The sequence below is a fragment of the Schistocerca gregaria genome, chromosome 1 (assembly GCF_023897955.1).
Source record: "Schistocerca gregaria isolate iqSchGreg1 chromosome 1, iqSchGreg1.2, whole genome shotgun sequence".
Classification (NCBI taxonomy): Eukaryota; Metazoa; Arthropoda; class Insecta; order Orthoptera; family Acrididae; genus Schistocerca; species Schistocerca gregaria.
In genome coordinates, this window is record NC_064920.1 from 897,392,252 (window position 1) to 897,642,546 (window position 250,295).

Genomic DNA, 250,295 nt, shown 5'->3' on the forward strand with positions numbered 1-250,295 from the left:
GGTGGTTGGCAACTTTACTTTTCATTCACTTTTCATAATAGTGTTACAGTCCATCCTGGATTTTCCACTGTTTGGCAGACAGCAATAAAACGGACATGCACTGAAATGATTTTAACAGTGGAAGTCCAAATATTGTGCTCAGGTGAAGATGACAGCAATGAGTATGAATTTTGATAGTAACTTGAATCTAAAAAAATAACAAATGACACATTTCAGCAAAGTATACCTGGACCAGCCAAGACAGGCAGTCATGTAGAGAACATACATGGAACTACGCAAGAGAAGTGCAATTGATCAGAGCGTAATAACTGAACTATGTCTGAGAGCTATGTACTATGTGTTACCCAACATTGACAGTAACGTATTTTGAAATATTGTAACCATTGATCGTAAATGTGTACTTTTATATATTCAGCACAATCTTATGAGCTACTGATGTAACTAATCTTGTGCACTCTGTGAAATGTGTGATATTATTTCCATGTACAAATATAATAGCTACTACACAAATACAATATAAAATTGCATAATTATTGTTTCAAAGATGGAGCCATGGTTATGATGACATGTAATGAAACCACAGATCCAACTGCCGCAGAGACAAAACAATGATGACTTTAGTACTTACCAACTTCAAGCCAATAAATCGACCTCATCTTCATAGCCGTGAGACTGTGATGAATCTGACTGATGGAGGTTTATTACAAAGGGTTCCATAACACAGTCGCTACTAAATTCTTGTTGATAGTCCTCTGCCTGTAATTTTTCTGCATTCCTTACACAGTTCCCCCATACAGAAATCGTGAAGCACTTAGCATCTGCAATTTTAAGGGTATTGAACTTTTCTGCGATATAAGGTTTCAACTGCCCCCATATTATATCAGTGGGATTGCAATGATAGTGTTACAATGGAAATCTAGTTACTTGGCGCCCATATTGTTCAGAGATTTCATCTGAGTCATAGGTACAGTAAGCCGGCTTATTTGCATTATCTTTGCTCTGGTTCATGACGAATTATGAGGGATGTTTTACAAACCATTGTTTAAATTTTCTGTACATCATCTCGCTTTGGTAATCCTCAAAGTTCTTTAATTTTGGATCCTTGTTTAAATAGACTGTAAATCATCTCATTATCATATTCCTCACAACTGTTTGACTCTGAAGCCTTAAACATTAGTTTACACCCAGAAATAAACATTGTGTCTGCCGATCATGCCTGTATTGGAAATTTAAGACCATCAAATACATTGTTCACTTTGCAGAGCATTGACCTTATGAGGTTTTGTTTCAGATTTACTTCATCGACATGAGAAATGCGAGATGTCCCATTGTCTCGAATCTCCCGCATTCTTCTTAAAAATACAGCCTTGCACATACAATATCACTTCTCTCCATAAGGAATTTCCTCCTATCATTCATCTTTCGATACTGAAAGTCCATCTCCTTTAATGCTCGTAGGATCGACCATCGACTGCCGTTAAAATCGGAGTTCTCCTTTCTTCGCGAAACTAAATTGTCTGTAGTCAGGTATTTCCTTCTAGAAAGCGTATCAAAAAATGCCTGATGTAAAATGTTATTAACCATTAACTCGCCTGCAACTTCGTCGCTTCCTTGACGATATAAAAGATGCTCATCTGCTTGCTTTAACATTGCAACACTTTCAACAACTTTTTCCTTTCAGTAACAGACAACTTAGGTTTGCATAGTTCCTCAGAAGACAGCTTAAAATATTTAAAAAATGCATTTCTGCAGACGTTTGACAAAATTCAACTACACCCTACCTCACCAAAAGAGATTTCTAATATTATTAAAAATAAATGTCGCAATGGTTATCATGAAATGAACACTACGACAATTAAATGTTGCTCCTGAGAGCTTTATGTCATACTGAGTTACTTATTTAATGAATCCCTCCACCATGGTACTTTTCCAGATAGGCTCAAATGTACTATTGTCAAACCATTACATAAGAAAGGAGACAAATCATCTGTGGAAAACTTCTGTCCCATTTCATTACTGATAATATTTTCAAAAGTGTTTGAAAGGGTTATGTAGAATAGACGTTATAAACACTTAGTACAGAATAATATTCTCGTTCACAATCAGTTTGTATTTCGGAAAGGATTGTCAACTGATCAAGCTATATTCACTTTTACAGATGATATATTAGAAGCAATAAATCAAAATTTATTACCACATGGAATATTCTGTGACCTGGCTAAATTTTTTGATTGTGTTAAGCATAATATCCTTACACAAAAGTTAAAATATTATAGGATAACAGGAGTAGCAGGCTCATTGTTGTCATCCTAACTTTTTAGTAGAAAAATTTGTGTCTGTACCAGGCTTACCACATAACAACAGTCATTCAAAATATAAAACCATCACACAAGGGGTGCCCCAGGGCTCTATTTTAGGTCCTTGTTGTTCCTATTATACATTAATGACCTTCCACATGCAGTGTAACAGAATGCAAATTTTGTCTTAGTTGCAGATGATACAAGTATTGGTATAAAAAACAGTACCCACGATCTCACTGAGCAATTAGCTAATGAAATATTTGTATGTAACAATGGGTGGTACACAGAAAATGTATTGTCACTGAATATTGACAAGTCCCAGTACATACAGTAAAGTACCTCACAAAGAATACCTGACCCAATAAGTTTAATGTATTCAAGCAATGAAATTAAAGCTTCAGAGAGTGTCAAATTTTTGAAGCTACAAATTGACCACAACCTAAATTGGACAACTCACACTCTAGACTTAATGAAATGCCTTAGTTCAGTTACATATGCAGTATGCATGATAGCAGAAATAGGTGATTAAAAATGAATAAGTTAGTTTATTCGGTCTACTTACATTCACTAATGAGTTATGGAATTATCTTTGGGGAAAACTCCTCTCACAAAGAGAACATTTTCAAGATTCAGAAACGAGTCATTAGAATTATATCTGCTGTCAGTCTTAGATCATCATGCAGAGATCTCTTTGAGAAACTTCTAACTACTACTTCTCAGTACATACACTCACTGATGTGCTTTGTCATTTGCAGCATGTCTCTTTTTACACAAAATAGTGCAAAATATGATTATAATACCAGAACCAAAAACGATCGGTATAAGGACTATAAAAGGTTAACATTAGTGCAAAAAGGAGTCAAATACATGGGTACTCATATATTCAATAACTTACCAGAGCATATCAAAGGTCTTGTAAGTGATAAAAATCGGTTTAAAAGTAAATTAAAGAACTCCCTGTTGGCCATCTCCTTCTACTCCAACGATGAATATCTTCATAAGGATTATAGCTCATAATTCTGTCTGCATTAGAATTGTACAATATCCATGTATCTCAGAAAAAAAAAGTTTGACTCTTTCCACATCCCAGAGACTCCTCTCCAACAGATCAATAGAAAACGATAAATGTAATGTATATGTAAAGAACTGCAGTTTCTGACATTTGTAAAATGATGGAAAGGTGTCATTTTGACCCCATGTAAAATATTTTCATACTAGATTTAAACAAGTATTTGGCTATAGTGTTTGTTAATCCATACATTTTTTCTAATAAACACAACAATTATTTAACATGATGAGTAATAATTATTTGTTTATTTCAAAAATAAAATTTCTTACAAATTTGTTGTTGTTAATGCTAACAAGTTTCCTAAACTCTAGTGTTCATTCATTAGCTACTTGTACAACCTTCTAGACATATTTAGTATATTTGGTCCATATTACTCTCGCATGTGTTCTACATACGGCTTTATATTACCTTTCACTCACTCAATTCAAATTTCTAGTTGTTCAGATAGATAGTAAACTGTCATGGAAAGCCCATGTTCAGGATATTGTTCAAAGATTTAATGCTGCAATTTTTGCTATTGAAACAGTATTGAAATGAGTGATTGTTTGACACAAAAATTAGTCTACTTTGTTGTTTTCATTCGTTTGGTGTTTGCATGGTATTATATTTTGGGGTAACTTCCCCATTCTAACAGGGTATTTCTGACTCAGGAAGGGGAAGTTTGGGCACAAAGTGGTATAAGTTCACAAACCTCTTGTCGACCCTGAGATTAGATTGGATAGATTCGATTAGTTTTTTGTTCCATAGATCCGTTTTGAGGAGATCCTCGTGGATATGGCCCATGTCACTTTTTTTAAGCTGAAATAACAATACTAATAGTATAAATATATACAACACATCATTTGTTTCTATTAAAAAATTCGTCAATGGAGTAGAAGGAGTTGGCCACTAGTAAGTCTTTCAGGCTCCTTTTAAACTGATCTTTATTTGTAACGTTCAGGAGAGAACCCCGCACTGGCAAATCATCTGCTTTGGATTTGCTTTTGAAGAAGGTGAGTAGTGGATCAATGCCAACGTGGCCCCACTCTGCATTACTGCCAAATTTATTGAAGATGGCGGATCCAAGATGGCGGCGATAGATGTGGAAAGGTCACAATCACGCCATGGCGGAAGTTCAAATTTTGGCGAGAAAACAGATCAATTGAACTACCACCACTAACATAACCACCTCCTCTTCCCCAGAAAATGGCGGGAATTGCAAATTTTTGCAAGAAAAAAAGGTCAATTGGGCTACCTCAACTAACCTAAGAAAGTGGGAAGAAAATGTTTGTGGCAAACTAGGCCACTTGGGCTCCCTCCACTAACCTAAGTCGTCTGACCACCACCTCTTCCTTGGAATTGGTGGAAAAAGAACTCAGTCTGTGTTGGATAGAATGGATGTGAGTCTTCATTTTGCATGCAGTGTTTATTTAAATAATTTGAGTTGTCATAGGCAATAGTTCCATCCAGTATGTTCACCATGAGGTCCAGAGTCCAAATGGTCTGGTACATAGTACTGCCACCGGAGGACACTATCGTACCATGGCAGTCTGAGGAAAAATGGCAGGAAAAGGACTGAGTCTGTATCCAGCTGCTGATGTAAGGAGTGTACTTTTATTTACTTTTTCAGTTGGAAGTTGGAACAATTTATTTAGGGACGGATTTCACATAGTTTATTTATTACACTGATACAAAACACGTGCCCTTACGTGCTTGGGGTCACAGTAAACAGCCTACAGACCTGCAAACTACTCGTAATTTACCGAAATAATATAGTACACTGGTGTACAGACACGTTCACTACATATAAAATTAGCAAAATAATGCATTTATAAACCTCTCCAAACACGCTCGCAACACTTCAACAGCCGAAAATAATGTAGTGCACATACACTCATTGCATTTAAAAACGCTTTTGAACGATTGTCAAGAAATTCAACCATGAACCAGCGAACTGTTCCGTAGAGAGGCCCCAAGGCCCTCAATTCAGGACGATGCAAGCACGTCAGTCTAGCCCGTGAGACGCCTCTGGGCCGTGTGCAGTTGTTTACAGTTGCTGGCATGATGCCTTTGTAACTGCAGTTCTGCAAAGACCTGATTGCCGAGTGACTCAAGCTCAGCTAAAAGGTTGTCAGTGTTATAATGACGTCACAGGCCTATGTAAATAAGAGCCAAGTCTCCCTCTGGATGTGCTATAGAAATGCTTCCCAGGATAAACCAGGATGCAATCTTCCTAGCAATCCTAATGAGACAACCCATCCAGTACATATCTGCCCTTCCTGGAAATAGTAAAGTGCCACAAGAAAAATTAATGGTCGCTTTTGTTGTTGATATAGGAGCTTTTGTGATGTCTCAGCTTGCCTGCATGGAAATTCCTGTCTTAACATGACCTGTTTACGAAAATAGCCCATAATAACGCCGAATGCATTCCTCCTGATGGCCCTAACGTGGCACTCCAACCATCAACTGTTACCCTTCCTGGAATTCGTGACATCATGCTTTTAACAAACGTCTCTGAAACGGTTAACGTTCTCACTGGTACATAGATGTTCCTGCGTCCCACCACAAAGGATGTGAATGAATGAAGCATTCCGTCTGGCTCTTACTGAATTTACCAACCAAACACCAGCTGCTCCCAGTGCAGGAGCATTGTCCGACTTTTTTTTTTTCTGCAGACGAGACTTTTAGTAGAAAAACTCTTTTGTACATATCGCCATATTGCACTGACACTTAAACCCTGCAAAAGAGGTCTACAGATCGTCAAATACAGAAAGATGCTTGCTCAATTACACTGCTCTGCCATTGAGGATGGAAGCTTGAATACTACAGCGTGAAATCGATGTCCAACCCAGCCATATATCACCACATACCGTGTTGATGTTGTAAACATACAATTCGTGTCCTGTGCCATACAAAATTGCAACTTCTGCATTATGTATATAACTATTGACCATCAGGCACTCGTACATAGACCATGACGACTGCTAAGATAAGCACATAAATTGTATATAGTCATTGCAGCACTAGATATTTCCCGTGAAGTCGGTAGATCATACAGCCGCGCAGGATTAGCCAAGCGGTCTAAGGCGCTGCTATCATGGACTGCGTGGCTGGTCCCGGCAGAGGTTCGAGTCCTCCCTTGGGCATGTGTGTGTGTGTGTGTGTGTGTGTTTGAACTTAGGATAATTTAGGTTAAGAAACGTGTAAGCTTAGGGACTGATGACCTTAGAAGTTAAGTCCCATAAGATTTCACACACATTTGAACTTTTTTTTTTTTTTTTTGTAGGTCGTACACCACAGCCAAGGGTCACAATTCATCTGCCCCCACACATGCACTGGCTCGATGTATGACTCGAGCATCCGCAGTGGACCGAGATCACTCTCCGAACAGTTGTACAAAGGCTTTGTTGGTTCCCCTCAGCACAAAGGCGTTACTGTTTGTGGTCTCGACTTGCTAGCATGCTTGTTATCTACACCCATATCCAGACTCTAGGATTGAAAGAATATACGTATTTTCACATGGTTTGCAGGATACTATACCATTTTCGCGATACTTCTAGATGTCAAGCACATAGCAGTATGCTACCAATCGCTTGCACAATATAATTTTGAAGATATAGACTGCAAATTATTTCTCTAGACAACCGAAACTTCAGCGAGTTACAGCGTGCTGTAAACCACAGAGTAACTAGAAACTTATCTTGTCTGCGAAGACCTTTACATGAAAACTCAAAAAATATAGAGGAAACTGATATTTCCACTCACGAATACCGATGTCAGTGATATAATAGATACAAAATCACCCTTATAATTTACAAAGTCAACTAAGGTGTTCCTCACATCTAGATAACCAGCAAACGTGTCTTCCACCTGTCTCTCACCTGATAGATTCACACAACACACGCCACAATCGATGTTCTCTCAACCAAATACAGACGGGAAATGTGCACAAGGAGTCAACCAGACAATTTACATGGGAGGGAAAAATGGTCTAGCGCAAACACACGTTCATGTTGAAAGTTCTCAAATTTCCATGGCAACACTAGTGAGTAATAGTTCGCTATTCAGCCATCTGGAGGACGACACGGTTAGGTCAGGTACATGCCTGTAATCTTACAAGCGTTTCCATTCAGACAGGTCCTGGTATTAGCTGGAAACATGACTGTCGTAGGAAACTGGCCACATATATTTTATCACTGTGTATTACAGTTGCGGTCTCAATTGGATAATATTCCACAACGAGAGAAGTATCGGAAATACCCCCTGCTGATGGAAGTGGCTCTGGAAATAAAAATATATGTATCATTCTCATGACTTGACATACTTTCCCATGTAAAAAAAGAAATCTTCCATATCCTTTGCAGCTATCGCAGTATTCCACATCAAATCCATATCTTCCTTACAAATGGATATAGTCATTTTCTTTACACATGTCGGAACATGCACATACACATACGTTACAAGCATGATCTCAAAGTGAACTATTTCGCATCCCTACTACTAAGTACAATATTTAGTCTATAACTGATTGCTGACGATACGAAACAATACTGAGCAAAAATCACCGATTGGTGGACTTACCTCATAAGTTTTTCTTGCGAGTGATACCACCATGTCTTAGAAAGAGAAACGTATACATGTTACAGGTCACCAGATGTAAAAGACATTATCGCAACGACTATGTTACAGTTACAAGGTGTCTTCGTTCCACAGGTGCTCACATGTATCGCTAACAACGTCCACGGTAAAAACTACACAAGCCTCATAAATAGAGGTATCGCATTACCTCCAAATGAAGTGTATTTTCCACACAAATACCGTGACACTGAATACGGAAAGTGATCACCGGAGTGTATATTAACAGACAAACAGTGCGGTTACACGTCGTCAACGGGGCTAAGCTCGTAATAAAAGCAACGATTTTAGAAAGTGATTCGGCTAAGGAACTTGGTACACTATGTGATGAAATGTATCTACACATCTGGCTCAAAATGACTTACAAGTTCGTGGCGACCCCCATCGGAAATACTAGAATTCAATATGATGTTCGCCCACCCTTAGCTTTGACGACAGTTTCCACTTTCGCAGGCATATATTCAATCACGTGCTGGAAGGTTTCTTGGGGAATGGCAGCCCATTCTTCACGGAGTGCAGCTTGAGGAGAGTGAGGCCTAGCACGAAGTCGGCGTTCCAAAACATTCCAATGGTGTTCCATAGCATTCAAGTTAGGACACTGTGCAGGATAGTCCATTACAGGGGTATTATTATCGTGTGATCACTCCGCCACAGGCCGTGAATTATGAACAGATGCTCAATCATGTTGAAAGATGGAGTAGCCATCCTCGAATTGCTCTTCAACAGTGGGAGGCAAAAAGGTGCTTAAAAATCAACGTAGGCCTGTGCTGTGAGAGTGCCACGCAAAACAACAAAGGATGCCAGCCCCTCCACGAGAAGCACGACCACACCATAACATTACCGCCTCCGAATTTTACTGTTGGCACTACACATGTTGGCAGGGCACGTTCACCGGGCATTGGACATACCAGCGCCTGCCATCCAATCGCTACATTGTATACCGTGATTCGTTACTTCACACAATGTTTTTTCCATTGTTCAATCGCCAACGTTTAAGCTCCTTACACTTAGCGGGGCGTCGTTTGGCATTTACTGACGTGATGTGTGGCTTATGAGCAGCTGTTCGAATGTGAAATCCAAGTTTTCTCACCTCCCTCCTAACTGTCATAGTACTTGCAGTGGATCCATATGCTGCTGGAATTCCTGTGTGATCGTCTGGATAGATGTCTGCCAATTACACATTATGACCATCTCCAGCTGTCGGCAGTCTCTGCCAGTCAAGAGACGAGATTGGCCTGTACACTTTTGTGCCGTACGTGTCCCTTCACGTTTCCACTTCACTATCACATCGGAAACAGTGGACCTAGGGATGTTTAGGAGTGTGGAAATCTCGCGTACAGACGTATGACACAAGTGACACCTAATCACCTGACCATGCTCGAAGTCCACGAGTTCCGCGGAGCACCCCATTCTGCTCTCCCACGATGACTAATGATTATTGAGGTCGCTAATATGGAGTACCTGGCAGTAGGTGGCAGCACAATGCACCTAATATGAAAAACGTATGTTTCTGGGGGTTTCCAGATACCTTTGATCACATAGCGTATATGAAGATGGTATTTTCAACTTTCTCATGCCACTGCGAGATATGTATACAGTATTTGTAATGCATTCTGTCTCGATGACATGTCAGAGGTTCTGGATATATCCACTGGGCTATGGTTGGTTGAGTAGGATCACAAACAGTAGATGGTGTGCTGTTTGAGGCCATAAGAAATGTACAATAGCTTTTCATATCTCTAGTGCTCCACTTTCTGGTAGAAATGCTCTCTGTGATTGGGAATCAAGTCTTTCAATTCAACCACATAACTGGGTTGGATCCTATGGAGAAGTCTTTTAATGATTACAGGCACTAGTGAAAGATATTTCCGGCACCCTCATATCTCGAAAGGAGTCAACTTTTTTGAACCTATCTGCTACAGTGAAACTTTAGATAGTCCCTATGCATCTTGCAACTGCCTCTCAGATTCTGTGCTGCCACTATGCAGCTTTGTAGATGCGATCATTCCAATTTAAGGAGGAACTGAGAGAGCTATATCTACCACATTCTGCAGCCCCTGTAGAAACAGGCTAAGCTGAGTTAGTGTGACAGTCCTGTGTTTTGACCATTGGATGGAAATGGGAATATGTTGTCATAGCTCTGCCAACAGTATATGATGTGTAAGGTCAACGCCACAGGAAATACGCTCCTGCAACATGAGGTAGTATAAAGACAGTATGAACAGTTACTGTGGTTTTTCTTATTGGGAACATTAGGAAGGCTTAACATCATACAGGTGCTGCAGTCTGAAGCAGATCTGCGTCCCTCAGAGTCAATTCACGTCTATCACCCCAACATTCTATCATTGTTATTCCATACCTTCCAACAGAGAAAAATTGCGAGCTATAAACGCTCTGCTAACTTCATACGATAGAGAACTCGACAAGATTTTTAGCACATCCCTCTTTTCCCGTATAACGTAAACAAATACTGTCTGCATGCCACCATCAATTGCATGTGACGGTCCTATTAAATATACGAGTATTGATCCATTGGAGCAGGTGGCCAGTGATCGAAATCACAAGCACTGATCAGTGTTAAGTGTCAACGCCCATATTGTAGGAGGATGACCTATCCCACAGAATGTATTGTCCGTTACAAGATAGGCTCCCTGTGTCGTTGTTTGAAACATTGTTTTTTTTTCCTCCTGTAAGATACTTCGTACACTGCCATACATTTTGCTTTTTACCGCCATGACTTGGAGATCTGTGTCAGGTTCTAAACTGACATTAACAAATTCTGATCCATAGCCTATCACAGAAAACTAGATGTTGCAAGGTCCAAATCATGTCGTTGCTGCTGCTGCCATAACACACAATAACAGACAGTCACAACATAAGCAAACTGGAAGAGTTTTGCAGCAATGTGGAGTTTCCAAACTACTGTCCGAAGGTGATTGATGGCCTCTACATTTAAACTCATCTGTCCACAGTGACAGAATAGCTGATGGCTCAGTGTTCCATTTCGATTGATCCTCATATTGTGCTAGCCACCCCCAGAAGGTGTTGCCCCTCCACCAACACACTTTCTCCATCTCAAACAAGCGATTTCGGTCAATCATTATGTGGTAATCAACAGCATACCAGTGGACCAATGGGTTGGAAAAGACACCGCCAATGTACTGTAATAATAAGCATCACAGTTGATAGTGCGAATAATTTTAGTAATTTTACATTAATTTCAGCACTGACCAATGATGTGACAGCATGCTTCCCAAATTCAGTATCATCACTAAACCGCCTCTTCTCTACTTTGTGAGTACCGTTGTGAATGTCGATAGATGATTGTGCAGTATATCCATTCATTGTTAATTCTTGAAAATATACGTCATCAAAGTATAGCAGACAGCGTTTTACATATTTCTAGCACCTCAAGCATAGTGCATAATTTGCGATCTTTCTCCATGCAGATGGGAGTCACAGAGCATTCTCGCATTCTTAGGAACAAGTTGGAGACTGAAAGATCCCCTCGCACTGTCTTTGACCAACTTGCCTTGCAGCATCATTAACGATCTAATCTGGAGCTGACCAGAGGTAGACCACTACATTCCGTGTCTTATGAATGAATGGAGTTTGCCGCTCCCATCCAAGTGTACAAGATTTCTCCAGCTGCGCGCATGTCGAGGAGGTTTGCACCCCTTATCGGTGTATAGTACTAGATTTGAAGGTGTTGTTAAGAACAAGAAAAGGGTGTTTTTATGCGTGATGGAGTTCCAGACAGATGGAGTTCAATGCACTTTACCTAAATCAACTACGCTATTAATTCTGAAGTATTCTTCTAGTATCTGTGACCAGTACCAGGAAGGTTTGGTAAGAGCGAACACAAACACACGCACTCCTAAGGCTATACGGTTCTGCACTTAAAATAGGCTATAATGTTAGATCACATCAGTTTCTGACCTATTAATCATGTGGAATGTAATGCTGTTAATATTCCAATGTAATAAATATATTTCCAGCACATGACATACATCCTTCTTGCAGATTTCTTCACGATAATCTATGAGAACAAACTGTAAAATGAAAGAAATTCTTGCTTAAAGTATCGATTCTGTGTGATACATGCACAATATAGCTTTCCAGGGATGTATACGAGGAAACAGATAAAATCATAGTAGAGACGCCTGACATTTGAAATTACACGTTATGCCACCACTAACACTGTAAACAGGACATTGTCAAGCAGATGTATACAGAGGGATTACTTTGGCTTACAAACACTTCTCGCTAACTTAGAATCACCTTAGTTATGAAACTGAAGTCTCGATTTTATACCCAAGATGCGACAGGGGACTGGAGTATATCACATAAATTTTCGTTCATGTAGAGGAATCTGTCCAAACAGGATGGTCACGTTTCTTCACACATGAAGTGGAAGTCCTCCAATGACCACGAGGTCTGCTGTTAATGATCGCAAGTAGACAGTGCTCCATTTCACACACTGAACCTGTGGTTTATACAAGACGAAAGCAGACTAATGTTACACAACTGATGCATCCTGACAGAACAACGGAAAAAAATGGTCAAATGACCTTCAGCAACATCTCCCTCCCTCTCTAGAATGCATCATCACTCTACCATTAAATCATACCTTGTTACAGCTCCATCTTAACCGATCACTCCATCCACTCTCCGTCATCCTTTAACGCAGATGCATGTAAGATTAGACGCAGATGGTTCTCTGTTTTCCTGGAAAGCGTCAAATACAGTAGTCAACTCGCGTGTATCTCTGTCATCTTAATAGACATACAGTAGAATGTTGCCTTGACGGAAAGAACTGACTGTTTCCTCCGTTCCCGGGACTCTGACGTCAATGTTTTCTCGGATTCCTCTTGCTGTCGCATACTCGTTCCCATGTACAAGAATTGTTCTGCACTAACCAGAAGACAAGCAAGTACTTCCTCAGTTTCCCTACATTATGGTGAATTTCCCCTCAACTTAGTCGTATTTTCCTTGATTTTTCGTAATTCTCTGCATTTTATATTGCTTCTACCCATGCGATCATGACATCACTTCCCATTCCGTGTTCTAAAATTGCTTATAAATGTAGTACACCTGCCAACACCTAGCGCAAATGTACTATTTTTCTGCTCAGGCGGCATAGTATAGCACCATACTCGAATGCATCCAGTCACCTCCACCCACATGTTCTATACTTGCATTGCGTTTGCTCTGTTTTCTGTACATCTATGTCTGTGCATATGTCACAGATGGCAATCCATTTCCATCAAATGGTCAAAACACGGTCCTGTCGCAATAACTCAACTTAAGCTGTTTCTACATGGGCTGCAGCAAGTGGTAGATGTAGCTTTCTCCGACTTCTGCTCAGTTCCAACTTAAATTGGAACAATCACGCAGAGTCTGGAGGGCAGTTGCAAAATGCATAGGGACTATATAAAGTTTTACTGTAGGAGATAGGTTCAAAACAGGTGACTCGTTTCGAGATATGAGAGTGCCAGAAATATCATTCACTAGTAGCTGTAATCATTGAACGACTTCTCCATAGGCTCCAACCAAGGTATGTGGTTGAATGGAAAAACTTGATTCCCAATCACAGACAGCATTACTACCGGAAAACATAGCACCAGAGCTCTGGAAAGCTATTGTACATTTCTTATGGCCTCAAACAGCACATCATCTACTGTTTGTGATCCTTCTCAATCAACCATAGCCCAATGGATATATCGCACAACCTCTAACATGGCATCGAGACAAAATGCGTTACAAATTCTGGAGAAATATCTTGCAGCAGCACGAGGGAGTTGCTAATACTGGCTTCAAATAGCAAGTTCCTTAGCCGAAACACTCTAAATTCGTTGACTTTATTACGAGCTTAGACCCGTTGATGACGTGTAACTGCACTGTTTGTCTGTTAATATACATTCCAGTGATCACCGTCTATATTTAGTATCGCGGTATTTGTGTGGAAAATCCACTTAATTCGGAGGTAATGCCATACCTCTATTTATAAGGTTTGTATAGTTTTTACCATGGATATTGTTATACTTGTGAACATCTGTAGAACCAAGACCACTTGTGAAACCAACATAGTCATTGCTACCAAGTTTTTAACATCTGGCGGCCTATAAGACAGATATGTTTCTCTTTTTAAGACATGGTGGTATCACTCTCAAGAAAAACATGAGACATCCACCCATCGCTGATTTTCCCTCAGTATGGTTTCGTATCGCGAACAATAAGTTACTGACGAAATATCATACTTAGTAGTGGGGGAAGAGTGATACATTCACCTTGAGATCATGCTTGTCAAGTGTGTGTGTGTGTGTGTGTGTGTGTGTGTGTGTGTGTGTGTGTGTGTGTGCGCGCGCGCGCGCGCGCGCGCGCGTGGCGTGCGTGTTCCGACATGTGCAAAGAAAAGACTATATCCAGTTATAAGGAAAGTATGGATTTGATGTGGAATATTGCCATAGCCGCAAAGAAAATCGAAAATTTCTTTTTTTACTTGGGAAAATATGTCATGTCATAAGAATGATACAGATATTTCTATTTCCAGAGCTACTGCCATTAGCAGGAGATATTCCAATACTTTGCTCATTGTGGAATGTTTCGCTCATTGTGGAATGTCGTCCAAATGACACCGCAACTGTAATGTTCAATTGTAAGTACAGTGATGAAATATATGTGGTCAGTTTCCTAGGATGATCATGTTTCCAGCTAATGGCAGGAGCTGTCTGAATAGAAACGCCTGTAGGAGTACAAGTATGTACCTGACCTAATCGTGTCGTCCTGCTGAAGGCTGAATAGTGAACTAATACTCAGTAGTGTTGGCATGGAAATTTGAGAAGTTTCAACATGGATGTGTGTTTGCATTAGACCATAATTCCCTCCCATGTAAATTGTCCAGTTGACTGCTTCTGCACATGTCCCATTGTTTTATTTGAGAGAACATCGATTTTGGTTTGTGTTGTGTGCTCTATCAGGTGAGAGACAGGTGGAAGACACGTTTTCTGGTTCTGTAGATATGAGAAACAACTTAGTCGACTTCGTAAATTATAAGGATGATTTGGATTCTGTTATATCACTGACATCAGTTTTCGTGTGTGGAAATATCAGTTTCCTCTATATTTTTTGAGTTTTCATGTAAAGCTCTTAGCAGACAAGATAAATTTCTAGTTACTCTGTGGTTTACAGCACACTGCACCTCGCTAAATTTTCAGGTTTCTAGAGAAATAATGTCCAGTCTATATCTTTAGAATTACATTCTGCAAGTGACCGGTAGAAAAATGGTATAATATTTTGACAAACTATGTGAAAATACATATGTTCTTGTAATCCCAGACTCTGGATATGGGTGTAGAAAACAAGCAATCACGTCAGGACCAGAAACAGTAATGCCTTTATGCCGAGGGGAAACGACCCAGCTTTTGTGTAACAGTCCAGAAAGTGACCCCAGTCTGCTGAGAGTGCTCTGGTGTGTGTGTGTGTGTGTGTGTGTGTGTGTGTGTGTGTGTGTGTGTGTGTGTGTGTGTGAGGGGGGTGGGGCAGCTGACTTGTAACCGTTGGCTACAGTGGATGACCTGCCAACTTTGCGGGAAACATCTAGTGCTGCGATGACTATATACAATCCATGTGCTTCACCTCTCTGTCTTTATATTCAAGCTTCCATCCTCAGTGGCAGAGCAGTGTAATTGAGCAAGTGCCTTTCCGTATTTGACGATTTGTAGACCACTTTTGCAGGGTTTAACTGTCAGTGCAATATGGCGATCCATGGTGCTTCAAGTCTCGTCTGCAGAAAAAAAAAAAAAAAACAGTAGCACACAGTGCTCTTGCACTGGTGGCAGCAGTATAAGTTTGTCAGGTCAATTCAATAAGCGCCAGTCAGAATGCTCCATTCATTCACAAGACATCCTTTGTTCCGGGATGTAGGAGCCTCTAGACAGCAGTGTGAACCTTTACTGTTTCGGAGACGTTTGCTGAAAGCATGACGTCACGATTTCCAGGAAGGAAAACATGTGATGGACCGGGTGCCTCGTTAGGACCATCACGAGGAATGCATTATGCGTTATCCTGGGATATTTTCGTAAGCAGGCCCTGTTAGGACAAGAATTTCCATGCAGCAAGCTGAGACATCACGAAAGGTCCTACAGCAGCAACAATAGCGACTATTAACTACTTCTGCAGCACTTTACTATCTCCAGGAAGGGTTGATATATAATGTACATGTTGTCCCATTAGGATTGCTAAGAAGAATGCAGCCTTTGTTATTCTGGGAAGCAGTGTAAAAGATTTCTATAGTGCGTCCAGAGGGAGACTTGGCTCTTATTTACACAGGCCTGTGACAGCAGCATAACACTGACAACATTTTAGCTACACTTGAGATGGTGAGTCGCTCAGCAATTAGGTCTACACTGGAGCACAGTTACAAAGGCATTGCATCAGCAATAGCAAACACCTGCACAAGGCCCAGAGGTGTCTCGCAGGCTAGACCAACAAGCTCGCGCCATCCCAGCTTGAGAGCCACGGGGCCTCGCTAGGGAACAGTTCGCTCGTATGTCATTCCTGAATTTCTTAACGATAGTTCCAAAGCGTTTTTACATGCAATGACTGTATGTGTTCAGCACTATTTTCAGCTGTTTAAGCATTGGGAGCGTGTTCGCAGAGCATTATACAAGCATTTTGCAAAACTTTGCCAATTTCACGCATAGTGAATGAGTCTGTGTATAATTTCGGTAAATTACGAGTAGTTTCCAGGTCTCTGGGTTGTGCAATGCATTATTTCGACAGTTTACTATTAGCGACTGTATTTGTATAGTGTTATATATTCACTATTTTAACAATTTATAGTTATTTTGGTGTCTGTACATCAGTGTACTGCATTATTTTGTGAACAGGTGTGTATGCTGTGCAATGCGTTATTTCGACAGTTCACAATTACAGAGCGTGTTTGCAGAGCATTTCACATGTATTATTTTGGTGATCTATGACTAGTTTGTAGGTCTGTAGGCTGTGCAATGCATTATTTCGAAAGTTTACAATTAGAGAGCGGGTTCGCAGAGCTTTATACATGTATTATTTTGACAATTTATGAGTTGTTTTCGTTTCTGTACATCAGTGTACTGCATTATTTCGATGATTGATGAGTAGTTTGCAGGTCTGTAGGGTATCTACTGTGACCCCAAGCATGTCAGGGCTAGTGTTCGTATGAATGTGATAAATAAACTATGTGACATCCATCCCCAAATAAATTGTTCCAACTTCCCACTGAAAAAGTAAATAAAAATACACTCCTTACATCAGCAGCTGGACACAGACTCGGTCCTTTTCCCATCATTTTTCCCCAGACTGTCAAGGGGTGACAGTGCCCTCTGGTGGCAGTACTATGTACTATGATGGAGTACTGCCTGTGACAACTCAAATTGTTTAAATAAACACTGCATACAAAATAAAGACTTACATCCATCCTATCCAGCAAAGACTGAGTCCATTTCCCGCCAATTCCAAGGAGGAGGTGGTGATCAGACCACTTATGTTGGTGGAGGTTGCCCAATTAACCTTTTTTGCTGCCAAAATTTTAACTTCCCACCATTTTCTGGGAGAGGGGTAGGGGTTAGGTGGAGATAGCTCAATTGACCTATTTTCCCGCTAAATTTGAACTTCCTGCCATGGCATCATTGCGATTGTCATATCTTTCGCCGCCATCTTGGAAACCTTTGGCAACAATGCAGATTGAGGCTGCATCGGCCTTGTCCCACTACTAAGATGTACACTCAGAATACTATAGCTCTTACTTGCTTGTGTAGCACTTGGCGTTTTTATTATCCATCAGCTACAACGAATGCTAAACAAACAATATAACAGTCCACTCACATACACTGGAGAAGAAATTACCACTACACATTCAATGCACAGACAGCAACGCCGAAAGAGACTGAAACGGCAGAATGACGCAATTAAATGCGGCGTCACATGGTACACTGCCCCTTGCTTCTCTGCACTGATCCATGACCCACTATCTTAGCTACACACAGTAATAATAATAATTATTATTTTTGTATTATAACTTTCCTATCATTTAGCTGTGGTGTACCCAGGCCGCTGAAACTTTGAATTTGATTTATACATTTCAAGTTCATAGTATAACAATTTAACAACTGGAGAATGAGAAGTGTGAGGCACTAGGGGTGGGGCATAAACCGATCCCAGTTCAGTAAATGCTGCCAGTTGTGATGTTGAAGTTCCTGTCTTTGGTTTGTGTGAGCATAAACATGCATTGTGTACCGCTTCTACAGGTTCTTGCATTGTACTGTGCTTAGTTCTGCTGTGATTTAGAAAATTTCGATACTTGGAAAATGCCACCAAAAAGACTTCTTTCGTTTGCATAGTGACAATCCTTAGTATCAAGGTGTGCTGCTAAAGAGCAAGGCACTGGAGTCACTATGAAGAACTCGTGAGTTTTTTGATCAGAAGAAAGAATATGTAAATTGTGGAACGAACATCAAAAACTCTTAGAAAAACATTAGTGAGTAAAGGGGTGTTACTGCAAAAGTTGAAAGATGTGGATGTGAACCATGACGATTCCGAGCTGTCTGGATCAGATATATTTTTAGCGACCCTTGGAGAGAAGAAAAGCATCCTCACCCTGTCACAGACTTAGATTCTTTCCAGACTGATGCAATTCCCAGGCATGTTTAAGCTTACTCCAGCAGGAGTATCAGAGGTACTAGTGACGTTAAAAAAAGGGAATTTTTCAGGGGTGGGAAAAGGTCACTAAAATTGTGCTGTAAAGTATTAGTTTCCCTTACAAAGCACTAGACGCACTCAAAGTCTTATTTGAGAAGGCGCATACTGTTACAGCTCAAAGCACGTTGTTGCACAAAATTGTAGGCAAAGACATTCACTCGATATTACGGCTCGATAAAACGAGGGCTAACGCCAGGGATGCTGTCCGTAAGGCCGTGTCCTACGTAAGTGTGAGAAGCGACTGACAGCGAGCGACATTTGGATACGCAACACCCAAACAACAAGCAGCAGCATCGGGCGAAAATCTCGGGTGTCCTGCGTGCAAGCGACCATCTCCCGCTACAAGATGGCTACTTAGAGCCGACCAGCTGTTTCTATAAAACGGCGCCCTTAAACTGTAGAATACTACAGCTCGAGAGTAAGGCTACAAACTTAGCTTTACTCAGGAAAATAAAGCGAAAAGGATGCTGTGCATTAAATTTACAAAGGGAGGAATCTTCATGGAGAATTTCGTAAGTTATATCGTCAACTACGAAGATCACCAGACATATCCTTCAAATACACATAAATGAGCAGAGAAGCATTCGACTATCTAGTCAATAAATTAAAGACAGACGTTTTTTTCAAATGACCAAAAACTTTTAATGGCAGATAAATGCAGAATGATGACTCACTACTCTAAATATGGAACAATGAGACAAATTCCTGACAGTTACACTATGTGATCAAAAGTATCCGGAAACCCACAAAAACATACGTTTTTCATATTAGGTGCATTGTGCTGCCATCTACTGCCAGGTACTCCATACCAGCGACCTCAGTAGTCATTAGACATCGTGAGAGAGAGCAGAATGGGGCGCTCTGCGGAACTCAAGGACTTCGAACATGGTCAGATAATTGGGTGTCACTTGTGCCATACGTCTGTACGCGAGATTTACACGCTCCTAATACATCCCTAGGTCCACTGTTTCCGATGTGATAGTGAAGTGGAGACGTGAAGGGACACGTACGGCACAAAAGAGTACAATCCGACCTCGTCTGTTGAGTGACAGAGACCGCCAGCAGTTGAAGAGGGTCATGATGTGTAATAGTCAGACATCTATCCAGACCATCACACAGAAATTGCAAACTGCAAGTACTATGACAGTTAGGCGGGAGGTGAGAAAACTTGGATTTCATGGTCGAGCGGTTGCTCATAAGCCACACATCACGTTGGTAAATGCCAAACGACACCTCGCTTAGTGTGAGGAGCGTAAACATTGGACGATTGAACAGTGGAAAAACGTTAAGTGGAGTGACGAATCGCAGTGCCAATGTGGCGATCCGATGGCAGGGTGTGGGCATGGCGAATGCCTGGTGAACGCCATCTGCCAGCGCGTGTAGTGCCAACAGTAAAATTCGGAGACGGCGGTGTTATGGAGTGGTCGTGTTTTCCATGGAGTGGGCTTGCACCCCTTTTTTTTGCGTGGCGCTATCACAGCACAGGCCTACATTGATGTTTTAAGCACCTTCTTGCTTCCTACTGTTAAAAGAGTAATTCGAAGATGGCGATTGCATCTTTCAACACGATCGAGCACCTGCTCATAATGCACGGCCTGTGGCGGAATGATTACACGACAATAAGATCCCTGTAATGGACTGGCCTGACACGAGTTCTGACCTGAATCTAATAGAACACCTTTGGGATGTTTTGGAACGACGACTTCTTGCCAGGCCTCACCGACTGACATCGATACCTCTCCTCAGTGCAGCACTCCGTGATGAATGGACTGTCATTCCCCAAGAAACCATCCAACACGTGATTGAAGGCATGCCTGCGACAGTGGAAACTGTCATCAGGGCTAAGGGTGGGCCAACACTATATTGAATTCCAGCATAGAGAGCGCCACGAACTTTTAAGTAATTTTCAGCCAGGTGTCCGAATATTTTTGATTACATATTGTAGCTGTGATGTAACACTAGCGTCGAGTACCAATTTCAGATGACAGTAAGGCGTGGGTTCAACCCTTGTTATTACTTATACATTAACTGACTCAGCTACAATTCTGTATACTGTTTACACTGCATCGCTCATATTTGTAAGGTCTTGTCAAAGTACTTGATCTTTAAGTGTACACACACCTATCCCAGTAGATTAGAGATTATATTAGATTAGTTTTTCGCTCCATAGATCCGTGTTGAGGAGATCCTCGTGGATGTGGAACATGTCACCTTTCTTTTTTATTTTTTTAAGCTGAAATAACAATACTAATAGTATAAATATATACAACACATCACACATTAAATTCCTAAAAAATTACAATGAAAAACCATGAAACTTTACTGACATTTGATTTCTACGAACGTAATACATCAGCAGTCAGTGTTAAGGCCAAGCGTTTCAGTTAATCTAATTAGTTTGTACAAGTTAACCACTTAAATTTTTGATAAGAAAGTCAAACATGTTGTGGAATGATTTATCCAAAAGTATGAAATGAAAAATATTAGAGAAACATTTGATTCACCTCATTTTCTGTTCATGATTTCGAGCGTCATTCGAAGGTGCGTCGAATGTTTCTCTGATCTGTTCAAATCTTTTACAAAAATAATTTTATAAAATGTCTGACCGATTTGTTTCACTTTTTATTTTCAAGTTTTATTCAAAAAGCATAATTTTATTGACACCCCATTTGCCTCCCTAACGCCTTCTGTTCTCGAAAATCCTAACTTTAGTACTAGATTCAACGGAAGTCTTTTTGAATTTTAAATACCGCACCATTGTATGTGCAAAAAAACTAGGCCTTGAACAGATGAACTTTTTGACACTTCATTTACATAGTTTGCAGCAGCTTTCCGTGAAATATTTCAATTTTTCCTCAACTCAGTAATTAAGTTTTCCTTAATTACCCTGGTTATTTCCAAGCAAAACTAGATCTCTCGTTGGTCACTTTGATGCCCCGTTTGCCTCTTTCTCTCCCCTTTTTTGGCTATGAAAATTCGGACAAAACCTCATTGTGTAATTTATAGGTAGTCTTGTTTTCACTCTGCGTACATGCTTAACAAAAACGTTTCCAGTGTTGATACACAATCAAATAGTCCTCTCTACGTGCCGTCATTTTTTTTTAAAAAAACACGCCGTTTCAATACCTTGAACCTTTTTTGAGATACGACGATTTTAACGACCACTTGATCCCCGACGCGCAGGATTGGATTCGGACGCACCGCGAGTGACCTGTCCGTGGATATAACAACTAATATCTCAAGAATGAAAAGAGATATCATTCCGCTCTCAACTTTAAATACAATTCTGATATATTGGGCACATTTCATATGCAATAATATATGGCCTAAAGCGAACTTTACGGAAAGTACACAATGTGATTTTACCTCTGCAAACTCTAAATGCTGGGTGGATGACACTCCTAACAGTGGCCCAGCAGGAAGGGCAGCTAGGCAGCTAGAGTTACCGTTGTCAATGCAGGCTCTTCTACTTGTTTTGTTCCTGATGCACTTTTAGTTTCTCGGTCCAAAAAGACAGGTGATTACCATGAAGACAGGGACCACACCATTTGTTGAGTGGTTCAGGAACCTTCTAAAATAGTTTCTAGTCCCTATAACAATTGTAATGGATAATGCTCCATATCATTCAATGATACTGAATAACGTCTCAACCAGAAGCAATCGCAAAGATGTTATGGTGCAATGATTACAGGTGCGTAATATTGCTTTAGGTATGAGTATGATGAAGCTTTTTTACATTCTCTTGTTAAACAAAATAGGGTTTATGATACCTAGATATGTAGTTGAGGAACCCTCCAAGGAGCAGTATCATAATATAATAAAGTTGCCACCATATCACTGCCACTTCAACCATACTGACAGTATGGAGTGGAGTGAAGACACATGAAGCTTTCATGGAGGAAAACGACTGGGCTTGTCTAAAGACTTCTTGGAGCAGCACAGACAGTGGAAAGCATCATCAAATGTTTAAATGTGTGAAATCTTATGGGACTTAACTGCTAAGGTAATCAGTCCTTAAGCTTACACACTACTTAACCTAAATTATCCTAAGGACAAACACACACACACATGCCCAAGGGAGGACTCGAAGCTCCGCCGGGACCACCCGCACAGTCCATGACTGCAGCACCCTAGACTGCTCGGCTAATCCCGCGCAGCGAAAGCATCATCAGTGACCATGAATAGCTAATAATGTGTCTTGGAGATGACGACAGTAAATACGATTCTGGCGCTGATTCTGTCAATACCGGTAGTGAAGATGGGAAGTTGGATCGAATTAAACCAATGCTGCTGTAAACTGGTGAGTGAGAAGCTACTAATATCGGTTATTTATTGCTTCATTGACATTATAAAATGTAGAATGAGAAGTTACAGTCGGCAGTTATTCATTTCGTGAACTATGTTCAATATTGTTTTCAGGATATCAGTCATCATCAAATGCTTATTTTCTGTATCACTTTGCTCCGTTATCGAAATCGTGTGCTTTGTTATGCTTATATATACATTATTATGTGGCTGTTGCTGCTCAATATGAGCTGGAACAGAAAATTGTGTCACCTGCTGTGTCTGTTGATGCTGCAGTTGCAGCACTGCTAGCAGTATAGCCAACCAAACTTGAAATAATACCAACTATCAAATGGTATGTTTGGCAGCACAGGTGTTGGGAAGAAATCATATCTGAAGAAGTTAAGTGCGAATATTTTAAAATTAGTATATGTTTGTCTGTGTTTTTATAGCCAGTAGTGAATTAAGATAGAAAGTTCAAGTTCGGTAGAAACCCATAATGTGACACATATTGTCCTTTTTGTTCACAATCTTAAGCGAGTAAAACTCTGAAAAATAATTGGTACATTACTTTTAAAAGAACCAGCGCAAATTAACTTATTTTTGATTTGGACTTAGTATTTTGAAATTTTAATATAATGTAGAGTCAATAAGTTAACAGTGTGGTGTGACTTTTGACCATACCAACTTCAATAAATTAGCCGTCATCCACACCTGAAGGGATCTCTCAGAATGCGAAGGCTTTCACATGTCTTTAAAAAAAAAATCTATTACTTTTATCTTTCTTGATAGTGTGATATTTTTTACTTGTATTCACTCAGGTAAAAAAGATACTCATTCAACAAAAAAATATCTGACCACTGCTAAATCCCAAATGTGACCATAATGATCAGACATACTGATCAAAAGTTGTCTGATTACTAGAGGCAGCTGGGGGCATGAGCGGCTCAGACCAAGCTATTCTCAATGCAGTACACACCTTTGAATGAAATCTACCTCTGTGGACAGCTATAAGAGTTATCCATGTTACTTGACATACCTGCCATGTCGCTTACACTCTTCCTGCAATGTGTTTGAATTTCGATAAATTTTCAATGCAGTTTGTATGGGATTTAGATTCTCAGAACTAAGTTGTAACAATTGAATGTCTTATGCGAACTTTTTTATTTGGCGGTCTTCTGTTGTGTCATCTATGTAAAATACGGCTTATGAAGTCATTTGCATGTGTGAAACTGAAGCAGACTATTGCAGCTTATTAATGAATTCTGCTTAGGGTGAGCAACACTAATGTCTGAGTTTTGCTGACAGCAACTTATCAGGGAACTTTCCCACCTTCCATGAAAAGTAATGTTTTTCAGCGATGAAAGCCTTGTGTTAGGAACGAACGTTAGTATTATTCCAATTTTCAAAAAATTAGGGAGGGTAGAGGGGCTTTGTCATGGTAAATTTATTACAACTACATGGACTGCCACTGGAGTATTGGAAGCACGTGTAAATGTAGTAGTAGAATAATTAGACAGCTGTAAACATCACTAGGCAGGAGAACTGTACCATAAACAATCATGTCAAATGAAAATTTCTCTGAATTCAGTTTCAATGGACGAAAAGTATTTCCATCCCACCAAGACCGTATCCCCGCAACAGGTTTACTGGATCGCTGAAAGGGAAAGAATCCCCACTGCTTCCACTCAAGTGAAATTATGGATCACTGCACACTCTGAATGCCCATGTTTCCTTAACACCATCTACAATATACATGGAAAAAAAGGAAAAAGGGCAAAGTTGGAAAAACACTCAGCTATCGATCAAACACTCATTTGCACTATCTATCTACTATTCTCATTTTGAATCCACAATCAAGTACAAATCTGAAAGCAGGGTCATCAAAGCAGTAAAACACTTAAAACTGAAAGCACGATCCTTGCATACTAGTAGTTTTGTTGTATCCTCTGCACAATAATGAGCTTTAGAAGCAGCCTCTCCCATCGAAGCTTCAGAATTGTTCAGCGGGTCTTCTGTTTCCTTGAATATCCGTTACTCAACCTGCGCCTCTAGAATGTATTGGGCTTCATACAGAGGACATGATCAACATCCCTGCAGTTTTGTCTTCCATATGAAGGGTTATAATCCTCTATTTCATATGTGACATCTAACATCAACAAAGTATACAATACAATAAAAACTACTACTTTAAAAACTTTTCCAACAATCCCACTTTCTAAAAATCCAAATCACATCTCCTGTCTTGTAAGTTGTATCTCACTGGTCGGATCTTTCATTGTAGCACTATTATTCCTGCTGGGCATCCAGAGTCTGTATAAGAGTCAGTTATCTTGCTTCTTTGGTCTTGGTGAAGTGCTGTTCCACATATTCATCTCACGTACTGTCTGGTTGAAACAGAACATTGTATCCATTGTCATTTCTGCCTCATGACCATGGAGTAGAAAGAATAGCGTGCAGGGTGTCATATAGTGTTTTGCTATATTGTGTTGTATGTAAATGTCACAATGGGAATTATTGTAACCTAATCTCTACGTCCAACATCAATGTACATCAAAAGCATAGCTTCCAGCATCTTGTTAAAGCATCCTGTAAAGACATTTGGCTTTGACATCAGGCAGCTACCTTCCTGTGGGTGATGTAGCAAAATGAGATTATCTCAAGTACTAGTCTTGACTGGAAAACTTTCAATAGTCAGAAACCACCACATAGCGTGTCACTGCACTTCAGAATGAAGTCTTCTCTGACGATCTTGGCAATTTCTGTTGCTTCAGCTATCTGCCAGCTTTAGTGCCAACACAATGGATGAGGTAATCAGTTCAGACTATTATCTACTAATTGCCATTTGTTGTCTTTGTTAACCTCACAAATAGGTCAATTCCACTTTAGTGCAAGGGGGTTGCTGTAGGCAGGAGGTAGTTGTGGAATGTGTTTGTGTCATTGGTATTCCTTACAGTTGCTCACAAACTGTCTAACAAATTATTAGAGACTTGGCCAATGATGTCTGCATCTGATTCTGTACAGACTCTTCATGAGTCCCATGTGACCATATGTTGGAGCATAATGGAAACCTTCAGAATATTTGACTTGGGATGATGAGCAAACGTTCTGGCCACATCAGATCATAATTCCTCTAACACAATGATCTGTTAGAACTGGAACTCTCCGCTTGTTTGGTTCATGGTTCTTAAAGCCTTCTATGGTTTTCATCAATGCTAGACCTTCCCTCTGTTCAGTAGCAATGTCATTTAAAGCAGTGATGACTGGTATTTTATCCATAATGTTATGTTCCACACAGAAAACCCTGAAAGGCAGTCAGCGTCATTGTGTTTGTGTCCACTTTTGAATATTGCTGTGATGTCATATTCCTCAAGTCTCAGTGTCCATCTTGCCCATCAACCTGATGGATCCTTTAGATTGGTCTGCCAGCAGAGGGGATGGTGATCAAGCACAATGGTGAATGGTTTGCCACATACATATGGCTAATATCTGTTGATGGCCCAAACAAATGCATGGTGCTCTTTCTTGGCTATAGAGTACTTTATCTCGGTCCTAGAGTGTACTCTGCATGTGTAAGCTGTCACCTTTTAGCATCTTTCTGAGTCTGTACTAGAACTGCCCCTGTTCCAAAGACAGCATCAGTGAAGTTCTGCCTTGGAATTCTTGTCATGCAATGCTGCAGTTGGACATGATGTCAGGGCAAGGAAAGATCTTTCTTGTGCCTTGTTCCTGGAAAATTTGGCAGTTCATTGCAGTAGTTCTTGCAAGGGACATGCCTTGATACGGAAGTCCTTTACAAATTACTGGGAGTAAAGGCACATTCAGAGAAAACTTCACACATAAAAAATAAGCCAAGGGGTCAGAAAATCTGTGACAGTTCTTATTTCCTCTGGAACAGAATGGACTCCGTCATCATTCACTGGGTGCTCCAGATTTTTATTTCTTGGGCAACAAAGAGGCACATTCTTGTTCAGGCGGAGACTTGCAGTCTGACCACACTTCAACACAGTTGAGAAATATTCTTCAAATGCCTCCAAAACAAATGACAATGTCATCCATACAGCACATACACATTGTCCATTAAGGTATCATGGTCTGAGGTAGTTGGAAATCTGGTTCTCAGATGTTGCCCTTTATGTTCAGAGTTAATCCTTGTTTGATTGTGACCGCAGAATCACAACTCTTTGAAGCTCAAATATATACATCCAGGTGAGCTGTAATACAGCAATGCAGTATCTGCACTACCTTCCCACTAACTCAAACTTACGGTGCTGCTTGAATATCGTTTCCTGTACGCTAAACGTATTCGAATGTCTGGTAGGCTCCTCTGGTGCTGCTCTCATTGAATTTCAATAGCTGGTTGTGAAAGAAGAATGATGATTCAATGTTTCCACCTCAGACATCTTCATGCATTGCACAGCCAGACATGCATCACAGAATATCATTTGCGAACAATCGGAGATAGGTTGGGGTGACAGAATTCTTGTGTAATGACCTGCAATACCTTTTAGAGGCCATCAAATAAGTTTGGTACTTACATAATGCCATGCATTTGATGCTTTGTCTCTAAACCTCTAATGGAACCAACACTAGGGAGTCTTATGCTTTCATAACCTCTTGTCACCTGTCTGTTGCCCTGCCATTCCAGCTGCTTGATTTTGTGTTTGGTGCACGCTCCTTATTTTGCAGGACTGTCACTTGTTCAGCCAGGAGTTGAATGCTTTCTGCTAGCTGTTTGGTAGTGGGAGCTGGTGTTTCCCACTTGATGCTTGCTCCAGAGTTGGTGTCCACAACCGTTTTCAAAATGCTCAGTCTGGGACCTCAATTATAAGCATTTATTTAAGTATTTTCTGGTAGCCCTTTAAGCCAAGCATGTGTAAGGACTATCCCAGCACGAAACCCTGACCTGCTAGTGAATGAATTTTGTGTAGCAATTGATAGGGTGACTTCTTACCTAAATCTGTGGGTGGCATTAACCTCTGTAATCTGTTTTTGGGCGTTGGAGCGAAATGTTAAACTTAGCAATTCTTAAACACTGCGACAATCTATGATCACTTCTGTCACAATTACCTGTGATTCTCTAAGATGTGCTATGCTGCAGTGGAATTTCAAGGTGTCTTCATGCTGCAAAAAATGCTCTCTGCCTGTTAGAACCAAATTTGGGTCTGAACATCCAGATTGCTGGCAATTTTTCATGTTGTGCAGTTCTACCTTGTGCTGGAGACTGTTGGAAGCTGCGGGGGCAAGTCATCAGAAGGATCTTATGTTGCAGTTTGGAGTTAATGCTGAGCATTGCCACTGTCATCCATTGCCAGGTGGAATCAACATTTTTCTGTTCAAAGCCAGGTCACCACTGCAGGAATGCTTTGTGTGTGTGTGTAGGGGGGGGGGGGGGGGGGGCGTGTAGAGCCAGTAGACAGACACAAACAAATGATAACACTCCTTTAATAAGCATCAACATGTAAACATACATTCAGCTGCACAACCTCAAAAAGCAATAGAAACATTGATAAAGAAATGATATAAAAAATGTACTAAACTTCACTGTTGCGGCCACCTGTTATTTATCAATCCCTGGGTCACTACAGGTGGATGACAGCAAAGGACCAAGGACTTTATGAAAATCCCTAATATATTGCAGCATCATCTCCCCCTCCTCCCAGATTATCCAGGTTTCTGCCAGTTACACTGTATGTGAGTGTTGGCTAATTGGCGGATGATCCCCAGTGTTGATACTGCTTTTTTCCATGGACGCTTGACCTGTCTTTTCTCACTTCTGATTTGAAAACATACGAAAACTGATGCGGAACAGCTGTCACTAATTGACACTATTCCTTGGTCAGGCAAGATTCTATTGGTGATTTAATAATACTTTCGTCCCCTGAGTTTTCTGTTGTTAGTGAAGCACAATTCTTCATCAATGGCTCTAAGCTGGCCTTCCTGAAATGGTTCAGCTGTCCCAACACACTTATATTTAGGGATTACTTGGACCTATTCATGACAATTAAGAGACCCAAAGTTTCCCTTGCCCATCTGCAATACTTATGACCATCACAAACATGTGTATTTCTATTAAGAACCTGAGTAGCTTCTTGGAAATGACAAATGCTTCACAGTCTGAGTGTCTGAATTGATGATTGGAACACAACTCATTGATGATGGCCTGATAACAAATGTCTTCAAAGCAAATAATCAATCAGATCAATTTTTTTATGTTTGCCTGGTGGAACTGCTCCGTTAGTCAGCCTGGAGCTTTGGTCTTCTACAGTCTATGACTGTTTGGGATGCCACAAGAAGCCCTACCCAAGAACAAAATTATGACAACCTTCTGATAAAATTACAAATTCTATCACTGACAGTTATTTTTGTAATATATATTTATACCAGCAGGGCATATGTCTCACAATCAATAAAGCATATGCAAGTGCTGTAATGTAAATCTTTAAGACAGACAGATGCTTCCCACTTGACTATCAGCAGATGAAAGAAACTGGTTAATGCTGCATTAGTGAATTTCATCACCAATGGTTATGCCATTAAAACTCAAAAGACACACTTACATATACTAGATGCATCTGCACAAATTATAGACAGATTAAAGAGGTGATGGGAGATAAATCATTCAGAAATACATGAAATAAAATCAATTATTGTTTTACAGGACACTACAAAAATGAGAGCAGGACCAGCAAATTCGTTACACCGTAATATATAATTCAACCACAGTTTGATAAGTAAAATGCTGTCCCTTTTTTGTTGATTAGTGAATAAAATGTCATTGACAGTAACTAATTTTTCTTTAAGTAAACATACTTAAGAATTGAGTTTGCTTGCTTTCATAATGCTGATTTTACCAAATATACCCACTGTACAATACAATAAAACTTTTCTTGAAAGTCTTATAAGTCTCATACTTAATGTGGACCAACACTGAGAGGACCTTCACATTTCTAGCAGACACATGAGAAGAATAGATCATGAAAAATTTTAAATTTGTGAAAATGTAAGAACAGATTTGTGATACATGTAAAAAAACAAAAGCACTGTATCAACCCCACGTATCACATAAGCCCCCTCATTCTGTTCTCCAGGTGTTGCTCCTACTTTTACAGTCACTCCTTTCTCTTCAACATGTTTTACACTTCTCAGCTATTTCTCATTATTCTCATGAGTTATCTGGTAATAGTATTTCTCGCTATTCTTATGAGTTATCTGGTAATCCCATTTTCAATACCAAGTATTTTTTTCCCCCCTCATCACTTCTGTGAAACCCATATTTGTACAACATGGCATCTCAAGTTTTAAAAAGATTACAGAGTAGGGCTGATTGACTACTGTTTCAATCATTTCAACTCTCAATTACTTAATCAGTTAAGCTTTAGATTTATTTTATTATTACTTTCTTCTTGCTTTCTTTCATTATTGTAAAACATTTGTCACATTGGCTCTGCAGCATTCAGTTCACAACTAGGGCATATGTCAGCTATGATTTGAAATTCTGATGCAACATTAGCATTAGCATTTTGGCTATTGTTATTCTGATCATTTACCTTTATTAAAGAATGACAATTCGTAACTGCAGTGTTCTGTGATTCACATATTTAAAGAGGAGCCTAAAATGAGTCACATCTGGTATGACTGATTATGTTGAGAATACAGTTAAAGACTTAACATCATCTTAGAAAATGATTTCACTGCATATTCCTGGCAATTCCACAATTCTGACATATATAGACAGCATATTACGAATGCTACAGTAAATTAACATATAATGGAGTGTGGTCTGCAGTTGTGTGATATCAGCAATGTGCATTATCATTCACAAATGATAATGCACAGGGAGAGAGGTGGTTTCATTGTGCCCTATATGCCACCCTCTGCAGGCTTTTCAAGTTGATTCTGAGCCTTGGTGTTTCCACAATGATTTCCTCGGCCACTCAAAATGAAACGACAATTTAATGCCAGGTGTTGTGATCCTGACCTCAATTGCAGAGGTATCAAAAGAAGGGGTGAAATGTGAGTAAGAAGGGTGTGACATATCTGCAGTGGCACTGGGCAGAATTATGGTAAAATGTAGTGCCAATTTCTATTCATTAACCCACCTTACATGTCACAGGAACTTCTGTGCTATGCCCCCCCCCCCCCCCCCCCCCCCCCCCGAGGTATTGAGACATTGCTCTTTGAAGCATCACTGAGACAGGGTAATGATGTAGAGCACCACGCTTTTGCACCAGTTGTGTGTTCAATTAATGACTCAACAATTAGAAATTTCAGAGAAAATCTTTAGCAGTTAGACTGGGATGAGGTGTACAAGGAACCCAATGCTAATGTAAAATATAACTAATTTCATGATATACTTGTAAGAGAATTTGAAAACTGTTTCCCCAAGAAAGTAGTTAAATCTAGGCCTAATTATAAGAAACCACGCAAAAAAAACCTTGGCTTACTAAAGGAATAAAAATATCTTGTGATCACAAAAGGGAACTGTATCTAACAACAAGAAAGAGTAATGACCCAGAAACAGCCAAATATTATAAAAACTACTGTGCTACATTAAGAAAGGTTATTAAAAGTCCAGAAGCATGTGCATCATGTCTGAGATTAATACCTCTGATAACAAAGTCAAAACAATTTGGAATATTATTACAAGGGACACAGGGCAACCAAGAGTACAGGATGAAGGCATCACCATCAAAGCGAATGGAAACTTGATAAACTAGCCAAAGTTGAAAACATTTTGAATAATCATTTTTTAAATGTTGTAGAGAAAATAGGATCTAAATGTTCTTTAGAAGAAGCAAGGCAGTTAATGGAAGAGGCCTTACTCACACCATTTGATACAATTGAATTCCACCCACCTCTCCTTCTGAAATTAGGAAGGTAATAAACTCTCTCAAGAATAAAAGCTCACATGGAATTGATGGCATTTCCAGGATAATAAAAGCTTGTTCCCAAGAAATAAGTGGGATTCTTAGCCACATATGTAATAGCTCTCTGAAGCAGGATATTTTCCCAGATAGACTGAAGTGTGCCATTGTTAAACCGCTGCATAAAAAAGGGGATACGTCTGATGTCAACAACTACCGCCCAATCTCTCTTCTGATTGCCTTGGCCAAAATTCTAGAAAAAATAATGTACTGTTGAGTAGCTTCACACCTTTGTAAAAGTAAAGTTTTAAAAAAATGTCAGTTTGGTTTCCAGGAGGGTTTTTCAATGGAAAATGCTATATATATACTTTCACTAATGAAATATTAAATGCCGGAAGTCACCTGTTGGGATTTTTTTTGATCTATCACAGGCTTTTGATTGTGTAAATCATGGAATACTTCTAGATAAGCTCAAGTACTGTGGTATGAATGGGACAATGCTCAAATGGTTTAAATCATACCTAACTGGAAGAGTGCAGAAAGTTGAAATAAGCAGTTCACATAATATGCAAAAAATCTGGTGATTTCTCAAACTGGGGAACAATCAAGAATGGAGTGCCGTAAGGTTCGGTCATGGGTCCTCTGCTGTTCTTAATATATATTAATGACTTGCCATTCTATATTCACGAAGATGCAAAGCTGGTACTTTTTGCCGATGATACCAGTATAGCTATCACACCCAACAAACAAGAATTAACTGGTGAAATTGTAAACGATGTTTTTTAGAAAATCATTAAGTGGCTCTCTGCAAATGGGCTCTCATTAAACTTTGACAAAACACAGTGTATACAGTTCCACACAGTAAATGGAATGACACCATTAATAAATATAGACTTCGATCAGAAATCGGTAGCTAAGGTAGAATATTCAAAATTTCTAGGTGTATGCATTGATGAGGGGTTGAACTGGAAAAAAACACGCTGAGGATCTGCTGAAACGTTTTGTGTTCAGCTACTTATGCTATTATGGTCATTGCAAATTTTGACGATATACATCTCAGTAAATTAGCTTATCACACATATTTTCATTCTCTGCTTTCGTATGGTAGCATATTCTGGTGTAACTCATCATTGAGTAAAAGAGTGTTCATTGCACAAAGGTGTGTAATCAGAATAATTTCTGGAGCTCATCAAAGACCATCCTGCACACACTTATTTAAAGAGCTAGAGATCTTCACTGTAGGCTCACAATATATATATATATATTCACTTATGAAATTTGTTATCTTCTATTTAACTACCTCAAACGTTTAGGCGTATCAGTTCTTCTTTCACATCTGTTTGGCACAATGACCGAAGGGCTCTGCGGGAAGATGTACTTAGATGACAAGAGGGTATTTTGTGCAGCAAAACAGCGGCTCCGATGTGGTCAAGCAGTATGGTACTACGTGGGCTAACATTAAGGTGACAGTAGAAACATCCTGCTTCTATAACAATCCGAACGAATTCGAAAGTAATAGCAGTGTACATGGCTACAACACTAAGAGAAAAGATGATCTTGACTAATCAAGGTTAAATCTAACTTTGGCTCAGAAGGGGGTAAATTATGCAGCCACGAAAGTCTTTGGTCACTTACCTAATAGCATCAAAAGTCTGACAGATAGTCATATAACATTTAAAAGGAAATTAAAATAATTTCTGAATGGCAACTCCTTCTACTTATTAGATGAAATTTTGGATATAGTAAGCAGGTAATTTTCCAAATCCCACAAAAAAATAAATAAATAAAATAAAATAAAATAAAAAAATTAAAATAGTAAGTGTCCTGTAATATTTTGTGTAATGTAAAAGCGCAGGAGGAAAGCTATAATACTGAACTGAAAAGCCAGAAGAATATGAATTAGACAAATTTTTACATAATGATCCTTCACACCACAATCTTTGTTACACATCAATATTTCAATTTCATGAATTTAGCATCAACTACTAAGTATTTGTTCATTAAAGTACTGCGAAGTTTCTGGCTGGCTTCTCACACCATGTTATCCTTGGAATGTTTATTATCAGCCATTCAGTATATTTTGATACAATTGGCCTCGTCAGCATGTAAAGCACAGTTAGTCAATACAATTGATAAATGAGCTTTATGAGTAAATAAAAGCACATTTTTGTAAGCGTACAATGTCAGCTTCTAATACACTATTAACACCGATATACACGATGAGTCGAAAAGATTTTAAAACTTCATAATACATAGAAATTTACTGAGATAACTTACAGAATCGGTAGATGTGTCATTTTGCAGCAAATAATCTCAAGAAGTGTCATTTTGGTTCAATGTGACCACCGTTTGTGATGCGGTAGACGCCCCATCGGTAATCAACTTCTTCCCATGCTAGTTGCAGCACATTCCGCACAATTTGCACAACAGCAGCATAGATTTCATTTATCAGGTCAGCTAAATTGTTTGGTATGGGACAAACATACACACAGTCTTTAATCATGCCCCAGAGAGAGAAATCTAGTGGTGTGAAGTCTGGCGAGCGAGATAGCCACGTATCTGGTCCTTCACAGCCAATCCACCGACCTGGGAAGTGATTATCCAGGAAGCCTTGAAGTTCTATGGGGAAATGAGGTGGTGCACCATCTTGCAAGGAGTAGTAGTATTAGTAGAGTAGTAGTATTAGTAGAGTAGTAGTAGTAGTAGTAGTAGTAAAACTCCCATCTCAATCATCTTCATCGATCTGTGGAAGTAAAAAGGTTTTCAAGCACATTCATGTACACAATACCAGTGACAACATCCTCCGTACTAGTGGAAGTAGCCATTTTAACTGTGCACTACACAGGCGCTCCTGGTGGTGGAATGGGGTACTGGTGTATTACGTGAATCAAACTTTAGGCTGCTTTCTACGAAATGACTCATCTACCAATTCTGTAAGTTAGCTTAATAAATTTCAATATCATTCCAAAGTTGTAAAGTCCTTTTTGACTCACCCTCAATAATTAGTGGAATACTTGTTTACACACACATATATAAATGCTAAATTACAATTGTATATCAGTTACATACTTATACATATTAATTATATGCGTTTGCAGTTTACGATTACATATGGCTAGTTGAGCAATATACTTGCATATTCATTCACATCTATATAAATGCAAAATTCTAACTATATGATAATTACATGCAATTTTACTGATACGCACAGCTACCCAAAGCACAGTTCTAGGAAATCACTCTCCATGATTTCATCAACTTTCTAACATTCTTGCTCTTTTGGCAAAGATTTTAAAACTTTCTTGTACTTGTGTAAGGGAGTCATGCAAGCTGGCGACTTGTTAAAGAATTTAAGGCCATGTGTCTGCCAAATTGATCTGTGTTGTGAATGTTCTTTGAAGTCATCAATGCTACATAGGATTCCTTTTTCATCATTACTGGTCTGTGCATAGCCATTAATTAAAATTTACATTTTATTTGCATGTGTTGTCATTAATAGATTGTGTTACCCACAGGAAGATTAAGTTATCTGTTGGAATTTTGTCTCTTTCCTCTCCTTACAATGAAAGAAGTCCCTCACGTTAGGCGTCTGCTTGTTTGTATGTTTGGTTGTGTTGTTCTTTGTTGATCCTACAGTTTTGTAATTCAGTATGTGTAAAAATATTATTTCTCATAGAGCCTAAAATTGGCATATATATTATGACAGTGGTTCTATTCCCATAGTAGCTCTGACTCTTTACTATTCTCTACACGCTGGTGTAGACTTCTGCAAAATGAAATAGCCCATTTGTGTTTGAGACTCCAGTGACGAATACATTATTGTGAATTCCAGCTGGAGTATTTGTGTTTTGAAATTGCATTACTATGGCCAAGAAGTTAAAGACTGTGCAAGCAAGTCACTGAACTACAGTTGATAAACTGCTTCTAAAGTGGAAAACAGATATTACATGCAATGCATCATTATTAGCATGTATATACTGCCTTTTCCCCCAGAAACTGCCTCCTTTGTTTTATTTAAGCCTCTGGGGAACCTGTTGGTCGACATCAGTATACCTGCAAAGAGATCCTTAGAGGATAAAGTCATCTGGTTCCAAAGGAATCCCACCAGTCCCACACCCTCTTCTCCATTTTGTTTCTTCCACACTGCAACCTCAACATTTATTTTAGATTTCATCTAACTTTTTTGCAGTTTGTTTCCCGCACAGTTCTTCGGGGGATGGGGGGAGCCAAACCAGTCGTGAAGAAACTCCCATAAGCAATCAATGTTAAAATGAGCAAACTTCAGGTACATTTTCTGAAGAAACTGGTAGAGACAAAGACCCGAAACTCTTACAGAATATAGATGAAACACCATCCTCAAAATGCATAAAAACTGGTTACTGTGTTTTACAGATGTTACAAGTAATGCTTTTCTTTGTTTCAACACAAAAATATTATAGATATTTTCAACCACCTTCAAGCTTGTAAATTTATTCTTGGTATCATTCCAGGTCCCTTTTTTATCTGATTAATAATTACTCTATTAACTAGAGAGCCTGAAAGTTTGACGTCTATCAGTCCCAGTTTCTAAAGAAAGTGTACCGGAATATAAAAAAAAAATGTGGCTTTGAAGAATAATCTGTTTAATTTGCTTGGCAATAGAGTGAAGTGTTATCATACTAGCAAAAAAAAAAAAATGTGTGTAAGTGTGTGTGTGTGTGTGTGTGTGTGTGTGTGTGTGTGTGTGTGTGTGTGTGTGTGTGCGCATGCGCAGATGTGTGTGGTATTACTGGTATGTATTTGTATGAAGGTCTCCACAAAATTATGAACATAAAAATGAATAAATGTGTTTTCAGAATAAATTAACCTGTGTATAAAAGTGCATCAACCAAAAATAAAATGATTTTGTGCGATTAAAGTTTTGTTTCACAACTGTAAACCTATACCTATTCCTTCAGTATTTTTCAGGTAAAACAGTGATAAATTGTGTTGTCATACGTCCAAGTGAGCAGCAGTAATGTAAGACACAAAGCGAGCTGGGCAAGAAAAAATTTATGATCAGTTCAAAAAAATGACCCCAGTTGCGAACTAGCAACATAATTCCACATTGAGGCAGTTGTCTACAAGATAATTAGTGATCAAATAAGCAGCAGACTGAGATCTGATGCAACTGCACTGTTTACTGCTTCGTATGTGTCATTACTGTGTCTTTTAACACCTGTCCTTGGCAACAGAGAGTTATAGTGAAAATCTATTTCATTACTGTTTTAAAAACAGTAGTTTAGCTCATATTATGTAAGTTTATTTTCTCCTTGTTTTAATAAACTAAGATTAAACTGATTTTGATCATACATGACTTACCTTGGTAACATAAGGAAAACTATTCTTCAATATAAATTCTCTGAACATAAATTTAATCACTGTCTTTGGTTTACGCGGGTGTTTGTGTTGTGACAAAGCTTGTCCAGTGCTTCAGATTTAATGTTACTGGAAAACATACATTATGTTCTCCACAGTAAAGCGTGCACTAGAAATAAACCAACAGATGCTAATAACTGTTAAGTTGGTCTCGCCATATTCAGTGCTTACTCGTTTTATTTTTATATTTTTCCACAGCTGCACGACTCCCCACAAGGCTCCAAACATTCCAGCAATTCATCACCAGACAGTAAATATATACCATCTGGAGGTGAATTGCTAGGCAATTTGAAACCAGTCATGGTAAATAAAAATTGAAGAATTACAAAAGGTGATGGGTTGCAGTTATTTACGGAAACCTTTAAATGATTGGTTATGTTTTGTTGGACACCTAATGGAGACAAAGAAAAGAAAGCTACCTGAGAGAGTTTTGAACACGATAATAAATAATGACTAGTGATCAGGAACTTACAGTCAATATTTCTACTCCTCTTGCCAGCCAAATACTGCTAATAAACATTTCATGCACCACTATGACTAGAATCAGCTTACCTCTGAGCCGAGCACCACCACACAGGCATGCATTAGTGACCTCCGCTACAATGCACATACAAAAGCAAGTGACCTGATTGATCATAAATTCTGAAGCAGCAAACTGCTAGGAGAAATATTTTTAGAAAGGAAACTGTAGCGGATGCCCTCCACAATGAAACTAAATTGGAATGGAATTTCAAATGACCAGGACCAATATTGTTCTTATCCTACAAAAATACAGTGATGTAAAAATAGGTACCTATTTTTTTAAAGTAAAATAAGTAATAAGAAGTACAGCTAAAATACAAAAGGGGCTGGAAACAGGCTACATTTTTACAAGACTTACAAATAAATTTCTAGTCTGCAATTGCACATTTTGTGCTGCTCTGTTCAAAAATAAAAATGTGACTGCATCCAGTTTACACATCTTGTGGAAACATTTGCTACCCAAGGTGCAAATCTACACAATACAAGAGTTATGGTTTTATCTGTTACGAAGAATTGCATGTCTTGTGATAAACCATGCTGCTGTCATACTTGTGGAAGCTGCACATATCCTGCAAAAACAAAATGGTTTCAATACTGGGAATACAACATCATCAAACAGAGAATATCACTGCAAATGAATTCAATGGCATAACACAACAAACACAGGATGGCAAACACTTTTTGCTAGATACTCTCCAACATTAAATGTTAACTATAAAATGCAATATTCAGCCATTCTGTGAGATAGATTAAGTAAACTACTGAAACTGCCTTCCAAGGAAGAAGGGGAGAGTATATTAGATTATTAATTCTACCCCGATTGCTTTATAGTTTCCTCCCTCAACATGTGTTGGAAAAATCACTGTTTTTGATGAGCATACTCAAAACAAAGTTTGTTATATTCAAAAGAGTAATTATTGACCATCCTTCAAGTTACATCATGCTGTAGCAAAATTGAAAGATAACCTCAAATATTAGTTATTCTCCTTGTCTAAAACTTTCATAGTAATTTTGATGCTTACCATCATCAGGTACTTCAACTCAGAATGATATCTTTGTTACAAGGGTAATCCCAAAAGTAAGGTCACCTATTTTTTTTACAAGTACATAGACCTGTTTTTTCTACAATGGTTTACATAAGTTTTCAGCTTGAACATTTAGCTATTTTTCAACATAATCACCATTTCTGTCAATGCATTTTTGTAGACGCTGTGGCAGTTTTTGTATGCCCATGTCATACAAACTTGCCGTCATGCTGTTCAGAAAGTTATGAACCTCTTTTCTTTCACCTCGTCGTCGGAGCTGAATCACTTTCCAGCTAAATGTTCTTTTAACTTAGGAAACAGGTGATTGTCACTGGGCACCAAGTCAGGACTATAGGGTGGGTAGGTGATTATGTTCCACTGAAACTGTTGCAGGAGAGGAACAGTTTGCTAAGCGATGTGTGGGCGAGCGTTGTCATGGAGAATATGTATGCCCTTGCTCAACATTCCTCTTCTTCCGTTCTGAATTGCCAATTTGAGTCTCACAGTACCTGTCAGTGTTAATTGCGGTCCCAGTGGGCATAAAGTCGACCAACAATATCCCTTTTCGATCCCAAAAAACAGTTGTCATGACTTTACCGGCAGACTGTGTTTGTTTGAATTTCCACGGCTTTGGCGAAGAAGGATGCCACCACTGGCGTGATTGCTCCTTGGTCTTAGGTGTTAAGTGGTATAACCAGTTTTCATCACCTGTGACAACTGAGTCCAGAAAGTTGTTCTGTTCGACCGCATGGCAGTGAAGAAATGTGCAGGAAGCATCAACTCATTGCCGCATGTGGTCCTCAGTCAGCATGAGTGGCACCCATCTTGTGCACGCCTTCTGGTAGTTCAATGTTTCCATTAAATTCTGTGAGCGGTGCTTCGGGAAACCTCAGGAAACAATCTGCAAAGATCATGCACAGTGATCCGCCGATCTTCACACATGCTTTGCTCAACCTTCCACACTGTCTCCTCAGAAATTGACCATCTCCTGCTCCTTTGTTCATCGTGAATTTCGCTACGACCAGCTGCAAACTCTCTACATCACTTACGAACATTTTTGACATTCAAGCATGACTCACCATACACTTCCATCAGTTGGCGATGGGTTTCAATCAGCGCAGTGCCCTTTGTATTCAAAAACCGAAAACACCGCGCAATTTGCATTTGGTGGTAACATCCAACGGGAGCTCCATTCTCAACTGCTGCCAAGCATGTTTACACACAGCCCGTGATGCACTCTTCATAACAGTGTGACCAACTGCCACACAGAGTTGTGTACTCATAAAAAATAGGAGACCTTACTTTTGGAATTACCTTTGTACATACTGTCAGTAGTGCCTGTCATAAAATGAGTAAATGATTGTAACCACATAATCTGTTAAAAAATTAATGTAATTCTCTATGAAAATTCACTAGGCGGTGTGATGAATACATACATGAACTAGGATTGGCATATTTTTAATGTATTCAGTAAAATAATATTGTTACTTAGTTGTAACTTTTGAGTCATCAGTCTTCTGATGTGGCCCACCATCAGTTTTTCTGATATGCCAACTTCTTCGTCTCAAATAGCATTCGCACCCTACATCCTTAATTATTTGTTTGATATATTCCAATTTCTGCCTCCCTCTGCAGTTTTTACCCTCTACAGCTCCCTCTAGTAACATGGAAGTTAGTCCATGATGTCTTAACACATGGATCATCCTGTCCCTTCTTCCTGTCAATGTTTTCCGTGTGTTGCTTTCTTGTTGACTCCCTTATCATTCCACCTAATTTTCAACACGGTCCTGTAGCACCACATCTAAAATGTTCCAATTCTCTTCTGATCTGGTTTCCTGCAGTCCACGATTCACTACCATAGAATGCTGTGCTCCAAACAAACATTTTTAGAAATTTCTTCCTCAAATTAAGGCCTATATTTGATGCCAGTAGGCTTCTTTTGGTCTGTAATGCCCTCTTTGCAAGTGCTAGTCTGCTTTTTATGTCCTCCTTGCATTGTTCACCATCAGTTATTTTGCTTCAAAGGCATCAGAACTCCTTATCTTTGTCTACTTTGTGATCACCAGTTTTGATGTTAAGTTTCTCACAACTGTCATTTATGCTACTTCTCATTACTTCTGTCTTTCTTTGGTTTACTCTCAATCCATATTCTATACTCATCAGACTGTTCATTCCATTCAACAGATACGGTAATTCTACTTTATCTTCACTGAGGACAGGAATGCCATTGGCAAATCTTACCACTGATATCCTTTTGCTCTGAATTTTAACCCTCTCTTGAAGCTTCCATTCATTTCCATCATCGCTTTTTCGATACACAGCTTGAACAGCACTGGCAAAAGAGCATCTTGCCCCCTTTTTAATCCAAACACTTCATTCTTGATCTTCCAGTTCTATTGTTCCCTCTTGATTCTTGTACACATTGTTTATTACTTGTCTTTCCCTAAAGATTACTCCTATTTTTCTCAATAACAAAAGTTCCTGGATGGAGTAATATGTAAAAAGTGTGCAGGTAGGGAGTGGGGTCACTAGAAGGGGAGGACAGAGTTGTAGCAGAGAACTATTTAGTGTGTTGAACAGGGTGTGTTTAGCAACAGAGGAGCTGGTGTGTTTTTTTGAAGGCACTTACTATACACAAGGGGAAGTAGAGAAATATAGGGAATAAAGAATGGACAACAAGTTGCAGATAAGTGAGAAGGGACAGTAAGAAAGGTAGAAGTGTTGGAAAGGAAGCACGCTAAATCAGCATTGTATAACAATAATGGACATTACATACTGCTCCCGTTTTTCTCAGAATTTTGAACATCTTGCACAATTTTACACTGCTAAACGCTTTTTCCATTTACACAAATCCTGTCAAAGTGTCTTGATTTTTTTTCAGTCTTGCTTCCATTACCAAGAGCAATGTTAGAACTGTCTCTCTGGAGTCTTTACCTTTCCTAAAGTCAAACAGATTGTCTTGTACCAGTTTCTCAGTTTTCTTTCCATTGTTCGGTACATTAATATTGTCAGCAACTTGGATGCACGAGCTGTTAAACTGATAGTGTGATAGTTCCACACTTATATGCTCTTGCTATCTTCAGAATAGCGTGGAACACATTTTTCTGGAAGTTTGATGGTATGTCACCAGTTTAATAGATTTACACACCAATTTAAATAGTCATTTTGTTGTCACGTCCCCTAATGGTTTTAGAAATTCTGACAGAATGTTATCTATCCCTTCTGCCAACTTTAAATTCTGATTCCAATACTGGATCCCCTATCTCTTTCATATCAATTCCAATTTCTTCTTCTACATCATCAGACCATTCCTCTCCCTCATAGAGCCTTCAAAGCATTCTTTCCACATAGCTTATCTCTCCTTTATGTGTAACAGTGAAATTCCCATTGCTGTCTTAAAGTTTCTGCCCTTGTTTTTAATTCCACTGAGTGTTATTTTGACCTTTCTATAAATGAGTCACGCCTTCCAACAATCATTTCTTTTTCACCTTTATTCACATTTTTCCTGCAGCCATTGGCTGCCCTGCTTTTCCTATTTATTTAATTCCTGAGTGATTTATAGTGCTCTTTTCCTGTCTTTCTCTGAACATTTTTGTGTATTCCTCCTTCAATGATTAATGTAATTACTTCATATGTTACCCACGGTCTCTTCACAGTTACCTTCCGTAGTATCCATGTTTGTTTGCACCCACCCCCCCCCCCCCCCCCCCCCCCCCCCGCAGTATCCACATCTCCAGCAAACTTCAAATGCTCATCAGTAATCCTCAGTACTTCAGTATCCCACTTCCTTGCACACTGAGTTTCTGTTCTCCATGTTAGATTTCACTAATTTAAAACAAATCAACATACTGTCACTGTACCAGACAGCATCGCAGTTCCATATTGTAGCCAATTATGCGCTGAAATGTGGTCAAGGCATTGTTCGCATGCCTGCAATGTATTTGTTCCTTTAGAGTCAGTTACATATTATTCGCAGCCACTCGGTAAGGCAACCATGATTCATTAATATGTCCACATGGTCTTAGTCTTAATCACAGCTTACACAAATTTGTTTCTCTTGTAACAGCTAATAGAGGCTTTGCACTGTCTGAGTGCTAAGTTGTTCAATTATACAAGTTGAGCCACTGGTCCTTCACGGAAGCCATAACATGCTCCAAATGGGTTGTGGACTCTTGCAAGCAGTCTTGTACTAGCATATTACACTAATATCATGCACTATACCAAAGTGAAAGTAATTTAAAATTAGGTTTTATTTATCAAAAAGATTCAGTTTTTAAATATGAGCACTTGTCCATGGAAAATTCGAACACTTGTGCATGGAAGACTGAGTACAATGTTTATGGATATAAAGAATCAAAATTCAAAATGACGTCTTAAGTTGCAGACAGGCACAATAGGCTTTCCAGTTCTAGATGCTGGAGTTGGTGGTCATATGTGCATGAGGTGTGCTCACTTGTGTGTCTGATTGGTGTGTGTCTCTTTTTTATAGATGAAGGCTGTGTCCAAAAGCTTTAACTAAGTCTCTTTTAATTGTGCCCATATGCAACTTAATGTGTCTTCTTTACGGTAAGTAGCAATCTGTCTTTTCCTTACATCAAATATTCCTATCTGGAGTTTCCATTGCTTGACAATTCAAAATGAGTTTCTCAAGCACATCAAGTACTTAGATAACACTGCTACAGGTAATGTGGACTATATTGCTGGTTTCAACATACTGCACATCCTACTTGGAGGCTATTAAATAATCAACTTATTATCTGATTGGAACTGATGTGTTGTAATCTATTATTCACAATCAATAGTTTAGCCCATCACCAGTATGAGCACTTGCAGCTGGCATGACTTACCTACAGCTGACGTACAACTCTATGTAATTTATCTTTTAATGTAGAAAAATAACTTAAAAGCTGCTGGTATAAATGAGATATCCTCAGGCTTTAGAAAAGAGTTAACTCCATCCAGAAGTGATATCCTGATAGAGATCTCCAATATAGCTGCCATTTGATTTATGAGCATAAGGCATGGTCCAAGACATAATTCTCTCTGTGGAGTTTTTAGTGGGGAAGGGTTGGCACTATTTGTTTCATTTAGTGCTACAGCCACAACTTTTCTTCTAATTTCAAATCATTTTTTTTTCTTTTTTTCTCTCAAACTGTTTTTGTGCTTTTGCATTTCTATTGGTTCCCTGTACAGTCTAGCATAGCAATTATTAGATCTTGCTAAACCTACATTGCCAGAGAAATTAATATGGTGGTTTCCCAGTCCTATCTGCTACTGCTGATTTAGCCATCTTGCCCAGGAACAACTGCTCTTGTGTTCCTTGAGTTGGGTTTTAATGCTTCCTTACGTAGTTCCTATGTACACTTGGCCACAGGTGCATAGGACTTTATACAGTCCAGCTGTGCAAGCAACACTTCTTAAAATATTAGTAGATCAAGTTCCACAGTACCTGTGGGACAACCTCGTTCATTTAAGAATGGTCTTCAGAAGAAACAGCTATTCTGACAAAGAGATAAATAGTGTGCTACATCCTAAAAGTTACCGAGCTTCTAAAGAAAAAGAACCAATTAAAGGGACAGTTCTCCTTCCATTTGTTAAAAATATCAAAGACTGCATCGGCACAGTACTCAGGAAACACTTATTGATACCAACAAGAAAGCTGCATGAACAACAAGAAAGCTGCTAAGGATCAAAACCCATTGCTTACCATGGACAGAGTATACCCAATCCCATGCACTTGCAGCCAAGCATACATAGAACCAAACACAACCACCCACCTCAAGAAACTCAAGAGCAATTGTGACCTGGACAAGATGGATAAATCAGCAGTAACAGATCATGCAATATGACTGGGAAAGCACCAAATTCACTTCTCTGTAGTACAGAGAGGCCATAGAAATTCAAAAGCACACAAACAATTTCAACAGAAAAGAAAAAAAAAACTGAAAATAGACAGGTTGTGGTTCTAGAATGCTAAATAAAACAAACTGCCCCTACTCTCCCCCACTACAAGCTCCATAGCATACATCAAGCAGAAAATTAAGCCTTGAACCACTGGCATTGGGCCCATAAATAAAATATCAGCAATATCACAAATATAGGCCATGAAAGTCTGCAGAATTCTCCAATGTTGTACTGAACCTCGAATACTCAATAAGCGAAGTCCTCCCTATTTTTAATAACAAGAGTGACCCAGCCAAAAGTTAACTACTGTCTTTTATGTCAGATACAGTGAAGGAATCATGGAACACTGAATTCACATCAATATCCAGGTCTCTGCCAGTATGATTTCATAAGAAATGGAATAACGTATGCCATCTTCAATATCTACCAATTCACTGATAAATTTTGAGAAATAGCTATACACCGCTCATTAAGACAAACACTTCCACAGAATTGGGAATATCTTAATTACATTAATCGTAACTGTCTGCCGGCGCTTTCCCGCTTGGTAAGTCTTGGAATCTTTGTTTTTAATATATTTTTCCCATATGGAAGTTTCTTTCTATATATATATATATATATATATATATATATATATATATATATATATATATATATATATATATATATATATATATATATATACACACACACACTCCTGGAAATGGAAAAAAAGAACACATTGACACCGGTGTGTCAGACCCACCATACTTGCTCCGGACACTGCGAGAGGGCTGTACAAGCAATGATCACACGCATGGCACAGCGGACACACCAGGTACCGCGGTGTTGGCCGTCGAATGGCGCTAGCTGCGCAGCATTTGTGCACCGCCGCCGTCAGTGTCAGCTAGTTTGCCGTGGCATACGGAGCTCCATCGCAGTCTTTAAGACTGGTAGCATGCCGCGACAGCGTGGACGTGAACAGTATGTGCAGTTGACGGACTTTGAGCGAGGGCGTATAGTGGGCATGCAGGAGGCCGGGCGGGTGTACCGCCGAATTGCTCAACACGTGGGGCGTGAGGCCTCCACAGTACATCGATGTTGTCGCCAGTGGTCGGCGGAAGGTGCACGTGCCCGTCAAGCTGGGACCGGACCGCAGCGACGCACGGATGCACGCCAAGACCGTAGGATCCTACGCAGTGCCGTAGGGGACCGCACCGCCACTTCCCAGCAAATTAGGGACACTGTTGCTGCTGGGGTATCGGCGAGGACCATTCGCAACTGTCTCCATGAAGCTGGGCTTCGGTCCCGCACATCGTTAGGCCGTCTTCCGCTCACGCCCCAACATCGTGCAGCCCGCCTCCAGCGGTGTCGCGACAGGCGTGAATGGAGGGACGAATGGAGACGTGTCGTCTTCAGCGATGAGAGTCGCTTCTGCCTTGGTGTCAATGATGGTCGTATGCGTGTTTGGCGCCGTGCAGGTGAGCGCCACAATCAGGGCTGCATACGACCGAGGCACACAGGTCCAACACCCGGCATCATGGTGTGGGGAGCGATCTCCAACTCTGGCCGTACACCTCTGGTGATCGTCGAGGGGACACTGAATAGTGTACGGTACATCCAAACCGTCATCGAACCCATCGTTCTACCATTCCTAGACCGGCAAGGGAACTTGCTGTTCCAACAGGACAATGCACGTCCGCATGTATCCCGTCCCACCCAACGTGCTCTAGAAGGTGTAAGTCAACTACCCTGGCCAGCAAGATCTCCGGATCTGTCCCCCATTGAGCATGTTTGGGACTGGATGAAGCGTCGTCTCACGCGGTCTGCACGTCCAGCACGAATGCTGGTCCAACTGAGGTGCCAGGTGGAAATGGCATGGCAAGCCGTTCCACAGGACTACATCCAGCATCTCTACGATCGTCTCCATGGGAGAATAGCAGCCTGCATTGCTGCGAAAGGTGGATATACACTGTACTAGTGCCTACATTGTGCATGCTCTGTTGCCTGTGTCTATGTGCCTGTGGTTCTGTCAGTGTGATCATGTGATGTATCTGACCCCAGGAATGTGTCAATAATGTTTCCCCTTCCAGGGACAATGAATTCACGGTGTTCTTATTTCAATTTCCAGGAGTGTATATAGCAGGTTGCTAGCCTTACTTGCCCCGAGTCCCACTGAGTTTTACACCTAACGGTTGAGGGACTAACTGGTGGATTTGGTAGTCTTTGCCGTATGAGCACAAAGGTGACCACGACTCAGAATATGTCCGAGATGCCCAGCCTTATTCCAAAGTAACTGTTATCCTGACTGTCGGGACCACTTACTTGGCCACTCATATGTTGCCCGTGGTTCATGAACTAGGACATGACTACAGGAACCCACACCATGAAGCACCCAACACCACACCACATCTGTGCACCGTTCAATCTTTCGACCAACTTTGTTGTATGGGAGCGAAAGCTGGGTGGATTCAAGGTTGAGGTTACGGATATGAAAGTAGCTAGGATGATTGCAGGTACTAGTAGATGGGAACAATGGCAGGAGGGTGTCCACAATGAGGAAATCAAAGAATAACTGGGAATGAACTCTATAGATCTAGCAGTCAGGGCGAACAGGCTTAGATGGTGGGGTCATGTTACACGCATGGGAGAAGCAAGGTTACCCAAGAGACTCATGGGTTCAGCAGTAGAGGGTAGGAGGAGTCAGGGCAGACCAAGGAGAAGCTACCTGGATTCGGTTAAGAATGATTTTGAAGTAATAGGCTTAACATCAGAAGAGGCACCAATGTTAGCACTGAATAGGGGATCATGGAGGAATTTTATAAGGGGGCTATGCTCCAGACTGAACGCTGAAAGGCAGAATCAGTCTTAAATGATGATGATGATGATGATGATTTTAATATCAGTACGAACCAGAACTAGAACTAGAAGTCAAATTTCACTGGCCTTCTTAAATGGCTAAGCTCTGCAACTTTTGCAGGAAAAAGGCCAAGAAAAGTTGACTTACTTTACCTATTTTTACTTTCTAATGCCTTAAAGTATCATATTCAGAGGCATTTTTTAATTGAGAAAGAATGTGTTCTTTGGATTTCATTTGGTGTCTACTCAAGAACCTCTACTGAACAGTTTTTTAAACAATTGGATATAATGACTACAGCCTCATGATTGTCCACAGTGATCAAGAAAGCTTGAAAAATTTATTCTCTAACCTCATTCATATCAATACATACATTTATTTTAATATGATGATTAATTATCTCTGTATAATGGCACAATGACTTTCTGTAATGTACTCCAAGCAACCTCTCATTGTAACATTCTACATCTACATCTACATTTATACTCCGCAAGCCACCCAACGGTGTGTGGCGGAGGGCACTTTACGTGCCACTGTCATTACCTCTCTTTCCTGTTCCAGTCTCGTATGGTTTGCGGGAAGAACGACTGTCTGAAAGCCTCTGTGCGCGCTCTAATCTCTCTAATTGTACATTCGTGATCTCCTCGGGAGGTATAAGTAGGGGGAAGCAATATATTCGATACCTCATCCAGAAACGCACCCTCTCGAAACCTGGCGAGCAAGCTACACCACGATGCAGAGCGCCTCTCTTGCAGAGTTTGCCACTTGAGTTTGTTAAACATCTCCGTAATGCTATCACGATTACCAAATAACACTGTGACGAAACGCACCAGTCTTCTTTGGATCTTCTCTATCTCCTCCATCAACCCGATCTGGTACGGATCCCACACTGATGAGCAATACTCAAGTATAGGTAGAACAAGTGTTTTGTAAGCCACCTCCTTTGTTGATGGACTACATTTTTTAAGGACTCTCCCAATGAATCTCAACCTGCTACCCGCCTTACCAACAATTAATTTTATATGATCATTCCACTTCATATCGTTCCGCATGCATACTCCCAGATATTTTACAGAAGTAACTGCTACCAGTGTTTGTTCCGCTATCATATAATCATACAATAAAGGAGCCTTCTTTGAGGTTATGTCCTCTCAAATATGTAAGTTATTTAACTTTTAATAAAAATGATCTTAATGAATAGTACGTACTTGTAGCAAAAGTGTGTATTCTAAACCATCTATTGAAGATCTCAGTTTTCTCTATGAGAAAACTTGGAAAGAACAAAACAGTAGTGAAAGTAGTCACGAGGATTAAGTCCGTATACATTTATAGCAGAGTATATATATATATTTGATTGTTTTTAGTGTAGCATAACTAAGTCAGGCCAACCTTTTATTATCTACTACATATTTACAGAATGCTACTGGAACATCCTGGAACAACATAAATACACTGGTGTGCAAAACTTAACCCTTTCTGCGTCTGCAATTCCAAATGGTATTATTAAGTATTCCTGGCTTTTTTAAGCTTCCCAATGCTTCAATGATACCATTTGGCATCGCTTCACGTAGTTCCAAGTTTGGCCAACAAATCACAGTGGTGTTTGCTTTCATGACTTGCCGTTTGTTTCAAGTGCAGAACAGAGAAGTGTTGTGAGTCGTGCTACTGCATTTGTGAGTGAATGATAACTGTTGTGTTTAGTTTTATTCTGTATATACTGAAATTCTTGGATATGGAACCAACTTTACATAGTCCCTCGAGGGGAAGGGAAAGAAATATGGTAAGTTTACAATACAGTTATGCATGCATTTTTTTGGGTAATTATTATGTAATTTATAATGATGCCATGTGGAATCATTATTTTATTTATTAACCAATAGCTTCAAAAGAACTTTTGCAATGGACATGGCATATGTGCAACATATACAGTAAATATTTCCCCAATTTTTTTCTAAATGTGACGCACAGAGGGTTAAGGTTGAAACTAACTTTCACACTATTTGCCACTGTTGAGTAACGTATCTCAGTGGAACTTGGACCATACACAGAAAGAAATGAAACAGTATAGTACAAAAGGTAACTGAAACAAATACACATTGAAATTAACAGAAATGACATTTTTATTCAAAGACAGCATGTAATTACACTGAAGTCACTGCAATTCACGATGACCCTCCTGACATTACAAAGTGTGGGACATGATTCTTAAGAGGGTGTGTGATCGCCACAGATGGCATTGCATGCTCTGCAATGTGCTCCCATGATGGCCACAAGATTGGCAATGAATTCTTGTGGCAATCCTCCATCAGTATGATTTGCAACTGCTGGATGGTCATTGGTGCATGTGAACATGCTGCAGTGTGTCTCCCTCAGGCATCCCACAACTGCCTGATGGGATTTAAGTCAGTGGAATAGGCAGGCCAGTCCATTCATCAAATATCCCCTCATTTTAAAAGCTCCCTCAACTGTGCTGTTTGATGCTGCCACTTATTTACAGCCACAAAGGTTTGAATGTACCCCTGAAAAGATGCAAATGGGGAAGGAATATGGTGTCACAGTACCACTGACTGGTGAGTACACCACAATCAAAGATCTGGGGGTCAGTACACTCACACAGTATCATGCCTCCCCACACCTTTACACCTGGACAACCAAATGGTCATGTTCAGCAATGTTCCTGGGTGCATTATTTGTTTCCACCACTTGCCATATAGGGTTATGTTTAGCTTGTTGAACAGCACGCACTATGGTCAATAACCTGTGGTTATTACACTCGTCCACCATTTGGGGTACACAATGGTGTGTGTCCGCTCAGTTCCTCACCACCTAACAAAAGATCACAAGCAGCAAAGAACAACCATTTGTGTGGAATTGCTTTTGCATTACGAGGCCAATTGTGATGATTTTTTGTCGGACGACATCACATGTGATTAAATATGGATTCATCACTTTGAACTGGAATCAAAACTGCAATCTATAAAGCAGAGCCACACTATTTCTCCTCCAAGGAAAAAGTTCAGAGCAGCAACTTCAAATGGTGACAGTCTTTGGGGGATCTGAAGGGGTCTGTTTGATGACCTCTCTCACGGTGCAATGATCAACTCTGAAATGTATTGTGCTGCCCTCAGGAAATACAAGAAACGACTTCTGTATGCTCGACACCACAAAAATTCAAATGAACTACTTCTCTATGACAATGCAAGGCCTTACATAAGTCTGAACACCCAAGATGAGCTCACAAAACTTTACTCGACTGTACTTCCTCACCCACCCTACAGCCAGGATCTTGCATCTTCCGATTTCCGTCTGCTTGGTCGAATGAATGATGCCTCTGTGGGAAGCAGAATGAGGATGATGAGGAGGTCACTGATGCAAAAAGACATTGGCTCCAACGTTGACAAGTAGAGTGTCACCACATGGACAATATAGGGCCTCCCAGTAATGTGGCATTGTAAAGGGACACATTCCTCTACTACTCTTCTTCAACAGAAGTTATTGATACCAAAAATACTTTCTAATTTTTAATATTATCTCAGCTGTTTTTCTAAAAGAATTTCATATGATATTGTACACGATGTTGTATATTTCAGGCTATAGTGTATAAAAAGAAGTTAGTTTATTTTTGTTGTTACAATCGATATGTACTAGCTCTGTATGTACAGTTAAAATTACTTTTAGAAACATCTGAAATTACGAGATATCTGGCACACTTAAAATTCCTATTATTAATTGCGCAATTGGATGATACTTATTAAATTTATTTCTGGATTCATTTATGAAATAACGGTACAGATTAACAGAAAGTCATTTGCAAAAAAGTTTGTAAACTCTTTGGAATATTTTTAGTACCACAGAATGGATTAGTAGTGGGCATGCCTCTGATGTGATCAGACATGTCCACTTTTGGCAATAACAATGTAATTTTAAATTTTGAAGTGGCAATTGTAAAGATAGTGTGATATAGAAAAATGTAAAAGAATAAAAATTCGAGTAACAGAAATTAACAGCTCAGGTAATGTTTCACCATTATTTACGGCACTTGGAACCATGAGAACCTACAATGTCAAAAATTTCTGCGTCAAGAATCAGCCCATATACATGAAGAACTGGAGCAAATCACAAGAAAAGAAGATAAGTAAATAAGTTTATTGTAAATCTTATTCCTCCCGAAGCTTATTAAAAGAGTTTATTTTTAAATGAGTCACAATCAGCAAATGATGTGAGGGAGGGGCTTGTCTGGGATCAATTGACTGATGATGAAGTTTTATCTGTTGCACAAGAAGGGAGAGTGATTTGTGCCATGTGCAGTTTATATGTAAATTAATTTCCGATCAAGCGAAGAGAGAAGACCGAGGACTGCCCAAAAAGTCATATCAATAATGATGAGGTACTACTAACATTACGAGCTGAATCAAATGAAACAGGATGGGGGACACCAAAAAGGAAATGTAAGTACAAACTATTTGTGAAATTAATTTGTTTGTGGACTCATGTGCTTGTTAACAAAATGAAGAGAGATGAGGGCAGTTGTGATGTAGAAGTGAAAGCTGTGTGGCGCAGTCAAGACATGTTTGAGCCGAGTGAAAGCATACTCAGCAAAAAGAAACCATACTCACAAAGAAACAGTAAAAGCTGATATTTTGCAATTAATTTTGGGAAAACTAAAGGAAATGAAGAGAAATAACAATAGTAAATTGGATAGGGTGCAACGCCACATGGACCAACTTAGCAATCTGTTTTCAGAGCTAAAAAATGGGTTATCAGATGGGTTAAAAAGTGTGTATGGAAAAGCTGATGTCTTAGAAAATAAATACATTGTTTTGGAAAATGAGTTAACTGTTGAATCTGCAAGACAGTCAAAGAATGTTAATGACATCAGAGTTGAACAGAACATTGTCACGGAAAAAAAAAAAAAAACGGAACAAAACTTTAGCAGTTTAGATCAAAAAAATTTAAATGTTGAGAACAATATGCAAAGTAATGTAAATGTTTTAGATCAAAAAATTTCTGCAATTCAGAAAAATTGCATTCACAAAAGTCTGTATTCAAACAATTGTAATGCATGGTCCAACAATCCAATCAAAAGTTTTTCATTAGCCAATTTACATCCAGTGAATTTTCTGTGCCACTGTAGGGATTGTTTTGTGTCAGGCATGAGTGACACTCAAAAAATTAAATTTGTTAAAAGATGTTTTGAAGGCAAAGCTTTGTCTTGGGTAAATTTAAATTTAAGTCAGTGGGAAACATATCAATGTTTCAAAAAAAGTATTCTAAATAAATTTTGGTCAGATGCTGAACAGGGGAGAATTAAAAGTGGAATTTTTGAATGGTCCTAATTACAGGAATAGGGACGGTTCTCTTAAAGAGTTTTGTAAAAATCAACTTATGAAATTAACACATCTTGACAGACCATTTGACGAAATGATATTGATTGATGCACTTAAAAGGAGATTACCAGAAAGGTTCAGTGAAATTTAATACACAGACCTGACGATTGTCTTAGAACAATTTTTACGATATGTTGACAGGCTGGGTAGAACAGTAGAAAGAGGTATGCTCCATAACAATCGGAATGACAGATATCACAATGGGAATAACTACAGAAACATAAGTAGTGGAAACTTCTATGAGGGTCAAAACATTAACAATTTTGAATATCAGCAGAATAGGAACAATGAGGATAACCATGGGCAATTTAATAGAAGAAACAATCACGCGAGAAAAGGCATTCCATCTCAATGAAGGTCCACAGTTTTGGGGCGAAGAAACACAACAAGCACAGGGCCTCCAATCTACACTTGCAATTAGACAATAATATCAATGTTAATGATGTAGCACAGGTACCTGAAGTTGAAAAGAAGAAATATCAGATTTCTCATTTATGTTTTGATCAAAAGTTTTGGGACACTATGTTTAATTATGGTGATGTAGGTGATAATCACAAACCAGCATTTGAGAGTAATGAGAACTTTTATGTGGTATGTACTAATTTTTTTTTCTCCTGGTCCGAAAACAGTGTTATTGATACATGTAAATCAGGTGATGACTGTATTGGATCTGAACTAGGTGATATTTTTATATAGATGTGAAAGAGAGCTGTGAAATACCTGAGGTTGGTAAATCTGAGACTGGTATCATACTGCAAACGAATGGAGGTGTTGATGGAGATGAGTCTTGTGTTGTTAGTGATGTTGGTGATGAAGTAATTTTGGAAGAATATTATGATGATGATGATGAGTATCAGGTACTTGTGGAATTTAAGAATAATGAAGTTTCAGAGTTATTTGTGAATGATGTTGACAATACAGATAAGGTAAGTGATGTATATGATGATGTACGGAGAGTCGTGTTACATCAGTACAGTCAAAGCATTTTTTCATTAATGTCATGCAGAGTAACGATCCAAACAGAAAAGGTGAGTTATCTGTAAGCCTACAGAATAAAGGTGAACACTTTGAAGTTTGTTTGGGACAAGATTGATGGTGACATAGATAAATCTGCATTCTGGATTAAGTTATCTGTGGTTAGTCAAAATTTGTATCCAAATTGATGGAATGAAGTGAAAAAAGATCTAAGTAGGAAGTGTAATTTTGACAGTAATATATTTTGTGTTTCTTCTGTAATAAGTGATGTTAGTTGTGCTATGGAATCCATTGATTGTGTTCAATCTTTACCTGACAACATGAATAACCAAAGTAATGCAGTGATACGAGTAAAGCTGATAAAAGCCTGTAAAGACAGTGTGGATGTAGCATTTGATGAAATTGAAAGTGAGCTTTTATGTGAACTGTCTAATAACAGAGATGATGATTCAGGTTTTGGGTGTCCTTACAACAAGATTAAGATTGATCACAGAGGAGGGAACTGTTTGATTGATACAGGTAGCCCGATTTGTGGGTATACCCATTGTAGGTGTAAAGATAAGAGGAGCTACTGGTAAGCGAAGCAAGTATGTAAAATGTCAAGAATTGTTAGCATTTAGTATAGAGGACAAGACCTTTGAACATATATACATAATGACCCCTAGTCTGGAAGAAAATATACACTATGATTGTAGATTCATAAGACTATATGATAGTGTTTTGCTTGTCATCAACGTAGTATGTAAGATGGTGTGACTTTTAAAGTTCTGTCCTAGCTGTTGACTGAGATTAAATCTATGTTGTGTAATAGATATGTGCTTTGGAATTTGATGCATATGTGCCAAGAGACTAAATGAGTAGATCCTTTTGCAATTTTGAAATGGGACAATGTTCACAATTTTTACTGCAAAAATTGGGAATAGTATCTTAGTATACTTGTGTGTCTCACCTTGTTAGTTCATTTCTTTTACTGCCCTTAGCTTTGTTTATTAAAGTTTCATATGTGAACACTTTTTAACCTCAACTGACATTGCTTTTGCAATATAAACAGGAAGAGAATATGCCGTGTGATGTGAAGAAGGTATTGAACAGCATACTTAGCACACAAAACAATGTTTCAGGATTTTATGTGAATGCTAGACAGGAAGTTATCTATCTGTTGGAGCCTGCGATGAAAACTCTAGGGAGGGAACTGAAAGATATGGGTGTATCCACTTCCTACACTGCCGTATGGCTGTACCCTGCTGGACCAGTCAACTTACGAGAGATTACAGGTGCTGGGTAATGTACTAAAGCGTCTTCCAACTACATCAGTGTTGTGACTGAAATTTGTAAATTGTTAGCAAACACTGCCAAAGACAGTGTTATTCCGCATAAATGTACATCTACATCTATGTGATTACTATGCTATTCACAATTAAGTGCCTGGCTGTCTCTCTACCATTCCACTCTTGAACGGCGAGCGGGAAAAACAAGCACTTAAATTTTTCTGTGCGAGCCCTGATTTCTCTTCCCTATGTAGGTGGGTGCCTACAGAATGTTTTCGTAATCGGAAGAGAAAACTGGTGATTGAAATTTCCTCAGAAGAGCCCACCACAACGAAAAATGCCTTTGTTTTAATGATTGCCACTCCAATTCACGTATCGTGTCTGTGGCACTATCTCCCCTATTTTGCATTAATACAAAACGAGCTGCCCTTCTTTGAACTTTTTCAATATCATCCGTCAGTCCCGCCTGATGCGGATCCCACACCGCACAGCAATACTCCAGAACAGGGCGGACAAGTGTAGTGTGGATCTGTTGCACCTTCTAAGCATTCTGCCAATGAATCACAGTCTTTGGTTTGCTCTACCCACAACATTATCTATGTGATCGTTCCAGTTTAGGTTATTTGTAATTATGATTGCAATCCCTAAGTATTTAGTTGAATTTACGGCCTTCACATTTGTGAGACTTATTGGTTAATTGGAATTTAGCAGATTTCTTTTAGTGCACATGTGAATAACTTCACACTTTTCTTTAGTCAGGGTCAATTGCCATTTTTTGCACCACACAGATATCGTATCTAAATCATTTTGCAATTCATTTTGGTCACCTGATGACTTTACAAGATGGTAAATGACAGCACAATCTGCAAATAATGTCTCCTGTGTCGTTAATATAGATCAGGAACAATAGAGGGCCTATAACATTTCCCTGGTGAACACAGGATATTACTTCTGTTTTATTCAATGACTTTCCGTCTGTTACTATGAACTGTGACCTTTCTGGCAGAAAATCACAAATCCAGTCACATAACTGAGGCGGTATACCACAGGCACACAGTTTGGTAAGAAGATGCTTGGGAGGAACGGTGTCGAAAGCCTTCTGAAAATCTAAAAATATGGAGTCAATTTGACATCCCTTATTGATAGCACTCATTACTTCGTGAGTATAAAGAGCTGGTTGTGTTCCGCAAGAACGATATTTTCTGAATCTGCGCTGACTATGTGCCGTAAATCGTTTTCTTCGAGGTACTTCATAATGTTCGAATACAGTATATGTTCCGAAACCCTACTGCAAATTAACGTTAGTGATATGGGCCTGTAATTCAGCAGATTACTCCTTTATCCCTTTTTGGGTATTGGTATGATGTGAGCAACTTACCAGTCTTTAGGTACGGAACTTTCTATGAGTGAGCAGTTGTATATAAATGCTAAATATGGAGCTAATGCATCTGCATACTCTGAAAGGAACCTGACTGGTATACCACCTGGACCAGAAGCCTTGCCTTTATTAAGTGATTTAAGCTGATTTGCTACACTAAGGATATCTACTTCTATGTTTCTTATATTTGCAGTTGTTCTTGATTGGAATTCGGGAATATTTAATTCGTCTTCTTTGGTGAAGGAGTTTCGGAAAATCATGTTTAATAACTCTGCTTTGAAGGCACTGTCATCAATGACTTCACCATTGTTATTGCGCAGTGAAGATATTGATTTGCCTCTTGCCACTGGTGTGCTTTATATATGACCAGAATCTCTTTGGGTTTTCTGCTAGATTCCGAGACAGAATTTCGTTGTGGAAATTATTAAAAGCATTCGCACTGAAGCATGCGCTATATTTTAAACTTCTGCAAAACTTTGTCAATCTGTGGGATTTTGCGTTCTTTTAAAATTGGCATGCTTTTTTTTTGTTGCTTCTGCAACAGCGATCTGACCCATTTTGTGTACCAAGAGGGATCAGTACCATCACTTATTAATTTAATGTGGTATATATCTCTCAACTGCCACTTATACTACCTCTTTGAAATCATTCCACATCTTTTCTACTTACGTGATCAGATCAGGAGTGGAGACTCCTATCTTAAAAAGGCATTACGAGCATTTTTATTAGTTTTTTTTAAATAGATGTACTTCACATTTCTTTTTGATGGTTGTAGGTGTTACGGTATTCAGCCTAGCAGCAAGTGCCTTGTGGTCACTAATCCCTGTATTCACCATGATACTTTTTTCAAGTATGGGGACAGATTTCCCAACACATTATATAACTTTAAATCAGTAGGGTTTCTTATCAGTTGTAAATGAATCTTCTCGGCCTTTATGTATGTAGGTTAGTTTATATGGACAGTTAGCAAATACTGTGGAAGACATTTACTAGTATAGACAATATAACAAAATGTATACATGTCTGCCTTCATCGCCTGATTTTGGTCCTCAAGCTACTCGATTATGTCATCATTCAAAACTATTTATGATTCTGTTTACCTATATTTATCCTGAGTACTGCAGTATTGTATCTTGATTGGTACTTGAGATGTGGTCAGACTCATGCTTAACTCTGTTTTGGGTACCTCTGGTCATCGCGACTCACTCTCTCTCTCTCTCTCTCTCTCTCTCTCTCTCTCTCTCTCTCTCTCTCTCTGTGTGTGTGTGTGTGTGTGTGTGTGTGTGTGTGTGTGTGTGTGTTTCGCGCGCGTGCGTGCTCACGGAGAGCGTGCAACTGTTGAGTGAGGCTAGATGCTTCTTATAATTACTCTTTACATACGATAGAACTTATTGATATAATTATGAACTTTATTCATTTCATTGTATCGAAACATTTTTTGCTGGTTTGTACCCCGTGTGGTTTGGATTCATGGGTCGGTCCCCACATCGTAAGCTTAGGCACTAATATTTTTTCATTATTTTGTATTTTCATGAGTCAATACATCCTTAAATACTCTAGCTTATGTAGCTGACTGATTTTGTGCTGTATTCCTTTTCATGATTGAGCATATTCCTCTGGTCTGTACCTGTCGTCATGAATTTTTCGAGTCGGCTCACTTGTCATACATTTGCGCTCTGAATTTTTTTCTCTCTTCTCTTCTGAAAATTTTGAAGGTGTGATTTTATGGAAGTAAACTTACAATTTGTAATTCTAGTAATTTACGTTGTCTCTGTATTTATTTCTATAGTTTCATGTTGTAATATTATAGTTTTGACTTTGTATTATTTGTCTTGTGACAGAATGTTCCACAGATCTGAAAATATGAAAGCCAAGTCCTGATATATGTACAGATTATGACTTGTGTAGTAGATATTTTTCTTATGTTTTCTGTAATATGTTATGTATCAGATACTTCATACACCTGTATTTTATCTTCTGACATTTTGTACACTGCTTGGCAAAACCTTAATAGTCCGTCACAACATATTATAAACACATTGTTTACAAATTTTGTGAGGGGGATATTGTAAAGGGACACCTTCATCTAGTGTTACTTTTCTTTAACAGAAGTTATCAATGCCAAAAATACTTTCTAATTTTTAAACAAGTTAATATTATCTCAGCTGTTTTTCTAAAAGAATTTCATATGATTTTGTACACAATGTGGTGTATTTCAGACTATAATGTATAAAAAGAAATTATTTTTGTTGTTGCAATTGATATGTACTATCTCTATACATAAAATTAAAATTACTTTTCTTTTAGAAACATTTGAAATTATGAAATATCTGGCACACTTAAAATTCCTATTATTAATTGTGCAATCGGACGATACTTATTAAATTTATTTCTGAATTCATTAATAGAAAGTAATTTGTCAAGTAATACTTTGGAATACTGTTAGTACTGCAGAATGTATTAGCAATGGGCATGCCTCTGATATGACTGGATGTGTTTCTATGTTTGGCAATAACAATGTAATTTTTGATTTTCAAGTGGAAATTGTAAAGACAGTGTAATATTGAAAAATGCTAAAGAATAAAAATTACAGCAACAGAAATTAACTGCTCAGGTAATATTTTACAATTATTTACGTCAATTGTAACCATGAGAACCTACAATGTCAAAAATTTCAGCTTAAAAAATCAGCCCCTAGGCGTGAACAACTGGAGCCAAATTCGAGAAAAGAAGATAAGTAAATAAGTTTATTGTGAATCTTACAACTCTTGAAGCTTATTAAAAGAGTTTATTTTGAAATGAGTGACAATCATCAAGTGATGTGCGGGAGGGGTAAGATTACAGTGTAAGGTGGTCACGTTGAACAGAGCTTATGTTGAAAAATAGGGTTTTGTTGCTAAAAGAGTAGGGAATAACACAGTGTATTGGAATTCTGAATAAAAACAACCTTGTTTCAGAAAAAAAGGGTTGCATTTCTTACTGAATGCCCCCTCGCACATTAAACCTGAACACATGGAAACATTACACTGTGGGACAGATGTAATCCAGATTATTAGTTTCATCCAAATGAAGTACAACCACTTCTCAGCATCAACAGTATCTGATTCTTCAGCCTTGCTAGACAATCCAGAATGCTGCTCAGAGTCACTATCACAAAGATCATCATCAGTCCCATCAAGATTACTGGAAATTCAACCTCCCCCCTCCCCGACACATTCACACACACAAACCAAATGACAAGTTCTTCCAAGCAAGTAGCCAAAACCGAAGGCACACTTCCGACACAGAAGCAGGTTGCAAACGTACTCCTGGCAATACAGTTGTTTTGATTATTATGTCATGTTTATAGGACCGTCTTATACTAGCTTTGAATGGACGATTATACACACATCTAAAGGGTGCAGACACTTGTTGTGCCATAAGGTGCAATCACTAGGTCACAGTTTCCCTTTTTCAGGTTTTGTTTCACTTGATCACCAGTGTGCCCACGAAACTACCCAACAGAAGTACTGATTCCGAGTGAAGAAGAGCTCCTCACCGCTTATTCCACACTGCTGAAATCCAGTCTGGAACTAGTTCCTCTGCATCCACCCACCATCACAAGCTCTCACAATGACAGCAGCTGGGAAACTTTCCACAGTTGCCATAAGTTTCCACAAATGAAACTCCCTGATTTAAACACATTTGGTGACAAAAATATGCATTTCCTTGGAGTCACAAGATGGATTTAAGAAACCTTCACTAATTTCATAAATAAACTCAGGAAAATGTAGCCTTTTGAAAGAAGTGTATAAGGTGGAGAAAAATTGTGTAAACCAACACTGTAGGTGACCACCAATAACATATTGGTTCTACTATGTTCATAATTGTCAGTTATTATCCACTGTGTTATATCTATTATTTTACAGGTATTGTGCAATTTTTTTTTACCCCCCTCCACCAAGAAATGTGTGAGTACATAGCATACACACTGCCCGTGGCTGACGCAATTTTCTTCTTCTTATCGTCCATACTTTCTAACACATAACTGCCAAAATATACTAGAACAAACAAAATGTCTATAAAACACCACACTGTACAATGTGTTTGTAATGAGACAGTTGCAATTCCTGAACTCCATTGCCCATGGTCTCTGGCCTGCAGAGGAGCAGCACAGTCCTGCATCCAGGGATAAACCATGAAAATCTGCTGCATTATGCCGCACACAAACAGATCCACCCTGTAGGCAGATTGGTGAGATTATATCTGACGGACAGAATCGGTATATTAGTGAGAGCCAAATGGCTTCAGATCGGCATGCCCAATCCATTACAGAAACCCGCAGAAACGCTCTCCGGTTTTGGCCCGTCTTGGAAATCCACTCACGTGGCCAGTTATTCACAAGCCAAGATATCATGTTGATGAAATGATACCCTGGTGATCAATTCATGCAACAGATAACTTGTTCAAATACTCTGAGAATCAATAATAATAATAATGATAGATAGCAACTTACCATAAAGACGATTGCTGAACCACAGACAGGCACGTAGAAAAGACAATCACACTCACACCTACGTTTTCAGCCACAGCTTTTGTCAGAAAATGAGAGCACAAACACATTCACACAATCACTCCGACACAACTCCTGAACACACGACCGCTGTCTCTGGGTGCTGGTTCTACAGTCTCTGAGAATCAGAGCCAAACAAACCACTCCTCATGCCTCCCTGCCTCTTGTCAGTAGCTCCCAGGAAGTGGTGGCATCATTTACTGCAAGCTGAGGGGAGTGGCAGGATGGGGAGAAGCAGTAGCAATCAGGGACCAGGGAAGCGGTGCACGTACTCAGCAACACCCAGCCAGCGATGATGCATGACACCTCAGTAATCAAATCATTTCATCTACTGAGACAAAAATTTGATTTTTCCAGGTTCTTTTTTTTCCTTCCAATTTCCATGATATTTTTCTGATTTCCCTGACATGTTGGAAATTCTCTGATTTCCAGAACCTGTGGCAACCCTGCTTTCTCCCTTTGACAGGGTTTTCTGATTAAAACCACATACAGCAGAAATTTTCATCCAACAGTCGTTATGCCCAACATCACTGTGCACAGTCGTTTTTCAGCAACACGTACACATATTTGCACACTACTGTAATGCTGCTCAGCATATCAAAATGGGCCAGATTCTGGCCTGCAATCCCTGTATGATAAAGCAAGTAACAATTTTTGTTATGTAACGCTCAGGAGATATCACACAAAGTTTCTGCACAACTGTAGTTCTGTGACAAACAGATAAGACTGTTTCATTACATAAATGACTGAAACCCCCACACGAAACTATAATTCTTTTGGTAAAATATTTCTTTTACATCCTGAGCTTCAATTTTCCATCATAGTGGTAAGGCCACATTTCCTATTTTGAATTACAATTTTCACTTTTGTCCTCAAAATGCACACCAAACTATTAATGGGTTTCTCTTCACTTCCGCACCAGCGGCAAATGTAACCCCCTCCCCCTTCCCCTTCCTGCCAAATCACGATCAAATCTGCATCCAGCTTCCCACTTTCTACGTTCCTTTTAACTCTACTGTGGTTTCTAATACACCCCTTTCTCAGTTGCACTAACAAAACAATCGCTGCGTAACTAGTATACATATTTCCCATTGTCAATCACAAACCGAAAGATCAACTTTTCTCTTGTCCTTAACTTCCTGACACAGTCCCTTGGATTAGTCACATGACTAGACCTCCCAATAAATCTGTTATTTCCAGGCACACATGTACAAGTTAGGTGCCCATGGCCAGCTACCTAGCAACAACAGTTTTAGCAGAGCCATGCTATTCTGACAACTTAAATCCATTATTCAAAAACGCACATTTTTAATAACTTCCCAGAAACCATAAAAAGTCTGATACTAATAAAGTATGTTTCAGACCAGCCAAAAGGATTTATTTGGGGTCAATGCCAATCTCAAAGACAAATTTCTTAATAGAATCAAGTGGCCCATACATTATTAACAATGTCAAATATTAGTTTTATGACATATTCAAATTCTGTGTCCGATTTGTGCGAATAAAATACAGTACACTGTTTTGTAGCGATAGTGGAAAATTATCTTGCTGCAAAGCGTTGCTTCTCAAAGCAATTTATAAGATGTTATGAAGCGATAGTGTTATTTATTGTTTTTACTTTTGGTCACTGTATGGAACCAAAGATGCATTTTACGCATTGTCTCTGCACTTGCACTTTGTAAATGTTGGAATGTGTCTTATCACATACCCAACATTTAGTGGTGACCCTGACATGATAATGCCGCCTAAGAAGCTACATGATCACATCGGCTACAGCGTACGCGTGAGCCATCCATGCTGTGACATACACGCATAAAGACTGCGCCAGCTGCGCCACGTTCTTCTCATGCAACTTACAGAGGAGCTTTGACTCATGTTCAAACCAACAGTCACAAGCAAGATGCCAGCAATCCCAGCAGTCAGTTGCTAATCCATGAAACCGCCTCCCTTTTGATAACAAAGCCCAATGCTTTGGTTTGCTCAACTGGAGAGCCAGTTTGTGTTTGCACATGTCACAGCCAACGAGACAAAGTACTGCTACATCATTGCAGCACTAAATGAAGAGATGACCAGTGAAGTAGCTGCACTCCCAGCCACAGAATGGTACACAACAATTAAAAGTGCACTAATCAAACACTTGTCACAGACAAGAGGTCAAGAGACTGGAGAAACTGCTGCGCATAGAAAATCTCAGAAATCACATGTCATTGCAATTACTGTATAGTCTATGCACTTTGGCAAATAGTGCACTCAGTGATGATATACTGAGGAGCATTTGGCTGTCACGCCCGCCCACGAACATACAAAAGATGCTTATGGTGTGTGCAGGAGATTTAGACACTCTCATGCAGACGGCCGACCATATAGTGGAAATGTATCCGTCTGCATGGGAGGTAGGTGTCACACCACAACCTGATTCCTGCCACAACAATATTTCCATAATTACAGGTGCAACTGGAGGAGCTTACAGCACAGGTCACGGCTCTGCATGCACCAGTGTGCCCACAAAACTATCCAACACAAGTACTGATTCTGAGTGAAGAAGAGCTCCTCGCCGCTTACTCCACACTTCTGAAATCCATTCTGGAACTAGTTCCTCTGAATCCACCCACCATCACAAGCTCCACAGCTCAACACGGGGTCGCAACTGCTCGCCGTCAACCATGATGGTATGTTAGTACCACAGACAATTCCATACAGAGGCCAAGAAGTGTAACCTGCCATGTGAAATGAGAAGCATCGACAAGGGCTCAGTGATGACAGCAACTGACTCAACAGATAACAGCTGTCACCTTTTATCACTGAGCAATACACAAAACAGCCATTCTTGGTAGACACCAGAGCAGCTGTGTGAGTTTACCCGGCCAAATGCCTACCTCGTCATAGTCGTGATGATCGTTGCCTGTTTTCTGCCAATGGCTCCACCATTCAGACATATGTACATCATAGTAGTCAATGTAGTGCATCCGATATTACGGGCAGACTTTTTGTCATACTTTGGACTACTACCAGACCTCAGGCACTGCCGTCTTCTGGACATGATTGCCAACCTAAGCAGCCAGTATCGATTTCATCACGGTGACTGTGCCAGAATAAGAACAGTAATGGGTGATTCACTGTGTATCTCACTCCTTCAGCAGTATCCAGAAATTATGCAGCAGTCATCCGTGCTTGCACTAACACAAAACAATAAGGTGCACTACATTTTAAGAACACATGTAGCAATGGTGGAAAATTATCTTGTCGCAAAGTGCCACTTGTCATAGACGTTTATGCGATGTTATGTAGCCATACAGTTGTTTATTCTTCATTTTTACTTTTGGTCACTGTGCGTAACCAGGGAGGTATTTCACGCATTGTCTCTATAATTGTGCTTCATAAATGTTGGAATACACCTTGTCAAATACCCAAGAGTTTTATTTTGGCAATGCTATGTCTCAATCGCCTACAAATCTTCTTAGATACCACAGTATGTAAAATTTCTAGGTTTGTGGAAAGTGTTTTGTTACTGTAATTTGTAATATTGAGTAGGTTTAAAACTTCCACATAACACCTTTAATTTATGTTCTTTTTCCTTCTTTTTTTCCTTTCTAGAAATACTTGCTCCCAAGCTATGCACAGCACAATACTAACAGCTCTTCCTCTTTCTGAGCTCAACAACTTAATCATTATGGAGGGATAATGACTCAGTTTTTCAGGATAGAAAAAGGGAGGTTGCGGTACAGAAAATGGCCCAGAGATCACCAGTGTGTGTGTGTGTGTGTGTGTGTGTGTGTGTGTGTGTGTGTGCAGTGAGTGAAGTGTTATGAAACAATGTATGTGCAGTTACTGATAGTGAGATATGAGTGAACGGTGTGGCATTACATTATTTAATAAGTTACTTGCAAAAACAAGTATTGCATAGCAGGAGTAAATCTAATGATTATGTCTAACTAGAAGCCTATAAATATATGAGTATACGAATTACCTTATTTTAAATTAGTCTAAACTTGTAAATACTTTGACATGTCCTATGTCCTTGTAAAAAGAGATCTACGGATGAATAAAGGTACTACTACTACTACTACTACTACAAACTTTTTGTTTCTTCCAAATTTTTCAGGGCCATTTCATTTCATTTAGTATCTGCGGACGGAACAATAAAGTACTAGAAATTTTCTTTGGTATGCATCATCAGGGTGTATACGTGGACAAGAAAAATTCCCAGATTTTTCCCCGGATTTCCCGTTTAAAAATACACTTTCTCCTGGGTGAAAACACACTTTTTCCGTGTTCAGTGACAGTATATTTTCCCTTATCAATCCTTTCAAAGGTTAAGGTTTTATACACGGGCGTAGAATTTCCCGGCACTTCAGCATACAAAACTCAGAGAAAAAGACGTGTTTTGGAAAGATCTTTTACACCCAGCAACATGAACGTTGCGTATTTTCGTATTACAGAAGCATACATTGGAATTCCACCAAACACCTCATGGTACTTTCTGAATCATTGAAATCGAGATTGCGATGCGTTTCTGTAAGGGAGTGATAGCTCATGTCATGTGATCTAGGCCTTCAATGACAGCAGATATGCAGAGCATAGGACACGTGATGTAGTCAGCCAACAGCAACATCATCACTGTTACGTAGCACGAACACACAAACAGGGAAAGTAATAGTTTAAATTAATATACATAGTGCTGCTACTAGAAAAGAAAAGCTTTCACATATAATATTGGTGTCTAAGGTTAATAAGCTGCGAGAGAAGCTATGATTTCGCATATAATGTTGATCTTTCTTGCGCGTGTTACACTTTAAGAATCTCACAAATGTGTCAGTAAAATTTTTAATAATGACAAATGTCTGATCTTCAGAGTTCAAAATTCTTTTAAATGGCTCGTCATCAAAGAGCTGATTTTTAAATCAGAGTCAAACACTCTGTGATTTAAGAAATTCATGGTACATTCTCGCACACAGTTCTACTTACATAAAATGATATTATCTTTGAAAGTAACGCTTTTCAAACCACCATTAGCAATATTTTCCCGTGACCTGTTAGAAATAGGTTCATTTCAGCAGTTGGCAGAGAGCGCAGATAACAGGCATCACTACCATGACGCAGGAAGACCGTATGTACGTACGTGAAAAACATTGAAAGATCATACATTATGTCATAAAAGAAACAAGACATCGGAGGATACTTCAAGAGCATCATAACTTCGTTAACCATAACTAAAATGTGCACGTTTAAAGTGCGTACTTAAAGTGCACATATGTCCAGATTCCGAATCAAGTAGACCTCGACCTGTAAATTTTCTTGGAGCACCAGTACTGTATTATCGTGTTTGATTCTTTATTATGGCATAAAGCCATACGTGCTAGAAGATGAAAACATGCACTTGAAATGCAGCGAACAGTTGAAACTAACCAGTACTGTGGAAGTTAACATTTCGTTTCAAAATACATCGAGTGCCTCTGTGGAAAAGGTTAATAAAAGTCAAATTTCTTTAGCAAATAGACGAAAGTAACTTCATTCTTCCGCAAGGCGACTAATACTTGACTGTCAGAAAGGCGGAAAAAAAAAATTGAAACTAATGACATATTTTAGCCTTCCCTAATTATATGAATGTATTTTAATTCACTTGATAGCTCCCGGCCACAGATATCTGTTTTGTTTTCATTTGATGTGAGAGTAAACGAAGGGGAAACAGCAAAATCGCTAAATGTAATCACGGGTCACGTGGAGACTACCCACTATAGCTCAGGTTGCTCTGCAGATCAACCTCGGATCTACAATATTTACAAACAGGGTCAATACTTTAAAAAAATAAAAAAATAAAAAAAAATTGAATTTTCAAAAATAGGTTCATCTTATAGTGCACATCTTTCGGAAAAGTCTGAAACATAAAACGTATGTGTTTGAGGAAATGTACGACAAGTTATTTGGTCTTAAGTGTGCCAAAGTACAGTGCCACGCCTCTTCATAAAGTATTCTTCTATTGCACGTCACTGTATTTCGCTCTGTGGAATTGAAACGTGTATATTTTGTACTGGATGCCATCAAACTATATTCAGGACAGTGGAAATCGAAATGTCCTGTGGTGCCTATCCTGCTCCCAGTCAGCCGGTTTGATAGGTTGCCCCCCCCCCCCCCCCCCCCCAAAAAAAAAAAAAATCACCTCGCTATTAATAGCGGATGGGATTATTTGTAATTGGGAGAACAAGAACTCTTCAGAAAATCTGCACTCTTTACTGCTTATTAGCTAATAACTTGCTGCTTTGTGTGACATAAAATTAAATATATAGGATACATAAAACCAATAAAGAAAAGAGACAAGCAACAAGGTACACATATCTTAAACCCTTAGCTCCTAGTATTTCTTTCTCTCTAATAATGCTACAACTTTAATGGCATGCTTTCCTTCCTGCGAAAGGATCTATTACCTCATCAAAGTTCGTCAAACGATTCACTATATGAAAAATCGAAATATCGTTATCTACAACTGAAAAAACTGCTAATACGAATAATACCCAAGACTGGTGTGGTTTCTCAATCTGATTACGTCTATTTTGTCACTGTATGCTAGATAAAACAACATAGGCCTTTCTAATATTTCAGCAATTTTGTAACACACATCTAATATACGAGACTGTTTTGGCACAAATGGTCATTTTTATAGCACGACAGAATATAATTCACGAAGTGCCAATATCAAATGCCTATTAGGCCTACTACAAGCAAAAAGCTTTATGTCAGGAAATAGTTTTACATTTCACTCATATGCACCAGCTTCATAACCATGAGATTGAAAAGTAGTATTACGAAATTTTTATATAAATTTGGAATCGTCATATTCTTCCATGATTTGTGTGATGTCCCCGTTTCTCCTCCTTCTAACGAACATCAGCAATTGTCATCAGCAATTTTGCAGCTATTCCTACCATTGTCAAAATTTGTTCGTCAATTAATTTCACTTATCTTGCGGCTGCTAGCCGGGGACTGTACAACTGGTCCTTACTAGTGTAGCGACCTGGCCAAAAATTTTCTGTCAAAATTCATTTTTTTTGGTAAACCGAGAACATAGTACGTAATCTTTCTCACCTGTTATTCCTGTCAGTCGTTTACTTCCATTCTGGTACTCTGAATCTATGGACTTCGCTAGTAACTATAACAATGCTGATCATTCGCAAAACCAATCAACCACATAACCAGACAGCGATTGGCATTCATCCGTTCGGCTTTACTCCGCTCAGCTTGGGTAGCCCCGACCCCTTTCATCTGCAGAAAGTTTATTTCTAGAAGTGACGAAGATTCTCCTGACACACGCATCATGTACACTATGCACGCTTTCAAAAATCAACTTATGATTAATTCAGAAATCAACTTAAAATGTGTCCAAAAACCAACAGGGAAGCGTTTCACAATAATCGATAGACAAACATGCGCTGGATGCTAGGCGCTTTGTGAAACAAGTTTATTCTCCCTCCAGAATATGAATTTGGTGCCCTCTTTTCCCGGTAGCATCTAGCTGCTTGCTGTGACTGCTTGCACAGCCAACAGCCACATTCCTGTAGCCAGAAGCGGGAGAATCTACTGCTCAAGCGCGCCTCAACTGCACATGCATATGAGGCCGCTCGTAACAGTTGTGACTTCACGCTCATCGGAGGCAATTTGTTGTTATGAAGCATTGCATAGTCTTCCTAAAGCCTTTGACACATTTTGCTGTTGGCAGACGCTTGCAAGAGCACTGTGTGTCGTTGTTGTATATGGTGCATTTCCTTTGCAATTCAAGTTATTTTCATTTTTTCTCTTGTTTATGTTTTATTGTTGAAGTATTATTCCGTAGTAGTGGTATACAGTAATTTCCTTTGTTAGGGTATCGGTTCTTACCAGTCAAACTTACCAAAATTTAATTGAAAACTAAAATAATGAAAAATTCCCAGAATCCTAAAAAATTCCCGAGTTTTTCCCGGTTTTCTTCCGGACGAAAAAATTCCCGGGCTTCCCCCGGATCTCCCTGTTGTCCCGTGTCGTATACACCCTGATCAAGTATTTTTGTTTTCTGACATGTCCACAAGGCCCACGAAGCAAGCAGTGAATCTAATCTAATCACATTCATTTCCATCTTATTGTTAGTATATCAATAGTTCAATTATTATATATAAACATGAGTTCTTTAACATCATAATAACAAAAAATTCAAATAAATTCAATACATACCATAGCACACAGCGGAGCAGTTTGTTATGGCTGATTAAACTGTAACTTGTAACTTTGAACTCTTCATTTTCTTGTAACTTTTTCCGAATCATTCTTGCACTAGCAAACGAAAAAGAGAAAACATTGATAAATATTACACCAATAAAATAATAACAAGAAATTATGTACACATAGTTCATAAGAATTTCGCAAGTTTTTAAATTTCTTTGAAAGAATATTAACTGTTCAATTCTTAAACTGAACCTCATAATGTGTACTGCAAATCCTAACTGTTCCTTCCATATACATTTATGAAATAATAATCTTCCTACAAAGCAGACAAAAATTATTTGAGCAGAATCATTTTCACCTAATATATAAAATAATTTTATTTTACTCCCACACCAATTGAAATTATACATAAGGACTCCACAGTAAATGGGGATGGCAATATACAACAAATCAATGGGCTAAAACATATTTTATATGAAACCAGGGATTCTCAAAACAAGGCTACAGCAGATTCTGTGGAAGAAGTACTACAATTCAGTAAAAGAATTCACACAGGATGAAATTATAATTTGAGCAAGGGGTAGTTAATTTCTTTTTATTGTATGTACATATTACAAAATTGTATTAATATGGTGATGCTGCTGTTCTATGTTTATAGTGAAATTTTACCACAATTTTGGTGTCTCTCCTGTACTTGAACCAAATGATTTTGATTATGTACATTAATGAGACTAACAAAACAATATTCACGGTATACACTCCCTGTAATTCTTTTATTTCCATTCTCTGGTCCACATTCAGGTAATCCAGTATACTGACAGAGTTAGGCACTCACATACATAACTTGACACCTCACATATTACTACATAATTTAACGCACAAAAGCATATGCAGCAATAAAGCCTCCATCAAATCATAAACAATATACCTACATAAAAAAGCATTCAACTATGTTGTTGCAGATATTCTCTGACTTACTATTGTACTGTAGTACTGTGGAGGTAGCACAGGCAGTGTCTAGAAATCAGAAGAGTGAGACATATACCTGCCATTAACCTTTTGATGCAGTGGCGGAGAGTCTAATACTCTGGGCTATCCACTAACCAAACACAATGATGAGACTATTTTCATTCAAGTTGGACAAGTGGCCGGTCCACGACTGCACAACTGATGCACTAAAATTTCTTTATTAATGGCAAGAAGAAACTACAATTTGCTATCACCATGACTCCCTGAACTATTAAACCATATCTGAAAAAAAGATTGTTGGCTATAACATAACTTATTGACTTCCACAATGGCATGAAATGCTGAAGTTTTGGTCTTTAGTGAAGACAGCAGACGAAATAATTATATAGTCACTCAAATGACAATGCTGGCAGTGAAAAGCATAGATGTCACAAGAGAAGAGTAAAGTACTGTGTTTGGTCTTCTGGAATAGTTTCACTGTGGAACATAACACAACAGTTCCTTCATTTGTGTGTCACAAAAATGCTGAAATGACAGATAACTGTGGTAATAAACTGCTGAGAGAAAATCAACTAAAACTGCTCAGTACAGGAGAGGCAACTATGCATGTTCAATTTTATGAAAATTATATACACGAAATTCCTTCCCGTTAACCTAAATTAGTACATCCTAGACTGCTGGACCAAATAAGTATTCCAAGCAATTGAAAAATCGAGCAGTTCATTCCACTTTTCGAGAAGGTTGTTGAACAATGCCCATAACTACAGACTCGCATTGCTGATGCCAATCTATGGTAATGGAACACGATTAATGCTCACAAGTGACTTCAGTAATCTTGTCTGGAGAAACCATTGAAAGGTTACCAGCTTCTTGTTAGGGTTATTCTGCAGTGCAACTTTCTACAAAATGATATAGGACTATGACTTCACTCAAGTTAACTTCAATCTTTTTTTTAATGCATTGGATACATTTTAAATTATGAATAAAATATGAGCTCAAGATTACTAAATAAGCTTTCTGACTGGCTTGAGGGCTTCCCAATTGATGGAATTCAGTACGTCATTCTTAATACGAAGAAATCATTAGATGATACAGTAACTTTGGATGTACCCCAAAGGACTGTCGTAAGGCAATTAACATTAAAGATAAGTATAAATGAATGGATGGATAACATCAATAGTTCCAGGAAGGTGCATGCAGTAGTTGACGTACTGAATAGAGAAATTGCAACCCCAGAAAATTGCAGCAAAATGCAGGAAGAACAGTAAAAGATTGACACTTAGTGCAGGGGCTCACCGTTCAGTTCAACAAAAACAAATGTAATATTTTGTGCAAACAGTTATAGGAAAGACAGATGTTGGGCAATCTCACTCAAAGAATCCTTATGAAATGTAATCAATCCATTCAGTTACGATTTACGGTGTGTCCAGTGAACGAGTCCATGATTTCAAAATTAAATATCTGAAAAACTAACATTGACAGACAAGTGCAACATAGCATACGTTTACTGTGAAGGCTTAAGAATTTTATAAAGACGGCACTGTAGAATGTGCAGCCCATAACAGTACCAGTGTGCATAATTAAACTCGCCCCCTGCAAGCAGTCTTTGTAATCACATCACAATCTTTCTGTAACATCTACCACTCACAGTACAGAGGTGGCAAGAACAAACAATGAAACTTGAATTACATCCTGTAGTGTATCAAACAGAAATCGATTCAGATACCACACAGATCATGTGGTGAAATGCTTTTGGTAGACAGTGTCTTTCAATGTGCCTCACAAAAAGTAGTTACGAGAGTCAGATTGGATGAATAACGAGGCCAATCCAGACCAGTGTCAGTAAATTTGCACTGACTCTATTCCTGAAGTTCACAAAGAATGCAAAACACTTGTTCAGTGAGATGTGGTATGGCCCCATCTGGCGTCAATCATTCAGTGCCTGGTTAATCTTGCCAATGCCAGCTGTGTGGCAACAAACAGTTCCAAAATTGCAAAGCAACATTCACTAATGATCTCACATAAAAAAGGGCCACTAACGGCTCTGCTGTATACCACAGCTCAAACAGAAACTTTGGGATAATAGAGTGGTTTAGTTTCATATAAATGGGGATTTTTGGAACCCCAAAATCCCCAGTTTTGTTTACTCATAACTCCATTCAGGTGGAACTGTATTTCACCTGTGTACCAGATGCAGCCAACATCAATTCTTGATTATCAATCACTGTGAGAAACTGGGTTGCAAAGTCAGCCTTTTGTCGCACAGCCTGTGCAGGTATGACCTGGTGGCTTTGTATTTTAAATGAAAGATGTTGGCTTGGTCTCAATATCTTCTGTGCGCTGGAATGCTTCAAATGAGTCTCTGCTAGAGTTCCTTGGATGCATTTCCTTGAATTTTGCTGAATGGTTTACAAGACACATATTCAGGAGAAACTACAGTTTGCCTGTGGCCAACATTCCCCACTAGATCATAAGCTATGCTGCCTGAGCAGAATATGGCAAAGAGCTTGCAAATGGTTTTTGCCTCACGGGCTTTTGGAGCGTTAAATTGTGTTTCTAAACAGCACCTTATTGGCACAGGACTACGATCTAACCTGTGGTATTCCAGAACCACATGTTGTTCAACGAATAAATGATTTCAACCTCTTCCACAGGTACACTAACCCCTTTTCACGGTTCAACGGTGGAACTGCTGTGCTAATCTGGGATGCAGCACTTATAGGCACTGTGTATTGCAACTAGTATGTCATTATATTAGTAACTTTTCCCACTATTTCAAAACTTCTGTATAAAATTCTTACAGCTTTCACAGAAAACATACCACTTGTTGCAATCATCTATCAACTTTTAGTTTTCAAGATATTTAAGTTTGATATGAGAGGCTCCTTTGCTGGACACCATGTACAAAGACCTCATTTAACTTTTGAGTATTGTTTCTTAGTCTGTGATTCTTTCCAGGTAGGCTTGATAGCGTAGATAAAGAATTTAGCAGCCCTGTCAGCAAACATCAAGATTGATGGAGATGAGCTGGCACACACATCACAGTGGAATAGTACAGAATGTCATAACATAGGGTGCACGCAAAGTGTGGTGTGGGCACAGCTGACTTAAGTGTCAGCGATTGGCAGCAATAGACAGCGATAGGCCAGGCCTGGCAGTTCTTACACTCATTTTGACAAACTTTTATTAGTCCCTCACCTTACACCGTGCTCTGTTTACACGTGTTAGTGACAAGCATTCGCAGTGGTCATGTTTGTGTTTATCTAAATGCCCATCTCTATGTGGTGTTTGGACAGTCTACTCCCCCGCAAGTTGACTTGTATGTCAAGTTTCGTCTCCTCTTCTGGGGTTCAGCTCCTGGCTTTGATTCTGAGCCACAGTCGGCTTGTATAGTTTACATTTGAGTTGATAGTGAGGGTTCATAGCAAAGTGTGGATATAACAGTGGTGATATAGGACATTCTTAGACCTGTCACACTTTTTTTTCCCTCCACAATGTGAAATTGTAGTCACTATAGAACCCACAATGCAATGTTGGCAGGAGCTGCGGCACCTCCAGGAGCAGCAACAAAAGTTGAAGGAGGAGCAGATTTAGGAACTACTACAACAAAATATGGAATTGCTAAGTACTTATGCCATGCTCATGGCACACGTCTACAGAAAGGATGGAGAAATATACCTGCACCGGTTCTTGCTGCACTTCCATGTGACTTGTATCTTCAACCCAGTTGATACATCTGCCTTGTGCAGCAGTGTGGGTTTATACAAAATCACACAGAATTTGAAGCCTTCTATTGAGCCTCAGAAACTTGACTTTTGTCAGTTGCTCGCGCAGTATTCTGGTTATCAAATCCTTGTAGTGGCAAGATGATTATAGTTTAACTAGCACCACAAGTGTCCCAGGTAGTAGGATGAAGTGTGGATGGCTGACCTGCAAAGCCTATTGTGCAAGTGTCATCTTGAGTTACCCAGTGAACTACTTTGTATGTGAACTCACTAACTATAGACACAATAGTGCAGTTAATGCTCTATCCAGAGGTTCACACTAGGGCATTGGTTTTGTCCAACCTTTCTTCAGCCAAAGTTGCTAAGGCTGCGGAATCACATGAACTTAAAGCAGCGGCAATGGACATTCTTCCCAACAACTGCTAAAGTTAGACATGTGCACTAAACATACCCCCATGTTTTGCTGCGTGAACCAGGTGCCCTTGTCTTCTGCTCATGATTCAAGAGCCGTGACACCATGGCACTGCCTGTCTTCACTCATGTTGGGCTTGGCAGAGATGCGCCAATCAAGCATCATAATTATCACCTATGACTTTTTGGTTTCTTTGTGGCGCTCTCCTTCTGCATCTGTTTCCACTCAATGGGCAAGCTGGCACTCCTGCCCCAACTGTCATCTGATGCAGATTAGATAGGATTTCCCACAGGTAGAGACCACATGTGGGGAATGTCACAAAAAAGGCCATTTGGCAACAGGCTGTGAAAAGTCAGCACGCCACAGGAGGTCAACAAAGGCCACAGTGATTTCCCTAGACTCTGAGACCATCTGCCACATGCCACAAGAATCAACTCAAATCATTCTGCTATGTTGGCAGTAGATGAACGACTGCCTGAGTTTCAGGTAGGCCCAGGAGTGACAGTCAGCCTAATTAACTTAGGTATGCAAACACTCTTGAGCTCTGTGTTGCAACAGCCACTACATCAAGTTGAGTCTTATAGTAAACGGTGTACTCCTTTGAGTGTGCAATTATCTGTCTCTGCCCATTGCAAGAATGTGAGTTGACAGCTTACACTGTTAGTGGTAAATTCTCGTAAGATGAAGGATATTTTTGGGTTACATGCCATTTCTGCACTTGTCTTCCAGGTAGCTGGGAGAGTACAGTTAAAGACTGAATTGACCGCTTTTAAAGATTTAGGCTCCTTACTACTGTCATACAACCAGCTGTTTGGAATACCTTAAGTTAGGCAGAAAATTCTGAAGCACACATCTCCCTTAAGCCATCCCCAATACCTGAATTTTGTCACCTCCATTCCATTCCCTTCACTATGTGCGATAAGGTCTAAGACGAATTGCAGCATTGGCAAGTCCTCAGCATTTTTTCTCCTACTGCAGTGCTCCATCCCTTTGGTGATGACACACAAACCAGATGGTCCTGTGCAGCTTTGCAGTGATTTTAAACAGATGGTCAAAGCGCAACGTATTGTGAATTCATATCCACTTCCTAGGCCAAAGGAGTTGTTGGTGATGTGTTTTTCATTCACCGACTTGTGTGATGCATATCTTCAGTGGGTACTGAACACAGCTTCTCGGAAATTCTCAATACTCACTATCCCTTAGGGCTTTACAAGTTTAAGCAAATTTATAAATGATATTTGAAGCCATCAATTCACGACATTCCCTCTTGTGTAAACTACTTCAATGAGTCTGGGTGAAGGGCTCTGTGTGAGAGGAGCATTTACAAAATCTGCAAATAGTCTTCCAATGCATTCTGGAGGATAGCCTTCACTGCAATCGGGAAAAATACAATTTTTTCTTCCCAAAAGTGCATTTTTGGGATATGTGCTTAGCAAATATGTACTCATGCCTATGGACAAGCGCATCAAAGCCATCACAACCTGCTGATGCCCAAGAATCTGAAGGAGCTCCAGTCCTTTTTTTGGCAAGATTTTTTATTATTCTATGTTTATTCCCTAGATTGTGCATATTTACAATCTTCTTAATCAGCGTTAGCAAAAGGGCACCACATTCGTGTGGTCTGAGGACAATCAACAGGCCTATCAGTCCCTCAAGCACCGTTTGCGCTCTGTCCCTAACTGGCTTCCTTTACACCAGGTATACCACTAACGCTGGCCACTGATGCATGTCAGTATAGTATTGGTGCAGTTCTGTTTGACTGGAACCCAGATTGCACTCAACAGCCCATTACTTATGCATCAAAGATGCTTTCTCTGGTGCAATTTAACTACTCACAGGTGGAAAAGGAGGCACTGGGAGCCATTTTTGGCATTATATGTTCCATGTTTTCATGTATGGAGGAAAGTTATTACTCATCACTGACCAAAAGCACCTGGTATTCTTATTCGCCCTTCACTCTAAACTACTGGATCGGACTGTCTCCCATTCCGACTCCTTCCTGTTGCAGAGCTGGGCTCATTTTTTCAGTAATTATAATTATAACATTTGTTACCAGTCCGCCACCCAGCACAATTAATGATGATGTAAATAAAATAGAAAGAAACTTCCACATGGGAAAAATATATTAAAAACAAAGATTCCAAGACTTACCAAGCGGGAAAGTGCCGGCAGACAGGCACATGAACAAAACACACAAACACACACACAGAATTACAGCATTTGACTATGGCCCAATTTCATCCAGCTTCTAACTCAAAGGTAGAGTAATTAGCATGAACTTTTAAATCTCAAATAAAAAAATCTGTGTCTACCTTGTGCGAGAATGCACTGTCAACTTTTCTTGCCACATCCGGGCAATGTTAATTAACAGGTGCAGTCCAATGGAGTGTTTCCATGGGCACCAGTCATGATATCTTTGGGATATGCTGCTCTGCAGATCACAGGCCAAGACTGCTGCGGCCCTTCCCAATATTCATGGGGCTGCCATTTGGGCTTGGTCTTTCAGCCAACAGCATGGCTGGTTGTGTATCAGTGGGCCATGAAGATTGGCGTTTTTTCTGAGGTGAACAGCAACGAAGAGGAGTTGACATGTCAGTCCAATCACTTGTGCCAGCAAACCTGTGGGGCTCCAGCAACCACCATCTCCAAGATGGCTGGTCAATGGGGTCAGCAGTAGCATTGGTCCGCAGGGAGGCTACCAATAATTGCAGCAGCATGTGCCCCCACTGCCACTCTCTCTGCACCCTCTGTCACCCTATTTTTAACTGCAGACTGAGCAACAGCACGGATAACTCCTGCAACTACCGACATGGAGTCCGTAGAATTTGACCAAACGCCCTCCTCCTCCCACTTGCCGGTGGTTAAGTCAAACACTCCCGCTGATTCCATCAAGCCACTCCTCACTCCAGCCTCCACAATCTTCTTCCATTCCGATGGAGCTAGCTGCACTGGCATTGCCTCCTTCAGTGGTTGGTCCATTGCTGGGGAACCTCTCGCTCTTTCTCTTTTTGTGACTGAGGCTGCAGAAGTCAGGCAATTTTCGACCCTATGAGGCATTTTAAGGGGGGGCAGGAGTGGGGGGGGGAGGGAGATTCAGTATCCCTGCCAATGCATGTTGAGGTGAAATCATATCAGCTGATGTGGATATCAACGGATCAGCTGATGTGGATGTCACAGGAGAATAGTACTGGATGCCATCAAGGAGGGCTCCTGTGAAGCTTGGCCTGGGCCGAGCAACTGACTCAAATGTTTACCCATTGGTGGTGAATAGCCTGGACTGCCAGTAATTACAGTGATTCCGACTTCCTCGGACCAGTCTCTCACCTGATGTCACTCTCTGTTTCTGCATGCTACTGACAGTTGTTCTGTGAGGTGCCAGTTGAACACTTTAACATCCCCTAAGAAGTTACAGATTGTATCCCTGATGCCCTACTGTGATAGCAAACTCACCACATAATCATGCAAATTAAAAGATAACAATGTTGTGCAGCAGATTATGACTTATCTAATGAAATTCACAGGAGTGGCCCAATTAAGCATGGAAATATGGACATTTTGATAACAGGATCCATTAAACTAAGATAGGAAATTAACGGTCACTATAACAATCTGATTTATTGCTAAAAGGTATCAAAAATGTTTTATCCACTGAATATGATACTGTTACACCTCAAAATAGTATGCCAGGCTTACAATAAAAATTTACTAAAATTCTTTACTGGCAATGCCAGAACCCAATCCGATTGAGGCAAGGACCAGCAGACAGCCAGATAGGGAGAAATCTGAGCAATGTTGAGGTGAATGCAGAAGTGACTGCAACGCGCAGGATTGGCTGAGTGCTCAAGTCAGTGAATGAAGCACAATGATGACATGCCAGAAAGATACCACCATATACGTGACAGAGTAGAGCATCACAAGAAGACCCAAATACACTGCAACAGGAACTATTCAGTTACTGATGCCACAGAAAAGAGCATTCGAAAGACAAATTTACAAAAGTCTGATGGCACAAAGAGAACTGAGCAAACAAGAAAACCAGTATATGTGATGTCATTGCTACATCCATTGCAGCAGAGCCAACACGAGTGCATTACGTGAAAAAGTGCAGTGTTTCACAATGTTTTGACAATTTCAAATTTGAATAACACATGCTAAAAACTAGATACAGGGATAACGGTGCCATCTATTAGTAGTACAGAGTGTCAAGTTTCATCCCGTATAAAGGCCAGTAATCACATTGTACTGGTTGTAGTGGAGAGATATTTTGGCTATGGAGAAACTGCTGTGCACTTGCAGCATGCCTTTTGTAAGCACTTCCAGATTCAACGATGAAATCTAATTCAGATTCAGCCAAGACATCTAATTTCTGCTCAGGGAACAATAGTGAACTGAGTATGAAACTCCTGTGCAACTGCCAGTGCATCGAACCAAAAGTCAACTGGTCTTGGAAAATGTTTCGAACTCCTGAGAGCAACAAACGTATGCATAGCAGTTTACAGGCAAGCCCTCGCCTTTCATTATGAAAACTTGGTTCCTACAAGTTCTCCATGAGGTGTCTGGTTACCACATAATTTCCAAATGCACTTGTGTTGAATGCCCGCCTCGCTCACCTGATTTAATCATGCCAGACTTTTACCTATGGGTTTATTTTAAGGCAAGAGTTTACTCCGACTGTCCAAAAAACTTGCAACAGTTAAATGATTGAATTCATGATAAAATTTCCAGAATTCTCCCAGCAGTTAAGAAAGATGTGTTCAAAAATTGGATGAACCGTCTTGAGTATTGCATAGCCACAAATGGTCATAGCTTGTATTTCATATGAAAACTTGAATAATGTACCTAATATTAAACTTTGTTTCACGAATAGTTTTTGTGTTATTCAAATTTCAAATCAGCAAAACAATGTGAACCACTCAGTACAACATTTACAAGGAAATGATAAGAAAGCAGTGCAAAACCTGTTACTGCAATTTATGGATTTATTTAATCCAACTGCTTCTTTACCAATGTGCCACATGTTCATTGTTCCGGCAGTTTAAATTCATGTGCAAATCTGTCCAACAGCGAACTTTGGTGGTGCTGGCCTGCAACTCACCTCTACGTTGTCAGCAGAGTGTCCTCTATGAGAAGTGTGGAGTGCTTGGGGCAAACAAATAGTGGTAGCTGGCTGTGGGAATTATTTACGGTAACATCTCCTGGTTTCGAATTGCCGATGTGGTGAACAGCAGTACGTTGTTGTAGCATGGAGTGTTAAAATGTTTGTCTTTTGGGACCACAACACTGGCTGGCAATAGTGAACTGCGGATTCCACCTACTTCTTTCAACTATCTGTCTGAAGTAAGTGCTTTATTAGGTCTGCGGTAACGATAACGCAAAAGTGGGCATCACAAGCTGAATTTTTTTTATTTTTTATTATTATTTTTTTATAATTTTTTTAAGGGATTTATACTATTTTTCGCTGTGTGTTCTTAATGTCATCGCAGCATCCTGTCAAATTTCACCATGTGCACCTTCTAAGGTGATAATGGGCAATGCATACACATGCATTCACAACATTGTGATCCATTACTGAAGGCTTTTGTTTCACTGTGCCTTCGAGTGTTCACTTTTCGTGTAGGATCGTGATCAGTAGTGCAAGGTGGTCCAATAGTATTACCAACAGCCAACAATGAGAATTGCGTAAACTGCTGGAGAGTCGGCACTACAGCACACATACTGCTGGATGCTACAGGTTTTTTTTTTTTTTTTTTTTTTGTGCAGCACCAATCAGTGTGAAACAAGGTTAATGTTGTTTCAGTCTGATACGAAGTGGTGTTACAAAGTGTGACCATTTTAGCTGTTCCATATTGTTGTGTCATTTGATGCTACTGGTCTGGTTTGCCACAGTTATGGAAAGTCTATCTACATCTACATCCATACTCCCCAAGCCACCTGACGGTGTGTGGCGGAGGGTACCCTGAGTACCTCTATCGGTTCTCCCTTCTATTCCAGTCTTGTATTGTTCGTGGAAAGAAGGATTACCAGTATGCTTCTGTGTGGGCTCTAATCTTTCTGATTTTATCCTCATGGTCTCTTCGCGAGATATACGTAGGAGGGAGCAATATACTGCTTGACCCCTCACTGAAGGTATCTTCTCGAAACTTTAACAAAAGCCTGTACCGAGCTACTGAGCGTCTCTCCCGCAGAGTCTTCCACTGGAGTTTATCTATTATCTCCATAACGCTTTCGCGATTACTGAATGAACCTGTAACGAAGTGCGCTGCTCTCCGTTGGATCTTCTCTATCTCTTCTATCAACCCTATCTGGTACGGATCCCACACTGCTGAGCAGTATTCAAGCAGTGGGTGAACAAGAATACTGTAACCTACTTCCTTCGTTTTCGGATTGCATTTCCTTAGGATTCTTCCAATGAATCTCAGTCTGGCATCTGCTTTACCGACGATCAACTTTATATGATCATTCCATTTTAAATCACTCCTAATGCATACTCCCAGATAATTTATGGAATTAACTGCTTCCAGTTGCTGACCTGCTATTTGGTAGCTAAATGGTAAGGGATCTATCTTTCTATGTATTCGCAGCACATTACACTTGTCTACATTGAGATTGAATTGCCATTCCCCGCACCATGCGTCAATTCGCTGCAGATCTTCCTGCAATTCAGTACAATTTTCCATTGTTACAACCTCTCGATACAACACAGCATCATCTGCAAAAAGCCTCAATGAACTTCCTATGTCATCCACAAGGTCATTTATGTATATTGTGAACAGCAACGGTCCTGTGACACTCCCCTGTGGCAACCTGAAATCACTCCTACTTCGAAAGACTTCTCTCCATTGAGAATGACATGCTGCGTTCTGTTATCTAGGAACTCTTCAATCCAACCACACAATTGGTCTGATAGTCCATATGCTCTTACTTTGTTCATTAAACGACTGTGGGAAACTGTATCGAACACCTTGCGGAAGTCAAGAAACACGGTATCTACCTGTGAACCCGTGTCTATGGCCCTCTGAGCCCTTTTTTGAAACCCATGCTGATTCCTACAGAGTAGATTTCTTGTCTCCAGAAAAGTCATTATACTCGAACATAATACGTGTTCCAAAATTCTACAACTGAACGACGTTAGAGATATAGGTCTATAGTTCTGCACATCTGTTCGACGTCCCTTCTTGAAAACATAAATGACCTGTGCCCTTTTTCAATCCTTTGGAACGCTACGCTCTTCTAGAGACCTACAGTACACCGCTGCAAGAAGGGGGCAAGTTTCTTCGAGTACTCTGTGTAAAATCAAACTGGTATCCCATCAGGTCCAGCGGCCTTTCCTCTTTTGAGCGATTTTAATTGTTTCTCTATCCCTTTGTCGTCTATTTCGATATCTACCATTTTGTCATCTGTGCGACAGTCTAGAGAAGTAACTACAGTGCAGTCTTCATCTGTGAAACAACTTTGGAAAAAGGCATTTAGTATTTCGGTCTTTAGTCTGTCATCCTCTGCTTGAGTACCATTTTGGTCACAGAGTGTCTGGACATTTTGTTTTGATCCACCTACCGCTTTGACATAAGACCAAAATTTCTTAGGATTTTCTGCCAAGTCAGTGCATAGAACTTTACTTTCGAATTCATTGAACGCCTCTCGCATAGCCCTCCTCACACTACAATTCGCTTCACGAAAGTTGTGGCATTTGTTCACTTTTTCTATTTTACTCACTGCAGTAAGGGCCGGCAGTGTTATGGTTACACACATCTTCCCAATGTGTGTTGTCTGGGCAAGGGGCTATCCAGTTTTGCTAAATTATTGAAGCATCTGCGTCTGGACCCACATGGGCAATACAGCGAAATTTTTCCAAGTAGTTAAGGTATTATATACCATAAGGATTATAGGGATTAAACATTAAGGCTGAGATAGTGCTGTCCTACATGATTCTAAGTAAAATCAATGCAGTAAGGCACAGTATGCCAGTGTTCTGTTTCACTTCTGGTCAGTGGTTATTTAAAAATAACAATAATAATAATAATAAATAAGAACTGAATCGCTGGTGCTTCAGAGGGCCGCCTCTTTAATCTTAGAAGTGATACACCATGGCAATTTAAGTTATTGTGTGTAATTTTTTTTTTGTTTAAGATAATTTTAATAAGAAGTAAGGCAATAAGCAAGAATTCTTTTGCTTAACTTCCGATCTTAAGCTGCGCTCAGATATCAAATACCACTGCGCAATTTGTTTGAGTTGTCTTTGAGTAGTAACAAGTTAGAGCGTGATGCTACACAATAAGCCAGTGCTTTGGGAATTAGTAATTCTGTTGTATGTGTGTGGTTTGTAGTGGTTGATGTCCTATGTGTGTCTACGTTTGTTGCATTTGGTTTACATGTATTGTATTTCTTGTCCACGGGGTCAAAGTAATTAGACTCAGATTTTATTTCTGATCAGTTTCATTAATTAAGACTTTTGTTAGTGACTGGATATACTTTAAAGACAGTGCTGTCAATCAGTCTTCAGTATAGAAGCATTAATTTTTTTTTGTTATTTATGTTATTGAGGGCATAAACAAAACGAAATTGTTTCTGTCATTTGAATTCAATTTTATCTATCTGCAGTACTTTCATGGTCAGTCTGTATCAATGTTAGATTCACTACTATTCATTGTGGTAGAAGGCTCTGGGAACATTGTAAGTGGGCTGTTGCCTTATACCTGTCTTATTTACAGGTTGAGATAGATGCTTATGACTGGAGAAACTGTGAGCCCAGTGTGTCTCCCCCAAACTGATAGTTGTGCAAATGTGAGGCTGGCAGCCCTGTAGCTGCCCCAAACTACTAAATACATCTAAGGGATGTTTTTGTTAATAAATGGTATTCAGCTCAGTCTCATCAGTTAATTACTCAAGTCCTCCACTCCCAACTGCGAAAAATCCTCCACACTGGTAGCTGTGGAGTGTGGTTCTGGGATCTGGGTCAACTGAGGCCGAGCTGAGGTTAAATAATTGGGTATGTCTTAGGTTGGAATTATACAATCTATTTTGAACTATTGCAGTGTGGGTGCATGTATGGTATGAGATCCACATCTACTCAAGCAGGACAAGTTGTGTAATCATGGAAGTGTCCTCGACCCATAATCCCTCAGATCTGTCAATCAAAAATACGCTCTGCTACCAGCGTGCAGGATTTATCGCTGTTGGGAGTGCAGCACTGGGGTAATTAACTGACAAGACTGTGCTGAACACCATTTACAGTGAAACCCCGCTATCACACTTTTCAAGGGACTTAAAAAAATGGTGTAAAATGTGGCAAATAACATTCCTAGCTGTGAAAGGTACGTGTAGGTTACCCCCTTGCACTTTATGTATGATATATGTACATAACAGGCATCAAAAGACTTGTCAGGGATTTGTTTATTATCTAATGAAGGTTTATTATCCAATAAAATCCACTTATGTAACTGGAACTGATAACTGTCTGGGCAGGAGGAACATTTGACTCAATTTCATATGTCATAATCAATGTTTCTGAAAGCCTACACTAGTTACATATTTTTTCATGCTTAGCATGACGCATTTGGAGAATTTTTTCTCTGTGTCAATTGCAAATATGTACATAAGTATTTTATGTGGTGTTTGAATATGTCTTATTCTGCATCTCTTGCACTGCAGTCATCTTTTTGGGGTTATTAGGCATGGTGCCTCATCAGTTATGGAGAAAACCACACACACACACACACACACACACACACACACACACACACACACACACGCACAAACTATTGCTCACATTGTTTGTTTGTTTAACATCACAAAAAATAAATACATAAATACTGCACTTGAAATGAGAATAAATTCTTGAAATACGTTTTGCTCAGCTTGAATAAAATACATAACCAGTGCTGTGTTTAATCTAAAAATATTTGAGCAATGCTCAGTGAATGACTGTGTCATCTAGCACTCCAAGTGGCCATATGCCAAAACACACTAAATATGGTTCGACAAAGGTGTCACAATGATCACACCAATGGTGTGATTGGTCATGTTATCTTCATTTGAACGAACTTAGTTACTCCCATCAGCCACCAAGCCAAGTAGAACTTGGCAGCAGTGGGAGATGCACCACAAATTGTTCCAACTTTTACGCATTTACCAGTCCAAATCTTCTGAGTAGAGTGCCCAGGTGTCAAGAAGCTTAACCGTGTAATATTTGTAAACACTACTGCATGGCCAACATCATCATGCCAGCGTCATTTTTTCTCCACAAACATTTTTTCGTAATGCGTAAATTGCGGGAAAATTATAAATATGCCGATGCCAAATCAGGTGCAAATGAACGTTGTGGGCACAGGTAATTTTATGGGACAGATAAAAATGTCATAAACAGCAGGAAAACATTAATTCCTGGAACATAAAAGTGGGATTATACTGTATTAACAAAATCATCCCTTAGATAGAGGTAGTACTCTTGGCTGCCTACAGGGTTGATGACCCCATGGTTGCAGGACCATTAGCTCAGGGGAAAATGGGCCCACAGTTTCTCCAGCCATGAGCGCCAACTTACAATGAAGATAGGTGTAAGGCAATGGTCCACTTACAATGTTCACCTCAGAAGGTGTGCCTGGACAAATCCAATCGACTGTTCTGATGATGTTAAGAACAAACATTGCAAATAACCAGTAAAAAAAAAAAAAAAAAAAAAAAAAAAAAAAAAAAAAAAAAAAAAAAAAGAAGGGGGGGGGGGGAGGAGGAGGAGGAGGAGGAATAAAAAATATTTTTTCAGCGCCTAATGTGCACTTTTTCCTTATGAAGGAAATGAGATGTTGAACAATATGTTAGGAACAGTATACTACGTGTGCAGTTGTATCGCCTTAGCCCCTGACTGATACCATTACAAAGACTACTGGAAACGTCTCAACAATTTCAAATGATAGGGATGGATATTTTAATAGGACACCAGCAGGGAAAATGTACATATTCGCCATAATAGGCCATTAAGCAATTTGTTGACTGTCCCACCTTTGCAAGCTGGAGACAAACTTTTATCCTCAAGCTAATGGGAGAACATAGCGAGTTCATCACACAAATTCAAAGATGTTGAGTTATTATGTCAGTAGTAATCAACACAACAGGTATGTGTACGTAAATTATGTAAGCACTGAATACATTTCCAAATTGCACACGGCCACTGGTCTTTTGCCACACGAAGCATTATATAGGAGAAAAATGCCTTCACCTTTTGAAATGATAAAACCAAAACTTGGAACAGATACTGAAATGGTGAAGGATGCAAGACGTTTGCACCAAGTGAAATGGACAAACACCAAAGCTTTAAAATTCCAGGAGCAGATAGAACAATGCACGGGAAACTTCTCACAATGTAGGTTTGGCCAGTTGGTATTTGTAACAAACCTATACACACTCTAGGGCAAAACAAAGAAATTCCTGACTCGATAGCACAGACTATACCAAGTGGTGTAAATGAAATCACCTGTCAATGTTAAGATGTAGATGTCAACAAAATCTTGGTTATTTATTTGGGTTGCATAAAGCTATTTAAGGGAGCGGTAGATACGTTCCTGGAAGTTCCAACACCACCTGCAGTGTAGAATACAAAATCCAGGAAAACGAAGAAGGAGCAGATGACTTTTGAATGGAGAATGTCCAACATGCCGGACACATTTTGGCCATGTTGATATATAGGATTTGAGATTACTGTTTGGTTATATGTTACTGTGTTTGTTTTTGTCTGGGTTGTTGGGGAGTACGGCATGTTTTTATTCTATTTATAGTATGTTTTGATGTGTTTTTTACTTTTCATTCTTTGTTCATAGATTGTATTAAGGGATAGATTCAATATTACTAATATACATGTAAGGGTTTACAGTTTATTCCAAGTGCCCTCATCTTTAGCAGTATGGAGGTGAAGTTATAAATGTTCTTTTCTCTCAGGAGAATAATGGAATGAGGTCTTGGAGGAATGCTGTAATTCTTATAAAAATGCAGTCACCAAAAGGGAAACAATAACTGCATTACAGACCCAGCCTCTAGAGCCTTGAGTACTGTTCTCCATGCAACCAGACATTCTACTGACAGATCATCTGTGGGTACTTAGACTGACAAATTGCAGGCTGCATTTGTGTGGTTGCTTCAGAAGATGCAAAAGGAAGGGGCACTAACCAAATTACAAGAGGAATACTGAGGTTTACAATTTTTGTATAGATTCTGTAATTTTCCTTGTATTTTACCACTGAAGATGGCTATTTATAGGTGAAATGTAGATATGCAAAAATAATAAAAACTCATGATATTGTGAGCAATTGCTGCTCGCATCCCCTTCCACTATGAATAATGTGTTCTTGGCACTCTTAAGCAAAAACAAATCCTCATCATTACACCCTGCTTGCCACAATCCTGATTACTGTAGTGGTATTGGACTGGACACCTATGACACGGTCACTTATTACATGAACAATGGACTGAAAATACACATTATAGTCTTGGCACAGGTGGGTGGATGCATGACTGAAACAATGTAAAACTGCATCATGAATATGAACAACGATTACAGAAAAAGTTAATTAGGTCCAAGTCCCTGAAAAACATGAACAAACACCAGTGAACTCACTTAAGCGTTAGAGTGCAGCTAGTTGGCTGGCTGTCAAATTAGACAAGCATATCAAAACCCCAAGACAAATGACTTCGGGATTGCCTCGTCTCAGTGAACACAAACACAGCTCATGCTTACCACTCTAATGATGTACGAGAGCAGAAGATGGCTGCAAAAGTGGCTGAGAATACTTAGTGCAGCCCCAGCATGTGAGTTCTGCTGTAAGTAGGAGACATCTTGCCCTGCAGCTCCTGTGATGACCTACAGAGAAGTGTCTTCCATGATGCTGTGAGGAGAAGTGTCATCTCCTATGATGTCCTGAGAAGAACTGCTATTTTACTCTCCTCTACAAAAATTAGCTTGGTTCTGCCAGTTATTAACTCTCTGGCCAATTGCAACCAATGCTGCTAGCTCCAACCAATGATAATTTCGTACATATGCTAACAAATTCCCTACTCTTACAGGTTTTGCCATGGTTGGTCAGTGAAGTACATTTCTTCCTTGGCATGGGAAGAAGGCCGAAAATCTCCCCCAATATGTAACAGATTTCCAATTATGGCCAATAAGAAGGTGTCAACTTACACACACATGGGAACTCTTACCCACTGCCACTAAAGATACTATGAGCCAATTGCAGAACTCTTACTGAATTTTCAACAATGGATCCAGATGGCCCCCTTCAGGACTAATTATTGGTCCCATGCTTGTAGCCTCATGTTCACTCCTGTCCTACAGATCTTTATCTCTGCTACAAGGGATTCTTTTCGCTTTGTGAATTATGGAGCTGTATGAAGGCTAGCCACCCTTTACGGTTGCTCCTGTTGCTCTTGGTCAGCAGAAGGTTCTCCCCTTATTTACCTGCCCAAGAGTACGGCTATCAGCAGAAAGATCTTTACATCCTACGTAATTCCATCAAGTGACTCTTCCCTCTCCAGAACCAGCCCAAAACGTCAAGGCTGTCATAATCTCAAGATTCCTTCAACGTACCAAAACAAAAAGACACAGAATTAATTACAATCGCACTCATTGGCACTTGTTATTACTGCTTGCAGGTTTCATGCGGAATTAGTAATTTGATTTGATTTGCTAGTCAGATACGAATATTGTATTATTAATCAGTCTGTGAAGTGTTCGGACACACTGTTCCCCCGAAGATTGACTCATGCATCGCGTTTCATTCCCTCTTCTGGGGTTCAGCTTCCAGCTATGCTGTTGAGCCATTGTTGACTAGCAAATTAGTTTACATTTGACTGACAGCGATGATTTGCGTTGTTGTCATGCATTGTGCAGATATAAAAGAGAAGGTGCCAAGAATAAGAGTACATTTTCTCACTAGTTTCTTTAGTTAACATGATGGAAAGCTTGGAGATATTCATCAAACTCTAATGGCAGACAGTATACAACACACAAAGTGCAAAAGGGATTTGATTATTGTTAAAAATTTGAAAGTGTTAATTCCAACAAGAGTGAAGTATCCTATTACTTTCTCCTTCACATGTTATAGAACAATTACGATAGTGAACTAAGGGAAACTAGAGAATAATTCGGACAGACATTCTTTCCAAACACTTTACTCAGTGGGAAAGAAAGGGGGAAGAGGGTAGGCAAATGATAGTATTAACTGAAGTGATCTCGTTAATGACCATAAGGTATCTTGTGGAGTCTGGTTTATTTATAAATGTGAAAATAATAACAGTGACGGAAGACAATTACAGATTCAGAAATTTTACTTTAACTTGGAATATAGTGAGTACAACAAACCAAAGAAAGTAACAGAAATGTGGACTTAAGGGTACAATAGGGAAGAAAACATTGAGGAAGCTCTGAACAGTCTAACAGGATGCAACAACAGACAGAAATATTTAACAAAGATGGGGCCTTTCAGAACAGACCATAAATGAATGTGGGAATATTAATTTAAGCAAGATGGACAAAATATTAAATGCAATTAATGAAGCAGAATACAAGTTATAGGAGTATACATATGAGAGGTTCCATGCGCCTGCCCCCCCCCCCCCCCCCTTGCATGTCATCTCTCATTTTCATCAATTTGATTAATGTTTTATATCATTTCATGGTGGGAACAGACCGAATATGGTTATTCCGAAGAAAGTATTTGAACTGAGAGCTCAAATTACTTTTCACTTTATTGCTATGCATGTTGGGAACTGTATGTGGTCTTGCTTTTAGTTTTCTCTGTTACTTCCCTGTGTGGCTTGTTGCAAGGTGAGCAACCGAAGGACGCAACAAGACGTTTTCATGGGGGTGGGGGTGCGGGTGGGGGGTCTGCACTTCCACAAACACCGAGAGGGTCGTACATTTATGGGCTTGAGCACCTGGCTCGACCTCGGTCGAGTTTCACCTATTGCATGGAGGGGGAAACGACCTGAGAGCCATCTGAGTGTTGCCACAGCAGAACTTAAGCTTCTCGGTCAGCATTCAAGACCACGGGTTGAAACAGAGTTACTGCACAGCAGCAATCGGTATCTACATCATCAGAATGCTGCCTACTGACAATGTGCTGCCGGTTTCAGGATTGGTAAAGTATTTTGCAGCTCCGGCTTTGTAGGACCTATTATTTTTATACTGAAGGCCTTAGCAGCATGTGCACTCGCTTTGCTACAAGTCCACCTTGTCTGTTTCTCCATGTGTTCCCATTTGAGCTCTTACTACTAATCGCAATACTGCATTATCGTCAGGGGAGTAATATTTGATTCATTAGAAACTCCAGTTATTATCCTCAATCTATTGCATCACAGAGAGTAAAAGCCCCTTGTTCTTGAGCCAACTCTTATTCTCATAATAGTTCAGTATACCCTATTCTTTAGCCTACTGTTTGTATCGACAGTCAAGTACCTTTGTGTTCTGATTTACAATAAATCTCATTGTAATATTTAATCCACATATAATTTCATAGAGTGATGCAGAATCCCATTTCCTGTCATTTATTATGATAAAAATCCTTTTTTTTTTAACAAGTAGATTAAGATTTTATTAAATTGCTATGAGTGTGCACTCCTTCTTTTAACATCTAGCAAGGTCCACCATCAAACCCTTTTGTTACAGTCGTGCAAATAATTAATTAGGTGGTACGTAAGGAGGGGGTCGAGTGCATGTCTAGTTCTCATGCAAAATACACCAGAATTAAAGAGGTACAAACTCTTCTCCACCACGGCACCTCACATACACGAAGCATCACCCAGCATTTTGAGATATAAAACATGAGCACATTAAGCATGTCAAAAATAAAGTGACTGAATTAAAATGCAAGCAATCCAATTTCATACTTTTTATTGAGGAAATGTGGGACAGCATGAAAAACAAACAAGGTTGCACTAACTGGGTAAATAATCTGGCTCTGTCCACGAACAAAAGGGCTATGACTACTTATGTCAGTGCCTAGCAAAATTGAAGGAGATAGTTCCTGTGAGTTAGTATGGATAGAGGCTATACTTAAAAACCAAACTAAACTAAGAATTGGTTCCATTTACCGACCTTCCAGCTCAGGTGATACAGATGCTCAACAGTTCAAAGACAAGTTGAGTCTCATTTCAGACACCCCCACTCATACAATTATACTTGGTGGTGACTCCAATCTACCATCAACATATTGGCTAAAATATATGTTTGAAGCTTGTGTCAGGAATAAAACATTATTTGAAGTTGTACTAAATTCTTTCTCCAAAAGTTATTTTGAACAATTAGGTCAGGAGCCTACTCAAACTGTAAATGATTGCAAAAACGTACTCAACCTGCAAGCAACAAATAATCCCAAGCGAATAGGGGGCACTACAATTAACACAGGAATTACTGACCACAAGGTCACTGGAGCAAGACTGAATACTGTAACGTCCAAACTCACCAAAAATAAATCAAAAATACATCTATTTAAAAAAGCAGATAAAAATTCACTTGATGCCTTCCTAAGAGACACCCTCCATTCCTTCCCAACTAACTATACAATATCAAAATTGGCTTAAAGTCACAGAAATGGTACCAACAGCAATGAAGAGATTTATACCAAATAAATTAACAGGACACAGAACTCGTCCGCCATGGTACAAAAAGCAGATCAGAACACTGTTGCAAAAGCAACAAAAAAGCATGCCAGATTTAAAGGATCACAGAATACCCATAACTGGCAAAATTTTAGAGTAGCTTGAAATTTAAAGTGAACTTCAACGTGAGATTCTTTTAATATTTTCCACAGCAAAACTCTGCCTCGAAATCTAGCAGAAAATTCAAAGAGATTCTAGTTGTATGTGATGTACACCAGTGGTAAGACACGTTCAATACCTTCACCGCACGACAGCAACACCGATGGTAATGTTACCTATGACAGAGCCACTAAAGTGGTGATATTAAATGTGGTTTTCTGAAGTTTCTTTACAAAAGAAGATGAAACAAATATCCCAGAATTCAAATCAAGAGCTGCTGCCAACATCAGTGACTTAAAAGTAGATATCTCCAGTGTAGCAGAGCAGCTTAAATCACTTAATATAGGCAACTCCTATGGTCCAGACTTTATACCAATTAGATTCCTTTCAGAGTATGCTGATATAATACCTCTATCATATACAACCCCTAACTCAACAAAAGATAGATACCTAAAGACTGGAAAGTGGCACAGCTACTCAAGAAAGGAAGTAAGAATAATTCCGTGAATTACAGACTCACTTCAATGATTTCAATTTTTAGTAGAATTTTGGGACATGTGCTGTGTTTCAATATTATGAATTATCTTGAGGAAAACTGATCTGTTGCCACAGCATGGATTCTTAAAATATCATTCTTGTGGAACACAAATAGCGCTTTATACTGACAGATCTGAAACTGATTCCACATTTCTAGCTTTCCGAAAGTCTTTTGATACCATCCCTAATGGTTTCTAATCAAATTGCATACCTATGGAGTATCAACTCAGTTGTGTGACTAGATTCGTGATTTCCTGTCAGGACGGACGATCACAGTTCATAGTAACTGACACAAAGTTATCAAGTAAAACATAGGTAATATTTGTTACAGGCTTCTGCTGTTCCTAATCTACACTATGTGATCAAAAGAATCTGGACACCCCCAAAAACAAACGTTTTTCATACTAGGTGCATTGTGTTGTCACCTACTGCCAGGTACTACATATTAGCGACCTCAGTAGCCATTAGACATTGTGAGAGAACAGAATGGGGAGCTCCGCGGAACTCGCAGACTTCAAATACTGTCAGGTGATTGGGTGTCACTTGTTTCATATGTCTGTACATGAGATTTCTACACCCCTGAACATCCCTAGGTCCACTGTTTCCTATGTGATAGTGAAGTGGAAACGTGAAGGGACACATACAGCACAGAAGTGTACAGGCTGACCTCATGTGTTGACAGTCAGAGACTGCCGACAGTTGAAGAGGGTCGTAATGGGTAATAGGCAGACATCTATCCAGACCATCACACAGGAATTCCAAACAGCATCAGGATCCATCGCAAGTACTATGGGAGGTGAGAAACTTGGATTTGATGGTGGAGTGGCTGCTCATAAGCCACACATCACGCTGGTAAATGCCAAATGGTGCCTCACTTGGTGAAAGGAGTGTAAACATTGGACGACTGAACAGTGGAAAGATTTTCACAGATAGTTTTCAGCCTATGGCCTTTGTCACCACTACACACACACACACACACACACACACACACACACACACACACACACACGACTGCAATCTCAGGCAACTGAAACCACACTGTGAGCAGGACCACCGGTGCATGATGGGAGTGGTGACTGAGTGGGGGAAAGGAGGAGGCTGAGGAGGGGAGGGGGAGGGATAGTATGGTGGGGATGGTGGACAGAGAAGTGCTACAGGTTGGCAGCAAGAAGGGGAGAGGGGAGGAGGAGAGGAGATTTATGTTCAAGTAACCCTCCTGGCCTCAACCTTTGTTAGTCGCTGTCGTCACCCATCCAGCACCTTCCCTGCTCCCATTCCACCACTACACAGCCATCATTCTACCACAACACCCAGTCTCTCTTTTTTTTTATCTCTATTTCTCTCCTTTCCCACACTTCCCCCGCCCAGTCGTGTGTGTGTGTGTGTGTGTGTGTGTGTGTGTGTGTGTGTGTGTGTGTCTCTATTGTAGACAAAGGTCACTGGCCGAAAGCTTTAAGTGTGAAAATCTTTTTGTTGTGTCTATCTGCAACTCAGCATCTCTGTTATATCGTGAGTAACGACTTTCCTTCTCATAATACTGTTATATTCCATCCTAGATTTTCCATTGTTTGAACAGTGGAAAAACGTTGTGTGGAGTGACGAATCACGGTACACAATGTGGCAATCCGATGGCAGGGTGTGGGTATGGCGAATGCCCGGTGAACATTTTCCAGCGTCTGTAATGGCAACAGTAAAATTTGGAGGTGGTGGTCATGTTTTTCATGGAGGGGGCTTGCACCCCTTTTGTTTTGCATGGCACTATCACAGCACAGGCCTACATTGATGTTTTAAGCACCTTCTTGCTTTCCACTGTTGAAGAGCAATTCGGGGATGGCGACTATCTTTCAACACAATCAAGCACCTGTTCATAATGCATGGCCTGTGACTGAGTGGTTACAAGAAAATAATATCCCTGTAATGGACTGGCCTGCACAGAGTCCTGACCTGAATCCTATAGAACTCCCCAAGAAACCTTCCAGCACCTGATTGAACATTTGCCCGTGAGAGCGGAAGCTATCATCGAAGCTAAGGGTGGGCCAACACCATACTGAATTCCAGCATTACCAATGGAGGGTGCCACGAACTTTTAAGTCATTTTCAGCCAGGTGTCTGGACACTTTTGGTCACATAGTGTATATAAATAATATATGAGACAATCTGCAGATGATGCTGTCATCTGCCATCTAGTAAAGTCACCCCAATTATCAAAATCAATTTGCAAAATGACTTAGACAAGCTATCTGTATGGTGCAAAAAAAGTGGCAACTGAGTCTAAATAATGAAAAGTGAGAGGTCATCTAAGTGAGAACTAAAAGGAATCTGTTAAATTTAAGTTACATGGTCAATTACAAAAATCTAAAAGGTTGTCGATTCAATTAAATACCCTGGAATTACAATCACGAACAGCTTAAATTGCAATGATCACATAGATAACGTTGTGGTGAAAACAAACCAAAGATTGCATTTATTGGCAGAACACTTAGAAGACCACTCCTGAGCACAACATTCTGAATTCCAAAGGCTGTTTCAAAAACCTCACCATTCGGATCCTTTCTGCCAATAACGGCTTCTCTGAACTACATAAATGGAACCCATCCTTGTGACAGAGCCTTTGATCCCACAATTTACCTGACCTCGAAACTACACAAACTCCTGTCCCTCATCCACATTCACCCTGCATCCATTCTGTATACACACCCTCCTTTTTGTCTGTTCTGTCTCCCCATCCCAGTGCACCCCTCAAGGTCACAGTGTGTCATACACACACTCCTCTGACTGTGACAAAGCGAACTCATCATTGTCGCACATATATGCCAAGCCTCTTCCCACACATCAGTCAACCTACCCACCAACCCTCCAGACTACTGACTAACTTCTTTCTTCACTCCCCCACTCCATGAAATGTATCACCCCTGTCAGGCTGCAGTGCCAGTCCAATATAGCTGCCTGGAAGAGTGTAGCCTTGACCACTCTAAGCCTCAAATAGATAGTGATTTGCTGTCTTTACTTCTTCCATTATTTACATTGCACAAAGGAATTCCCTTTGTTTCCAACTCCAATCCTCCATGTTGATCTGCTTTGCTCTGATTGGTTCCAATGATTGACAAACTATTTCTTTATTGAGTGCAGACATTTGCCTGCAGGGGAACAGTGATCATTAGAAATTAAAATTGTAGAATCGCCACAAGTCACATGTAATTTTTTCTTTATTTTACATGTTTCTCTCGACTAACATGAGTATCTTCAGAAATTACATGGCTGATGGCCACTAATTACAAATACTGGGCTGTGTATAGTGCTGCTGTCATACACAAGATCATTGCGGCACTATACACAGCCCCATATTTGTAACGAATGGCCCTCCACCATGTACTTCCTGAAGATGCTCGTGTTGGTTGAGGGAAACATGTAAAATAAACAAAATGTTACATGCTATTAGTGGCAGCCCTGCAATTTTAATTTTTTAAATTCTTGTTGTTATTGTTGTTGTTGGAATTAGTGATGCTACTTTCTCTTGCCTGGGTTTGCCAAAAATGCTAGTATCTCCAGCTATCTGGATCTGACACTAACAGATGTAGAGAACTCTCATATATCTTCTCTGACTATCTGCCATATGGGTGATCTGAGGTACTGGTGTTTTTCCTTGATTAGTAAGCTTGTGCAACGGAAAAAAAAAATCACAGTTTCTGGAAGGCCCTTTAAAAGCACTATAGTCCATTCATGGCAGTAAAGAACAAGAGGCCCGGCATAAAAATTTGTGAGATTTCAGGTTCCCCCTTTTTAAGGTTAGTTTCAAGCCTGTGACACAGTCCCTCAAAGAGACCCTCTGCTTTCTGTTAAACAAGTAAACCTCCGTGGAGGCAAGAGCGATCCCATAACACTGCAGGTAGAACTGTGTGATTCATACAATCAAAGGATTTGGCAAGGTCATGAAATATACCAAAATGACAATTTTTCTAGTTTAGCTCATTTTTGAGGTCTTGAATCACTTTCTCTGCAAAATATTCTTCACAAAAGCCAAACTGAGAGGCAGTTAACATATTATATTCCTATGCAAGTGTCCATATTCTACAAACAACACCCATTCAAAAAATCTTCAAACCAAGTGGACAGAGTGAAAATGTCTCGAATCAAGAAGGTATGGACAAAGGTATGGACAAAGCGAAATATGTCTCAAATCAAGAGGGTACGGCAATGGACACCCACATGGCACCATACTACACCAACTTATTCATGGTCCATCTAGAGGAATCCATCCTAAGCATCAAGAACCGCAAAGTCCTCACCTGGTTCAGATTCACTGATGACATCTTAGTGATCTGGATTGAGAGTGAGGACACCCTATCCACATTCCTCCAGAACCTGAACACCTTCTCTCTCATTCCCTTCACCTGGTCCTCCTCAACCCAACATGCCAACTTTGTTGATTTTGGCCTTTACCTCTGGTCCATATCAAACCTACCAACCATCAGCAATATCTCCAATTCAACTTATGAGCTCGATTCCATACCAAGAAGTCCCTTCCATACAGCCTACCCACCCATGGCCATCACATCTGTGGTGACAAGCAGTCCCTCTCGAAATATACCATAGGTCTCACTGAGGCCTTCACGGACCAAAATTACCCTCCCAACCTTGTACAGAAATAGATCTGTGCCTTCTCTCTTCAGTCATCCAACCACCTATCAAAGTCCCACAGTCTGGCCGCAAAGGAGCATTCCCCTTGTGACTCAGTACTACCCAGGACTGGAGCAACTGAATCACATTCTCTGCCAGGACTTCGACTACCTCTTATGCCCTGAAATGACAAATGTCCTACCCACTATGGTATTCACAATGGTATTCTGCCGCCCACTGTACCTACACTATAAACTCATCCATCACTACAGAATCACTGCTCCCAACCCCTTGCCTCATCCATCACTACAGAATCACTGCTCCCAACCCCTTGCCTCATAGCTCATATCCCTCTAATAGACCTAGATGCAAGAACTGTCCCATACATCCTCCCACCACCACGTACTCCAGTCCAGTCACAAAGCATCACCTATACCATCACAGATATGGATACCTGTGAAACCAGTCATATGATCTACAAGCTAAGCTCCAACCACTATGCTTCACTCTACATGGGCATGACAACCTACAAGCTGTCTGTCCACATGAAAGCCACTGATAAACTTTGGCCAAAAAGCAGCTAGCCCATCGAGTTGCTAAGCACTTGCCCCAAAACACTGTTCTTCATTTTAATGGCTTCTCCACAAACTGTGCCATCTGGATCCTTCCAATCAACTTTTCTAACTTGCACAGATGAGCACTCTCCCTGCGATATATCCTACGTTCCCATAATCCTCACGGCCTCAACCTTCGTTAGTTACTGCCCTTTACCCAGCTATCCCCTTGCCTGTTCCCACTCAACACCCTTCTATTCCACAAGCGCACCTACAGCCCTTGTTATTTCTCTCTTTTCCTTCCACTACCCCCCCTCCCCCCAACTGCACCTACCCTCTCTCCACCTTTTCCATGTAATCACCCACAAACAGCACTTTACCCAATCGTACCCTGCCAATCAGTACAAGAATAATGCCATAACATGACATATTAACTCACTTATACGCAACATCGACGGAGTAGATATTTTAGCATGACAGCATTCACGCATATTTCAGGGTTTTAAATCTTAAAATTCTTTTCATTTGCCAATCCAATGAATCACTGAACATAACTCGCAAGTGCGCATGCCTGCCTGCCTGCATGAGTACACATGCGCACGAGTACACACACACACACACACACACACACACACACACACACACACACACACACACACACACACACGAGGTGGGAATTTCTTAATTTCACAGACTTCATACATATGATTTTCAAATTTATTTCTTTTTCTTGTTAGTATGAATGTTCCTCATGCATGTTTGCATCTTTCAACTGTTTCGAATATTTAGTTTATTGCTGACTGTCGAAAACGTTATACCTGTTCGACTACTACGTGAACCGCTACTTTCAAAAAAGATAGATCAAAGAATTTACAATAAATTTTGCTTGAAAAATGGATAAACTGCAGAACCACATTTGAATTATTGACTGTGTCTTTTAGCAAATCTACTATGAATAAGGCAAGAATTTACATGTGGCATTAACATTCCATTGAGGGTCGAGAAGACGTTGACAACGACCTCCCTGGATGCCTTGGTATATCAACTACCGATGACAATGTGGGAGAAGTAAAGAAAATGGTTCTGGAAAATCACCGAATCACCACAAGAGAGATTACTGATGATGTCAGCATATCACTTGGCTCAGGCCAAGCACTATATATGGGCATGAAATGTGAAGCAGCGAATTTTTTCCAAAATTGTTAAATTTCAACCAAAAATGAAGCCACACAGAGATTACTTATGAATTGCTAAATGAAGTTGGCAACAATCACTGCCTGATGAGACAAAAAAAATTTCGACAAGTTTGACCAAATGTGAAGGTTCTTCTTACTGTTTTCTTCGATTACAATGAGATAGTGCATAATGAGTTCCTGTCATATGGTTGTACAGTCAATAAGGAATACTACTTGGAAATTATGCACTGCTTGCATGAAGCAATTTGAAGGAAATGACCAGAGTTGTGGCAAAACTAAGCATAAAAATTGCATCACGATAATGCTCCTGCTCACACTCAATGCATTGCCTCAGCCCCTGTATTTGTCAGACATGGGCCCCTGCAACTTCTTTCTATTCATGAGGCTGAAGAGAACCATGAAAGGACATTGTTTTGCCACCACGGACAAGATAAAAACAGAATCGCTGAGGGAGCTGAACACCATAATGAAAAGTGAGTTCCAAAGGTGCTTCCAAGATTGGAAAAAGTGCTGGCACAAGTGTAAGCAATACCTCATTCACTAAACCCAGATACTATTTTAAGAAATAGTTCAAAGAATCCTCTTCCATAAAAATTGTTTTTATCATAGCTATCATTAACGCACAACTTTAAACTTGTCACAAGCAAATTCCTGCAAACACACAATGTAACAGCACACTTTGAATAACTGATTCTCTGAGTAATACTTGTTGACCAAGTCGACTTAATTAACTTTATTGTATAGAATTATAACATCAAAAATACCTGGCCAATTATCACAATTAACCCCTAACAAAGGTATCAGAAGGCACTGTTGCCTCAGAAGATCGATTTTTAGTGGAGAGACTCGGGAAGGATCTATGCTCCTTTGCATCTGCCAACAAAGATAAAACATCAGTTGTCATCTGCACAAGAAAACCTTTATCTGGTTCACTTTACAGTTTCAACTGTCATCTTCAGGAGTGAAATAGGCTCAAGTCATTGGTAAGCCAAAGTCAAAATAAGAATTGGATGGAAGTGTCCTATTTTATAGTCAATAAAACAGAGTAAGCATACAACCATCCGCTTATTATTTTGATGCTGGCTTACCAATGATTTGAACCTATTTCACTTCTGAAGATCAACACTGATTGCTACTTACCATAAAGCTGACATCTTAAGTTGCTGGCAGACACAACTAAAAGACACTTATGCACAAGATTTCAGATACAGTCTTCATCAGAAAAAAGGAACACACACCAATACATTCACACAAGCAAGCACACCTCACTCACATATGACTGCCAACTCCAGCATTTTGGGCCAGCGTCCTATTCCTACCTGGTTTTCACTTCTGAAGGTGACAATTTAAACTGCTGAAGCCAGTAAAGTGAACCAAATAAAGGTTTCCTTGTGTGGCCGACAACTGACTATTTATCTTTGTTGAAATGTTCTGCAGCTACTGGATTACAGCTATGAACCAAATCATTGATAATTGTTTCAATAGCTACAGCTATCTGAGTCATTAGGACCGAAAACAGTTCTTTGCCATAAGGGGTTCTTCTTCGTTCCTTACGCAAGTACTAGAAGGTAAAATGAATGTGGACAGGCTCTCTCTCTCCTGGACCTTTCACTTTCATACACCTCCTACACACAAAATTTCTATCAACATTCTTTTCACTTACATTCAATTACTATATTTATTACCTGAATTACTTACTTTGTCTCAGTCAATGTTCATTTCTATAGTTATTGTTTTATTTGTAATACCATTTAATAATGCACCTTCAGCTGTCTATCTTATTTCTAGTAAGTGAAATGCACCATGTTTGTTTGTAAATGAATTTTTCCCTCTGAATTTCCATATGGAAACGTTACTGTACCCTCCTTAAAGTTTAACAAGACTATTGTTTGTGTATAAGGGGCGTTCAAAAAGAAACGAGCCGGAGGCATAATCACAGAAACCAATAACTACATGTTAGAAGTACTGACCTTGGCTGTTGAGCCACTTGTCCCACTGTGACACATGCCTGTGAATGGTTCTCTCATAAAATTCCCGGGGCTGTGATGTGAACCAGTTCCGCACTTACAGCTGGACTGCTTTGGTCGAGGTGAATCGTTTGCCCCCTCACAGTGTTTTTAAGGGGACCAAAAATGGCATAATCACAGGAAGAGAGGTCCAGACTATGTGAAGGGTGGCCAAGAACTTCTCATTTGAATTTCTGCAAGAGTGCCACAACTGTGTCGGCTGTATGAGGCTTTGCATTGTCGTGGAGCAGAATGACCCCACGGGCGAGATTGCCCGGTCATTTTGATTTGATTTCTTCGCGAAGGGTGGTTAAGGTTTGCAAGTAATGCTGGACATTCACTGTTGTCCTGTGATGCAAGAAATGAATCAGAAGGGGGCCATCTTGATCAAAGAATAACATCAGCGTAACCTTTCCTGCACTCGTGTGGACAACGACATCCAGCTGTACATGTGGAACTGGTTCACATCGCAGCCCCGGGAATTTTATGAGGCATCCCTTCACAATCTTGTGCCACAGTGGGACAAGTGTCGTAACAGCCAGGATAAATACATACACATATGAGAACTGGTTTCTGTAATTATGTCTCTGTCTCATTTCTTTTTCAACGCCCCATATAAATCAGTTAATGCCTAACAGGATTGGGATGTTCAAGCTCAATAGGGAATACACTGGATATTCAAAAGCATAACCTTCAATCTTAAAGCTAAATTAATAAATCCTCTATAACAGCTTTGCCATTTGTTCCTCTAATGCTGATAGCTCTTACTCCTGTAACTGGTAATCACGGAAAAATGTGTTAAATATTAAGTTCTAAAAAAATCCTTTGTTGAAGACAGAAATATGCTCCCTGAATCTCAGATAATGTCAACTGGTACACTGCTTAACATGTTGAATGCTGCACACCTTGTGATGCTGTTTCAACGTCAGGTCAGGCACACAGCAACAGGCATGTGTTCCTGCTGTGCTCACCAGTGACCACACCAGCAGTCAACATGTTAATGAGTTATTAATTGTATGTTTAAAATATTCTTTCATTTTTTATTGTTCTTTCCTCTACACTTCTTGGAATCAAGCTACTCCCATAAGTACTTACCTCTGATTTGAACTATATTATTTGGTTTGCCTCTCATTTCTGGTATTCCCACAACTATGTCCTGAATTAAACTATTCATTACTATTATTCCTTCCCCTGCCTGTTTGTTGGCTATTTTTACTGTAATAGATAACCTACATAAAACATACTACATTCACACCAAATGCAGGAGCAAAATACACGAAATACCATCTTAATGGAGGAGTCTAATGATCTTTCCGCAAACTGGGTAAGCATAAGGCAGATAAGCAATTTCTGGCTTTCCTCTGCCTTTCTCACTCTTAAGCTCTTCATCACGTGTAGTTCATTTTGACTGCAACGCCCACTCAATTTGTCAGTCTAGTGCCTATTCTGTCAGCACACTGTTAATAAGTTTTATTCTTTGGCATAGCTATCATTTTCTGGCTGCATTTGAGTTCTATGGACCACATTCTGCAGTACAGAATTGCTTTTTAACACATGGTGTTGGAGCAAGATATTACAGAGACAGAGCCGAGTGTGTTTAGGTTTCCTACGTACACTGCAACCGGCAAAACAGTCCATTTTTCTTTTAGAAAATACATCAAGCAAAGATAGCTTGCCCTCTTTTTCCAAGATCTGCCACAAATTTTATAAGATGTGGGGATAAAGTTTAAATATTCCAGGAACTCATCAATTTTTTTTTCTTTCACGTGTCCATTGACAGAATCATACTGGCGTGACCTTGGCGGATTCTAGTGTGCCTGCTTCAACATTTCCACGTGGAGGTTCATCGAGGCAGGCAATAATGGACATCTCATCACCACGCCATTGCTCTGTTTACAATATTTTCCATCAAACACAAAAAAATGACAAGAGAAGATGCCTAAAGAGTACAGAAACACAATTGTAATTTTTTTCCAAAATTAGTTCTGAAGATTCAACCACTTGGACTCTGATTAGAAAAGGGAGAGGTCATCAAAACTAATCATATTTGGATCCTGGATCCGCAGTCAGCAAATAAAGTGAGCAGACGTGCAAATGTGGCATTCACAATTTCCCACTTATTTGGTGAGAATGTATCTCAGTTATTTTGCAAGCTGCTATATAGGTTCACTAATATTATTAACTATGGTACTACAGGGAGCTGTAGATGATAAAAACTGTAGGGGAAGACAGAGATTGGAGTAAATCCAGCAAATAATTCTGGATGTATGTAGCAAGTACTACTCCGAGATGATGAAGGCGTTGGCACAGGAGAGGAATTCGTGGTGGGCTGCATCAAACCAGTCACAAGACTGATGACTTAAAAATAAAAATAAAATAAAATAAAGTTTTCACTAATATTATTAACTATAGGCCTTAGAGAAATGCCTCCCCTGTGTACCTGAAGAATTACATATAGTAATGGTGCCACATCTACTAATACTCTAAGACCCTTAATGGAGTTAAGTGGTAAGCCTGATTTACTGATAAGACTCATCATTTTCCCCTTGGCATTATTCACAGAGTCCAAGAACAGTCATCACCTTCCTCTCCACTTTATTCAGTGGTCTGATGTTAGATTATGTCCACACACACACACACACACACACACACACACACACACACACACAGGAACGTGCACATGTGCATTCAGTGCTAAGTGTTTACTCCATTGACAATCCTGATTTCTGATTTTGACTTGATTGCAGTTACAACATGGAAATATTTTGCATACCCGCAGAAGACAATCATCTCACAAATGAAGCAGCATAGGCCTGACCTGTAATACATTCCAGCTGTCAACTGCATGCTAAAGCTGTGATCTTAGTGTTGACATCAAAAAGCTGACAATTTGACAGTCATGGAATATCTTTGTACCTTACTTTCTGACTCACATTTGTATTTGGTTTAATATGTTATGCGATAGTTATCTTACCTGATTAAGAACATTTACCATTATAGCTTCTTTAAAACAACTTAAAAGATATTCTAAGTTTGTAGAGATGTTTTTGGAAGTATAAATCAATAGATTATGGAGGACCAAGTTACAACTGTGTTTTTAAGAATGAAAATTCTAGTGTTAAGAGATGGAATTAAACTCCAGGAAGGGCTGTTCAAAATAAAAGGTACAAAACGATGCTGTGGGTATGATTTGAAGTGTTTATCTGAAAGTGATCACCACACACCTGAGCACAACTATCCCACTGTTTCATAATCTAAAGTATAATCTGAAGTATTCCCTGTTCCCAGAAATTCCAGTGGCTGTGATAGGAGCCAGTGCTCCATCTTTGAGATGTTTTCTTAGTGGGCCAAACACATGGAAGTCACAGGGTTACATGTCTGGGCTGTAGGGCAGATGCTCAAGCTGCTCCCACCTGAACTTAGCCATTAAATTTGTGTGACCTCAGAGACATGTGGACACAAATTATCATGAAGCAGAATCAATTACTCTATGAGCAGCCCAGACTGTTTGCTCTTGATGGACTTGCATAAGTTATGGAGTGTCTCACAGCACAAGTCATCGATAATGGTTTTTCTGTGCTTGAGGAATTTGTTGAATATTGAACCTCGGATGTCAGAAAAGACCATGAGCATCACCTTGCCTGCCAAGGACACAGGTTTTCACTTTTTAGGGTGAGATGACAATACTACACATGTATCTCTAGATTTCTCACTACGTTATCAAAACACAGCACATGCAAATTTCAACCAGACAGCGTTTTGTAAATTTTCATTTAAACACTTTTTACACAAAAACCAAAAAGTTAACTGAGTGGAGACATCAGACAATAGAATAATTTCAACAGAAGTCCACTATCCAAGAAGTACAAATAGTTTACAGTCATTATTAAACATTAATTCTCTAGTTCAGGGGTTCCCAGATTTTTCCTCTGACGGAACATTGTGAGAATCTTGGTACTTCGATAACACGCCTTCATTCTTTTGAAGGTTAATAAAATTATTAAAAATGAGGAAAACTTGTTTTATTCAGTGATTATTTCAATTCTGAATCATAATTAATAACATAGTAACCATAATAAAATTTAAAAGGTATTTAGCATCATGAAAATGTTGAAACAAAGAGAGTCATGTTATTAACAGTTTTTCATGGAGCAGTTATTCACTTCTTACTTAAGACAACTTGGGAAACCCTGTTGTGTGTGAAACTTTCAGTTATATGTTTTCTTGTACAAATTCCTACCGCATCAATTGAGTGTAATTGGTATATTCTTTAGACATTCATAATATTGCCCTCTCACAACTTAATACTTGGGTAAATAAAAGTCATAACAATATATAATTATTCACTTGATTAGCAACATAAAAATCTAAAGCCTCATAAACTTAACTGCTACACCATATAACCAATTGTGTGCACACAGACATACACACACATGCATGAATTTGTTATATAAAGTTACCTTCTGGAGTTTCCAATTGCCACAAGAGCAGAATTCTTGGAATACAGAGTAACATCAACAGCATCATATTGAGAAAAGAGAAGATAAACCTGAAACAAGGCACAAGTATAATACAGCTGCTACCATATGATTACTGGCTGGAATGACAACAAATACAACAGATTCACCCCCCCCCCCCCCAGCCCCTGCAGATGTTTAAATAAACAGAACACTGCCAATTTTAGTTTCAATATTACAACCATCTTCAAAACACAGACCAAATGAAATGTTTCAGTACTTTCTGCATTAAGGGCTTTAGGTTTTATTCATTCCAAAAGTTAACTTTTGACTTCGCACAATTTAAACATGGTGAGACTACACGGACTATTTCAATACTAAAACCATGCTTTCTGATTTATACTACTGTATAATGAACAGTGAAGTTATTAGGCATTGTTTTAAAAAAGAAGTTTCAACTCAGACGATGAAGGCTTGACTGACATCATTCCATGCAGCCACATAACATCTGATTTAATGTGGATGACATAATGGAGGCCACAAGTGCATTAGAGGAAGGATGGTTAGCAATGTATTTCATGTTTTAGAGTCTTATGAGACAAAGTGATAGGTGTGACTGAGGTGATTATATCAGCTCCAATAAATTGCAAATACCCTAAAGAATAATCACTCCATGAAACACAATCTTGAGTATACTGTACAACATATAGAATATTGTTTTTTTCATTTATAATTATGCAGCTGTTCTACAAAGAAGTAATGGATGCATCACTTAACATGACATAATTAAGCAATTTCACCAAATCACAATTGTCTCTTATCTTAAACAAAATCTAGTATTTTATTTTAGCAAGACTATGCCTAGCTTGGTGAGAGAGCAACTTTTGAAAGTTACAGGAAACTATGAGACAGAACGTAATGACTAAACATAAACAGTCCACCAATGTAATGGCACTCAGAAGTGACAAACAGTGCATGTGGCTTCCTGCTCTCCAAGTTCACTGAATTACCTGTTCTGTAAATAAAGTTATTTGCTTAAACTACACTCTTCATTAAATTGTGCTTCAAAATATTCACCCAAACTCTGACATCTGATAAATGTAGGGTTCCATGATTACCATAGGGAAGCGACACCTGAGATCTGGAAGAACAGTAACAATGCTTACAGCTGATGGCATCAACAAAAAGGATGAGTAGTGAAAGGCAGTAAAAATATTTAAATGAGATGGATAATGAAATAGCAGCGAACAATGAATGGTAGCTGTGCTTCCAATACATCAAGACTGAACTCATCTGATATTTATAAGATTATATTTAGTAGCAAGAAGGAATTGTACGCAACAACCATTTGAGAACAAACAGGGAAGTGTCCAACTTAAATCAGACTGCATAACGAATATCAATCAGCATCGACCATCACAATGGAGCTGATGGAAATGGTAGACATACAGACCAAACAAGAGATTCTACAAAAGGCAAATATTGTGAAATGTGGACACGTAAAGGAACAGAGAATATACAGGTAGACGGAGGTAACAATTACCAGAAGACCGCTAAATATGTATGCATCACAAAACCCAATAATATGTATGCATCACAAAACCAAATATGTATGCATCACAAAACCAAATTTTGAGGAAAAGAAACAAATATTCTAGTCGATGACCAGAAAGTACACCACACAAATATTTGTTCAGATGTAGAAAAAATTTCAAACTTGCTTTAAATGTTCAGGATCATAAAACTAATGAGTAATAGTTGAGATCAGTCAACTCCTAAACACATCTGGGTACAAAAATTTGTGAGGAACTGAATGGAATCTTTGATCACACAGAATCAATTATTGGTAATGCAGGTGGCAAATATTGCTTCATTGGTAGCATACTGGGAAAATGCAGTCAGTCTGTTCAGGAAATTGCTGCTAAAATATTGTACCCCGTAGTTCTGACAGAGAATATTAAACATACAAAAAGAAGGGCAGCACAAATGATCTTAACTTCATTTGACCCATGGGAGAGAATATAAGAAATGTTGAAAAACCTAAAATAGCAGATGCTTGGAGTTAAAGATACAAACTACCTCACAAAAGGCAAATTACAAAGTTTTAAGAGCCAAAGTTAAATGAGAAATCTAAGAATATGCTGCAACTCCCAACAATGACTCCCGTAGTGACTAAAAACATAATAATATACTAATCACAGAACACAAATGGAATGTGATGAAATTTTAATATGTAGTGCAATGGGAAGTATCCTCCGCCATGCACCTAACAGTGGTTTGCATAGTATTAATGTTGATCAGATGCCTCCCCAAGCCTGTGGAGCATAATGAGGAGGATATCTATCTCAAGGAACAAGGAGATTCATGGGATTTCAAAAATGCAGAAAGTTGCAACATCCACTGTAAATTTTAAGAGGTTGTGGTAGTGTTGGCCAAAGATCTAACAATGGATCAATTTCAAGATGTAGAACAAGAATATGAGAGAATACAAGAGAGCAATAAAAGGAGGAGGAAAAGGGAAAGAATAAGAACAAGAAGATAGGTACCATGGAACAGAAAGAAGCAATAGTAGAGGCATAATCCGTATCACTTCAGGCAGGGGGGGTTTACCTTCACAGTTTCAGATATTATTGAATTTAGCATATGTTAAAGTTCAGGTGTAAGTAAGAAACACGCATTTTTTGTGTTCTCCATAAAATTCCTGCCCCAAGATACAAGCCTTCAAAGGTGACACATTTTGAAGATGTGAATTCCAGAATTTTTTTTTTTTTTAATGCTGTATCTCTGTAATGCTCTAGATATTTTGTTAGAGTTTTTGTATTTGAAAGATAATTGCTTTATGATTACAATAGTATCCTCCGCTTGGGCATATCTGTCAAAGTTCTTTTAATGTCAAATTTTTAAATTTTTGTTTTTAATAATTTACAGATTTTTTTTTTAAATGCCAATTCAGAAAAGTTAATTTTTTTCTGTTGATTGGTGGCATGTAGTACTATATTGTATGTAAAGGAGAGCTTCCACTTTTAAGTTGAACAGGTTTTATTTTTAAAAAATCTTTTTTAACTTTAAAGGGTAATGTATGTCTTCACTGAAGTTTCTTACTAATTTCTTAGTTACAACGTTTATTTCTATTGTCTTTGTTGCAGTTATTTCTTATCACTTCCTTTGTTGCAGACATTTCTTATGCTTTGTGTAGTTTCTTCTCAGTTTATTTGTCGTGGTTGTTCATTACATATTTCTGTATTGTAGTTGTTCAGGGCTAATTTGTTTACTGAAGAGGCTTCTAAGAAATCTGAGATCATCCCGTGAGTTCTGTGTTTTCATGAGAATTTTTCCAGTTGACACAGTTGCAGTGCAGTATGTTTTGTGAAAAGGGCTGTTTGAAGTGTCTCCTGACTGGGGCCACAGGAGAGTGAAGTGTGCTGACTATTTGCATATCCATAAAGAGTGATATATAAAGCAAACAAAAAAACAGACTTGTTTCAAGTTGGGAATATGTGTCCTCATTTGAAGTCTTTGTTTCAAAGTGTTTGTGTTCTAAATGTTTTGGCAGAATAATAACAATGATTATATCTGAACAAGATGAAGCATCCCATGGTACGGATGACACAGATTTTGCATCAATAGAGTAAGAATTTAATATCCTTAATCAATCAACTACAGAGGTAGGTGTAAGAAAGCGCTGTCAGTGAAGTCAAGTCATAAGCTCTAAGCATGAAGAAAGCACGGAGAAATTACTAAAGCTATGGATGAAAATATACAGCAAAACTGATCACACTCTGCAAAGTAGAAATTCCATCTTCAGAAGAAAATGAACCAAAGCACTCTTGCACCTGTTGCCAGGAATTTTTCACAAATATCAATTCAGCTGTTGAATATTGTGCATACTACATTGCATTATTCCAGGGATATTTTCAAAGACAGCAGTATCAAAGTACATAGTAGACAAACCAAGAAATGTGAGTCTTTGGAAGACCAGATCCCTATTATAGTTACTCTGTAGAAGCAGCTCAAGTTAAACTAGTGTAGTCATTTTATTTGGAAGATAAATGGGACTGTTCTTGCCAGAGTGCCAACAAATAACAGCTGAAGATCATAAAGTTGTGAAAGTAAAGAGTTACATGACTTGCAGTATTAAAGAAACTTTTGTAAGAGCAACTTTATAACTTCACATATTGAAAGATCAATATATTATGCACTGTGATCCAAGTGGGTAGTTCCACGCCCACCTAGAGATCTCAGTTTGTGTGTGTACTGCACAAATTTTGAACTTTGGGTGGTAACTTTGAAGACCTTACTGGAGCATGTAACACTGACACCTTGGTTGTGTGTGAAGTCAGTAGTCTGTGATGTAAAGTGAGTGACTTGGGTGCTTTCAAGAATGTGGTGACTGCCTTGGAAAGGAAAGACTATCTTTACACACACTTGGCCTGGAAGGTGTAACAGATAACTCTGCAGAAATTACATATGCGACATGGGAAGAAAATAAAATAATTAAGAAAACTGTTGCCTTTGGCAGTTTCACTGATGAACCTGGGAAATGCTCGGTGAAAGCAGTAACACACCAGCATCTGAAGAATTTTCAGCAACACATTGCAGAAATGAAAGGTTGTGTACAGGCTGAAGAACTAGGTTTGTTGCTTTACTGTGATTTTGCTGAGAACTGGTCCGTAATCCTCCCACAAGAAGTACAAGGGTATCATTTGAGTAACGGCCAGGTTTCAATTTTTACAGGAGTGACATATTTTCAAAACAAGACCACAAATATTGCAGTTATAAGTGATGACACAATACATGACTCAGCACATGCTTCATTAGCAATGCACAAAATTCTTCAACTGCAAACAGAGGCAGAGAAGATCATCATTATTTCTGATGGTGCTCCTAACCTCTTTGAATCAAGTAAGTCACTTGTGCCAACTGACTGGGTATACAGTGTTACTGGTCACGGAAAGGGGCCTTGGGACGGTGTAGTAGGCCTGCTGAAGCACCACGCTATAAAACATAATCTTTTCAGACCAAATACAACTGCGATTCAGAATTCTGAGGATTTTACAAGAGTCATGAAATCTTATACTTACACAGCTCTCATTCTTTTTTCAAAAGAGGAAATCAAAGAATTCCAGAAGAAAAAAGAAGAATGGTCCAAACAAACTACTCCTGTTAAAGGAATTCAGAAAACACATTTTGGTCTCGAAGTGATGGGCGAACTTATATTGCAAGCACTTTAAAGACCAAGAAAGAAGAAATTTCGTTGGTTCGGCCAAAACCTCAGAAACAACAGGATAATATAAAGATTCACAACCTGAGAACGGGGGTGTTTGTGGTGTGTCTGTATGACTGTGACTGGCGAATTGCAGAGATTATAGACACCAGTTATGCATTAAATGAAATTGTAGTGAACTTTATGCTACTGTAGGGCCTCAAGAATTTCGGTGTAAATTCTAGAGATACTCAGCTTTCCACCGTATCAAACACCCGATATTTTAAGTATGAGGGTGAGAGAGTGGAGATGTGTCTACCTCGCCACCTTTTTCTGTGTGTGCAGGATGGGCGTGTATCAGGAGAATACGGCAATACTGATGGGAGGATCGGTGCGGGCAAGTTGCCTTGCTCGTCATAGAAATTACACACACAGCACTAGGAGCAAGCGCACCTTACTCCGTGACAGTGCTACGTCAATCATTATTGTGAACAGGTGAACTGAGAAAAAGAAAAGACACTTACCGTATTTACTCGAATCTAAGCCGCACTTTTTTTCCGGTTTTTGTAATCCAAAAAACCGCCTGCGGCTTAGAATCAAGTGCAAAGCAAGCGGAAGTTCTGAAAAATGTTAGTAGGTGCCGCCACAACTAACTTCTGCTGTCGAATATATGTAGCGCTACTAAGGCATGCTTTGTAGGTACAAAGATAAATACTGGCGCCGAAACCTCTGGGTCAGTAAATAAATTTAAAAAAATAAAAAAAATAAAAAAAATAAAAAAGAAAGAAAGAAAGAAAGGTGGAGGACGAGCTTTTTTTTTCACCGCCCCGAGTTTCGACCACTGCAGTTTCATACATTATCCAACAAAGTAAATACAAATTCCATATTGTTCATCTTCGAATGTAGTAGAATTTCAATGTACTACTACGAAAATCCAACTGGCAAAACTGTTTGTGATGTTTGTCAATATGGCCAACTCTACGTTCCGAATTTTTTCCTTCCTGTGAGAAGAGATGGTTGCTAACAGGAACCTGATGAAATGTGAATCACATGCAGTATTGTCTTCACCATAAGAATAATACGAAATTAAACATTTTGCCATGTATTACACTCCTGGAAATTGAAATAAGAACACAGTGAATTGATTGTCCCAGGAAGGGGAAACTTTATTGACACATTCCTGGGGTCAGATACATCACATGATCACACTGACAGAACCACAGGCACATAGACACAGGCAACAGAGCATGCACAATGTCGGCACTAGTACAGTGTATATCCACCTTTCGCAGCAATGCGGGCTGCTATTCTCCCATGGAGACGATCGTAGAGATGCTGGATGTAGTCCTGTGGAATGGCTTGCCATGCCATTTCCACCTGGCGCCTCAGTTGGACCAGCGTTCGTTCTAGACGTGCAGACCACGTGAGACGACGTTTCATCCAGTCCCAAACATGCTCAATGGGGGACAGATCCGGAGATCTTGCTGGCCAGGGTAGTTGCCCTACACCTTCTAGAGCACGTTGGGTGGCACAGGATACATGTGGACGTGCATTGTCCTGTTGGAACAGCAAGTTCTCTTGCCGGTCTAGGAATGGTAGAACGATGGGTTCGATGACGGTTTGGATGTACCGTGCACTATTCAGTGTCCCCTCGACGATCACCAGAGGTGTACGGCCAGTGTAGGAGATCGCTCCCCACACCATGATGCTGGGTGTTGGCCCTGTGTGCCTCGGTCGTATGCAGTCCTGATTGTGGCGCTCACCTGCACGGCGTCAAACACGCATACGACCATCATTGGCACCAAGGCAGAAGCGACTCTCATCGCTGAAGACGACACGTCTCCATTCGTCCCTCCATTCACGCCTGTCGCGACACCACTGGAGGCGGGCTGCACGATGTTGGGGCGTGAGCGGAAGATGGCCTAATGGTGTGCGGGACCGTAGCCCAGCTTCATGGAGACGGTTGCGAATGGTCCTCGCTGATACCCCAGGAGCAACAGTGTCCCTAATTTGCTGGGAAGTGGCGGTGCGGTCCCCTACGGCACTGCGTAGGATCCTACGGTCTTGGCGTGCATCTGTGCGTCGCTGCGGTCCGGTCCCAGGTTGACGGGCACGTGCACCTTCCGCTGACCACTGGCGACAACATCGATGTACTGTGGAGACCTCACGCCCCACGTGTGAGCAATTCGGCGGTACATCCACCCGGCCTCCCGCATGCCCACTATACGCCCTCGCTCAAAGTCCGTCAACTGCACAAACGGTTCACGTCCACGCTGTCGCGGCATGCTACCAGTGTTAAAGACTGCGATGGAGCTCCGTATGCCACGGCAAACTGGCTGACACTGACGGCGGCGGTGCACAAATGCTGTGCAGCTAGCGCCATTCGACGGCCAACACCACGGTTCCCAGTGTGTCCGCTGTGCCGTGCGTGTGATCATTGCTTGTACAGCCCTCTCGCAGTGTCCGGAGCAAGTATGGTGGGTCTGACACACCAGTGTCAATGTGTTCTTTTTTCCATTTCCAGGAGTGTATTTCGTGTTTGCTGCTATCTCATTTAAATCCTGTCTGCCTAATAAACTACGAAACTGGAGTGAGACAACAGCAAACACGGAAGAATATACGTATCGTGTCATGTTTATATTCGTATTATTCTTATGCCTAATAGTGATACAGTCAGAAATGAAGCAAAGCAACTGAATAGATTTTTAAATCTAAGATGACTAATTTCTGTGCAGAATTTGATGTACTAAAGAAGCGGCCGCAAAGATTTTCAAACGGAGAAAACTTTTCGTCTAACTCTCGTTCAGAACATGTTATGTCATACGCAGTGTATTATTTGGTTCTTGGTGATCATTATCAAAGAAAGCAGCAGTGTAAGTAACAACAAATAGCAGTCTCTTGCCATTGTTTCGCTAATGAGATGATTCCTCTCTCTCTCTCTCTCTCTCTCTCTCTCTCTCTCTCTCTCTCTCTCTCTCTCTTTTAATTGTAAGCGGCGGTAGCGGGCAGAAAAGCAAGCCATGCCGCGAGCGGCGACAGGCCATAAACACACACTATCAGCCTGTGACAAACAATGCATGACACAGTACAGTAATGCATTTTCAGCCTAGAGTGACATAAACACCTATAACAAAGGAAATGGCACCTATCAGATCAAAGCAAAATAAGCAATTGATTCAAACCAGATGAAGCACGTGAAAAAGGAAGGTTACCCATATAAATACAGACGGAGTGCCTGATGCATAGCAATGGATATCTGGTAAAGCTAAACTGCTAAGCTTACGACTCGAACCAAACTACTGTAGCTGTATCATCATTCATTCGACCTAAATTGTGTCTCATATTACAATGGACCAACTTTGTTTCGATTTGGAGGTGTGGCCTGAAACTTTTCTCTCCCCTTCAATTTCAAGTCTCAAAATTCAGGTGCGGCTTAGATTCGGGAATTTTTTTTTTTTTTTCCCTTTATTTAGAGTCACATTTTTCAGGTGCGGCTTAGATTCGAGTGCGGCTTAGATTCGAGTAAATACGGTACTTTTACTTACTTACTGACTGACTGTCTAGAGTTGGGGGTGGTGGACTTGCGAGAACCTTGAGAGGTTTTTGGAAGCGTATTTATTGTAAAAGTATGTAATAGCTTCTGATGGACCGAGAGTCACTGGGCTTACGAAATGTGATTCATTTATGTGAAAACTGTTATGTGGTGTTCTGTTTGTGGAAGTGAAATACAGCAGGATTGATTTAAAAGTATCCTGAGTGTACGCAATCATTTTAAGAGTAGAGAAAATTCCTCCAATCAGCATCATATCTTCGGAGAAGAAACTGGGCAGATTGTCGCAGCCAACTATCCTGAAAATAAGATCGGCAAAACACCTCCAAGTAAGTCCAATGATGAAGGGGACATGCAAGTCGTGCACACCCACACCACATTGCTTCCTCTAGTCGCTAGAAACTGCCAGAACGTGGCAACGGACGTGATCAGGACTTGAAAAGGAGGAATTTTTTTTTAATGTAAATTGAGACAAGAATATATTGAGAGTTGCCATAACAACCAGTGGTAACAAGACTGAGAAACTGTTTCGAGTAATTGCGTGGTATCCAATAAACCAAAGGAAGAAAGTTGTGAATGCAACACAATGTAAGATGGGAAAAAGTAATAATGCCAAGAGAATGGAGAGAAGATCTCAACTTTTTGATTAAGGAGTTTTTGATGTGAGGAGGAAGTATTTCTCACCCATGCACATCGTGCCTGTGCGAGTCAGTAACCAACTGATGTCGAAGCAGTAACTAGCCAATAATGTTGACGCAGTAACAAGCCGCTGACGCTGGCGCAGTAACGTGCCACCATTGCTGACTGCAACAACTGCTGTTCACTGTTGCTGACTTCGTGTCTGCTCTTCGATGCTGCAACCAACATTCAACGCTGTGGTACCTGCGCTATTCACCGGTGCCGATTCTACACTTGCTCACCGATGCAGCCAAAATCTTTATGTTGGGTGAGCGAAAAACAATAATTTTTTGGTAAAGTTGAGGAGACCATTGCACGATAAACTGTTATTATGGTTACTGTATTCAGGGGTGAACTTTCTTTAGATGATCACTATGTCCAAGATCCATACAATTATAGATCAACAAACTTCAGAGCCAGCCATGGCAATGACTGTAACAAAGTAAATGCCATACTGGACTGAGGTAGCAAATCTAATTAAAGCACTAAGCCTTAAATTAGATAACCAGAGACAAGAACAGAGAGCAGATTCAGCTTCTTTAAGACAATAACTAAATGCTCAAAATGCATCGTTAAGACAGGAACTGAGTGTTTCCTTAAGAAAGGAACTGAATGATACTTTAAGTGAAAAGTTAGAAGCACAGAGTGTAACTTCAACTGCTCAAATTGCCTCTTTGGTAAATGAAATAAGTACTAGTTTAAGTGAAAAGTTATAAGTGCAGGGTGAAGCTTTAGATTCTAAGTTTGATGTATTAAATGATAAAGTGGAGAATTTGCTATTAGATTTGAAGGGTGAATTACGTAATTCCTTTATTGTCCAGATGAATCAAATGTTTACTGAATATAACCCAAGACAGGATGTGCAACTTCAAGATTAAACTAAAAAATTAGAATTTTACATTGAAGATAAATGTAATAATGTAGAAAAAGCACTTGTTGAAAAGTTAAGATCATTTCAAAGTATAAGCAATGTCACCTTCGATGTGGTAAATCAGAGGTTGCACACCCTGAAGGATAGTATTGAGAAACAAGATAAGATAATTTCTTTTGTACAATTGCAAACTGCAGATATCAACATATGAGTTGATATCATGGAAAGGGATTTTAAGGAGAAACTAGCAACATCAGACACCATAAATATAAGCGGTTTGGAGGAACAGGTAGAGGAGATGGTAGACAGAAAAGTTGCTGTGAGGGTAACCTCCAACAACTTGTCTACAATTCTCTCTTACGTACTCAATGACACTAAGAAAAATGTCTATGAGTTATGGAAAGAATTCAAACTTGACCAGGACAGATTAGAAAATAGAATAACTTCACTTAATGCCATGCTTCCTAGTAAAATAGTAATTGTTTTGTTGTGGGGAAGACTTTCACACAAAATTTAATGAGAAATATTGGTCTGTAAGCATTCGAGTGAGGTTAATGTCAGATCCATGGGATCCGGGCGGAGTCACATCTGTTCCCCAGGGACGTTAACATTCTGTGTTAATGGGCAGAGTGACATCCGTCGGTTCCTGAGTTGTTTTCGGTGTTACTTTCATATTAGTTTTCCCACACCAAATTCCTTTCAAATCTTCAATTACTCTGTAACCTACTCATAACCTCTTAAACTATCTTATCATGTTAGTTTTTCAGACTGTGACTAATATAAGAGAATCACGAATAAACAGTGACCTCTAAACATAAAACGGAACAAACAGAATAATAATTTATTGGAAAATCAGTATGATTGTACTAGGTAAGCAAAACGATATCGAGATGACATGGACCGAACACAGAATTTTATGTGGGTATAAAAGATAATATGAAATGACTAACTAGATGACTAGTTTATATAATAGTGTATGATTTTCTAATTTATTGAAAATTTCATACCTTTTGATGAGATGTGATGTTGACGGGGAGGGTTTATATAGATTTTGAAAGGGGTGGGTAGTGTAGGGACAAACATGACTAACACAACACAACACAACACAACACAACACAACACACACACACACACACACACACACACACACACACACACACACACCTTTCATACGACCCTCGCAGACAAATGTAACTGATTCTTCACCATCTGCTGTTCCACAGGAGTTGCTAAGGTCTTTCTTCGGGGACTTCAAAGGTGAAGGTGAGAATGTCCATTCTGCAGCAGACATTTAACATCATATCATCATACCTACTCCAGCTTCTCCCTCAAGTAGGGTACCAGTGAAGTAGGGATCCAGGGGAAGGAGGATAGGAAGGGTTTTCCCGTCTTTGGGGCTATCTTCTTTTTCTCCTTCGATCTTAGCAACCATCTCTATTTTTTCCTTTCTTACTTTTCATCTGAGTACCGGCCTATCTTTCCCTCTTTCCATATGCTTATACTTCTATCGCTAAAGTCCTTCTCATTCTCCGTGGTTTCCTACAACCTTCAACTTATTTCAAATAAGTAGGCCGAAGAATCTGGCTGCATGAACACACATCGACACACACACAAAATTACACTTTAACACAAACATGAAAATTATGGTCTAGAAACCTAAAGCAATGTCAGAAATGCCAAGGGATGTAGGGGAATACGAACTGTGTACTCGCTTGCACCTGTTACTCTCCCACCGTCCATCATCCCCCTCACTCCCAAACCGAGTTTCCCACAGTAGTCGCCACACTGGGCCACCGCTGGCGGAACATTGCTTCTAATGGGGCCTTCACAAGGCGCTGCTGACCGGCCAAACCGCCAGTCACTGTGTTTCAACAATCAGCACACTTCTGTCGGCTTGGCACTGGCAATAGAAACAGTGGCAGTATCAAAGTTGTTCACAGCAACAGCTGCACCAGCCCAGAGTTGAGGTGTGCCGCTCCGCGCAATTTGAAGGATTGCGCGCCCCCAATAAACTGTGCCACATACTATATATTCCTACAGAAGTTGCCTTTGTATGTTACTTTGTAACACTAAAAGAGATGCCCGGTTTTATGAATAAGTTTACTGTACAATACTTCTTTTCGGCAAATAAACATATACAGTTCGATTATCCGAACCAACCAGTTTTCTGAATACCCATGTCCCCCAATTACTCCGGATAATCAATGCTCTACTGTATGTACATCTGTATCTATGTACATATTACATTGTTGATATGTGACTGTTCTGCATCGTTATTTTTGTTGCTCTAAAATATATTTACAGGTGCCGTGCTAGTCCTAGGATAAAAGTTGGTAAATACAGGTAGACATAGCATCTACCATGTGTGTACATGATATCTGTTTATATAGTAAAAGTGAGGAGTGAAAGAGGACTCTTAGGGTATAAGATGAAGTATTAGAAAGTGGAATTTGAGTGTAAAGTAGATTGGTAATTTTACCAGAGAGTAGAATAGTATACATAAAGATGAATGTTCAGACAATGAACCGGGAGGCCAATGATGAAGGGGATGTGTAAGTCTTGCACAGCAGCACCTCAATGCTTCTTCTAGTCGCCAGAAACCACAAGACTACCAAATGGAACAGCCTCGGGCTATAGGTTTCAGCTGAAGGACAGCAACAATGCCATCAGTGCTCACTTCCTGTTCACAAAGTTTTGAAGATTTTAAGTGCTCAATTTCCTACTGGTTCAACAGCAAGGCATTACTCTATATCAAAGGAAAATACTGAAGCAGTGGAACACATTTGTAGTTCATTGACTGGTTAATTTCAGTATAAAACAGATTGCACAGAAGTTGTATAAATTGAAAACTTTAAGTCTCTTGACCTTTCACTTAGATTTGGAAACCATTTAAAATGCTTGAAAAATGAGTCTCTTATTCATCTTTCAGAACTAAAATTATGTTAAATAAGTCTAGGTTTTGATTTTTATGAGCCTGTTATATAATAATGTTGTAATAAAACAGGTTTTAAGTATGACAAAACTGCAATTGTTTATAAAACTTGTTCAACCTAAAACAGGGAAGCTCTCATTTTCAAGGAATGTAGAACTATATGGTACTAATCAACAGAAAAAAAGAGAAATTTTAAGGATTGGCATTTTTGAAGGAAAAAAAATCCACAAAATATAAAAAAAGTTCAGAATGCTGTGGTAAAAGAACTTTGACAGATATGTCCAAATGGAGGATTTATTTGTAATCATTAAGCAATTACCTGCCAAGTTTATATGTGCATTTAATATCTGATCAGTGAAAGCACGTAATACTTCATATTTACAAATATGTGAAACTACTCTTCAATACAGCACTTTTCCAAGAATTTTGGATCAAGCTGTCAGAAGTGAGATTTTGCAATAGCTGCTAGCATCAGACCTAATTTTAGATGTGGTGCAGTTGTCTCTGTGCCCTTTAAGAAAGGACAGGGCTCATATCTGACTGAAGTTATCACAGAAGAATGCAAGTTCATGTGCATTCTTTCTCTACCACATCAGGATAAGGTATAGGCATTCCAGTTATTTTTAAATAATACACTTAATTGCTATATTTTCTATTAAACCAATAGAAACTTTGAAGAGAAAGGTTACCTCATCTTCTGATAGTTTTCTGTTTGTTCTTGTTTCTACATATATCCATTGAGGTCGCCTCGACTCTGGATCAGGACCACTGAGACACTGAAAAATTGAAAGGAGTGTTTGCATTACATCAAACGAATATCATCATAACATAAAATGTCTCTGCATGTGTGAGAAATCAAAGCTGAATATTCGTACTTCGAAGCTACTAAAGAGATAACAGAGCTCAATACTGCATTTCCACAGCAGCAGTTAGAAAATAAACACTCATTTTACAAAGAGGTACATAGAATTCAGATATGATCTACCATCTTCAACTTTTGTAGCTATGTTGCCCTCAGTTGCACATAATACAGTGTTGACAGAAAGTGTCAGTTTGTTTACTGTTACAAACAAATTAATTCTTCAAGTCAAATTTGACGTACCCATACACTAAATGGCCACAGACTAGTCTAGTGCAACATTCATTTTTTTATATGTATTTACAAAGACAGTAAAACATGAAGAACAACTAGTAATCCAGCAGCAACAGCACTTTCCTGGCCTGCACTGACTGCTACTACCAAGCATGCAGTCCACAGCTCGTGGTCTACTGGCTAGCGTTGCTGCCTCTGGATCACGGGGTCCCAGGTTTGATTCCCGGCTGGTTTGGGGATTTTCTCTGCCAAGGGACTGGGTGTTTGTGTTGTCGTCATCGTCGTTGTTGTTGTTATTGTCATCACCTTGACAGTGGCTCGATTGGACTGTGTACAAAAATTTAGGCTGCGTAAAAATTAGGACTTCGTATGGGTGCTGATGACCACGCAGTTGAGTGCCCAACAAACCTGTCATCATCATCAAACCAAGTATGCAGCGCCACTGGATTGCTGCTGGACCGCTGTTTATTCTTCATGTTTTTCTGTCCCTCTTAATATATACTGACAAAACGAATGTCGCACTGGACTAATCAAGGACTGCTCTATCGAATGGGCTAGTGAAATTCTTTAAAAATCATTTTGTTTGTAAGGGGCATCAAACCAATGCTTTCCATTGACAATGGGTGTCGCATGAAAGACATGACATGCACTGTTTGTTTGGGACGACTCCGATTACACAACACAAAAACGAGATCAAAAATATCTTGTGAAATACCAGAGAAAATTTGCCTGTTGACTCTTATAAGAGACACCCTGTATATGCAGTACATGAAAACAATTACTTTTACTGATCAACAGCACAAGCGGTTCTAAGCAATCAGATTTAGACCCATGTTGAAACACCCATATTAGTACATGATGTAGTCTCCATGAGCGGCAATGCAGGAGCTGACTCTGGCATCCAGTCGATTGTACAGAAGACAAATACCAGACGAGTTACTCCTTGTCCCATCATATCTGTTACATGCTTGATGTGTGGGCAAGCATTATCCCGTTAGAACAACACATCATCTTCCTGGTGCAAGAATGGCAAAAGAACAGGTGTAACAACATTCTGCATGTACTGAACACCAAGGGTGAATGAGAGTTGTAGTTTATTGCACCCCAGTTCATAAGGCCTGGGGTGAGTCCAGTGTGTCAGGGATGAATGCACTCTACGTAACAGCACTCACCAGGTCTATGTCATAAGCGCACAAGATTATCATTTGTGTGTTCGAAGAATCTGCTTTCATTGCTGAAGACCATGGCGCACCATTCTATCTTCCAAGTGATAATCAGGGGGCACTAGTCGAGCCATGCACATATATGCTGCGGCATTAGTGGAAGACAGACTAGAGGTGTGCGTGCCCGTAGTCCTATTGCTAATAACCGGTTTGCAACAGTTTATGTTGACACACCTGGACTCACAAGCCTCTCATCTGTGCTCTACAATCTGCCACTGCTACCCTTATGATAAAGTGATCCTGACCGGTGTCTGTGTTGTGTGGACATCTGCAACCTCATCTACAAGCGTGAGAATGTTCATAAGAGCACTGATACAAGCATGAAAAACTGACGCAGGACATACTACCTGTGTGACAGTTCTGCGAAAGAACTACTGTGCCACTTGGAAAGTCACAATTTAACGCCTTTCAAACTTGCTCAGTTGCCTGTAGGAAGCATGAGTCCATCTCTATGGCATGGTTGCCTGCTTGCTTCACACTTTTGCACCACACTGAGCATTCCAGCTGTGAGCAATCCCCATAAAAGGATAGGCACAGGTGACACTCTGGTAGCTATGCCACTATACTACCTGTCAGCAGACAACATTGAAACTGTGATCACTACATCTACTAATCACCAGGTGGCATATGCCATCATTCGAGCATCGTACCAAAACACACACTCACACATTTACACCCACACCTAATCATACCAAAACAAATACCATCTCCATCTCTCTCTCTCTCTCTCTCTCTCTCTCTCTCTCTCTCTCTCTCTCTCTCACACACACACACACACACACACACACACACACACACACACACACACAACATCTGAAACGTAACATCTAAATGTGTTTTCTGTTCCTAGAGCTGTGAAGAGTGAAAATGAAATTTTAAATGACAGTTATCCGAAGAAGAATAGTTGTAACAAAGAAACTAGAATACAAAATGTAAATCAACATCCACAAAATCTGTAAGTAGAGCTTCACATTACTTAACATCACAGATTAGCAAAAAGTGCCAGAACTGTTTACAGCCAACATAGACGACATCCAAAATGTAAACAGAGTAGCACAATTAAAAATATGTAAATATTCCAGGCCACTGAAAATACCTTGTGAAGGAAAAATCTGAAACATGTATGGCACTAAAAACTATGTTTTAGTCAGTTGTGATTCGACAGTCCCAAAATAATAATTTCCGACATACCACAATACTCTACCAAACAGCCAATATTTAAAATTAATTTTGAAATTTCAGAAATGAAATAAATAGATTCAATTTCTTTTAAAAATATGTTCTTCATTTATTTCCATAAGCTAGAATTTCCCTGATGTAGCACAGCAACGAGTATGAGGTCTGCGACCTATGTATGCCACAGCTAGCATATCGAAAGATTTGCATTACAGTGTGCCAGCCATCTCATTGTTCACAGACAGTGACAATGCTTCACAAAGCAGGTAGTAAGCCACAGCTCAGCAGGACGTGCACAGCCTGGAACAGCCTGCTTTCCATGATTGTCTAAAGCACCCCCCCCCCCCCCCACCCTCCTATTTTTTTAACAAATACCTTTAGTGCCTATTCTGTAACAAACTCTTAGGTCTTAATGAAAAAGGATGAAGGTTTCTTTACTTGGGCGGTGAGGGGTAACTAGGGGGAGGGGGTGTTTATCAGTCTTGTGATTGGTTTACTGCAGGGCATCTTCACTTTTTCACCTGTACCAACCTCTTCATCTCAGAGTAGCACTTGCACCCAGTTTTCTCAGGTATTTACTCCTTACAGCTTTTATCCTCTACAGCAACCTCTAATGCCATGTAAGTTATTCCCTGATGTTTTAAAATGTCGTACTATCGTGCCTCCTCTTCTTGTCATTATTCATTCCTTTCCTCATCAATTCCGGTGTGCTAAATACACATTCTCACAAATTTCTTTCTCAAATTAAGGTCAATATTTGATAATAGTAGACTTCCTTCAGGCAGGAACGCCCTTTCGCCTATTCTAGTCTGCTTGTATATCTTCCTTGCTTTGTACACCATGTGCTATTTTGCTTCGAAGGTAAAAGAATTCCTTCACTTCCTTTATTTCTTGGTCACCAATTTTGAGGCAAAGTCTATCAATAATCTCATTTCTGCTATGACTCACTACTTTATCTTTCTTTCATTTACCATCAATGTCCTCATTAGACTGTTCATTTCTGTTATTCTTCTTTACTATCACTGAAGATAGCAATGCCACCAGCGAATTTCATTACTGATATCATTTCACACTGAATTTTAATCCCACTGTTCCCTTGCACTCTCGTTGGAAAGAATACGGTTTGCATAAGATTATATGAATTAAGGAGGTCTACCAGCATCCTTTTCCTTGCACAATCACTTATACAATAAATATTGAAGTCACCACATATAACTAACTTTTTGTATTTCCTATAAAGTGAACCAAGAACCTCCTCTAGCTTTAGCAAAAATGTTGTGAAATCGGAGTTTGGGGATCTATAAATAACAACAGTTAGAAGTTTAACTCCACTAAATTTAACCAAATCTGCACAAGATTCAAACACCTTTTCAGTGTAGTACTTTGAAACATCAATTGACTCACATGGGATACCATTTTTCACATACATGGCAAGTCCCCCACACCGCAAAGAGCTCCTAGAAAAACTGCCAGCCAACCTGTATCCTGGTAAAGGAGGCCTCTGAATTATCTCCTTATTTAAGAAGTGTTCAGATATACCAATAATTTCAGTCAACATCTACAGGGTGTTACAAAAAGGTACAGCCAAACTTTCAGGAAACATTCCCCACACACAAAGAAAGAAAATATGTTACGTGGACATGTGTCAGGAAATGCTTACTTTTCATGTTAGAGCTCATTTTATTACTTCTCTTCAAATCACATTAAACATGGAATGGAAACACACCGCAACAGAACGTACCAGCGTGACTTCAAACACTTTGCTACAGGAAATGTTCAAAATGTCCTCCGTTAGCGAGGATACATGCATCCACCGTCCGGCGCATGGAATCCCTAATGCGCTGATGCAGCCCTGGAGAATGGCGTATTGTATCACAACCATCCACAATACGAAGACGAAGAGTCTCTACATTAGGTACCGGGGCTGCGTAGGCAAGAGCTTTAAAATGCCCCTATAAATGAAAGTCAAGAGGGTTGAGGTCAGGAGAGCGTGGCGGCCATGGAATTGGTCCGCCTCTACCAATCCATCGGCCACTGAATCTTTTGTTGAGAAGCGTATGAATACTTCGACTGAAATGTGCAGGAGCTCCATCATGCATGAACCACATGTTGTGTCGTACTTGTAAAGGCACAAGTTCTAGCAGCACAGGTAGAGTATCCTGTATGAAATCATGAGAAAGTGCTCCATTGAGTGTAGGTAGAAGAACATGGGGCCCAATCAAGACATTACCAACAATGCCTGCCCAAACGTTCACAGAAAATCTGTGTTGATGACGTGATTGCACAATTGCGCGTGGATTCTCGTCAGCCCACACATGTTGATTGTGAAAATTTACAATTTGATCACGTTGGAATGAAGCCTCATCCGTAAAGAGAACATTTGCACTGAAATGAGGATTGACACATTGTTGGATGAACCATTCGCAGAAGTGTACCCATTGAGGCCAATCAGCTGCTGATAGTGCCTGCACACCCTGTACATGGTACGGAAACAACTGGTTCTCCCGTAGCACTCTCCATACAGTGACGTGGTCAACGTTACCTTGTACAGCAGCAACTTCTATGACGCTGACATTAGGGTTATCGTCAACTGCACAAAGAATTGCCTCGTCCATTGCAGGTGTCCCCTTCGTTCTAGGTCTTCCCCATTCGCGAGTCATAGGCTGGAATGTTCCGTGCTCCCTAAGATGCCAATCAATTGCTTCGAATGTCTTCCTGTAGGGACACCTTCGTTCTGGAAATCTGTCTCGATACAAACGTACCGTGCCACGGCTATTGATCCGTGCTAATCCATGCATCAAATGGGCATCTGCCAACTCCACATTTGTAAACATTGCACTGACTGCAAAACCATGTTCGTGATGAACATTAACCTGTTGATGCTACGTATTGATGTGCTTGATGCTAGTACTGTAGAGCAATGACTCGCATGTCAACACAAGCACCGAAGTCAACATTACCTTCCTTCAATTGGGCCAACTGGCAGTGAATCGAGGAAGTACAGTACATACTGAGAAAACTAAAATGAGCTCTAACATGGAAATATATCGTTTCCGGACACATGTCCACATAACATCTTTTCTTTATTTGTGTGTGAGGAATGTTTCCTGAAAGTTTGACCGTACCTTTTCGTAACACCCTGTATAAGCAGTTCACTACCTTTATCTCTAATACCGTCTATATTTTGATGAAATATACTAATTCCCTCATTACTCGGACACCTAAGCTTTGTCGAAATTGGTTTCTTTGTTAGAGAGACTTCCCGTAAGCACGAATATCTATTAGCTGACTTCAATCTAAAAAAGGTGCAGCTCTAACTCCCACTAGTACAGGAATTTTCCCCACGAGTGATCCCACCACCCCCACCTATGCTGTCACCTATAAGCTTTGCCAACCTCCCCTTTCCTTACCTGTTGAGGTGCAGGCCATGTCTAGTGAAATCCATCCTGCTGATAGACTCCACCGACACCACTGAGATGTGACTCATGCCTTCTGTCATCAGTGCACCCCCAAGTCTCATGTTTTTACGCTTAACGGCTGTGTTCAGATGAGGCCGATCATGACGCTGAAACAGTTCCACGAAATGCTCATTCGTGTTGCCAGTCTAAGTGGTTATCTTTTCCAGGTCACCATTTATGTCATACTCCCCATCCCTATCAATACTATTACCAGCCCCACCCACAATTACTACCTGATCCTCTGTAGTAAAATCCCTACATAACCCCCCCCCCCCCCTATGTTAACAGTCACCTGAGCCATCCTGCATTAGGCTTCACAATGCTGGTGACCTGGTACTCACTCCCCAACACCTCCTGCAACTTTTGGCCTACATCTTTACCATGAGAACTACCTAACAGAAGAACCTTCTTCTTTCTCTTAAACTTTGCAACAGTCCTAGCCACCGTAACTGCTGAGGTCTGCTGCATACTTCCTACGTCTACAGCTACTAGAGATTCCTCTCCACTAGACTCTGACAGTTGGTCTTATCTACTGCAAACACCAATAGTAAAACTATCTGAAAATCTCCTCCTACTAGCAGATCTCTTGCCAACAGCCAGCTCCCATTCCCCAACCCCCTTCTCTCTCCTCATCCTATCTAGCTCCTCCTGTGTGTTTTTCAACTGCACCTGAAGGGCACAGATCTTATACTCCTGCTCCTCTGTCAATTTATTCTTGCTACATAACCTGCAGTTCCAGAAGAGGATCTCACCAGAAAGCCCACTGGCTTCCTCACTGCATTCTCCCTTAGTGAAAATACTTCAAACAAGTCTCACACTGCAATCCACTACTCATGAACCTACGGCAAAGCCCAAACTTCTCACTCATGGTAAGATTTTACAGTTATTGAAACAAGAAAACTACTTTATCTAAGCTCCGCTACTACAATAAGATGATGTCAAAAAGACTGACTGCAATAATCACAAACTTACTCTACAAGGGAAGTAACTACTATTATTAACAGTATTAATCAACAGCAAATGAGAATATAACAAAAAACTAACCCAGAATGAAAATCAAACGTCTAATGACACAGTAACGAAACTGACAACAGTTCCCAAAAATTTCTTCTGAAATTATTTCACCAGAAAACACCAAGAACACAAACAATTACCCACTATACAGAAACAATTAATTAGTACTTAGCTGTCGATGCGCCGCTACAGCTGCAACTGGTCAGTGTGGAATGTAAACATAGGTAAAAGGTTAAGTTGTTCGATTACGAAATACTCACAAATATCAGGTCACAACACAAGAACGGCAGGGGTGAATGAAGAAACCACAAATAAGTCACTTATATAGTAAATATTATCACAAAACTGCTAAATATGTATCTGAAACCTAAAAATCTATGAAAACTTAGAGAGCGATCTCACACGCAGTCATGCGCTTATGAATGCTAAAGATCATTGCTAAATCCTCCACCTGTCAGAGACATTATCTAATCCCAATGGCAAAAAGGCACCCTGACCCTCTGTTTACCCCTCCGTCACCTTTGACACGGACACTGGCAGAATGAATGACTCCAGAGGCTCTCCACCATCACTGACTATGATTTTTATTTAAAATTCAAGTAGTGGTTGGGATTGAACCTGGGATCCAGAACATTTTGATTACCACCCAATGACAGTAGCTCCAGACCATGGATCATAATGCATGCAGACATATCACCTATGAAAGAAATACTTACTATATGAGATACAGCACAACGGATGACATTAATCTTATTTTTGAAGTCTTCCAGGGATGTAAAATGTTCCACACTTGTTAGTGGTTGCTGTACTATTCTGAAAATAGAAAAAAGAAAAAAAAAGGATACTAAAACTGACACATAAAAATAAATATATTTATTTCAAGTAAGACTTACATTTCAAACTTCCTATTAGCAATAACATGAGCCATTCGAATAAAACAATATCCAGAAACGTAGGAATCCCAAGCAGCATCATGAATTTGTTTTGTAACACCTGAAACAATGCAACCACATTAGCCAGAATATTAGAGATAGATACATAGATAGATAGATAGATAGATAGATAGAGAGAGAGAGAGAGAGAGAGAGAGAGAGAGAGAGAGAGAGAGAGAGAGAGAATTCCAAAATTGCTGATAGACACACATAAAAATGAAAAAGAAACTACTCTTAGATTATGGAACTATCATTTCCTTTTTCAGAGAGCAAAGCAGGAAAATTACATAAGAAGGGAAGTTATGGAAAAGAGAGCCCCTCACGTTGTGAGGATGAGGGAGAAAATATGCTGAAAGAGAAAGCATCAGAAAGAGTAGGAGATTAAGAGAGTATAGTGGTAAGTACTGTGTCATAATCAGTCCAGAGACGATATGAAGATGGAGTGAGAAATATATACAGTAGAGAAACAGAAATGAGATGCGAACTGGACACTGTAATTAAAAACTGAAAGGGACAGAAAAACACAAAGAGTGAGACAGGGGAAGAGAAAGTTGATGGGGAAAGAGATGCAGATAAAAAAAGGTAATAAAAATTGATTAAATATACATATAATAATAATAATAATAATGAGTGGAGGATTGGGGAGTCATGTCCGGGAAAGTGGCAGGGCGCAAAGATACGCTGAAGAAAAAGTTTACAGCTCCAGAATTCAGGGAAGCAATTACTGGGAGGGAAGATCCAAACAGCCGATTTTGTATAGCAAATACTCAGTTCCACGAGTCAAGCTACAGAGTAAACTTAACAATAGGGTACTGTGCGTCCACAAGACAAACAGTTCTATGTACATCCACATACTCATCCGATTCGGTAGTGGTCATTTCTATACAAAATATCATGGGATGACTAAATGCAAGTTGGTAAAAAAGTTGAATCACTTACTGTTCTGCCTTTTATACTGTAGAATTATCACTGATTGGGTTGGAGTAATTGGTAATGGCTCTGAGCATGAAAAAGGGAGTTACAGCAGAAATGATTCCAGGACAAGAAATTTAGAAGAAAAGTTAAAACTTAACATCCAGTGAGTAGGAACTTGGGATAATGATTTGGGAATGTCACATGGTTTGAAAACAACAGTATTAGGAAAAGGGTAGATAGCTACTCACCATAAAGGTGACTCATTGGGTAACAGACAAGACACAACGAAAAGTCTGTAACACATTGTGGCTTTCGGCCAAAGCTTTCTTCGGCGAAGGAAACACACACACATTGACACAAGTGAGCACACCTCAAGCACACATGACCGTTAACACCAGCAGCTCTAACCGGAGTGTGACTGTCATGTGAATAGTAATCTTTAATGAGGTTTCTCTACCAATCAGAAGTTAGCATATTTGTGCATATTTTGGGAACTTTAAACTTCATTTGTGCAGAGAGATGAGTAGAGTCAGGGCTCAGATCTCATAGTAATCATACCTACCGATGTGTGCTTCAACAAAAATTATTAATTTTGTGATATTTCGGTACCAAAACGCTAGAGAAGTGCTGTAAAGTGTGGAACAGAGTTCAATTTAATGCACGGTGTCAAGTTCAGAAACTTTTGTGACATTTTTTGAGCTGAGAACTGCATTTCAATAACTAAAAGGAGGAACGTGCGTGAAAAGTGATTCACCAGAAGGTGAGTTGATCTTTGCGACACACCACACTGCCACAATTAATGAATCACAGCTCAGAAAATATAGAAAGCTGCTGACAAGAGAGTCATGGTGAAGAATAAACAAGCAAATGAACAGTGTCGACTAGTGATCAAAGGGAAGGATAGAACAGTATGTGACAAAGTGGAAAAGCAGGACACTGCAACAAGAATTGTAATCCTCCCGTGGGAAGAAGAAAAAAGACATTGTAGATACAAAAGAAGAAGCAGTGCACAGTTAGCAGACAGAATGACAGATACAGCAGCAGTTGCTATCTCAACAGTGCTGGCAGTAGATGACAGCCCACAAATTGGTATAGCTGGAGGCGGAGGACTGACCCGCAGTTTCAGCACATCGAGACTACAGTTGACAAGTAGAGATAAAGTAGTTCATCTGTTGTTTGCTCATATCAAAATACTTTTTAAAATGAAAAGGAATGATAATTCTGTAGTACCAAGGAATTCAGTTTGATGGAAGTGTCAGTCAGACAAGCACTACAGGGCAGAGAAATGTGGGGAATAAGAAATTAATGAAGGATAGTACAGTACAGGTGGACGGAGAGAAAATCACTGTCTGGCTGATGGTGCCCTGATGAGACTGCTAGGCAAAGTGTCAGGAGGTAGGGTGTTGGAGGGGGGGGGGGGGGGGGGGACCAGAAAAGGAAAGGAGCAAGGGAGGGGAAAGGAAAGGTGGGAGCATTGGCAGAGGGCAGAAAACAATGAGGGTGAGGGGAAATAAAAAGGGACGAGGTAATAGGACAGAGGGGGCAGAAACTGTTTGACAGAGGATGTGGGGACAGTAGGTTCTCACAGGTTGAGGTTAGGATCATTTCAGGAGTGGAGAATGTGTTGTATGGATAACTCCTGTCTGTGCAGTTCACAAAAGCTTGTGGTGGAGGAGAGGATCCAGATGGCCCAGGTTGTGAAGCAACCAATTAAATCATGCATGTTATGTTCAGCTGCCTGTTTTTTCACAGGGTGGTCTGCTTCGATCTACACCAGAGTTTGGTGGTAGCCCTGAATCGTGGTGGATAGCTTGTTGATACTCATACCAATATAAAAAGCTGTGTGAGGGTTGCAACTGGTATATGACATGGTTTCTCTCACAGGATGCCTGGCCTTTGATGATGTAAGATAAGTCTGTGACAGAACTGGAATAAGTGCTGGGTGGGATGATTGGGCAGGTCTTGTACCTGGGTCTTCCACCAGATTTGATCCTTGTGAGAGGTGGTTGGGATTGGGAGTGGCATAGGGATGGACTGTAATCTAGACTCCGACATCAAAGATACCAACCGCTACCTTCAACTCTCCACCATCCCCACCCTTTACCCTCTGATTTCCTACTAGTCACCGTTGATGCCACTTCATATACACTGACATCTCTTATGCCCATGGTCTTGCTGCAATTGAACACTACCTTTCCCAGTATCCTTCAGACTCTGAACCCATTATCTCATTCCTCACACAACTAACTTTATCCTAACATGTAACTATGTCTCATCTGAAAGGAAGGTATACAAACAAATCTACAACACAGCCATAGGCACAGCACGGCACCCTCCTACAATAACCTGTTTATGGGCCATCTAGAGGGAAGCTTCCTAGCTAACCAAAATCCCAAACACCAGGTCAGGTTCAGGTTCACTGATGATATTTTCATGACAGACTCACAGGTAAGACACTCTGTCCTCATTCCTTTGCCACCTCAACAGCTTCTCTCCCACATCTGCTACAACTTGTCCTCTTCAACGCAGCATGCCAGCTTCCTGCCTTCCTGGATGTTGACCTCCTCCACTCTGATGGCTCTAACTGCACCTCTGGCCACATTAAACCCACCAACCACCAACAGTACACGCATTTTGACAGCTGTCTTCTATTCCACATCAAAAATCCTTCCCATACAGACTGGGCACCTAGGGATGGCCTATCTTCTGTGACAAGAACTCCCGTTACCAGTATGCTGAAAGTCTTACCAAGGCATTCACAGACAGGCACTATCCCCTGGACCTAGTCCATAAAGAGATTTCCAGTGCCATTACCCCACTCCTGGCAATCCTCCCACCATCTCTAAGAGCCAGTTAGCAAGGAGTGGCCCACTCATCACCGAATAGCACCCCTGACTGGACCAACTGAACCACATCCTTTGTCAGGGCTTTGATTATTTATCATCAAGACCCGAAATAAGAGACATCCATCCCAGGATCCTCACCAACCCTCCTGAAGTGATGTTCTGTCACCCACTGAATCTCCACAACATCCTAGTCCATCCTTATACCACTCCCAATCCCAACCCCTGTCACAGGGATCATATCCCTGTGGAAGACCCAGGTGGAAGACCAGCTCAATCGACCCACAAAGCACTTCCTATTCCAGTCCTGTCACAGGCTTATCCTACAATCCATAAGAGGCTGGGGACCCATATCCTCCCTCCCAATGCTGCGTCTGGTAGTCTCATCAGGCTGCCATCTAGTCCCTGCACAGTCCCCACACAGTGCTCTTCTACTCTCCCCAGACAGCACTCGTCTCTCCTCCCACCCATATTCTGCTATTACTTCCCCTTTCCCGCCCCCTTCCAGATTCCTATTCACATGACAGTCACATTCTGGTTGGAGATGACAGTGGTAGCAGTCATGTGCATTAGGGGTGTATGTGGGTGTGTGTGTGTGTGTGTGTGTGTGTGTGTGTGTGTGTGTGTGTGTGTGTGTGTTTGTTTGTTTTCATTGCTGAAAAAAAAAGCTTCAGCTGAAAGCTCAATGGGTATATTCCAATATGATATAGTTTGAAAAGGATCTTACGAGGGTTCGAAGAGTGACGGAAGGTTACAACAGGTGGTGTGGGCAGGGTATCATGGAAAAAGCATCTCATTTCAGGGCTTATTTGAGAAAGACTGCAGTCAGAGCAAAAGTACATCACAATGATTGAAGAGAGACAGCTATACTGCCACAAGTTCCACTGAAAGCAGTGTGGAGTAGTGGTTACCATCGCTTGCTGGCATGTCGCAGGCCACCAGTTCGTATACGTTCTCCGGTAAATGTTTATTACTTAGTGTGAGTAGTGGTTACCATCACTTGCTGGCATATTGCAGGCCACCAGTTCATATATGTTCTCCGGTAAATGTTTATTACTTAGTGTGAGTAGTGGTTACCATCACTTGCTGGCATATTGCAGGCCACCAGTTCATATCCGTTCACCGGTAAATATTTATTACTAAGTGTTTATCATTCCATGAAGGTCCCAGAAATCTCTTACAATTGTAATGTTTGCATATTTTGGAATATTCCATGTTTGCATAAACAGCAGGGCTCTCCAACCAGAAGGCAGTTCTATTCTGTCAATACGCTGGTATTCATAGTAAATGTTCATCAAGTGGTAAGTGTTGTACTTGACTGACAAGCTTGCTTTTGGATTATATGACTTGTTTGTGGTTACGTTGTGGCAGTATATGAAAGCAAAACTATTATGTATCTACTAATACTATTGACTGCCAACACCTACATATCCAATGAATATGTAACCAAAAATACAACAGGAACTCAAATTATTATCAAACAAAAAATGATTAGTGTTGCATAAGCTGAGAGTAAAATGTACTAAAAGCTTGGAAACTCAATGCCTGAATCAACTGGGAATCAACTTTTTCAATGAAAAATGCAGATAAAATTAAATGTGATGCATTATTTGGGAATCCACAGTATGCAACAGAGGGTTGTGTGACAACACTGGTTCCAACATGGAATATAAATGTTGATGTCAAACACTATCTCTCACACTGATAATGAAGTTAGCAACAGTACACACCAACAAAGCCACAGACTGCCAGAATTCAGTTCTGGTACAGCCCAAACATAGCTTCAACAAATTCTCGAACTGATGCAAACGGTCAAGACTTGCAGATTTCTCACCCCAAATCATGAGTGATGACAAAATCACCCTATGAAGCAAGTGGACAAGCAAGAAGTTTCGACTGTGACATGCTAGCTCACACAAATGTCAAACACGAATAAAACTCATGAACTTGCACTGAATTTAAATGATTATGAAACTTATGTGTGATTAATTACAATAACATGGCTGTGGCATATAATCCTTGATCTCAACTATGACGTAACATATGAAAGAGATTGCATGAAAATCAATGGAGCACATAGACAGAAGAAGATATGAAATAGAAATATTCCATAGACATTCTGTAAATTTACAGCTGATTGTGTCTTACAATAACTAAAACGGAATGGTTAAGCTGTGTACAGGAACAATATAAACAAGTTTAAATGGTTTAGTGAAAAGAAGATGCATGACATTAGGAATGTTACAGTAGTGTATCAAAACACTATCTGAAGTTATGGCCAGACATTAAACCTACCTAGCTGCTATCTGACATATCCTCTGAAAAGATAAACTGTGAGTGCCGCTCTACCATGTCTAGAGTGATCAAAGCAAGAGAGAGTAGTGCTGACCTGAGCCAGAAAGTCAGTTAATTGCAGATCCTGTTGCCAGGAGTGCACTGGCTGCATGGACTCATAATCATCTTCACAAGAAACACAGTGCAGATGAGAAGTCAGAGTCGCACCAAAAACAAATCCAACACTGTCTATGACTAGGCACACAGCCAAAGTCCAGAAACTAACATCAAGAAATAGAAAAATACTCCCAAGACCACCAGAAAAATTTCTCCTTCTTTTCTCTATACCTTGGATTCGCAAATCTCATTCAGAAAATAGGCAGTGAGCAGAAGGGCTTAACACAACAGCAATTGGAAGCATGTAAATCAGTTCCCAGGGTCTCACCATCGAGAGTTGAATGTCGCCTTCAATGAAAGCTACTAAATAACCCCCTTGAGAAACCCAGCTGGGGGGAAAAAAAAACAAGAATCTTCCTAACTGTTTCCCATGTCGTCCTCATGCCCTGGGAGCGGGAGAGTCCCAGAGTCCATAAGCAACAAAATATACAGAATTGCAAGACAAAACTCACCATCGAAAAGGCAAAACCCCCAAATAGAAATATCCAGAGATGGCTGTCGATGAAATGTTATCATGACCAGGGCCAACCCTGACCGTATCTGGACACTGTTTGCTATACTAAGACCCACAGGCAGACGAGCGGCCAGCAGCGGTCTATTGTGCAGGTGCAGGTCCGCCATAAATTATTTGCTCGCTGCCCACATTCTCAGGAGGACCTACGTACACTGTTTCTACATTGTGCAATTCCAATCAAACATGAGTTTTCCCATCTTTACTAATGTGCTCCCAACAATATAAAGAGATTTCCCAAAAAATGTAGACACTCTTTGATAGTATCATTGGAACAAAATGACATATCGTTGCAACTTCGCGCAATAGCGCAGTCCATTGTTTTCTCAACAGATCTTGATGTAAATGATAATTCATTGAAATCCTCAGCTGCCAACAGGTGTTGTTGACATACCTTGATGGGGACAGCTGAAAATGATTGCCCCGACCGGGACTCGAACCCAGGATCTTCTACTTACATGGCAGACACTCTATCCATCTGAACCACCGAGGAAACAGATGATTAGCGCTACTGCAGGGACTTATCCCTTGCATGCTCCCGTGAGACCCCTATTCCCAACTGTCCACGATCCACATACGTAATGTTCCTAATAGACACTTTGCCAATCCACTCGTTACTCGCGCCCACTTAAGTTGATTCCCGTAAGAGTTCGGGCAACCTGTGCGCACTCACACAGACGATCCTGGGTTCGAGTCCCGGTCGAGGCACACATTTTCAGCTGTCTCCATCAAGGTATGTCAACAACACCTGTTGGCAGCTGAGGGTTTCAATTAATTATCATTTATTCCAGAGAAGCTGTACGGTCATCAACGGTATCTGTTCTTTCGAGAACAATTACTATCTTCATATATAGTCAAATGGCGACCCGGCCACTGACCTTCGTCTGTGCTTGGACAATTCAAGGAACAGTGCCAACTCAAATTGCCACCCTTGATTCATAGTGAAATGGACAGACAAAATGTACTTGCTGCTGTTTCCACTAAGGTGTACTGACTGGTATCGCGTCCATACAACAAATGTATCTACCTATAGCTGTAAATGTAACTGACTCCCCTCTGATGGTGGAGGCAAACCCGCAAGATCTATGTGAACATGGGAGAAAAAGCCTGTTGATACTGGAAATTCTCCCACTGGCAGTGTGTGTGTCTTAACTTTGCACTGTTAACATGTTACATATGTTCTCGATCACTCTGGCGAAATTCATTTTAATGCTGGGCCACAAAAATTGCTCTGTCATTAACTTAATGGTGGCTTTTGCACTGGACAGGGTTGTGAATGCTGTCATATATTGCTTTAAGCAACATTTCAGTCATAAATGGTCTTGGTGTGAATCAAGACACACCACACCAAATGAGGTCTTTTGAACCTATTAACTGTACTACTTTGAACTAGGGGGTAGCTGAAATTCATTTGTAATTACTCCTGTAGCTGTTTGTCTCTGGCTTGCACCACACTCAGCTGACTGTAATTTATCGTACAAGTAATAGTACCAATCCCAATTAGTGGCATTTTGTGTCTCAGTTGTATGCACTCCAGTTGGTTTGAGCCAACATCAGTTCCCAGAAGGAAAAACCTAAAGGTTTCCAACACTTCTCAACATGTTGATGGACAGCTGCGATGATAGCTCACTGGGCAGCATCAATCACTACCGCTAATGGTTCATTACAGACCCCATGAGTTAAGAGAACTGCTTTCTGTAAACTGGCTTTTACCTTTTCAAAGACATATTGCAACTGTGGCATCCATGGTGCCAAAATGTGGGGTGGGGGACTGCAGCTATGTTATCTGTGAGTGATGCTGTCAGCGGTGCCTAGATCTCTGTTGCTCCCAGCAGTAGAAGTTAACAATACCAAAGAATCTTCTTAACTCCTGAAAAATCAGTTTGACATGGGATGTTTTTAAGGACTGCTATCTTCTTTCTAAGTAGACAAATACCAATTACAGGAATCGTATGGATGAGTAACGTTACATGTTTTTGGCACAGAACATAATTTATGCCATTTACTATTAAACTGTATTTTCATATGTCATCAGATACTGCACTGAGGTGTTTCTCATATAATGCTCCCATACAGGAAAATACCAACATATCATCTGGACAGAGGAAACAGAAATTCAGCCTCCACAGCACTTCATCAATAAAATTCTGCCATGAATGAGTGGTATTTTTTTACACCAAATGGTATGCATAGATACTCTAAAAAACAGCAAAAGGTGTTATCATTGTGGTCTTGGTGAGGTCTTCTAATGCCACAGGAATCAGGTTATAAGCCTTTTTACAATCAATTATGCTAAAATCTGTAGCTCTGGGTAACACAGTCAAAAAATCCTCTATATTAGGGATTGGGTAGCAGCTGAAATGGTAAGTGCACTCAAAGTGCAGTAATATTCACAGGGCCTCCTGGTTCCATCTTTCTTTATTAGTTGTAATGGTGAGGCCCACAGGCTGTCAGATCTGCACAAAATATCCATTTATAACATTTCTTCAAATTCTGCTTTTGTCATGGAAAAATGGTCAGCTACCAATCTCCATTGTCATCGAGAGACTGAATGCTGAGTGCTTTCTCAATATGGAGCACTGCGATTGCTGTACTTTAACTAGGTGGCCAATAACTGGCCTCTGGTACAATAAAATTATGGGGCGAGCTGTTGGTATTTGTAGCACATTTGCCTATATTGCCTGTGACCATCTCACTGCCCATCTTAATCTCTGCTATACAGAGGTTTATTTCCAGTCCTTGGTGATGAAAGAAACCCACATCAAATATTGGTTGAATAACATTTGCTCGCAAGAACCTCTATTTAAATTTTTCTCACAAGCTGCGACATAGTCTCAAACAGAAAACAATTTTTTTTTATTCCAGTCTTTGATCACAATATAAAGTCATTCGATAATGATTGGTTTCAGTCATCTTCAGCTAATCTGTTCCACTGCACAGAACCCTGTAGTACTTAATTTTTCCTCACAGAACACGATATTTGGTTTGTTTATGTTATTGATTTGTGTTCTATGAGAAAAATTAAGTACAGAATGTACACTACAGGCCATTAAAATGCTACACCAAGAAGAAATGCAGATGATAAATGGGTGTTCAGTGGACAAATATATTATACTAGAACTGACATGTGATTTAATTTTCACGCAATTTGGGTGCATAGATCCTGAGAAATCAGTACCCAGAACAACAACCTCTGGCCGTAATAACGGCCTTGATACGCCTGGGCTTTGAGTCAAACAGAGCTTGGATGGTGTGTACAGGTACAGCTGTCCATGCAGCTTCAACACAATACCACAGTTCATCAAGAGTAGTGAGTGGCGTACGGTGACAAGGCAGTTGCTTGGCCATTATTGACCAGACAGTTTCAGTCAGAATGTGCTGGCTAGGGCAGCAGTCGAACATTTTCTGTATCCAGAAAGGCCCGTACAGGATCTGCAACATGAGGTCGTGCATTATCCTGCTGAAATGTAGGGTTTTGCAGGGATCGAATGAGGAATAGAGCCATGGGCCGTAACACATCTGAAATGTAGTGTCCACTGTTCAAAGTGCCATCAATGTGAACAAGAGGTGACCAAGAAGTGTAACCAATGGCACTCCATACCATCACACCAGGTGATACGCCAGTATGGCAATGACAAATACATGCTTCCAATGTGCATTCACCGCAATGCCGCCAAACACGGATGCGACAATCATGATGCTGTTAACGGAACCTGGATTCATCCGAAAATATAGCGTTTTCCCATTCATGCACCCAGGTTCATCGTTCAGTTCACCATCGCAGGTGCTCCTGTCTGTGATGCAGCCTCAAGGGTAACCGCAGCCATGGTCTCCGAGCTGATAGTCCATGCTGCTGCAAACGTTGTCAAACTGTTCGTGCACATGGTTTTTGTCTTGCAAACATCCCCATCTGTTGACTCAGGGATCGAGATGTGGCTGCACGATCCGTTACAGCCATGCGAATAAGATGCCTGTCATCTCGACTGCTAGTGATACGAGGCTGTTGGGATCTAGCACGGCATTCCATATTACCCTCCTGAACCCACAGATTCCAAATCTGCTAACATTCTTTAGATCTCGACCAATGCGCAATACGATAAACCGCAATCGCAATAGGCTGCAATCCGACTTATATCAAAGTCGGAAACGTGATGGTACGCATTTCTCCTCCTTACACGAGGCATCACAACAACGTTTCACTAGGCAATGCCAATCAACTGCTGTTTGTGTATGAGAAATAGGTTGGAAACTTTCCTCATGTCAGCACGTTGTAGGTGCCGCCACCAGCACCAACCTTGTGTGAATGCTCTGAAAAGCTAATCATTTTCATAACACAGCATCTTCTTCCTGTCAGTTAAATTTCGCATCAGTAGCACGTCATCTTCATGGTGTAGCAATTTTAATGGCCAGCAGTGTATATTTAGGACGCACCGCAGGGTTCTGTGCAGTGGAACAGATTACCTGAAGATGGTCATTACTGATTGAAACTGGTCATCATCGAAGGACTTTATAATGTGATCAAACCCTGAAATAAAAAAAAATTTAAACTTTTAACTGCAATCCAGATCAACTGTTACTTCACATTCACCATATGTTGTAATGGACGAGTTATTGGCTGTAGTAATGCGGAGAGATGCGCCCACTAGTGCAGTTGCATTCTATCTGTATGGTAGCATACTTAAATCTGAGCCTTAGGTGATAAGGTAGCAATGGTTAGTTGCCTGTCCATTCCATAAAAATATCATGATAATGTAAACGAACATGTTTGATTTGCTGCACTTGTGTTATGATCAATCTGTCACTGACAACTGGGCCAATTTTCAATGCTGTGTCTTGGTTAATTTAGGATATGTGATCAATGGTGCTTCCAGGACTAATGATGGCTCCTTCATTTATGATTTGGCACTTTTGTGGAACAGGGCAACCCATTGCATCCACTATAGACCACTGAGCTCATTTAGGAATGTGCATGGAGATGTGCACCTTGTGGCAAGACCACAAAAATGCCTGTGATACCAGCACACCAGGTAATGCTGTTTCCCTTGTACCATCTGGCCATCCATTTGGTTTTGTTGGTAGAATGAGTGACTATCCTCTTCACCTTGCCTGGTGTGGACCTGTTTATTGACCATCAACACCAATAACTACTTCATAAGTCTTCCCCACTTGTCATTGCAGACTTTGGAGCTGTTCACTAATATTTGTTAGCTTCTCATGTCGTATGGCACCAGTTTTAGTTGCTTTTGTTACCACCAAAGTGTTTGCTTCTTCAATCATAGCATGAACTTCATTGCTACTGATAGTAACGACTTGATATCTCTTTTCTCGTATGTTGCCACAGTTTCTCACATTTTGCCACAGCTGTTTTTAATAGTAACGGTAGATGTGTGTGCCAAACATGATGTAGCATTACATGCGACATTGCTTCTTTCTTGACGATGTTTCTTAGGTGGCATTCTAAATCCAACTGCGTTCTATTGCCGACACTTTCAATCTGAAATACTTGCTGCTAGTGTTGGTCTACTGGTTTAACATTCTGTTGACTACAGTGTCCTTCAAGTGGAGGTACTGCTGTTCCAGAAGTAGCTATGCCCAAAACAACAGTGATTGGGGTTCGGTTGTTTGGGGGAAGAGACCAAACAGCGAGGTCATCGGTCTCATGGATTAGGGAAGGACAGGGAAGGAAGTTGGCCCTGCCCTTTCAAAGGAACCATACCGGCATTTGCCTGGAGCGATTTAGAGAAATCACAGAAAACCTAAGTCAGAACAGCCAGATGCGGGATTGAACCATCATCCTCCCTAATGAGAGTCCAGTGTGCTAACCATGCGCCGCCTCGCTTGGTCCAACAGTGATTGGCCTCAGCTGTTAATTGCCAAGGCAAATTTTGTGTAATCACTAGTAACATAGTTTTGCGTGAATGCCAACTCAAAAAATGTGAACCTCTATTCTGGTTTCTGCAATACAAATTTCAGAATTTTTACTTTTCATTCATAATATGGAAATTACACTGGTTTCAGCAGGCGAACTGTTAGTCATATATATGGTCTGACTCACCGTTTGCAGGAATCACTTAATGTCACTGTGTGTTGCAATTTGAGTTTGGAGATCAATAATCTGCTTCTGCAGATCAAAGAAAATGGTTCAAATGGCTCTGAGCATTATGGGACTCAACTGCTGTGGTCATCAGTCCCTTAGAACTTAGAACTACTTAAACCTAACTAACCTAAGGACATCACACACATACATGCCTGAGGCAGGATTCGAACCTCCAACCGTAGCAGTTGCACGGTTCCAGACTGTGCGCCTAGAACCACGAGACCACCGCGGCCGGCTTCCGCAGATCATCTTGAGGTCATAAAAGCTGCCTTTCAATTTGCATCTTGTTTGTAAATGAGTTCAAAGTCACTGTTTGATTTTGTACATTGCTTGGAGTTCCTGTGTTCCTCTGTATTCCAGGGATCACAAATTTATAGGATTCTTCCACAATACACACAGTAATAATTCAATAACACGCACATAACTGAATATGCTGGTTATACTCTTGTGAATACAAAAATAATACTTGACAATGGTAATGAAACAAACAGCTGTCAAAAAGAAGGAAGATAAAACATAACATCAGAAAATTAAGTCAGCATACCAAAGAACAATATACACTTTTAATCAATAACCTTAGGCAATGTTTCCCACATATGTACACCCTGTTGTCCCTATTGGTAACACCAATAAGAATAAATAAAAATATCAAGAAAACATGTTGCAAAAGCAAAAATAGGTAAGGACTGCACATTTAAGAAGACCAAGTATCCTTATAGGAATGTGGAAAACACATGGAAAAAACAAAATACCCGATTTATAACCAAAAATATGTAGCATATGTGATATGAAAAAAATAACTTCTTATACAAATCCACGGCAGGTAATACTTCATGGTTACACTTACCATCATCACCAAACTCTGTTTCTACAGTTGGAGTATACGCTCCTAGCACAGAGCCTCTCCCTTCCTCAAAAAATGCGTACAAGTCGGAAAGTATTGTTGAGGGCAGAACATCTGTAATAAAGGATACATATAAATTTCACAGTAAATAGAGGTAACAGTAATAGTAATAGACAAACTCGTGACACAACCCATTTTGAATTTACGGACAGTCGTCACCCATCAAAATGGTAAACTGAACTGTATCTAGGTTTTCTTCAATTAGTGAACACATAGTTTCTCAAAGAGCAGGAACAATAAGATTATCATTATGTTCTTCTACATCTACAGCAAATCCATACACCACAAACCACTGCAAAGTGCACGGGAACGACTATTTCCCATTGTATCAGTATTGTCCCCCCCCCCCCCCCCCCCCCCCACTACATTCACATGTGGAACATGACAAAAATGAGAGCTTTAACATCTCTGTTTGCGCTATGATCAGACTAATCTTCTCTTTGCAACCTCAAGTAGCAAAAAATAGCATGTTGTCTTATTTTCCTAGATTCCTTACTTATGGATGAATCTTGAAAATTTATTAGCAAACTTTCATGGGATGGTTTGCGGGATAATTTGGGTCTGCCTTAAAGTGTCTGTTAATTCAGTTATCTCCACAATGCTCACCCATGAGTCATACAAACCTGTTACCATTTATGCTGCGCTTCATTGTATGCAATACATATTCTGTGATAGTCTATCTGGTATGGATCCCACACATATGTCCAATATTGTGAGATGGGTCTGTACATATTTATGGTAAGCTTCCTGACATTATTGGCGGTATCAATACAGGGGCAGGGATTAGTGATCATGATATCAAAGCAATGATCATTATTAAAGATAATAGATCCATTAAGAAGGCTAGGACAGTATTTCGGCCAAAAAGTGCAGATAAGCAGTTGTTAGCACCCCCACTTATAAAATGAATGGACACAATTTAGTTCCAGCATGGCAGGCATAGAGGAATTATGAGCAAAGTTCAAACGGATTGTAAACTGCGCTCTGGAGAAGTATGTGCCAAGTAAGTGCATCAATAATGGAAAAGACCCACCATAGCTTAATAACAAAATTCAAAAACTGCTGAAGAAGCAGAGACTGTTGCACACTCAGCTCAAAAATGAGCGCGCAAGCGACAAAAGGCAAAAGCTACTAAAAATTCAGGCTTCTGTAAAAAGAATTTTGCACAAAGCACACGAAATCTACCACCACTGTACCTTAGCAAAAGATCTTGGCAAAAACCTGATAAAATTCTGGACCTGTGTAAAATCACTGAGTGGGTCCATGGTGTCTACCCAACAGAAAACAACAAAAGAAAAAACAAAGTTTTAAATCTTGTGGTTAAGAAATCATTTGCACAGGAGGACTGTACAAACATACTGTTGTTTCACTGTTGAACAGACTCCCATATGGAGGACAGAGTAATAAGCATTGCTGGCAGAGAGAAGGGACTGGAAGAGTTGAAAACAGTTAAGTCACCAGGTGCAGATGAAATCACAGTTTGGTTTTACATAGAGTATTCTACAGCGTTTTCCCTTGCGTAGCTTGCATTCATCACATGTCTCTCCCTCAGGGCAAAGTCCCAAGCCACTGGAAAAAAGCGCAGGTGACTCCTGTATATAACAAGGGGAAAAGAAGAATTACAGACCGCTAATCATTAACATTGGTTTGGTACAGAATTCTTGAACATATACTCAGTTTGAATACAATGTATTCCCTGCCGACAGAAGAGCTTCTATCCACAAATCAGCGTCAATTTAGAAAGCACTGTCCATGCGAAACCCGGCTTGCCCTTATCTCATTTGCCAAGACTTCCAGAAAGTGTACGACATGGTGCCCCACTGCACATTGTTGATGACATTTTGAGCACAGAGACCAAATTTCCATACATGTGAGTGACTCAAAGAGTTCTTAAGTAATAGAACCCAATAGTGTGTCCTCAATGGTGGGTGTTAATCAGACAAGCGTGTCATCAGGAGTGCCTAAATTTTCCTAGTGCCCTACTGATGAACTGAAGTTTGCCACCAGCTTCACCTACGAATAAGACTATGTAAGCATTCCATTTCATATCTCTACAAAATGCTACAACCAAATGCTTGTATGATTTTATTGATTCCTATTGTGACTCACTAATACTGTTGTCATAGAATACTACATTTTCACATTTTATAAAGTCCATAATTTTACATTTCTGAATATTTAAGTCAAGCTGCTAATCTCTGCACCACTTTGAACTCTAATTGAGACCAGACTGAATATTTGCCCAGTTTCTTTCAGCCAGTACTTTATAATAGGTAACTGCATCATCTGTGAAAAGTCGGAGGTTATAATTAATATTGTCTGCAAGGTCTTTAACATCCAATATGAACAGGACACGCTGCAGCTCATGGTCTTGCAGTATCGTTTTTGCTTCCCGAGCATAGGGTCGCAGGTTCGATTCCTGGCGGGTCAGGGATTTTCACCTGCCCTGAGATGACTGGGTGTTGTTGTGTCATCATCATCATCATCATCATCATCATCATCATCCATCCATCCATCCCCATTACAGTCGGAGGAAGGCAACAGCAAACCACCTCCCTTAGGATCTTGCATATGGCAGTGCAGGTCTCCCGCATCGTTCCCCTATGCTCTTTGGTATGGGACTTCATTTCCATTTCCATGAACAGAATGGGTCCCAACATACTTCACTGGGGCATGCATGAAGTTACTTCTGCATCTGCTGGTCCAAGATAACATGCTGCTTCCTCCCTACCAAGATATCCTAAATGCAATCATAAATTTTGCTTGATACCTCAATACAACTTTACATTCATAATAAGCACAGACCTGTAAATATTGCATCTATTTTTTTGCAAAATTCACAGCTTTCTTTGATGAACTATGAAGCGCTGATATTTTTTGTTTATAAATGATTAGAGGTGCAAATTCGAAAGGTTATCACACTACATGTCTGAACTGCTTTCAAATTTACTGGGGAAAAAATATTATTGATTTGAGAGCTTTTTGATTGGCACGGTCACTTTTGCAAAATATTCAATGCTTTGTTTCCAAAATGCTCTTTGATTGGTTTCTTCTTTTGACTCTATTTAAGCTTCCTATAAATGATTGTTTCTGTTGAGAAGCACCACCATTTTCACACATCTGATTCCTCGACATTATTTTTCTTTTGCCATCCAATTGAAACATCACAGATCTGTAGAGGATTGATTTTGACCTTCCATGTGCACTCATAGCCATGCAATCCATACCTGACAATGCTACATAAGGAACCAACAATACACTTATCATTGAGCTAGATCAAAAAATAACACTATTTGTATGTGAGGGGACGAATTTCAGCATAGTCAAAACAGGTTTTGTTTCGCAGCTGCACTGTAGCGCAGAGTACATATATTATAAACTGGCCATGCACAAGTGTAAACAAGCTAGAATTTTAACTACAAATGGGGAGAGGAGCAGTGTTGGGAAACAAGCTCTCTTGTAGTGCAGCCAGCCTACTTGAATGTTCTTTTTTTCTGTGAAAGCAGAACCTGACACATGGTCATTGGGATAGCAGACCCTTTCCATTGTTTTTATGGTCATGATCAACTTCTATAATGAATCAGGATTAGTTTCTACACTAATTTTAGAATAAGAAGGGGAAAAAAACAACGAGCAATGCACCATGCAACCCATTAAGTAATAGCAACTACGCAACTGCCTGCTGATACTAGCAGTGTCACAAACAATGCAACAATAGTTCAAAACGCTTGCCACCTAATAAAATCTTTGAATGATTAAATATCACCAATTTGGATCTTCTGTGACTTATCAAACGCATTTGATTGTGTCAGTCATAATATTCTAGTGGAGAAGTTATTGTTTTATACTGAATGTGTACTTCAGCCACATGTCTGGTTTAGTTCTTATTTAAGAAACAGAATGAATAAAATTATTACCTTAGGCTACTCGAGCCTGTGTGGGGTTGCTAGTCCCCCATCGGGTGCCTTCCCACGTAGCAGATAGGGGAACATTCACCAGATATGACGGGTACCGGGAAATAACTACCTGGGGTGGACCAAAACTAGTGTGGCTGGGACAAGTCACTGAGCCATACACAAGGCTATGTTCCTAGGGCTAGACCCCCAAATACAAGGATTATGGTCCTCCAGGTTGGGGGATGTGCCGAGGGCTACCTTCCCTCTCATGGAAAACAAGATCTGGTCAGGATACTCTACACGAGCCCCAGAAACAGGACTGTCTTAATTGGAACAGAACTCGGAAATGAAAACCAGACTTAAGATTTCGAACATGGAATGTAAGAAGTTTGTTCAGGCCAGGAAGCATGCAAACTCTAGACAGCCAACTGGAAAAATACGCACTACAAATTGTAGCACTGCAGGATATCAGATAGCCACAAACAAGGTCTGTAAAAACAAGTACAGGAAGTATTCTCCATGAAGATTGTGGTGAGCACCGAGAATTTGGAACCGGCTTTTATGTTAGTAGCATAGTGCTAAGCTTGGTAAAAGAATTCAAATACATAAATAACAGAATTTCATACATAACAATTTGTGGACAAAGTATAGATGTGACCTTTCTTAATGCACATGCTCCTTGGGAAGACAAAGATGAACTCACACAAGAAGAATTCTATAGTCAACTGAATCTCACATATGACTCGCTGCCAAACCATAGTATCAAAATAATACTTGGGGATTTCAATGGTAAGGTAGGACGAGAGAGAACTTAAGCCATTTGATTTCATCCGCTACAGATCACAACTCACGCATATCTACAACCATGTTCCCCCATAAAAATATTCATAAGGGGACATGGATATCACCTGATGGCCAAAATGTGAACCAGATAGATCATGTATGTATTCAAAATCGTTTTGCAAATTGCATCAAGGACACCAGGTCATACAGAGGAGCAGACTGTGACACTGATCATTTCCTAGTAATAGCTAAAATGACAGTAAACTTTAAGGAAGTCACAAAGACAATGACCAAAAGGGTAAACTATAATGTAAATATGTTAAAGCAGCCAGAAAGAAAGGAAAAGTTTGTGACAGAACTAGCTGGGAAGATATCAGATGTGGAGGAAATGGAGTCTGGTCACAATAATATAACTGAGTACAGCAGAAAAATCAAAACCACCCTGAATGAAGCAGCCACAAAAGTTTTTGAAAAATGGAAAAAACCTAACCAGGTATGGTTTAGCCACCTCTCCAGGGGACAACACCTTGACGAAGCACTGTCCGTGCAGGTGGAGATGCTTGCATATCCACGTGAAGCTGAGAGCTATGCCGAAGGTAGAGGACTTACTGCCGGAAAAGCTTCAGCTGATGGATCAAACTAAGAGAGTCCCACAACGTCCCATCTTCCCTATCCACTCCTAGTCCTACCCAACTCCCTGACCCAACCCAAGGTGTGATGTGATCCTTGTCGAGGAGTGCGTGGCACTTGCGAGGATGTGTCACAAATGGAGCATCAGTGATACTGGGCGACCTCCCTGAGTAAGATGTCTTACACCATGCGGGGTACTCATAGTGTGGACCTTGTAGATCCCCAAATCTCGTGGGACCAATATGGACACAACTAAATAAAACAAAGAAAAACAAACTGAGGGGCAAATTGAGACCTCAGATATCCAAACATCGGGGTCAGTACAGATGGAAGGCACTCCCACTACTGAATCCACGTCTAGACCTGAGCCACAAGTGGGAACTGTAACCAAGAAGCTAGACCAGATTAAGATCAAAGGCTCGTCTGAGGCCCAGAGGAGGAAACTATTCAGGGAACAGAGGAAAAAGAAAGGGAAAGAATGGCTTCCTAAAGACAAGTGAAGGGAACTAAAGGGACGTTAACCTAAGACCGCCAGGAAGAAACTGTCTCAGGTTGAAGGGGATACGCAGTCCCCCACTATGTCACATATGGGTAGCAAGCAGATAAGAGAGGAATCAAAGACTCCCTACTCCCTGGATAAGCGAGTCCAGAAAAACCGAGGCAAGAAATAGGAAACAGACCTATAGTACTGCAGTCTTGGTTTTTAGCATGGCAGTTATCCAGAAAGGCTATCCACTGGTGGCCATCACCTCGCAGCAGGAGGAATTGGTACAGATGGCGTTCTTTGAAAAGATCTGGGGGGGGAGGGGGAGGGGGGGGCGCTGGCCCAGGTCCAAACTTCAGGAGGGTCTATCTAGACTGTGGTGCCCTCATTTTTGTCTGTGAGGGGGTGCACATGGTGGAATGGCTCAAGGACAAGGTGCCCATGATATCCCCGTGGGAGGATGCAAAGCTGCTGTTTAAGATGGCAGCAGAGCTTCTTAAGACCACAAAGATATCACCATAGGTACCAAAGATCCTTAATGAAGTCTCTCCTAAGACTCTGTTCGGGAAAATAGGGGCCCAGAACCCAAAAGTCTCAACGGACGATTGGAGAGTGATCAACCAACAGGTTGCACCGGAAGGATGAACCCTGGTAGTGGAGTTCAGAGAGAAGTCCTTGAAGGCGATGCGGGAGCAGGCCCTGAAATTGTTTTTAGGGTTATCGCAGGCCACCGTCAGAGATCTCACAGATGGCAGCAAAATGGAGACTGGAGGTGCTGCAGATTAATCTGCAGCACAGTAAAGGGGCCTCTGCTTCCCTGAGTCGCTGCCTGGGCTCTGATACAAGAACATGGCTCTGATACAAGAACCCTATTTATATAAAGGGGGTGTATGGGGCTTCGGTGGCACTGGAGGTAAGCTGATTTATGCTGGAAATCTAAGAAACTCCAGAACATGCATCTATGTAAGAAATGGAATTTCTTTTATGCGAATGATGGATTTCTGCTCTAGGGACTTAGTGACCATTAAAATGCAGCATTGTGAGGAAGGTATCACAAGGGAAATTGTTTTGGCCTCAGCATACCTTCCTTACAAAGACAGGTCTCCTCCCTTGGAGGTGAGGAGACTGGTAGGGACTTGCCATCGGCAAGGTGACCAACTGCTGGTGGGGTGCGACACCAATGCCCACAATCTAGTGTGGGCTGCAAGGACACCAACAGTAGAGCAAAATTGGTGCATTAAACAGGATCTGAGGGTTAATCCTAAGAAGACTGTTGTGGTGCCATTTACGAAGAGACATATTCAACATTCAAGTTGGCATCTAAAGCTCTTCGATGAAACTCTACCTGTGAAGGGGATAGTGAAATATCTAGGGGTAACCTTAGATGAAAAGCTAACGTGGACCCCTCACATTAAGAGTACCTGCTCCATGGCAAAAAGTTCTCTACTGAGTACAAGAAGGGCCAGTGGCAAAAACTTGGGCCTAAGCCTCAGGGATATGCACTGGATATACACCACACTGGTCAGACCTAGGATTTCCTATGGGGCCGTAGTGTGGTGCAAGAAGGTTGAACAGCAGGTTGTAGCTAAGGGGTTTGGCTTGCTAAGGTGCAGAGATTGGCCTGCTTACCCATAACAAGCAGAATTAGCAACACACCAACCGCTGGAATGGAAGCCATGCTGGACATGCTTCCACTAGACCTTTGGGTCAAGGTGGAGGCAGCAGCTGGGGCACACTGACTTAAAACTGGCAAAAACTGGGTTTCATTAGGATACCCATAATCACACACTAAGTACGTGAGTGAGGTAAATGTAGCAATGGCTGGGGAAAAGCCTGCCAACTATATAATAACTCCCAACTGCTTCAACAAGCTTTACAATATCAGGATGTATACGTGGACAAGGAAAAAAAAAAATACCATGCTAAGTGATATTAGGTTTTCTGTCGACTTTTCCTTTGGAACTGTAAAACTTATCACTCCTTTGAATGATTAATGTTTTATACACTAGCTCAGAATTTATTGGGGAGGGGGGGGGGAAAAAACGGGGGGGGGGGGGGGGGAGAAGTTTTTGAAAGAATTTTGATTAAAAAAAAAAGGAGAGATGTTTTAGAAAGACCTTTGATGTGCATCAATATATACACTGCATGTTTTCATATTACGAACGTATAAACTCGAATTGCGCCAATCACAGCATGTAAGTTTCCGGAGTGCTGAAATCGAGATTGCAATGTCCTTTTGTAAGCCAATCATATCTCATGCCACGTGATCTCCCCAGCCGATGACAGCAGATATTCAGATCATAGGACACGTCATGTAGTCAGCCAATAGCAATATCACTGTTACGTAGCGTGAACACACAAAGTGAAAAAGTAAATGACTTACATTAATATACGTAGTATAGCTACAAGGAAAGCTAAGCTTTCACATATAATATTGGTCTCGATGATTAATAAGCTATGAGAGAAGCTAAGCTTTCACATGTAATATTGATCAATTTTGCGTGTGCTATACTTTTAGATACATCACACAAATGTGCCGATAAGTTTAAAATAATGACATAAATTTCTGTCTTCTGGGCTCAAAATTCTTGCACTCTGTGAATCAAGAAATTCATCCCACTTTCACACACTTCACATAATTCATCTTGCAAGAATAGAAATTTATTTTGAAAGTAACGCCTTTCGAACCACCACGCGCAATACTCTCCCAAGATTGATAGAAATAAGATTCGATTTAGCAGTTGCCAGGAAACAGGTATTATTACGCAAGCGCAGCTGCAGTGGTGTAGGAAGTCCGCATGTTCATATGTATAAAGCACTAAGAGAGCTTACATTATGCCATGAAAGATGCAGGATATCAGAATACTCGAAAAGCATCGCAATTTTGTGAACCATAATAAAATGCATATTTTGGTTTGAAGTGCACATTGTTTTTTCCCAGATTCATAATGAAGCAAGTCCCATTTGATATTAAGCTTTTCAGTGTGGTTTTTGGGATGTAAATTTTCTTGGAGTATCAGTACTGTACTATCTCATATTTGGTTCTTTATTATGGCATAATGCCATACATGGCAGATGATGAAAATGTGCACTTGAAATTCAGCGAACAGCTGGAACTATCCAATACTGTGGAATGAAACACTTCATTTCAAGTCAATTGATTGCCTCAGTGGAAAGATTAATAAAGTCACATTTCTTTAGCAAACTGAAAAAAGTAACATTGTTCTGCAACGTGATTAATTCTTGACTGCTAATAATCCGGAAATTTAAAAAAATCAGAAAACTGAAACCAATAATATATTTTTGCCCTTCGTAATTATGTTAATGTATTATAATTCACTTGATATCTCCCGGACGCAGAAATCCATTTTGTTTTCATTTGACAGCGAAATCACTTAACGCAAACCGGGGTCAGGTGGAAACTAACCCCCTCCCCACTACAACTCAGAGAACTCTGCACATGCGTGAATGTGGCAGCTAGGGCATGCGAGAAAATTTTTTCTCATTGGCATCTGGCATCTGGCTGCTTGCTGCCGACACAACTAAAGCCACACTTCAAGTATCGGGAAGTGGGAGAAGGTACTGCTCATACACAAGCAAACTGCGCAAGTGCATGAGCATGCTGGAAACTGGTCAACCGAACCTAATGTAAACAGTTGTGATGTCACGCTCATAGAAAACAGTTTACATGTTCTTCGCCCTAAGGCCTTTGACATAATTTTGCTGTTTGCAGACGCTTGTGCGTGCATAGTGGTTTTGTTGTTGTAAATGGCGCATTTCCCTTGCCACTAAAGTTTTATTTTTTCCCCTCTTGTTTATATTTTATTGCTGCAGTATCATTCTCCAGTAGCAGGATACAGTAACATTCTTTCCTAGCGAATCAATTATTACCAGTCAAAATAACAAAAATTTAACTGAAAGCTAAAACAATGAAAAATTCCCGGAATTCCGAAAAACTGCCGGGTTTGTCACGATTTTCTCCCGGATAAAAAAATTCCCTCGTTTTTCCCAAATTTCCTGGGTTGTATACACCCTGAATATGATAAGTGGAAGCAAAGAGCAGTGGGTAAAAACAGTGTGACATTTGACACCATACGAGGGCATAATTTGGTTCACTGATGGGTCGAAAACAGACCAAGGTGTTGGGGCAGGGGTGGAGGAGAATATGCGTAGGTGCTACAAGGATCATAACATCTACACCTATTCAGACAGCCAGGCAGCCCTGAAATCATTAGCAGCTTCTGCAACAAGATTTAACACTGTTGCAAAATGCCACAGGGCTCTGGTAGAGCTGGAGGGAAGCAATAGGGTAAACTAGTGTGGGGTCCCTGGCCACAACTCCATTTATTGGACAGGAACCTGTCCTGACAATCACCAAGACTATGATCAAATTAGAGCTACGGAACTGGCTTAGGAAACAGCACGTAGTATATTGGACCAAGCTCCATAAACAAAAACATGGTAAGGTAATGATGCCCAAGCCATGTTTTAAAAGAAGCTCTGTAACCCTGGGATTGAACAGGAAAGAGATCTAACTCATAACTTGACTTATGACCGGCCATGGGAATTTCAAAAAACACCTATACCCAATGGCTATAACAGAAGAGGACCCTAAATGTAAGATCTGTGATGAGGGTGAAGAAACTGCATCACACCTAATCTTCGAATGCACTGCATTGGAGAGTAAAAGATATAGAATCTTTGTGACAACTAGACCTGAAGAAATTGTGTCTAACAAAAAACTGGTGCGGGCAGTGGTGGGTTATACCTAAGCTGCTTTCCCTTCCCTGTTAAAATCAAACCAAATCAAATCAATGGTTCGACCAGATATGCGATACACAACTAACAGAGAACTTTACTCGAATAAGGAAAGAAACATCAACAGTTCTTAGACAGGAAAAAAAGAAATAATACAATGACATACTTAACAAGGCAGAGGAGTATCTCACTCACCACAGTATTAGACAAATGTATCAAAACATGGAGAAATGTACCAAAAAGTACGCAAAGAAAGAACAGCAAAAGATGAAAAGGGAAGAATATTAGTGAATGGAAAAGAGCTAGGGCAAAGATGGGCAGAATACTTCTCCAAGCTCCTAAACTGCGAAGACCACACAGAACTTCTTCCTTTTGAGTCGCCACAAACTGTGGAAATAGAAGTGACAAATTTTCTGAGTATTTGTGTAATTTCATATTCAATGGGAGTAAAGAACAACAAAGCAGCTTGGGAAGACCAAATTGTTGCAGAAAAAAAAAAAAGAGTATGACCTGACCTTTTAAGAACCATGACAAGCCTCATACGGAAGGTCTGGGAGCAAGAAAGTCTCACAGAAGATTGGAAATGGCCATGATCTGTCCTTTACTGAACAAGAATGATCCCCCTGATATGTGACAATTATAGGGGAATATCTCAGATAGATCTCAGATATAAAGTACTATCTCTATGCCACCTAAATAGGATACTATCATTTGCTGAAGAAGCTGTAGGAGACTACCAATGTGGGTTTAGACGCAACAGATCGACAGTGGACCACCTACTTACCCTACGTCAAACAACGGAGAAATGATGGGAATATAATACAGACATGCACAAGCTGTTCATTGACTTCAAAAAAGCCTATGATAGCGTACACAGGGGTACTATAATCAGAGTAATAAAGGAATTTTAGTTTCCATCTACAATAATCCGCTTGGTGGCAATGTGTCTAGAACAAACACTCTGTAAAGTGCGGTCTATCAAACAGTTCGAAGTTCAAACCGGCCTCAGACAGGGAGATGCCCTCTCCCCTATATTATTCAACCTTGTGCTAGAAAAAATAGACTGTGAGTTTATGAAAACTGACCCCATTGGAATACCCCTAAACAACATGTCAATGACTCGACTGGCATACACGGATGATATAATCCCAATCAGCAGTAGTGGAGACGATCTCAGGAGAGTGGCAGGCTCGTACTACAAGATTTCCAGTAGTGCAGGCCTGCAAGTCAGTGAAGATAAGACAGAATACATGGTCCTGAGCAAGTCAATGAGAGATGGGGACCCATTCACACTGGACAGTCTCCGACTCAAAAGGTCAAATACTTTCAAATACCTTGGTAGTCTCTGCAGTGATCAGAACCACTGTGAAATTGAAATAAATGCAAGAATTGTCAGAGGCAACAGAGCATACTTTAGCCTTCAGAATGTGCTGAAGAAAAGATCCCCATCAAGAAGTTTTAAGATCAGGCTGTGCCAAAGTATCATTATGCCAGTGGTTATGTACGGTTGTGAAAGCCTCACCTTTAGAACAGATGAAGAGACACTACTTGTTTTCGAAAGAAAAATCCTCCGAAAAATATATGGTCCTGTGATAGATTCACAAACAGGGGAATGGAGAATAAGAAAAAACCAAGAATTAAAAAGAGCTTTATGCACAGCCTGACACAAAAAGAATAATAAGGAGGAGGCTGACCTGGTGTGAACATGTAGCAAGGATGAATGGAGGGAGAATACCCCATTATGTGTTTCTGGGAGCTATACCTCGAAGGAGGTACCAGGGACCACCACAAACAAGATGGAAGAGCAATATTGACAAGGAAACCGAGGACATGGGACTAGGAGCAGGAGGCCCGTAACTGGGAATGATGGAGGAGGAGTGTGGAGCAGGCATATGGTCACTAACGCCCAAGCCACGGATAAGTAAGTAAGTAGGCTACTCGAGCAGTAAAAAGAGGGATGCCCTGTCATATGCCTGGGGAGAAATTACAATGGGAGTTCCATGTCCCACAGTGTTTGATCATGGGTCCGCTACAGTTCTTGCTTTGTTAATAACCTGCCATTTTCTTTGAATCAGGAGGCACAATTAATCCTGTTTGCGGAGGATACAAGCATTACTGTGAAGCCGAGCAAAGAGGCATCAAGTGAGAAAGAAGAAAATAATCTTTTTGTGAAAGTTACTGGATAGTTTTGCACAAATGGGCTAGGTTTAAACTTTGAAAAAAAAAAAAAATGCCGTTCAGTCAGTTTTTTTACTGGGATTGGGCACAATTTCAGGGTGGTAGTAAAATGTAAACCCTTTATCAGAAGATTCACTTCATTATCTGTCATTTTTATGTTTGTGAGACTGACTACCCTGTCTGAAAATAGATATCTGATTTCCTGTTACACTATACTTTGTAAACTGAATGTTTTATTTCTGTGTCTCACTGCAATCATTGCTCTACCACAGGCAAACAAAAACGTCTTACAGAGAGGCCACGGGGTGGCACAACTGAAATTCCACTATGAATGTGTCATTGACCATCAAGATTTTAATCCACTGTCTTTTGTCTTATTAATTATCTGGCACTTATAGTTGTTTCCTCATGCTGCAAGGTTTAGACTTATAGATGTGATGTTAATTTTAAATGTTTATACTATCATGTATTATTTATTTTGCCAGACTAGGAGCTTTCTATTATTACTGCTTACATGTTTTTATGTGGAGTTTAAGTGTAAATTTTATTTCTACATGTTGTATGAGAGTTCACGTTTTATTGTCAGGCACTCTCTTTGACATATGAAATAATATTAATTAATAACTACACATTGCATTTTAACTATTGAATTATATGACACTTGTTACTCATATCCTAGCATGGCCTTTGCTATTTGAATAAATACAGGATGTACCCATGCCATTACCAGTACTTATTATGTAGCTAGATATATAGATACTGATGCTGACATTTACACCAAAATATATTTTAAGATAATGTCTTGCTGGTAGAAGTGAATGTCAGTAACTAAGTTCTTACACCAAGCTTGGCTAACTGTCTTCCCTGCAGAACAAACACTGGTTGGATGACTCGTCTGACATCTGGGAGGTGGGGGAGTTAATGTTTTGATTTCACAGGATGAGCTTTCTTGTGGAGAGGCACACTTGAGAGAGTTTGGATTATTTCAGGACTCTTCTTTCAAATTCAAAGCACAGCATACTTCCACGCAACCTTCTTTTTGTTCACAGTCAGCAGGCTTGGCGCAAATTAGCACCAACCATTGTCATTTATAAGCCTTCTGTCACAATTCGCTGTACTGGACTCCAAGTCACTCCTGCTCCAAAATTTCTTCAACAATCCCTCGTCGATCTTCATTGCTGACTACACGAATGTTTTCAACATTTCCATGTGTCAGGAAGTGGAAGGACGACCAGAATGAGGTTTGTCTTCAACTGACGTTTCACCATTTTTGAAATGGGAAAACCACTCAAACACTAAAGTATTCCCCACAGCATAGCCCTTGTATGCCATTTTTAATATTTCAAGAGTTTCTGTTCAATTTTTTCTGAGCAAAAAGCAAATTTCACTACTTCATGCTGTTCACGAAAATTAGCCATAGCAAAAATGACAATTACACAAAATATTTGTCACTAGAAACTATGGTGAAACTAGTCCTGACCTCTTTCAGCAATGGCACTCGGCTTACTGACTCTGCTGGAATGTTCGCTCTATGTGCTCCTAGTGGCAAAACATGGTACTACAAAAGCTCCGCTCACCAAAAATGTGTTTGGTTTCTTTTGGGTCTCCTCTCTCATTCATCCTTTATTTGATGAACTTTCAAGCACCCTCGCACATTGCCTGGCCCACTAAATCACCCAATTCTTAATCCCATAGGAATTTTCTGGGATTATTTGGAATACAGTGAGCTAAACAAAATAACAAACATCTTCACAACTTCAAGCCTTACAGTATCTAATCATCAATGAGTGGCCTCAGCTGAACAAGGCATACCTAGGGATGTTGCAGACACCCTTCCTCAGCAAACTGAGGCCATTATCAACACTAGAGGCAGTTTACATGGCATTAGAGTCAAGTGTCATGGAGATAACAAATTTTTTGTCCGGGTAGCTTCACTGGGTGTAAAAATTTGAAAGAATATCAACTAGAATGAGTACATGGGCTCAGTCATAATTAAATATGTGGAAGACTTCTGTTCACTGATAGGACACTGGGAAAATGTAGTCAGTGTATAAAGGAGACTGCCTACAAAACATTTGTGTAACACATCCTAGAATATGGCTTAAGTATGTGGGACCCTTACCAAGCAGACTAACAGGAACATGTGACCCATGGTAGAACACCTTGGATATGCTGAAAACCTTGAAATGGTAGATGCTTGGAGACAGGCATCAACCATCCCACAAAACCAAAGTTTCAAGAACAAGTATTACATAAGAAATATAGGAACATACAACAACTCTCCACATACTGTTCCCCTAGTGACTGCAAAGATACACACAGAGGCACTGAAGCAGTCACGAACAGAAATGGAAGTAACATGATACGTGGTACAATGGAAAATAGCCTCAGTCATGTACTCTATAGTGGTTTGAATGACACTGGAAATCAGCTGTGCAAGTAACCTCTTTCTGGAAACAATACTGTGGTGTCACCGCCAGACACCACACTTGCTAGGTGGTAGCTTTTAAATCAGCCGTGGTCCGTTAGTATACGTCGGACCCGCGAGTCGCCACTATCAGTAATTGCAGACCGAGCGCCGCCACACAGCAGGTCTAATCTAGAGAGACTCCCTAGCACTCACCCAGTTGTACAGCCGACTTTGCTAGCGATGGTTCACTGTCTACATACGCACTCATTTGCCGAGACGACAGTTTAGCATAGCCGTCAGCTACGTCATTTGCTACAACCTAGCAAGGCGCCATATTCAGTTACTATTCTGAACAGATAATATTGTGAATCACATACTGTCAAGAGCGACGTTCATCATTAACTGATTAAAGTTAAGTATGAAACTAATTACATCCGCTTTCTGAATTCTAATTCCTTGTCACGTTCCAGACCTCACGTCAGTATAGTCCTTCCCTCCTCACACCAGCCTGCGTGAGCTCAACGCGTGCATTTCGACCTCCTCTAGTCACAAGGTGTTGGCTCTTAAGCCAACACAACAAATACCATATGTGTCGTGCGATCATGTGAGTGGCAGTGCATCCATCACATCCACATGTGACTGTTCCACTTTGTTGAACAACCTCTGAAGCTTTGTGTTCGTAGGCTGTAGAAAAATTTCTGCTACCAGTCACAATAAAAGGTTATTTATTTGTCACATAACCAGTTTCGGGCTTGCGCCCATCTTCAAGTGTTTATACATTCATGTACATGTTTATATACTGGAGATCACTGTATAAATACAAAAAAAATATTTGCTGGTGACTAAACAGATACAAGTGGGACACTTGTAAGTGGCAAGACATGGGTACATCCAGTATATAAACATGTACATGAATGTATAAACACCTGAAGATGGGCGCAAGCCCGAAACTGGTCATGTGACAAATAAATAACCTTTTATTGTGACTGGTAGCGGAAATTTTTCTACACCCTATAAAGGAACAGTGGCAGAATTCAACAGCATTCACTATGGATAAAATTCATTTAACTTAGTGTTTATATCCATGGGTAGTCATATATCCCAAAAGGTGACACAATCTTCATATTATTATGGCTGTTTGTTTAGGGCACTCAATGATGTCATTATCAGTGCCCCATACAAACACTACCGGAGATGAATGCGGTTAAAATATATAAAATGTAGACATACAAAAGCCAAGTAAGATTACATTTGCTCTGTTGCATGCTTACTCACATTAGGACACACAGACATTCTTTAACAGCACAAAACTGAAATTTTCTTAAGATGTGCAATTAAAACATTCTTACCAGGGGAGAAAAGGCACAGGGGAGCTATTCCGGGAGTGATGGTTGGCTGATCACTAGTATAACAACTTGATGAGCCAACCATCCTCTACACATACTAAAAGCTCCGGCCTAACAGCTTAGGTAGAAGGTCAACTAAAACACAGATTCTTAAAACATATCTCACATTCATTACATCTTCACTTAAAATTGAGGTCAGGTCTACCAGTAAACTGGCTTCTGCACTCTTGTCTTAATATAAATCACATGTTGTCAGAATGTGGCAAACTCTAAAACTGATAAACAAACAATATATACTTTTCCATCCAGCCCCACATTTTTAGTAATTTTTCATACGATGCCATGCAATATTTTCACCCTCTGTGGAAACAGGTAAAACACCAAAGCACTTTCAATGTCACACTGTTTTTCTATGGGTGCAGCTATATACAAACAAAACTACCAGACAACTTTTACACCACTTCTGAAGAAAGCATATTAACTACACTTTGATTTAAAGGTGGGTACAGGTAAATTGTCGGCACCACAGTTCCTTTGTTACACACTGTGCAACTTGTGGGGGTGGATAAGGAAGGCGAAGAAGAAAATCATCTGACATTCGGAGTTCATATGATATGGCATGACTCAGGCAAACATACCACAGACTGTTACTTCTGTGTGGCAAATATCACTGGATATTTCTAAAAACTTGTGCTTCTATTATATCCAGACCAGTTTCTAAACCACATTCACATGATCCTGTCACTTGCCTGAAACCGCTAGTACCTACAGATTATACAGTTTATGACGAAACACAAGAAGAGAGTACTCATTCACCTTCCAGCAACGTATCAGACTTTGCCAATCTGGAGTGGCACATGTTCAATGAACAATGCTGATCTTTTGCTTGCATCAGATACAACACTTCACATTTTCACCACAGACACAAAAAACCTGCGAAATTGTTTGCAATGAGTGTCACTATTTGCTACTATACAGATGTTCAATCTCTCATATGAAGCCTCAGGGTGGAACAGACACCGGAGCGTGGGGATTCTTCATCGACTCTTCTAGAATATGCTTGAAATCATTATTATCACACAATGGAAATAAATATGCACCAGTGCCAGTTGGGTATTCTACTCAGCTGAAAGAGACATATGCAACTGTGCTACTACTTTTTTTTGAAAAAATACACTAACCACTGCTATAAATTCTGTACCTGGGGTGATTTAAAAGTTACCACCATTATTAATGCAAACAGGGTAGCAAGTGAGACAGTAGAAATACAGCAACACCCTGAAGTAATGAACTGGCTTCTGTGTCTAACAAACATTTCCATCAGTCCCAGCGAAACTCCCACAAGAACAATGCTATTTCTCCCCACATTCAGGAACTCCTACTTTAAGAAAAGGTCTGCTTTAAAGGGAAAAAACATGAAACATTTTGCAAATTGAAAGCCAGATTTTACACAATTCCTAACATTTTCAAGTGAGTTTCCAATTTTTTCTATTTCACACAGGCCAAAATTTTCTGCCATGTGATGCAATAAATGGTAATCAATTCAACCGCTTGATACGTACCTAGAACTTAGTACAGTATGTAATTTGACTTCCCTTGAAGTGATACCAGTAGATGCATTGAAAAATCGGAAATCAATTTTCATGCGACTTAGATCAAATGATCTGATGTCACAATCATTGAGTCTACGAAACACAAATAGTGGAATCGTTTGTTTTACTGAAACGTCAAAGTTTCCAATTTTACTTTAAGTTATCAATTCCACTTTTGTGGAGTAATGGCCTTCAAACATAGAAAGCTTACAGTTCAGCAAAAGCTGCCAATCATCCATGATGTCTGTAACAATCAAAACACAAAGCTCTCGGACATGGCAAAGAAATACTATGTAGTGCCATCTACAAGTCTGACATCCTCAAAAATAAAGAAGCGTTTGTAAATGCTGAAGCTAGCAATGTTTTCAATCATGTGGTGAAGGTTTCTAGGAATTAAAATATAACACATTTCTGTGAAAATTTTATTTCTTATCACTATTTAATAGCAATTATTTAGTGTTGTTGGAGCAAGTACTAAAACTTTAAGCTGACTCCCAAATATTTAATACGTACATAAAACATTTTATTTGAAATACGCTTCAGTTCTTGGAAGATTTTACTTGGAGGCATAAACCATTTTTGCCCTTTTTTTTTTTAAAAAAAAATACTAACTATGACAACTTTGCCACAGAATCTGCAAGACAGTACTTTTACAGTAACAGCAATTTCATCATTAATGTTTGCTGATGACACCAATATACTGGATCCAAATCACTGTGATAATGAATTCCACAACACGATTTACGATACAAACTATAAGCTGGTACATTGCTTACACACAAACAACCTTATACTGAACAACGACAAAAATTGGGTACATAATTTTTTGCCACCACACAGTCAAAGGCCGTGTAATGGACACAGGAGTGTACGGCATATGCCAATTGTCCTATAAATCAAGATATCTGAAAATAAAACTAAACAGAGATGGATTCAGAGCAAAAGCAAAAACATTATGTCAGAAGAACTACTGCTACACAGTTCAAGAATTTACGAATGTCAGTCTAAAACAATCAAGTTCAATATTTTGTCACATACCATAAGTTTATAGCTAGTTAGTTCATTCTACAGATGTTACTGTTATTTTCTCTTATTATGAGTCTAAAATAACCAAGTTAAATGTTTTCTTAAATATCATTAATTCTGAGCTTATTTATTTCGATCTACAGACATAACCATTGTTTTTTTTATCATTATGAGTTTATTATAACTTAACTGTAATTGTGGCTTGCCCCATACTCTGTGTTTTCTTTTTATTATGAGTTAATTATAATAGTTATATATATTGTATTTGAGACTTTTCCTACATCCATGTGTAACAGGAATTCTGAAGGCAATAAAAAATCAAATGAAATAAACAATTTCTATGTTTGCGATTTGTATATAAATATGGCTCATTTGCATATTTAGCCAAATCATGAATCCAATTATGAAAACTGTCTGATCAAAATGACAAATAACTGTTTCCTGTGTGTAGTAAATCAAAATACCGCCGACAACCTGTGCACTTACCTCACAATTTTACACAGTATTTAGGTGCACTATATGAATACAATCTTCTTATTTACAACAATCAACACGAGCTTCGAGTATTTTCATTTCTTTGATGAAAGTGATGATTTATACTGCCTTGAGATTTTATCATTATATTACATTATTTCTTGTTATTAATTACTATTTACAATTTTATTGGGCACTACAAGGAGAAACATACAAAAAAAAGCAACATACTAACTAGTATTTACCTCTGTCCAGCCTGTGCTGTAGTTCGAAACTAATGTGCTTCGTGTCATACAAATTTGGAAACAGCTCATTCATTTTCTTCTTAAATGAGCTATAAGACCCTGAAAAGAAGTAAAAAGCATGAAGTAAGACATATAATTTTTGAAGTGGTTATGAAAAATAAATAGCACATGCAAGAATTTATGTTGGCAACATCAACAAAATACAGAGGCAAAAAACTTTCATACAAACTCTCACCTTCACAGGCAATAAGAGGAAATCATAGGCTTACTGAACTACATCCAATGACTCAAGACAACTTCCACACACAAAGAAAAGTTTTAAAATAAAAAAAAATAACACTAACTTTTCCTCGGGTGACCAACTTTGCCAAGATAACAGTACATGTGATTTAACTAGAATGTATTCACACTGTATATTTCAGTTTTGATCTGTCTTTCTTAAAAATGTTATTGTATTCTTATTCAATACAGATAACCACATGTGTCTGACATAAGGACAAGTGCAGGTATGTGAAGCCAAAAGATCTGTCAGTAATGTGTAATCATTTATTGTACAAGTGGCTTGGTGGCTCAACTAATAATAATTAATATACCAGAAAACTAACGTCCAGATTTGGTTAGTTGGTCAATATTAAGATATTTTCTGTAACTTACTTTTTGATACGACTTTAAACTGGAGTGCAGTATAAATTTTGTAGAGTTCAGGAATTTTTCATGATTCAGCATTGTTCACTGAACTGCCAAAGAGCAGGAAAACTAAAGAGGAACTTTGATCAAGAAAATTTGATTTTGTTTCTTGGCAAGTTAAATGAGAGCACTAAGGCCACCACATTTAAAATTGTACATATTTTTAAAAGTTCTTACGAACGTTTAACAAATTGTCAAGTAAATTCAGAGTTGCAGCTTTGGGATCTAAGGTAAGATAATACATAAGTTGATAATCTGTTTTTGCAGCTATGGTACAAGAAACAATAGTGAAAAAACTTTCAAGCAGATGGTGTTCACTAAGATGAGTAAAAATCCTAACATCAACATCTTTTGTAATGAACTGTTTTTAGATGGAGAAAGCAAGCCAAATTATATGTGTGTTCATTAAGTCCACTGATATTATTTTATTTCAATAAAACAAAAATCATTTGCTAATAAAAATACGCATTTCCTTGGAAGTTGCAAGACGGATTTAAAATACCTTCATTGATATCAGAAATCACCTCAGAAAAAAGTAGGCCTCTTGAAAGAAGTGTATAAGATGGAGAAGAATTATGTAAACGAACACTGTAGGTGACCACCAATAAAATGTCGGTTCTACTCTGTCCGTTACTGTTGGTTATGAGCCTCTTCTCATATGTATTATTTTACAGGTGTGTGATTTTTCTTTCGAGAAATATAAGAATACAGAGCGTTCAAATCGTCAGCGACAGACACAATTTTCTTCTTCTTATCATCCAAACTTCCTAACATAGAAACTACTTTTGAAGTGCCAAAACATACTAGAATAAATAAAATGTCAATAATATGCCATGCTGTACAACATTTTTGCGGTGTAACAGTTGCGATTCCTGAAATCCAGCGTCCGTGGCTTCTAGCCTGCTGAGGAGCTCAACAGTCCTGTGCCCATCCATCAACCGTGAAAATCCACTGCATTATGCCACAAAAAAACAGACTCGCCCTGCATGCAGTTCAGTGAGACTAGATTTCAGAGGAAGGGCCTGCATAGCACTGGAAACCATATAGCTTCAGATCATCCGAGCCGATCCATTACAGAGACCAGCAAAAATTACCTCTGATTTTGGCCCGGCATGGAAATCCACTCATATGGCCAGCTATTCATGAGCCACAGACAGCTTGATGAAATGACACCATGGTGATCAATGAATCCAATAGATAACTTGTACAAATACTGTGGGAATCAATAATAATGAGGATAGCTAGCAACTTACCATAAAGATGATTACTGGGCTGCACGCACACACATGTAGAGAACACAATCACACTCTCATGACTAAATTTTCAGCCACAGCTTTTGTCAGAAAATGAGAGCACACACACACATACACACAATTACAACTTATGCACACATGACTGCTGTCCCCTGCTGCTGTGCCTACAGTCTCTGAGAATCAGATCCAAACAAACCACTCCTCGTGCCTCCCTGCCTCTCATCGGCAGCTGCTAGGCTAGCGGCAAGAAGTGGTAGCAACGAAGACTGGAAGCTGAGGGGAGTGACAGGTAGGAGAGAAGCAGTAGGAATGAGGGGGTAGGGAAGCAGCACATATGTTCAGCTGCACACAGCCAGCAAAATTGCATAACACGCCAGTAAACAAACTATTTCGTCTACTGAGACAAAAATGAGGTTTTCCCACTGTTTTTCTTTCACCCCCCCCCCCTCCCCCCCAAATTTCCCTGATATTTCTCATCTTTGAAATTCTGATACTATCCAATTTTCCTGATTTCCAGAACCTGTGGCAACCCTGAAATTAAAGTGGTACTTCTCCCAATTGTGTCCTTGCCACACACCAGCCCCTGTTCACTACCCTTTGGCGTGCACATGTCGAGCCAAACCTAGCATGCCATCACTTAATTAAACTGGCAGACAGCACACTGACATAATGACTTTAGAATCAGAAATGGTCAATGATTTATTTAAAAAAAATATATTATTGCCATAAAACTACATGTGAACAAAATGCATAGAAAATACTGCACATAGTGAAACAGCAGTCTCCCCATATTAATGCAGTGCTGAGTGTGTTAGATGATATATTGCAGCCAAATACAGTGTTCACAGCTTTGGGGACAGGAAGGAACAGTAAACACAACATTTAAAGAAACAGAATGAGGTTTAATTGACCTGTTCTGAAGACTCACTGTCCAAGAAGTCATCTGAAGCAATGACAACGCTGTCAACAAACTTTTTCAGATGCCCTCCTTCTTGCAGATTCTCAGCATCACATACACAATTGAACCAGTCTTCCAAGGTGAAAACATAGACCACTTCAAGAAAATTCTGAACAGCTTTCATTCTGAATGTGCAGTTTCTGAATGCAATCTTTCCTTTAAATAGTGCACATTTTCTATGGGATTGTGCTAGCAGTGCTAAAGTGACAGTCTCACAATCCCACGGCCCATTTTTGCTACTAAACTGTCAAGTTCAGACTGATTATAAAGGTGCTTGTGGCAATTGACTTCCTTCAACATCTCCACATTAGTATTATGGTGTGAAACAGAAGCACTTTTCTCTTCTAGTCACAGTGCACACACAATGTTAACACTTATACGTGTCTATATTGTCTTTTCTGGATAAATATTGGTACTGATGAGTTTGAAATAGTGAAGATTGGCTACTACCTCAACACTTCATTGTATTTCAGCTCCTGCGAGTTAATTGTACTCTGCCCAACATGTCCTATATTATTTCTGTGTAGCCCGGATTCAGTAATTAGACGCGATGTTGCATTCCATCCTGTAGCTGCTTTTTTTTTTCTACCAATAAATCTTCTTTCGAAGTTTCCCAGAGAAATAAGTAAAAAAAAAATATTTTGCTTTTAACAACATTGGAAATTATATTTTCCACATAAGCATTTTTATTACAGAGCATTATTATCTCCCCTCAGTACAACCATCACTCTCAACATCTAATCACAGACAGAAGCAGCTAGTTTTAAAAAAATGAATTAAGTCTACTTTCATTTGCTACTTCACCCATATTATGTGTTTTTGGTTATCATTACTCTGTAGAGTTTACCGTATAACAGCTGTTATAAGATAAACTGTATTATCATAAAAATAAACGGGAAAAATACAACTCATTCTACTTTCATCATGTTCAGATACATAACGTTGATCACTTGAGTTCCTGCAATGAAGAAATATTACGAAATTTTATATGAAAGTCACATAGAATATTACAATATGAAATCTTATTGTGAATGTAACATGGTCCAGGAATTTAATCATTTATTGCTGAACCAGTGGATGAGGGTTAGTGGTTTGAGTTTTAATTTTTATGTATTTTTTTATATCTAAAACTTAAATCTTCATTGTATTACTTTATAAATTACAGTTTCTACATCTCATAGACACGTAAGGTTATTTTGTGTTTGCTGTCACATTTACAAATGGGTAATTATATAAACTGTCCTCCTCTTTTGTTATTTAGTCTTTATTATTATTATTATTATTATTATTCACGTATGGGCCCAATAGGTCCACACAAGGTAGGATCCATCAATGCCATTTTTACGGTTGGACTTCCTTTGTTTCCAAATTTGTTTCACTGCTCCCTAGTATAGTAGACTCCAGCTTTTCTACAAATAAGTCACCAACAGAACATACTTGAAAAACGAAGCTTTTGCTTACTATTAAAATTACACTATCAGGAACTATAGCACCAAATTACAAACTATTGCTGTTTTTGCATCCATAGTATACCAGGAAGATGGTATGTCAAATGTGCTGGTGACTTAGAAACATGCATGTGCGGATATCAGTACACACAGTTGCCACCTCTAGCAGCAGCAATGGCTCCAGCCCAGCTAGGTATCAAATCAAATTGAGCTTTGATAACAGGTAATAGTACGTCATTCCGTGCTTCATCTCTATGCTAGAGTCCATCAACTGCAGTGGCTGACAAGTGATGGCTTACCAGTCTCTCACAAACTCATGACAAGATGTTTTCAATAGTTGCGAGATCTGGAAAACAACCTCTGTTTGAGCTAGCTGGACCAACATGAATAACATGTGGTCTTGCATTAGCCTGTTGAAAGATGAAGTCACAGATACCTCAAACATAGGCTACAGCTACCAGCATTAACATATCAGAAATGTAATGGCTGTTAACCATATCACTAGCTATGTGAGCAGGAGATGATCATATTGTGTACCTGATGGCACTCTACCGTCATGCCTGATGCTGGACCCATATGAAGACTGCAAATCTGTGAATGTTTCTTTTCCCAAGTCATTCCAAATTGATACTTCTAATGTTGTACTGTACCCAGGACTGGGACTTGTGTCAAAAAGCAATGTGGTGCCATTCCTATGTCAAGTGTTTGTTGCACAACAGTAGTTGCAACGCTGACAGTTTGTGGCGCTCTAGACTTCGTTGCACACTTCATGTGGATACTTGTCCAGCTGAAAACAAGCCCATTACCTGACAAGGTGCAAGAGGTAAATGTATCATCCTGCACATTCTGCGAATAAGTCTGTCCTAGTCATACAGGGGCACTGAAATCCTGCATGGCATTGAGGGCTCTCATGAACCCCTCATTCCAAACTTGTATGACATTAATGTGATAGCAACCAACATGAACAGCAATGTTGCAGAATGATAAACCACAGTCTTGATAAAACATGATCCTGTTGCTGCCAGATTCCAAGATAAGCTGGTAGAAGTTTTCTTTCTTATGTGAGAAATGACAATACTCTCACAGACAACCAACATTTAAATATTATTTCTGAATCAGAAACCTGCTGTGTAATTTTTCCATGTATACATAACATAGATGGTGTTACTCCTACATACTTTGGACAGTTGTGTTGAAATGGACACAACTTTCATATCCAAGCATGTAGTATAAATTTTGCCAATTTGGAATTTGTTGCATGCCACCTTCATGACGTTGCAATTGTAATGGCCAGCAATGCAACTGCAGTAGGCAGAAACTGAACAAGTGAGCTGCACGTCACTTGTCAGCAACTATAAACTCTACATCGTAGTGGAAGATGTAAAGCACACAGTGGGGTGTACTGTAGCTTCCAAGATAAGATCTAGTAAGTGGGCATCTGTACAGCAGCGATGGTGGATTCTCGCATTCTGATTCTGCTGTCAAAACCTCATGGTCACTGCATCATTCAAGTGGAGTAGTGGAAGATGTAAAGCACACAGTGGGGTGGACTGTAGCTTCCAAGATAAGATCTAGTAAGTGGGCATCTGTACAGCAGCGATGGTGGATTCTCGCATTCTGATTCTGCTGTCAAGACCTCATGGTCACTGCATCATTCAAGTGGAGTTACTTCCATCAAGGCACTAGAAATGACAAGTAGCTTTTCATGTTTTTTTGCACAGGAGATCTCAATCAACAGCCTAACCCTTGAAATTACGATTGGACTTCATGAGACTGTTGTGTACAAACACTCTGTACTCTCATACTTTAGCATTCTGTATTCCAGTAATTTCTCATGTAGGATTATCATCACTGACTTTGTAGTTAATGTCTGACAAACAATGTAGACTTTGGTACAGGCCAAAGAAGTGATTTAATAATTTTTATGATAGTCCAACCTTCTGCACTGATAATAGAAAAACTTATACCAGGTCATCCAAGTTGTAGCTTACAGGTCCACATTTGGCACTATAACGTTCACACTTCTTATACTGAGCACATATGTGAAAGTTATCGTGTTTCGTCAGTTCACCACAATTGTGGTGATTTTTTTGGAGCTTCAGTAATTGGCACTACATTGCTGACAGCATCGGAGGTGAAGAACTCAGGATGAACTTTAACTCAGGTAGTCCCACCTGTAAACTTTATAACTCCACCAAGATGTCAATTTCATCCACTAAATTAGAGCAAAGTGCAGGAGGAATTGCTACCTGATGTACATGGCATACCTGAGGCATATGCTTCTGCTGTTGAAAATCATGGACATACTCTGGTATGGCTGGCTGCAAATGAGCTGGAATGATGCATTACCATTTCCATTCCACTAGGTGGTATTTCCTTTTACACAATGTTCCTTCTACTACCCTGAATTCTCCTTTGACAGTTTCTTCCTTCTGTAAGACAACAACCTGCATTTCAAATTGAAATGTTAGTTCTTGAATACTGAATTCTTTAGTCTGCTTACTATTGGTTTACCAGTGGACTACTGATCTTGACATCACAGGTGGGCAGCTCTACTCTCAAGCTACATAATCATAATAATAAAGTCATTAAAAGTGCATTTAGGTGACACATAATTAAATAACCAGCTCATGAAGTTAAAGTCTTAAACTTCCAAGCAACAATCTGAAACTTACCAAATCAGTTAACACATAGAAAGGTTGTCAGGCCATATGGCAGGTGACAATCAAGTTGGTCCCTACATCTCTCCACGGTGTCTAGATACACCATCGCTGGTCATGAGGGCTCATTCGGAGCAGGACTCATCATTGAAGACAATTCTACTCTAGTCAACGAAAGTCCAAGTTGAATGCGACTTACACCACTGCAAACAGGCTTATTGGTGTACAGAGGTCAAAGGCAGTCTCCGCAAGGGGCACTGTGAGCTCGGCCCCTTCCTGTGAGCCTCCTATTAATGGTCCTTGCAGTCACTGAAGCAGCATTTGCATCTAAGTTTGATGATGATGATGATGATGATGATGATGATGATGATGAATCTTGCGCTCCGAGTGCCTCTCTGATGATTGCTCAGTCCTCACGTTCTGTCATCTCTCCAGGTTGACCGCTTCCTTCTTGACACTGTGCTAAGCCATGGTTCATCCATTCCTGCCAAAATCATCAAATAGTCACTCCTATTCAATGTCAAACAACTCGCCGATTACTCCAACCAGCTTCTTTGTGCCCAACTACATGTCCTCTCAAATGCTGACATCAGAGGATACTGTTCACGTGCCTTTCTGGAAGGGTAGATACTGTCCACCTGAGCGCACAGAATGAAAATTTGTGAAGATTTTATGCCCTGGTGTCTACATGTCTCCTGTTTAACTGCCTGGTGCAACTGTGCTTGCAGTGTTACAAATTCATCCACCAGCCAGGAAAACTACAATTTTGCATTTTCCATCAATATTTGTACTCATATCAATTTTTGACCAATTTTCATAACGTCTTCATGGTGCATCTTCTTTTCCCCCCTTACAGTATATTATGTTTTCTCATTTTCACACAAAATTAACTGAATCGTTAACTCCCCAAGACTAGACAGTCAAATTCCACATCGCGTTCCAAAATGCTCCTATGCTGGGACAATGTGGCATTCCCGCACCATGTAAGAGCACCAGTCCTGCAGACATGAGGAAGATCTGTATCAATATCTACACCTACATCATACTCCATAAGCCACATAACAGCGTGTGGCAGAGGGTACTTCTGGTATCATTAACTGATCCACCCTACCCTGTTCCTCTCATGAATGGCACATGGGAAGAATGACTGTCAGTAAGCCTCTGTATTAGCTTTAATTTCTCAGATTTTCTCACCACGGTCATTTTGTGAGATGTACGTGGGAGAAAATAATATGTTGTCTGAAGATTTGTGTGACATTCTGAATGCCTGCCTAAAAATTACTTTGAGCAGATAATTAAATAACCACCTCATGAAGGTAAAGTCTTAAACTTCCAAGCAACAATCTGACCTGAACTTACCAAATCAGTTAACACAGAGAAAGGTAACAGTGGTCATAAGGCTGTGATAGCAGTTATGACAATTGGTAATACAATAAATGCCAAGAAAGGTAAGAACATATTTTTGCTTAGCAAGAGTGACAGGATACAAACTGCATAGTATCTGAGTAATCAGCATCATACATTCAGTGCTGAGAATGAAGATGTGGAGCACAAATGAACAAAAATCAAACACATCATTCAGTTTGCTGTACACAAGTACATTCCAAGATAGCTCTTAAGGGTTGGGAAAGACCTACTGTGGTTTAATAGCCATGTTATAAACCTGTTATGTAAACACAGAGAGCTTCCTCACAGCTTCAAGAGAAGTCAATACCTAGCTGACAGACAAAAACTGAACAAAGTGAAAATGAGCATAAGGAGAGAGAAATGAGATAAGCGTTCAGTGACTTTGAAAGCAAAATTCTGTCTTGTTCTTCTGTAAAATCAGTAAGCGAATTGAAATTCTTTATTCATTCATTCATTGACTGTACTGGCTCTGAAACAAAAGATACCAGAAAAAAGGAGGAAATACTGATTTAGGTCTTCCAAAATTGTTTCAGTATGGAAGGTCATAACCCGTTCCCTCCTTTCAATCATTGTGCAAATGTTGAAATGACAGATATAACTGAACACAGAATAGAAGAGCATCTGCAATCACTTAGTAGTGGAAAGACATCAAGACTAGATGAGATACCTATAAGATTTTTCAAAGATTATATGACAGAACTTACTCTCTTTTCAGCAGCATTTTATTGTAGATCACTGGAGCAACGAAGGGCACCTAGCGACTGGGAAAAAGTGCAGGTCACATACGTTTTCAAGTATGATCGTGGGACAGGTGCACATAATTATAGGCTTATATTGTTGATGGCAATCTGTTGTAGAATCATTAACATGTTTTATGCTAAAAAATCATGACTTTTGGAGAACGAAAATCTTTATAAAAATAGACATGGATTCAGCAAACAGAGATCTTGCAAAACTCAGCTTGCACTTTTCCTCCACGAGATCCATAGCACTGTAGACAATGGTGCTCAGGTAAATGCCATGCTCTTTGATTTCAGGAAAGCATTTAATGCCATCCCACACTGCCATTTTGTGAAAAAAATACCAGCTTAGCAAGTCTTGGACCAGATTTGTGACTGGATTCACAATTTCCTTGCATATGGAACTCGATTTGTCACTCTTAATGGAACAAAATAGAGAGATATAAACATAATTTCCAAAGTACCCCAAGGAAGTGTGATGGGACCATTACTTATTGTAATGTAAGTAAATGACCTAAGAGCTTTGGAAGTTCTTTGAGAGTGTCTGCAGGTGATGCAATCGTCTATAAGAAATTATCAATGCCAGAAGACAGGGTAGATTAGCAGAATGACTTGCAAATAATTTATCAATGGTGCAGGATATCACAGTTGACTCTGGACGTAAATACATGTAACATACTGCACATACATATGAAAGGAAATCCATTATTGCACAACTATGCTATTGATGACAAATTGCCGGAAACAGTGTCTACTACAAAATATCCAGGAGTAATTATCCAAAGCGGCTTTAAGTGGAATGATGGCATAAAACAAATAGTAGATAAAGCAGATGCCAGACTGAGACGCATAGGAAAAATTTTAAGGAAATGTATCTCATCCACAAAGGAAGTGGCTTGGAAGGCACTTGTTTACACAATTGAGAGAACATCCAACAGTGAGCAACATGTTTTGTTCATGAGTTTGTTTAGTATATGTGAAAGCATTAAAGAGATACTTAACAAACTCCAGTGGCAGATGTTACAAGAGAGGTGCTGTGCATCACAGGGAGATTTAATATTGAAATTTTGAGAGAGCACTTTCCACAAAGACTCTGCTCAAAGTATTTTTTAGACAGACATTCGGAATAATGTCACACAAATCTTCAGAGGCCACTCTACACTTGTCCTGATGTATCCTACATGCATATTGCCCAGTGTAAATATTGGTGGTCAGTCACAACAGTGAATGGTCTACCACTTAAATAGGATTGGAACTTACTGCCTAAATAATTGTAAGGCGCTCTCTTTCAGCATAGAGTAACACTTCTTGAACTTGGAGAGTACTCTGGAGGTATAAGCAATCACTCTTTCAGTGCCTTCCTGGATTTGAACTAGAAATGTACCACTACCATCAGTGCATAGTTCCGTGTCCATATTCTTGGATGGTAAACATGTCAGAATGTAGTGTCACGAAATTGTTGACATGGGGGCTCATGCTACTACTGCTTGCACAATCATAGGTAAGGTCAAATTTTGTTAAGTTTTGTAATTCAGTACATTATAAACTTAATACATTTTGTATTTTAACATGCTATAATTTTAATACATTTAATTTTCATTTTAATAGGAATCCATTCTGAGTGTTGTTCAGATCAGAGGAATAACTAAGGGCTTAATAATTCCATCTTCCTGCATCTTCTCCACTTCCTTCTGAATTATCAGTCATTTAGTTGGTAATGGAGGAACTGAACAGGGAGGCCATCAGTCCCTCGTTCATGGGGTAGCCCACCTTGAGTTACTAACATCAACCATAAATCCGATTGAATTATGATAACATGTAGAATCGGTAAAACCAAGATACTGAGAGCAACACTCACTCATACCACAGATGATAAATAATAGCGTGAGAAATAAAAGTATATGTATTAGGCAGGTCTGCACGCAAATGAGCAGACAAGGGCACCCCAAGGGCTCATCTGCAGCAAGGTGCACCTCACCGAGCTCTGACCCCAGAGCAACCTGATGCACGGGTAAGACTAACATAACAAATAATTTCATCCAGCTGGGTGGAGAAGACACCATTATCAATTGTACTGACAAAAGTAATACAGCGTGTATACATGGACAAGGAAAAAAAATTCCCAGATTTTTCCCGGATCTCCGGGTTAAAAATACATTTTCACCCAGGTGAACATACACTTTTTCTGTGTTAAGTGACAGTATACTTCCCTCGGAACTGTAAAACATATCCTTTGAATGGATATGGTTTTATACAGCAGCGTAGAATTTCCCCGCACTTTAGAGAATGAAACTCAGAGCAAAAAACACGTTTTGGAAAGACCTTTGATGTGCAGCAATATGTACGCTGCGTATTTTCTTATCACGGCAGTATAAATTTGAATTCCAACAACAGGAAAATTTAATGGTTTAAATTAATATACATAGTGTAGCTACAAGAAAAGCACAGCTTCCGCAGATAATATTTGTCTCGAAGATTAATAAGCTACAAGAAAAACTAAACTTTCACACGTATGTTGATTTGTATAGCGTATGTTACACTTTTAAGATACATCACACAAATACAGCAGAAAATTTTTTAATGCCGACATAAATCTCTGATCTGGTCTAGAAATTCTTCCAAATGGCTCGTCATCAAAGAGTTGATTTTTAAAAGAGAGCAAACACTCTGTGATATAAGAAATTCATGGTACATTCTCACACATAGTTCATGTTCCGTAAAAGGAAATTTACTTTGAAAATAACGCTTTTCGAATAACTGTTCGCAATATTTTCCCGCGACTTTTTAGAAATAGATTCATTTCAGCAGTTGCCAGACAGCGCCAGATAAGAGGCATCACTGCTATAGTGACCTAGGAAGCCCCTAAGTTCGTACATGTAAAACATTAAAATATTTTAATTCTTGTCATAAAAGAAACAAGACGTGAGAGGATACTCCAAGAGCATTGGAATTTCATGAACCGTACTAAAATGCATAGTCCGCCTTACAGTGCACATTCGTATGTCCAGATTCCCAATGACGTAGGCCTCGACCTGATATGAAGCTTTTCAGTGTGGTTTTTGGGACATAAATTTTGTTTGAGTACCAGTACTGTATTATCTCATGTTTGGTTCTTTGTTGTGGCATAATACAATAAGTGCTAGAAGATGAAGATGTGCACTTGAAACACAGCAAACAGTTGAAACTAGCCAATAGTGTGGAATTAAACACTTCATTTGAATGCCTTCAATGCCTCAGCAGAAAACCTTAATAAAAGCCAAATTTCTTTAGCAAACCGACAAAAATAACTTTATTGTTCTGCAAGGCGATTAATGCTTGACTGTCAGAAAGGTGGAAATAAAATTAAATCTAAAACTAATAACATATTTTGGCCTTCCGTAATTTCGTGAATTTATTTTAATTCACGTAATAGCTCCCAGCCACAGGTATTCGTCTTGTTTTCATTTGACATGAGAGCAGTAAACGAAGAGCAAACAGAAAAAAATTTATATATAAATAATAATAATAATAATAATAATAATAATAATAATAAAAGACTTTTCAAAAATACGTTCATTTTGTAGTGCACAACTTTCTGAAGAGTCTGATACATAAAATATATGTCTACGTTATTTGGTCTTAAGTGTGCAGTGCAGTGCCACACCTCTTCAAACAACATGCTTACTGCACACGTCACTGTATTTCGCTCTGTGGAGCTCAAACGTATATATTTTGTAATGGATGCCACCAAACTATTTCAGGACAGTGGAAATTTAAATGTCCTGTAGTGCCTATCCTGCTCCCAGTCGGCCGGTTTGACATTCTGCACAACCCCTCGCAATTAATACTGGATAGGATTATTTGTAACCAGGACAACTATTCAGAAAATCTGGACTCTATATTGCTTAGTAGCTAATAACTTGCTCTTCTGTGTAACATAAAATTAAATATAGGGTACCTAAAACCAGTAAAGACAAGAGACAGGCAAGACAGTACACATTACTTCAATCCTTATGTCCTAGCGATTTTTCTCTCTATCTTGGTGCAACTTTACATGGCGTTCTTTCCTTTCTGTGAAAGAACTATTACCTTATCAAAGTTGGTCAAACTATCTGCTACAGGAAAAATAAAAATGTCGTTGTCTAATACTGAAAAAGCATTTAATACAATTAGTACCCAAGACTGGTGTGGTATCTCAATCTGATTACGTCTATTTTGTCACTGTGTTCCGGATAAAACAAAATAGGCCTTTCTAATATTGCAGCAATTGTAACACACACCAAATAAGTGACACTGTTTTGGCAGTAATGACCATTTTTATAATACAATAAATTCACAAAGTACCAATACGAAATACCTATTTGGCCTACTACAAGCAAAAAGCTTTATGTTAGGAAACAGTTTCACATTTCATTCATGCGCTCCAGTTTCTCATGCACGAGACTGAAAAGTAGTAGAATGAAATTTTTCTATAAATTTGGAATCATCATATTCTTCCATAATTTGTGTGACGTCCCCGTTTCTTCTCCTTCCTCGTTCTATCAGTCTTGTCATCCAGTCTTGTCATCATTAATTCTGTAACTATTCCTACCACTGTCAAAACTCATTCTCCGGTTAACTTTACTAACGCTGCCACAATCACCGGTTTAGTTATCCAGCGATTATTCACCGGTTAGGCGATATTACGAGTTCGTACAATGCGTTTCCCGAGCTACTTCCAGAATGGAACTTAAGCGGCTGCTAGCCAGGGACTGCAACTGGCCCTGTCTAGTGTAACGATCTGGCCAAAAATTTTCTGTCAAAATTTCACTTTCTTAGATACACCGAGAAGATAATACATAATCTTTTTTACCTGTTATTCCTGTTAGTCGTTTGTTTCCACTCTGGTAGTCTGAATCCATGGATTTCGCTAGTGATTATAATAACGCTGAACATTTGCAAACTGAATCAACCACATAAACAAGCAGCAGTTGGCATTCTCCGGTTCGGTTTTATTCCCCTCAGCTCATATAGCTCCGTCCCGTTTTGTCTGCACTGGGTAGAGACATCACGTACAATATGCACGCATTCAAAAATCAACTAATTCCTTCAGAAATCAATTAGAATGTGTTCAAATACCAGCAGGGGTGTGTTTCAAAATCATATGAATCATCGATAGACCAAAGTGCGCTGGATGCTAGGTGCTTTGTGAAACAAGGATTTTTTCCCCCTCAAGAATATGAATTTGCCCCCTCTGCCCGAAATTGCCACCCAGTTCAGATAGCCCGGTTTCCCCTCACCCCCCCCCCCCCCCCCCCCCCTCTAGATACAGGAGTACTGCGCACGTGTGAATCTGACAGCTTGGGCACACCAGTAAAATTTTTCCGGGTACTATGTGGCTGGTTGCTGCTACTACTACTTACACAGCAAACAGCCACATTTCTGTAGCCAGAAGCGGGAGAAGGTACTAAAAAGCCATTGACACATTCTGCTGTTGGCAGACACTTGTACGAGCATTGTTATTTTATATGGCGCATATCCTTTGCAATTTAAGTTTTATTTTCGTTTTTTTCTCTCGTTCATGTTTTAATGCTGCAATATTATTCTGCAGTAGCGGGATACAGTAATATCCTTTGTTAGAGTATCGATTATTACCAGTCAGAATTACCAAAAATTAACTGAAAACTTAAGCAACGAAAAATTCCCGGAATTCTAAAAAATTCCGGGTTTTTCCCTGGTTTCTTTCTGGATGAAAAAATTCCTGGGTTATTCCAGGATCTCCCGGTTGTCCCAGGTCATAGACACAATTTAATATAAGGTGTGAGAATCAATCAGGCCAATAGACGGGTGGGCATAATAAAGAGTCTCAAGGGATTCGGCACACATGATGAGGCATCTGTCTGACAACCATCCCACCTCCAATCTGATACAGTCAAAGTGTGAGAGGTGAGAATAGAACCCACTAACCTGGAAGAAATCTGTTCAACTGGTCCTTCATCATTGGTTAGTATCATTATTGTTGTTGTTGTTGTTGTTGTTGTTGTGGTCTTCAGTCCTGAGACTGGTTTGATGCAGCTCTCCATGCTACTCTATCCTGTGCAAGCTTCTCCATCTCCCAGTACCTACTGCAACCTACATCCTTCTGAATCTGCTTAGTGTATTTATCTCTAGGTCTCCCTCTACGATTTTTACAATCCACACTGGCCTCCAATACTAAATTGGTGATCCCTTGATGCCTCAGAACATGTCATACCAACCAATCCCTTCTTCTAGTCAAGTTGTGCCACAAACTCCTCTTCTCCCAAATCCTATTCAAAACCTCCTCATTAGTTATGTGATCTAACCATCTAATCTTCAGCATCCTTCTGTAGCACCACATTTCGAAACCTCCTATTCTCTTCTTGTCCAAACTATCTATCGTCAATGTTTCACTTCCATACATGGCTACACTCCATACAAATACTTTCAGAAACGACTTTCTGACACTTAAATCTATACTCGATGTTAACAAATTTCTCTTCTTCAGAAACACTTCCCGTGCCATTGCCAGTCTACATTTTATATCCTCTCTACTTCGACCATCATCAGTTATTTTGCTCCCCAAATAGCAAAACTCCTTTACTACTTTAAGTGTTTCATATCCTAATCTAATTCCCTCAGCATCACCCGACTTAATTCGACTACATTCCATTATCCTCGTTTTGCCTTTGTTGATGTTCATCTTATATCCTCCCTTCAAGACACCGTCCATTCAGCTCAACTGCTCTTCCAAGTCCTTTGCTGTCTCTGACAGAATTACGTCATCGGCAACCTCAAAGTTTTTATTTCTTCTCCATGGATTTTAATACCTACTCCGAATTTTTCTTTTGTTTCCTTTACTGCTTGCTCAATATACAGATTGAATAACATCGGGGAGAGGCTGCAACCCTGTCTTACTTCCTTCCCAACCACTGCTTCCTTTCATGTCCCTTGACTCGTATAACTGCAATCTGGTTTCTGTACAAATTGTAAATAGCCTTTCGCTCCCTGTATTTTACCCCTGCCACCTTCAGAATTTGAAAGAGAGTGTTCCAATATTTCTACGGAATCCAAACTGATCTTCCCCAAAGTCAGCTTCTACTAGTTTTTCCATTTGTCTGTAAAGAATTTGTGTTAGTATTTTGCACCTGTGACTTATTAAACTGATAGTTCGGTAATTTTCACATCTGTCAACACCTGCTTTCTTTGGGATTGGAATTATATTCTTCTTGAAGTCTGAGGGTATTTTGCCTGTCTCATGCATTTTGCTCACCAGATGGTAGAGTTTTGTCAGGACTGGGTCTCCCAAGGCTGTCAGTAGTTCCAATCGAATGTTGTCTACTCCGGGGGCCTTGTTTCGACTTGGGTCTTTCAGTGCTCTATCACTCTCTTCACGCAGTATCATATCTCCCATTTCATCTTCATCTACATCCTCTTCCCCTTCTATAACATTGCCCTCAAGTACATTGCCCTTGTATAGTCCCTCTATATACTCCTTCCACCTTTCTGCTTTCCCTACTTTGCTTAGAATCGGGTTTCCATCTTAGCTCTTGATATTCATGCAAGTGGTTCTCTTTCCTCCTGTAGGCAGTATCTATTTTACCCCTTGTGAGATATGCCTCTACATCCTTACATTTGTCCTCTAGCCATGCCTGCTTAGCCAGTTTGCACTTCCTGTCGATCTCATTTTTGAGACGTTTGTATTCCTTTTGGCCTGCTTCATGTACTGCATTTTTATATTTTCTTCTTTCAGCAATTAAATTCAGTATTTCTTTCTGTCACCCAACGATTTCCACTAGCCCTCGTGTTTTAACCTACTTGATCCTCTGCTGCCTTTACTACTTCATCCCTCAAAGCTACCCATTCTTCTTCTACGGTATTTCTTTCCCCCATACTTGTCAATTGTTCCCTTATGCTCTCCCTGAAACTCTGTACAACCTTTGGTTTAGCCAGTTTATCAATGCCCCATCTCCTTAAATTCCCACCTTTTTGCAGTTTCTTCAGTTTTAATCTACAGTTCATAACCAATAGATTGTGGTCAGAATCCACATCTGCACCTGTAAATGTCTTACAATTTAAAACCTGGTTCCTAAATCTCTGTCTTACTATTATATAATCTACGTGAAACCTGTCAGTATCTCCAGGCTTCTTCCATGTATATAACCTTCCTTTATGATTCTTGAACCAAGTGTTAGCTATGATTAAGTTGTGCTCTGTACAAAATTCTACCAGGCGGCTTGCTTGTTCATTTCTTACCCTCAATCCATATTCACCTACTACGTTTTGTTCTCTTCCTTTCCCTACTATCGAATTGTAGTCACCCAAGACTATTAAATTTTCATCTCCCTTCACTATCTGAATAATTTCTTTTATCTCATCATACATTTCTTCAATTTCTTTGTCATATGCAGAGCTAGTTGGCATATAGACTTGTACTACTGTCATAGGTGTGGGCTTCGTGTCTATCTTGGTCACAATAATGCGTTCACTATGTTGTTTGTAGTAGCTTACCAGAACTACTAATGCATTGCCCCTATTTGATTTTGTATTTATAACCCTGTATTCACCTGACCAGAAGTCTTGTTCCCCCTGCCACTGAACTTTGCTAATTCCCACTATACCTAACTTTAACCTACCCATTTCCCTTTTTACATTTTCTAATCTACCTGCCCGATTACGGGATCTGACATTCCACACTCCGATCTGTAGAACGCCAGTATTCTTTCTCCTGGTAATGATGTCCTCTTGAGTAGTCCCCGCCAGGAGATTCGAATGGGGGACTATTTTACCTCCGGAATGTTTTACCCATGAGTATGCCATCATCATTTATCCATACAGTAAAGCTGCATGCCCTCAGGAAAATGACGACCATAGTTCCCCTTGCTTTCAGCCGCACGCAGTACCAGCACAGCAAGGCAGTTTTGGTTAGTGTTACAAGGCACGATCAGTCAATCATCCAGACTGCTGCCCCTGCAACAACTGAAAAAGATGCTGCCCCTCTTCAGGAACCGGTGGGTTGGGGGGGGGGGGGGGGGGGGGGGGGAGGGGATCATGGATAACAAATCCTTAACATCTTGCATTCATCCGAGTGCTATATAAGGGGGCACTCCTAAAACAGGGTGCAGCGGGGAAAAGGACTAACTGCACCTAAAAGTGGTTCAAAACTGAGTGATAGAGCAGTGAACAGGGTGGCACGCACAAAACGTCTTATCGAGGACAACGAGGGGATTTGCACCCCAAGTGACATTGGTGAGTAAGCAGGGAGTTTTAAGCTTTTGGATGCAGCTAGTCTTAAGTTTACAAACTTGGGGCAGTCATGTCCGCTTTTTATTGGAGAGTAGTCTCACAAATGGAAACTGCAAAAGTTTAAATGTGCTGGTTAGTGTTCTGGATCAGGGTGAAGCATAGTATGATGACAGAAACGCATGTCACACATTTCCATGAGATGGACTGAAGATGAACAGGCAGCCCTGGGGGGACACAGCCTGCAGTTCCTTCAGCCTCTGGCTGGTGTCATGCAGTTGGCTTCTAATGTGTGGGTTCTCTATAGGGAGCCCTGATTGCTTCTACGGCCAGGTGTGGAGAGTCGAGGTCCTTATGAGATGCAGGGACCACAAGAAGGAGAGGGGGGGCAGGGAGGGACCTACTGTATGCCCCATGGACTAATTTCATTGCACAGTGACAAGAGGTCAATGTTGAACCTCCAAGATTCATGATTAAGTAAGCCCCAGAAATTTGCAGACATTACAAACTTCAAATGATAAGTAGTTGCAGGACGTAGGAATTGAACTGGCCAACCAGTAACTATATACACAGCACCACAGCTTCCTAAGACAATTTGAGAGTCATTTTTCATGGCTTCCATTGTAACCATGACTTTTTCTCTTTCTCTCTTCCTCTTCTAACCACCTTCAAGGTATGATATCACGGAACAAGCAGCTCCCCACAGCAAGTGGAGATGCTCACCCGCTTCTCACATTGCAATAGCGATGGGTTCAAGCAGTTCTCACATCTGCACATATCGCAATAATATCTCCCCATGTAGGATGTCTCAAAACTTACTTACTACTAAATGTCATGAACATCCTTTGTTGTCATGGAGGCTTGGAAGTGGGACATGCATCTTAAAAATGCCGTGTCACAATTCAATGGTTAAATATGAATTGGTTGTTAAAGATTTTAGCTGTAAAATTTCTTACATTAAGCGTGCAAGTCACCCCACTGAAAATATTTTTCCAATATCCCAGATTACATTTTTTTTTTTTTTAAATAAATGTAGGTTGATGTCAGTATACTCAAAGGGTAAATTGTTTTAGGCACCTGTAATTATCTCCTAGTGCCATCTCTTAAAACCACTTTTCTGCAATGACTCTTATCATAAGATTTTCTATCTTTAAGTAATTATGTTTTTTTTTTTTTTTTAGACATTTTCTCTTGTTGCTTAACTGCAAGCTGTCCTTATTCTTTTTTTTACTACATTAATTAATCTGGTCTTCACCAGTCTCTGGTAACAGTACTTTTTAAATGCTTCTAATTGTTGTGAAACTTTCTGGCAGGTTGAAACTGTGCGCTGGAGCGAGACTCAAACTCAGGACATTTGACTTTCACAGCAAGTGCCCACAGTTTTAATCTGCCATGAGGTTTCGTATCAGTGCACACTCTGCTACAGAGTGAAAATCTCATTCTGGAAACATCCCCCAGGCTGTGGCTAAGCCATGTCTCCGCAATATCCTTTTTTTCATGAGTGCTAGTTCTGCAAGGTTCGGAGGAGAGCTTTGGTAAAGTTAGGAAGGTAGGAGACGAGATACTGGCAGAAGTAAAGCTGTGAGGATGAGGCGTTTGTCATGCTTGGGTAGCTCTGATGTAGAGCACTTGCTCGCAATAGGCAAAGGTCCCGAGTTTGAGTCACGGTGCGGCACACAGTTGTTACCTGCCAGGAAGTTTCATATCAGTGCACACTCCACTGCAGAATGTAAATCTCATTCTAGCTTCTAATTGTTATCTTCCCTTTGTTCATGTTTCAAACCCATACAAAGCTGTGCTCCAAAAATAACTTGTGTATCTTTTATATTTTTAGTTGTTAGCACTTCCTTCATTTTTACAAAAACCTGCGGCTTTAAACAACCCTTGCTACTATTTCTTTCTTACACCTTCAGCCTTCTGAGTCAACAAAATTCATGCATCAGAACCTCTTCTCCCAGTTCAGTAGTGAACCATTTTTCAATTCCCTATAGATATTTATAAAACATAGGGCTTTTGTACCTCATTTTTACATGTCTTTCTTGGTTGCTTTTTGCTAACACCCCGTATCTTTTTCTAGAAAAATCTTATTCTGTGACAAATCACTGTTTTTATATGCAACTTCCATATTTCCAAAGGTGGATACGTCAACAACACAGGAATACATGATATGCTGATGTATTATCCTTTCACAGATTCCACAAACATAAACAATTTTATGGAGTAAATTCACTCTAGCTAATTATAATTAAATGCTAAATCTAGTTATATTATCCAAACAACACAAACATTACTCAAGATAGTCTTCACCATTTATTAAGGTTGCAGTTATAACAACAGTAATGATAATGTGGAATACATATGGTGGATTTAAAGGTTTTTCTTCTGAAAAGACAAGTGATCTACCAGAGAAGATTAATACTGTGGATTAATTTTTGTGTGTTCTCAGAGAAACTATGTTCACAGAGAAGGTCTGTGTTGCATTATACTGTTATTTTGTTTCATTCATTACTAGAATCTGTAAATGTGTAAGTAATAAATAGTTTAAGAGAAATTCAGAACAGTTTTTCTTATAAATTTTGGGTGCTCCTCCGCGATCAACAGTACAAGTGACAACATAGTTTTGGACATCTAATTTAAATGTTTATGATGAATTTTTCTCAGTGCTGTTTTGCTCGTGATGGCATAGCAAAGTTTAATTGTGTGGATTTTGGATCTATGATGGCAATCCACATTTCAATGATTACTGGTATGAGAATAAACAATGCTTATAACTTTTGAACACTGCGAGAAAAGGAGTATTTTCAAGCGAAACAAAAACTATTAGATGAAACAAGTTGTAACATGGAACACCAAGTTGGCAGGCGCAATGGAAGGTTTGATTACGGATGATTTTTGAGAGGTTACAATAGTTTCATTTCTGGCAATTTCAGAACACTGTGAAGGGTGAAGAATATTTGTAACTTATATAGAAATGGCAATGTTAAGAAAAATTGAAAAGTAAATGAAAATTTCATTTCTGCATCAGTTAAAGCCATTAAGTCTTTACAAGAGTTTATTTTTGAGAGAATTTCTTTTGGCTTGAAACTAAGATGTCATTTATTGAAGCATCATTTTCAGACACAGAATTGGGAGCAACCTGTAATACAATGTGTACAGATAGTGGAATGAAAAATGAAGTAACTACTGAAAATTGTTGTTTATCCAAAATCGACAACTTTGCATTGATAATTAATGACACAGAATCTGAAGAAGAAGAAGAAGAAGAAGAAGAAGAAGAAGAAGAAGCTGTTGCTGCTGATTACGATGATGATGATGGATGATGATGAAAGAGATGATTAAATCCAAACACGTTGTGATTAGATTGAGCTTACTAGAAAAGAAGATGAAAGACTCCGATTCGGCAACAGATGATAAACATGAGAAACAATTCTCACCACATTCACAGGATAAGTGTGAATAATGTTGAGGGTGCTCTAAAGTCGTTCAGCACCAATGATGGACATCCCGTTAAAAAGTGGATCACTGATTTTGAGGGAACACCATTTTCAATGGTTTGTAATCATAAGAATTTTTTCCCTTTTTTCCCCACAAAATATTGCTAGAAGGTCTGACTGAGCTTTCATTGCACTATAGAACAGTCTTACATCATGGGCTGCACCGAAAAAGACATTACAAGAAGAATTCAACATGAAGACAACTGCTGCAGAGATCCACAGACTACTCATCCTACAAAAGAAGAAAAGGAAGTCTCTTCAAGAATATTTTATTGTAATGAAAGAAATTGCCAGCCATTATGATACCGATAATGACTTCTTGTACCAATGTGTGACTGTGGGACAGAAGAAGATTCAGTCACAAAGCTTTTGCTTTATGGCAATGGAAATAAAAGAGATTTAAAGGAGAAATCGAAAACAAAGAACTGTGAAACAAAAGAGCTGTGAAGTCATTACTGAAAAAAAGTTAGAGCAATGAAAATTTCTCAACCTCCAATTACAAAGAAGGTGAAGACTTGGTAATAACAGCACTGTAAGCACAACTTAGGATCGAAACAAAGAGTTTCAACTGTGATGACAGCGTACCTAGGTCAAGTGACTGTAACCACGAATGCAAAGAAAAGGTATGCTTGAATTGTGACCACACAGAGACAGTGACCATGTATGTGAGAGTTGTTCTTGTGCGAATGTGTGCAAGTTTTCTACTTCTGAACATGCACTTTGTCTGAAACCTGAAATATTTCTAGCAGTCTTCTTCACTGACACTGTCTGTGAATCAATGCGTCCTCCATGCAGTGAATAGCAATCTATCCTCTCCACATTGTTGTTGCTCCATCCTGGACTTTCCATTGCTAGATTTGATTGGCAAGGTAATAACCATAAGGAGCTCAGAACTATGACAACACGCGCTACGTTCATGCGACCCTAGTGAAATGACTACTCATCATCGGTGTCATAAGTTTGGCAAGATGGCCACACGTAGGATTTGGATGGGGGAGTTACAGGTTTTTCTACTGACAAGTTATGTGCCAGAGGAGAAGATAACTGCAGAGCTGTTTTCATGTGTCCATGGAGAAACTATGTTCACAGAGAGGACATAAATTGCACTGGACTGTCCTTTTTGTTTGTTTTTACTGTAACTGTGAAAGTAGCATGCAGTTTACATGAAAGTCAGAACCACTTTTCCTACAAAAATAAATAAGTTGTTTGTTTTAATATTTAAGATATAAGGTTACAAAACTACACAGCAAATGAAAAAAATTTCTTACCTGGCAAAACATCATGGAATTGCTGGTACAAAAGCATTAGATCTAAAAGGCAATTGTGTCCCACAATTGGTTTCTTCAGTTCAACTAACAGTTTGAAAATATGAGAGAAACCAAGCAGATAGTGGATTAAGTCTTCATCTAATTTTTCCTTATTCTCTTTGTTAGACATTAAGCGATGTTTCTCCGTTGCGATCTTTTTAACAATGATCTGCAGGGCAAAAATATTGTTCACTATAGAAAACATTTTTAGCAGGACAGTATAAAAGATTATGAAAGGAGACACAAAATATGCACGTTGAACATCATCCTCTTTAGCTCATAGATCATGGTGCAACTGCCAATATTATAGGAATTAGATAAAGAAGCCGAGCTCAGATTGTAAAGTAAAGAATTTTAAGTAACATTTTGTACCCTTACTGTAATAACCCTGTGTGCACCCATTTAAAGTGATTTTGGGGAAGACCTAAGACTCTTAAATTAAATGAGCCAGATGGGAAACTGAACATGAACATGTGAAAAGTGTTTTGACCACCATACAATATCATTCAGTTGTCCAACTATAACTTCCATTAAATGCACATAAGCTGAATTCTGATCAATTATACTTTCTTCCTTCCACTTATTTCATCTGATGATGATAGATCCACATCATCTTCAGAATGTTTTTAATAATTTGGCATTTTTAAATCTCTTTGTACTCATCTAAATTTCTCTTTTGAGCCAAATATAAAGTCCACATTCACTATTACTACAATCTTTTTACTAATTACTTCACTTCAAAGCACATCCATACTTTCACCAGCTATGACTAGTCAAGTGTGATACTGCAGGCATTTCCTTTGACTTCTTACCCAATGCTAATAATAGGAAATTAAAATCTTATATGTATTTCTTATTACTGCCGTTGCTATCATGTACACTCAGCTGTCTGTCAAAACTTCCACATACAAATACATACACATGCACAGGACACATACACCTGAATGGATACAACGTGCTAGGTAGAGGATCTCATGTGGGTAAGGAGAAAAAGGAGGCGGGGAAAAAGAGAAAGACTGGCTGACAACTGAGAGGAAGAGAGATCATGTGTCGTATAAGAATGCGGTACAGGTGAGCTTATTGTCCACAGGCAGACATGATTGTGCACAACACACATTGGTGTGGAAATATTGATTTCTACATCTGTCTATTTGACCATGTCAGTGGCTCATTGTCCCAGTCAAGATAAACGTTCAGACAAGTTATGTGATTTGGGCATGCTATATCTGATTCATTAGCTCCCCAAAGGGTATGCATTCCAATACCTCACTTCAAAGATCAAGTATTGTGTGGAAAAGTAAAGTACAGATCCGGCCATAGTGGGAACTAATTTGACCATGTTACCAGATAGCCATTTTCCATTTGGAAGTACTGTATAGTGTTACCTTACACTAACAACACTTTCGCAGCTGCATTTCAGTTCAAAGTACTGCGTGTTTCTATCTTGTAGTAAAATCATGGAAATCAATCATAGAAAGAGCACTTGTTAAGTTTGATGACAATAAATAGGAAAGAGTTAAGTAGAAGTGCCAGCCAGAAAATGCAAGGAAAAGCGCAATCGAATTATGAAGTTGAGGCAAATTATGGAAGAAAGAATACAATGCTAAGTTGTATGTGATTCAAGTAACAACCCCAAAGAAAAAGATGCAAAATGTACACAATAAGTACCTCACTGGCAATATGGTTAAATGTCTTGTTATGGATCAATTTTTGAAAGATCATAAACAATACAGAGAAATACTGACTCTGAAAAATTCAATGCTTGCAATGAATCTCTGAGAAGAATTATTCTGTAAATGGGACCAGACTTTAAAAGAACCCAGTACAAACAAGTTATAATAGGTGAAGTAAATGACACAGTTTGGAAAATTATACACGTTAGATTTTTACAAAAATATGAAACATCAGAAATCAAGCAGTCTGTGTTTATCCAAAGCATGGCTTCATTCACATTGGACTGTGAATAAATGCTCACACAATGGAAGTTTGAGAAAAATATCATTAAACAAAAGTGCTGGTCAATATTTAATTGTTTTGCTTTGCAGGGTGTTAGCATTCATTTGTGTACCGCGCAACAGTGCTGCCTCATTTTTAAGTCTACTGGAATCAATGCTGTTACTACCTCCCCCCCACCCAGTTTCTTGGTTGTAACAATGAAAGTGCAACCACAATGGCCAGGCTTCAGTTTACTTTGCCAGTTAATAAGTATCACTTCATCATAACAACATCACAAGGTCTTATTGACCTAGTATCCTACCCATGCCAACAAATTACAAAAATAATAATCACAATTTACTCCTCCACTGCAGCTGTCTGCCTCTGGAATAAGCTATCCCATACCCTGCTGCATTTAAGAAAAATACTGAAGTACTTTCTTTTGTCAACTCATAACTTTTGTCCAAAAATTAACATATACACTGCCTGCATGAGAATGTGAGGAGAGTCATAGTCATCGACAAGGTGCTGGTCGATTGCACCTGAACACGAGGGAGTATCACTGTACTGTGCACCAACCGAATCATAACCCCTTCACATATGCACCTGTCATTCAATAACATGTACAGGACTCCCTGCAACACTGTGTGTCTTCCCATTTTGTTCAGAGACTTGTAGCAGTTGGACTAGGGAATTACTGTACCTTGCATAGACTGCTGGCTGCAATTGGACTGATGCCATGACTGGGAAAAACAATGATGAATCACTGCTACACTACTAAAGATGACCACTGTTGGCAAGTATGGCAGCAACCATGACCACTGTTGGCAAGTGCGGCAGCAACCCAGAGGAAGGTTCCACTCTTCCAATGTTTTGAAGAGCCACATCAGTGTTACTCCTAGCATGATGGTGTCACGAGCCGTTGTGTGTGACTTTAGGTCAAGGCTAGTAGTGACTGAGGGAACTCCTGATGACACAATGGCATGTCACAGACTTCCTGCATCCTCACATGTTACCTCCCATGTGACTATATTGTGGTGATACTATTTTTCAACATGGCAATGCTCATCCACCATAGCATGTGTATCTGTCTGCTTGGTGTTGAGGTAATCTCGTGGAAACCAAGATCCCCATATCAGTCTTTGGTTAAAATCTGTGGGACCATCATGGACATCAAATCTGTCCTAGTCCAGAATCCAGGATGTGAAGGACCTGTTACATGTCTGAAAGAACAGACATCATATCCATTTAAGTATATGTTACAATAGTTGAGGGTCAGTTTGCCTTAGAAGAGAATTCGATGACTTTATGATGCCCTTCCAAACAGAATCAGTACATGTATCAAGGCCAGAGTGGGTGCAGCATCACACTTATAAATGGACTAATGTTGCCAAGTCCTGTGTAAATTTGAGTCAATTTTGTTGTCACTGAAATTACATCACATACCCTCCCAAACTGAGAAGTCTGAACTGATTTCCTCCTGCCCTCCAGGATGGTCAACATTTTCTTCTTGTTCTTCTTCTTCTTCTTCTTCAGACAGTGTGTGTCCGTTTCTCTCTGCCAAACAATAAATCAATGCCCACATCTTCTGCCAGATGTGCTCCTTTTTCAGGGTTGCAACAAGTTTCCCCAAGTACAATTCCCTGATTTCCAGAAAAGTTTTAGCATTTTTCCCTAACCAACTTTTGAAATCCCGAGGGTAAGTTAAGACGAAGCTGACAATCTGTGTTTGAAGCTATGGTACACAAAACAATAGTGCAAACAAGGAAATATATATATATATATATATATATATATATATATATATATATATATATATATATATATATAAACTTGCAGGCAGATGGTTTTAACTAAAGTGAGTAAAAATCTAAAAGTGCTAACATCAACATATTTTGTAATGAACTGTTTTTAGGTGGAGAAAGCAAGCCAAATTATATATGCTTCATTAAGACCACTGGTGTTATTTTATTTCAATAAAACAAAACAGATTTGGTAACAAAAGTACACATTTCCTTGGAAGTTGTAAGGCAGATTTAAAATACCTTCACTGATTTCAGAAATCACCTCAGAAACAAGCTGGCCTCTTGAAAGAAGAGTATAAGGCAGGGAAGACCTGTGTAAACCAACACTGCAGATGACCACCAATAAAATGTGGTTCTACTATGTTCGTTATTGTTGGTTATTAGTCACTTCTTACAAGTATTATTTTACAGGTATTGCGTGATTTTTATTTCGAGAAATATAATAATACAGAGCGTAAAACCGCCAGCGACTGACAAAATTTTCTTCTTCTTATCATCCAAACTTTCTAACATAGAAACTACTTTTGAAGTTCCAAAATGTACTAGAACAAATAAAATGTCAATAAAATGCCACACTGAACAACATATTTGCGGTGAGACAGTTGCAATTACTGAAATCCAGTGCCCATGTCCTCTGGCCTGCTGAGGAGCACCACAGTCCTGGGTCCATGGATAAACCATGAAAATCCACTGCATTATGCCACACACAAACACATCCAACCCGCCGGTATATCAGTGAGACTAGATCCAAAGGGGAGGGTCTGCACACTAGTGGAAACCGAATGGCTCCAGATCAGCAGGTCCGACCCATTACAGACAACCTCTGACTCTGGCCCATCGTGGAAATCCACTCATGTGGCCAGCCATTCATGAGCCACAGACAGCATGTTGATGGAATGAGACCATGGTGATCAATCAATCCAACAGATAACTTGTTCAAATACTCTGAAAATCAATAATAATGAGGATAGCTAAAATCTTACCATAAAGATGATTGCTGAGCTGCACAAAGGCAGGTAGAAAACAGAATCCCATTCTCATTCTAGAACCACACTCTCAAAACTAAATTTTCAGCCATAGCTTTTGTCAGAAAATTAGAGCACACACACATTCACACAATGACTTGGACACAACTCATGCAGACATGACTGCCGTCTCCGGCCATTGCGTCTACAGTCTCTGAGAATCAGATCTGATGAGAGGCAGGGAGGCATGAAGAGTACTTTGTTTTGCAATCCTCATGCCTCTCTGCCCCTTGTTGGCAGCTCCTAGGCTACCGGCAAGAAGTGGTGGCAACATTGACTGCAAGCTGAGGTGAGTGGTAGGAAGAAGGGAAGCACTAACAATGAGGGAGTTGGGACATGGTGCATGTACTCAGCTGCACCCAGCCAGTGATGATGCATGACACCTCAGTCAACAAGCCATTTCATTTCATCTACTGAAACAAAACAAGATGTTTCCAGTGTTTTTCCTTTCCTTTTTCTTTTTTTTCCAAATTTCCCCGATTTCCGTAACGTGTTTGAAATTCCGTAATTTCCCTGATTTCCAGAACCTGTGACCACCCTGTTTTTCTGCTTCTCCTCAATATTCTACAATGTTCCCATACCTGCAAAATCTCTCTCTCTCTCTCTCTCTCTCTCTCTCTCTCTCTCTCTCTCTCTCTCTTGCCTAATACCTTTGTTCTGGTTGTATGTAAAGTATGCTAGCGGTAAGACACAATCAATGCCCTGTCTGCACAACAGCAATCACTGACAGTGATGCCAAAACAGAGTTACTCAACACAGCCTTCCAAAATTCCTTCACCAAAGAAGATGAAGTAATATTCCAGAATTTGAATCAAGAACAGCTGCCAACATGAGTAACTCAGAAGTAGATACCTTTGTAGTAGTGAAGCAACTTAAATCACTTATTAAAAACAAGTCTTCCCATCCAGACTGTATACCTACTGTGTTCATTTCAGAGTATGCTGAAGCAGTAGCTTCATACTTAGCTATCATATACAACCATTCGCTCAACAAAAGATCCATACCCGAAGACTGCAAGGTTGCATAGGTCACACCAGTATTCAAGAATGGCAATATGAGTAATCCACTAAATTATGGGGCCCTATCATTAACATCGATATGCAGCATGATTTTGGAACGTATACTGTATTCGAACATTACGAATTACCTTGAAGAGAAGAGTCTCCTGTCACAGTGTCAACACAGATTCAGAAAACATTGTTCTTGCGAATCAGGTTTGCTCTTTACTCAAAGTACAGAGTGCTATCAAAAAAGGATTTCAAATTGGTTCCACATTTCCAGATTTTCAGAAGGCTTTTGATACCATACCTTGCAAGCGGCTTGTAATGAAATTGCATGCTTATGGAACATCACCTCAGTTATGCAACTAGATTTGTGATTTCCTGTCAGCAAGGTCACAGTTCATAGTAACTGCCAGAAAGCCTTCGAATAAACCAGAAGGATGCCAAAAAGTCTTCGAATAAACCAGGATGCCAAAAAGTCTTCGAGACATTCTCCAAGGTAGTGTTATAGACCCTCAGCTGTTCTCTATCTACATAAACAACTTAGGAGACAATCTGAGCAGCCATCTTAGGTTGTATGCAGATGATGCTGTCGTTTATCATCTTGTAAAGTCATCAGAAGATCAAAACAAGCCTCACAAAGATTTAGAAAAGATATCTGTGTGGTGCGAAAATTGGCATCTGATCCTAAATAATAAAAAGTGTGAGAACACCACATCAGTTCTAAATGGAATCAGTTAAACTTTGATTACATGATAAATCAACCATATCAAAAGACCATAAATTCAAAGAAAACCTAGGAATTACAATTACGAACTTGAATTGAAAAGAACACACAGAAAATGTTGTAGAGAAGGTGAACCAAAGACTGTGTTTTATTGGCAGAACACTTACAAGATGCAAGACACTTGTCCATCCTTTTCTGGTGTACTGCTGCATGATGTTGGATCCTTACTGGATAGGACATCAGAATAATGTGACTCGTGTGCATGGGTTGTTGAATGCTGATTGTCAAATGAGAGTTTGAGTGTTAGCTCTGAACATGCCTAAACCTATTGTACATCACATTGTTATAGAAGAACTGAACCTGTGAAAGGTGTTCAAAAACCTCGTCCTCAAACTGTTGAAGGATGAGCAAAAGGCCATGGCAAGCGAATGAAAGAACATATGAAATCTGAACCAGGTTATTTGAACAATGTATTAATGGAGATGAAATGTGAGCATTTTGATACATCCCAGAGATGACACAAAGAGTACTGGCTGGCATATCCCAGTGTTCCTGGAATAGAAGGAGGCAATGATGAGCAAATCTAAATTGAAGACATTCCTGATAGTCCTCCTCAAAGCCAAGGGTGTGGTTCACGAAGAGTTTGTACCTAAAGGACACTGTTAACACTGCCTGCTACATGGGGTTTCTGCAAAGTTTGCAAAAAGACATCGCCGTGTAGTGTAACATGGGTTATTCATGAGAATGACTATGTTCCGCTGAGGACACTCACGCTGGCAAAAGATAGTTGTGTCTCTTATAAACATTTTACATTGTAGGAAAAGTATACTATCCGCAGTCCAATCTATTACCTGAGCAGTTTGTGCGTGACATAACACATAGGGGCAAGGCGCTGTGAGGAGAGCACAGTAGCACTTGCTGGACGTGGACATTTATGCCTTGGTAACGCTCCTGCCTAGAGCCTTTGTATTGAGAAAATGACTCAAGCATGCACATTGACAGATGGTCTGAAGCGGGTTCAGTCGAGTACATAGTTATAATTTTCCTCTGCTAGCAGACAGGACTAATTGGAAACAACTATAATGTAGTTAAGAATTTTGAAAACCAGAGTTCAGTGGTGCACAGAGACATTCAAGAAACAGGTCAAGAGAATGTTTTCATGAATTGTTGTGTTTATTTATGTTTGCACAGTTTTGTATATGCTTTCAGCAGTGTGAATGATGGGTGAATGTTGTCTAAAGAAGTTTGGAGGGTAGGAGACAAGGTACTGGCGGAACTAAAGCTGTGAAGATGGGGCACGAGTCGTGTTTGGATTGCTCAGTTGGTAGAGCACTTACCCGCGAAATGCAAAGGTCCCAAGTTCGAGTCTTGGGCCAGCACACAGTTTTAATCTGCCAGGAAGCTTCATATCAGCACACACACACTGCTGCAGAGTGAAAATTTTATTCAGAAAATTAGTAAACTTGATGAAAAACTCGAAAAGCAGATTGAGGTTTTAAAAGAAATGTGGAAAAATGATATGAAGTCGTTAGAAAAAAAATAGATGGCAAAATTTCTCAAGTTTAGAATAACTGCCAATAATTCAATAAAACTGTAAAAAGTGAATTAACAGATGCCTTGAAAAAAGTTGCTATTGGAAACAAACAAAGGGTAGATTTGATAAAAGAAAGTGTGCAGGAAATAGAGGTCAAAATAGCAGTCTATATGCGTAAATGATCACAAATCGTTAAGACAGTAAAATCAGTTCTGAATATGCCAAAGGTATGAATGAAGTAAAAAGTTTGTCTGACCGAGTGGGTGTGTCTGAAGAAAATGTTCTTCAGTTAACTAACCAGGTAGAAGAGGTTGAAAATAAGTAGGATGAGGATAGCAGTAGATTATGCCAAGTTAAAACTAACCTCAGACATGGAACAGCAGTGAATGTAGTTTTGTAGCAGAATCGCAATATCGTTCTGCAAATGATTTTGACTTTTGTGCTAGGTTAGTTGTAGACTGCAAAGTCCGGAGTAAGAAATTTGTAATTTTAGTTTATAAGAAAGAGAATTTTTTGAAAGATTTAAAATCTGAAGTGAGGATCAATAATTTGTATAATTATAAAATTTTTGGAAAAAAACTTCATATTTATAGGGGGTGTGAGGCTTGGCACCTTATATCGCTCCTATTTAGAGCCCGTGCATCAGGAAAATTACTCATGTGTGCAGTGATGAATAGACAGAAGCGGGTTCAGTCGAGTACGTAGTTCTAATTTTCCTCTGCTAGAGGACGGTAGCAGACAGGACTAAACAGAAAAAACTATAATGTAATTAAGAATTCTGATCACCAAAGCTCAGTGGTGCACAGAGGCATTCAAGAAACAGGTCAAAAGAATGTTTTCATGAATTGTTCTGTTTATTTCTTGAAGGCTTTTTTGTTTATTTATGTTTGTAAAGGTTTGTATATGCTTTTAGTAATGTGAAAGATGCGTGAATGTGGTCTAACGTAAATATGTAGATCATTGTTCTACTGATGAACAAACTAGTGCGAGAAAGTTTTAAGACAGAGTGAATGCAGATGACGGGGAATTTTGTATCCTATGGTAAGTAAGTTTATGGAAAAAGGAAAGCTAATTCAAGTGCAAATGAAAACAGTTAATAATGTGAAGTACAAACAAAATACCAGAATGTTAAAAATTTATTTCGGGAAAAGGTACAATTCAAAAGTGTGTTATCTGTTAATTGGTTAGTCGTGAAAAGCGTGGACTCATGCGGGAGAATAATGTTTTTTTTTTCCTTTTTTTTTTTTTTAATGAGGCGTAAAGAAAACTGACCAATCAGAATAGAGTATTCTTCGCGGGTCGTTTCTCTTGTGAGATATAGAATACAGAAGATTATCATTTTAAATCCCCCCAACACACACACACACACACACACACACACACACACACACACACACACACCACACACACACACAAAAGAAAGAGAAACTTCAGTTTCTACCTGGCTGTGATGGATCATGTGGCAATGCTGCCACAGTCACCCTACAGTCTCAATTTCACTCCAGTCGTTTTATTTTTGTATCAACTATGTACACGAAGGATGCCATATTGACAGCATCAAAGCTACCCAAGTGAATCTGGCAACAGCTTTAAACGAAGTTCCCATGACGTCTTGCTTTTGTGAGGCGGGGTGGGGCGGGGGGAGGGGGGTGGGGGGGGGGTAAAGAGATATATATATACACTATGACTTTTGGGATACACCTTGTTACAGAAAGCTGTAATGTCGTTACATATCAGCTACCATATGAGTGGGTCTGCTTACTGCTGGTTCTTCCTTTGAGAAAGTAGTATTTACTACTAATTCAGTTGGTGCAGTAAATTACTGTAGTATGAATTGGTAGAATGACTTTTTCCACTCAAAGTTATTTTAAAATTTCTTTACTATTGTGCCACTGGTGTGATCAAACCAGTCACTTCTCTTCCACACATCAAAACCAATCGCATTCTCTATGATGATCTTTAATGCGGTCTATTCTTGTTCGACATCATCTGTGATTGCTGGACATTTGTGGAGTTGTTCTGACACCTCATCTTGGAAGTATGAGCAAACATCTTTGTTCTGCAGGTTGTTGATGTTGAATTTTCTGTGCGGTGAGTTTGAGAAGTGGGATCGTGGCTTGCGATACTTTGGTAACCTCAGATGGCTAACTAAAAATTTGAAGAGCTCAAGCAGAAGTGTCAGAGTAAAATATGAGCAATCAAGAACAAATGGTGGCAACAAAAAGCTTCTGAACTCGAAAATCTTTCCAATGTCAGGAACCTGCATGGCTTCTATGCTGAAATTAAAGAGCCTTATGGAGCCATCAACTCCTCATCAGGAACACCATCCTTACTGAAAGTGAGAACATCTTAAATCGTTGGAATGAGCACTTCAGCTTGCTGTTGAATCGCACTTCTACTGCCACTGGAGACTTTCTAAAACATGTGCCACAGCATCCTCCACAACCCTGGATGGCTCATCCTCCAACATTTCAAGAATTCAGCAAGGCACTCAATAGTATGAAACCAGGAAAGGCTCCTGGACCTGACAACATCAGGTTGGAACTTATTCAGGGTGGTGGCTTGCCCCTAAAAACTAGGCTCTTCTCACTCATACTATTAATGTGGGAAACCCACAAGGTACCAGCCAACTTGAAGAATTCCACAATTGTCACCATCTTCAAGAAAGACGATAGAAGCATCTGTGGTAACTACCTTAGAATATCCTTGCTCTCTCTCTCTCTGTTGCTGGTAAAACTTTTGCCAGAATCCTTTTAAATCGCTTTCAGACACTTTCAGAGACTGTGCTTCCTGAGTCTCAATGCAGGTTTCGCCCATCAAGAGGGACAATTGTCATGATTTTCTGTGCACGACAATTGCAGGAGAAGTGCAAAGAACAACAAAAGCTTTTACTATTAGTTTTATACAATCTAGAAAAGGCCCTTGATACAGTTACCAGAGAAGCCATGTGGATGGTATTAAATTGTTTTGGCTGCCTTGAATATTTTGTTGAGCTGATTAAAGCTCTCCATGATAACATGATTGGACAGGTCATCTGCCAGAATGAAACATCTAATGAATTCGCAATAACAAGTGGGCTCAAACAAGGACGTTCTTGCACCAACTTTATTTGCCTTGTACCTGGCAGCTATGCTTTGTGAGACATCTGTGAACAATGCTGGGGTAGAACTAAAGTACAAGTTTGATGGAGGATTATTCAACCAATCCAGACTCCACTCAAAAAAGTTCACAAGTACCACTCGTGTAACAGAGCTGCAGTATGCTGACAACAATGCCTCTCCAATTAATTCACCTGCAGAGATGTTAACTGTTTCAGCAAGGCATAACAACGATTTGGTATTGACATCAATATTCAAAAGACAAAGGTGCTCGCACAGCCAGCTCCTGGCTCTTCCATTCCCAATTGCGGCATATCCATTTCTGATACACCCTCCGAATAAGTGGACCATTTCCTTTATTTAGGAAGCATACTGTCAAATAATTTCTCATCTGAGAAAGATGTGGAGAACAGAACGTGTGCTGCTCATGTAACATTTGGTCTTCTTAGAAAACATGTCTTTCTTAATAAAGACCTAACACTATACACCAACCTGATGGTGTATAAAGCTGTTGTCATCTCAACGCTGCTCTATGGTTGCGAAACCTGGACATTATACCGCTGCGACCTGAAGAAACTAGAATGCTTCTACCAACAGAAGCTAAAATACATCATAAGTATGAAATGGGATGACTTTATATTAAATATCACCATTCTTGAGAAAGCAAAAACAAATAGTATAGAAGCTCTCATTATTGGGCACCAACTAAGATGGGTTGGGCATGTCCAGCGGATGAGAGATGACAGACTTCCACGTCAAATGCAGCACAGTGAAGTGAGCACAGGTAAAAGGCCCCAAGGTGCCCCTATTAAATGCTATAATGATCAATATAAGAAAAATCTAAAAACCTTGAACATCGATCCAAGTAATTGGTCCATCACAGCAGAAGATCACAGCCACTGGCGTTGAACTACCTCAAATGCTCTTCAGAACTTTGAGCAGGAACATTGAAGACTGGAGAATGACAAATGCCAGAGATTTAAAACTCCTCTTGGCCCAGCCATGTGCTCCACCTTCCATCATTTGTAATTTCTGTGGTCGCATGTTCCACACTAGGATTGGACTACTAAGCCATCGAAGACATTTCCACACCTGAACCGTGACAAAGGAAATCTCAGGAGAGAAATGAGAACTCGGATACGAATATCAGCCGCCACCATTGACTATTGTGCCAGCAAGACGAGTGCAACATACAGTAGAACTTTGAGTCCCTTTTACGATTTCGTACCTCAATTGGTCAAAACTGATCCCTTTTAGGATCACTTTGCTGTCTGTCTATCCAACTGTTAAGATCATTTAGATGTATCAAGATGACATTTATGTCACATACTAAGGCTTATGAACCTCTGGTGATGTAAAAATGTTAAGCTTCTAAGTCAATGTAATCGAAAGATAGGCGATTTATGTCACATATTTTGATACTTGCAAACTCATCCACCAAAACCTATGGAGTATTTCCCATCGACCTAGAATCATGAAACTTGTCAAGAAGCAAGGTTCACAGTACAAGTAAATGAAAAAATGTGAAAATTGTTAATTTGTAATTATATCACATGAAAAAAATCTTTTTTGTCATTTGTTACCCAGCTGTCTGTCCGGCCGTCTGTTAAGATGCTTTTTTTCTCAGGAATGTGTAGACACACCAAGCTGAAATTTATGTTACATACTAAGATTCACAGTCAGTTTTCCAGACATCATCACAGATCCTATCGTTTTTTTTCTTCCCATGCCACACTGTTTGTTGAAACATGGTAATGTCATAGTAAAACTTTTGAACCTGATGGTTTTGATGAGGTGTGCCGAGTAGAGAGTCCAGCAGCAGCTAATGAAAATACCCAGTTTTGGGATCTACTGTATATGTATTTCACAACTAAGATATGCTGCGATGGATAGATCAAGTAAAAGGTGACTCTGCAAATGGCCATTGTGATTGTGTGTATTTTGAAATGTTGGCAGTCCAATTGACTGCTGTTCAGATGTCGCCAGTGTCCAACCACACCAGTGTCCAACCAATGTTGCTATAGCAACAACATTATGAGAAGAACAGATTGGTCACCAGTCACCATAAATGGACACACGCACACGCACACACACAAGGAGGGGGGGGGGGGGGGGAGGAGGCACACCTCACACATACATTATTGCCATCTCCAACCACTACAGCCAGAAACACTGCTATAGAATGCACAGACACTGCAGTATGCGATAACAACGGTAACAACTATATTTCTTGCCTCATTGTCATAGGAGATTTTGACACAATTTTAAAACCAAGCCCCAGAATACAATTTTACTCTATTTCTCCTCAGAAAGCATGTAACTATCAATAAACCAAGGCACTATAAGAGCTAACATGATTATTGACAATGTTTTTTCCAACTTTGATATATAATGTTTTACTATTCATTTTTTCAGTCATAACTTACAACTTTGGTTACCAAGTATTGAAGTAATGATTTTAATTTATGTTTTGATTTTCATATAAATTACTAAGCCAACATTTGACCACAATCTCACCAAATTATGAGTGAAGATAACACCAACAACTTATAAAAAAAACTATTCACTCTCACCTTAAGGGTATGTTTCAGGGATGGTTTTCTTTTCTTTTCCTTTTTGTGGGGCAGGTTATTTATTAGTAAAATAGCTACTTCTACTTTTCACGGGAATTTATGTTCCTGGGCTAAATTTCAAAATTCATTTTGGTTTGAAGTGAAGCATCAGACTTCAGTACCTATCAGCCAATTTCTACCATAACTGCATTAAAAACTTAAATGATGCCTGAGCACATAAGCTAGCAAAAGATTATGCTCACTGATCTTTAAACTTATTTTGCTAGCTAATTAGTGTCACTAATTAGCATTTTAATACATCTCCAGAATAAAATAAGAAAATTATAAACTCCAATAACAAATTTAAAATTAAAACATTCTTGAAAGTCTTGAAATTCCCAGGACCGATATCTTGCAGTATTGATATCAATGACAGGCAAGAATCATTGAGATTCTCAATTCCTGCAGGGGATGAACTACACTAAACTACTCTACACTACTCTACTCTCGTTTGACCGATTTTTTCATTATCCAAAGAATATACTAACCCAGCTCCACAACTCCCATTCTTTACGAGAGGTAATGGGCTACAGATTTAATCTACTGTAATGATAATTTTCCAGTTTAATTCTTCAACTTATTATTACTTCCTACTGTTATCTACTGAAAATACACAATATTATCATAATTCTAACATTCCTACAGAACTCTGGCATTTACCCATTCAGATAAAAAAAACTGTTTATCATTTAAGTTCAAACAAAAGCATATAATTACATTTACAGAAGAATAGTTTTTCCCTACTTACACCTTCTTCATCACCATATGTCCAAATGTTGTTGAACCTATGTCGCAGTTCAATGTGAAGACAATAACCTAACTGTCTCTTCATTCTTGCTTTTAGAAAGGTTGATAGTAATAATGTATCTCCAATGCAAGCTGTAGATACCCAGTCAACCACTTTATCCATTTCAGTCTTCAAATAAATTATTGCTTCTTCTTCCAAGAAACTCAGATTTCTGAGATCAATCACATTTCTACATTCCTGCAATTCTTGCTTCAGCCGTTTCTCATCTCGCAAATTCAGATATGGAACGCCTTCATACATCACCTATATGGACAGGAAAGATTATCTGTTAGCAATTCTACATCTACTTCACAATAGCACACACTGTTTTAGTTTCACAACCTTATGTAGTACACTCCAAGGCCTGCTTAAAGAATTTACTGCACAGCATAATAGATAATGAAACAGGGAGTCGGGTCAGACCTAGATTTATTTACTTTCTAAGATTTCTTTGATGTCAGTCATTATAGGCATGCATTTCTGACTTTTAGACAGAAGTAATGAGCAACACCGTGTTGTTCAAAGAAATTTTGGGCTTGTAGTTAGTTCTCATCAGCTACACTCCATGACATTTTGACGAGCATCTGCCTGTCATCCTCAGGTGACCCATCGAAGACTAATGAAGACGTCCTATGTTCCACAATATATGGCGCACTGTGCATATTCCACATTTGCTTCAACATTATGGTGACTGACAAAAAGCATAAGCCTGTGGCAGTGCCCTCATTGCCGAAACTGTTAAACTCATCTGTCCTCACCATTACCGCTCACCTTGGCCATCAGTGTACGCTGTTTTCTTTGATTACAGGAAGTCGTGGACATGGTGGATTTCTGTACATCAGTCAACAGGTAGCTGTTACTACATTTCATCAGACTTTCCATCAAGCATATTTACACAGATTCTTTAACAGTCTAGTCACAAAAAAATGTTTCTCTGGCAAAAATTACTGTTTTGCTATACTCCACTGAATATCAAGTGATGATCCAATGTTTGGCAAGAGCAGACTTGCTTCGGCACAAAAGGGCAAGTGCAGTGTTGATATTCAGCTTTCTTCCATAGCATGTGCGGTATGACATAAATAAGCCATACCACACCCACAAGGTATGTGAAAAATTCCATCTTTCCACTGTAACAAATTGCCCTTCACTGATCCCAGCAGGATGGCAATCTTACATGGTGGACGGAAAACCACTTCCACCAGAAAACCACTTACGGTTCTAGCTATTTTAAATGAAATATTGCCAACAAAGGGAAGAAAAGCTAGAGATTTTACTGGTGTGCTCTCCTCTTTATCCATTTTCTGGTCCACAGTTTTAACTGACTGTGCCCTATTAATCCACTGGGTAGAATATCCATTTCCCTGAACATTGTCCTTAAGGTGGGTGAGCTTGTTAGGAAAAAGTACATGCCTCTGAGAACGTGTGATGTCTATGTACAAGCTAAAAAGCTCTCATAGTTTGCTACGGGTGATGACAACTCGATGATCATAAATATAAATTGGTATGAGTGGGCTTATGATAAACTGAATGCCACAGAGTCATCATTCTTCCATTTAATCAAAACACCAAGGAAAGGCAGACAACTACCTTTATCTAATTCAACAATGAACTGGATGTTCTTATGAATAATTTGAGGTGATATAAATGCTCCATTAATTTATCATCTCCACAACTAGTTGTCTCAGAAAGGAAACACAACATTTGGCTAACTCATACGCTGGGGCACAAATGTTGCTTATTATTGGTGGTAAAAGTAGACCTTCTTTATGAATTTTAGAGATGCCATAAATTTTGGTGGTACACAATCATGTGGTCTTAACCTTGTCTCTTAAGGTAATGAGGAAGAATTCAGGGGTGCAGGAGTCTTCCTTTGCACGCATCTTAAGGGACTACAATCAATCTTCTTGCACACAGAATCCTGAGTAGACCTCACATCTTTCCAGCATGAGCCTGAGCCTCATTTGTGAACAGTATGCAACAAACATTAAATCCAGCATAATCAGCCATGATGAGTAGTTCGTTCACTTACTCTGTGCTTTGTTGCACAGGCTGAATGGGAATGATCAGGTGTCAGCAGAGTTTGTTATCATGAAATAAGAGAACAAAATAATGCAATTTAAGACATTAGATTCTCCCAAGGTAGAGAAGGTATTTGGAACCTTTCACAGTGCAAGTAAGAGAGCTGTGACTAACACCCGCTTTAGTATTCAAAATTGTGCCGGAGCAAGGGTGAGGTTTATTTTGCATCACGCCAAATCATTATAGATGTGCAACTTAGTAAATACAAATAGTAACGTTCTGGGCGATCTCTGCCTTTGAGGAGGAGGGTACAACAAAAAGTAGCATAATGATTAAGTAACTAGATAAAAGACAACGGGAGAACAACACAGTGCAGTGATCAAGTGTTGAACTCTGAAATTACCAAATGTAGCCTCACATTTAATTGCAAAAACTGTAATGGTCAAGGAAGTAATTATTTGAAGGCAGTTTAGTGAAGGAAATTAAGCCTTCTGAATGGCAAGTTCATATCCCCTTTCTCAGTGAAGAAGGAAAGATTCGCGCCGCAGAACGACCATCTAGCTATCTGATTCGAGTTGAAAAGAACGCGTTTCAGATTGAATGGTTCACTCAGAAAAATCAAGCTCGGATCATGAAACTTGCATTAGTCCTCCTCTAAATATTCATCCTCCAATGCCCCACAGAACTCAAACGATGGATGACTTGTGATTCTTCACCTTCTCCCTGCTTACTTCATGTCAAAATAGTTTACAAGTGAACTGTGGATATTTGTCTCCAATTGGCAAAAACTTTTGGCAAATTACCACATTGCTATCATGTGTGCTAATGAACTGATCGATTGGAGGTGGGAGAGGAGGGGAGGGGGTTTGCCGGACTTTTATCTCCTCCCCCTCTCCCTCTGATTGGCCACTCCACCAATCATCATTACCCCCACTCCTCCCACTGACACAGTGTTCCATTTCAGATTTACACCCAGGTGCGTGTGCTGTTAGCAGCTCTTGTTCAAAGAACAGCAGACAACACTCTAGGCCACATTGTATACTGGAAGACACACACAGACTTATACTTACATACAGGCAGCTGATATCACCCACATTAGAGGAACGGTGTGCTCAAAACTTCAGTACACAGGGCTCACATCCTCTCTGACAACAAATGTGTCAACCTACAACTTAAACGTCTGAGAGTGATTTTCTGGAAGAACTGCTACTGGAAATTAAGTGAGCCCTGCGTCCTATACCCTCTGTGCAACTGGAGGAACAGGAAACGATTCTCAAGAGGATATGCCCATTACATTTATTCCTTATTATGGTGCATTATACAGAAATATAAGACAAAATCTCTGGAAACACCAACCGAAGACAGTCTTCCACCCATTGTCCTAAAAAGGGCACTGCTTGATAGTATAAAAGACTACCTTTGAGTACGGAACCAGTGTCTATCAGACACCCCACCAGGTCAGAGAGTACTGACAAAGATTGTTGTCGAAAACACCAATGGCATACCAGATTGCCTAACAAGGTTGCAGTCGCAGACCATTGTCCGACGGAATTACATGGAATGGATTATGACTCCACCATGGTTCAGACACAGGTGACCAACTTGTAGGCCTGTGTCATTAAGGAATCTACTGAGACCCTAGTAAGGGAACTGCTGATAAAGCGTGATAGCAGGTACATTCTTAGTAAAACATGGGGCCGCACTATTAGAATGGTAAAGAAGAAAAATGATACATCACACATCAAGCTGACTTCGAGGGCAGGTAAAGAGACAACAGAGTTGTTGCCTACATGTGCACCTGGGCACAAACCTAGGACGGAACACCCTGTCGGCAGGAGGAGTAGGGCTAGGGATGCTAGGTGTGGACACCCAATCAGAGGGGGACAGGGGGAGATAGTAGTGTAGTGCTGGCCCACCATCTGTCAGTTGAGCAACACACTTGACGATGGCAACATGGTCACTTTGCCTGTTGGACACTGACATGCAGCAGTTCACCAGTGAATTATTTCAAGATGGATGATTTGGCAGAGACCTTGCTTGTAGAAGTCTGTATTTTGGTTGTTCAGGAAAAGTTCAACTTCAGAAACGACCTTATCATCATTCTGCAAATGAATGCCAAACAATGGTTTCTTATTCAAGAAAGGAGTAAATGGTTGTCTCTACATCAGAAGATGGGGATGATGCAAGAGTTAACAACCTGTACAAGCAGCATGCAACCTATGGTGTCCTACTGTTTTGGAGCACTTTACTGTGATGCTACATCTTGACAGCCCACTACAACCACACCAGGAGATATCGGTAGTACAGTTTGCCCCTTTGAAGGGGTATGAGGAAAAGTACTGTTGTATTACATTTATCAACCTTCAGCATCACTAGATCAGGATCTTGTCTGAGATTTCATTAAGCAGCCCTCTCTGGGGATGTCATGTGTTACTACATTGAGGTGGTTTTTCAAAAGAGCAGTAAGTTTCCCTTCTAATTTATTTTGCAACATCCAAAGGGAAGTGTGGTACAGCTTCTTCAACACCACTCGCAAAACTTGTTGAAGTTGGTGCTCTAGGTTTATGTGCAAAATTGAGTCATTGAGACTTTGAGGGGACAGCACTTGAATTAGTGGTCCTCCAATGGAATTTTTATTTTACCTCAACTGCATTCATAAGTATATCCAGTTCACTGTACAATTTAAGGAAGATGGAATTCGGCCTTTCATAGATGTTGTGATTAGACAGAAGAATGATGACACTCTGGAGCATTCAGTCTGACAGCCCACTCATACCAATTTGTATCTACATCATCGAGTTGTTATCACCCATAGTAAGATAGTGTTCACGGAAAATGGATATTCTACTCAGCAGATTAACAGGACCCTATCAGTTAAGACCACAAACCAAAATAAGGAACTGCTAAATCGGAAAAAAAAAATTAATTAACTTGACTTCTGACATTGACACAGATAAGACAGCTAATGTTTTTAAACTCTCTTGATTTTTTTTCTTAGATGCATAGATTTTAAAATTTTGACTTTTCTAATATTAAAGTCCCCACTATGAACCGTGGACCATGTCGTTGGTGGGGAGGCTTGCGAGCCTCAGCGATACAGATAGCCGTACTGTACGTGCAACCACAACGGAGAGGTATCTGTTGAGAGGCCAGACAAACGTGTGGTTCCTGAAGAGGGGCAGCAGCCTTTTCAGTAGTTGCAGGGGCAACAGTCTGGATGATTGACTGATCTGGCCTTGTAACAATAACCAAAACAGCCTTGCTGTGCTGGTACTGCGAACGGCTGAAAGCAAGGGGAAACTACGGCCGTAATTTTTCTCGAGGGCATGCAGCTTTACTGTATGATTAAATGATGATGGCATCCTCTTGGGTAAAATATTCCGGAGGTAAAATAGTCCCCGGGTGGGGACTACTCAAGAGGATGCCGTTATCAGGAGAAAGAAAACTGGCGTTCTACGGATCGGAGCGTGGAATGTCAGATCCCTTAATCGGGCAGGTAGGTTAGAAAATTTAAAAAGGGAAATGGATAGGTTAAAGTTAGATATAGTGGGAATTAGTGAAGTTCGGTGGCAGGAGGAACAAGACTTCTGGTCAGGTGACTACAGGGTTATAAACACAAAATCAAATAGGGGGAATGCAAGAGTAGGTTTAATAATGAATCAAAAAATAGGAATGCGGGTAAGCTACTACAAACAGCATAGTGAATGCATTATTGTGGCCAAGATAGATACAAAGCCCACACCTACTACAGTAGTACAAGTTTATATGCCAACTAGCTCTGCAGATGACGAAGAAATTGAAGAAATGTATGATCAAATAAAAGAAGTTATTCAGATAGTGAAGGGAGACGAAAATTTAATAGTCATGGGTGACTGGAATTCGAGTGTAGGAAAAGGGAGAAAAGGAAAAGTAGTAGGTGAATATGGATTGGGGCTAAGAAATGAAAGAGGAAGCCGCCTGGTAGAATTTTGCACAGAGCACAACTTAATCATAGCTAACACTTGGTTCAAGAATCATGAAAGAAGGTTGTATACATGGAAGAACCCTGGAGATACTAAAAGGTATCAGATAGATTATATAATGGTAAGACAGAGATTTAGGAACCAGGTATTAAATTGTAAGACATTTCCAGGGCAGATGTGGACTCTGACCACAATCTATTGGTTATGAACTGTAGATTAAAACTGAAGAAACTGCAAAAAGGTGGAAGTTTAAGGAGATGGGACCTGGATAAACTGAAAGAACCAGAGGTTTATAGAGTTTCAGGGAGAGCATAAGGGAACAATTGACAGAAATAGGGGAAAGAAATACAGTAGAAGAAGAATGGGTAGCTTTGAGGAATGAAGTAGTGAAGGCAGCAGGTGATCAAGTAGGTAAAAAGACGAGGGATAGTAGAAATCCTTGGGTAACAGAAGAAATATTGAATTTAATTGATGAAAGGAGAAAATATAAAAATGCAATAAATGAAGCAGGCAAAAAGGAATACAAACGTCTCAAAAATGACATCGACAGGAAGTACAAAATGGCTAAGCAGGGATGGCTAGAGGACAAATGTAAGGATGTAGAGGCTTATCTCACTAGGGGTAAGATAGATACTGCCTACAGTAAAATTAGAGAGACCTTTGGAGAAAAGAGAACCACTTGCATGAATATCATGAGCTCAGATGGAAACCCAGTTCTAAGCAAAGAAGGGAAAGCAGAAAGGTGGAAGGAGTATATAGAGGGTCTATACAAGGGCGATGTACTTCAGGACAATATTATGGAAATGGAAGAGGATGTAGATGAAGATGAAATGGGAAATACGATACTGCGTGAAGAGTTTGACAGAGCACTGAAGGACCTGAGTCGTAACAAGGCACCCGGAGTAGACAACATTCCATTGGAACTACTAACGGCCTCGGGAGAGCCAGTCCTGACAAAACTCTACCATCTGGTGAGCAAGATGTATGAAACAGGCGAAATACCCTCAGATTTCAAGAAGAATATAATAATTCCAATCCCAAAGAAAGCAGGTGTTGACAGATGTGAAAATTACCGAACAATCAGTTTAATAAGCCACAGCTGCAAAATACTAACTCGAATTCTTTACAGACGAATGGAAAAACTAGTAGAAGCCGACCTCGGGGAAGATCAGTTTGGATTCCGTAGAAATACTGGAACACGTGAGGCAATACTGACCTTACGACTTATCTTAGAAGAAAGATTAAGGAAAGGCAAACCTACATTTCTAGCATTTGTAGACTTAGAGAAAGCTTTTGACAATGTTGACTGGAATACTCTCTTTCAAATTCTGAAGGTGGCAGGGGTAAAATATAGGGAGCGAAAGGCTATTTACAATTTGTACAGAAACCAGATGGCAGTTATACAAGTTGAGGGACATGAAAGGGAAGCAGTGGTGGGGAAGGGAGGAGACGGGACTGTAGTCTATCCGTGATGTTATTCAATCTGTATATTGAGCAAGCAGTGAAGGAAACAAAAGAAAAATTCAGAGTAGGTATTAAAGTCCATGGAGAAGAAATAAAAACTTTAAGGTTCGCCGATGACATTGTAATTCTGTCAGAGACAGCTAAGGACCTGGAAGAGCAGTTGAATGGAATGGACAGTGTATTGAAAGGAGGATATAAGATGAACATCAACAAAAGCAAAACGAGAATAATGAAATGTAGTCGAATTAAGTCAGGTGTTGTTGTTGTTGTTGTGGTCTTCAGTCCTGAAACTGGTTTGATGCAGCTCTCCACGCTACTCTATCCTGTGCAAGCTTCTCCATCTCCCAGTACCTACTGCAACCTACATCCTTCTGAATCTGCTTAGTGTAGTCATCTCTTGGTCTTCCTCTACGATTTTAACCCTCCATGCTGCCCTCCAATACTAAATTGATGATCCCTTGATGCCTCAGAACATGTCCTACCAACCGATCCCTTCTTCTGGTCAAGTTGTGCCACAAACTTCTCTTCTCCCCAATCCGATTCAATACTTCCTCATTAGTTATGTGATCTACCCATCTTATCTTCAGCATTCTTCTGTAGCACGACATTTCGAAAGCTTCTATTCTCTTCTTGTCCAAACTATTCATCGTCCATGATTCACTTCCATACATGGCTACACTCCATACAAATACTTTCAGAAATGACTTCCTGACACTTAAATCTATACTCAATGTCAACAAATTTCTCTTCTTCAGAAACGCTTTCCTTGCCATTGCCAGTCTACATTTTATATCCTCTCTACTTCGACCATCATCAGTTATTTTGCTCCCCAAATAGCAAAACTCCTTTACTACTTTAAGTGTCTCACTTCCTAATCTAATCCCCTCAGCATCACCCGACTTAATTCGACTACATTCCATTATCTTCGTCTTGCTTTTGTTGATGGTCATCTTATACCCTCCTTTCAAGACACTATCCATTCCGTTCAACTGCTCTTCCAAGTCCTTTGCTGTCTCTGACAGAATTATGATGTCATCGGCGAACCTCAAAGTTTTTATTTCTTCTCCATGGACTTTAATACCTACTCTGAATTTTTCTTTTGTTTCCTTCACTGCTTGCTCAATATACAGATTGAATAACATCACGGATAGACTACAGTCCCGTCTCCTCCCTTCCCCACCACTGCTTCCCTTTCATGTCCCTCAACTTGTGTAACTGCCATCTGGTTTCTGTACAAATTGTAAATAGCCTTTCGCTCCCTATATTTTACCCCTGCCACCTTCAGAATTTGAAAGAGAGTATTCCAGTCAACATTGTCAAAAGCTTTCTCTAAGTCTACAAATGCTAGAAATGTAGGTTTGCCTTTCCTTAATCTTTCTTCTAAGATAAGTCGTAAGGTCAGTATTGCCTCACGTGTTCCAGTATTTCTACGGAATCCAAACTGATCTTCCCCGAGGTCGGCTTCTACTAGTTTTTCCATTCGTCTGTAAAGAATTCGAGTTAGTATTTTGCAGCTGTGGCTTATTAAACTGATTGTTCGGTAATTTTCACATCTGTCAACACCTGCTTTCTTTGGGATTGGAATTATTATATTCTTCTTGAAATCTGAGGGTATTTCGCCTGTTTCATACATCTTGCTCACCAGATGGTAGAGTTTTGTCAGGACTGGCTCTCCCGAGGCCGTCAGTAGTTCCAATGGAATGTTGTCTACTCCAGGGGCCTTGTTTCGACTAAGGTATTTCAGTGCTCTGATAAACTCTTCACGCAGTATCGTATCTCCCATTTCATCTTCATCTACATCCTCTTCCATTTCCATAATATTGTCCTCAAGTACATCACCCTTGTATAGACCCTCTATATACTCCTTCCACCTTTCTGCTTTCCCTTCTTTGGTTAGAACTGGGTTTCCATCTGAGCTCTTAATATTCATACAAGTGGTCCTCTTTTCTCCAAAGGTCTCTAATTTTTCTGTAGGCAGTATCTATCTTACCCCTAGTGAGATAAGCCTCTACATCCTTACATTTGTCCTCTAGCCATCCCTGCTTAGCCATTTTGCACTTCCTGTCGATGTCATTTTTGAGACGTCTGTATTCCTTTTTGCCTGCTTCATTTACTGCATTTTTATATTATCTCCTTACATCAATTAAATTCAATATTTCTTCTGTTACCCAAGAATTTCTACTAGCCCTCGTCTTTTTACCTACTGGATCCTCTGCTGCCTTCACTACTTCATCCCTCAAAGCTACCCATTCTTCTTCTATTGTATTTCTTTCCCCCATTCCTGTAAATTGCTCCCTTATGCCCTCCCTGAAACTCTGTAAACCTCTGTTTTTTTTTCAGTTTATCCAGGTCCCATCTCCCTAAATTCCCACCTTTTTGCAGTTTCTTCAGTTTTAATCTACAGGTCATAACCAATAGATTGTGGTCAGAGTCCACATCTGCCCTGGAAATGTCTTACAATTTAATACCTGGTTCCTAAATCTCTGTCTTACCATTATATAATCTATCTGATACCTTTTAGTATCTCCAGGGTTCTTCCATGTATACAACCTTCTTTCATGATTCTTGAACCAAGTGTTAGCTATGATTAAGTTGTGCTCTGTGCAAAATTCTACCAGGCGGCTTCCTCTTTCATTTCTTAGCCCCAATCCATATTCACCTACTACTTTTCCTTTTCTCCCTTTTCCTACACTCGAATTCCAGTCACCCATGACTATTAAATTTTCGTCTCCCTTCACTATCTGAATAACTTCTTTTATTTGATCATACATTTCTTCAATTTCTTCGTCATCTGCAGAGCTAGTTGGCATATAAACTTGTACTACTGTAGTAGGTGTGGGCTTTGTATCTATCTTGGCCACAATAATGCATTCACTATGCTGTTTGTAGTAGCTTACCCGCATTCCTATTTTTTGATTCATTATTAAACCTACTCTTGCATTCCCCCTATTTGATTTTGTGTTTATAACCCTGTAGTCACCTGACCAGAAGTCTTGTTCCTCCTGCCACCGAACTTCACTAATTCCCACTATATCTAACTTTAACCTATCCATTTCCCTTTTTAAATTTTCTAACCTACCTGCCCGATTAAGGGATCTGACATTCCACGCTCCGATCCGTAGAACGCCAGTTTTCTTTCTCCTGATAACGGCATCCTCTTGAGTAGTCCCCACCCGGGGACTATTTTACCTCCGGAATATTTTACCCAAGAGGATGCCATCATCATTTAATCATACAGTAAAGCTGCATGCCCTCGAGAAAAATTACGGCTGTAGTTTCCCCTTGCTTTCAGCCGTTCGCAGTACCAGCACAGCAAGGCTGTTTTGGTTATTGTTACAAGGCCAGATCAGTCAATCATCCAGACTGTTGCCCCTGCAACTACTGAAAAGGCTGCTGCCCCTCTTCAGGAACCACACGTTTGTCTGGCCTCTCATCAGATACCCCTCCGTTGTGGTTGCACGTATGGTACGGCTATCTGTATCGCTGAGGCACGCAAGCCTCCCCACCAGCGGCAAGGTCCATGTCGGGTGATGCTGAGTGAATTAGTTTAGGAAATGAGACACTTAAAGTAGTAAAGGAGTTTTGCTATTTGGGGAGCAAAATAACTGATGATGGTCGAAGTAGAGAGGATATAAAATGTAGACTGGCAATGGCAAGGAAAGTGTTTCTGAAGAAGAGAAATTTGTTAACATTGAGTATAGATTTAAGTGTCAGGAAGTCATTTCTGAAAGTATTTGTATGGAGTGTAGACATGTATGGAAGTGAAACATGGACGATAACTAGTTTGGACAAGAAGAGAATAGATGCTTTCGAAATGTGGTGCTACAGAAGAATGCTGAAGATAAGATGGGTAGATCACATAACTAATGAGGAACTATTGAATAGGATTGGGGAGAAGAGAAGTTTGTGGCACAGCTTGACCAGAAGAAGGGATCGGTTGGTAGGTTATGTTCTGAGGCATCAAGGGATCACCAATTTAGTATTGGAGGGCAGCGTGGAGGGTTAAAATCGTAGAGGGAGACCAAGAGATGAATACACTAAGCAGATTCAGAAGGATGTAGGTTGCAGTAGGTATTGGGAGATGAAGAAGCTTGCATAGGATAGAGTAGCATGGAGAGCTGCATCAAACCAGTCTCAGGACTGAAGACAACAACAACATTAAAGTCTGTGAAAAATTTGCCTATAGATGAATATGTTTCTTCGTAGCTGCTGTAAGGAGAGAGCCGGTTAGGTACAGGGTGAGCTGGTGGTCAGAGGTTTCCATTTCTCTGGTTCTCAGAGAACGCCAGGCAAAGTCGTAGAAACTTGCTACAACTCGCGATGAAAACTCTATCTCTCATGGCTGCTACAGTAACCACAGTCACCCTAAGATTTTCTGGAAACACTTTCAAAATGGTAAGATTGAACAACAGTGGCAGTATGATATCTTCTTACTAACAAACTGGTCGCTTAGGGAACGTCTTTAACACACAAGCTGACAGCGAAATATATCGCATTGTTCAGACAGAGGCAGTAGCTGATTTGCCCAATATTGTTCATTTGTGAAGAAATCACTATGCACTGGATTGCTAAACACACTAATTGTTTTATGGAGATCCAGATATCCAACACTGAACAAAATTGTGTAAACGATATTTACCTTCTTTTTCACAAAATATTTTTTTTTTCCCTTGATAATTGCAATTACAAGTTGTATTTCCTCTGCACTTCAAATTACATCTATATGCAAACTACGTATCTGACCCCCCCCCAAAAAAAAAACAATGTCCCTTGCCATTCCTTATCTCCAAAATTACAAAAGGCATAGGTGCTCTTTTTCACAGCAAAGAGCATTGTCATATCAATTATAGTAGTACATCCTCGCTGGTACTCACAACCGGAATATTCCAATAATATTAGTTAAGTGCTCTGCTGTGTTATTAAGATTTACATTTTTTGTTCTTAACAACAATAAAAAAAATATGAGTCTGTGTTGCACGTGCACATTCAATAAACAAAACATCCTTTTCACTTCACATAACAGATATGACGCAAATAACATAAGCACACTACTATACACCACAGAACTATCAGTTCACATTACGTAAGAACATTACACCAGGAAGTGGATAAATGGAGATAACTTCTGCAAAATCTCTAGCTATTCTTCCCTTTGTTAGCAATATTTCATTTAAAATAGCTAGAAACCTGAGCAGTTTCTCGTGAAAGTGGTTTTCTGTTCTCCATCTAAGATTGCAGACACCAGCTGGGATCGGTGAAGGGCAATTTGTTATAGTGTAAGGCTAGAATTTACAAAATATTTGGAAATGTGGTATGGTTTATATAGGGCGTACCACACGCACCATCAAAGAATACTGCACTGAACATAAGCGTTGCACTCAGCTCCTGCAACAAAGTAAGTCTGCTATTGACAAACATCGTATCTCCACCAGACATTCAGTGGAGAATGTTAGAACAGTTGCTTTGGACAGAGCAAAAACTTTTTGGGACGTCATGATTAAAGAATCTGTGGAAATATGCATCATGTAAAATCTGATGTACAGTGATAGTGGCTAACAGCTGGATAATGCTTGGAACCTGATCATCACCATGATTTACTCTAACTGACAATGACAGAGTACGCAAGTGACCACAGCAAACAGCACCTGTAAGAACAGCTGAATTTTGTAGTTGTATCAGCAAGGAAGCTGCCACCAGGCAGTAGGGTCCATCTGTCACCATGAACTTCACACACGTGTAGAATACTTGCAGCTCTATGTTTTGAGGAATGGAGGATGTCTTCGACAGCTCACTTGAGAATGACTGACAGGTGTTCAATCAAAATATTGTGAAGTACAGTTGACAACAATCGCCTTCAAGCTCGAATTTTCTTTGCATATTACGTCACCAGGAAAATTTTAAAGTTCACAAAACTTCATTGTTGCACCCACAAACCGAGAATTTTCTTACAAGCTCATTTTACATAAGCTCCTCTGTATGTACAAACATCGTTAACTGTACTGGCTAGAGTAATATATCAGGGTAGCTAAATTGATGACTTGCAGAGTAACTCAATAAGTTATACAACCTGACCTGACGGCCCATTAAAATCCACTATCTAATAACTTCATAAGTGAATAAAAGAGATTAAAATTTTTTTAGTCTTCTAACACTTCATCACTCATTAAAATTGTTGGGAGATTTCAATTAAATTAATATTTACCTTCATCTGAATACAAAAAACAATTTCTAAAAATCTGATGTGCTAAAACTTGTACTCAAGAATCACAGTAAGTCTCACAAGAGCAGAAAGCAAACTGTAAATGGACCATGTTGTATCAGATGATGAATGAGGAGAATTTCACCGTGATCAGGAGGTATATCAACAGGGAGCAGTGGTCTTGACTAGCTGCTGTAGCTAATTGTCTGTCACATCCATATAATTTTCTTCTTACTGACTTTATTTCAACATCATGGTAAGAGCCTGTAGGGAAACAACACACTAGGGTACAGAATTCTCAGTAAATGCCTCCTTTTCTGCTCCGTTTGGCAACTTATTTCTCAGTTGAATTCCAAGTGTCCTGATACCCATTGCAATAGAATCTTTTTAGGTGGAGACTGGTATCGTGATGTTCTGGATTGTTTAATCAAATGGATACATGCATTGCTTAAATGGCAGTAATCATGGAATCTGGGAAGATCATGAATTTCTCAGCAAGAAAATAAAACAAACAATGGGAAGTCCAGATTGTAACATCAACAATATTATGAAAAGAATAGATTGGCTACTCACAGAAAAGATGACACCTTGCAGACAGGCACATTGAAAAGACAGTCACACACTGAGCTTTCAGCCAAATTCTTCTTCAGAAAAAAAAGAAAAGGAAAGAAAAGAAAACACACACACACACACACACACACACACACACACACACACACACTAGCAAAGATACCTTACGCACAAATGGCTGCTACATCTGGCCGCTCAGGCCAGAAATGTTGCTGTGGAATACACAGATACTGCCATATATGATACCACCACCTCACTGTTGTAGAAGATTTCAACAAAGATTTTAAAAATCCCAAAATGCATTTTTTACTACAATATGCTCCAAAGGCATGTTACCGTCAATTCACTATAAGAGCTAAAACAATTACTGACAACATCTTTTCCACCTTTGATATACAATGCAGTAGTATTCATTCCTTTTTCAGCCATCGCTTACAAAGTTGGTTCTAATTTAATACTGAAGTAATCATTTTACTTTAATTTTCAATTTTCATACAAACTACTAAACCAGCATTTGACCGCAGTCACACCCGATTATAAGTGAAGACAACACCTGATGATGCTATGTTGATGTAAATATAATTACTCTCAACTTAAGCATACCTTTGTTGGAGTTATACACTCCTGGAAATGGAAAAAAGAACACATTGACACCAGTGTGTCAGACCCACCATACTTGCTCCGGACACTGCGAGAGGGCTGTACAAGCAATGATCACACGCACGGCACAGCGGACACACCAGGAACCGCGGTGTTGGCCGTCGAATGGCGCTAGCTGCGCAGCATTTGTGCACCGCTGCCGTCAGTGTCAGCCAGTTTGCCGTGGCATACGGAGCTCCATCGCAGTCTTTAACACTGGCAGCATGCCGCGACAGCATGGACGTGAACCGTATGTGCAGTTGACGGACTTTGAGCGAGGGCGTATAGTGGGCATGCGGGAGGCCGGATGGACGTACCGCCGAATTGCTCAACACGTGGGGCGTGAGGTCTCCACAGTACATCGATGTTGTCGCCAGTGGTCGGCGGAAGGTGCACGTGCCCGTCGACCTGGGACCGGACCGCAGCGACGCAAGGATGCACGCCAAGACCGTAGGATCCTACGCAGTGCCGTAGGGGACCGCACCGCCACTTCCCAGCAAATTAGGGACACTGTTGCTCCTGGGGTATTGGCGAGGACCATTCGCAACCGTCTCCATGAAGCTGGGCTACGGTCCCGCACACCGTTAGGCCATCTTCCGCTCACGCCCCAACATCGTGCAGCCCGCCTCCAGTGGTGTCGCGACAGGCGTGAATGGAGGGACGAATGGAGACGTGTCGTCTTCAGCGATGAGAGTCGCTTCTGCCTTGGTGCCAATGATGGTCGTATGCGTGTTTGGCGCCGTGCAGGTGAGCGTCACAATCAGGACTGCATACGACCGAGGCACACAGGGCCAACACCCGGCACCATGGTGTGGGGAGTGATCTCCTACACTGGCCATACACCTCTGGTGATCGTCGAGGGGACACTGAATAGTGCACGGTACATCCAAACCGTCATCGAACCCATCGTTCTACCATTCCTAGACCGGCGAGGGAACTTGCTGTTCCAACAGGACAATGCACATCCGCATGTATCCCGTGCCACCCAACGTGCTCTAGAAGGTGTAAATCAACTACCCTGGCCAGCAAGATCTCCGGATCTGTCCCCCATTGAGCATGTTTGGGACTGGATGAAGCGTCGTCTCACACGGTCTGCACGTCCAGCACGAATGCTGGTCCAACTGAGGCGCCAGGTGGAAATGGCATGGCAAGCCATTCCACAGAAGTACATCCAGCATCTCTACGATCGTCTCCATGAGAGAATAGCAGCCTGCATTGCTGCGAAAGGTGGATATACACTGTACTAGTGCCGACATTGTGCATGCTCTGGGAGTACATTCCAAGGAGGAGAGGCGAGGTCCTGGCAGAGAGCTGAAAGGTGCGTTCCAATTGGCGATGGCGTTAATGTGAGATAGTGCATTGCTGGTCTAATCAACTCACCATCACCATGTCTAACATCAGTAATAAATTGGGCACTAAAGTTCAAATACTGTCTATGTGCCTGTGGTTCTGTCAGTGTGATCATGTGATGTATCTGACCCCAGGAATGTGTCAATAAAGTTTCCCCTTCCTGGGACAATGAATTCACGGTGTTCTTATTTCAATTTCCAGGAGTTTATGTTTCAGGACATGTGGTTGTGTTTTTTTTTTTTTTTTTTTAAGTAATATATCTACTTCTAATTTTGACAGGAATTTAAGTCCCTGGGCTACATTTGGAAATTCCTTGTGATTTGATTTGAAGTAACAGACTTCAGTATCTATTAGTCAATTTCTATCATAACTACATTACTTTAAATTCCTGAGTGCATAGGAAATAAAACAAATAATGTAAAGTCCACATTCGAATAACAACAATATTATGAAAAGAATAGCTGCTACACACCGTAAAGAAGACTTGTTGGTTTGCAAACAAGCACAACAGAAAGACTGTTACACAATAAGCTTTCAGCCAAATCATGCTTTAGAAGAGAAAAGAAAATACACACACATTCATACAAGCAAGCACACCTCATACACACATGAACAACAAGTGAGGCACCAAAGGCATCACTAATGCCAAAGCTGAAAAAATGATTTACGGAGAAGTACACGAGTTGAATCTGTGCATAGGTTAGAGCAGTCAACTAGTCTCACAGCGCTCAACCATGGTGAGAGAAACCGCACCTGCATCCAACCCCTACTAACCCAATTAAAAGCGAAGAAACTATTGACTAAAGAAAGCCTCATAGTCAAGCAATCCAGAAAACAACAAGGGATAAGGCTAAAAATGTAACAGACATCAGTCATAGCATAAATAATAAAACAAGATGAGAGCAAAAGTTAAGGCCACATATGGGCATCCCCAGGGCTCTGCATATGAAGGGGACAGTGCCCCTGCCCCCACACTTTTCCTTCATAGGAAAAGTGTGAAAGAGTAGTATAGCACCCATTCATCAGCAGAAATGTACACATAAAACAGAAAGTGGTGCAACAGAAAAGGAGGCAAAACACCTAAAAGTAACTAAAACAGAGGAAAAAAAGATGACAGGGGCAACAGGCGAAGAAGGTAAGGTCAAGAGACCCCCTAACATGGCATGTGGCAGGAGACGCCCCGAATCCCGAAACCACATCCCCACCCCGAAGGTAAGTTTGGAAATTTATATCTCAGAATAAAAAATACAGTCACAAAGAAACCTGAGAACCCGTTCAACTGTCCAAGAGTTATCCACTGTCATGAGAGGCAAAGAGTTCAAAAGACCATGTTTAGCACAGAAAGCCAGAAGGAGGGGGCATTCCACCAGGAAATGAACAACTGTCAGTTAGGCTTCATAACCACAAAGTGGGGGTGGGTCATTACATAAAATAAAACTATGAGTCAGTTTGGTATGACCAATGCAGGGGCGACATACAATTGTGAATTCCTTCTGGGAGGAATGGAAGAAAGAGTGCAGCAGTCATCTCCTTGATAGTGCACAATACTTGGGGAGGGGGGGCAGTAGCCACTATATCTTCTTTCACCTCCAACTGAGAAGAGGTCTCAGTTGCACCTGCAAATCCGCACATGGTGATCATCTAAGCCAATGTAGGGCAAGTAATCACATTTCTAGTCAATAGTTGGCCAGTTCATTCAATGAAATACCAACATGACTTGGTACCAAGAGGTAGACAACCGAACAGGCAGTATGATTTAAGTTCAGACAGAATGTCATGAACAGCAGATATCAAAGGGTGACAAGAATAACATTGGTCAATGGCCTGGAGACTGCTCACTGAGTCAATACAGATTAATAAGAGATCAAGGGTGCCCCCGTTTAATAAAAATGGAGAGTTCTTAATTGCCATCGGCTCTGCCATACAAGCACAAGGACACCCAGCAATAAATGGCATTTCTGACCAGCAGGAGGTGTAAAAGCATTACCAGTCCTATGTATGGTTTTAGAGCCATCAGTGTGAAAAACTGTAGCATCCCAATACTCCTGAAAAGCTAAAAGGAATAGATGCTGAGAGGTCACATAGGTGATTGATACCTGATGTCTTTAAAACAGAATGATTAAAATTCATGGTCTGTGTACCAACCAAGGGAGAGTGTGCAAGAAAACACTGGGAGTACATTCCAAGGAGGAGAGGCGAGGTCCTGGCAGAGAGCTGAAAGGTGTGTTCCAATTGGCGATGGCATCAATGTGAGATAGTGCATTGCTGGTCTAATCAACTCACCATCACCATGTCTAACATCAGTAATAAATTGGGCACTAAAGTTCAAATGCCACAATTGAGGTGGCGATGCCTTATCTGGCTTCTGACAATGCAAACACAAGTGGCTTATGGTCTATGAAAAATATAAAATGTTTAGTTTCAAACATGTGTCTAAGCTTTATGCTTGAGGCATATGACACATAGAGATTGCAATTTTACATTGATAAATTTCCTTGTGAAGGCGATAAGTTTTTACTGAAGAAAGCTAGAGCTTGCCAGTCGTGTTACACAAAGTAATTGTAGTATGTTGTAACACAACTATCATTTCAGTTGACAATGTAGCTACCACGACCGCAAGAGGTGCATCACGAAGAGGACCAGCTAAAAATACAGCATATGCAATAGCAGCTTTCATTCTGGCCGAGGATGCTGTCTTTTCATTAGTCCACTCTAGTGTATCTCCAGGCTTAGATGAAGCTTTTGGCATTTCATTCAGAAGTGCTGCTAAAAATGCACGATTGTGCACAAAATGTCAATGGAAGTTTTCAAACCTAAGAGATGGTGCAATTCTTGTATTATAGTGAGATGGGGAAACTGAGAAATAGCTTCCACTCTCTCTTGAGGTGGCAGACTTCCTCGTGCACTGATAAGGTACCCTAAGAATCTTAATCCATTGCTCCAAAGACACACTACTGCGGATCAATCACTAGATCATGGTTCTGTAAACGAAGGAAGAAGGAAGGAATAGTAAAGTTCAACGTCATGACAACAGCGAGATCATTAGAGATGGGTCACAAGCTTGAAATGCTTCAAGCAGAGGAAGGAAATCAGCTATGTCCCTTCAAAGGAACCATCCCAGCATTTGCCTGGGGAGATTTTAAGAATTAACAGAAAATATAAATCTACACGGCTGTCAGGGTCTTGAACCAATGTCCACCTGAAAGCGAGTACAGTGTGCTATACACAAGGCACCTAACTCAGTCATGTCCTTGTGATCTAGAGAACGTTTGCTGTAGGTGTACTAGATGGTCTGCCTTGCTGCACGACTTTATATTAGGCCATCAATGTACACGAAGTCCTTTTGGTTGAAAGCTTAGTTGTTTAACAGTCTTTGTTATTCCTGTCTGTGACTCAACATCTTCACTATAAGCTGTGCAGCACACTATACTTTTCATAATATTTTAGTTGTTCAACCATGAAGCACTGGTACCCCTGGGCAAAACATTACCATGAATATGCATACCAAAGTCCTCAATATCTGGCATGGGATAAAGATCAAATATAATTCTGGAGTTAAGTTGACAATAGTCGCCATACACTGTGTCACCTATCAGTCTTTTTCGGTACAAGGAGCAGAGAGGCCCAGCTATTATTTGAAGGATGACAAATACCGTGTGCTAACAGGAAAGAGAACACTTGCTTTGCCGTAAACAGTTTCTCTGGATGCAGATGACAAGGCCAAGTGTAATCAGGCATGGTGACAATATGATATATCATTTATTGTCTAAGCGATACTGCAGTAGGCAATGGACAAGTGACTTCAGGGAACTGAAGAAGTAGGTGATTGACAAATCATCTGCAATCACTTTTATGCCGGCATGGTTGGCATGATGTACATGTCCATGACTAAACAACTGTGCTGTAGGCTCAAGCAAGCACAAATTGTAAATATATTGGAGGAGGCTGTAAAACAATAAAAAATGAGCTCCAACAGCACGTCGCAAACACGACTCCATATGAATTACATCACTGGTTGAAGTTTAGATATGAGCTGATGTAGCTATAGGCCTTGATGGAAAACCCAGTTACAGTACATTGGCAATTTCCATAAGTATTCCGTCACAGATGGCAAGGAGGCCAAACTGAGAGATCAGCACCTTTGCCAATGAAAAATTGAAGCTTGGTAGAGGGCTCCATTACAAACAGTCAGCAGCTATCCAGTTTGAAATGAGTCACTGTTGCTTGCCCTAGGCTGGCGAGTTGCAACTCTGAATTTTATGCGAAACCAACAGATACTCTCTCTGGTGAGCAAACGCCTGCTTCTGCTGGATGAACACGCCGTCATGACGCAGCTGCAGCATACCATATTTGTAGGTCTGCAACTTGCTTAGACTGTTCAGTTACTTGTGATTACAGGGCTCTGACAGATGTCTCTGTTCTGTAGAGATGGTTGGAACACCCAACAACGGATATATGTTGACCATTCGGTCAGCAGTTTAAGTGGGACCGTCGAGGTCACCAGCCCAAACTGAGTATTTTCTGCACATCCTATAACAATTATGTTAGATAACCGGTATCTATGACTTCATAACATTGTGCAATAGACGCAAAGCTTACCATCTGCACAGACCAGTGGTACGGCGTTGGAATGCCACGGAGGTTACAGCATGGCACCTGGGTGACATGGCCTTGAGACTGGTTGAGCTACATCCCGATATATACAATAATATAAAAATTTCTGTGACTGGGATTGGCTGAAACAACTGATGCAAGGGGCTCCCTTGTGCCAGCAGAAATTCAAAGGTCAGGCCTGGTAAGAGTCTGGTGGCCACAGTAAGCAGACATATGGGGTGTTCAGAAAGTCTCTCCACAGGGCCGTATGATTGTTAGCCTCATATGCCATATGCCACAGTGAATATACATAAATGAAACTCATTGCAGTATCGTTGTGCACTTATTGTTTCATTGAAAAATATGGGACCCACAATCTGACATCTAGAAACTGCAGTTAAAACTCCTATTTTCATGGAATGAAGTGGTTCCTCATGAATACACAATAGATTTTCAGTACTCCACATACAAGAATTTTGTAAGTTAATGTGCCCGGATAAATGAAACCATGCCTCATCAGTGAAAAACGTTTCATTAAGAATACCCTTCCATTTTGTCAAACGAAAGTTTTGAACCACTGACAAAAATGCAGTTTCTTGACATGATCAGTATTTTTGTTCTTGCACAGCTTTGTGGGCTGTTCCGCCACTAACATCTATTTCCTGGGCGAGTTTTCTTACTGATTTGTTCAGACTCATGGACATTTTATCAGAAATATGGAGTAGTTTATCCTCAGACAAAACGCTAGGACGACCACTTCCCGGTACATCTGTCACTGCACCCGTACTTCGAAATTTGTTAATCAAATCCTGCACAGTATCGCAATGTGGGAGTATTGTCTCCGGGAAAACTGAATTAAATGTTTGATGAACTGAAACTGTGTATTTAACGCCAGCTTTTAATACTTGTTCGACTAAAAACACACATTCTTCAATGGTTAGCACTTTAACACTGACAGAGACGAAGTAAACGAACAAAGGGCCTAAACTTAAACGTTCACGTCAACACGTAACAACACACAACAACGATACTACTGACGCTAGCTGAGATAAATGAAACAGTGGAATGTTGGGAGAGTCCACTTGAAGGGAAGTAACCCAGGCAGGCGAAAAATCATATGGCACACGCGGCTAACAATCATACGGCACTGCGGACAGACTTTTCGATCATACCATATCAGCGGCGGCTCCTGCCGGTTATGTTAACTGTTGCATTATTAAAGCAGTCTGGGAGTGGGAGCCAAAGTGAACAGTCATGTCAGTAGTGGCTTTCATCAACTGTTAATAAATATCATTAAAAACACTTGCTTATAGTTCTGTAGTCATGGGCCAGTCTCTAGTGCATATTTGCGCTGGAAGTAATTACAGTTGATGAAAAAGTAATACTGAAGGCAGCCACATGAGGGCATTGAAAGAATTCAATAGTGACAAGAGCAAATTTGTGCCAGAGCAAAATTTGAACTGGGAATTCCTGCTTTACACAAGTGGTCATCTTAACCATTTCAGCTATCTGAGCATGTTTCCCATCCAACCCAAATTCCCTACTTGTCAACCACTACTTCTGTAACATCCCCCTATTCACCATCCTCACTGTTCGCAGCATTTAGCTTCATGCCCACAAGAGGTCGCACCTAGGATGTAACCGCACTGAAGATATCATGAAATGCTGTCAAGAGGCATACATTGAGGTGACAAAAATCATGGGATGGCAACATGCAGATGGCAGTAGTATCACACACACTAGGTATAATATTCAGGTGATTCATGGGATAAGGTTTCAGATGCAATCACAGTCACACCACAAGAATTAACAGACCGAATGCAGAATGGTGGTTGGAGCGGGATGCATGTGACATTCCATCCTGGAAATCGTTTGGGAATTCAATATTCTGAGATACACAGTGTCAAGAGGGTGTCGAGAAAACCAAATTTCAGGCATTACCTTTCAATGCAGCAGCGTTTGCATAGTACTGTCAATGCTAACAGACAAGCAACACCATGTCACATAACTGCAGCAATCAATGTGGGACATACGATGAACATATCCGCTGGGACAGTGCAGATAAATCTGATGCTAATGGGCTACAGCAGCAGACGGGTGATACAAGTGGCATTGCTAACAGCACCGAGTTTGCTTTCAGTGCATCTCTTGGGCTCGTGACCATATCGATTGAAACCTTCACAACTGGAAAAGCGTGGCCTGGTCAGATGAACCCATGAAGCCATGGACCCAAGTTCTGTCACCAAAGCAATGTGCAAGCTGGTCGCGGCTCCATAATGGAGTGGGTTGTGTTTACGTAGGTGTACTATGTCCTATGTCTAACTGAACTGATCACTGATGGGAAATGGTTATTTTCCGCTACTTGGAGACCATTAGCAGCCATTCATGGACTTCGTGTCAGTGTATATCACTATTATATGTATGCTGTCTGTTCTTTTAGACAAGTGTACCACACATATTAAAGTGTTATCTGCCCACGATTACAAAATTGTATTGATAATTAATTGTGCAATGTATTAAGTGTAGAGTGAACTGTAATGTATTACATGGATCATTAAATGGTGTCCCTTACCAAAAAGTGTGTGCTCTTTGCTGCAAGCCACATAGTTAAGGATTTCCGCCAAATATCGCCACTGCAGCACCACATCCGCCACTTCTGTACGAGACCACAACCAGATGCTCTCACTGCAACCTCTGAAGATGCAAGATTATTGGAATTCAGAAAAATCATGAGATGTGATCAATTTGCACATCTCCAACAACCACCTCACATTTATGATCACTCTATCACAAATAGGTGCCCAATAAGGAGTGTTGTAATTGGCAGGCTACCATTAGAGCCATATATTCCACAAAATATCGTCATTAATTGCCGTGTTGCGAGTGAGCAAAGATAATGAAATAGCTGACAAGTTTTACAGTAATCGAATTCTTCAGCGCAGAGCAATTTCCCAAGATCCTTAGCTCTTGACTGTGGTAAGTGCTTTTTTTATATATATATTTTCCGCATTAGCATTTCAGTGTATTATTTATTATATTCTTCACAATATTCCCACCTTCAGTCACACTGCACATGCTAGCTCTTCATCCCACATTTTGACATCAACATCTATAATATAGCAGGGTCTCACCATACCTCCTGAAGGTATCCAGAGATAAGTTCACATACAATTTGGTTCATACCGAACATCTGTTCCAAAAACCTACACAGTTTCAATAAAAAGGAGTGCCATTACGCTGTCTGTTTATAACCTTAAGGAAGCATGTTATTCCTTCCTAGTTTCTAAACCCCACATAGCTTATTTTGACGCAAAAGTACCCTTTCACTTTTAAGTTATTTTTACTTAACAGGGAGAGCAGTTGGGAGTTTTAGAGCCTGAATCACTGAGGCGTATATGGGTTTGATAAAGATGATAAGACAAAGGAAAATATAGGCAACTGATACAGAGACTGTATATATCTGGAGGGTGAAATTGGTACAATTATCTTCAATTCTATTTTCCCACTAATCTCATTTTGGTGCCCCTAAAATGCTTCAGTTTGAATAGAACTGTCTCATTCCAAGTCAAAACAACTTATTTTCACAATAATGTGGACATACTTTTCAAAACAGAATCACCTCTGATTATTCAGTGTCAGTTTCGATTTTATATTAGTTTATAATGTTTCGATACGCAAAATCAGTTTATACTACATGAAGACAACAGCAGAAGGAAAGCAATGAAATATGCACTACAGATAGATATTATTATTATTATTATTATTATTATTATTATTAACACAGCTGAAGTTACACACTTTCAATTTTTCTCTAAAGTATAGTTTATGCAGCCGCAAGACACATGGATGTACTTACCTTATTGAAGTCAAAGTCATACTCACACAGGAAATGGACAGATGATGCCTGTGTGAGGTAAACACTATCTATTGAACCAAAACTGCAGGGATAAACAGGTATTCTGTATATATTGGCAACATATTTATTTTCATCTCTAACATATGAAAATACAGACAAACCAATCTGTATAATAATTACTTTTTCAAGATTTCTTCTTAATTTTTCATATCTCTGTCTTCCTGTGTCAAACAGACTGTAACAAAAAATTGAATTTGTTTAGGTCCTTTACTAATGATGTTGTAACTTAAATGTGTTGATGTTGTTCAAGAAGCACTCTTGCAAGCACACTGCAAGTTAAATGTACTAATGATTGAATTTAGTATAGAATATTTAGCAAACAAAGTTCAGACAGATATTGGAGAATCATGGACAATGATAATTTCAGTATAAATACTGAATCCTACTACAATCGACATGTTTCACATTCCAACTACGTGGTAGTGGTATAACTATCAGTTTTGATCTGATGCCTCTAGTTGCAATGATTCAGTTAAATGGGGTGCTGGAAAATCTAAGTCATATCTTCCATGATAATATGCAGATTTACATAGACGTATCATCATCATCATCATCATCATTTAAGACTGATTATGCCTTTCAGTGTTCAGTCTGGCGCATAGTCCCCCTTATAAAATTCCTCCATGATCCCCTATTCAGTGCTAACATTGGTGCCTCTTCTGGTGTTAAACCTATTACTTCAAAATCATTCTTAACCGAATCCAGGTACCTTCTCCTTGGTCTACCCCGACTCCTCCTACCCTCCACTGCTGCACCCATGAGTCTCTTGGGTAGCCTTGCTTCTCCCATGCATGTAACATGGCCCCACCATCTAAGCCTGTTCACCCTGACTGCTACATCTATAGAGTTCATTCCCAGTTTTTCTTTGATTTCCTCATTGTGGACACACTCCTGCCATTGTTCCCATCTACTAGTATCTGCAATCACCCTAGCTACTTTCATATCTGCAACCTCAACCTTATTGATAAGGTAACCTGAATCCACCCAGCTTTCGCTCCCATACAACAAAATTGGTCGAAAGATTGAACGGTGCACAGATAACTTAGGCTTGGCACTGACTTCCTTCTTGCAGAAGAGAGTAGATCGTAGCTGAGCGCTCACTGCATTAGCTTTGCTACAACTTGCTTCCAGTTCTTTCACTATGTTGCCATCCTGTGAGAATATGCATCCTAAGTACTTGAAACCGTCCACCTGTTTTAACTTTGTTCCTCCTATTTGGCACTCAATCCTTTTATCTCTCTTTCCCACTGACATTACTTTCATTTTGGAAATGCTAATCTTCATACCATAGTCCTTACATTTCTGCTCTAGCTCTGAAATATTACTTTGCAAACTTTCAATCGATTCTGCCATCACAACTAAGTCATCCGCATATGCGAGACTTCTTATTTTGTGTTCACATATCTTAATCTCACTCTGCCAGTCTATTGTTTTCAACATATGATCCATAAATAATATGAACAACAGTGGAGACAGGTTGCAGCCTTGTCTTAGCCCTGAAACTACTCTGAACCATGAACTCAATTTAGCGTCAACTGTAACTGCTGCCAGACTATCTATGTAAAGACCTGTAATTGCTTGCAAAAGTTTGCCTCCTATTCCATGATCTTGTAGAACAGACAATAACTTCCTCATAGGAACCCGGTCATATGCCTTTTCTAGATCTATAAAGCATAGATACAATTCCCTGTTCCACTCATAACACTTCTCCATTATTTGCCGTAAGATAAAGATCTGGTCCTGACCACTTCTAAGAGGCCTAGACCCACACTGATTCTCATCCAATTTGTCCTCAAGTAATACTCGCACTTTCCTTTCAACAATACCTGATAAGATTTTACCCACAACACTGATTAAAGAGATACCTCTGTAGTTGTTACAATCTTTTCTGTTTCCATGTTTAAAGACAGGTGTGATTACTGCTTTTGTCCAGTCTGATGGAACCTGTCTCGATTCCCAGGCCATTTCAATTATCCTGTGTAGTCATTTAAGACCTGACATCCCACTGTATTTGATGAGTTCCGACTTAATTTCATCCACCCCAGCTGCTTTATTGCACTGCAATCTATTGACCATTTTCTCCACTTCAACAAATGTGATCTTATTTCCGTCATCATTCCTATCCCATTGTACATTGAAATCTGAAACATTACTGATCATATTTTCACCTACATTGAGCAACTCTTCAAAATATTCCCTCCATCTGCCCAAGGCATCCACAGGATTCACCAGCAGTTTTCCTGACCTGTCCAAAATACTTGTCATTCCTTCTTACCTCCCTTTTGAAGACTGCTAATTACACTCCAGAATGGTTTTCCAGTAGTCTGAGCCACAGTCTCCAACCAGTTTCCAAAATCTTCCCAAGATTTCTTCTTGGATGCTGCAATTATCTGTTTGGCTTTGTTTCTTTCTTCGACATAACTTTCTCAGTCTACCTGAGTTCTAATATGTAGCCATTTTTTATATGCCTTCTTTTTGCTTTTACAGGGTGCCTTGACTGTGTCATCCCACCAAGATGTTTGCTTCATCCTACCTTTACTCACTACTGTTCCAAGACATTCTTTAGCCACTTCTAGTACTTAACCACTTCTAGTACTGTGTCCCTATACCTTGTACATTCCTTTTCCAATGACTGTAATTGACTACATTCAACTAACTGGTACCTTTCTGAGATCACTGTTATGTACTTGTGCCTGATTTCCTTATCCTGAAGTTTCTCCACTCTTATCCTCCTACATATGGACCTGACCTCCTGCACTTTCGGCCTCATGATACCAATTTCACTGCAGATTAAATAGTGATCAGTGTCATCAAAGAATCCTCTGAATACACGTGTGTCCCTCACAGCCTTCCTGATCTATTATTATATAGTCAATGACAAATCTGGTTCCCCTGCCTTCCCAAGTATACCGGTGAATATTCTTATGTTTAAAAATGGGGTTTGTGATTACTAAGCCCATACTGGCACAGAAATCCACGAGTTGTTTCCCATTCCTGTTGGCCTCCATATCCTCTCCTAATTTACCCATAACCTTTTCATATCCTTCTGTTTGATTTCCAATCCTGGCGTTAAAATCACCCAAGAGCAGAACATTGTCCTTGACCTTTACTCTAACAACTACATCACTGAGCGTGTCATAAAAACTATCCATCTTATCTTGATCTGTCCCTTCACAATGCAAATATACTGACACAATCCTAATTTTATTGCTAGACACTGTCAAATCTATCCACATCAGTTGTTCGTTTATATACCTAATTGCAACTACGCTGGGTTCAATTTCTTTCCTGATGTACAGCCCTACACCTCATTGTGCTATTCCTGCTTTGACTCCTGACAGGTAGACCTTGTATTCTCCCACTACTTCTTCTTTCTCACTCCTTACCCGAATGTCACTAACAGCTAAAGCGTCCCACCCCATCTTACTTGCAGCCTCTGCCAGCTCTATCTTCTTCCCAGAGTAGCCCCCACTGATATTAATAGCTCCCCATCTTGTTACCATTCGTTTGTCAAGTCATATCTTAGGAGTCCCTGGTTTGTCAATTAGAGGTGGGATTCCGTCACCTCCAAAGGTACGAGGCATTTTGCTCTGATTGTTGCCAGCATCATATTTTAAAATACCAGGGAAGCAGGTTGCTAGCCTTACTTGCCCCAGATCCCATTGAGTTTTACCCCTAACAGTTGAGGGACTAACCAGTGGATTTGGTAGTCTTTGCCGTCTAAGCACAAAGGTCACCATGACTCAGAATATGTCCGAGATGCCAAGCCTTATTCCAAAGTAACTGGTATCCCGACTGTCAGGACCACTTGGCCACTCATACGTTGCCAGTGGTTCATGAACTAGGACATGACAACAGGAACCCACACCATGAACCATATAGACATATTCCATGACAATATCACAAAGTTACATTAATTTAGTCATGGAAAAATCTTAAGACAAGGCACCGAGAACTGCCAATATAAAACTTAATATCTTGTCCCATTATGTAGAAAGATACATTATTCATATAGAGGAGAGGTGTAAAAGAAGTAATGGGTCTTTATACTAAACTTTTCAATGTTAATCCAAATAATCAATTCTCCACTAAGCAGTTACAACACACATTTTTACATAGTGGGTTTTGGATCAATGAGAAGCTAAAACTTTGGCCCCCTCTTAATCTTATGGTTCAAACCACATCTGCATAATAAAGGGTTTACAGGGTGGGCTAATAAAACCAGTACAGAAAATTTTCATAAAGCTGATACAGAACTGGCCCTTGTTAACGAACAAGAGAACTGCTCATCACAGAAAATGCTGGAAAATGTTATATAGATGAACCAACTGGTTGCTGTCACAAGTCTGCAAATGTGCATCTCCCACATGATCTGCCTTGAATACTTCACAGTTTCATTACGTTTCAGTGAGCGAAGCAGACAAGTTCAGCAACTAGTTGAATGCAACATAAAATGTTACAATAAAAGAGCACCTGTTCGTTGTTGTGTGTTACATTAAACAATTTGTGGGAAAACATGTACGGAAAAAGTTGTATGAGGTGCATTCAAGTTGTAAGGCCTCAGATTTTTTTCCTAATTAACTACTCACCCGAAATCAATGAAACTGGCGTTACTTCTCGACGTAATTGCCCTGCAGACGTACACATTTTTCACAACGCTGACGCCATGATTCTATGGCAGTGGCGAAGGCTTCTTTAGGAGTCTGTTTTGACCACTGGAAAATCGCTGAGGCAATAGCAGCACGGCTGGTGAATGTGCGGCCACGGAGAGTGTCTTTCATTGTTGGAAAAAGCCAAAAGGCACTAGGAGCCAGGTCAGGTGAGTAGGGAGCATGAGGAATCACTTCAAAGTTGTTATCACGAAGAAACTGTTGCGTAACGTTAGCTCGAGGTGCGGATGCGTTGTCTTGGTGAAACAGCACACGTGCAGCATTTCCCGGACGTTTTTGTTGCAGTGCAGGAAGGAATTTGTGCTTCAAAACATTTTCGTAGGATGCACCTGTTACCGTAGTGCCCTCTGGAACGCAATGGGTAAGGATTACGCCCCCGCTGTCCCAGAACATGGACACCATCATTTTCTCAGCACTGGCGGTTACCAGAAATTTTTTTGGTGGTGGTGAATCTGTGTGTTTCCATTGAGCTGACTGGCGCTATGTTTCTGGATTGAAAAATGGCATCCACGTCTCATCCATTGTCACAACCGATGAAAAGGAAGTCCATTCATGCTGTCGTTGCGCGTCAACATTGCTTGGCAACATGCCACACGGGCAGCCATGTGGGCGTCCGTCAGCATTCGTGGCACCCACCTTGATGATACTTTTCGCATTTTCAGGTCGTCATGCAGGATTGTGTGCACAGAACCCACAGAAATGCCAACTCTGGAGGCAATCTGTTCAACAGTCATTCGACGATCCCCCAAAACAATTCTCTCCACTTTCTCGATCATGTCGTCAGACCGGCCTGTGCGAGCCCGAGATTGTTTCGGTTTGTTGTCACACGATGTTCTGCCTTCATTAAACTGTCGCACCCACGAACGCACTTTCGACACACCCATCATCACATGTCTCCTTCAACTGTCGATGAATTTCAATTGGTTTCACACCACGCAAATTCAGAAAACGAATGATTGCACGCTGTTCAAGTAAAGAAAACGTCGCCAATTTAAGTATTTAAAACAGTTCTCACTCTTGCTGCTGGCGGTAAAATTCCATCTGCCGTACGGTGCTGCCATCTCTGGGACGTATCGACAATGAACGCGGCCTCATTTTAAAGCAATGTGCATGTTTCTATCTCTTTCCAGTCCGGAGAAAAAAAATTGGAGGCCTTAGAACTTGAATGCACCTCGTACAATAGTTAGAGACTGGAATGTTTTGGCAAAACTTCCAACAAAGTTTTCAATGCAAAATTCTGTGGTAAAATTTGTCTGAAAACAGGCTCTATAGCAAATAAAAATAGTAAATATCCAAAATGGAGTTTTAACACCATGAAAAATTGCTTCAGTGAAGGGAAGCCTGCAACAAAGTCTGACAAAATCTCAATACTGTTCCATACAGAAAGATCTTTGCAACAAGCAACAGTTGTACAGCACATGCAGGATGCTGGCAAAGTTTCGTTATTACAATGCATATGCACGCATATTCTGTAGACGTAAGTGATGTGGTACCGACTGTTCATCACAATGGAAGTACAGAGATGGATATCGACAACAAAAGCCACTCATGCTGTCACAAGCCAGCACCCAACATTATGCTTTGAAATAACTGTGTAAACTCCTGTACACCATTTGAAGATGAGCCTGAAAAGATTAAAAAAAGCAGCTCATGGAATAAATACTATTTCAGAAAAGTGACTGGCTGCCGTTTTCTGTATTTATATTCAATAAACACCCACAGGTTCTTAAACATCCGCAATGGATATGTTTAATCAACACTGTTTATCTGTGCGAGAAATCGTTGAGTCAAAAAGACTAGCATCTGTATCCTTACAAATTTATTGTTGCACACGAAAGTTAAAGTGTGCAAAATGAACTTTCATGTGTCAAGTTAGTCGGCAATTTCTGAGCGAAGTGAATTAGAGTTTACTGCGCAATTTCAGATGTCCGCATCATAATGTGATTGTTTTACCAAACTGTTAATCGTCAATGTTCTGTTCAGAAACAGATAATCCATATGTGGATTAAATCTGAGGTGATGAACGATAGAATGGATTTTTTTCAAGCAAGACAGAGCAACAGCACATATCATCTTGATAATCTTGTCACCAGTGCACAAGTTGTTTGGTCACCTCGACTGCTTGATCTCCTTCCCTGTGATTTTTACCCATGGAGCACAAAGGAGGGTCAGCTGCACTCAAATAATCCTCATAATCCTTGCACACTGAAAGAGTTACAACAGAACACTGTAAACACTATTGCTGTTACAGCATCCCTCACACAGAGCTGTTCCCCATGACTCAGTTTGATAACTCAATCACAGGGCTCCATCAAATTAAGTGACCACATCTAGCATCTTCTGTGATGTTCACTGAGGAAGGCCCATCTTGTTTTAGTCGTATTGGTAATATTTCCTGGATCAATTTGTACATCGTTCAACTTAAGATATTTGCATTAGTTGAAATTGTGTAAAGTGCTTTGGTGCAAGTGATGCACTGTAAATATTTCAATGACTAAAGTTCATAGTTTTCAGCACATTTATTTGAATCCCCAGATAGTTTTTAATCTACGATGATAAGAGTCAATTTGTACACAACAACTTGAGAACATCTCGATTTACTGATAGTCAGCCTGGTATTTCATAGAAATGCAAACATTCTGTTCTTTAGAATCAGATGGTAATGGTTCATAAAAGAACGTCTGAATAAACTCAATATCAGCTGTCACTAAAAGATAATTTTAAGTCAGAACTACTACAGTACCCTCATTGCTACCATATGTCCACATACCTCCATTTGTCCACATCTCACCACTTCTCAAATACAATGCGCTCATAAAGGCCATCTGAGGCAATAATCACATGCCAACTGACTATCTCATTGCATGGTACTACAGAACTGATTATTAAACAAATTTATCTAGAAGTATGATAATAATATCCACAGATTTGTGTAGAGCAAAATCAAAACAGAATGTCAATTACAATTTTTACAATGAACCCTATCTAAAATTATTAATTATGAAATTACAAAAACAGCTATAACGAAGAAAAGGTAAAATAATATTATAATGAGTGGATGTGCCATGTTGATACAAACTGTTTTTGCCTGCTAGTTTTGTTGTTAAAGTCAACTAGTGTGTATAATTAAAAATACCTAAGACCAGACCATAACAGTGAAGTATGCTAAACACTATCCTAAACCTAACACATGCTGTAGTTAGTTTGTGTAGAAACGTGTAAATTGTGTGTAAATACTGTTTACAGCAAATAGGTCAAGTCTGCAGTCTCTATCAATTATGTGAGAGTGTGTCATATAGGTGCCAAGTCCAAGGTAAGAACTCCTTAAAAGCTTTCACCAGAGTCCTCTTTTAGTAGATTTAGCATAATTGTAGAAAATTTTATTAATTTACAAACATTTACAAATTCAGTAATTACTCTACGCAAATGTAAAATCTACTCACTGTCTTTACTTATTTATTTATTTTGATCCAACATCAACTGATTACAAAAAAAGTTTTTTTTTTTTTGTTCCAGTCTTCTGGATAAGTCAGAGCCTTACTTACTAGGGTTACATATTATTGGCTGGCACTTTTATCTACACAACTTTTTCTAAATTTAGTTGACAGAACAGAGTTACATATATGGACTATACATAAAAAATTGTTATTGCCATACTTAAATTAAGGAATCTACAGTTTGTAACACAGTATTCATATCTGACATTCAAATATTTACAGTTTGTGACACAGTCTAAGTTCTGAGATTACATATATTTTTTGATAGATGGTCTTCCATAATACGAGTGTACTAAATCTAGAAACTCATCTATTGAATATATAGGATTGTTAAGGAACCATAATTTTAATTTCATCCTTAGTTTTGTAATGGGCAATTTGGAGATATTAGGATGGAAGCAATTCAGTAGTTTTATGCCTGCATAGTGAGGGCTTTTCTCATAAAGTGTTGTTCTATGGGAGATGATGTGGGGTCTCTATCTATCTGTAGCGTTGTGATCGTGTATTTCTTTATTAAGTGTTTTGATACTGTTTACTGCCATAATGACTATATTCAGCACATACAGGTTATGAACAGTTAGTATTTTAAATTCTTTAAACAAATTTCTGCAGGACTCCCTGGCACATTTCTTTCCCATAATTCTAAGTGCCTTCTTTTGTAAGGTAACTACACTTTTCATATTACCTTTACTGCTGGATCCCCATACCTCTATCCCATAACTTAGATGGGATTCAAATAGTGCAAAACATATTTGTCTCAGAGTGGTGATGTTACAAAAAGGTGTCAGTTTTCTTAGGACATATATGGTAGTACATAACTTTTTGCAAATATCATTCACATGATCAGACCAGTTGAACTCTGCATCTAGTGTCAGGCCAAGAAATTTGGTCGAGTATTGTTTTTTAATGTATTCGTCACCCATTAAGATTTGGTTTTCATGAGTTTTGTGCCTCCCAAGATCAAATTCAATATAGACAGATATATTTGTGTTCAATTTTAGTTTGTTTTCATTAAAATACTGCAGAATTAAGCCTGCTGCAGTATTGGATTCCACTTCGAGCTGTGAATAGCTTGGATTGCTGCATATTAACGTGGTATCATCTGCATATAAGATAGCTGTTGCATGGTTTGTTATGGACTGAATATCATTTACATGGATAATAAAAAGAAGTGGTCCTAATATTGACCCTGTGGAATACCAAAATTTATGTCAGTGGTGTTTGATTTGTACACTCCCTCCGTAGCGCTAATAGACACAATCTGCTTCCTATTTGTCAAGTAGAACCTCATCAGATTATGGGCTGTGCCTCGAATGCCATAGTTCCACAGTTTGTCCAGCAATATGGTCGTATCACCACAGTCAAATGATTTTTGTAAGTCTAGAAAGATGCCACATACATGTTCTTTATTATCTATTGCTTGAGTGACACCTTCAATTAAGTTGGATGCCGCTGTAATGGTGGATGACCCTTGACAAACCCATGCTGCCCCTTAGAAATCACTTTTTTGCATACCAGGAAGTTCCAGATTCTTATGTAAATTACTTTCTCAGAGATTTTGGATATTATTGGAAGAACAGAAATGGTTCGAAAGTATTCTACTAAATTCCTGTTTCCTTTCTTAAAAATAGGCACAACTCGGGCAATTTTCAACTCATCTAGAAATAGACCATCTTCCATATGAGAATTGATAACTGTTGATAAAGGTGATGCAATTTTATGTATACACTTCTTAAGAGTGTCCAGACTAAGACCATCATATCCTGCTGCATGAGAATTCTTTAAGCTACTCACTATTTTAATTATGTCTTCTTTACTTGTTGGCATAAAAAATATACTTCCTGACACTGGTGTTCCTCTGAATTTGTATTTATGATTTTTAAGCAGATTGTTTATGCTGGAGCCAACAGAAGCAAAGTAATTGTTAAATAGATCTACTATCTTATTCTGATCAGTTTCTATTGTGCCGTTTATCAGCAAGTGATTTTCAGTTGTATGGTTCCTAGACTTACCTATTTCTCTATTTACTAGCGACCATGATGTTTTGGAGATATTATTTGAGTTCTGAATGACACTTTCAAAATGTTTCTGTTTTTCTGAAATTAGGTGGTCTACATAGTATTTCTTATAATTTTTGAACTCCCCTTTTAATTTTTTATTGCTCAAGTCATTTAACATAGCATACTCATACCATCTTAGTTTTTCTCTAGCCTCAGTGACTGAACTTGATATCCAATTTCGGGTTACAGCATGTCACTGAATTCTCTTTTTTATTAATGGGCAGGCTTGGTTAAGAATGTAGAATAGTTCACTTGAGAATTTGCCATAAACATGAAGTGTCGTTAAACACTGTTCCAATCCACATTCCTTAGAATATTATTTAACTGAGTTATATTTTGGTCTGTATTCATCCTAATATATCTATAGGAACTGTGTGTAGGAACATTTTCTATGTGCACACTTAATTCTACTGAATGGTGGTCTGACAAAGCACTTATAATAACAGAAGATGTAAGATCGTAAAGACGAATACCAGTGTTTATGTTATCTATTGCAGACTGGCATGTTTCAGTCTCCCTGGTTGCAATGTTTATCAGGTATCTTACATTATATTCAAGCAGAGTATTCTTGAATAGTCTAGTGTGTAACTTACCTGCTAATACATTTATGTTGAAATCTCCTATAATTACTAACTTGTTCAGGTGTGATATAAAAACATTCTCTGTCATGTCACAAAACTTTGTTAAGAAAACTTCGAAGTTTCCACCTGGCGGTCTATATAAACATATGACAAATTTCATCATTTGGTATCTTTATATGTGCTGCACATAATTCAATTGTTCCTTCTAATGAATATTTACTTACATTTACAGAATTAAAATCAAATGTGGTCTTTATATACATTGATACACCCTCACCTCTGACAGTAAATCTACAAAACTTATTAGCTAGTATCATGTTCAGAGGTTTAAAAAGTTCTAATTTGGCATCAGATAGCCAGTGTTCACTAATACCAAGCACATCAGGCATAGTTTCATTTACAAACACGTCTAATTGTTCATATTTCTTGCTCAAGCCCTGTACATTCTGGTGGATTATTTTAAAGCTGTAAATACCTTGTTGTAGATTTCTCTGCTTTACCGACTTAAATAAGGTCAAATCTCTGTTTCTCTTGTGGGCTTCCTCCTCTTTCTGGTTTCCACTAAAAAATCATTTAGATGGGATGGAGGCACTAGCTTCTGTCTGCTGTCTGAAGTTTTTTAGTTGACAGTACTGGTTCTGCTAATGTTGGAGTTGATTCTGCTGCTATTGTGGATGGTTCTGTTGCTTTTGCTGTTTATTTTCCTGCTGGTATTAGGGGTGGCTCTGCAGTTGATGGAGCTGTTACTGCATTTGTTGTTGTTAGTGTAACCGTTTTTTATGCTTTTACTACTTTAGGCGGAGTTGGTCCAGCTACCATTGATTCTGTTGCTGTTGCTGGTAGCAGAGGTGGCTCTGCTGTTGATGTAGCTGCTTTTGTTGTTGTTGTCGCTGTGATTGTTTCTGATGCTTTTAGCATTTTTTGTGGAAATACTTCTGCTGCTGCTTGCTTTAAAACTGTTGGAGCTAATGGTAATGACATGCTGCCACTATGTTTGTTCAGTTTCTCTAACATTTCACTGATTTTCCCACACAGAAGTTTCTTGCCCTTTTTGTTCAGATGCATCCCATGTTTCGTGAAGCAGTCTCTCTTAAGAAAATATCTAGAAAGAAAGTTTGTATTTGGATACATTTTGCACGTTTCCTGAAATTGTGAGTTGGCTTCCCCGTCAAGATGTCACATTGAGTCGCAGACAAGTACAATAAAGAAGACCTTTGCAAATGAAACAACACAATTTCAGTGACATTACTGGTCTCACACAGATATAATTTTATGTATACTGACTAAAGTAGCAAGTGAAAATTTGTATCAAGGCCTGGATTCGAACCAAGGTATCCTTCTTACTATGCAGCTGCATTACCCACTAAGCCACCTTGGCACAGCAGTACACACAATTGCACTAATTACCCTGGCATGCCTCCCTTCTCGATTCTAATTCCCACAGCCACCCCAGTCAACTTTAGATTCCTCCAGCCATGCTACAAATTTTCACTCACCGCTTCAGTCTGTATATATAAAATCAGATCTGTATAAGACCAGTAAAGCCTCTGCAATTGTATCATTTCATTTTTGTAAGCACATGCAACTGGGTTTCAGGCTGAATCCCCATTTATGTTGAATGCCGGAATGCTATTCCAGTACCTTGGCAATTCTGTTCATGTGTAAGAGGGAATTTAACATAAGAGTGGGACGGCAGTGAGAATTTGGATCAAAGAGGGAGGCATGTCAGGGTAATCCGTGCAGTTGTGTGAACCAATGTCCCAAGGTGGCTTAGTGGCTAACGCACTTGCCTAGTAAGCAGAAGACCCAGATTTGATTCCCGGCCTTGGTAGGAATTTTCACTGGCCACACTTCAGTCCATACACAGAAAAACAAAAAGACCGTTCCACACTGGGTGCAACTCTGTTCAAGAATCGCAATATGAGGAGGTATAGACTACTTGGAAAAAGGGCAGAAGATGCAGGAAGAGTTCAATTAGAGTACATCATGGCCGGGCATAGATTCTGAAATCAGATACTGGACTGTAATGTGCATCCAGGGGCAGATACAGACTCAGATCACAATTTGATAATGATGAAGAGCAGGATTAAGTTTAAGAGACCAGCCAGGAAGACTTAATAAGAAAAGAAGTGGAATACAGAAGTACTGATGAATGAAGATATATGCTTGAAGTTCTCTGAGGCTATAGATGCTGTGACGATAAATAGCTTGGTAGGCAGCTCAGTTGAAGAGGAATGGACATCTCTAAAAAGGGCAATAACATAAGTTGGAGAGAAAAACATAAGTACAAGAATGATAACTGCGAAGAAACCATGGGTACAGGAGCAACGCCTAAGCTTATCAATAAAAGAAGGAAGTACAAAAATGTTCTGGGAAATACAAGGTACTTAGGAATGAAATAAGTAGGAAGTGCAGTGCAGCTAAAATGATACGGCGACATCAAAAATCTGAAGAAATTGAAAAAGAAATGACTGTCGGAAGGACTGACTCAGCAAATAAAAAAGTAAAAAAAAAAAAAAAAAAATCTGTGAAATTAAAAACAAAGGTGGTAACATTAAGAGGCCAATGAGAATTCCACTGTTAAATGCAGAGGAGAGAGCGGATAAGAGGGAAGAGTACACGGAGGGCCTCTATTAGGGGAAGGACTTAACTGACGGCGTGATAGAAGAAGAAACAAGTTATAGGGAAGAGATGGGGGATACAGTGGTAGAATCAAAATTTACAAAAACTTTGGAAGACTTAAAATCAAATAAAGCAGAGGGGTGGCTAACTTCCAATTGGAATTTCTAAAATCATTGGGGGAAGTGACAACAAAACAATTATTCATGTCAGTGTGTAGATGGACAAGACTGGCGACATACCATCATACTTAAAAAAAAAAAAATCCAAACAATCTCCAAGATAGCAACAGCTGACAACTGCAACAATTATCGCACATTCAGCTTATCAGCTTATTTAGCTAATTTGCTGACAAGAATAATATACAAAAGAATGGAAAAGAAAATTGATGACGTGTTAGATTGTTAGATGATTATCAGCCTGGCTTTAGGAAAGGTAAAGGCAGCAGAGAGGCAATTCTGATGTTGCTGCTGATAGTAGGGGGGGAAAAAAACTACGGGGGATCAAGCCACTTTCTCATAGGTTTTGCCGACATGGAAAAAGCATTCAAAAATACAAAATGGGGCATGTTTGAAACCCTGAGAAAAATACGAGCAAGCTATAAAGAAAGACAGGTAATATACAATATGTACAAGAACAAAGTTGGAACACAAAGAGTGGAAGACCAAAAACGTAGTGCATGGACTAAAAAGGGTGTAACCACAAAGATGTAGTTTGTTGCCCCCTGATATTCAATCTGTACATCGAAAAAGCAATGATGGAAATAACAAAGAGTCAGGAGTGGGATTAAAATTCAATGTGAAAGGAAATCAATGATAATATTCAATAATGACATTGCAATTCCTCGGTGAAAATGAAGACGAATTCCAGGACCTGCTGAATGGAATGAACAGTCCAATGGGTACAGAATAAGGGTTGAGAGTGAACAGAAGCAAGACAAAAGTAATGAGATTTAGTGGAAACGAGAATAGCAAGAAACTTAACATCATAATTGGTACTCATGAAGTACGTTAAGGAATCCTGCTACCTAGGCAGCAAAGTAACCCATGACAGACAGAGCAAGGAAGATATAAAAAGCAGACTAGCACTCGCACAAAGGACATTCTTGTCCAAGATAAGTCTAACAGTCTCAAACAGGGGTATTAATTTCAGCAATAAATTTCTGAGAATGTAAGTTTTGAGCTTTGCATTGTATGGTAGTGAAACATGAACTGTGGAAAAACCATAACACAAGAAAACAGAAGTACTTATCACATGGTGCTACGGAAAAAAGTTGAGAATTATGTGGACTGATAAGGCAAGGAATGAGAAGATTGTCCACAGAATCGGGGAGGAAAGAAATATAAAGAAAACACTGAAAAGAAGAAGGGGGAAACTAATCTGACATCTGGTAAGGTATCAGAGAATATAGATCTGGAGGGAGCAAAAACAATACAGGAAAACAGATACTGGGATACATTCAACAAATAACTGAGGATGTACATTGTAAGTGCTGATCTGAGCTGAACAGGTTGGCTACAGGAGATAAAAGTCCTGGTTAGCCACATCAAACCAGTCAGAAGACTAATGACTTAAGAAGAGGAAGAAGAAGAAGAAGAAGAAGCTGCGGTAAGCTACAACATTACATTCAGAAAAACTTTCAAGACCAGGAACATTACTTACACCACTATGTCCCCTAACAAATTTATCATACACGAAATACCTAATCTTGAGTGTTGTGACCAAGTGTTGTCGAAACTGAAGTCTAACTTAAAATGGTGTAAAAGTCCTTATTAAGATATTCATCTATACAGCAGAAGGAGTTGTCCACCAAAATGTCTTTCAAGCTCTGCTTAAACTGTGCTTTATCTCGAATTTCACGTTTGCTGGCAATTTATTGAAAATGTGTGTTCCTGAATACTGGACCCCAGCTGGAACAAGGTAAGTGGTTTTAGGTCTTTAAGTAGATTATTCTTAATTGTAGTATAGATAAATACTATGTATTGAGCTACAGATATTTTATTTGCAACTAATTTCATTTAGGAATACTGTAAATATACAGAAGCAGTGGTTAGGAAATCCAGTTCCTTGAACAGGCTTCTATTGTGATCTTGAGGTTTCACCAAAAATGAGTCTTTCTACTTGATTTTGTATTCTAAAAACTTCTGATCAGTTTGATGAGTTACCCCAGAATATAATCTCATATGACATGAACCATGGACCTTGCAGTTGGTGGGGAGGCTTGCCTGTCTCTGTGATACAGATAGCCATACTGTAGGTGCAACCACAACGGAGGGGTATCTGTTGAGAGGCCAGACAAACGTGTGGTTCCTGAAGAGGGGCAGCAGCCTTTTCAGCAGTTGCAAGGGCAACAGTCAGGATGATTGACTGATCTGGCCTTGTAACAATAACCAAAACAGCCTTGCTGTGCTGGTACTGCGAACGGCTGAAAGCAAGGTGACACTACGGCCATAATTTTTCCCAAGGGCATGCAGCTTTACTGTATGATTAAATGATGATGGCATCCTCTTGGGTAAAATATTCCGGAGGTAAAGTAGTCCCCCCCATTTCGATCTCCGGGCAGGGACTACTCAAGAGGATGTCGTTATCAGGAGAAAGAAAACTGGTGTTCTACGGATCGGAGTGTGGAATGTCAGATCCTTTAATCGGGCAGGTAGGTTAGAAAATTTAAAAAGGGAAATGGATAGGTTAAGTTAGATATAGTGGGAATTAGCGAAATTCAGTGGCAGGAGGAACAAGACTTTTGGTCAGGTGCCTACAGGGTTATAAACACAAAATCAAATAGGGGGAATGCAGGAGTAGGTTTAATAATGAGTAGGAAAATAGGAATGCGGGTAAGCTACTACAAACAGCATAGTGAACGCATTATTGTGGCCAAGATAGATACAAAGCCCACACCTACTACAGTAGTACAAGTTTATAAGCCAACTAGCTCTGCAGATGGCGAAGAAATTGAAGAAATGTATGATCAAATAAAAGAAGTTATTCAGATAGTGAAGGGAGACGAAAATTTAATAGTCATGGGTGACTGGAATTCGAGTGTAGGAAAAGGGAGAAAAGGAAAAGTAGTAGGTGAATATGGATTGGGGCTAAGAAATGAAAGAGGAAGCCGCCTGGTAGAATTTTGCACAGAGCACAACTTAATCATAGCTAACACTTGGTTCAAGAATCATGAAAGAAGGTTGTATACATGGAAGAAGCCTGGAGATACTGACAGGTATCAGATAGATTATATAATGGTAAGACAGAGATTTAGGAACCAGGTATTAAATTGTAAGACATTTCCAGGGGCAGATGTGGACTCTGACCACAATCTATTGGTTATGACCTGTAGATTAAAACTGAAGAAACTGCAAAAAGGTGGGAATTTAAGGAGATGGGACCTGGATAAACTGAAAAAAAACAGAGGTTTACAGAGTTTCAGGGAGGGCATAAGGGAGCAATTTACAGGAATGGGGGAAAGAAATACAATAGAAGAAGAATGGGTAGCTTTGAGGGATGAAGTAGTGAAGGCAGCAGGTGATCAAGTAGGTAAAAAGACGAGGGCTAGTAGAAATCTACACATCTACATCTACATCCATACTCCGCAAACCACCTGACGGCGTGTGGCGGAGGGTAACAGAAGAAATATTGAATTTAATTGATGAAAGGAGAAAATATAAAAATGCAACAACTGAAGCAGGCAAAAAGGAATACAAACGTCTCAAAAATGAGATCGACAGGAAGTGCAAAATGGCTAAGAAGGGATGGCTAGAGGACAAATGTAAGGATGTGGAGGCTTATCTCACTAGGGGTAAGATAGATACTGCTTACAGGAAAATTAAAGAGACCTTTGGAGAAAAGAGGACCACTTGTATGAATATTAAGAGCTCAGATGGAAACCCAGTTCTAAGCAAAGAAGGGAAAGCAGAAAGGTGGAAGGAGTATATAGAGGGTCTATACAAGGGCGACGTACTTGAGGACAATATTATGGAAATGGAAGAGGATGCAGATGAAGATGAAATGAGAGATACAATACTGCGTGAAGAGTTTGACAGGGCACTGAAAGACCTTAGTCGAAACAAGGCCCCCGGAGTAGACAACATTCCATTGGAACTACAGACGGCCTTGGGAGAACCAGTCCTGACAAAACTCTACCATCTGGTGAGCAAGATGTATGAAACAGGCGAAATACCCTCAGACTTCAAGAAGAATATAATAATTCCAATCCCAAAGAAAGCAGGTGTTGACAGATGTAAAAATTACCGAACAATCAGTTTAATAAGCCACAGCTGCAAAATACTAACACAAATTCTTTACAGACAAATGGAAAAACTAGTAGAAGTTGACCTCAGGGAAGATCAGTTTGGATCCCGTAGAAATACTGGAACACGTGAGACAATACTGACCTTACGACTTATCTTAGAAGAAAGATTAAAGAAAGGCAAACCTACGTTTCTAGCATTTGTAGACTTAGAGAAAGCTTTTGACAATGTTGATTGGAATACTCTCTTTCAAATTCTAAAGGTGGCAGGGGTAAAATACAGGGAGCGAAAGGCTATTTACAATTTGTACAGAAACCAGATGGCAGTTATAAGACTCGAGGGACATGAAAGGGAAGCAGTGGTGGGGAAGGAAGTAAGACAGGGTTGTAGCCTCTCACCAATGTTATTCAATCTGTATATTGAGCAAGCAGTAAAGGAAACAAAAGAAAAATTCGGAGTAGGTATTAAAATCCATGGAGAAGAAATAAAAACTTTAAGGTTCGCCGATGACATTGTAATTCTGTCAAAGACAGCTAAGGACCTGGAAGAGCAGTTGAATGGAATGGACAGTGTATTGAGAGGAGTATATAAGATGAACATCAACAAAAGCAGAACGAGGATAATGGAATGTAGTCAAATTAAGTCGGGTGATGCTGAGGGAATTAGATTAGAAAATGAGATACTTAAAGTAGTAAAGGAGTTTTGCTATTTGGGGAGCAGAATAACTGATGATGGTTGAAGTAGAAAGGATATAAAATGTAGACTGGCAATGGCACGGGAAGTGTTTCTGAAGAAGAGAAATTTGTGAACATCGAGTATAGATTTAAGTGACAGAAAGTCGTTTCAGCAGTCTTCTACAGAAGAATGCTGATGATTAGATGGGTAGGTTGCATTAGGTACTGGGAGATGAAGAAGCTTGCACAGGATAGAGTAGCATGGAGAGCTGCATCAAACCAGTCTCAGGACTGAAGACCACAACAACAACGACATACATAAGAATTAAATTAAGCACATATACACTTTTTTTTTCTCATCGCAAATACAGAGTCATTCTGTGGTGTGCTTCTCCCAACTGAATTCATTGATGAGTTGTAATTCCAAAAGTTTTATCCTGCCAACCTCTTCTATCTGCATGCCTTCATATATTATACGCATGCTGGAAGGAAATCTCCGTAATATTTAATTACTCATATTTGCCATGTGCTGTAAAATAGTCGAATGGTCTAGAAACAATCAAAGTGAGTCACAGAAGAAAGAAATACTCACTAGTGACATATGGAGTAATCAGATACATGTATATATTGGTAATGGTCAACTAAATGAAGGCCTTGCAATGTATGACCAACTGCTGGTTAACTTCACAACTACATTCAGTGTGGGACCAGGTTAACAGTGGCTATAGAACATGCTTCCTGTTCAAGTTTTATTTTTGGTGTCTTCTTTGAAGTTGAAAGGGTTTCTAACAAATTTATTTAAAAATATACCACACAAATAGGGACTCACCTGTCATCTCCCAAATCCATATGATGATCATTTCTCTGTCAGCTTTATTTTTGATATTTTGTGATATCTGTGGATGGGTTAGGGCTGTGGATGAGAAATAACTGGTGAAAACCATTATTGGAATATGACAAACATTACTCCACTCACTTTATTGAAATGAAATGATTTTAACAAGGGCAATGTAGTGATGATTCCTTCTGCAGTGAGAGAACCCACCTTTGACCAGGGACTGTTACAAAATATCCTTCCCACCCTTTCCACAATGTGACTTTAGATTCTACATTCTAACCCAGAAGCTCCAGGTTGGTAAAACAACAATACAAGTAAAAGGTTAGATTGCTACTCGCTTTGAGGATAAGACATAGTTGCTGATAGGCACAACGAAAAGTTTTCCAATGACTAACATACGTTTATTAATAAAATGTCCATATAGAGATCCTCAAGGATTTAAATACGTTATAAACAAGAATACAAATGAAAAAAGGGAGAGCGAGTAAATGTATATATAGTAATATTCACAAGATTAGGGCATTATTGCGACATAATATGGAACAGTAATCTGTCCCAAAACCAAGATTTTAGGGCGAAGACGGGTGTGTGTGTTCCACTAGTAGGTATCACACTCTACCAAGATCTGTTGAATTCATATTTCACGTAAGGCTCGTTTCGTTTGCAAAGTATCAGAAGGTTTGCAATAACACTGTGACGGTAGTTTATAAGATAACACTGTGACGGTAATTTATAAGCATCATATTATTGCAAACGTTATGCCACTGCACTTCTGCGACCGGTGAACACACTCACCGGATCAGAAGCATGAAACTGATCAGGGTACGTGGAACCACATACCTATCACCTCCTCAATGCAACCGAATTCCTTTTTTAACAAATAGCTATGGTAGTTGAATACAAACATTTTATTAGTTTTTGTCACCATGAGTAACATAACTAAAATACGTTCCAGATTTCATGCTGGGTAGCATACCTTGGCTTGTAATTTTTGTACACGGACAACCCTGTGAATTCCGTGTCAATTGCAATAAATTTTGCATTTGTCAGTGCAGCTTTTATCTCCGGCAATTTCTCTTCAAAGTTACTCCTAAGTATGTCCACCATTTTTCCACTACGCTCTGCTTCTCAACACTAGACAATTTTCAACATTACCCAACTCTTCGCCTACATGGTTAACAACCTGTTAGAGCACATACACCACAACAGTAACAAATAACAATCAATATCTCCGCCAACGAGCACAGTTTTCTACACTTTGTTATCAAAGATTCTTAGCGCCGCAACTATCCTTTTTCAAAGTTCCTAGATTGCGTTTTTCCAATAGGTTGCAACTATTTCTATCCTTGATTTGGAGACGCAGATTTTTAGAGCAAGTTGTACGATCGCAGAATAAAGCCACGATTAGCTATTCGAAAAACAAGGTAATTGCCGTATAAATTGGGGTGCGCATTGTATGGGGTAGAACTTCCATACAGTTCGGTTGGCAACGCAAATCGAACTCGCGGAGTGTATTTGCGCGCGAAACGTACGTTATTCATTTGGCACTGCCGTCAACCGAGGAAAGGTCAATGGTAAATAATGATTTAAAGAGGGTCCGCATTACTACAAGAACCCAAATTTTGTTTTGTATATTGGCCATAGCGACATAGGAACAGTCAGAACTCATCAATGGCCACGACAAAGCATAAATGAACGCTGTTAGAATTCTGCAACACAACTTACCGGTCTCCAGAAGTCATTTTATCCATAAAGCCAAAAAGTGTTGCAGCCGCGCCGCAAATGTGCGTGAACGCACCAAAGCAGCTTACGGGCGCCTCAGTTTAGCTGCGTTAGATATGGGTCGGTGCGAATTGCTACCGTTAGACAAATTTCTGGCAAGGTGCGGCGCGCAAGACGCGTTTTTCGAAAGTTTATCACTTCAATCAGCGGACCGCGTGGGTCGAACTTAATTAAAGATCCCCACAGATTCGTACGGAAATTTCACGCTCTCCGTTTGCTTCCGCTTTCGCTCCGTCGCGTTCGCGAGGTACATGGAGGCCCCCCGCGATGGCGCAAAAAGTTCGTTTCGTTAAGGATATGTTTCCATTGTTCCGCCCCGCTCATATAATCGGTGGACGCGCTCGACACCGAGGAGATGCACACCTACCGGAGGTGTTTGGGTGAAACTTAGGCAAACGCAATCATTGCGATCGCCATTTATGGACACTGCGATCTGATTACATTTTCATCCCTTGTTCATTTATTCATTTTTGCAGAATAAATGCATTTTCGCCAAAAGTGCACAGGAGACAATTCCCAACAATGCAGAGTACACGTGGTCTGTACAAAGAAATTCAGAAGCGTAACACATAAAATTCGTTGATATCGATTAAGCGTCCATAAATATCCCATGCAGATGTCTTAATCTCCTTTATCATATTCTGATTGTTACGGTAGAAATAAGACAGTGTAATGTTGTCAGACTCTTCACTGACAGCACAGTATCTCTCTCTCTCTCTCTCTCTCTCTCTCTCTGTCTCTCTCTGTCTCTCTCTCCTACTTGTTATTTTTGTAATATTCAACAGCTGTAAACTCTCTCTTAACGTCACTTGGTAGGGAACTCAATAAGATTTTACCACCTGGCTCTCTTCCGATGTGTCGAAAACAATTACAGTCTGCGTGTTGGCACCAACCATATGTGGTGATCACACTAAATATACATGTATTGGTCCATTGCAGCAGGAGGCCACTGATCGAAGTCGCTTACAAGGATCTGTGTAAAGTTTAGCCACCTGTAATGGAGGAAGATTGTATCCCATAGACTTCCAATCAAAACATAGGTTTCTTGTGTTTTTGTTTCATAAACATTTTGATACATCATTTCTTCATGTAAGACATCAAAGCAGTGTATGACTACAGTTGTATAAACAACCATACATTTTGTTTTTCCACAATGACTTTGAAGTCTGTGTCAGGTACTAAACTGACATTAACATGTTTCGATTCAGTGGCTCTCACAGGAAGATGGACATGGCATTGTGTAAGGTAAGCCGCTACAACACAGGATGATTGAAATAAAGGACAGAGATGGTATTTCTTATTGACACAATGTTGGAAGACATCACAACATATGGAAACTGGAAGAGTTTGTGGAACTGTGGAACATTTCCAAACAGTTGTCCAAAGGTGATAACCTCCCCATTTCGCCTCATCTTCCACAGTGCCAGGGTAGCAGATGTTTCAGCATTCCATTTTCAAAGAGACCAAGAGCACTGATTCCTCATATTGGTGGTGCATATTGCACTCAGGTATATGATCACTGTTGCAGTGTCCTAGGCGGTGGTCATCCTGACCTCTAAATCTTTTGACACCACATCTTTCATTTTTATAGCTTACAATGTGTAGCCGTATGTGAATACAAGGGCATATTCTGCAGGACTTAAAGCCATAAAGCATGCATGGTATATGCCATCAGTTGCTAATCCTACCAGTAGAGAAATGGTATGATTTTCATACACTCAGACGAGCATGTATCTACCCTCATTCCTCTATACTGTGTCCTAATTTCATCAATTTTATGCACATTAGCTCAATTTTCGTTATTTTACCAGGTTTTCTGTAATTTCAACTTTTTTTTACCCAGTTACATGAGGTAGAAACACCGACTCTCAATGACTGTGATATCAAGAAAATGTCTCATTGCTTTGATCTTGTGATGCTATCAGCCAATGACATTGCAGCATGATTCTCAATTTTTTTATCATTGCTAAACCACCCACTTCATTACTCTATGAGGGCCATATACAAGTGCACATTTTGTAAACCTTGAAACACTGCCTACATCACATGACACAAATACTGTTTCATTGTGTAGGATATAGCTATCAGCAGATATAAGGTGCAAAAACTACTCCTAAGCCGAGCTATTTTATAAATTCAGTAGGATTTTATTACGATTTGCCATCTTCCTCAGTGTGGATGGGAGTCACAAAGTAGTCTCACATTCGTAGGATAAAAAGAAGGAAACTGAAAGATCTCACCATCATCTTTGATGATAACCACCCCAAAAAATGATTCATATTCATAGCAGCATTCCGCCCTCAATTTCAAAATGGGCTGCCCCTTCATTGAACCTACTGGCTAAGGATCCTGAACAAAACTGTAGGTGGTCTCTCTATTCATCTTGTAACTGTTCTGCTGACTTTAACCAATCCTCCCTGCAACATTGTCTCTGATTTAATTTGTAACTGACCAGAAGTGAATGGGTACAATATCTGTTACATACGATGCCTCATGAAGGAACAGAATGAGACGAGTTCCACATAATCAATACACATCGATATTCTGCTTTCAGAAAGAGCATAACTCATGTTCCAAACTTGAACAACCAACCGACACTAGTGATATACTGCTATTCTCATTTCATTACCCTAACTACTGTTCTTCGAAGTCTGTTCTGTGTCAATCTTACTCAAGTCACCTATCCAAATAGAGATGATCTATCTCAATGCATGCATACTTACGATGTTAGCACTCCTTATTGGCATAAACAGATATGAGCCTGATACATTTGAGACTATTGTGGTGGCAGATAATTAATAATAAGAAGACGAAATGTATGGTTTAAGCATTATGAAACTTCATGTGGAAGAAGTCTGAAACATTTTACGTAAATCACTTGTGCCATCATGTATGTAGTATTTCTGTAGTGTCTGGTTCCATACCAAGAAGGTATTGGAAAGAGAGAGATGATCATAGAATATGAACACACACTTCTAAGGCTATACAATTCTGCACTTAAACATACTGTTATGTTATGGTAGTGTGGTTTTCAATACATTAGTTGTGGGAAATGTAACACTGTTAGTACTCCAATGCAGGAAATATATTTCTAATATATGACATACATTCACCCTGCAACTTTCTTATCCCAATCACTATGATGAAAAACTTTAAGATAATAAAATTACTGCCTTATATACCAAAGGAGAAGAAAACATAGATTCTTTGTGATACATGCACTATGTAGCTTTCAGGATCTGATTACAGTTTGGAAATTATGGTATGTTCACAACAGTCCTATAAAATGATCACGAGTAATGGAAAATGCAAGAAACAACAATATCTTATGAGGAAATGCTTAGCTGAAGTGTTTGGCATGTAAAATTACTCACCATTCAGCACTAACTCCATGAACAGAAAACAGTCTCTTCCACACACAACAACTGTCAAGCAATTGTATATACATGGACTGCACTATCTGACAAACCTCTGTCACTGACTTAGAATCACTGCAGTTATGAATCTGAAGACCCTATTTATGTTCAAGATGTGACAGGGAAGTGAAGTTCTCAGCCTACATATTCATTCATCTAGAGGAGGGCACTAATAATATAGTAATGGCTTGTGACGAGGGCCTCCTGTCGGGTAGTCCGCCCGCCTGGTGCAAGTCTTTTGATTTGACGCCACTTTGGTGACTTGCACATCAATGGGGATGAAATGATGATGATTAAGAGAACACAACACCCAGTCCCTGAGTGGAGAAAATCTCCGACTCAGCTGGGAATCGAACCCGGGCCCTTAGGATTGACAGTCTGTCGTGCTGACCACTCAGCTACCGTGATCCATCACACACACTTTGGGAGTCCTCTAGTGACTTTGGTGTGGGGAGATTTGCTGCTAACTGTTGCTGGCAGAGAGTGCTCTAAGGCACACCCAGAACATGCAGTTGTATACAAGTCAAATGCAGGCTTTCCACACAATTGATACAACCCAAGAGAACAATGTGCTATAAATGACCTGGCACAACATTTACCTCTCTCTAGATTGCATCATCAGTCTATCATTAAATCCTACCTCATTATGATCCCTCTCAACCAATTACTCCAACTGCTTTCTATCAACCTTTAATGCAGTGCCATGTCAATTTAGAGGCAAATGGTTCTCTTTTGTAGGAAGGCATCCAAGACAGCAGACAATTTGCATGAATTCCTATTACCTCAGTAGACATACTGCAGAACACCACATAGTTGTGAATGGTAGAAAGTATGGAGGAGCACATTGTAAATGTTCGTTGGAGTTTAAAACATTTAAACACTCTTGCACAGGGTCAAACACATGATCCAGTCAGTAGTCGTATATTGCAATCCCAAGCTGGTAATACAATGCTCTTTAGCTGAGAAGGACATAAAGTTTATCATAGCTACTTGTCAGAACACTTTATAAAAGTCTATAATGTGGTTGCCAATAACTTTGGGGTGACACCTGTGCTTAAGATCCTACAAATACAGATTTATTACTCTATATTTGGTGAACATCCATATTCAACACTGTATTCCAGCCTTCTTAGTACTGTACAAGATCAATTACTGTTTTCCTGGTTACCAGTGCTTCCATGTTGACTTTTCCTCATATTCCTCTTGCTGTCACACACTCGGTCCCATGTACAAAAATTTTCTTGCAACTAGCAGACAAGTATGTACTCTTCCATTCTCCCTCAATTTTCCCACATTTTGCCATATTTTCCCTCAATTTATACGTGTTTTCTGTCAGTTTTCAGAATTTTACTGATTTTATATCCCTTTTCCTCACATGATCGTGATATCAGTTCTGGCCTTATATTCTAAGCTTGCATGTAAATGTAGTACATTTTTCAACAGCTAGTGCAACTACCGTGGATCTACCACTGGTGAATCCACCTTCAGACACCACGCTGGATGTATCAAGGGTAGATTCACATTCAAACCATATCCCAGCTGTAATATGTGGTGATCTACCTCTGAACCATATTTCAGTGGTAACCTTTGATAGATCCACCTTCAGACATTATTCCAACCTAAGTGTGGTGGATCCACCTTCCAACCCTATCCCAGATGTAATGTGCGGTGGATCCACCTGCAAGATCTATTCATGATGTCATGATAACATGAGCAGAAGTAACATAAAATCAGTAAAATTACAAAAAGTGATGGAAATGCGTATAAATTGAGGGAAAATACAGCAAAATGTGGGAAAATTGAGAGAGAATGTGAGAGTATTTACATATCTGCTTGATGCAGGAAAATTCTTGTTCATGGGAACAAGTGTGTGACAGCAAGAGTAATACGAGAGGCAGTCAACATGGAAGCACTGGGAACAAGGGAAACAGTAACTGATCATGGATAGTGATAATAAGGTTGGAACAGATTGTTTAATATGGATGACCACCAAACGTAGAGTAATACATTTATATATGTTGGATCACAAGTACAGGCGTGACGCCAAAGTTATTGGCAACCACCTTATAGATTTTTATAAGGTGTCCTGACATGTAACTACAATAAACTTTATGCCTTCCTTAGCTAAAGAGCATTGTATTTCAGCACGGGACTGCAATATAGAACTATCAAATGAATCATGTGTTTGACCATGTGCAAGACTGTTTAAGTGTTTTAAACCAAAGCAGACAATATTTACAATGCGTTTCTCTGTACTCTCTACCAATTACTGTGATGCAGTGTCAGCTAACAAATACCTTTCAGAATGGTTACTGCATGGTTTCTAACAATATTCTGTAGTATGTCTACTGAGGTAGTAGGAACACATGCAAATTGTCTACTGTCTTGAATGCTCTCCTTAAAAAGAGAACCATCTGCCTCCAAACTGACATGGATCTGTGTTAAAGGATGATAGAAAGTAGATGTAGCAATTGGTTGGAGAGGTCGTAATGAGACAGAGTTTAATGGCAGACTTGTGATGCATTCTAGAGAGAGAGAAATATTGAGACAGGTAATTTATAGCACATTTAATGATTTTTTCCGTTGTTCTTCTGGGCTGTATCACTTTCATGGTGTAGCCTGCATTCCATTCATATACAATTGTGGGTCCTGGGTGTGACTTGGAGTGCTCCCTACCTGCATCTGTTAACAGCAAACATCCCCTTATCAAAACCAGTAGAGGATTTCCAGTGTGTGCATGATGAATCATTTCCATCAAACCGATGGAAAAACACACACACACATTTCAAGCTTTTGCAACCCATGGTTGCTTCATCAGGAAAGAGGGAAGGAGAGGGAAAGACAAAAGGATGTGAGTTTTAAGGGAGAGGGTAAGGAGTCATTCCAATCCTGGGAGCGGAAAGACTTACCTTGAGGGGGGGGGGGGGGGGGGGGTGTATGGACAGGTATACACTCGCACACACACACATATCCATCCGCACATATACAGACACATGTAAATAAAACAGAAAGAAACTTCCACATGGGAAAAATATATTCAAAATAAAGATTCCAAGACTTACCAAGCGGGAAAGCGCCGGCAGACAGGCACATGAACAAAACACACAAACACACACACAGAATTACAAGCTTTCGCAACTGGCAGTTGCTTCGTCAGGAAGGAAGGAAGGAGAGGGAAAAATGAAAGGGTGTGGGTTTTAAGGGAGAGGGTAAGGAGTCATTCCAATCCCGGGAGCGGAAAGACTTCCCTTAGGGGAAAAAAAGGACAGGTGTACACTCGCACACACACACACACACACATATCCATC

General features: G+C 39.8%; 1 protein-coding gene across 1 annotated transcript; it reads right to left on the reverse strand.

The window, feature by feature from the left end:
- Positions 1-33,769: 33,769 nt before the first annotated feature.
- LOC126274332 (pre-piRNA 3'-exonuclease trimmer-like) lies at positions 33,770-243,079 on the reverse strand. Its single transcript, XM_049977104.1, has 12 exons — positions 242,766-243,079; positions 222,547-222,781; positions 197,856-198,158; positions 183,332-183,539; positions 160,198-160,296; positions 140,319-140,429; positions 126,616-126,715; positions 126,439-126,535; positions 118,448-118,534; positions 104,528-104,616; positions 69,318-69,416; positions 33,770-38,362 (listed from the first exon to the last, which is right to left on the reverse strand). The coding sequence occupies exons 1-12, from the start codon at positions 242,894-242,896 to the stop codon at positions 38,290-38,292; spliced, it is 1,632 nt and encodes a 543-aa protein (XP_049833061.1). The 5' UTR covers positions 242,897-243,079; the 3' UTR covers positions 33,770-38,289.
- Between the last annotated feature and the right edge of the window lie 7,216 nt (positions 243,080-250,295).

Bases quoted from the DNA above. Each gene is read 5' to 3' on its own strand.
- LOC126274332 (XM_049977104.1), bottom strand. From the start codon at position 242,896: ATGGTGGACATACTTAGGAGTAACTTTGAAGAGAAATTGCCGGAGATA. The intron at 222,782-242,765 runs GTATGCTACCCA...TTTTTGTTACAG, and splicing joins TACAAAAATTACAAGCCAAG to TCTGTTTGACACAGGAAGAC. The intron at 104,617-118,447 runs GTAACCTTTCTC...GCCTTGTTTCAG, and splicing joins GAAAACTATCAGAAGATGAG to GTTTATCTTCTCTTTTCTCA.